At 39.0% G+C, this 205,309-nt stretch overlaps 2 protein-coding genes across 2 annotated transcripts; one reads left to right on the top strand and one right to left on the bottom strand.

Moving 5' to 3' along the window:
- Nucleotides 1-21,931: 21,931 nt before the first annotated feature.
- On the bottom strand, nucleotides 21,932-154,570 carry GFRA1 (GDNF family receptor alpha 1). The gene is made up of 9 exons (XM_041461639.1): nucleotides 154,037-154,570; nucleotides 152,646-152,930; nucleotides 151,409-151,492; nucleotides 71,982-72,321; nucleotides 55,457-55,566; nucleotides 50,243-50,377; nucleotides 46,946-47,124; nucleotides 24,819-24,875; nucleotides 21,932-24,106 (listed from the first exon to the last, which is right to left on the bottom strand). Exons 1-9 carry the CDS (start codon nucleotides 154,074-154,076, stop codon nucleotides 23,945-23,947), a joined length of 1,392 nt encoding a protein of 463 aa, XP_041317573.1. The 5' UTR covers nucleotides 154,077-154,570; the 3' UTR covers nucleotides 21,932-23,944.
- Nucleotides 154,571-173,709: 19,139 nt separating this feature from the next.
- Nucleotides 173,710-191,992, top strand: CCDC172 (coiled-coil domain containing 172). Its single transcript, XM_041461630.1, has 8 exons — nucleotides 173,710-173,788; nucleotides 173,969-174,054; nucleotides 177,176-177,292; nucleotides 178,801-178,966; nucleotides 180,871-180,972; nucleotides 181,670-181,772; nucleotides 191,042-191,129; nucleotides 191,960-191,992. Exons 1-8 carry the CDS (start codon nucleotides 173,710-173,712, stop codon nucleotides 191,990-191,992), a joined length of 774 nt encoding a protein of 257 aa, XP_041317564.1.
- Nucleotides 191,993-205,309: the final 13,317 nt, after the last annotated feature.

The following is a 205,309-nucleotide window of genomic DNA, read 5'->3' as shown; positions in this document are numbered from 1 at the left end:
GTCACCAGGATCTACCACAGCACAGGCAGCAGAGCACTTTCTCTCTCTGCCCAGCTGTTGGATCCACTCCTGATCACACATCTGGTGCAATACAATGCCCCTGGGTGCCTTGCCCATGGCTCTGTAAAAATTCATGCACGAAGGAAGGAGCTGTACCTTGCTGCATGGCTCTAGGCCAACCCACTCTGCAGCACGACACAAGATGCCTAAATCACTATTACCTCAGTCTTTTTTTTTTTTCATTCCTCTGATTAAAAGCAAACCTTTGTCTCTGCAGGATGCATTTGTTATCACTAGTTCATTGGCTAGTGCATGTACAGCTGGTTTTAGCCTCCATTTAAAATGCAGGGAGTTTAAGCATTGCATGTAGAATAGGGCAGGATAAATAAAGACATACTTGAGCAAACATACATTTAGTAATTTATTTTTCTACCAGCAGTTTTAGAGAGCTGTGGGGTTTGTGATTTTTTTTTTAAATATAATCCATTCAGTCAGCGGTCTCAAGAGTAAAAGCTTCTGCCTCAGCTTGGGGTTGATGCTTGGTCGAGCCTTAAAGCTTCATGGTTTTTTGACACTGCACTAAGTCTGAAGCTTTGATGTCTGAGGCTGCTGCCTGCACAGCGTAAATCATATTTTAAAGTTTATTGGTACAAAGGGTGCCTTTCCTCTGACATACACATGTGCATCCACACGCAGCATCTTCCCACTTTTTTTAGCTACCTACAAGTTTCTGTAGGATTAGAGGATTCTTTCAGTTACTATTCCCACATGGATGTTGCCATCTTTAATTGAAAGCTCGCAGTATTTGTGGCTAAGGTAATACATACTTGCTCCTGGCAGTGCTGATTGAGAGGCAAAAGAGAAATGAAAATGGTTTTCTCACTCCTTTACCGTAGCTGCTGTACTTGGCTCTCTTTGGCTGTGTGTAAAAGCTGTTGCTGAGGCCAGTGGGATTAAATGAAGGCCAGACCTGATGTACAGAGACCAACAGTGACTTTTGGTGTGTGGATACAAACCAGACCATCTTTGGGTCTCCAAGGAGCTTGGTTTTGCTTGGCACAATGGCTGTGCAGCTCCTTTGGCTGCTGTGTTTACTGCTCCCCTTTGGCTGGGCCTGAGGAGGTGTGTGAGCCACCTTTCTGAAGAGCAGAGTGCCACTGCTTGGGGAAGTTTGAGTCTTTCACAGGCTAATGGAGCACATCAGGGCATGGGATTAGCAGGATTACCAGGATCAGTGTCTGAGTTGTAGCTGTTCAAAGCTTTCTCCAGTGTACAGATGCCTGCTGGCAGGAAGGAGATGTGGCTCCCTATGGGAAGGGCAAGACACTGACTAAGCACTCATTCTTCTGTTTCAGTCATTCTCTGTTCCCAAACGTGCTTTATTCCAGGAGCACAGAGTGCAGTTTGCACATGTGCCTTTGTGCCAGATGCAAACCTTCTAACAAGCTATTCAAGCCAGTGGCACTGGTGATTGCCTTTGTGTATCTCCTGCTTTCCATCCACACAAGTGAGAGCACACTAAGAGGTTGTGCTGGCTAAAACCGGTGCTGAATTTATTTACACAAAGTTGTAAATCAAAAAGCAGCACCCAATAAAATTCAGCCCACTGAGGGTGACATATGTTGTTATTCAGTTCAATGTCTTTGGAGGAGGCATTAGAGGGATGGTATCATCGGGGAGAGAAAATATGGAAGAAGGCTGGAAGTGTGAGTTTCTTGTGACAGCACAGTTCAAGTCATAGCAATTTATTTCAGAGCCCAAGCACTGTCAGAAACACCAGGTCAGGACTCTGAAGAGGTGACCAAGCAGAACTTAATTCCCAGTAGAAGTAAAAAGATTCTTAATGTAATAAAAAAATTAAATCTAATCAAACATCACCTGCAGTTATGAAGGATAATGCAGAAAATCTGCTGTTCCAGGCGTTATTTGTGGTGTGGCATTTCAGGCAAAGCTAAGGAATGTAATACCTGTCAGTGGGACTTATGCTCTTAAATCCCATCAGCGCTTTAAAAAAAAATCCTCACTTGCCCCTTCAACGATTGCAGTTACCACTGCCAATGTCACCTGGAATCTTTTGCACCTACAGGGAATGCCTAGAAGTTTTCAGGGCAAGAAATAAAGCAGAGGGTCTTTCTTCTCCTGTTATTTTCAACAAAACTCTTTATCAGTCATTCTTTAAAGGGCTGAGATACTCTCTCACTCCTGCTGTCTGCAGTTGTCACCTAGAGTAAAAAGCCAGGTATTCAGGCTTTTTCTCTCTTTCTTCAGAGTAGCTGCAGAGAGCTCAGGGAGAACTATATTGAAATACATTAGTAACACTGAAAACCTCCTCCACCTACTCTATCATCTCGGTATTTTTCCTCCAGCTTCTATTTATCATCTATGTATAGATTCCCTGAATGAACAAAATTCTTCAGGAATTCATGATTCAGGCTGTAGGGCCAGGAGGTAACTGGGAGGAAGGAGAAAATGGCAGGTAAAACGTAATTAATTGTCCGTGCACTGCTTTCCCTCAGCCATCTTTCCTTTGGAAGTGGAAATGCCTTGGTATAAAGGTCAAGGTATTAGTGCGCTGGGCAGGATTCAGACAACTTTTTTCAATTTCTGCTATTGACTCCCTGTATGACCTGAGGTAGGTCCCTCATTTCTCTCTGTCTTAGATCTCTATCTGTAAAATAAGGGTATTTCTTTTCCTTTTCCTAGTCTATTTGTCAGCTCTTTAAGCCTTGGCATTAGGTCTGGATGCAAACACACCCACACCTATGGCTCTCAAAGCATAATGACAGGAATGCAAATATGCAAGACTGTACCTGAGCTTCAATATCAGCACAGTATATCTGCTCTCTGTTGCTGATTGTTTTTCTTATTTTTATCCTTCTTTATCCATTAAAAACTGTGATTTTAAAGCACAAAAGTAGCTATGAGCCCATTAGTATAGAGCAGGAATTTGTGGTAAACTACTTTCAGACCACTGAAGATGGGAAGAAACTTCCCGGCAGCAGGTTCACTTGCAACTGCAGTTTTGGGTAAGGAGTTTCTTTAGGAAGGTCTTGCTGGCCAATGTTTACAACAAGGCAGTGGACTATAGGGATCACAGGCTGATCTGGCATTGCATTCCCTGTCATCCTCAAAGGTACTGTAAGAAAATGTAGCAGAACAGGATACGCTATTTAAATTCACAGCAGTAGGAGCAGTAAAATGTTTAAAAGTCCCCACGAACCAGCTTCTTAATATCCTGTCAATGCCACTTCTCTCACACCCCTGCTGTACCCGAAAGGAGCAATCAGAGAGATGTGGATTTCCACAGCAAAGCTGGCCAAAGACATGTTTTCCCCCGGCCAAATCCCACCTCCTCCTTGCAGTTCATCACCCCTCAGCTCTGTTGATACAACAGTTTATTATTAACATTATTTCCAGACAGTTCACTTCAGGAATGCAGGCTGGGGCTCAGCCCCACGCTCCTGGTGGCACAAGCGCGTGGGATGCAGAGTTGGGATGGGATGTGCAGCTGGGAGCAGGGACTGGGCATATTACAGAAAATGTAATATTTTAATGCATTTTAGGGCTCGCTGCTGTGCCAGGCTGCTGTGCAGTGACTCAGGTCTCACTGTCTGCAGCCTGGTGTCCTGTTCACTGCACGGGAATGAACGTGTGTGCTTTCCGAAGGAGCTGGGTGCACTGTGAATTCCTGAGGTTGTTCGTGGCACAGCATTCCTTGGGAGAATGTGCTAATTCGAGTGTTTGTCTCACAGTATGTAGGAGCTGGAGTCAGTGCTGGGAAATGTAAAACTTGTGTCACACTGTGATAATGGGGGCATTTAACACAGACCATTGAGAAATCACAGCCAGGGGAATCAAACAACAAAAACTATATGAGGTGACTTTTCATGAGTTTTTATTTTCATTTTTCTCTTCTTTAGAAGGTGAATGGATGGGCATGGTGGCTAAATTTCTGGCTTGTAAGATACAATTTTAACAGTGATCTTACTAAAACATTGTTGAACCTCGTTTTGCCCGAGTTACCAAAAATTGGCTTCAAATTTGCATGCTTGTACAGAAGCTTATGCTAGGTAGAAGTGGAGCATTTATGGTCTCCAGATGGCAGCTGTTTTGATATATGAAGGTCACATCTTTTTAGAACCATTTATTTTGTATCCATAGACAAACTGGTTGAGATTTGGGGCTGCTTGGAATCAGAATGAATGGATAATGAATAATGGAACCTCAGTTTCCATGCAGGAAAAGTAGTCTGTGAGCTACTATGGATACGCCTATAGATCAACAGATTGGCCAATGCCACCAAGCACTTTTTTAATCAGGAAAGAAAAAAGACATACCTGGGGATACATGCTATGAAAATTACCATCAGAGGGAGGAAGGAAGTTACTTCACAAGGAGAATACTGATAAATGTATTCTTCCCAACAAAAAATTGTGGAGATAAGCCCATTAACAGCTTTCTGTTTCTGCTTCTCTTTGTATTAATTTTCTTTCTTAGTTGAAAATTTAGGAGAACATTTAATCTCTTACAAATTATATAGAATTGTATGCCTATTTGTCTAGTTCCTTTCATTAGCAAGGGTAGAATGAACTTTTTGTCAGTTATGTCATTAATCCTGGGCTTCTAGGCTTGATTTGACTATTGTGAATAGAGTAACATCCAGAATCTATTTGAAAATGTACTTATCCATGCTTTTTTTGAGCATAAAAATTGCTCACCTTTCTGACAAATGGTGTGCCTAACATCCAGCTTCAATCTCACAGGTGGAACATGGGGACTTAAACTGACAGAATCAAAGCCCAGGAAAAAAGAGCAGAACAAGGCTGGATTCTCAGAACTGACTAATGATAAGAGGGGCCTAGAAGAATATCTGGCTTTCAGCTAGCTTTGTGTGTCTAACCTCTGAAGATTTAGAAGCATTTAAGATGTCTCAAACCTGAGCCAAAATTATCTTCAGTCTGAAGTTTGCTCATTGACTGTTCTCTTCTCTTTGGGCTGGTGGCTTCATTTGTCCCACAGGTCCTTTGACAATGCATTTCCCTGTCGTGCCTGTGGTGCTTTCATCTCGCCTCATTTCCTGAGAGTGCTTAACTGCTTGGAATTCCTTTCTTTTTCCTAATTTGAGAGTTCAAAGTATGGATTTGTAGCAAATTATTCCTGATGAGTGGTTTCATTAAAAGAACAGAAGGGAAATTTTTCTAAGAGCTTTCTCTGTTGAAAAGGGGAGGGATAGTGAAATAAAGTACAGCCTCACTGAGAACTTCCCAGAACTGTAATGCATTGTTTTCTGTAGAGTTAAGTACATGGATATACTGCTACACCTCATCTTTGCTGAAATTAAGATGAGCTCTACTACCAAACACAGTGCTCTTCCCTGTTCACAGAGGGGATTTTCCAGTGGTAACAATGGTTCACTACAAATGGGGCAATCTCTCCACAAAGATCACAGACATAGAACCAGATTTTTAGTGCATATCAAGCCTAGGAGATTCATTAAGAGATTATTTGTACAAGAAAATGTAATATTTTAATGTATTTCAGTTGTTGAGGATCCAGTACAGTTTCTTCCAAGACAACTGGAGAATTGTAGTTGTACACCAATCAGTAAACACAGTGGGACTTCCTCAGCCTATGATATCATCATTGTCTTGATGAAAGACATGAAGTCTTGTGAAGATTTTCAAATTCTTATTTACATAGGGTCAAGTTAATTCTGCTCTATCAAGAAGGTAAGACTAAAGTGGGAGAGCCTGGGGTGTGTAAAGCTTAGAAGAAAGGAGAGAACCCATCTGTCACTGTGTCAGACTCTCAGAGGGCTCTTAATAATGGATTTTCATGAGTTAACCTTCTATCTTGTCCTTTTCAAAATGCTGTCATGTAACATGAGTTATGTGCTACCAGATAATTTTCCTAAAGTGGTTGCAGTGCTCACCAAAGATAGTTGTGCTCTTTGTCTGGACTATCATTTTAGAACACAATTTAACTACATCTTCTGCAGGATATAGACACTCTGGGGATCTTTTAGAGACACAATTCACAGCAGACAAACCATCTCTTATGTGTAGTCATGCAAAGTGAAATAAAACAAGGTGAGACTGAAGGCGTCAGTCGACTTTAAATGTACCCGAATCCTTCCTCCCAGGAGAGGGCAAAAGGCTGTGGTTCTAACCTTGCTGCGGCTTGTACAACACTTACAGCACTGATTAACACTTGTTCACGTTCTGCCTGATTTCAGTGGAAATTCCACTGGGCTTCTGGGAATTCTGAAACTGCCAGATGAGGAATTCATGGAGGGTTACCCACTACAAGGAAAAGACAGCTCCGGGAGCATGGCTCCAGCACAGGAGCACAGCAGGGCCCAGCCTGGCTTTGGCTACAGCCCTGTGCTTTGTACTCCTCTGGAGGAACCTGAACCCTTTGGGGCCAAGCAGGGCCTGATCTCTGGGTCTCCCACATTTTGCAGAAGTCTTCAAGAAATGGAAATTAGGCACTAGAGGCAGCACGAGCTCAGCACCCCAGCCCTGCACTGTTTTCCACCAAGAGCCTGGGCAGAGTTGAGGTGTTTTCCCATCTAACCCTGGAGTGTGATGCATTTTAGGTTGGAGACAGGCGCCCTTCTGCTCCACCCAGGAAGATTTTCCAGCATGCAAAAGTGCTTAATGAGCTCTGGGGCTCAGGATGAAGGTGATCACTGAACTAAATCATCTTTGGGACTATGCAGTGCAGAGAGTAAATACTGTACATCACCATCTGAGAGGCTGGCTCCTAACTTCAATTTAATCCCTATTTAGACTGCTTGAATCTTTATGTTCTCATCCATAAAATGGATTTAACAGCATTTTCCTGCCTTTCAAGGCAGCTGGGTAAGCACACAAAGATATGTGCCTTAGCACTAATGAGCTCTTATGAGTACTGTAAATGAGAATCATCTAGATTAAAATGATACTGGGGCTTTTCTTTATTATGCTGAAAATAACTGATTCTCTAAGGTCACTTATGAGGGTGTTTTTGTTTGTTTGTTTTTTTCCAGTGGAAATCTTTAAATTTTGTGGAGGAAAGAGTGGGGCCAGAATCTATCAAACATAAAGGTGGATGCATAAATATGCATAGAGCAGTCCAACATTTTCATGCTAAGGAACTACTGTATGAAATATTTTATTTTGCTTTATTTTATATCTTAAATTTTTCATAGCAATAAGTGTCTAGTGCACTAGGGAGAGATCTGATGCCTCAGATTGCTGTCTTTGGGCTTTGGATTCCAAAAGTGATGGAATAGTTCCACAGAAACAGAAGGTTCAATGAGAGGAGAAAAACCTATCATGTTTTGTACACAAATTATTTCACCCAAATCCACCAATTATTACACTATGATATGTGCTTGTAGACTCTGACTGTGTGAAACATGGCAATATCTGCTTTTTGGGCAGAATATATTTGTTGTACAGAAGAAGGGGCAGGCATGAGTTTGAACTGCACATGTAAGAGCAAAGGTACAGAGGAGCCATTCCTCTCACACCTGCTTTGTCTTTTGCCCTTTACTTGTGTGTGGACTTACTGTGCTTGTGCCTGGTTAAAGGAATAAATGCTTCATTTGTGGCAGGATTAGAAAGCCCTAACTCCAAGAAAGAGAGGAATACCATGGTGTAAAATGACTTTAACTTTAAATTGCTACTTAGGCTTAAATCCAATGGACTTTATTGCTTGAAATTAGAAAATGAACATAGCACTCTCTTTTCTTGGGTTGGTTTTTGGTTTGGTTTCTTTTCGTTTTGTTGTTGTTTCGGGTTTTGTTTTTTCCTCAGGTGTTGGAAACAAGATCTTTTGGAGCATCCTCTGCTATTTATCACAAAACCAGCTGCAGAGCTGAAACATGAGATATACAAGGCAAAATGAATAGAGATTGTCATCCTTTCTGGTTTGTCTCTTCCTGCAGGATTTCTGAGGTGCCCTTGCAGCCACACCAACCATGTGTGAATACAGTGAATATGATTATGTCTGGATGTTTAGCACCAATTTCCAAGCTGAAGACTGATTTTATTGTGTATTATTTATAAAGTTCCTGCTAGGCCTAATGCTTGCTTCAGGAGAGATCACTGTTGAATATTGGAGCTGAACTTGTCTCATAACACTTAACAACCCACTTTATCAGCACACTGTCCACAGTAATGCTGAACACACTTCCCAACAGGGTGAATTTTAACGGCTCCATTACTTTTTCAGAAAACTATCCCCCCTTTTTGGTAAATACCTTCTGATACCTTGGACTGAGTGCACCACCTGAAAAGAGGGTCAGGATCTCCTCCATGCAGCTGAACATTGTTTCACCACCAGCATTTCACTCTGGAAACTTTGGACTCTTCTCAGTTTTCCAAGTCAGCAATTGGATCATATTTATTTAGAGCTGGCTGTGCAAATGTATTGATTTGTAGCCTGTTATTGTTTTGTGCCTTGTATTTATGTGGCTCTAATGGACTGAAAGTGTTTCAAAACTGAAGGGGATTAAAATATAGAGCTTTTTCTCTGGGTAAGTGTAGGGAATGTTATAACTTGAAATCTGTTCTAAAATGTGATTTTACAGCATTTATATACTGTTATTTTAAAGCTAGAGATACTGTGCCATCCAGTAATTGAGTACAAAGCCATGAAAATAGTAGAAAGGAATGAAGGTACAGAGAGGAAACAATGAAGCTGGCAACACAAACCCTTGTCAAATGTGAGGAATGAGCTTTGAAACAAGCTCTGACTTTGCCTCAGCACCACTTGCTTGGTCGAATAATCTCACCTTCCCAGCCAGATGTCACCATATGGCCGGTGACAACTTTCAATTAAAAGCCTATGGTGTTTATCATCTCCTTTTACATATGGATAAAAAGCAGTCCTGTGACCTGCCCATTGCACCCAAGAGGATTGTGCTCCTTCTTTAAAAGATGTGTGTGCCCAAGACTCATCCCCATCTTGGTGCTGTAAGTTTCCAAGCCCAGTTTTAGTGTTTTGAACCTTTGTTCAGCCACTGCCAGCTCTGAGTCGAGCCTGCATCTCTAGCAGTCCCTGGGTACTGAGGGTGGGCTTTGGAGAAGCTTCGGGCTCAGCTCTTGACAGTGCTGAAAATGTCACTGTGCAGCTGATCCTGTGCAGCTGCTTTGGCTGCCCACTTCTGCAAGGGGCATTTTCAGAGCATGGCCACATAAATGTGAATGTTTTGTCATGCATCTCAACCACGGAGCAAGGAGCCCACTCATTGTGACAGCACCAGTCACACTTACCAAGGGGGCCTGGCACCCTTCACAAATCAGGGACAGATGTTAGTGATCCAATCAGCTGCTCATCCTTGAGATTGCATAATGATTATCCAACAAATTTGATGATTGGAGTTACTATGTGTTTTAAGCTACCTTTTATGCATGGCTGGGCTTTCCCAGTAATCCTACACAGTATCCAAGGCACCATTCAGTGGCTTCTTGCAAATCCCTGCAAAGCAATTACTGTCCTTTCTACATATTCAGGAATTGTCAGTTTCAGGTGCAATTAAAGTAAAATTGCTTTCAGTAGGTACTTGGCTATGATGACTTTTGCTGGCCATAATTCTCTCTACACTATGTTGCTTCTTCAGATAAAAATTATATTTCTCTTGTGCCCTGGAATCTCAAGCTCATTTTTGACCCAAAGTATCCTCAGAGAGTTGTAAAACTAAGATGTTATAACTGCACATTACCTAGTAATGAACATTGTGAGAGTCAGGCCAGGAAGATGAAGACAAGAGGTATGAATTAATGTTTTAATAATCTTCCTCAGATCGGTTCAAGTCATACAAGCAAGGATCCCAGTAACTGCTGGTGAGCAGTGCAGCTGCTCCAGTAAGGTCTGGTATTGCTGTGTAACTCTCCCAGGGGATGGTGCTCAGTGTCTGCAGAGATAGATGATCACCCAAGGTCACCAGCAGAGCTTTGACCTTGTCCCAGCACGATGGTGCAACGGTGCACTTTGGACAGAACTGCTGCTTACAGTGGCACGGCTTTTGCTGGAGGCATAGGAAGCTCATTAATTTATTTTTACTTCTATTTAATCCTAGGCTGTGCAAGACATCCTTTTGTGCTGGTCCAGGGCTTCCACCATTTTTATAATGGAAAGCAAAGACCTGCTCCATTTCAGACTAGCACAAGGTTTGAATTGAAAGGCAGCTGTGAATCATGCCACTTGGTTCTGCAGGGCTAGGACAGGAAAGCTGTGGAAGCAGCATCTCCCACTGCACCATGCTGGTGTTCCTTCTCCAGTACAGGAGCCAACCAGTATGAGACATTTTGCAGACCTGCACAATGCCAGCCTTCCCACACATCCATGTGTGCTGCCAGTCCAGATCTGCTGGGATTCATCCATGGTCAAAATAACCAGAACAGTATCTTGTTTTTGCATTTTAGAATACAAAGAATTTCTAAAGACAGTGCAAACACTCTAACATCTCACAGCAGAAACCCCAAACACAACAGGGCTATATCCCAGAGAAATAGGTTTAATAGATTAAGAGGCTGTCTTCTGGCACTGTGCAAGGTGTTGGACTTGCCTGAATCATTCCTTGAACACAGCTTTTCCCTGAGAAAAAAAAACCTTGTCTGGCTTTAAAGATTTTGTTCAATGGTGGAGAACACAGTACAAATCTTGCTTACTTGCTCCTATGTTTACTTACATTCTCTGTTAAAAATATGACACTTCTCTATGCTGAACTGGTCTAGATTTAACAGCCAGCCAGCCTTGCTAAGGCTTTGTCTATGGACGGAAAACTTTCTAGTTATTTTCTAATTTTCTGTTCCTTGTTAGGTTCCCACAGTCAGTGTTCATGACAGTGCACAGTGGGTTTGTGATGAGATTGCACAGTTAGGGATGTGCTATTAGCCATGCTTTTCACAGACACTCAGCATCACCCTTTTGGCTCTTCTTGGAACTATCTCCAATTTTTCAGCACCAGTTTGGTAAGATTTACTGAAAAAGGACAGTACAGACCCAGATGGCTTCCCACCCAGTGCATTCAAATTGGCAACACTTCCATGTGTGTTACTATAAATACAGCAACAAACACTTAAAATGATTTAATCTTATATTTTTAAGTACCTGTCTGCTGTGAGATGGGTGCAATGCCACAGAAGAAGTGCTCAGAAAACCCAGTGTGCTTGAGTTGACCCTATTCCTCCATTTGGTTGGCCCAGAAAACATGGTCCAGTACAAAAGGTGTATGTTTGCAGTGCCTGTGCCAGATACAGCTTTCTCAGGTATCAGTAAACCAAAAAACTGGGAATGAGGGAAGTGATTAGACAAACTATTATCATTGCAACCTCCTTTATTTTCTTTAATATACTTTCTTGATCTGTTCTGTGTTCAGAGCCACCTTCCAGTTCATCAGCCACCATGAGTCCAGCTCCTGCTTGTTGGGTGTTTAAAAAAGTCAGTTAAGCCATAAAAACCTGAGCCAAGCTCCCAACGAGCATCTGGCTGTGCTTGTTTGGATGCGTCTGTGAGTAATGCCAAGCTACAGGAAAGCCAAGCCAGTATTCAGACATCAGTTTTTGGAAATGGGATTTGTTGTGTTATTTATCTTCTGTATTAATGGAGAGGGCCTGGCTTTTGTTTTTTAACCTTGTTGTTTCAATGCCAGAACTGTAGAAATATAACCCAAGTTAAAACAATAGCTCTTAAAAGATGTGATATTTTCTTTCATACCCTGTTTAGTAAGCAGCCTTGGCAGTGTCATTTCATACAAAGAACTGCAAAGTCACAAGGTCCAGAAATACGATAATTCCAGGAATGACAAAAAAAATGACCTGCTTTGTCTTTTTATTGACTATAACTGTGGTGAAAAAGACCATTCTGCATCCTCAGCCATAACTAGTTAATTACTTCCTGTTGTTTTTTGTAGATGTTTCTAACCAACATTAAGTAAAATGTACATTGTGAGCAAACCATCCATACAGTATATGCCATAATTACTGTTTAGCAATTTCACACTAGCAAAAATTTATTAAAACTTCACGACTCATTAATAGTAAGTGATCATAATCGCTTAATAGAAAAGGAAACTCAGCTAATGATAGAAGTGCTGATTAATGTTTTTGACCTTAAGACAGGAAGTCAAGTGAAATTAATGTCATTGGGTGTTGAAAGTTAAGTTATTGTCAAGTGTAGATAGCCTCTAATCAAAAGAGAAATCCCGCAACTTCGCAAATTTTGTCTTCTTCATGAGAAAACTATTGCTTTTCTATACTCAGTGGCATTTTTTAAAATCTCACTGCCACATTTCAAGTAGCAAGATTAACCCATTTATTACAAAAGTCAGTTAAAAAAAGGAAGTTGCACACACACACACGTGTATATATATGTAAAGCCAATTCAGGATGCGATCTTACAGAAATACTTAACACACTGGCCATACTTAACCAAGCAGCATTAATGTAGCTATTTATCTCTTTTGTTCAACAGCATTCCTTTTATGAGCTCTAGTTAAATATTTTTGAAGAGAATAACAGCCCAGCTGACCAGTCAGTTGCCTCATCACACATCAGATGCTTGGGCACCACTGGAGCTGACAGGATGACTGTCCTTTCAGCCAGCTGTGTGCCTGGAAAGCATCAGCCTCAGCTTTGCATCTGTCTGCTTCTGATGCCCACTGGGGCTGTTGCAAGTGGTGGCATTTGGGATGCAGCAGGCACTGAACAGCACCAGGAGGTCTTGTGGCCAACCTCAGGCCAGATTAATGTGGTAGTGGAATATCTGTGCAAGGGTCCCAATCCATGAGGTAACTCAGGTACTGGGTTGTAAATGGAAATTACTTCTACTTCAGCTGTAAATATTTTTTATGTGTGCTCTTTTTTCATTTTTTTAAATGAGACATTACTTGAAAACAGGATTCCCCAGGACATACTTTTTCTTAATTATGCCACAGCCCTGCATGCAGCATTTCAAGATGAAGGGTATGGAGCCTCTCACACATTGGCCTAATCTGTCCCACTGAAAAGGCTGAATGGAGACGCCTCAGCCTTTCACCTGAGAAGGCAAACTTCTTTCCAGATGCTAACTCAGGTTGTGAGCACTCTAAAACTCAGACTGAATAACCTTCTCTAGATTCAACAGCTCCCATGATGGGCAGAGAGGGAGAGACAGTTTCTTCCAAGTATGAACAGAAAACTGTCTACGTGTTAGTGAGCTTTATGTTCATTTGACATCAGTCAAAGTCACAGAGGGAAGGACAATCCCTTTCTAATAATGTCACTCAATATTTAGCCTACCTGCATTTGTATTAATAATAAAGCCCTCAGGCAGTGAATTATGTGCAGCCATTGATCTGCTCAAAACAGCACTGAAATATTGACAAATACTGTTTTGGAGACAAATAAAAGCTAAACTGTATTTATATCCACAGATTCTGACCTCTGACAAACAAGCAAATGGAACTGCACAGCCAGGTTAATGCTACCTTTGAGCCTCTCCAAACCAGAATGAAGCCAGCAATGGACTGGTAAATGCAGATTTATTTTTATATTTTTGTTTTTATAATTTATATCTGTGTGTGTACTTTGTGGGAGACTTTCCAACTGCTTCTCTTGAAGATTTTTGTGTTAACATCTCTTTTGAAATCAAGAGGGATGTAGCACACTTGCAAACCTGGAGATAAATACCATCTGTTTAGTTAACTTCACTGAGAATACTGGTGGAATGTTGTTCTTTTTTAAAAACATATATACAAGAGCAATTCAGAGATTTGAACTGCAAGTCCTTCCAAAGCAAGTGACAACAAGACTTTATTTTATAATGCTACAAAACGTAAATGTATTTTTTATTAAAGACTCTGTAAACTACACTTTCTACCTCAGAGCAAAAGATTTTCTATCATCCTCTTTGGGGAAAAAAACCAATCCAAAAAGCTTTCTGCACAATTACTATGGAGCAACATTTCCCAGTCCCTATTTTGGCTTTTTCCTTGCTGTTGCTCTGCAGTTTTCTGTAATTAATACAGATAATAAATTTTGGCGACGCAGAATTAGGGGGTGTAATTAGTATTCAGAGCCAAAAAAGACATGCATCTCACCAAAACAACTGAGTTTATTGTTACCAAAAAAATGTTTCAGGAAATCATACTCCTGTCTCTGAACACAAACCAGAACTCAGCATGAAAGAGACAATAACAGAGACAGGTTTTTTGCCAACATGCAGGAGCAGTGCAAGCGTCAGGGCACGCTGATTGCTTGGGCAGAGGATTTTGGAGAGCTCTAGGAGCATGCCTGGGAAATGGTTAGGATCACCTTTCAAAATCCCTTTCCTGTGCAGCTTAGAAGTCTTCTGATTTAGTAGCACACTGGAAATTCATCTCCAAGAAAACTCCAAGTGGGAAGGTGTCAGATTTGCCCCCTCTAACCTGTCCACCTTTGTCCATGCCTGATTTGAAGATGCCAAGCCATTCATGTGCTTACCAGGGTGTCATTTAAAATGTCTCTGCACAACACAACCCATTTAACTGAAATTATTCCATAAAAGCCATGTAGATAACCCCACTTATCCAGGCATCACTAGACCTTACCAATAGTCCTAAAGAAGTCAGACAATGTGTGATGAGCACTGTTTTACACATGGCAGCCAGGACAGTGGAGAGAGAACTCAGAATGAGGATTCTGGTGCCCTCCATCATGACAGGAGATGGATGCTATGAGGTGTCATTCTTTATTAACAGCATAACCTCTACATGTGGAAGAAGGGCAGTGTAATACAATGGCTCATGTTTGTGCACCTTCTAGGCAGTCTCTTGGCACTAACTTGCCCAGCCTTTGTCCAGGAAAAGTAGCCCTAACTGCCATGATCTGTCAGCCCACAGGGAAATTGCCAGACAGCCTACGTGTGAACAATTAAAAGCAAAAACCCCGCCAACCCTACATCAACAAAACACAACCTAAAAATCATACCCACAGATGAGGCACACTGAAGAATCCATCTGGTCATGCACAGTTGGCTGCTTAGTGATGTCAAACACAGCTTGGTTTCATCTGTCCCAGGAGAGGCTGCTCAGCAAGTCTGTCATAGAGCTGTACCATGAGTGGAGGCTTCTCTGCTGTTCCTCCATCCTCATCCTCCTCTTTCACAGCACTGGAGCTGTGGCAGCGCAGAGAATGAGAGAAAAGTAGAAGGAAAGTCCAGTGCTAACTCATACTGGCAAACATTTTGATGGCTTTTGAGCACCACGCTCTCCAAACACGTCTTTGAAACGGTTAAACATTTGGAAGATGGCACTGCAGGAGCTGAAGAACCTGGAGCACTTTATGCACAGGACTTAATAGCAGCAGAATGACTCCTAAATCCAAGCAACCTCAGTAGCTGGTCCAGGAAGCCAAGCTGAGTGTTGGATACTGCCAAACAGAATGTGCTGTCTTCCCCTCCCACCTCCTGAAACACAGATCATCTGGGTAGCAAACAATGCCAGGACAGCTAAACATCTCCTACTTGCATCACCCCTGCAACTCTAGACCCTCCTGGAGCTGCCAAAGCGTGATGATGATTCAGTTGGAAAAGTGTTTTCAGCCCTTGTAGAGCAGACCTTTAACCTTGGATTTTGTGCATCTCTACCACTCCCATCTCTCCTTCTCGCACCCTGCCCCCAAACATTGCTTCTCTCTGACTAACAGCAATTTAAATTGTCTGGCCTTAAAATGGTGGGAGGCTCTGGCCCTTTGCTGAGCAGCAGCTTTTTCACGGGTGAGTGTGATTGCTCTTTGCTCATAATATATTCATTTGTTAAATCTCAGTTTGAACATAAGTAAATGCTGAAATAATTTGCCTGGTTTTTAGTCACTAACATGAGGAAAGGCATCCTGAAAGCTTGTTTATCCATCTTCCCTTTCCTCTCCCAGCACACTCTGCATTTCCTAAAATATCCTCCCACTAGCGCTTTTGTCTTCAAAGCCTTTGCAGCTCTTCTGCTGCCATTGTGTGAAAATAGGAGCGAGCCCTTTCTTTCTGGCCTGGCAGGATGAAGGGGTGGGATGGGTGTGGAGGCGTCTGTGCGTGCCAGAGAGTGAACAAGCATGAATAGGGCCAGCTGGCCCCTCTCGTGCCCGTCCTGCCATCATTTCCATCTGATACTGCCTGCTCATTGTAATTTTGCAGGCCACATTCACTAACACAAAGAGACTAGGGAGCAAGCAAATGAACAGATATTTAAAGGGAAAAAGCTTTATTTCTTATTTTCTTAGATCATGGTAGACTGCAAAACAACAGGGAAAAATGAGATCAACTTTGTTGTCTTTTTTTTTTTTTTTTTTGCCAGTCAAGCTTCCTTTTTTTTTTTTTTAATAATAATTCAAAACAGAAGAAAAACAACCAGGAAATTGTTCTCACAAAAACATGCTTTTTAATAAAAAAGAGAATAATGTTTATTGAGAGGGATTTTTTTTTTCTGGATATGTACAATACTAATGCAGGAGGATTATGCTAACAGAAAACGCCAAACATCATGGATTGACTTCCAAAGTGTGGACAGTCCAAAGAGCAACGTCCTCAGAGCAAGTAAGTCAACAGGAACAAGTGAACAGTGGTTTTGGGGGTTTTTTTACAACAAATTACCAGCCATTATGACTGAAGACCTGACACGGAATAACCTCCAGTGAGATGTACAGAAATCCCTAAGACAACACAAAATTTGCACAAGAAGGTAACTGTTTGTGTAAGAATTTCCTCCAGAAAATGGAAGCAGGTTCCAGACAGTTTTGGAAAAAGACAAGAGAGAAAAAATAGGTGAAAAGAAGTGTAGGAAAATACTAATATTGGATATCCTCAGATCACAGTGAATGCCAGTCCTCCTGGGTCCAAATGCTATCTGTTACCTTTATCTTCACCACTTCTTCTTACCCTCAGTTAATTGCTCTATCATCATGATGTAAGAAAAATTATTTTCATGTGAGCCTTCTCCTGCTATCGCCTTTTTGCTGCAGCTCCTGTCAACTTGCAGTTTACACAAAAAGTGCAAAATTCAACACAGCCTCAGGTGAAAGACACATGCACCTTCCCAGCCAGAGCAATAGTAATCACAGCTAATCATTTCAATACTAGGTAATGCTGCACAAAACCTCACACAAACCCTGTCAGGGCAAACTCAGTAGCAGTAATTCTTGGGGAGGGGAGAACATGGAGATCAATAACTGCCACCAGTTAAGTTTCCCACATGTTGGAGTGCTTTGAAGCAATTCCTCCCACTGACTGCACTCAGGATTTATTTTTTGTCCTTATCCAGAAACAATGTAGGCTACTGGAAAGAGGTAAAAGGTTGATTTTATGCAGCACTTCCCAGAAAAGCAGCAATATAAAAATCAAGACGGTATTTTTCTTCCAATTTTTTACCTCTACTTAATTTTCTTTTTAAGAAATGTGTGACTCAGCTCAGTCTGGGTTGTGCACTCCCGACTGCCAAGCACAATCCCCTGTGAGGCTTTGTTCCACCTCTAATAACCCTTACAAACATTCCTTCTGTCCTAACTTTCACTTAAAGGTTAAAGCCTTTATCTCACCCCAAAGCAGGCAGAGGATGTCACTACTAATAACCAGGTCTGGGGATGTGAGAGGCAGAGCCTGTGTTCCCAGTGTTCAGGTTAGCATGCTCCCAAAAGAATTGCTTCACTTCTCAGAAGGGGGAACAGTTTCCATGGGCTAATCCATAAAGTCAAAGAAAAAATCCATGATTTCTCTGTTTTATCCTCAGTGGGACACACATTCCTCTCTCAGCAGTGTGCTTTCTGCAGTATCTCCTGCAAAATAAATGGTGGTTCCCTAAACAGTAATTTTTGCATCTTCAGGCTTTCTCCTGTTTCTCCAGCTTCCTTCTGTCATACATATCCTATTCCATAAACATTACCAGGAGAGGACTATATAGTTTTAATCTTATTTTGAAAATTACTCCAGAGTTTCAGTAGATGTGCTGGCTTCTGCGCTTTGAGGAGTTTACATCTCCCTGTGGTTCACTACATCTGTGGGGTTTAGCTTTTGTAGCATTTAAACTTTGACCTTAGGACAAGTGCAGTGGCCAAAAATCAACTCCTTACTCAGCTGAAGAGCTGCAGCTAGCAAGCCTGCCATGACTTATTTGTCAGCATGTAGCTCTGACAGGTTTGTTAGTGTGGGATAAGCTTCACCCCAGCTGGACAGGCCTGAGTGACGGAGCAGACACAAAGGCTTTGGAGGACAGAAAAAGAAGTCAAATATTTTGGTATTTTTGAAAGAGGCATTTGAGGAAAATTGACCTTATTTCTTCTGAATTCTAGGAAGTTCTCCTTTTGACAGATTAAAAACCAGTGCAAAAGAATTATAAAGCTGGAATCCCTACCAGCAGGTGAAACAGGGCTAAGATTTGGGTGTTTTAATTAGCTCTAATTCTATGCATGGCAACAGCTATTGGCACTGAATAGGATAAAACAACAGAAACTGGTTTAAACTCTGGTTAAATGTGCTCAGAGAACTCTTGTGAATACTCCAGACAGTAGTAGTTTAGTACCAATTCAGAATATCACAATCTATCTTGGTAAGAAATGCTACTGAGAAATTTGTTGACTCTGTGCTCCTTTAAAATTCAGGTAACTTTTAGGCCACATATTGAACTTGTTGCTCGTGCTTTTATGAATGATAAAAACCAGATGGAACATCTTGTAGGAGTTGCAGGAATTGGCTTCTGACTATTGAGGTGCCCACATCTAATATGCATCTATTAAGTATAAACATTGCCTGGAGGCAAACATCAGAAGAGAACATGAAGCAAGAGTGTATAAAAGTCAAGACAATATTGAGTTAAAAATGGGAATTCAACATCCCCCCTGATTTTACCTTAAGAACAGAGCCATCAAAATTTTCCACAGAGAATTCTTACTCTTGTAAGAATTTACTACTTAGTGAGACTTCATCTATTTGACTGAAATTCCAACTGGAAAATACATTAGAAGTATTTAAATATTTCTAATAGCTTGCAAAGAGTTTGAAAGTTTTCAATCCTATTCAGCACCAAACTAAATTTTATATTCCATCTGGGGAATAACAACATAATGTTTTAGATTATTCAAGTCAAACCAGTGCTAAAGAGATAAAATGGGAACTTTCAATTTCCTCCCCGTTAAAGAAGATGTTCTTAGTTCAGTGGAGACATATTCCTGATCACATCTTTTTCTTCTCAAAAGCGAAGGCTGTAATTAAAAAATAAAACCAGAAAATCAGCACTGAAGCAAATTTATAAAGTTGAATTCTGTGGAGTTGGACAAAATGACCTTCCAAAGTTAAAGAGAAGCTGAAACAGCCAATAATTGAAATGTCACAGGAGGAACTGGCTGCTGAGAAAAAGCAAATATTTAAAGATGAGAAATATTTAACAAGTCACTGGATTAATTTCTCTGCCAAGTTCATCAGAACCAAATATATTTCTATTTGATGTCAGGGACATCAGGTACAATCTGACTAACCTTATGGGCATAAACAACCCCGGAGGCCTCCTTAGCCCAGAACACTTTTAATGCAGAACATGCAGAATGCAGAACAGTTTAATGCAGAAAGAAATACTGTCATATATTGAACATATATTTTTCAGTGAGGTAGATGCACCTTGGTGTAGAAGACAAAGAATTGCATTTTATGAAAGAAAGTTATAATTGTATGAATAACTGCTTGTGCTTCCATCTTTTACTGCTTGCTCTGAAGGAGCTGCTGCTGCAGCAGAATCCAGCTCTTTTATTAGAAGCTAAGTATGAGATACTCCTGTCACTTGACATACATAAGATTTATGTCCCTTCAGGGAGCCGTTCTGAGTTTTGCTCTTCTACTTCACTGGTTTCTCACCATCTTTACTCCATGGAAAGATCATAGTGATTAGCCAACAATAGCAAATTTTAATTAAATTGAGATTTCAAGGTGATTCCTGCTTTGTTTTCTTGATCTCCAGCCTCATGGCACAGGCTTTGCAAAAGCAGATACTTTCATTTTTTTTCCTACTGATTTGAACTGCAGCAAATTGTGACCACTTATGTTCAAAAGGCTGGGTCTCTAGAGGGATGTAATTTCACTGGGGAAAAAAAAAAAAAGAAAAAAAACCTGGGAGCCTGGGAACAGGTCGACATAATTTCACTGGGTAAAAAAAAATAAAAAAGAAAAAACCTGGGAGCCTGGGAACAGGTCTCCAGACAAGAGTCTGGAGTCTAGGCATGCTTTGAAATGATTAAGAAGTCCAGTTCCTCCTAATTCTTCCTGCTGACACGGTGGGAATGAAGCTGCTCAATGGGAAGTGGCTAGTGCCCTGGTGGAGACAGACAGACAGATGGACAGCTCCTGCTCAGGGCTCAGCACCTCAGCCCCATCCTCCTGAAGGAGCTGGAGCTTAGGGAGCCCAGTCAGTGAAGCAAGGGCTGCAGCTCTCACCACTGACCAAGTCCCTGCATGGTCACTCCCTGGGGCTGCTGCCTGCTGGAGCTGCCACCATCCACACTGGGACAAGGGAAACCCTCAGCTGGAGCTGCCACCACCCACACTGGGACAAGGGAAACCCTCAGCTGGAGCTGCCACCACCCACACTGGGACAAGGGAAACCCTCAGCTGGAGGTGCCACCACCCACACTGGGACAAGGGAAACCCTCAGCTGGAAGTGCCACGACCCACACTGGGACAAGGGAAACCCTCAGCTGCTGCTATTCCTGCAAATATCTGCAAGGTTCACCTTCAGTGCCTCTTCCACTGGAACAGCTTGTGGAATGAAGAGTTACGCTGACTACTGCAAAACCACAGACATACTTTTCAGTTCAGTCTCCATTTTACCTTTGTGTGCACTGCTTTTAAAAAGAAGCATAAACAAGCTATTAATAATACAGACAGTGTCTGTTCCAATACAAGATGATTTGGATGTGTTTATGGTAGCCCATGATTTAATTTACACACAACTGAACCGGTGAGATTTACAACTGGAACAGTAGATCATCTCTATGTACATCTTTATTTGGACGGTCCCTATATTATTGTTGTATGGATAAAATTCATCTTTTAAAGGGCTATATAAAGCCCAGGCGAAGCTTGTTCATTAAGCACTTAACACGTAATATTTTAGTGACTAAAAGGGGGAAAAAATTAAACTATTTTCATAATTCAATACTGTAGCATGTGACGGCAGTGACAAGGTCACCATGCTAAAGTGACATCATCCACACCTCAAGCAACTTCGAAAAACCCTCCAATATTTGCACGGTGATGCCTGTAAAGTGTCAGACTTCTAATGGTATGTTCTTCCTTACTGCCTGTTTAATAAGCAATTTAATTTTTTTAATTAGGACTTTGATATACTTTTAATTTACAGGATAAAAAGCTTAAGTGTCCTGATGAGCTTTTTTGGCTACCTGTAAAAACCACCACTTTTTCCTCTACTACATAAATTTTCCTCTACTAAATAAATTTTATTTCCAATGGTAAGTCTCATTGACTCAGATAACCAGCAGTTTCTTTTGTAATTAGAAGCTTATTAGGTTGTTATTTACAGTGTAAGTGATCAATAGTTTTTACTCTGGATCAGACAGTGTCAAAGATCTAATAATTGGTATTAAATGTAAGAGAGATACTGCAACCAAAGCAAACATTCAAAAATCTTCAAAAAGTATACACTATACTGGGAGATTATTAAAATTCCCAATACTGGCTAAAATGTTTAATGTGCTGAATACAAATGATATTTTAAAGAAAGATTTGTGGATCAAAGATGGATTTAATAATCATAATGTTTAGGAATTTGTTTTGAAAATATTTTTAATTGGATAATGTCAGACTTCTGAATTACAATGCTGTGTTCATTAGCATTTCAATAGGTTATACTATCAACTCCTTTTGACATAAAAGAATTTGATTCATTTTAAAAATCATGAATCTCATGATCTTTTTTCTGCTGCCACTAGTTTTCAGTAATTTGATTATCTTCTACAAGAAGAGCAACAGGAACCACATGGGCTTTGCTGGTAATGATGGTCTATATATCTCTTCTCCGAAAGCAGCTCTGCTGCCTTTGAAAGTAATTTGCAGTTTCTTATCAGCACAGAATTAAAAAGTAATATTGTCTAATTTGTTATGTTCAGTGGCACAGAGTATTGTAGAATTCTACCACATGCAAATCACTTTGAAACCTGTATTATGTGACCATAATCAAGAGTACGTAAGTGAACTTCAAAATTTATGAAAGTGTTTATTATTAGCCAAGAAAAAATCTCAAAAGACGAACTTGTCAATAGGTTTAATAGTCTCTTAGCAAGATGTGTATTTTGCACACTCAAACCTCAGTGCAGTTTATAAAATAGTAATTTGTACTTTATAGTTGTATTGCAAAGAACTGGTCTGGACATTTCAGAGCAGGACAGGGCATAATTGTGTAAGTCTCAGAGTAAATCTGTACCTTCAACATGATGAACTCCTTGCTTGCAGAAGTTATCTTCTACTTCCAAGAGGAACCAAAACTGATTACTGTTGATCACTTAGACATAACTGCTTGTAACAGTCAACAAGCCATCACAGTAAGGTATAAAGACAGCCCTTAGGAGAAATGCTGCCTATCTGATGACATTTAAAGCTTTAAAGAATTCCTTCTAGATACTGCAGGAAATCATCATGAGCCAGCACAGGCTGCCAATGCCACCGGGTGGAACCAAGCCATTAAATCATGAGTACTGGTAACATTGCCATCCAAACCATTAAATTAATTTATGGAGCTGGTCTTGCAAACAGTTCATCATGTCAGCAATGCCAAGGTCTGTGGTAGGACCTACCAGGGTGAGAAAAGCCTGTCACATGGGTACATGTGCATGATGCTGGATCAACCATCTTTTTGTGTTGATTTTAGCAGTTCTAAGAAATAAAACACGGTTTAAATGATATCCTACTACCTCTTGTCCCTCTACAATGTTTTGATACGAGAAGTAAGGCATGAAGTTCCTGTAGCTGTTTGATCTGACATTATCAGGTATGTATAAACAGATGATGTTGTTTTAGCAGAGCAAATAAATTGTATGTCATTTTTTTATTAAACAAAGAGTATAATAACTGGACTATATTATCACAATGGAAGCATAGAAGACCATAGACTGTACAGCTGAAACCCTGTAGCAATATTTGTTCCTCATATTTAAAGAAATGTATCTTTATCAAGCTTTCACAATGGCTGCATCTTGCTAATGTAAAGAATCTTCACTCTTGTTAAGGCTAGATGATTATAATTAAAAGATAAATGTACTGTTAGAAGGTTCTACGCCACACTCTATGAGAATTTAACTGAAAGACATACATTATACCTGTATGTGAATTATAATGGCTTCTCAGCAGGGAACGCAGAATCACTTACAGTACGTAAACATTTAAAGAGGAAAATGCTAACACACTGAAAGAGTTTAACATCAGTAGCGATTTATCAAATGAAGAAGTTTCATAAAGTCCACTCTCTGGGAGAACATTCACCATTAGACAAAAGCCTGGCATCCTTGATAGTCTGAAGTTCCATCAATTTGAAAACCAAAACCATTCAATGAGATAAACAAGATTTTAAGAAAACCATCATCTTCTTTCTCAGGTAAAAGCCAGAATTAAAATCATAATTATTAAAATAATCCAACCAGGTCGCTTTACAGGCAAACTTACACACTGTCTCTTTAAAACACAGCATGCCCAAAAGCCTTTTGGGTTTGGAATGTAGCACTGCACCAAGTATTTCACAAAGCCTCTAAATATCACAAGAAGCTTTTTTTAGAGAGAAAAAAAAAGTAAAATTCCAGCTGACTGAGACTGTTCTAGCAGGAGTGCCTCAGCTTAGCTCCCAGACCTGGAATTCCAGATAAACAACAGAGGACAGCAAACAGACTTTTTTTTTTTTTTTCCTTTTTTTTGATTTTTTTTTTTTTTTTTTTTAACATGTCCTTTTGTAATGCAGCTACAAGATGACTGATGAGCTTAGGGACAAAGAGAGTGAGAGTGCAAGTGCCATCAGGGTGAGCTGTGTGCTTAGATAGGAGCTGGTAGGAAGAGCCAGGGAATTCTCCGCGGATATGTGACTGGTGGAGACTCCCGCTGTGTTGTCCTTCCCCAGGGCATTCTGCAAGACACAACACCTTCCTTGGTCACCAGCACAACATTTCCATTGCAAAGCATTGAAGTTTTACTTCATGAAATTCATCTTTTGTTTGCCCATGTCCCGCCCTCCGCTGCTACCTACATATCAATCTCATAAATTGAATGATAAAAAGGGCATTAAAACAGAGGTCACAATGACAGTATTTTGAAATTAGTTAACACCAGTACTGCACACTTCAAAAAAGAGAAGAGTATTTAAAAATTATTACTTTAGCAATGCTTCCATGTGTAAAGTATGGGGGGCTTTTTAGGGATTTGTGTTTGTCATGCCAGTTTATTTTATAACAGCAAAAGCAAGACCCCTAGAGAAACTGCACCTTCTAGACAGTCAACAGAACAAATCTGTATGACAAGTTATTTCTGGATAACAATAAATAAAATTTAATCCATGAGTGCAGATTATTAAGTATCCTTGCTAGGTGCAGTGGTGTTTACTGTGGGATCTGCCTGAACATGTACCATACAGGTACTGAAACATCAGATCAGCAGAGAACACTTTGAGCCCAGCTCTGAACTTCTAAGTGAGGTCATTCTTTAATGCATTACAATATCCAAACATAAAAAAAAACTGTCAAGACAAGTGTGAGATAGCCCATGATAATCTTGACAGACTTGGAATGTCTTCTCTTATGGGGAGGTGCCTGTGCTGTGAAATATCCAAGATCCACACTTACCTCATTAAGACAGAGCTCTGTATCTACAGATTCATTGGATTTTCGCTTCTTCTGTGCCTATGAAAAAAATACAGATTTTATTCCCTGTACAATTTATACTTCCAGCAGCACAAAGCAGTTAGATAAATTTGCATCAATTGTCATAATCCTATAATTTTGACAGCAATTTGCACATTATTAGCAAATAAACTCCAAATGTAACTGCATGTTTTCCAATAACACTCACATTCTCATTTGAATTTACAGCAAAATTTCCAACAGTCAACTAAGGGTACTTAGTAATTACAATGATGAGTGCCATCAGCTGCAGAGAACATGTTATCTCTTCTATGGCCCCTTAAAAATGCTGCTGGACGTTCATGAGAAGAAATGAAATATAACAGTTAACAATTACCATAATACCACTGCATATTAACAAATAATCTGTGATATACCTCCGTTTTAGGAAAATACACAACACAGGAGTATTTTATCCTTAATGATTCTTGCAATTTCCCCAAATATTATGATAAAAATATAAATATTCTTTTAATATATGTCATGGTTGCCAGAGAATCTCTTCCACAAAGCTGCAAAAGGAATACTGACTCAAGCAAGAAGCATTTCAGGTGACATCATCCAGAATGGAAGCAGCAGCCTGCACTCTGTCCAGCAGCAGGAGGTGTTTAATATTTCCACTCCTCAAGAGAATAAGTCTGGGTGTTTTCTGCTTTTCTACAAGGGCAGTACTAATCCCCACAGTGTGGAAGGGCTCTCAATAAACAGTGCTGTGGCTGACTTGAGCATTCAGTGATTCTCAGTATCAGTTCTTTGTTTATCTAACTGAGCTGAAGTAAATCAGTTCTTGTAAGAGAACTCTTGGGTTTACAAAACTACTGACTGCACTGGGCACATCTGGTGCTTCCACCTGGAAGTTTTGTTGGACCTGCAACTTATTTCCTCCAAAAAACCGAAGATCTGAATCTCAGAGTGCTGCTTTCATTTTACACTGCAGAATCTCACTGGTTTAGGCAGTGATGGCCTGGACTAAAGCAGATGTGAGAAAGTGCTGAGCAGTCTGATTTTATGCCCCCAAAAATTCAGTTCCACATACTGCTATATTATTTCATATCTGAGAGCCACAGGTTCTGCCAACGGATACAAAATAGTCTTTGACCTAATTACTGATTTTAGAATTCAAATGAAGGAACTGAACTTCTTATTAGGAAACACATTCTCTGCTTTTGATAATACATGAACACATTACAGACAACTGAAAAAGTGAAACAGCTGGGATTTAAGACAAAGACAGCTCAGCTATAGTAATAATACATACTGAATATATGTTGATAGTTTTTGTATATATGACAAAATAATAGCTCAATTTATTAATAAACACCCTCTGTAAAATTTCCTTCTTACATACCCTCTCTACTAATTAGCACCATTAAAGTGGTTATAGTAAGCATAAATTTACCTGTCTAAATGGAAAAAGAAATGCCTAGAAGTAAATTTACAACAAAAAGAAGCATCACAGTGAAGACTTCATGCCATTTTGTAGTGGATAGGAAACTTTTTTAAAGGCAGCTTGGTATCTGTCAACTGCCAAATGGCTGGCTCCAAGGAGACAGGTAAAGAAGGACAAACTAGATTTAAATCCTGATTTTCTTATGTCCATAACACCCATACTACCCTGAATTGGAATGTGAGGCTTCAGATAAAGCCTCTGGATCAGAGGTTCAGATCCTGAAGGTGTAGGCAGTAAGGATCATACAAGCCTCTTATTTCTCAGTTTGTCACTTATTGCTAACTTATTCCCACATTGTTTATTTGAAACACTGCTTTGCTGCTTACACCTGCTGTGGATTGACAGCACTGTGCTAACTACAGGTACACACCTGGTAGTTGGTCTCAACACCAAAGTCAGAATTTATATGCCTTTTGTACTGTGCCTATCAAATGAGTAAAGAGAAAACATCATTATTTTGCCTATATGCAGTGAAGTCTTCCTTTACTTCATTCAGCCTGAAAACAATAGAGTGCAGCAGCTAAAACATATCTACCTTTGAGAACACTATTTTAAGGGTAAAATCAACAGCTAGAAGAAAAAAAAAATCACCATATAAAAAAACCCTTTTCAATCATTTTGATAAACATTGTCTGGTTTTCATTTGGAAGGAGATACTTCTCTGCATCCACATACCTATTGTAGACATTGTAACATCAACACTTATTCACGTGCATCCTCTATTAAAACGTCCTCCTCTCTTAGCAATGAAAAGCAATTTTAATAATCAGGCAGGCTTTTCCCTTATCAAAACAGAAAGGACAGTATCTTCTATTTAAAAATACAACAAAAATGCAACCTTTTATTGGGAGGAAGGCAAACAGAAAAGAAAAAACTGTCATTCTGAGGATGAGATGAGACATTATATGCCAAGTTTCAAATTGGAAGAGTACATTTTTAGTGTTGAGTTATAAACCTGTGAGAATAGGTTATAATGGAAATGCTGGCATAGGCTGCACTACTGGAATACAACAGTGCACCACTAAATCACACAAATAATGGGATAAAACCTACATGTTGAAGAGAGTGCTTTAGTGAATGTCCTTTACTTAAAACCAAAGGGGGAAATTCTTCCTGTCTTGAGCAAAAATATCTTTACACCTAGCAGAATTCTTTCTTTGTGCTACAGTGAGTGAACACTTTATCAGAGATTAAAAAAAAATAATCAGAATTTAGAGGTTACGTGGATAGCCCTGGTGGAAATAGACCCAGACTGGGAGACGTGCATTTGAAATAAAAAGGATACCTCTGCTGTCAGATATTTACTTTCTAACCTCTTCTATTATCCTAAAAATTTAAACAGGAGAAATGAGTGTCCATCACATACAGCTGCAGACAATTCTGGAATAACTGCACCATCAGTTAATTTGGGAATTGAGAGTTGTTCATTATGCAAGATGCCAAAGATTCACTGCCAATCCCATCTCAGGTATCCAGCTTGCCTACCAAGCAGGCAAGAAGGTGTTTTCGAATGTTCTGGAAGTACCTAACTCCACAGGAGTAAGAGAGCACACACAAATGGCTAGGTTGTCTGTATTCAAAATTGTATTATTTTAGAATTTTAATATAAAGCTGTTTATCTGCTGATAAACAGCTTTAGATTAAAATAAATCTATGGGGACTCCATCATTAAATAAAAAACAAGCAGGGTTGGGCTGATAAAAATAATGATTTCAAGAAAACAGTGATGGAAAATCAGCTTAAAGTAAGTGGCTAACAAAGATGTATGAGTTCTTTTCTACTGAGGAAAAACAGCATTTGCTAATGACTTACTTAATGACACACTGAGCTGTGACATATCTCAGACTGTAAAACAAAGTTACATAAATGGGCTGACACTCCAGCTTTGGAGGGAATTGTAATTCATTAATGTGAGCTACTCTGGCAAAGCTGCGTCCATACAGCCAACAGGCTTGACCTCACTTAAGCTTTTACATTTTCTAAAAATGAATACCTCCTTTCCCAGAGAACCTCCTCACTGTAGCAGCACATCTCAAGCAATAGATGGTGTTTAGAGATAATTGTATTTAAGCACCTCCTGATGAGCTTCAGTACCGTGTCTGCTAGTCACATACAAGCCTTGTTTTGGTCTCAAAACCCTTAGCCCTCAATATGAGAACAAAAATATTGGACTTGGTTGGGGCTGGTAGAGTAACCAACAGCATGTCCAGAAAAAAAAAATCTCATTATGAGAAGCAAAATTTTACTTCTTTCTTTCCTAGAGAGTTAAATCAGGATCAGCAGATGACTTAGTGGTTTTCTGAAAAGAGAAATAAATATGGAAATAAATATTGCTTATAGAGACGTTTCTCCTTCAGAAGACTGTGTGGACCTCCATGTTTCCTTCTGATCCTAGATGAGTTTAATTACATGTCCCTAATTAGTCTTCTCTTGCCCTGCACCTAATAATTATCACAAGATCTTCCTAAAGCAACTCCCTGCTTTCCATCCCCCAAATCCCTCTGGATCCATCCTCTGCAGACACTACAGCCCTGAATTTTTCTGAATGCCCAGAAATGCAATCTTGCAATTATGCATCCATCTTTTGCAAATTCCAGCACTGCATGGTTAATAAAAGCATTAAACACAGCAGCAGTGTCTCACCAGGAGTCAGCACACACACTCAGGGCTTGTCACCCAGCAGTATTTCTATATGTTCACTACAGCATCAATTTCTGTTACTCAAAGCAAGGAAAAGTTCTGACTGGGGATGTCTCCAAATGGAGGTGAGCTTTCATGGGAGGGAGGGAAGGGAAGGAGAAGGATGTAAAGGGAGCTGCATGCATTGCTCTGAATGCAAACAGGCACAGAGCACCCAAATTCAGAACCCAGCCCCTTTCTTTAGCTACCCACTTTGGGCTTTATGAGCTTTATGGAACATATTGCTTGGACAGGGAGAGGCAACAGAAGCATCATTAGGACAGGTATCTGCTAGGCAGGCTGTTTATACAGCTGATTTTAATGAGTGAGCCCTTGTCCTCTCCTGAGATCCTGGTTTGTTATGCCCATATTAACAAGCCTTTCTGAAGAAGAGGGACAAATCTCCCAAAATGCATCCTTCAAATGACCACACTTCTAAAGTACCTATAACAAGTGAGGATGTTTGTTCTTTTTGTTCTTCTCCTGTGTTGATTAGAGAGATTTACTATGCAACTAACCTGCTTTCCCCAACAGCAGGACACAAACAGTAAGCAGAGAAATATACAGACTGTAAAAATGCAATCAGTTTAACTCTTCTGTGCTCACTAAGTGGATGGTGAATCTATCACTAGAGACAACAGTATTTTCTTATTAGCACAGGAGTACTCTGCCACACTGGAGTATAATTACTTTCAACAGGGAAGATAAGAAAAGTGTGGGTCAGAGAGGCTACTGAAATAAGGATTCAATTCAGCACAGGGTAATTCTGAAACCCATACCATCCAGCCAGAGTGCAGAGCTATTTAAGCTATAAAAACGAGCAGCTCTGCACTGTCCTATAACAAAGCAATCAGATCTTTTTTCTGCTTTGTTTTGTTGGGCTTTTTTCCTCTCTGCTGAATCAACCCTCAAGATACAAGCTTGGGGCATGAAATAATCAGTTGTCATTCTGCATAAAAGCACTACAGTTCTGTCATGACACTCTGTGGAGAGAAGAAAGTATCTTCTGGAAACAAGCATCATGAAGACATTACTGGCACTATGCTCCAGAGCTACACAGATAACATCCAGAACAGAAAGAAGCAAATCACAAGATTTTCAGCTGAGACACATTAAATGAAGTAAACCAAGCATCCCCTGGTGCCCAAATATGCACTGGGGAAACACCCACTGAGGGGATTTTTACAGCATTCCCCTTATCCCTCAACATTAATAAATTCTTGCTGCATTTGAGGACTTAAACATGAAAAACAAGAAACAGAGAGCAACCTTAAAGCAGGGCAGTTTGTTTTCTGGCCAGGAAAGAGAAGATGTATAGGAATCCTCTGGAAGAGGGGCTGGAACAAAGGTAGGTCCTTGTTGTGCTAAAGCCAGCTTGGCAGTTCTGCAGTCACCAGAGAGGGAGAATCACCCAGTTCCTCTGGACAGGGCCAGGTGGGCTGGGAACAGCATCTCCTCCCCAGAGTGCAGAGGAACAACAGCTCAAACCAGCTCTGGTCTCACAGACACTGCAGACACTTGGGGCTACTGACAGATGCAGCCGGAAACACACACAGCAGCAGACAGCACTTCAGAAATCTAAGAAATGGACAGAAGAGTTGATGAAGTCTGATATGGATAGAGGGAAAACTCCCTCAACTTCTTCGATTTGCAAATTGTTAGAAAATTTGATTGAAGGGGTAAGAATTGGAAGTAATCCTCCCAAAATGGGCTGAAAATAGTGTGAAAGGAAGGCAAGATGACCTATATGATATTAATTATTGCTAGACCATTCCGAGATCCTTATGTTAATAAACATGAGACCTCATTAAGCTCCATCTCTCACTGCACTTATTTGGCTGGGATAACATGGCACAAAAATTGCCTAACAGCAGTCTTAAAGGTTTTATAAAAAACAGATCCTATCAGAAACACCAAACTGATCAAACAGCTTACAAGGACCAGACATGGAGATCTTCAAATATTTATTTCAAGCAATTAGTTTCCCAGTGAGCACAGCACAAAATATGACACCCAGCCAAGACAACTGAGCTGACTTACCTTTCATGGCAGTACAGTAACTTGCTAACAATTTTGTTTTCATGTTCAGTCATTCATTTAGCTGAGTAAAATGAATTTCTATAGTCCCAGATTCTTCCTTCCTATTTTTAGGGGATATTATGCAATTCTCCTAATATGGTCTTTTTATGGATTTGCTGCAAGCAAATATTTTTGCATTAAGAAAGGCAGAGGAGGAAACAGAATACTAAAAAGCAGAGACTGAATAAGTTTTATTAGGTTAATATCTCAACATCTTGGGCTGGCTAGGTTGTTGGGTTTTTTCTCTAGCTATAAAACTAAACATCCATGTAATCCAAAGTTGAGTTGTTCTGGATTTTATTATTAAAATTAATTTCTCAAGTGATTCACCGCAGAGATCAACCTAGTGCCATGGACAGCAGGTACAGGTAGCATCTGGCTGCTGCACACTGAACAGCACCTGAAGAAAAAGAGCAGGAACACAAAGCCATTGCAGCCCCAGTTAAAAGAGGGGAATTTTGAGGGGAAGGTAAGTAATTGAAGCACAAGAGATCTCAGGCTGGAGCGTGTGGCCCCAGATGTCTGAATACCAGAAAAAAGGTGTTCAGCTTGGCAGCAGGTGAAGTTGCTGCCTCCTGGATTAGCCGTGGTGCCCTGAAGTGTGGTGGGAGCAGCTGCAGGACCACAGCAGCTCAGCCAGAACAGCCCTGCCCTGTGCTAAGAGCCGTGCAAAGAGGCACCAAACCCACCAGGGCTTCTGCAGGGCAGCAACACCTCCAGGTGCGCCCGGGCAGAGGCTCCAGGGCAGGCAGAATTCCCTGTGCCTGCTGCTCACTATAGAGTTTCCCTCTCTGCAATCACACTCCAGGACAGGGTGCAGCCAGGGCTCTGCTGAGGGAGCCTCCAGCCAAAATCAGAGCTGCAGGAGGGCTCATGAGGCTCCAGCTGGGAGCTGTGGGAGGTGGAGGGATGGAGCAAACAAGGTCAGGCACTGCCTGTGTGCCCCGGCAGCAGGAGCAGGGATGCTGCTCTGGGCTTCTGCAGCTGGAAGGGAAGATCAGGCAAGCGTGCCTGGACACCAGGCTGAGCCTCAGCACGACAGGAAGCTTTCCTTCGTGCCATGCCAACCCTGAGCAGCCGGCATTACCGCTGCCTTCCTGAGCACTGCCCTCACTCATAAATTTTAAAAGGGAAGGCAAGGGAATGACCACGAGCATCTGCTTTTTGTTCGGTGCCTCAAAATGTTCAGGACTTTCTATTAACAATACGTGTGTGCACGCGTGCACTGTGAGTACTGGCACGGTTACACAGAGACAAAAAACGCAGAAAGCCTTAAAAGGGTGAAAACACTTCAGGTAAAAGGTGACTCTTCCTGCAATTACAGAGAGGCAAAGGCTACAATAAAGTAACAGTGAAGTAGAATCGCACAAAAAGATAAAAGAAAGTAGTTATCTGAGCATCCACCCATGCCCTCCAGTTTAGTTTGCACATTTCAAGCCAAACATATCAATTCTCACAGTTGTGTGGTGGTGTACCCAAGTCCCTCTAAATCATGGCATGATTCAGAGGGTAGTTCTTTTCTTTTAAAATAATCCACTCTTGAACAGCTGTGATTTGGATTAATTAGTGAATTTTGCATTTTTGGCACAATCTGCTCTCCAGAAGTGCCACTGAAATAAAAAATTCAAGCATTCACTCCCTTCTCTAATCCTGTAGCTGAATTTTGCAGGTGCACAGATGCATCCTTAGAACTGGCAGGGCTGCAACTGTAGTGAACTTGCTGCAGTACTTGTCTCAGTTCCTTTAGAGCACTGAAAATACCATTTAGAATAAAAATATAGAAAACCTTTTTTTAAATAGTGGAATCAAATCTAGCAAGGGGAGTATTTAAAAAGAAACCCCACTTTATGGTGTATTGTGGCTTTGATAGGCAGCTACTCCTCAAGAATGTAGCTAGAGCCACATACATAACGTGAAAATTTTCACCCAAATAATTAATGTTTTAGATCTTTTTTAATATGAAATGTAAGACAACTTCAACCTTAAGCATAGCTGCTAGCAATGTCTATGACAACCTATTTTTATTTTCATTAGAATAAAAGCCTTTAGAAGTCTGTAGAAAGGTGTTCAAATTCACTACTATCATTCCTGTTTAATAATTCTGGAGGCATTTTAATTTCTAAAAAAAAAAAAAGTGAATTAGTATCATACAATTTGGATTACTGGCATTCTATTTTCTCAGACAAGCATATTTTTCAACAAATTTAAGTCATGACTGAAAAAAAATTCCAATTGGTCTCATTCACAGATCTCCATTAGCTAAGCTAGACCTTGGTTTGTCCTGTCAGCTTCCTAAATGTTATTAAAAGGCCCCTGCAAAATGGATCTTAAAACTCAATACTTGTGAAAGACTTTGATATATCATCCAACATTCATTCTCCCCTTGCTGAAGTGAGTGAGGGAAAGAAAAATCACTCCTTCTCAGAAATACTATCAGTGAAACCCTGACAGTAATTCTCTTTAATGGGTTATCCTACAGTGGGCCATACTTTAATGGATGGTATTAGAGTGGCCTTCCTCATATGCCTGATTTACACATGAATGATGCTCTCACAAACAGCCACGCTGTAATTAATGAAGCTATTCAAAAAAGCACAGAAACTCTTGTAAGAGATCTCTGCAGAATCATGGCATTATTTGAAAGGTGCCTTATTTTTACTGCCCTGATCCCACCACACTAACAGGAATTTCTCCACTTGCCAGGCAGTACCAACTGGAAATCAAAAGCAACTTCCTAATATCATCTGCATACATGGCCTGAAATTTGAGAACTAAGAAGGATAGAGGATTTTTTCCATCACTGAAAAAAATTCTTATACACAAAAAAGTACTCTGAATGTCAGATGTTTAACAATTATAACCCCACTAAAACAAAACTGTGCCTATAATGACCAGATTATGCAAATGATTACCAGATTATGCAAAACTGTATTCACAGGGTATAATCCTTCTTTGTTTCATCCCACAAGCTCTTCACAGAAGGACAGAAGGCTCAAATTTATGTTTACATTTAATAAGCTGGAAAATAAAAACACATGAATGCTAATAATGTCATTAACGCAGATCAACATCACTTTGGGTATATTTTGAAATGCTTCCATGCTAAACTGGAAGTAGCTTTAGAAGCTTATTTGGGACTAGTCTGACTACTTTTTTGAAGAATTATATTCTGGTGGACTGGATAGTTCAGGGGATTATTAATGGGACATACAGACTTAAATTCCAAGGTAGCTTGCTTAATCTAGCTCAGGTCAATACTGACAATTCTTCTATAGTAGTTTAGAAATGAGGAGGTGGTTCTGAAGCACTTCTCTAAACAGGACAAGTTCAATGCACAAAAGTGGCACTAATTTGCACCTCACGCAGTGCAAACTTCATCAGAGACTGGGGAAATTAATGGGGTATAGGTTTATAATGTTGCAAAGTATGTAGGATGTTTTCCCATGCCCTCTGCTTCCTTTTCTGTGAGATGAGCTGCTGTGTCAAAAGGGACAGTCCCACTCTTGCCTCAGATTTTTCTAAATCTACTGCAAACACTTCAAGAAAAATCTTGAAGGTGCCTTGTGCTACTAAATTTTAATATCCTTTGGTGGAACTCAAGAGAGAGAGATTGTAAGATTTCACCTGGAAAAGCATCTTAGGAGTGCTATCTGAAGAGAATCTTGATTGATGATGGTTGGCAGCAAATATTTCCCTGAGTGCAAAATGGTTTTATTAATAGTTCTGGACTGAGCCGAAGCAAGTAGAAAACAGACCAAATGAGGAGTGTTTTTTTGTAATCTGCCTACTCAGATGCATCCAATGTCTCACTAGCATCAGCTTTGTCTTCCTAGCAAGTTTCAGTGTCAATACTCTGCCATCAAGTATCTAGAGAGGAAGCATTAAGAAAAAATACAACTGTATGTGTGCCAACCACAGCAGCAATCTGGCTTCTTGTATTACTCCTACCTACAGATCAGAGGGTGGAAAGTCACAGGATGACAGCACTGCTGGGAATGAGGGATGGCTGTGATGCAGACAGTACCTACTGTATACTAACATTTGCTATTGTATCTGGACACCAGCGCTGATACTGCACTACTGAGCTGTCCCAGTCAGGAGTGAATGAAATGGGCTGAAATGCCTTGTTCAGTGGCCAACAGAGGCCAAGCCTCTCTAGTGACTGAGAGCAGCATCCTCAGAAGGGATTTGGGACGTCAGTGTGCTGCTCCCACTCAGTGACCGCACGAGACGCCACTGCTGAGACGCTAAGCACAGACGAAGGAAGCTGCGCTCCAGCAGGCTCTGCACAGAACAAAGGCAGCAGATGATGAGCGAGGGCCTGCAGAGCACACATGAGCAGATGTGTCTCGCTGGCGTGGAGATGATGTGGAGCTGAGGCTTTGCCATTTGCTCTCTTTAGAAGTCCACGGAACAGCAGAGTCCAGTCCCCTGTTACAGGGACAAAAGCCAGCCCAACTGGCATTTTAGGGGCTGTCCCTGTGACATGGACCCAGTTCAGCTCCCAGAGACCAGAGCTCTCTCTCTCACTGAGAGCACTTACCAAAGAGCTGCACTGATACTAAATATAACATGAGCCACCAGCCTGAAGGTGAAAAGACTCTGCCTAATTAATTATTCCTAAGTATTCTCATTAAGCTGTTCTCTGGGTATAGACAGATTGTGTTTTTGATCTAAACCTGTTTAGTTGTGCCTATAACAATCTCAATTTCTTCTCTGCATATACCCATGACTGAGTCCTTAGGAATAATCAGGAAATCTTAATCAAAATTAACATGGGCTGGGTGAACTCCTGATGAGAGCAGTATTCTGCAAGCAGTTGCAAGAATTTCTCAAAGTTCAAAACCAATGTGAAAAAAGGGGTAATTATTTTCCACTGCATTTACATTTGGATTCCGAAACCGTATACAAGCAGCTAGGTTCCTGCAGGAACAGACCCCTAAATTCACCCTGAGAACCAGACAGTGGCAGTGCATACGTGACTGAGGTGTGCAGAACAGCATTCCAACACAGGAATCACTACAGACCAGGTCAGATACATGCAGTTGTTAATGGACTACTTTTGCTATTGAAGGTAAGCCTTTGTAAAAACCATACTGAACACTATTCATCAGAACATTTCTGATCAAACCATCTTTTTTACATTTGTGCAGGCACAAATTTAGGAATGAGTTTTCACAGATTCTTGTAACCACTTTGCTTTTGTCTGTGCACACCTGATTTATATGCCCATTTATCCAACCCTCTGCACAAACTGTGTACTTAGGGCTGCAGGTAGCTTTTTTAGAGCCTGCCTGGTACATGTCTTACCTGCCACACACATAAAAAAATTCAAATGCGCACATTTCAAATTTGAGGATGAATTCAGAACTTCCAAATATTTAGGGTCATGTGGTAATGTGTAACTTGCCTTGAGTCAGAGGTTTCTTGAGGCTTGTGAAAATGTCAGTCTGGAAAACTATAGCACCATGTAATGCAGTATTAATAAATTACTGCCTGAATACCTAATTCTGTTTTAAGAAAGACATGAGGGAGGATAATCCTATAATTCTTTAGGAAACATGCTGAGTGAACCTATGAAAAGTATTCTGTGTTATGCACATCAGTCTGTTTACCTGTGACTCATAAAAAGAGCTACACACGCAGGAGGGCTTAACCTGAGGTGGGATTATCAGGCCAAGTTCACTGATTGGGAACAGGATTTGGTGTGAAACAGGCAGGCTCTCCTCCAAAGTACTGACTAAAATAAACATTTTGAACTCCTATTGATTTTGACAGCAAGGAGCTGAAATGGGTGACAGTGTCTCATGTTCTGGAACTCAACAGCAAATTGAAAAATGCTGTAGAGTAGATGGTTTGATGCAACATAAAGATCTGTTATCCAGGTAAGACAGCTGATTAGGAGTCATGGGCATAAAAAGTAGGAGATAAAGGGTGCAATTTATTCCCAGTATTTTATTACTAATGTACAGTGAAGACTGTAAGTAAAATAAGCAGAAAGGGTAAAAGCTGAACAAAAAAATTCTCTTCAGCTGTTTTGCTGTCATTTTTTTTAAATTAAGAGTATAGATTAGCCAATTTTCTTAAAAGATTGTGTTTAATGTCCTATCAACTTGGTTTGATTACTTGAAGAATTAATGAATGCTATGGAAAAAGTTCCAAGTTTTAGCTCTTCAACATTGTACTATTTTTGCAGCTATGCTGTCTTGTCAGCAATGTATGGGCTAGAATGATTACTTATTATTGCACTCTGATTTCCACTGGGCTTTTCTATATTTTATTTGCTGGTGGTAACACAGAATAGAATATCCCTAAAAAGTCTTCTTTATTATTCCTGAAATTATTTTGATCATATCTGCCACATGGCAACTGAGTCTGGGTAGTTTGTTTTTTAAGAATGTTAAGTTACACAGAAATATCAAAGCATGGTGTGCATACATGTAAGGGGTAATGGATAATTACAATGTACACTTAAGGATAATTGCAATATACACAACTGTGGAGTTATTCCCTTTTTACAAGTGTATAAACAAAAGCAGAATTTGATTAGGTCGTGTGATTGCCTCTTTAAAATCAAATTACTTTATATGCATAAACATACTTCAGGTACTTGGGTTTGCTGTTGGCAGAGGAAGGCAATGTATCCTCCTTAATCAAGGCTAAGGAAGCAGGGTTGATTCAGACATTTTACCCAAATCAAAATGCAGACTTACTCCAATCTCAGTTGCACCCCAGCAGGGCCACAACCCCCCTGTGCCCTTCTCCACTGTGCCTTGTAGGGCAGCCCAGCCCAGCATGGAGACTACTCCAAGATTATACAGGCTCAACACCCTTCCAGCTCAGCCTGGTGCAGATTTTGGTGTTTTGTTTGTTTGGTTTTTTTTTTTTTTTTTTTTTTCCCTGAATCTGCATTTAGCCATTAAATCATGACAAGAAATACAGAAAAAGAAGATAAATATATTTCATAGCAGATTAAGTCTATGAGGCAGTTGAGTGTCCAAACATTACAGAATGGATCTGCAAGAAGAAAGGACAAACAACCCAAAGCACAATGAAAGAAAACAAACAAAAAACACACAAAAAGGAAAAACAACAAAACAAACAAACAAACCAAACAAAAACAGACAGGAAAAGGATCTAATGAAGACTAATGGCTAGCTGGAAGTGAGGTTTCAGATATTTCACGTGTAGATATGTCAGTGAGCGTAAGACCATGAACTCCAAACAACACTTTTCTGTAGGATTAGACAAAATGTGATCAACCACTTGTCCCAAATAAGAGCACAGGTCTGCTGTCCTCTAGGAAATAGATAGCTCATCTATGGAAACAACGTGCTGATCATTAAGAAGTGTCCAGTAGTGTCTGCAAGACTTCAAGAGCCCCCAAGGGTGACAGTAAATGAGAACATTACAGCACAATGTGAATGTAGTTCCCATCTGTGAGCTCTTCTCTACCTACTCATTTACCCAGGGAGTCACAGAAATCTCAGGGAACAACACTTTTGGGAAAAGACTCTGGGGCAGGCAGCCCCACACCCCTACTCCAGGAGTATTTCTCTCACCTCTGGGGATTTCAGGGAACCAGAGAGAAGGCAAACCCCTTGACCCTGCACAACTCATCAGGCCCCTCTCTGTTAGTGAGCCTTCCCCTCCAGGGAATGAGGAGGTTGTACAACAAATTGCTGCCCTGCTCCCCTAAACTCTCACCCCCTCTGCACCATCCCCCTCCAAGACAGAGAAGGCAGGTAATTCATAAAACTCTAGGCATCTGTGACTAAAATGCTCCATTACCCAGAATTATTCAACCTCCACACTGTCATTTGTCCTAAACCATCATACTGCAAAACAAAATTGTCAATACCACTTCAGTAAGTGTTTAAAAGTACATTTCAATTATAGAAGTCTTGTGAAATCTTTCTGCTTACCTAGGAAAGAACGATTCTTTGCAAAAATGGCAGAACTGATAAAGATTTTATTTGTTAAATTTTGATCTATTCTGGCAACTGCTGAGCTATTTTCATACCTTAGCAAGAAACAGCTCTCTATTGACAACTGTATTCATTATCTCATATATTTATATCTGATAAAGCCTTTTACTTTGATTTTCCTCATGAATCTTTGTGGATATATTTTTTTTGAGGATAACCTAGTGTATTAACAGAGTTTATAATAGTAAAGTATTTACTGTTTCTGAAACACTCAAATACACTATGTGGTTTTCAGAACAGAGGCTATAAGGTGATAGCTGCACTGAATTTAACAGCTTGGTTTTTAAGACCAAGACTACCTTTTCATTATGAATTTCTGGAATATCTAGTATGATGAGATTTTGGTTTATGGTAAGGACACCTTGAGAGCTATTCCTGTAAAAAAAAAAAAAGTATTCAAGATTCCAAGGTTTCTACTCTTGATTTTTGTTCCATTAAAAATCTGGTGGAAAAATCACTTTTGCCTACTCTTGCTTGGGAACAGGGTCAGCCTGCTGGCATAACCAGAGCTTCTTTCACTCCAGCAAGTAGAGATGGGAGCAGAGCCATGACTAAAACCTAATATTTGCTAATAGCAAACAGTATGTCTTAAACAAAGCACTTTGTCAGGTCCCATAAAGGCACAATATATTCTGAACTCTACTTCCAAAGACACTATGATTAAAAATGTACCATCACAATGCAATGACCTAGAATTTTTATTGGTAGTAGTTATGCCTTAAAATTAATTTATAATACGGTACTCCTTTTTATGGCTGTTTCTTGCAGACTATAGTGAGCTATCTGTTTTAAAAGGGAAATACATGATGGACTAGGTATTTGATTGAGAACTAGAGCTGGCTGACATTAAGAATACCTTCAGTATGATGAAGAACCACATAAAGTAATAACAAGGGCTATGAATAGTTTGATTTGGCTTATCTGATGAGATCCAATTTTCTGATTCTGGTTTATTCTAGCATTTTGTAGTTCTGTTGTATTCTTCTAAGAGGATACTCATGTGAAACACAGAAACAACTGTAGCTTAGGGGAACGCTGCAAATGCAAATCTGCTTTTAGTAGCAATAATTTTCAAAATTCTTTCTGAGGATAAAAACTATAATCTGTCCAAAAAATTTTCAATTTTCTGTAAAAGTGTGCAGTGCATTTTCATAAAGCTGTATTTTTTTAAGTCGTTAAACTGGTTTTTAGTATCCTCATACTCATTTTCAATTGAACAATTATTAAACTATAAAACAAAATTGCACAATTTCTAAAACTGTAGTCTGGAGTTTTACAGTCTGCTATAAAGTGCTGTATTATTATAATACACTAAAGACGCTCAGACTATTAAAACTTTTTTTTTAAATGAACCATAAAATATTTTATCATTGATGAAATAATTCTGAAGTATTATGCTCTTCAGCAGTATACATGCACAATATTTTGGTCTCATGAAAAGCATGCTAATCAGAAACCCACAATTTAAACTGTAATTCTAATATGCAACATAAAACATGTCACTGTCTTTCAGGAACAGGAGTTTATTACGCCCAACTTCAAGCATTAAAAATCAGAGTACTGGTCATTAAATATAAGGTCCAGTCTTACCATGGAGATCTCTCTCTCATGGAGAGAGATCTCCATGCCAAAGAGACTGAGTGTTAAGCACTGGTGATAACAACAGAAATGTGATTACTTTCGTGTTGTAAAGTTTTAGCCTTTATTTCACTCCACAAATTATAACTGATCTTGTAAGGGGGCCTGATGTTCAACTCAGAAGTTCAACCAAGCCTGGTAAATGAGAACAATTTCTTCCTGACTGCTGATGGCTGCAGCACTGACAGTGATGATGTGTCTGAGCTATTGGGTTTGATCCCTGGTCACATCCTCACACTGTTCCTCCCTGCTCAAAAGGGAGGCAAAGGACTCCCTGCATTAGAAATTCATCAGCTGCATGAATCTCATCTTTAACTTCAGCAGGATTTCAACGAACTTGAAAACAACCTATCTTGTCTGGTTCTGAAGCTCTTTGGCAAAGAAGGCGAAAAGCTCAGTCTTGCTCTGAGTGGGAGCACCCACACGACCATACCATGAACACACACACGTTTGTGTGCACATTCCCTGCCAACCAGCCTCTGGCACTGGGATCCACTGTCTGCACAGCAAGGCAGCTGGGCTGGGGCTGCTCTCCCGCCAGGAAACACCAGGATTTCCACACAGACCGAAAACCCCAGTATGTCTGCACGATGTTCCCCTCAGCTCCTTGGGATCTTGCAAGAGTCATGCAGTAAATGACAACAATCTCAGGGAATTGTACAGCCACACTTTCTGAGGACCCACTCTATCGGGGAAATTTTTGCCCAACTTCTGGGAAGAATGATGAGGACGACTCCATGATATCAGAAGGCTAATTAATTACTTTATTATACTATATTATTCTATACTATATTACACTACATCTAAACTGAAACTGCACAGAGGCACTCAGCTGAACAAAATCTTGTGACTGTCTGCTGACCGACAGCCTGGACACGCGCTTGGCCCTGACAGGCAAGGAAACAAAACACCATCACTCTGGGTAAACAATCTCCATACTGTATTCAACTTTGGCACAACACAGGAGCAGCAAACGAGATAAGAAGTGTTTTGATCATCCTCTTCTCTGCTTCTCTCACTGCTTCTCTCAGGTTCAGAGAATGTGAATGCCACACCACTCCAGCATGGTGCTGAAGAAAACAAGGATTAGCCCCCCTGAAACTAGTGTCAATGAAGTCAATGGACAAAACAGCATCTGTTGTGGCAAAACAGAGTTTTGTTCAGTGCTCCCCAAATTATAAGTGTAAGATTAAAGATGAAACTTTAAGTTAGCCCTGGCTGTCAGATCTTAATCTGTATACACAAAGCACTCAAGACTTCTTTAGGTACAAGGGACTTGCCACTAAAGCAAATTAAAGACATTGCTTTTTTAGCAGAAAAGCTGCCAATAAGTGTTCTCTAAATCACTCTTACCAGCAGGCTGACCCCATTATGTCAGCTAATCCTGGAAATACAGGAGGTAGATTTAAATCTTTTCATAGAAAACATTAAGTCTTTTTTTTTTTTCTCCCTTTCTTTTGGTTCTGGCACAGCATTGGGAGTTCCTTATTGTTGCCCATCTTTTGCCCCAGACTGTATCCTTCTGTGTAGTTGGAATGCCCAGAGGAAGAGGTCCAAGCAGAACCTTCCCAAGGGATGGAGCAGGCAAGGCATTTGAAAAATCAGTGCTTGTATACCACAAAAAGTTCACGGGCTGTGTGAGGGTGCCAGGTGTATGGGTGAGTTAAGTGTGGTGCTCAGGGGATAAAACAAGCTTTGTCTCTACCCCAGTGCTCCTCCATCTCCGCAGCTGTGCCATTCCCTCCCCTACACACTGCTGTGCTTCCTGCTTATGCTCACCCACCACCCAATTGCCAGCCCGTGGAGATCCACACCCGCTGTGTCCTGATCCTCAGTATGCTGCACAGGAGCTTTAAACCCTCTCCAAACATCTACATAATGCTTTGAATAATGATATTTAGCACCTGGGAAGCAACATTAAGCAGTTAGAGAGCGTACGTAACCCACCAGATTAGCGGCTCCCTGCACAGCGCTGAAGGTCTGCACAGACAGATCTACATGGCAAAAGCAGAGTCATTTTCAGTCTCAGTCATGTTTAAGTCCTGCTCTCCTCAGAGTAAGGTGAGCCCTCTCTCCTGTTTTTGTCCTAAGATTCACCATTTTAAGTATTTTTTTAATCACAAGCATTACATGAATTTGTGAAAAAGTAGCTTGCATTATGACCCACATCTGCTACAAACACTCACTGATCTTACATGCAAATAAAAAGAATTGATATATTTAAGTAGGCCGATTTCTCTTTCCCAATGTTCCCCACAAAATGTTTGATATTTTCAGTTTCTATCTCATACTTTTTAAATTTTGCTGCTGAGAGCATAACAACATTTACATACTGGACTTGTCTTCAGTCCAAAGGGTCGTGTATCTCAATTATATCTGTCCATTGCTATGTTATTCAAAAGCACAAAAACCTTAATTCCTCTTTGAAGGCTGAACAACCAAAGCAAGAGCACGACATAATAAATATGGGAAAACAAAGTATAGAGCTAGCTAGCAAGACTTTGATGCATATATTTACTTAAATGTCCGTAACCATCTTGACTCCTACAATTTTTGTCTGTTGCAAAACATCTTTTAAAATATTATAAAAACCCAGTGTGAAAGTCTGAGTTTTTTATTTATTTCTGCAATGACCCAGGAACAACTGGTCTAATCTATCACTTGAGGCTCATTTCATTATCATCCTTCAGGTCTATCCATCTCTCCTAAATGCAAAGGCAGCCATTTTTTGAAGAATACATGGTGTGAGTACACATCCAAACTCATTCTTTTGTCCCTTTCAAATAATCCAACACGATGGTTCAGGCAGTGGGGGTAGGACATGAGAAGACTGGAAGACCAGAACCAGAATTTTTTGACTGGCATACTGAATGCAAGTTATGACTGAAAATGAAGGATTAACATATATGTCAGTAAAACAGAAAACATGAGAGTGAAGCCACCAGAAAAAATGATAGGGTTGGCAATTACTTAATAAAATCTGCCTTTATAAGGAACATGCTGTTGGGATTCATCTTCCTTTTTGTTCACAATACTTTATGTTATTTTTATATGGTGCTGAGGATTCTCTGCAAGATGTCAAGCACTTCAAATATATGTAAAGTTAGCATTTCATATATATATAAACCTAACTACTTATTTACTATTGTTTAGCAAATTCTCTTCGAAGTCAGGTTCGTAAAAAGAGCTTAGAGGATTGGATTCTTGAATAAATCAAGCATCTTCCTGGCAAAGATAGAATGCTGATTTAATTGAGGGACAGAAAAAAAAAAAGAGTGTCTTACACAATCCATGCATATGTAAACATGAAGTAAGCAGATATCAGAAATAAAGATTTTGCTGTATCAATTAGAAATAAGACAATACCCCATCATAGGATGAATTGCAAATTCTTATAGCAATGATAAGTTCAAATGAAGAACATCTTCTAAGCAGCATCACTAAAATAGGTATTATTTTAAATTCCAAATCTTCAACAGGTTTTTGAAGTAAATATTGAGTACAGGTAAACAAAAAAATATCTCATATTTTCTTCAGGCATTCACCACCTTTCTGATTCCCAGGTCTGACTGTGCAGGAGAACAGAGCACAGCAACAAAACCAGGGGTGCACTCCTGCTCTTCACATGACCATTCTGAACAAGTCAGAAAGAAATGCATCAAGAATTGCTCAGTCAGTGGTGCTCCTGGCAGACTGGGTTAGTGCCCTGTGTTTTACAGCCCCGGAGGTTGGTATTTGCTCATTTCTGTGGCATATTATACTAATCAATCACTTCCTGCTCTTTCTTCCCTTGCTGTAATTCTTCCAATGGCAATTTATACTAATCAATCACTTCCTGCTCTTTCTTCCTTTGCTGCATTTTTAAACCCACTAACTAGAATATGCAGCCCTGTTGCATCTCAATGACCACTTCCTTAGCCCTCCTCTGCCACTGTCGTTTTGTGCTGAGACTGATGCTTGTAATTTGACTTTTCACAGCGTTCAGGCTATATTGCCTTTTAGAAACCTTTCAGCTCAGCTGCTAAGCACATAAAAAAACTTTTGGCTGCACTAGTTCATGTTTTGAAAACACTACAAAGGCATATTTTCATGGGAGAGGCTTGGAATGAATACCCTTCTCCAAATGCAATATGAATACCAGTTCTTTTATAAAATTTGCATGAGGGTTTAAGTCTCACATGCAAAGTGGCACCATACTGTCCAAAAAACATAGGTTTCTTTTTTAAAAAATTGTGGGCTTGTTTCAGCTCTGTTCATAAGTTACTTTTTGAAAAATGCATTAAAATATTACAGCTTTGTTCTTTGTGTTTCAGTTCTGACAGAAGGAAGTGGTAGGCATAGAATATTGTGCTTCACAGGAATAAAACTACTTGGTTCACATAACTTCAATGATGTTTTAGTGCAGACTTTATCTACAGTTTCTACCAAACATCAGAGATCATTTATTTAAAGGAACCTATTTTCCCCACCAACCTTTATTTCTTGTGCCAAGTACATCAGGGGGTGCCCTTGAAGTCATAGCACAGCTTTAAACCAGAGCTGATAAACTCATGTGGGATGTGACTTCAAAATGCCACAGTAACAGGAGGAAGGAGGGAAGAATTTAAGTCATTTTCAAAACACAAGAACATCTATTCAGGCTTAAGAAACATTTGCAAATTCAAGTGAATCCAATGGGATTTGTGATCACTTGGCATTTCTTCAGTTCTTTATTTATTATGTGTACTTTGGTAGCATCTGGAGGCCTGACTCTACAGGGGGCTACACAAACACTGAAGGAAAATGTGATCTCTCCCATAACACAACTTTTTAATATAACATGAAGTGACTCAATAATATCCCATCAAGGTCTTGCTCTAAATGCAAGATATTCCAAGTTTCAGGTTTAAAAGGCTGTGTTTCTTTCAGCATATCCTGTTTGTTTAAATGACTATTGCAAATAGCAATATATGCCTCCAACTGTCTCTCTCAACAATAACTTACAAAGCTTAAATAATAATGAATGCACAGATGAGAAAAACAGAACTAAAACAAATGGACCTAAACTGAGCACCCTCTATCATTAACCCCCTCTACTTTTTGACTCTGTAGTGTCCCTCATGTTGATACACATACAACTTTCCAATGCAAAATAGATGCAGGAACTGGAAAAGGATGAAGGAGAGAGAGCAGAAAAAATTAAGAAGCAAAATATACTTCTCAGAAATAAAATATTTCTGGTTCAGTGGACATGGAACCATTCAATATTAAGAAAACAAAGTGATTTTTTTTAATAGGAAGTGAAAAATCAATGCTTTAACAGTGAAATCCAGAAATACAGAAAAAATTATCTTAATACCAGCTGAGACCTTAAAGCTTGGACACGTATATTTGTGTCACACAGCAATTTTCCTTCTGTAAAGACAAAAATAAACAGGACAAGCTGATCTATCCCTGCTTGACCTAATTTTGTATTTAAACCACCAGAAGTTTTTACAGCCCAATTCCAATCTGGCCTAAGGATGTTTTCATTTTACATTTCCTGCTACGTTCTTCCTGCCTAGGTTCTGTTGTCTTCTCCTGCCCAAGTCCTTCAATCTTTGAAAGAGCTGCAAAAACTGTCTCCAGCAAGTGGTGAGCCTCTAAACCCAGAATCAATGATCATTATCAATAGCCTAATTTAAGTGTCAAAGAAAATCACTACAGCCACTGGCCAAAATCACATCATGACCTCGACTTCAGTTCAGGAGGGTGCCTAATTCAAAAGTTTTATCTTTGTCCAGCTTCTTCAATGTGTAGCTTGCAGCACCATATGTTCCCTAATACCCAGATCTACTCAGCCAAAAAACCTTCTTGAGTTTAATGCCAATAACATAAGAAAGAAGGCAGCAGGACATGCTAGCTCACATTAAGGGTTCCCTCTGAATTAGGAGTACTCAAGGGATTAATTTAATCTGACATACCCTGGCAGGATTTGGAGAGTGCCACATTCATATTCAAACCTGTGATAAGAAATTAAATACCATCCCCTGTTTCTGAGACAGTGAGGCAATAAAGTCCACTTTGAGATATGCAAGTTCCTGATTTAAAATAAGAGTGTCTGACAGCTCACAACATATGCAGCCTGTAACTACACCATGGGAATAAACAGATATTCCAGTTCAGGCAGGCATCTAGTTAGGCAGTGCGAGACTCCTCGACAGGTATCCATGAAAAACTTTCATTTATGCACAACAACAAGCAGAAAACTCTCTTACCTGCAGGTTTGCACATGCTGGTGAATCATTGTGGGAGGGTATTTCGTTGTTGGTGGTCTCTGACCCTGCGTTTCTAAGTCTGAAAGCTGTCGTAGTTGTGGCTGTAGTGGTCTGTACTGGTAAGATTGGCTGCCAGACATTCACATCAGTGCCATTGCCAAAGGCCTGAATTGCATTTTCTGTGAAAATAAATTACAGGCAATTTTCTATTTCTAAAAAAAAAAAAAAAAAGGCAAAAAGCAGAACTGAGTTGTTTTTATTATTATTATTATTATTATTATTATTATTATTATTATTATTATTATTATTATTATTATTATTATTATTATTATTATTATTATTATTATTATTATTATTATTATTATTATTATTTAAATGTGTATTTGTAGAAACTCAATTTTATGCTGAAAAATGCGTCCTATTTTTGAACCTATGAGAAACATGAACTGAAAATCTAGGGTCACATAATTATTTGGTGCAGCCTCTTCTTTGTAATGTTTCCAGTAATTATTGACAGAAGCTTTAAGACTTACCACAATCATATTTGTTACCATCCAAAAGACTCAAAAATTTAATTTCAAGATTAAAAATATAGTTTGAATGTCATGTCCTAATTCAGGCAGGTGAAGCTACAGAGCAAACTGAAAACAGAGAACAGGATAAATATTTATTTCTACAGCTTGTTGTAGTAAAACTAATATGCCTATAACTACAAAATAGTTTAACTAAGGCAATCTTTTCCTTACCATTTTCAATCAAAATCTGCACAATTGGGTGAGGGAAACATGGTTAAACTAAAACTTTAGAATATAAAAGTTAAAAAGCTTATCACAGTTTCACAGGATTAAAGAGTGTGTTTATAGCAAGAGTAAATTGGTTGGAGTTTTTTTATAAACAAACAGAAAAACAGTTCTTAATCAGGTCTTTGGGGATTCAACAAGGATTTGGGGATTTCTTATTTCAAATTCTTTGTACATGAAATCAAACAATTTCACTGGGGACTAATACGTGGAAGTTATTAATACTTCTTCTCAGTGCCATTCCTTGCCTTATAAAATAATTTACATGTAATTTCCTTCTGAAGAAGATGTATTTTACTCTGATATTAGTTCTCAGAAGATGCAAAGAGAAGAACTTGCAAAAAACCAGAATGAGCTGCATTAATGGAGACAAAGTAGGGAGAGGGATGTGATAAGTTTTCTTGTGTTTCCCTGCATAAGGCAATACAAAAAGCAGTATTTCCTAAAATCACAGTAACTCTTTGTTTCCACTGTAGCAAGAATGGCCACAGAAATACCTGCAGTCCTTCCAGTTTTCAAAGTAACAAGCAGCCTTTACAATTAGTCTTCAATTATTTCATACAATCATATTTGATGATCCTTGTGAGTGCCTTCCAACCTGACATATTCTATGATTCTATGACAGAATCACAAAATTGTTTGGGTTCAAGGAACCTTTCAAGGTCTAGCCCCTCTGCAATGAGCAACTTAAACTAGATCATTGCTGTAAATGCCCCAAATAACAGGTTTCTTTTCCATTTTGAAGGGGGAATATACTGAAAAACAGACTAGTAATAAATTCCTAGTTTCTTCCTACCGTGGGAAAAGAAGTTTTTGTGTTGTATAAAAAAAAGTGGGAAGGATTTTAATGACATTTTCTCCAGGCATTGGAAGGCTCACCAGTGAAAATAAAAATTTTTTAAAATTCCTATTCTATGTGAAAGACAAAACTTTGTAGAAAATCCAGAAACACCTTTAATTTCTTCCTGAGAAAGACATTATCTTGCAGCTAGGATGACATAATTTGTCTCCCAGTAACCTCCAGTGTCTTTGATTTGTCTTCATTAATGCTTTTGTACTGATGGCAAAAGAAAGGACAAGGAATCACTCTGTCTTTATGTTCCAAAAGGAACCTGCAACACTCTAGAAAGTAACAATTTCACAAATGAATAAAATCTGAGGTACTGCAATAGATATAAATGGCAACTGCCATTAGGCTTGAAGGTCTGATGGCATATTGTTAAATTTTACCCCTCCTAAAGTTCCAACTCTTTTCCCTTTTTCTTTTGTTAAATGAACTTGAGTAATTGATTTGCTCTTCCAAAGCTTAATAAATAGTATATCACAGAGCAATTCAGGTTTTTGTGCACAGACCTCCCCGTGACTTCACAGCAATGCTGCCTCTTGAGAAGCTACCAATGGGGATTTTCAGAGCCTCTAGTAAAATACTGAGCCCTGCCCTAGCATCAGCTCAAGTCTGTAGGGCTGGATGGGCCAGTCTGGATCACTGAGTTCATTTACTGTTTTGGAGAAAAAGCAATGATGTCTGCTTCTTTGCATAAGCTGATGAAATATGACTTTAAAAACCACTTTTACCCTCAAAACTCCTGCTGGAAGCCTATTTCTTAACTTTAGTCTGATGGTTAAAAATTTTCCCATTTTAAGCCTAAATATGTATGGCCAATATCTTCCTTTCTGATCTTATGCCAACACTGTCCTGCAGGTGAAGAAATCCCTTCCCCTCCCTGGGCTTGCCCTGCTAATGCAATTTCAGAGGACAATCACGCATCCTTTCAACTTCTGTTCTGCTAGGCTAGGGAAGCCAAGCTCTTTTGGTCTCCTCATTTATCTGAAATTAAAACTCTGATGCACACTCCACATCATCCAATTATGCTGCTCCAGGCAGACAGGAAATTTGAAAAGAGAACCTGCCAAAATCGACTCCACTGAGCCATTCTGAAATTTATAATAGTCCCTAATTTGGAAGTGAGTCCGACAGGAAAAAAAAAAAAATCAATAATTTAACAAAATCTTTACAATAGTTACTATCCAGGCTTGTGTTAAAACCAGGCATCTGAGATCCAATATCCTAAAAAAAATGAAGTTGTCTGTAAACTGCAAGCACAATCCAATTTATACTTACTTATGGCAAATTCTTCATATCCTAAACTACATGTCTTTTTTATATGAAGTTCTTAAATTATACAGAAACCCCTCAGGTGTTGCAATTCCATGGTAAAGATGCTGCCTGACTGTCAGGCTCCAAATATGACCTGTGTTGTAAACACATTTTAATATCATACAACTTTGGGTTCTATTTTTGTTTTTCCAAGAGCTTCTCATGTTTGAAATCACGGCCATGAACCACAGTATCAGGCATATTTGCTCATTCTTTTAATTTTTACACCTACAACAGAACCACGCTCAACAAAGTGATGGCCTCGATGTGTCGTAAGCAGTAAAGGAATTCCAGAAAACACTCTGCAACACATAAGAAGGCACCTAATTTTGTACTCACTAAGGCATATGTTGTCCTGGAAGAAATTCAGAAATTTCTTGCACTCCTCTTCGTCGTTGCCACTGTTGCTGCAGTCGCACCACGGGGCCACGCTGAGGCTGCTGGAGTCGATGTAGTTCGGTGTCATCACGGTGCCTGTCACCAGAGTGAAGCACAGCACTGTCAGCAACCCCTGCACTGGAACATTCCTTCCCACCCTGAGATGGCAAACAGCCCTTGGGAAGTCATGCATTCGGGGCTGGATTCACTACACAGACCCACAGCAGGGCTCTGACCCGCAGATTTGACAGCTCCTGGCTCCTCTCAGCCTCTGACACCCAGCCCTGTGCTGCATTTCACACCCTCTGCCATTTGAATGCAAGCACTTTAGGGACTGTAACACGACTCACACGTCGAAGACACATTTCTTCCCTCCAAAAAGGATTCCCACAGAGAGCTGCATCAGCAGAACTGACAGGTAGAAAACCGTGGCAGAGGGAGGGATGGTGTGGGAGAAGGTGAGCTCCTCTTTGAAGGGCTTTGCTGCCAAATTAAACACACGTGGACTGGGTCCTTAGAGCTGCACTTAAAAATCTGATTTTCCTTCCTTGCTTGTATTTTTTCTCATTTTAATTCTAGCTGCAAATAAATGGCTGAAATGATACCCAGACCTGTGCTTCCTCCTTGAGTCTGCAGCCAGACTGGAAAAACATTTCTGAAATGCTTGAGCAAGGAGAATGCTGGTGATGATGAAGGGAGCCCTACCTCATCTTGGAGCAGTGTTAACCCCAGGGTGCTCATGAGGGACCTGCCAGCAGAGTGGGTTAGGGCGATGAACAGAGCAAAAACCAGCATGCATGAAAAGGTACAGCAGATTCTTTGCAGGTAATAAATTGTAATTAATCCTGCTGTTTCACTACTTCCTCAGTAAAGTGATGATTTCCTAAAAATTGTCAATAACTTTTCAACCACAGGGTCATTCTAACTCTGCTACAAACTTGGGCAAATATTCTCCCATTTATATGCCAGCTCAAGGCAACCAAGAATTAAATTAAACCAAAGCAGGCATTTTGTGTCCTGAAAGATGTACAGCAAGTGTTCATCACTCATCTGGATCAGGAAACTGTTGTATGATGAGCACTTGCTCAAGCCACTAATGAATGCATTACCCCAGCAGGTCAGATATTTCAAACTTTCCTAAGGATTGAGAAGTTCCAATCTTCATTTTATTTGTTTGACCAAAATGGAAAAATTAAACAAAAAGGGAAAGGTATTCCAGACCTGAACAGCTGCCAGCAGCTTCAGGGAACATGTTCCTCACTCGGTAATTTGCAATTCTAGGACAGGTCATATATTGTGAGGAAATGTGATCACATCTCCTCAAAAGTGACATCGAAGTAGTCATTAAGAAGATGGAATAGATGAAGGACAAATGTTAGAGACCGAAAGTGTACACTAGGAGAGAAAATTTGGTCCATAGGTCCAGAGTCCAGCATTCTGCAATAACAGACGGGAAACGGCTATCAAACATTAAGCTAAAAAAAGGAACATTAGAAATAACACAAATCACAGAGTGATGTCTAATAGCCTTTCAGTCACCAGGCAGTGCTGGGAAATGAACAAATCAACATGCAAACTGCCTCATATGTGATGTGGGAGACAAAGGACAACAGGCACTAGGGCTGGCCTGAGGAAGACAGTAATGGATGTGAAAATGAATGTGGTCTCATTGTGAGAGTCACAAAAAGCATCTTTTCTCTTGTTCTGGGATGTTCTTAAATTTGACTATAATCCCATACCTGCAGCTTCCTGCAGCTTTTTTAACAGATAGTTGCATTAATAATTGCTTGAATTCCACATGAGATTGGTACATGAGTAAACAGCATGATTCAAATTCATTAAATGGAGATAGAGAATTTAGTAAAACAGGCAAATTTAATTTGCATTGTTAATGAAAACTGGACAGTAGATAAATAAGAAGAGGAATGATGTTAAATTAAAATAAAACACATTAAAATGTCTCTCCCCCATCCATGTGGTGGTTCAGAACACTATTTCAACCTTGCAACATGATATGAAAAAAAGTGTGAGAAAGAGAAAATCAAGAGGATTTTGCAAATGGAAAGAAAATAGTAGGCTGAAAAAACTTCTAATTAGCAAATGCTTAGTGAAGGGTTGAAAAAACAGAAAGGTACTGAGGAAATTAAAAAGGTCACTGAGGTAAGACTTTCTTATCACAGAGAGGTAATAAGGTAATTAAAATGGGTTAAGACAGGGGTTAAAAGTGTAACAGATACCAAGGCACAATTAGGGTTGATGAACACAGGAAAGACAGGACAAGGAAAGTGTGTACACAGCACACAAACTGTGCATCCAGCAAAAACAGAGTGGCTGAAAGAGCAGCTAGTAGAAAATCAGTCTGTCACTTAAACCTGGGGGCAGATGTGAACCCAAGCAGATTATATGCTTGGTTTCCTGGGGTGCATTTTCTTTTTCTCCTGCAACGTATGTGCCTTTCCCTTCCCCCACTCTCCTCTAGCTGGCATCTTGGAAATTCTGCTGAGGGACACTAAGGGATCAGAGAAACCATGGTAAAATAGGACATGCTTGTTTTCTGAGCTCTAGGTATCAAACAGCTCTGGCATGGTCTCAAAGCCAGCAGTGAGAACCCCACATTTTAGACAAAAGCAGAGTTGGCCTGAACACAGCCCAGAGGTTGTTCAAATTAGGGTGAATTAACAAGGAGATGGATGCTGAGTCCAGGAGAAGGGACAAGGGACTGAAGTTTCTTTGGCCAAAATCAAGTCCAGCTTATTCACACAAACTCTCAGGGAATTCCTGGGAATAACAGGGAATTTGGATGGATTTGGCTCGAGACAAGGAAAAATGTGTCAGAAAGTGAATGCTGAAGCAGATCTTGAAGTCAGCACTTAGAGCAAAACTTAATTCATGTGGGAGTGCAGAAGGTCCAGATGGCTTAGCCAGGCTGTAACCAAAGCACTGACTCAAATGTGGCTACCCACAGTCTCCTTTTACATTGATTATTTTTTATATTTTTCTGATAATTTAAAAAAAAATTAACTTATCCCTATACTACAACAAGGAGCCTAAAGCAATGAATTGAGGTTTTTCAACTTCCTGTAATGTGTACACATCTTTAAAATTATATATATAACACCCTGATGCAAATATTCAAGCAGCTTCTAAAGACTGTTTTCTATTTGATTGATAAAGCCCCTCATACAAAAGCTATGACTGGCTCTATTTCCATCTAAAGTCATGAATTTTAGGTGAGATTCCACTACTTTCAGTGAAGTTAACCCTCATTTACATCCCTGTATTTGAGGAAAGACTCACGTTCACTGTACCTTCTATAGAGAAGCCTCAGTTTCCTGAAGAAACTCTGTGGAGGTGCAATTTTTGCTACATTTTATGAAATGAATAAACAAAATAACAATTTTTTTAAATTAACAATAGTTCATCTTAATTAAACGGAGATCCTGAATCTCTGATGGACGAATGGATCTGTAGCAGCTTCTTATCCACAGTGTAACTATTCTTCTTATGTTTTATATCTATCAAGCAGACATTTGAAAGATTATACTGCTGATTTCTGCCTTACTCCACTTTCACAGCAGATTGATATCAGAAGCAGGAATTTACTGCTTCAGCACAAGAAACGTTTTGGTAATTTGTTGACTTAACAGAATTACTGCTAAGAACCAAAAACTCTCTAACACCAGTCGGCTCCTCTTTTGCAAGTCTCCAGGGGGTGGCAGGAAGGAAGAAAAATGTGCATTTTTCCCTTTGAAAAGTAGATCTCCTTCTGATTTGAACTGCTTGGGCCCCCATTCCACATTTCTGATGTATGACAGTTTTGCAGCATGGTCATCCCCAGTAACACAAGAACACCTCACAAGAGGAACTGGGTCATCCTTGAGGTTAAACTGAAAAATGAAACCAACAGAACTGCCAGCAAAATTCTCTAGGTCCAGCAAGGACTTGGCAGTTCTTAGCCAGAAGTATCTGTTAGTTACTCCTTGCCAGCAGCCAGACTTCTTAATCTCATTGACAAGATCAGATTTCAAGGCTGTTCAATTCTCTGTTTGAGAGTCAAATGACAGTCTGTCATAACTGCTCAGATGTTATAGCCTTTGCATACTGTCTTAATCTCTTCAGTGGTAGAAGAATATCCTTTGAAGCCATCACATCTCATTTTACCCATTGCCACATGGACTTACCTCACTTGTTAGCTGCTAGAGTAATAAGAGTGGTAACAATAAGCCACTGAGGATAGCTTTCAGTCATTTTCCAGCAAACCCAAGCTATTCTAGAAATATTTTCATTTCGATCTTATCTCCAGAGACATTTATTTAAGAGCAGGATCAGCTTCAGGGTCTCAGCTGGCACCTTCATGCCCAACAGAAGGGGATATTACTGCACTGCAGCAGGTGCAGGCTGTAAGCTTAAAAACATTTTATCTGGTGGCCTTTCAAATTTATTTGTTTCGGAGTTTTGACATTCGCTTATTATTTATTGCCCAACTATGATATTTCTACAACACATTCAGCTTCTTGACATGATCTCTGTCTTGCAGGAATCAAACACTGAGGGTGGCATGTGGAATCCGGCTTCCAAAAAGGCATCCTTGTGCCTGTTGACACTCAGGAAGGTGACAACAAACAAAAATAACTACACTGAGGAGGAAAGAGGATTTCAGATTTGGTCTCAGCTCATCTCACTGACAGGAATCTCTGAAAACACTTGGAGTGGACAGAAGGATATCACGGAAAGAATAGCAGCTGGAATTGATAAAAGGCTGCATTGATCTATTGTTTCATGCCTCAGATCCAGGTACCTTTCTCTGAAGGTGTTTACCCAAACCTGTGATGACAGCTGCAATATCAGCCAAGCTGCACTTCCACTTGTTAACTTCCTACTCCTCACTCCTGTCTACATTCAACCCTCTAAATAAGCTTTACTTTTAAACTTGCATTTATGTCAAATTCAAGCACCTTTCTCTCCTTACCTTCCATCCTTAATTTTCTTGTCATGTACAAGCTTACCCCAAGAACCTCTGTAAAGCAAAGCAGGGCCACTCCATGTAGGTGGAGAAACTGGCCTAGTATCATATCATACAGCATTATATTCCAGCTTTTATTTCACACAGGCCTTCCAAATGCAGTTTGGGCTTTTTTCTCATGAGCAAGCCCCCACCCTTCCCTGCCCTCTCACCAATGAGCCCCGAGTAAGCCAGCAGGCAGTCAGCATAGTTCTCCTTCAGACAGCCACTAACAGAGCGTGACTCAGGCTGGCAGTTTGTGAAGAAATCTGCAAGGCGAGATCTGCAACAGGAAGAAAAATGCATCTCTTTAAAAGTCAAGCCTGAAGGCATTCTTACCTTTTACACTCTCTGTTTTTGGACAAGCCTTAATATTTTTTAACTTAAATGCATAATGGACACATTTCAGCTATTGAGAGTCTCTTTCTAAGACACATCTCTTTCCAGAATCTATTTTTGAAGTCAGAACAAAAAAGTGTAACAAAACAGTAAAAAAGGAACAGAACAACAGGGAAATACCTGCCCTTTACTAAAAGAAATGTTCTGCATTTTCATGCCAAGAAAAAAAGACAAAGACTGATTTTATCATATGAGGAGTCATTTTGCCTGGATCTGAACTCTAACTAGAGTCTTTTATTCAGAGCACAGTTTCTGCTGTTTTACTGATTACACAAAGCTGTATGTTTGTGCTTACAGAGCAAGACTCTCACTGCAAGACTGGAAGCAGGAGCTGCCTTGGTGGTTTCCCACATTTCCAGAGTGGGCTCACCCTGCTCTGGCCAGGCCTGCAGCAGCAGCTGGGGCAGCAGGCAGGAGCAGCTGGCACAGCCTCCTCACCCCCAGAGCCACAGAGACCTATTTGTTCTTGTAAAACCTGCATTTATCCAAACTCCAGAGTACTGACTCCAGGGCTGAGATGAAAGGAAAGTGTGCTCTGCATCGAGTTCTGCTGCTGAGTGGTCACTTTATCTTCACTCACCTCAGCCCGCCCATGGCCAAGGAGGGGAGAGCACTGATTCCATGCAGGAGGTGCTTTAAGGCCAGGAGTGAAGCTGTATTGTGATCAACTGATCACCCCCATGTTGAAATAAAAAGGGCTAACAGGATCTCTTCTGGTTATTTGTGGTTTAAAGGCCACATAATGCTCCCATTCAGGTCTGTAAAATTTGCAAGGCATTGATGAGGTGGGTCAAGGTCACACATCCTACAGTCACTCCCCTGCCCATCTTAGCCTTATAATCTTGGAGTAGTGACTTTTGTTTATTTACAAAGTGCTATTTTCTCCTTCATCTATGAAAAAAAATCACCTCCCTACTTCAATCTTCTCTTCTGTGAAATAGGTATAAAAATGTTCTTTTGCATCTGACAACCCATGTAATGTCTCAGGATAAGATGCTTAATCTTTGCAAAGCCCTCTCAAAATCAGAATAGCATAATCTATGAATTTTCATTACTGCTCCAGCCTTATGCAGATTTGCAATATAAAAGCTCTTTTTCAGTTTTGCAACCACCCCACAAAAGTTAGCAGAAACAAGTGATTTGCAAGTGATTTGCTTTATTTGTTTACATGCTCCAGAGACTAATTATCTTTGTTTGCTTTATTGTTTTACCTACCCCAGAATGGGACTGGATACACACCATTAATTGGCCTGAAAGTAACGACGGGCAAACATCAAAAGGTTCAGAGGCTTAGTTTGAGAAAGCATCCTATAAATAAACTCCATGCAACCTATACCTGACTTTATGAGAGCTGTTCTCATGGCCTTATTTTAGTTCCATCTCTTGCTAACTCTACTGACACCAGCAAATCCATTGCTGCCTTCAAGCCACAGTCAACCCTAAGCTTTTCACTCCTCTTGCCTTATTTAACCACCTCACCTTGAGATGGACCTCTGTACCCAGTTGCCTTTATTAACTTTAAAAAGTCAACCTCTCTAGCAAACTTTCATACATACATACATATGTGTGTGTATATGTATGTATAGATATATTTCAAAATTTACATAAAATCCCTACTTAGCTGGTGAACAGATACTGTACCTGCCAGGAGAAGGCTGAGAGGAAATGGGTCTCAAGGTATGGAAAGAGATAAATGGCAGCACCATTAAGAAAATCTGGGAACGGAAACCCTCTGTCACTGCAGTGATTTCTCTCCCAGTCTGTAATTAAGACAGTGGCTCAAATCCAGCTTTTGGATCAATTGGGAACAAAGAGAGTTGACATTTTCCAAGGATTTTTCTAATTCTACTAATACCTGGATGAAGTCAGGCTAGAACAGAATAGAGCCTATTACATCTATCTAGTATGAAAAACCTCTGCCATGGTAGAAAGGGCAAGCCTTCTGCATATACAGTATTCTTGTATTTCTAAAACAAAGTAGCTCCTCAGATCTAAATTTCATTATTTATGTGACCACAAACAAATCTTTTTGGCAATGGATTATACAATCAGCATCTTGATAATCCTGAAAACACTTCTTGCAATCATTTCATCCTTCTTGAATGTCCAGCTCTCCCTTAGGTTATTAGGTGCACTGGTCCAGAGATCATTAAATACCTTCCTCTTCTCTAAATGTTTCTAAGAACTGATAACCATGGAATAAACCAGTCATTTACTACCCAGCCTGCTTAAAGAACTTATTTGTTGCATACCCTAAAGGAGGCTAAAGATAGCTCTGCTGATCTCTTTTGCATACACCTTGATTTCCACGTGAATTTCTGAAGAATTTTTGTGGTCATAAAAAGTAATGATGTGATAACATTGCACATTTAAGTTTTCATAAGTCAAATGCAGTTCAGATAGCTCTGGTCTGAGCATTACTGGACATTATCACACAACCCTTCCCTAGCCAGTCATCCAAACTTCACACAACCCAAGCTCTCACCCTCTCCTGAGCTGTCAACTACACCTGATACTTATGTGGATTCATCTGCACTGGAGATGAAGTTAAGGCCAAAAAAAAAAAAAAGCAGAGACCTATCTGCCATAAAATACTCCAGTACTTCCAGGGAAGATCTGCTGATTAGCACTCACTGAAGATCTACCCCCAAACATTTCCAACAGACTGGCAGTGATGAAAGTGTGCTCATCAGCGAACACCAGAACAGCGGTACTGCTATTTATCTAGAGAGAGAGACAAATTAGCCTAATGAGAACCATTAATCCTAAAGGATTGCACATGAATATTAAGAACTGTTTGGGTAAAAGAGACAAACCTTTTAGGGATGCAGAATCAGAGCAATCTGATAAGAGCAGTCCTATCAAAAAATATGCACTGTATTGAATTAGTGCTCTTTCAGCAGGAGGCAACCTGTAGGTGGCAACTTGAGGGTTTCTAACCCGTGACTGAGCAGTTTTGCTATCCAGAGAACAAACAGAATTTGCCACATGTACCTTCAAGTGTGCACAATTTTACATGTGCAGTGTACACAGATGCATCTCACTGCTGGAGAGAGAGTTTTACATTGTTCATAACATGCAGCAGGACCACATCTAAAAGGAACTATTAATTTCTTTTTCTGTCACAAAATCCTCACTGTGCACAGCCACATTTGTGATGTGTTCCCTTTTCCTTGCATAAATAAGGGGTACTGCTCAGAAATCTTTCGTCCACGAAGAGTAAAAAACAAAAACAACAAAAAAATGATCTCTTTGTAGGGCAAAACCCCCACAAATTAAATTAGTCTTATCTTAACCCTGGAAAACCTGCAGATGTTCTGGAAAGCTTACTTGAAATATTTTGTATACCACTAGCTGGAAGATAGGAATAATCCCATCAGCAAATTCAAAGAAAATCTGCTCAAACAACAAACAGCCTTTCTGAAAAGAAGAGAAAAAATCCCAAACCTGCTATTCTCTAATGCTTTGTATTAGTACCAGTAAAATAATTTGTAACAGTTAAAAATACAAAGGAAGCAAAGTTAATTTGCTCTCCTTATGATAGTGGCTCTTCAAATACTCACTTGGATAATTCAAAACTTTCACATTTGCTTACAAATAAGCTTTTTTAATAGCAGTATTGTATTGAATCTGCATATAATTTCTGAAGCAATTTAATTTTACATTAGCACAACCCGTTGCATAGGCAACATTGATTAGGTTTCCACTACCTTTTGTTCTCATGGTTCTGTAAAAGTTCTTTGATGTCCTGAAGTTATCTTTGATATTTATCAGTTCTTCCTCTTTAAGGTTGGTCAATTCAGCTTTAGCTATTGCATCTACAGCACTGGTGCAGTATTTAAAAGTTCTGATAAGAACTGTGAAGTTGCAGAAAATTTTTACAATTTTTAGTTTGGATCTGGTGCAAGTGAAAGCAACACTCTGAACCAGATTCCTCCTCAACAAGTACCCACCTCACTGGGATGGCAGGTGTTGATTTATCTTCTTTTTTCCTCTCTGACTGTACTGTTGGTACACAAGGGCTGAGCCCTGAGGAGAGAAACCTCTCTCAGCCTTGCCTTGGCACTGGTGATGCTCACACCAAGCAAGACACTGAGCTCAGGTCTCCTGCTGGCTGCCCACACGCAGGCTGTGATGTCCAAGTGAGTGGTTACAAGCACTTGCCCTGTTAGGGATGCAGAGAGCGAAGCGCTCCTGTGCCACACCTCAGGGATGGCAGGTGAGGTCTGGACATGCTCACTGCCACCTCTCCTTGCTCTGCTGCTTGTGTTTAGGCACCTATTTATAGCAGTAACACAAAGAGTAGGTAAATGCCAGAGCTGAGAGACTGAGGTGACTACACTAATTAGTCAGAGCTGCTCGAGTGTCTAGACACCATTTGGCAGTGCAGTCACGTAAGGGAAGTGCAGCATCAATATTCAAAACAGAAAAGAGGTATAAATCCCACACTGAAAAAAGCCAGACTAAGTCAATGAATGTGTGTCATAGTGATAAATGGCACCATTACAGAAAAAAACAACAAGTCAAAATACTTGTTCTTCTTTCGTGGGGGTCAACTGCAGCGTCCTACTCTGGCTACAAATAGCTCCTGTATGGCTGGGGTGGTGCTGCTTCTGCTGGGGTGCAAGAATTGGTTGCAAGGGCTGGTATGTGGCCAGACTAATGGCTTCATTGTTGGAGGAGCATTTCATTTTCTCTTTCTTTCATAAACAGTGAGAAAATGAGGCAAAGGCCACATAAGCAACTCTATCAACCAGTGGGATGAAAAAAGCCTCAGAGGAACTCCATAACGAGAGATGACTCTCCCTGCACGTAGTAAAGTAGCTTTGATCCATCTCTTTTTCATTAAAGAACACTAGAGCTGTGTAATATTAATAAATCTTACACCTCCTCAGCTATCTAAACACACTGTTGAGCACCTGTGAGCAACTACAAATTCTGACATTTTTATTTAAGAGGTCACTTTCCCATGTACTTTTTAAACAGCAACCCCACTAAATTTTTCCAACAAAAAGGCTGGTTTGTGTTTGGTGGCTACCCTCCTTCTCAAACAATGACAGTGTCCAGGCCCTGAGACACTGATGTTCCTGCCCTGCTCAGCCATGGGCCCCACAGAGCCAGATCTGCCCATGGGCTGATGTCCCATCCTGTCCCCACGGAGATGTCCCATGCCCAAGCTGGGGTGGTGGGATGAGCCCAGCCTAAAAGGGTCTGTCCTGCCTGTCCCTGGAGTCCCCAGGAAGAACCCATCCCATGCTGCATCCTGACATCCAGCTCAGCCTTTGTACTTTTTGGGGAGTGGGAAGCGTAAAAAAGGAAATTTCTGCTGGCAAACCATTTGCCTCCCAAGACCTGAATACTGAAGGCAGTTTCTCTCACATGAGCTGATCCAGATCTTTTCCAACACTGGCAGAAACCATTACAGGATTTTTAGGCCCCAGATACCAGCTACTAACTGAAAGAAGCTGATTTTTATCTGGTTTTGCTGCCATTTTGTTATTTTATATGTCTGGCAGCCTAAACCCAAGCAAATATTTGATTCTGGGTTCAACTTGCCTCTCAAAACTGTGTCGTTCATCTGGAAGCAAAATATGGACAATGCCCAATTACACAGAGGCAGCCTGTTTGGATTGTGGGATAACTAGACAGGAACAAACACCAGGGACCACACAGGATTCACTGAGATGCCTTCCAGCAGCAGAAGTGCTTGCTCAGAGCATCAGGCACAGGCACAAAGCCACCAAGGCTGGTCCCTCCAGATGAGCACCCACACTCAACCCAGCTCTCTGCCTCTACCATGTCCCCAACACATTTGCCAGCATTTATGCTACTGCTCAGGCTTTTAACATCCCAGGAAATGGAGATCTAACTCATTGAAATTCAGTCATGCAAAATGAAAAGCATTTCCACCAATGCATATCTGTATTTTAAAATTAAAAGTACAAACATTGTATTCTTTCTGTTCTTCTATTAGGAAATTAATACCCTACACCCATGTTCTTTTACTGGACTTTGTGGAAAGCAAATAAAATAAGTTCTATACCATTTTCTGTTAATATTATCCTTTCCCTTTGCTCATATCATCTGCTGGAGACCAGTTAGATCTCTTTACACAGTATCTGCTACAGAAAATCAAAAGAACTTAACAAAACACTAATGTCATAGTTTATCAATGTTAATTAAATCCTCTAAGCGACTCAAGATCATGCATGAGAGTAATTTTAATTTAATATATTAGGTCTCCTTTGGGTTTAAGGGAAACTACTAAGCTCAAATGTGATTCTAAACAAGTATGATTTATTTGAAATTGGGTTATGTAAATATTTATATACTACTGACCTTTTGTGTAATAAAACAAATTTTGAAAAATATGGTGAAAATCTTGAGCACAAGGTAATGCAATAAAGAACACTGATTCTCAGATGCTGTGATATGAAACAGAATTTTCTCTTTCTGTTTGCAAAAAAAAAAAAAAATCACCTCACATCATTTTTTAGAGGACTGTTGGAGAGAACATCTGGAAAACATTCCACAGGAAATCAAACCTATATTAAATATGTTTTGCAGGGCTCTGTTTCCTTGCATCGACCTTAAACATTCATAATGTGTTTCTGTCTTCTCAGCTGCAAAGAAAACACTTCTGTCAGAGCCCTCTACAAAATGACAGGCTGAATTGTCAGCCAGTGATTTTATCAGGGGATGCTGGTAAGATTTCTATTTAGTTTACCTGTCTCTGTACCAAAGCTCTCCAATAACATGAGCAAGTCCACCAGCTGCTTTCCAACTATCATGAATTTGTATATTGTTTGCTTAATTTCCTTTATGCTGTTTAATTCAAAGCTTCTAAATAAAAATGACTGGCATTTTTAAAGATGCCCAAGCCTCAGTGTCTCCTGACAGAATGTTACTCAGGAAAGAACTATTCCCACTTCATTAGCTGGGCAAGCAGAATAGTCTGAAGTACAGGCTGGTAACCTAAGAAAATCACTGTCACTCTCAAAAAGCAAGCCAAGGAAAAGTAGTCCCACTGCAAGTCCTTGAGCATGCCACTGGACGCCTCAGTGTTTATGAATAACTACATTGTGAGTGCACACTGAAAGGATGTGCTTCCAAGTACCTGAGAAAGACATCCACGGCAATAATGTTCCCTGTAGCCACTTGAATAAACTATAATAGACTATTACTAGCTCAAGCATGAAACTGATGGGAGTTTGGAGATGGAAAATAATCGAAAAAGTCCAATACAAGTTCTCTCTTCACCAGAAAAGTTTCTGTTGGTAGATGTACTGGAACATCAGGTTTCCTGGGGTTATGCAGGGATGCTCTTTGCCTAAGAAAATCTCTCATTGGTATGTGTGGTGACATTCCTGAAGGAAACAAATCCATGTCCCCTTGACAGAGGGGTGGCTCAAGGAAAGAAAGAGTGCCCAGAGCGTCCTTGCATTCAGCTGAGCAGGGTCTGTGGGCAGCCAGCATGGCTGAAACCCATCCTGGAGCTCTTCTAAATACCGCTCTGACCTTGGAGTAAGACAACAAATATAAAATCAGAAATACTGAAGATAAAAAGCAGAGTAGAGTCTTTTTTATGTGGATCCATTTTTTCATGCACAAAACAGCCCCACCAAACAGCAACTCAAGTTCTGGCAGCAGCAAGCCAAGAGAGCACTGACCTTATTCAACACATTTTACTTGCTTTTAGAAGTAATATGGATATATAATTATAGTACAGAAAGCACTGATTTGTAGTGTAAAATTGCAAAACAAATAATTTTTACCAGTTAAGGATGGTGTGCTGTACTAAGAGTATCTTTTTTTGACTCCACTCTCAAAAAAACATGAACACACAAGGCAGAGAAAAAAATGTGAGGCCAGGAGTTGACAGCCTGTGATACACCCAGACATTTACAGAGGTTGTTCTGAAATGAACTGTCTGTTCTGAAAAATATTTTGCAATGCTGCATGATGGCCAGTTACTGAGATGCACCTCCAGCATTTCCTAATGACTAACTGGCAAAGGGAGCATCATAACTGAGAGGACAACCACTGTGATTTATGCTTCAACTGGGACGAAAGAAAAGTGAACTAAAAATTCAAATAATACAGCTTGAATTTAACAGAGTTCTTAGCAGTATGTGCTTTATAATAAAAAAGCTTCCTTTAATGGCTTATAGAATGTGCTTGAAAAAATATAATTGTAAGCACAAACATTATCTTTTGATGTAAGGTCATCTATTAATAACCTTAGACAAGGGTCACAGTCAGCTCACACAGAAAATCTATCATCAACAGTAAACACACCAGAAAACCCCTTCTGTGTCACTTGTTTTAAAGCCAGCAGATCATTAAAGCATAGGAAGCAACCACAGGAAACAACCACCACCTCTGCTGAGAAGTCTCTGCAGACACTGCCACGTTTACATCTCGCTTCCACTTAGAGGAGTTACTCCAGTAAAACTGTAGTGATTATTAACATAATTAAATCAATATAATTTCTATTCAGTAAACATGAGAATGTTGAAATTTGAAGATATGCATGTGGCTGTCACTTGCTCTGTTGAGAAACAAAGTTTTATTTTTAGCTCCAGTGCTTACATTTTCTTGCAGCTATTTTAACAGATGAACTGCCACCAGAAATATTCTCTCACTGGGCCCTGATGTAGAATGATATAAATAACCTTTACAAAGTCCAGCGTAGCAGAATGGTAAAATCAGTTGACATTCTCCTAATTAGCACAGCCTGAAGATTTACCTACACAGAACAGGAAGAGCCAAAATCACCCCTGGAAAAAATCCACTCAAGTCACTGATGTCAGAGGAAGTACACTGGGAATGGACTTGATAGAATAGATCTGTTATTTACATTAAACACAGAGCAGCTTCTTGCCTGTAGCATATACATGGCTTGAAGTAAATGGAAAAAGCATTTTGATTTATTAAAGAAAATGCTATTGTGTGATATATACACCCTTTCTTTGCCTCACAAACAGCAAGTTAGCAAATGTGACTGGGTGTACACGACAGATCTTCTCTACACTACATCTAATAGATCAAGGGGTGGAAACTATTCATCAAACCAGTGGATGCTAAACTCCTTTCTACAGAAAATCTCTCAACTAACAATTCAAAAAATCAGCAATAGCAGCACTCCTAGTGGAGCTCCATCCAGCAAAGCAATTAAACTGTAAGGACATGAGTAGCTTCAAATTTAGATCTCTATTAAAGTTTAATGTCAAATTTAACTGTACTGGATTTCAGTGTTTTTGACTAAACATGTGTGAAACTGCTTAATTAGCATATGTAGTTTAATCTCTCCCCCCTGCCCCGATAAATCAACAAAACAAAATGGGTCACATTAGCCCTGCTGTAACCCCCACCCTGGCTCATGTTCCTAATCTGTAGTCTTCTTATTTCTTAAATTATACCGGCAGCTTTTCTTTTCTACTTAAATTAATAAAATAAGGGTTCTCAGACAAAATGAACACTCAGGGGAGCGTTCTTTGTCGCTCTCTACAACTACCTGAGGAGGCTGTAGCAAGGTCTTCTTCCAAGTAACAAGTGACAGGAAGAGATGAAACAGCCTAAAGTTGTGCCAGAGAAGGTTTAGATTGGGTATTAGGAAAATCTTCTTTATGGAATGAGTTTTCAAGCATCGGAATAGCTGCCCAGGGAAGTTGGTGGAGTCACCACCCCTTGGAAGTAGTTAACAGACCTGTAGCTGTGGCACTTGGGGACATTGGTTTAGTGGGGGGCTTGGCAGTGTTTGGTTTATGGCTGGACTTGATGTTCTTAATGTTCTTTTCCAACCTAAAAGACTCTCTGAAGGATCACATTTAGATACAAGTGCCCCAAGTTTTTGGAGCTGAAATGGTCACCAGTACCTCACTCAGCTCACTGAGTCATTTTCCTACAAAGAGACTGACATGGAACCAGGGTATCTAAATACAGCCTATAAAACCTGAATCACTGGCATCCAAGTTTATTTTGTGATTGTTGTATGCTCAGACATGCCCTCTTTATTCCCACTTCCAGTTCTTCAGCCCTGCAGAGAGGTAATACGGAATATTCAGCACCACAGGTTATTTTTAACCTGATCAGCAGAGGATCTACCTGACTGCAGGGATGCTGCCTGGAGAGTTTGAGCTTGCCTGACAAGGGACCTCAGCGTGAAATACTGTCTAGTTACTGCTTCTCGGAGCACGAACTCTCCTCACTGGTACAGCACAAAGCCAAGGGAAAGTTGGGTGCAGGACTAAAGCTGAGCCATTTTTCTAATTACTGTATCCTTGTGTCTGTCCTGCTTTTGGAGAAATGTCAATCACCCAGCAAGCTTTTAATCTGCCAGCCCCTCCTAAACTGACCAGAGAGTATAAATGAGGGCCAGCCAAGCAGATCTGGGCACTGCAGAACGAGATCCATGCACACTTCAAAAGGGACAAAGCAGTCTTCTTTTGCAGGATGTTTGGATTTTTCTGATTCCAGAGGGATTTATGGATACTTGATTCATTTCGAGTTTTATTCAGATAGAAGAAATTTAAAGTTACCTTTGTTTCTGAGGGGGAAGGGAGAGCAATATTATGTCTATTTGCTCTGCTAACAGAAGACATCAAAGTAATGAATCATGTAAAGAAAGGGAAGAAAATAATACAATATTGCAGTATTTTCTATCTTTACTCTGCCTTTCTTGAAAGGTTTTTGCTTATTTTGCAGAGACTGCATTAATATTTTTTTCCAGGCTAGCAGTTCCACACACACATATTCCACTACACCATCAAGTTTCCCCTGCAGAATACACCAGCTTTTTTCCTACCTCCCCTCAGACCCCATTTTTTGAATTTTCTGAACTGTCACCATGCCTATTAGTTCATTAAAATGAATGAACACCTGTTTTGGGGTTTTTTTTCCACTTAAATAAATAAACCTCTAGCAATACAGACATATATGCATACATTTACATGCCTGCATATACATATATGTATAAAAATCACTCTTCAAATTCAGGCTATGTGAGGTGAGCTTGTGGGCATGGGCCAAAAAGCAGACTTACAATTTTTTCTGCCCCACTTGGTATTTTAGAGACACAGGAACTCTCCTGAGTGCAGGTGCAGAGAGCTCAGGCTCACCCTACTACACTGTAAGCATCCTACACCTTCTGCAGGGTGAGTCAGGTTTTGCACCCACTCCCTGACTCAGTCTCCAAACACACAATGCAGGCACACCCTGCACTTCTCCAGAAATCAAGAGTGTCCTTTTCTTAATGTCCTCAGCAGCATTACAGAAACTGCACTGTTGCCCTGGTTCTACACAACCACAGCAAACCAATCATCTCAAGGAGCTGCCAGGGTGCTCCAAGTGCCAAATTGATGTAAATGCCCTGGAGGGACTCAAACCCATCTCTGTTATCCCAAACTGTGCAGTGCTACTGTGTCCTTCATAAAAACAACCACCAAGTGCCCTTTTAACACGCAGAACTAGAGTCAGGCTGAGAGTGAGCGCTCAGGCTTTTATCTGACCAACTGAATTGTCACCAATATCAGCTACAAGGCTCAGAAAGGAGGCAGCACCTCTGTTTTCCCTCTCATTTGCTGAATTACAGATGATCACTGGACCGTGGCAGGATACTGAGGGAGGAAAAGCACAACATGCAGAGAAGCAGGTGAGGAGGCACCGTAAGTGGCTGTAATGGAATTTAAACGTGTCAGAGAGGCGGTGAAAGTCAGGTAATTGCAGGAAGATCTGGGAAGAGGAGATGAAAGGAGACTAAGCAAGGGGAAGAGGTAGGAGGAGGGGGGAAAAAAAGCTATGGAAAAAAAAGAGAAAAATGAAGGAGAAATATAAGAAAGAAAAAATGTGAAGAAAAGGGCAAATTTCTTTTTCCCCTCTTTCATCTCCTCCCGCACATCCCTCCAGTGCACTGCTCCCTGTTAATTCTGGAACTGAGGATTGCTCCCTCCTTGAACAAGGTTGTGGGCTCCCCCCATCCTGGAGCAGGACAAAAAGGGTTGCCTCCACAGTTATAACATCTCACCACAGACCTGTCTCTAGTGCTGAAGCACGAGGGTGGTGCAGGGTTTGAGGTTCCAGGTGTAAAGCACCTGCAGATTTTCACGTGCCTCACAGAAAAGGAGCAGAGACACAGTGAATCCCTTTCCAAGGTAAATTATCATTAGAAGTGTTCAACAGAATATTACAAAGGAAAATTATTTCCCTGGCAAGTTTCTGATATTTTCAGGAAATGCAGCAAGCAGCTGAGCTTCTGTTCTAACATTTCCAGGGGATGAATTCTTCTCTGCACTGACAATAATGTTTGCATATCCTCACAGAGTGTTCTGATACCTGCAGAAGCAGACATCCTTCATGCAGAGCTGAATGGGTGGTTGCAACAAAATTAAGATTTGATAGGACAGGTGACCAAAAACTGGTCAAGAGGTAGGAACACACCAATGAAAGCACAATTATAAAGATTTGACTCTCTGAACACACAGTGCTGGAAACATTTTTCACTGTATTTTCAAGGAGATGACCCATGTACTGGAATCTAATTGGATATTTCGTTAATATCCTTTCCCCATCCCACAGGAAGAAATTAAACATGTTAAGCTTATTTTTCTATTTTTTTTCAGTATCAAACATCTACAGACAGCAATATGTACATTTTGCAGAATTAAAGCAAAAAAATTAAGAAGACAACTGAAGTCTTCTGAAATTAGTTAAGAACTACTTTCTGGCTATTTGAGCTTCAAAAATGAACCTCAGTGATCTGACCAGTCATTTGGAGTATAATTATTGTGAAGGACAAGAAACATGCTGCTACCAGTTTCTTTTATTAGCAAAAAGATGCTGCCCTTCTTTTCTGATCTTTGCAGCACATGAATGGATTGACAGCATTATTTCAATAAAGAATGTGTCTGTATCATTATCATTCTGGTCAGTGTCTTCTGAACATATCCAGGAAAAAAAACCCCAAGTATGCAAATTCAAGACACAGATTATTAAAAAGACCAAACTAATAACTCACACTTTCATTACTCAAGCAAAACAGTATTTGCAGTACTGTCAAATGTGATAGTGGCAAATATGAAGCACCATGCCCTGCATTTACAGCAGGATGATATTCTTAAAACATGCCAGTCAACTTTCTGAAGACTAATTGTAAGCTGAAGTGATCAGATCACGAAGTTCTTTAGAGGTTTGTGCTATTCCAGGACATCACTGGTGAAAGTTTTCGATGGTACACTGACTTTTCTTAGAAGATTTGTTTATGCTCACAACAGAAAAGAACTCTAATGGCTGCTTCTTGGTTTGTTTCTTTTTTTTCTTTTCTTCTCTTCTCACTGAGCATTGACAGACGTGCCTGAGAGACTACAATTGTTTCGTTAATGGCTGCTTCTTGGTTTGTTTTTTTTTTTTTTTCTTTTCTTTTCACTGAGCATTGATAGACGTGCCTGAGAGACTACAATTGTTTCGAAGCTGGATATGGACTGGGATACAAGCAGAGGCAGCAGATAAATGACAATGAGTGAACCATTCAGCATTCTGATGAAGTTGAAAATTAGGACTGTTTACATAAGTCAGAACTTATTTGCATTTCCTGACATTTCAGGTCTCTTTATCCCTCGATTGAGAATTTCTTATATAACAGATTAATGAATTGAATAAAAAAATAATAAAAGAGCAAAGCATCCTGCCATGTGAGTGGTACCTGTAGTTTGGCCAGATTGTTTCCCTGCTCTTAACCCTGCTTCAAGAACAGATTTGGTGATATATACACCAAGATAAAGCTTTTAAAGTGTGTTCAAAACTGAATGTTTAAAAACTTTACACAGGCTGATATTTTATACAGAGTACAGGCAGATTGAAATCTTGCATTTCTCAGTAAGCAGCATTCATAAACCATTTTATGAACATATTTCCAGAAAATCTTTAGAACTTGCACCCCTTGTCTAAACTAGCATTATGAAAAGGCTGTAACAGGTGTAATAGGCATGCAAATAACAGTTTCTAAATTACCTGGTTTCACAGTAGGCAGTCCATATTTTCAAATTATTCTGCCATTTAGATACTCTCTCTGATTTCAAAATGAAATAGAAGCTATCAGAGTTAGAATTACACACCTACTGACTACTGCTTTTAATTATTCCAAACATATCTGGAATTACTATAAGGACTGATATTTATCAGTGCCAGTAGTTACAATAGCAAGGAGATCTCCTATTTCTTTCCTGCCCTGCCCAAGTTGCTGTTTTCCTGCAGGACTAGGGGAACAAATCTCACCAATTTCCTGTAAGTGCACAAGTCACAGAGACAAAATGTCTTTCCCTGTCTGATAGGCTGGGTCAGCTTTGGTGCCAATTCCTCCTCTCCAAGACAGCAGGCAGGGAAGGTATTAAACCACAGCAGTTTAGAGAGCCCAGGAGGTTGTAGCACAACGTGAGGTGACTCTCAGCAACACACCAAGCTTGCTTTACCTCCACAGGACCTAAATGCTGCCCACAAGCAGTCTGCCCCAGACCCTGCAGGCATTTGCCCACCCATTCCAGTGTTGCCCCTCACCCTCTCAGCCAGGTCTCACTGAGCCTTGGAAGAGCCAAAACTTTTTTAATTCTGATGTTCTAAAGCAAAAGAAGCCACTGTTCATTTACAAATAAATCCATTTTTCATTTCAGTGCTTGCTGCAACTTCAGGCAGAGACTTTACCAAGCCTTCCCCTGCAACACTGCAATGGAGAAACCCAACACCAGACTCATGAAGCTAAATTAAACAAAATGCCATAAAAAACTTAACTGCTGAGACAATATTAGATCAAAGCTGACCTAAGAAAAACACAGTCATGAGAGAATAGCATTAATTTAACAAGTTAATTCCAGAATACTACAACCCAAATAAGAGGGAAAACTCTCTCTATAAAATCCTCTCTCCAATTTCACTGGCACAGTAACACACTGACAGTTTGGCAGAAAACACTGTCAAGATACTGCAACTCTACTAATTAACAGGACCTGTGCACAGGGGAGGCAATACATAGAAGCAAAAATACTAATGGAACAACATGGAAATAGAAAATGGATTGTTCTGAGGCTTTCATAAACTGCAGCAGCATCAGCAGTCAAGGTGGTGAATGCAAGTCAGACTGCTCTGATTTAAACCTGCTCCTGTTGTGGCCACAGGAAATGTGTCTCCAGGTTCCCCTAAAGCCATGGAGGACAGGGCACTGCTCACCTCCTCACCTCCTCACAACACTCAGGCACACCTGAAGTGCTACCGCGAAAAGCTTAAAACCAGCAGTGGAAATCTCATAAACAAACTTCAAAGTAAATATTTTACCCGGCATAAGTAAGTACTTATTAAGATTTAGATGGTATCTTCAGTGTCCTTGACATTTTACAATAGTGTTTATCTCCCTTGTTTGCTAATTCACAGAATTGGCTAATCTACAAGAAATTTACCATTAGAAACGAGCAGGGTTTTCGGGCACGACTTCATAAATATGACATTAGCACAACGATGCCCTAATATAAACATACACAATGCTAAGCAGGAGCAAAGCATTTCCTGAGAGCAGAGGAGGGCCTGTTTGCCACTAAATAAGCTCTGTGGGAGAACCTGCAGGGACCCCAGGAGGGGAAAGGACCCAGCTTGTCCCATGGACCAGGGCTCTGCACTGCCGGAACACTCAGGGAAGAGGCTGGGAATTAGGGCATGAATCAATGACCCCCCGGTTGCATCAGCCCAGCACTCTGCTCAGGGCAGGGGAGATGAGACAATTTCAAAGCTAAACTGCTCTATGAAGATAGTGGGATTCTGTCTACAATGGGGACTCATTTTTTTCCAATTAATTAAAAACACATGAGTACTCTGTGCATTGTGACTATTTATAAAGTCCAACATGAAGCCTGTATTCCCAATTATTAGTACTAACATGTACAATGAAAATAAATCCCATTATAATAAAAAATTCTGTTTTTACCTGGTCACTAATGGGACATAAAAATTGTTTAGACACATCATTTCATAGAGACACACAATGTTTCCAACAAAAAATCTGTAAAAATTAAACTGGGGGTTTAAAGACTCCTCCATAATGCCAGGGAGTAGCTGTGAGCAGTTTTGGAGAAGTCACACATTGTAAGCAAATGAGGGCTTTTGTTACTCTGTTAAGGATGTCAGAGGCATTTGCTTTTTTTCCCTGACTCATCCTTTTCCTTAGTGGGTACTCTGACCCTTAGTCCTGGCAAATCCATCAGCACCACAAACTTCTCTCTGGTACCTCATTAATCACTCCCCTGCCGTGTGCTATCTTACCTGCAGATGTAATTCTTCTTGCAGGACTCTTGTAAATTCAGGCAGTTTGGTTTCTCCCTGTCCTCATATGAGCACACAGGAACAATAGTCTGCCGCCTCCTCTCAGTACAGGCTACGTCTCGACAGGAGCAGAAGAGCATCCCGTAGCTGTGCTTTGGGGGGACCTTGTCAAAAAATAGCCGGAGGGCTTTATGACACTTCCGCTTGTTACAGATCTCATTAGACGTGCTGCTGGTGCAGGGGGTTATGTAAGCAGATCTGAACCTCTTGCAGGTATCATTTAGGTTACAAGCTTTGGCTGCATCCAAGCAATTGTTCCCCTTTGAAAGTACTGGCTCCACTAGAAAAAACAACACAACAGCAGTGAGAAAGGCGTCACATTTACACTTCGTGCTTTGTGGTTATTTCACTGTTAACGAGATCCTGAATACATTTATTTGTTACATACAAAGCTTTCAGTGCCTGGAACTGGGACCAGTCCTTCTGTTTCTCGGAGTAATGGTTGAACAAGTAGAACAAGAGCATGTGCATGCTATGAGGGCAGAATGCTGGTGAATAAATGACACTCTGGGCAGGCTGTACTTCATGGAGAGTGACTCTTGGGTAAGACTTGGTCTCACCAAACAGCTCTTAAAATCCCTGGTAAATTGGAAAGCGTACAGCTGGCATAAGAACACAGTGAGAGAGCATGGGCTTCTAACTCTGGTTTTGTAAACCTATGACATTTCCCAGTTCTTTCCTTTGAACAAGTTAACTGACAATGCCATGCCTACCCCACGTGACAACATTTAAAAGTAATCTGTGTACTGTGCAGAAAGTAAAATAGACATGCCCATTACTACATTTTTTTGAGGTCTGAGGACGGCCCACCCAGATAGGCAGGAAATCAGGTGCAGCCTCATGTCTGGGAGCTCTGTAAGGCCACCCACAAGTTCCATGCTTAGGTAAAACACTGTTATAAGGTCTACAGATGACACCTGAACCCTGGAAAATTTATAAACTTCACAAGGTTTGAAGAAGCTGACATAAAATTAAAAAGTGACTGTGAAAGAAACATTTTAAAACAAGGATATCCCTTTCTCTCTCTCACAAACACACACATACACACTAAAAGAAATTATAGGAAAAATTAAACTCAGATATAAGTTAAAGCTATAATTACACATTTAATTTCTCAATACATTACCCAGATATTAAAACTCAATAGATGTTTTGCTTGAAAAGTAAGGCAACTGGCATTAGATTGCAAAATTCAATTAAGAATAATTATAATGCTGCTTTGGGTGTCAGGAATGCCAACATCAGAGATCCAAGAAAATGCAATAATTTCCCACTGCTACAGAATTTGCAAGCTGAACAAAACATTTTGCAAATATCTGAAATCTGCTGCAACCTCTTGGGGGGGCTGGCTCAAGATAAAACATTTTAAATTATCCAAAGCTCTAAATTACTCTTACAAAAAGCTTTTCTTCCTAGATCTTCCACCTTTATCCAGAAACTCAGTCCAAGGTCCTTCTACAACTCACTGCCACTCATCTCCATTCTGCTACCATGCTGCCTGCCATTCCAGATCAGGACATCAACCTTTTCTCTTTTTCCACAGCAGGAAAACACGCAGCAGCTTGGCTGAGATGCTGCACTGAGGTGCTGCATTTGTTGGAACACACTGTGCCCAAGATGGGCCTTGGCTGCTTGCACACACTTCCCATTATTCAAATAGATCACCTGCAACTGTCCCATGCATCTTACCCACCCAAAAATGACACACAGCTAAGGAGCGTGAGATTTGTGCTTCACTCCAGCAGTGTGCTGTAGCTGTGTTCAGTGTGTTTGTACATTTAACCTTTGTAATTTAACAATCACACTCCAAGTCCTTCCCGATCTCAGCTGCTTGCACAACAAAATGGCAACTTTTGCATCTCATCTTCATAAATTACAAAACTGTAAATATGAAACATTTGACTATAAATTAAGAGCCCAGCCTTTCTTATAACAGTAGCCTACAACAGATTATGCAACACCAGATGCAGAAGAGACACCCAAAACACAACCCTCTCATAAAATTGTAACATTTTTATATAAAATGTTGTACTACATTAGTATACAACTATAATATTAACTATGAACTCTCAAAGTTTTTTTTTTATACAGTATATAGAATTATATGTTTAGTACAAATATAATTACTATGTAATCTGCAGGGCATATAATTATGCAATATATGAATAGTATATGCTAATTACTATGTGATTGCAGAGTAATTACATGGTTATTTGTGCCTGGGAGTCAACTGCTGAATTCCACTATTTAAAACAAAATTCCGTGGAACAGCTCCGAATGGGGTACTGCAATATGAACAGACTTTAGCTTACAGTATTCATATATGCTGCTACAGAATTAAAAAGCACTGTGAATACAAGCATCTCAAAAATCAGAAGGGACAGGTTAATCAATCTTTTTTTAAAAGGCAGAATATAAGCCAAGTCACTGACAGCACAAACAGCAGTGAGAGTTACCTTGGGTGAAAGTTGAATTAGGTGCTAATTCTTCACAAAGTATAGTTATGTATATTCATACCTGTAATTCAATTTTTATCTGCCCAACACTCACATTCCTCTACACGTCAACTCTGAATACAGACTGGTTTGGGGAGTTTTGTTTTTTAAACCAGCCCTGGCTGTAACCTGCCCCTTGCCTTTTCTGTTTTGATACATATGCCTCTAACTATTGTTTCTGGCATACTTGTAACATTATACAAATTATTTTTATCTTTTAAAAGCAAGACTAAATGTAGAAGAGGCGCATCAACTGCATCTGAATTAAACCAGAATGTCTAAACTAACTCTTCTCATTAATATCAACTTCTCTTAAGCATTTAAATCACATTTGAATGCAAAATTGACAATCTGCAACACATTTAATGCTTTGTTTTCATTGCAAAAGTGAACAATTTGCAACCCCTAGGTCCTGGAGCAACTACAAACAGTTAACAATACTGGGAGTGTTCCTGAGGATTACTTATGCAGCAGTAATTTATAAGGTCAAAATTTCACCCAGCTTCTGTTCTGCAAAGCTTAAATTATTAAGACAGGCAGGAGTTTGGCTCTTACCAGGTACTGACTACTTTAAAAGCAAATGGATCCTATCCAGAGCTACTTTTCATGCCAGAATCCTTTGGGAAAGGCTTGTGTAAGGAGATCCTTTTTCAGTTCTCCCCTCTCTTGGGGCATTAGGATATGGACTGGGGGCAGTCAGGGCAGGAGCCTGGGATAAGTAAAGATTTCTCTGCACCACCATTTCCCAACCCAGAGCTTCGTCTCTCCCAAATCCGCTTTGCCTGGGCCCATTCTGGAAACCTCTGCCAAACCACAGAGCCCTCCACTGCTGCCAAATCACCAGAGAGCCCGTGGGAAGTCACTTCACACAGGTGGGGAGTGGTGCTGGTGGCTGTGAGCGAGGCGAGGGTCCTGTCTGCAGCACGGGTCCCAGGAGAGCTGAGCTGGAAGCACCAGGATGCTGCTGCCTCCCAGCAGGAGCCTCCACCCAGCAGCATCCTGGGGATGCTGCCCTGCTGGGGAGCAGGCAGAGGGATGGCAGAGCCCAGGCAGAGCCAGGAGCTGTGCCTGGGTGGCACAGAGCAGCGTTGGGATGGCTAAAGCCCGTCCCAGCAGCAGCTGCTGCACAGCTCACACACAGACTGGGGCAGGACCAGGGGGCACTGACTCTGACTTACCTGCACCCCCAGCTCTCCTACTGCACGTGGAACATGTGTGGCATGTTTTCTGACCAATTCTACAGGTGAAAAAGCAGTCCTTGTACTGCAGTACAACCACATTGATGTTTGTTACCTCCTGCATGCCTCCACCCTGGCCCAACACTGCTACAGCTGCCCTGGACTCAATTTCCCTCAGCCCACAGAAAGAAGAGAGCCAAAAGGCCCTGTCTCTTATCCAGAGGTGCTCCTAAAGTCTTAACAGGGCTTCCTCTACCCCGTTTCATCTTCCTCATGCTTCACGCTCTTTCACAGTCTCTCCACCTTCATCTTTCATTTTCCTTGCACCTCCATTTCTATTTCATTTCTACCTACTGTGTCTCCTCAACTCCTGCTAACCCACCCCCTGGTACCCAAAAAGGGATTCTCAGTGGGTACTGGGAGATTCTTATTTGTGCTCCCACTAGACAGAAGGAGCACAAGGAATATTAGTTGTTCTGTAAGATTCTTATTAAGCAGCAAAATGCACATTTAGTTTTCAATTTTCTTTCAGCATATAAAAACAATTTACTGAGGTTGTCATTAAAATTACCATTACTATTTGCAAGTAATTAGCATTAGTAGGTTTTCTAGTGGATATAGTAAAGGGAATGATGTAAAGAGAGCAATAAATGTTAATGTGATGGAAGGCAATATCACAAAGTGATAGAGGTGACCACATGGGTATGGGCCTACTCCAACACAGGTGCAGAATATGGCATATAGAAACCAAAACCTGACCAAAATTAAGAAGAGAGTCATGATCCCACTTAAACAGAAGTACTGCTGTGGGGTTCACCGAAGTACTTTTGCTTTGTAAGAAGAGCAGATGAAAAAATAAGGAAAGCATAGCAAATATTGTCATCTGGATTAAAAATAAACTACTGTTTTCCTGGAGAAATTATTTCTAATTCCAAATGGCAGGGAAAAAAAAAAAAAGGAAGAGTCATCCCAAAAAAAAATCCTGAGGCTGACAGTGTTATTCTGAAGTGCTACTTCTCTTCTGCTCAGCATTTACTCAACAGCTGGCCTATTTCCAACCTTTTCCATACTCTTAATAAGCAGGTGACTTAGTTTTTAAATTAAAGCTAATATATTATCAGCTATGATCAGAGCTTTCAGAATACTACCACATACAACAAGATTCATGTTGAAATTACAGTTGATTGCACCAAGTGACAAAGATGAGACAGATGCCTGTGAAAGGTACAACCAGAGCTACAGCAACAGAAAGATCTAAACAAACAAAACTGCCTAAAACGAGACTTCAGCTTCCTAAGACCAAAGCTGGAATATTTTACCTTTCTGGTCAGTCATTAAGTCTTTGATCACACAAACTGCCTAGGTCTCTAGAATTCTCTTCTGAATACCCCCATAAACTACTAGAGAAGGCAAATAGTGTCTCCTGTCCAAGCCACTGAGAGATTGGGAACAATCACGTTGCTTAGCATGAACCAACAGGCATGATTTGGAAGTGTTCACCTACCATGTTATGTTTGGAAGTGTTCAGCTACTGTGTTTATGCACAGCTGCTGTGTCTGAAGTCTTTCCCATCACACCCTGGCCTTTGCTTCTGCGATGCTCTGCTGGTGAATCATCAGCAGGGATCTTGCAGACTTTGGTTCAATTCCTTCCGTGGCATGAGATACTCAGAAACACTGCTCTCATTTCCCAGAAGGGCTCTCAAACCATCTCACTGCAGAGTGTTCTCAACAAGGAAATGGTGCATATTGCAAAACAAAGCGGGAGCAGGATGCTTCAGCCCAAGAATGAGAGCTCTCACTGGGAGGCAGACTGCTGGCTGCTGGCCTGCACCCAGGAAGGAGAGTTACTTCTCTTACAAGAGCAATGACTGGAAACCTTCCCTGAAGAAGACTCTGTAAGCCTGCAGAGGCATGATCCCACTTGTACTCCCTACTTCTAATCCCTTCAAAAAATACATAACCCTTTCTATAGCACATCTCATTGCCTTCCTTCCAGACCAAGGTACTGCCAAACCCACAAGAAGGGTACCCTCCAAGGCTTTCTGAAATCCCACAGAGATGAGCAGAGAGCAAAGACATCCCACTTCTTCAAGGACAGTTCTGATCACTGCCTTGGTGGCTGAAGCACCATGACCCCTTGAGCTGGGTGCCCATTACATTTCTGGCTGGCTGCTCCCAGGAGCACACACTGACTGCTGCGTGGGCAGATGCTCCTGCCTGAGGCTGGGAGTCTGGCTCCTCCAGTCCAAAGCCTTCCAACAAAGCTCAGTTTCTGTATTTCCAGACGCCTTTCACTAGACCAGGTCGCTCAAACTTCATCCAACCTGGCCTTCAATATTTCCAAGGATGGGCCATCTGCAATCTGTTTCAGTGCCTCACCACTCTCACAGTAAAGAATTTCTTGTTCCTTTTTTATTTGTTTGCTTGTTGTTAAAACTGTTTTCTCTGTGTACTTTATAAAGATTCTGAGCATCTTCTAAGGATTATAGATACCACCTCAAAGCAGAAGCTTCTAACTTTCAGGTGGACACACTTATCTCTCGGTTTGCTCCTGGAAGTTTAATTCTATTAATGGAGCCACATTCTCTAAATGCTGCATTTTTTATTGCCCAAGTTCAGCACTGGATCTGGGCTCTAATACTCGACAGAGCTCTTGACTATATTTTGACTTAGATCCTGCTTTAGTTAACCATTGCCTGGTGCCTTTCACAGACACTACAAATAAAGGTTGCAGTGAAATTACAATTCCTAAACTGCGTATGTATTGATTAAAAAGGGGGAAATTATATCTTACTATTTCCTTTAACAGTTTTAATTCTTTACTGGGGAGGAATGGAGAAAAGCTGAGCAGAAAACTCCAGGGTGGCTGAGCCCTGTGGGTTGGCTGAGGGACATCTGCTCAAATTACAAGTTATGTAAGAGGAAAGTCTTATAAACCCACAGTGATCTGGTTTAAATTTTAGTTCCACAAGGGCAGAGACGGAGAGGAAACCCTGTTCCCCAGTGTTAACAATACTGTGGCATACACTGCTGATATTCTGTCTTCACTCACATACATCCCGATCTATCACCTTTCATTTCTGTTACAAATCTAATGCAGGTTATGCCAGGGTCCCTAATTTTCCACATGGCACAGGGGACAGCAGTTCTACATTGTATTTATGCCAGCACAGTTATTTTGTTCACTGCAGCTATTGTGAATTTTCAATAATTTAAGTTATGAATTTGGCTCTTTAAAGCTACTGTTACTTCTGTCCAAAGTATCTCACTTAGTAGGCAGAAACACATTAATATAAAGTCAGAGACTTGCTAAACAAAGAAACCACAGTCGCTGCAAACTGATCCAGTCACTGTTTCTCACATTACTGCACCACTGATTTCAGTTCTACCCTAAAGACTTTTAGGGTGTAAAGATCATTTTAACCTATCTACACTACACTAACACCGGGGATGGATTAGGCATGACTGGGGCCATGTACAGCGCACAATTTTTTTTGTGAGGGATTCAGTCATTCCACACACAATTCATGCTCTGTACTGAGTGAGAGGCTGGTTTGTGATGTGGAAGGCTATCACCACAGTTTCAGCTGAGTTCTTCTAATTAATTTCCCCTTAAAAAGAGAGTGCAAATGTGTTACTGCATATGCTCTCGTCTTATACAGTTCAGTATTTTATTATCAGCTAAATACTAAGTCAACAGAATTAGGAAAGAACCAGCAGACAAGGAAATAGAGAATAAACCTGTGAAAACATTCAAACCTACACGGCTGCCACGAGAAGTGATTTACTGCATGCAAGTTCTCAAGACACAGTGAGGGACTGTTTTGCCAAAGTCATGCCAATTTACAGGGCAACTTTCAGCATTTCTTTTTATTACTACAGAATTGAATTCACAACTTGTTTCCTCTTTTCCTCAGCCTTGATTAATTACCATGTTAACATAACTACTATTCTCCTGCTTATAATGGGCTCCCTCTAAAGTGCTGCCCCAGCAAAATAAGCCAGGAGAAAGCTTCTAGCTCTTTGCTCTAGCACTGCAATCCTTTCTAATCTCACTATTTTTCAAATTTATGTTCCATTCCAATAAAGCTTGTGTGAATATCACAGCAAATCAGATAATACAAGGTTATGACCCTTGTAATTGATCCTTCAAGGTTTTTTGCCTTTTTTTTCCAGTTGACGTGGTAAAAACCACATTTAGCTGTGCTTGTTGACACTTGAGAATTCACTTTGTTGGTCATATACACTGTTTCAGAGAGATCACATTACATAATGATGTATTTCTAGGGCTTCATTTCTTCTATACCTACAAGCCCATTAAGCTGTAAGCAAACCTCCCGTGGGGCTGTAAGACTGCAAGTATCAAGGGGGCAATGCTCCCATCCTGCTCAGAGGAAGCATGGCTGGAAGAGTGTATTATGTAAGGACACAGGGTTAAACATTACCTACTACTTAAATAATTTCAAATAAATAAAAGCTGCTTAAAATAAAAAGTTACATTTCCATTTATAGAAAAATAGACATTTAAATGAACATGGAACATATATCCCAGCACTAGGAATCAGTTATCTGGAGCAATGGTTTCTGTATCACATGACCACTGGAATAAAGTGATTAATTGGACTGTCTCAGTAAATGCAATCATTACACTTTTAATTAACCTTTTCAACCTCTTCCACCTTTTCGTTTTGTTATGCATTAGATTTTTACAGTTTTCCAGTAATTATGCCTGACTACACTTAAAACAATGTGGAGCTCAGTTAGAAAGATAAGAAAAACAATTGAAACAGCCCTTACTCTTCGTAACAGGAAAATACCACTGATACTGTCATCATCAGAGCAGTTATAAATCAGGTGGAGGACAGACATTCTGAACTCTGTGGCTACGTTCCCACCTAATTTTTGTTTTGGCAGCACACTGTTATTTAATGACTGGCTACCAGGAAACTAGCTTTTGAAAATTCTTTCTCAACCTAGTTATAATTACTCCATATAAATCATACAATGATCAATTATAATAATCTTAGCTTCATCCATTATTTAAACATAGTGTTTGAATCTACACAGCAGGAGTGCAGGAAATTCCAAAGTCCCTTCTCTGCTCTCTCACAACTGCTTTACTCCTGAAGCCATGCCAGCTACAGAAAAGAAGGGGCCAGATATGCTCTTAGCTATGACATCCAACCCTGAAATTACCACAGATCCCAGACAAGCAATGGTTTCTGGCTTGGTTTTTGGCTTGGCTTTTTCTAACCACAGTATCTTATACTTGGTGAAACTGAATTCAACATGAGAATTTTGCTTTCTTCACATTGGTGGACCACAATCAGGGGAGTAATCTTCAATTACATACAGTGACAGCATGAAACATTCTTACTTTAAAATGGCCTAGGTCTTCCTCACATGGATGCATACAGAAATATTTGTATACACATGTATATATGTACTAGAATGTTTCAGTACTATTTGGCTTCATGTGTCATTTCACAAGAGCTGGAGGAAAAAAAATCCAAGTTTCTGTCTAATTTCAGGCTGATCCTAAGATACCTGAGCTCAGTGTGATATGAACATTAAGTCTGATGGAAGGAGGAAAAAAAACTTAAGAAGAAACAAACTTTCATGAAGGATCAAGCAAAACACCCGAACTTTTTTCAGAAAAACTTCAGAACGTTAACTGGATTTTGAAATAATAACAAGGATTTTCAGAACTATTTAATAAACTGACTATATGCTTTTGATCATGCAAAATATTTAGCTAATTATTATTAGTTTTCTGCATCTTGTCCTCATTTAGTCTCAACCATAATATTTGCTATCCAATGTACAGACAGTGTCTGTTTTGAGGTTCAACTTTTTTTTTTCATATCCAACACATATTTTAATGTTTCAACTACATGCCAAGAATTCCTTTGTCAATAGAGGTGTATTTTTTCTGTGCTTCTCAGCTAAGCCTGCCCAAAGCCCCCCAAATTTTGCAGCATTTAGGCTGAAGCAGAGAAAGGAGATGACAAGGAAGGAAACTTTATCAGGGCAGGAAAGAAATTCTAGAAATACAAGGTCATACCTGTGATAAAGCAAGTATTCATATCTGGTATCAGAATCACAAGGTTTTCAGTAACTCCACAGCCTCTCTGAACAGCTATCCAGTATTCCCAATGCATCCCACTAAAATTTTTTCATGGTATGTTATCTAGCACTTTCTACAACATAATTCCTGTTTTCTTCCTGAATTTACACCTCTCCTCTTAACAGTGTTTTTCTAAGTTCTTGAAGATTCTCCTTCTCCCATTATTTGTCTTTTAAGTTAGTCCCCCTCATATTCTTTCTTCATAACATAAATACATTTTCTGGATATCCAAACTCATGCTACTTATTCACAGATTTGGGAAAGAAAAAAAAGAAAAAAAAAAAAAAAAAAAAAGGTTACCAAAAAAACCAACCAACCAAAAAAAAAAAAAAAACACCTCACAAAAACTGAATTGACCAAGAATTTCTGTAAAAGTGGTACTCAGGAGATTGCTACAGACAGACAAAACCTGTTAATTCAAGAGTTGCTGAAGCATAGCTTACTCCAGCCTCAAGCAATACCAGTGTAGGTAGGGATGGTTTACACACATTGACTGCCTGCTGCAGGAGTATATATTAGCTTATCTTTGACAGCAGCTTGCTCTTGATGGCTATAACCTGAAAAAAAAGTCAAAGTATATAAAACCTTAGTAGAAAAAGTATCCTGCTCATTCTGCAGTGTTACTCTTCCAGAAGGAAACTGAGAAAGGACAGTGGTCTGGAGAGGTGACTGTGAATCCAGTCTGACAAGTGCAGCTGATGGGATAACTCAGGGAACAGTTAACGGCAGAGGAAGGGAAAGATCCTTTCTCCAGAACAACAAGAGGAAAGCTCCACCGTTCCTAGATGGGAGAATCACAGATGTCTCACTGATCACGACAGAAGTCCACCAGCACGAGAGAGAAGAGGCTAAAAGCACAGTGCAAGCAGCAGTGACAGGCACAGGGCAGATGCTCAGTCAGTGACAGCAGCAGCAGCAGGGGTGGGGCAGAGGGTGTCATCATGGCATGGAGAGAGCAATAGAGACAGAGAACAGCAAAGCCCACAGCAGCTGGGGAGGCACCAGCTCAGCCCCCCTTTCCCTGCTGCCAGTGAAAACCATTTGGGGCAATTATCTGGCCCATCGACCAAACAATATGAGCCTCATTCCATTAATCCACCACCAGCTGCTCCTTTTTTCCCTATCAGTTGGTCCCAGTGAAATCCTGTTGAATACAAATAAAGTCACCACAATGTGAAGAGGACAGCAGTGGTAACTTTTTGTTCATGGATTTGGTTATGTGAGCTGCAGTCACTGCGCTGCTGCTGACTCCATCTGAGCTCCCACTGCTGAGCCCCAGGGCCAGCACAAGGAGATGTGTGCATGGAGGCAGGGGTACCTAATGGATCAAGGGAAACAAGATACTTTGGAAATAAGTGACTTCAGTGATACTGCCCTGGAGAGTTAATAATGGTTATGATGGTGCCCATTCTACTGTGTGCCCAGAAGATAAAGCAGTACAAAATGAAGGTGAGGCAGCTCTGTATGATATATGTTGCTTACCTACAGTGCAACTAGGGGTTTGTCAACTTGAGATCATTATGATATTTAATAGATTACACCACACTAACAATTAGACCACTGCCTACTGTCTAATCTAAATTACCTGTCCTGTTCACTTATGCCATGTGCAACACGTGGCAATAGACATAAAGCTCCTTTTTGTTTTGTCTTTAGTGTTCTTGGCTTTCCACTCTTCCCTACAAACTGTTCCCTACACTGTTCCCTGAAAGTTCCTCACAGCTCCCTCCTGAGCTAGGCTGGTTACTTTTCCTTAGCTCTTATAAATGGCCAGTATCTTTTTTTCCAAATGTAAAAATGTGTTTCTTTCTAAAAAAAGGCAAAGAGGAAATAAAATTATTTTGACTTGTTAATTACATTTAACAGCATTTGTGTCTCTTTTTTGAGGTGCTGCCCTTACATTGAACACAATATTCTGACTTCCATTTACTTAAAAAAACTCTGAATCCAGATTTTATGCCCAAATTTATCTTGTCTTTGAAACCCATGTAAATCAGCTAAGCATTTGATTGAGTGCTATAGTGACCTGGGCATCAGCTTACATGCTCCTTAGCTCCATTTTTAACTCTAAAATACATATAGAATATTTTGGTTTTTATTTGGCATACACATTTGCAAATATGTTAATGCACAGGTACACAAGACAGAAGTAAACACAGTTGGAAGAGAAAAGCAGTGCTATAACAAAATTGATTATTTTGGTGTTCAAATGCTTAAGTCAAATTAATGTCTTCCTAATTAGCGAGGAGTGAGCCTCACTAAGTAAAATGACAACACTATTTACATTTAAATAGTCTATTTTATTCAGAGTCACTTCACACACATGCACACTACTGAAATGCAGCCAATTCTGCAGTGGAGAATAATAATTATAGAGCAGCAGCAGCACTGTCCAAGAGACACTGGAGGGACATGGATAAGAGATGAACCAAGAGTGTATAAAGCTCCTGTAATCAAAATTATAACACTTTTAAAAAATTCTTTTTTCGACATTCATACTCCTGCCTGATCAGGTTAAAAGTGTTACTGCTGCCAGGAATTCACATCTCAAGACTGAGATCCCAACTCACACCCTGCAAGGATGCTTGCACAGTATTGACTAAAATGGATGGGTTTGAAATAGTAATTGACTAGTGATGTATAGCTTCCAAATAGGCAAATTATGTTGAACATGTCTCAGTAAGTGAAGAACCCATTTCAAGACAACATTAGTATTAACTCTGTTAATGTTTTAACACATTCCCTTCCTGAGGGTGCAGCTCCTCTCCCAGGAGCTGAACAGTGTCACTGGTCTGGCACACGGCACTGTCCACGGTCACTCCGTGACGTGGGGACATGGAGGCTGCAGCTCTGCCCCTCCTGGCACAAACACAGCTCTGGTTCATCCCTGCAGCTCTGCCTGAGTCTCTGAGGCCGTGGGTGCAGAACCTTTGCATTGCTAATTTCTGCCTCCAAACCTTGGTGCTTAGCAAACTGAGCAGAAAACTTTGATAACTTTCAGCGTCCCAGTCTTGTCCTACTCTTTCTCTTGAAGAATTGATTCAGTAACACTGCTAGGAAAATGGTGAGAGATGGCTGAAGTACTCAGAGTCAGTGCCCCTCACAAACAGGCTGATGAGGAGTTTCTTAGCCCTGCCGGAGACAGGAGATCAACACCAAAGAGCAACTATTCCACATATAGTGCTCTTTGTTTTTATTTACTCATTTCTTCATCCTCATCAAAAACACAAATGGATTTGTTTATATACCTGATTAGTGTCAACAGTATTATTTTACTTCTGAATACACTTACAAGTGCATATATTCAGTTAAAAATAGTACTCGTGTTAAAGCCTGAGAGCTAAACTAAACCTGCATCTTGAAGCTGGTGATGTTCTAATACTATTGCCATGTGTTAGAGAGACATAAAATAACAGAGCGCCAATCCCAGAAAAAGCACTATATATGGAAGCACTGAGGAGAGAACGGAATCTCAAAATTCATTACACACTGGGTACACACACATTTCTCAATCAGCAGCAGCTCCTGCTCTCCAAGGCTCTCCTACCACTGGGAAAACTTTCACATGTCCAACTAAGTGCACGTCCAGTACAACAGCACAGTTCCCTCTGTAATTCAGGAGCATAAGAAAGAATGATTAAGAATGCTATTGAAATCAACACCAAAACTTCAAATAAAATGAATCATGATTAGCTGTTGAAACTAGAATGATGCAGAAAAGCAAAATATCCACAATATAGCAGTGCACCAGTAAATAAATAAAGCACCAAAGTCCCACATATTTGACATTTGAAGAACAAAACTATCCATCAATGTCTTGGCACAGATCGATCAAACAGAATGCTGCTGACGAAAATCTAATAGTATGATGGTAATAATGTAGCCATAAAGCCTCTACTCTGTAATTGACTGCTTCCACTTCAAGCTAACATGTCTAAAAGAGTGACTAATGTTCACCTAAAGATTTCACTTGTGTTGAATGACAATCAGCTACACCTCGTGCTATTCTCCAAAGATTGCTTGTGCTGGGTAATAGCTGAGGGAGAGGAGCCAGAGAGGAAATAGTCTTCTTAACTAAGGAAATTTATGTGGAGAATGGTATGATAATCTCAAAGGAAAATATAGTTTCCCATCTGATTTTAAAACACAACAGAATACTCCAGCCATAGCATTCCTTTCCTAAAGCAGAAGCATCAGTGCTGACTCCATAAACAGGGCAGAGTAGGTTTTAAATTTAAATGGGTATTTAAACTTTCAACAATATATAAAAAAATACAATTTTTGCCTCCCAAAATTGCATCCTAAATTCTTTGAATAAAGAACGTATTTCTGAGAGGCTACAGATAGATTGTATGCTTTGGTCAGAATTTCCATTTCACTGCAAGTCAATACAGTTAATTAGCATTATAAACCAAACAGAACCATACCCTTCAATGACATGTCTTTATAGCTTACTTTTGTGATCTTACGGAGCAGACTATTTTACAAATTCTGTGAATTAATACACAGTTTATGTAGTTTTAATTCAGGAAACTAAAATGAAATTAAACATATTTTTGTACTTTCCTAAACAACACCTGAAAAACTACAGAAACTGTTTGGTGGGTTTTCCTAATTTTTTGAGGCCAGAATGAGAAATTTAGATTTCCTTTCTAAGTTTCATTGAAGATAAAAATAATTAAAATGTTTGGAACTCTTCAATGGACCATGATTTCTCTGTCGCCTTTGATATATACTTAAAGGTAATTGGCTAGTCTTAGTGATGTATTTTTAAAGAGCTGCCTATTGATTAATAATGTTCCAGTATTAATATAACCACTTTGTGTGGATCAAGAAACATCAATAGCAGAAACCCGTATTTATCCACAAATTAACTGGATATAGATCTGTTGCTTTAAGCAAAATGGGGTGCATCCACTCATTATTTTACAAGAGTAATGAGATAACCCTAAGAGTGAAGATTAAAGCAAAATTTGGGTTTGTATTTCAGCTGCATACAATAGAAAAAGTTCATTTCTTTCTGTTCTTGCAGAATGAAAAAAGGACATAAAAGCAGAACTTCCAACTGCAGGAACTGGTGACACTACAGTTTTGTACCTTTGGGCCTCCAGGTCAAATGCTGGACACAAAATGAAATGTGCAGTACTGACAGAAGTTGATTTTTTTTCTTTTTAATCCAGTTAAAAATGGATTAAACCGGTAAATGATCTTGTAATTGACCCCTATAACCAGGTCTCTTACAGCCCCACTCATCTCACTGTCACCCAGCAAGTTCCATAGGGACTCAGAGGTTTGCTGATTTATAGAGATATTTGAAAAGAATGTCCTGGCTCTTGATGAAGAGCCATCACAGAAATATAGGAACCTGCATCAGTTGATTTGCATAAGAAATGGCAGGAAAAAAGAGTGCTGTGCCTTCCTACCACAAACAAGAATAAATAAATTAGGGAACACCTCACTGTCAAGTATCTTACCAAGCAGTTCAAAACTTGTGCATTGAAATTTTAGGAAGATCAGGCAAATTCAGGTCTGATAGCTGAAATGGCTATTCAAGCAAGCCAAAGTAAGTCCATGCTTTGCAGATCATCTGCCCCAGTCTCCCAGCGGTTGCAATGCTGCAGCCCCCACAGTTTTCCATGCAGTGTCTACTTATCTTTAAAGTTAGATTTCTTTTCTCTAATATTTAACCTAAACACCACATACTACAATTCAGAACGAATGACAATTACCCTGTCACAAAGGATATTACACTGCTTTGACATTTGTTCTTAATGAATCCACACTGACCCTCCTGATCACCTTACATCCCCTAGATACTTTTAAATCATTTTTTTTAGTACCCTATTCTATCATGCTTCCAAGCACTGTGTTTGGGAACTGGATCATCATTCCCTGGGCTTTTTTTCTAGATCTGTTTTATTGATGGTATGCATATATATATATGTATGTATATATTAAAAAAATGTATATTTATTTTTTATGGTTTTTTTTAAAGTAATGTAGTTTCTGTGTTAGTTTTTCAGTAGCCCCCTTGGGCTTCTTCTTCCTTCCATGAATTCCCAAATTGCTAAGGGCTTAGTGACAGCTTCAGTTTATTAAGTACACTAAAAATAATTTAATCAGGCTAAAAGAAGGAAAAAACGCTCACGTTTCTTGAGTATCTTTCTTCTGTTCTATTGAAGACACACTTTAACTTGAAATTAATTTTTTTTTTTCTTTAATGCTACATCATGTGATGACACACCACATGTTACAGGTCAAACAGCTTAAAACTACCTTCCTAAATTGCTTGCTGAGCTATGTTGCATAATTTTAGATGGCCTTTTATCAATACAGAAAGCAGTTCTCATAGACGAAAATCCACGTCCAATACACACAGGTCACCAGGAGAAACACAGAGATGGGAGTGAAGCCTAGAGGGACTGGCAGACTCTGTCTGTCTGGGGTGGTTTTGCTACTTTGGAGAAGGAAAAAAATCTTTCACCCTCACAGAGAAGTTAAACCAGATTTCTGGTAACTTTATCTCACCATAGAAGCATTGTGGTAAATCAGGCCTTTTTTATCTTATCATAAAGCTGGCCAAAACTTCATTGCTGTTGTTTTCTTTATAAACAAACACAAATCTTTGTGAGACATTTCTCTGTCATGAACTTTTCTGTAATGTTAACAAAACCCTTTCATGGCAAAACCAGGATCCTCAAGTGTGCACTCAAACCTCCAGAGCCTGAAATCCCCAAGCTCTGAGCAAAGTGTCCTTATTGAAAAGAGATCACAAAGCCACCGTTTTAGGACAATCCCAGTGTCCTGACAGCCCTCTTAAACATGTACATGACCACCAGGAGAAATAAAATAAGGACCTCTTGAATCTCAAATGCATGAAACTGCTTGCTTGCTTTCCTATTTTCCTGAGCAGGAAGCTGGAATCTCTCTTTATCTCTCTCCTGGTCACAACAGCAAGAAGAAACACCAAATCTGCAGCCAAAGAAACACCAAATCCAGGTGAAGACAGAAAAATGGGAAGAAAAACAGCACAAAGCTCACTGCCCACAACAAAGGGGGTGCCTGAGTCGGGATCCCCAGTGCTACATCCAGCAAGGGAAGGACTTCCAAAATCTGTAATTGACAGTCAGATCAGCAAGGGGCTTTTTCACAGCATCTGTCCCCAGCAATGACAGTTTATTGAGCCTTACAAATAGGGGCTGTTTTATCTGTTCAGGAAAGCAGTGAAAACTGGACTAGAAGTGCTGGTCAGCTCCCCAAAGCCCTACCCCCACAGAGCTGTCAGGCAGCCAGAGCCTGGGGAGCTCCAAGCCCACTCTCCTACCATTTCCCATTCATCTATAAAATCGCAGGAAGCCAGCGAAGGGACAGTGCCAGGGGCATCAGTTTCCATTTCTGAAGGGCTCCTGGAAGAAATGTCAGTCTGCTCAGCCTTCATTCCCTGAGCTGTAGGGAGCTGAAAAGAGATGGAACCAGGGAATACTGCACATAATGTAAACTATGGCCTTCAGATGAGGGCCACAGCCACTAAGTGATCCCCTGAGTGTGAAACTCTGCAAAGCCTGGCTACAAACACAGGAGATCTAGTTACTGGATGAAGCACTTTGTCCATCCCTAATCAGTAATTCCTTTCTTTTGAAATTAATGAAGACTAGAACTACTACTATGATAGAATGACTATTAGAAGAGTTTCTTCCTCTGAGTTTGGAGAAGCTTAGAATAAGCTCTAGAATAAGCTCAGGCTATCCACTCCACACCTGCCATTCCCATTTCACAGCAGGATCCCTCAGGATTCTGAAGCAGCAGGAATAGGAATGGGACAGTAAAGGAAGGAGTAAAGGAAGCATAATTTATCACAAGCAACAATTTACTGCGAATTTGAATGCCCTAAAGTTGCAGCCACTGCAGAAACAGCACAAGAAGTAGCTGCTTCAACAAACATACAAGTTGCATAAATATTCCCATTATTTTTTGCTAACAATAATTCCAAGGTAATATTTTCCCTTTTCTTAAAAAAATTAAATAATCAACTTTTCTAGTCTGTCTTTATCCAAACAGATCACCAAAATTCATTTATGACTGGACTGCTTCTGAAGAAGTTTTATTTGTATGTAAAGCTTGCTGCAAAGTAAGTTGTGAAGAAGTAACACGGCACTATAACAAAGTTCAACATTTTCCTACCCTCTTTTAATCAGTCTCACATGGTGCTTTACATTTTGTTATGATGTGTTCATGCAGTGCTGAATCTCAAGTAAGAATGACCCACCCAAATTCCCAACAAGTTACGAAGATGCATAAAAAGCTTGTTCAGAAACAAGCAGCAATGCTAAGAAAAAAAGCCATTAAACATGAAGAGAAAGCTTTTACCAGGGCATAGGAATAGGTCAAGTTGTGCAAAAAGGAAATATAAGGAGCACTTTAATGGCCTTAAATGCATCAGTAATTTTACAGCATTTGCTTTCTTTTTCTTTTTTTTTTTTTTTTTTTCCTAGTGAAAGGATGCACTCAATTCCTAAAAGCCACTATATTTAACTGGAAAAATGAGTGACTACTGTTTACTACTACAAAATCTGTGTACTTGGTCCACAACAACAACAAAATTAGTACTTACTTCAAGTCAAGCAGCTAAAAGGCTGTCCTATATTTCAAATACATATTTTTCTGAAATTTCATCCAAGATTCCTCACTGTCATTTTTGAGAAATTACAGCAAATTACTAAGGATCTCTATCCATAGCTGAAAATATTTTTGGTATAACAATGAAGTCATTACTCTTTTTATTCCTGTAAATTCCATGAGAGCAAGAAACAGAAACACAATAAAAAATCTCTTTCATAACAGTTGATTAGAAAATATGGCCTGCAGAAGTCTAGCTCTCTTTGCACTGCGCACATTAAGAATCCAAATACGTTACCAAAGCTGGGATTTTAACCCCCCACAGCTTTAGCACAAAGAAGCACATTAATAAGATACAATTTAGATTTGCATTTTTTAATAAGCAAGGGGATCAAAGAAAATATGAATGCTGAAGGGATGTTAAATCATGTGCAAATTCAAACATCAAGGTATACTACAGATTGAAGATACATTTGCAGTAAAGCGAATGTAGTAAGGCTTTCCAAAAGTTGTGGTGAACAAAATGAACTCTTTTTGAATTGTATGCAGGCACCCAGTGAGTCTAGGAGAGGAGCAGATACACTGAAGTTGCACCAGATATTTTGTGTATTTGATTCTGAATGTGGTAATGGTCGATGGCAAATTAGCTGGGATGATGGAGGACCAGCAGTGAAAGGATTCCTCTTTCTAATAACCAGCACTGTTCTCATTAAAGACTCTGAGCTGTTTCAACATGAAGATTTGAGTATTTTAACAGACATGTACTGTCATGCAGACAGCAGGACAGCCCCTCTCACTGAGGTGGCCACACTGCTGTAGTTTACTGGGCGCAACCATCAGTCTGGGCAGCCTGAGCACTGTGGCTGATACCAAACTTTGCTGAGGCCCTGCCATTAAAAAGGGCTCTGTCTGCACTTCTTCACACCCCACGAGGAGGCTGAGATACCTCCCAGCCAGCAGAATGCAAACCAGCACCATTTCAGCTGTTCCTATCCATCCAGGGCAGCTGACAGGTACATAAAGGGACACAGAGTTGTTGAAAAGGGCACCAAGAAAACAAGGGGGAAACAGCCTTGACAGGCTAATGACAAACATTCTTTTCTGTAAAACTGTTTTACATTTTTTGAAGAATTGAGTTCATAAGCTGAAGCTGCCTCCAGGCGTGACCAGCATTTACTCATCAGATCTCCACAGGCCTCAATGACCTTGGCAGTCTTACAAGGATCATATTTTCACATGGATGAACTGTTCCTGAACAATTTCTCCAAACAGGATTTCTATCAATGTCAGGCACACTTCTCTTTTCATTCTACTTCCCTTTCCTTGATTAAACATATCTACAGTGGACATTAAAGAGAAGAAAACAAGTGTTCACCAACATGCAGACTGAGTAAAATTAAACCAATCAATCACAGAACTGAACCAGTGTCTGCAGTTATCACACCCTTCACTGCAGTTACCACATCCTCACTGTGGCTCTGTTCCTGCACCCATCCAGGTGATTTACTCTGGAAGTTCATCAGGACAGGGTTTATCTTGCAGCAGTGTCTGGGCACAGCAGAATGGAGCCTTGTTCCCAAACAGCTCTTGAGCATTATGTAATAAACGTGATTCATATGTGGATCATCTCCATCACTCTCACAAGCAGTGACAGAAGATAATACCTTCTGAAGAAATCACTTTCAACACTTCATTGTCAGCATGCAGCAATGCTCTATGCTTATTTTAAACTTCCAGCCTAGGAGTTTCCCATGAATTTTGAGGGAAAAATGCTTGATGTACTTGGTGCATACAATGAACTATATTCTCTGCTTGCAATTAGACTCAAAAATTCAGAGTAACTCTGTTTTTCTAAGATATGTCAAGTTCTGTCTCATTTCATAGACTCTTCCTATCTTTAGAAAAGACCAACACAGAAAAAGGAATCTAATTTACAGCTCCTTAAGCATCAGACTGAGAAAATGAGGATGGTGTTTATTCTTTGTCAGTATAAGCAATGCATAACAGAATCTATATATGAAATAGAGAAAGAAGTCTGTTCTAGTGCCCATGGAGAAGCCTCCACTCAAACCCAAATACTGAATTTATGAGCAGAATTCCAGATTTAGTTCTTAATTAGCATTGCCTACACCTGTATTAACAGCAAATTCATTTGATCCCATGTCACATACACACCCATCTTGCTCCAGTGAGTTCAATGGAGAGGAAGAAAGTAAAAAATGTCCTGAAAAGCAGCTTTTATTGGTTGCTGTCAGACAGGGATAGATGGACAGCTGCTCTGATCCACTGCAGAAATCTTTCTATCCGTAAATTCCTAACACATGCATAAATCATAAGAGGCTGAACAGAGCAATTACTCTGTATCTGAACAATTTTTTTTCTTTTTAGTGGAAAATAAGCTTGGACAAAACCTTCACCAGAAAAACTTGTAAAAACCCGCCCTAATGATTGCTATTTCCAATAATATATTAATTAGGTCATATTTTCAGTCATAAAAATACAGTAACAAATGGATAAATTCTCCACTTTGAAAGAGCTAAGTTAAATTTCTCAATTCAACAAAAGGTCAGCTGGTGCTGTATGAAAATTTTAAAGCCTGGCTGCCTGTGAGATGTCCCGGGTATCTCATGTGTGGTATCACATGGCACAGCAATCATCGGGATACAAACTTGTATCACTCACTGGGACAGACCTGTCAAGCTTTACGGACTTGGTAAGAACAAATGGCTATAAAAATCAACTTAGGTTTATGAACTTGGCCCACAGAAAGTAAGAAATGTACATTAATGCAAATCAGTTTCCAATACAATAGCTGAAAACAAGCAACAGACAAAAAAAAAATGGTGCTTGACCTAATAGTATTAGATATATTTTAAATATTTTGTAGTATGCACTGTTACATGTCTAATTCAAGAATTGCTCCATTTAGCTGTTGAAACAATACTGTAAATTATTGTCAGATCTTAACAAAAGCTGGTTTAGCTCAGCCAAATGGGAAAACAAAAAAAACGCCATAAAATTCTGATTTTTATGTAAAGCACTATCACTAGATATAGAGCATGAATACTGAATTGTAAACTAATAGAATAGCAAAAGCACCCTTTTAATGAATGTAATTTATCATGACAATGTCAATGTGATTCATGTAATGAGGCCACATGTCAGAAAAAAGGAAATTACAGGTCATTAGGGTAAATTAAAATTATGTAGTGGATTTGAATGATTTTCTTCATTTTGCTAGGAATTTCTCAAAATTTTCTTTTAATATCTTAAGCTTTCCTTTAAAAGATCATACCATTCTTCCAGACTCCAGCCAGTTTTAGCTTGGAAAGTGACAAGCATGAGTTGTAGGGCTTTGTCTAATTATGTAACATCTGTAACAATAAGAAAATGAACGAAAAACCCTCCTGAATCTACTATGAAAAAAACCCCTTCTTTTTGTTAATATAACTATACACACAAGTCCCTTTTTTTACCATGGATTTTTAGTAAACATACAGCTGGGAGATACAAACAAAAAATGACAAGCAAGACAAGGCACAAGAGTTTAAAGGACAAAAATGAAGATTTTCTAGGCAGAGGAGGGAGCTTAGGGATAGTACAATATAAAAGAACAAAATCAGAACACCATACAAAAATGTGATTTATCCTAAGGTCTTAGTTAACACTGCAAACAGACCTAGGCATTGTTCCAAACCTTAAAAGAATGTCCCAAATATTAGAATAATTATTTTTTGTGGATCCACAAATCCAAATTCTAATAGCTTTCAAGGTAACTTTATGCACTGTTAAGAAAACTCTTTCATGCATTTTAGAGGAGAAATTCCAACCAGTCTTGAATGATGTCTGAAGTAAGTTTGAAACTTGTATTTTCATCTGGTTAGTAATTCATCAGTCAAAGCCATGTCTCCAGTCTGACAGAGTCCCCAGCAACATTTGTAGAGGAAGCCAAGGTTAATTTTTTTTTAAGTATGGACAGTTCAAATTAACTCTTACCCCACTGAAATATTTTCTTCTTAAAATGGCCATGACAGGTTTTTGAGGAAACAAACTCAAAAAGGCTGAACACTCCACTTGCCAGTGGTGAAACCATAAACTAATACACAACTTCATGCAGCATGGCAAAGACTACTTTTAAGCCTTCTATGCTGTAGGAGCAATAATTCTAAATGGGTTATAAATCAATGAGAATTGTACAGTTTTTAAAAAAATACCTATACTGTCTTTAAGCCATTGTACATTTAGAAATTTCAGAGTGGTATGGACCACTAGGCATTTAGCAATACACAGATTTATGGTACTCTTATGCCTACTGTATTTAATTAGTTACTATTTTAACATGTTCCCTTTGAAAGCACAAAGGCATGTGTCAGTAACAACCATGAATGATTAATTCTGTTACAGGATTTTAATTTACTAAGCAGGTAACATGAATTTGTGTAAGTTAAGTCCTAAGAATATTATGAATGTTAATAGATGGCCAGGTCATTGTCTGCTTTAATTTGATAAACATGGTGATGTTTTTCATTATTAAAATGTGGTTCCCTGAAGTATAGATTTTAAAAGATGAAAGAATAAAGCAATGAGAGATTGATGAGATTCAGCTTTGTGCTGCACTGCATAGAAATAATGTCAATGGCATGTAATCCAGGACTGCTTCAGAAAAAACAGATGAAATATTTGAGTAGAATAGGCCCCAGTAAGGTGAACTCCCCCTCCTATGTGTGCATTGTAGTGAGAGAACTCCAGGGAGGAAGGACTGGGGTGCAGGACGTCTGCAGGCAAGGGGTGTGAAGTTAAACTGCAGCAAAGAGGTTAATCACAGAGACAGGCAGAGCCCTGCCAAGAGGCCTGGTGGCATCAGGTCTGCTCTGTGGGTCTTTAATTATCAGCTGCAGCACCTAGGGATCAGTCAGTGCCCCAATCAACCAGAGACAGAGAGTGCATGCTAAGTGAAACACGGCCTCAGCAGAACAAAGACATGTAACGTTCATTAGCATCCAGGAATATTATTTCACAGTCTTTGGACCCTGTAACAATTCATAAGGAGCTAATCAGATTCCTATTTGCCATTAATATTCTTCCATGGCAATACTATTTAAGAACTCTCTTTGTATGCTCTTCAGTCTTCCAGCTTGGAATGACATGCTACTCTCAAGAATAGACTTTCAAACAAACCTACTCTGAGAACTAAGGCAAACCACTTTGTGGCTGAGATGTGAGCCAGATATTTCCATCCATGATCAGAACTCATGGCTACAGAGCTGCCTTTTGGGTTTTTTTGAGATTGTTCAGTTAAGCTATCCTTGTACTTGGAATGAAAACAAACAAACAAACAAACAAACAACCCCCAAAACTTTACTGGCCTAAACTGCATGTTTTTACCAAAATTATATTTAAAAGATCATGTCCTTGTTGTGCATAAATGCATCAACATATGGAGACATCCACACAGACACACACAGGGTATCCAGTGGAATGTGAAACTCAATACACTGCTGCCCAGTAGCATTCTGTAACCAGGATCAAGTGCAGTGAGACTTTACACTGTTCAGCTGCTACAGAAAGTGAGTTGATAATGCTGTTCCTCCACTCCCTCGTGAGAATATAAGTACCAAAGCACAGCAGTCTCTGCTGTAATGTGGAGTACAGAGGGAGACTGAGAGACAATTGGAGGGAGAGCGTGAAAAATGGCAGAGGGCACTTAGTAATGAATAAAGAAAAAAAAAAAAAAAAAACAACGCTGCTAATTTCCCAAGGGTTGGGTATATTTAACTGTCACATCTGGAACCCATGTTTAAGTGTCATTAAGGGAGCTGGTTTTCAAAGAAGGTTATAAACTGAAGTGTTCTGAAATCACTCTGCAGCACTGTTTACACAGCAGAGTGGCTGCAGGTTTTACAGCTGTGAGTTGGATCCCGACAGCCACAGGAACCAGAAACCCCAAAGGGATGCTCACACTGATGTTCTCCCTGCCGTGAAAAAGGGATGCTCACAAAAGCAAAGCAGCTTAACACCAGCCAAGGAGTTTCAAAGTCTCAGACACAGCTCTAGAGCTATTAGAGCAGCCTCTCCTGGGCCAAGAAACTCCAACTCAAAGCACTGCTTTACAGATTCTCATCATGATAACTGCACTTCAAGCAAGGGAGTGGCTGAAAGAGGCACAAAGAACAACAAAAGGAGTTTTAGTGATGTGACATTTGAAACACACTTCACATAGAAAACAGTCTGTTTTCAGATGTCTACCAAAATGTAGGTCTCTGTTTATTTAAGAAAATTTTTACTCCTAAAAACATGTAAAGGCATTCAAGGTTACTGGGAACTCTGAATTGGTAGAAGGCCTCAAGACTCAACCTTTATTCATCTGTGCCTATGTGCACTTCACACTGAATACAAAAGCCCCCAAAACATACAAACAAGCAAACCTCAGTAGGTTTGGTGGTTTTTGGTTTTTTGGGTTTTTTTTGGAAAGGTCAAAAGCTCTTTGATTACAGACAGTATTGGTGAAGTGCTTTGGACTGCAGCGTGAACATCTTTAGCATTACAGTAAAGATGAAAAGATAGAGAGCGGCAGACAAGGTACAAACAAAGACACTGAATTTCTTTTGCAAATGCATATGTGAGTTCTGCATGTGCTAGTCTGCTCTGAGCTATGTTAGGTCACGCTGTGTGACACATATTTGATTTGATATAGGATTTAGAAGGACACACCTATCAAAGTATGTTTATAAACTGCCTGCAGAATTAGTCAACTGAATTTTGCCTACATCTGAAGTAGATGTGGGATGTTTATTCGTAGACCCAAAGGCTAACCAAAGTCAATGAATGTTGCTGGATTCATTTTTTTGTAGGAGAAACAACTGGTGTTCATTGTATTGCCACCATATTTATCACTATTTTGTCAGAAAATGGAACTTGGATATTAAGACTATTAAAATAATACAATGCAACATATTTGCTTAATTACTGCTTTTAAATTGTAACATGTCAGAGAAAACAAGATGAATCAAACCCCAAAATGAATTGATCTGTTTACATGTGTTCACAGGAATACTGGAACAAATGACATTGCCATTATAAAACAACATCTATGCCTGAGTAAATGAGGTGCTGCACTCTGTTGGAAGAACAACTGTATCTTGGAGAGCACTGTTTGAAACAGCAGCACACATTGCTTGTGTTTATTGAAATTCATACTTTCATTCCCATTTAGTAGTGCATAGATCTGTACCAGCCAATTTTTACCTGATGTTCCCAATAACACCTATGAGCTTTCATCTGTTTAGAGACTTCTTTAGCATCAATGTCTTCAGCAAGGGGACAAACAAAACAAAACAAAACAAAACAAAAAAAAAAAAAAAAAGGAAAAGGATTGGAAGGGATTACTCCTGTATAAGGGTAGTTTAACATACACTCCCATCTTCCTTTGGTGTGGCATCCTAGTCTGGATTGTGTCCATGCACCCAAGGACCCCCAAACCCCTCTCCCTGTGGTACTTCAAGAATGAGGTACCACACACAGCCACGTTGCAGCTGAATTTCTCAGGCTGCAAGAAGAAAACATGCTCTGCAGATGAGGTCTGATGGGTAAGGGTAATCTGTCCAATTTTAATTTAGTTGACATATCAGGTTAGATTTTTAATTTTGTGTTTATCTGCAGACAAAAGACTACATTCTTAAAAACAAGCCTGAATTGTTCAAGTGAAACAGAGATCGAAATGCTAATTGAGTCTTCTCCCAGAAAGGTTTTGCTTAGATCTGTGAGAATACAAAAGGCCAGTTAATCGAAATATATGCAGCAAATTTTGTTTATTCAGTTCAAATCATATAGACAGGTTAATTAAAAATTCACAAAGGATTTGTTTTCTCTGTATCAAGCCTAAGGGTTCTTAGTGTTGTGTTTAAACAGGTGCATATAAGAGGTATGAATATGATATGTATCCTGAAACAGGAATTTTAAAAGAAAATCAATATCCCAGGCAAGAGAATAAATGGAATTTATCACTTGTGCATGCAAATGAGAGGGTAGCTGGGGTAAGAGCTAATGCAAATTTCTTATTCCTTTTGTAGTGCAGTCCATTCCGAGATTTCACATTTCAGCAGCTCTAATGATCTGATAAAGATCTGTATCATGATGTGCTGGGTTTGGCTCCAGAACACCCCAGTAGCATGAGAGAGGTTGTGCATCTCTCCCCTGGTGCAGAGAGGCCACCTCGCCAGGGGACAGGAGGCCAAGGGCCAAACAGAGCTGGACTCGATCCCTGTTGAGCCCAGAGAACAAATAAGGCACTGCCAAGGAACAGGTAAGTTTGGGTAAATTCCTGTTGGAATTCATCTTGGATAACAGAACAGCCCAATCTGGAAGTGACCTGGAAGGATCACCTGGTCTAACCTTACCTGAGCATACAGGGGACTGCAGAGAGTGTCACAAAGGGACTGCACCTTCCAGAGGCACTGCAGGTCTGGCACTGAGACCAGCTCCAGGGGAACCTGAGATTTTCATACCCTGAAAACACCTTTTAAAGGCAAGTAAGTATTCTTCTTATTTGAGATGTATGGCTATAAGTAATTTCCTTTTCTTATGTCCTGATCCAAAGCATGTAGGTTCCCAAGAGGATGGAACAGTGGGGCTGGAACTCCACTTGCAGGTACTTTGTTTGACTGAGGCCCTGGAGTTTAAGCTGATTCTCATCCAAGCCAAGAATATTACAGATTTTATCAGTAAAAACTGATGTGCCATTGACTTGTATTTTCTATTTTCCTACTGCCATAAAAGGCCATTTAATACCCAAATTGTTTAATCTAAGATAGGAAACACTTCTAGCTGGCAAACTTGAAAGAAACAGCTCTGTCCTCCAGAGATGGAGAGAAAGATCAGCTTTAATCACCAGAAGGCTGTTGGTCAAAATAATTTTTGGCTGAGAGATGACATAAGATATTTCCATCCATGAAGGGGAAATTTCCACCCCTGACAAGGGCCTCTGAAGAGGCAAATGCAGACAGCAGGACACAGCTCACAAATGGAACGTGGAAGAAGTTTCTCCAGTGGGAACCACCCTAAGCAAGGGGCACAATGTCAATATCTAACTGACCCTGTTAAAGTAACACTTTGTGCATCCATGCTCTGGAATTCTGTATACCTGACAAAGGTAACTTTCAAGAATGGAAAAGGATGGCCTTAAATGCATTTACAAATGAGATAAACTTTGAAGAACCAAGTTTTTTGGGAAGGAGTAACAGAGGAGAGGTGATGATAGCAATAAATATGTAAACATATGCTGACCTAGCACAGAAGCAAATGGAAAGGAACAAGTGATCGATGACACAATATGAGTAATTTAAAAAAGTATTCAAATAATATGCAGAAGCACTGCCTAGAAGATACCCAAAAATATTACATGACCATTTTGTTCACACAGCATGCTGAGTATGAAAATATGGTTAACAAAATATGTAAGAAGTTTTCAAATCATACCATTTTTTCCTCCCCTTTTTTTACACGTACTAAACTTTACTCTATAGCACTCACTTTTTACGATTTCTCTGGACACCATAACAATATTTAAAAAACCAAGAACAATTAATATCTCAGCAAGCACAGACAATCCTGCTACTACAGACTGAGCTGCAAGCTCTCTTTTGCAAGAGAGGCACTGCAGCCATTAATTCTTTCAAAATATAAACTTTAACAAAAATTAAGAGCAAAAATGGTATAGCAGGTTACCTTATGTCATACTTCTCAAAAAAGCAGTTTTTTCTAGAGATATTCAACCAACCAAGCTTGTCTTGAGTTAGTGGTAGCTGGGGAAATATGACAACTCTGAAAATCACTTTGTTCTGAATACCCCGAGAGGAACTGAGATGCCTATCTTCACAAACACAGGCTTGACTAATTTGTCCATTCTTTCCCAGCCCTTTAGTTACAACAATAACCTCCCAAAAGCAAAGTGCAGGTAAATCAAATGCAGAATTGCATTTCTGAAGCAGCTGGGGTGGAGGTGTTTGACCCAAATCAAAACCCTAACCAAAAAAATAATAGAGGAAAGCATATAACTACCTCTCAAGCTGCTGCTTACAGCTTTTAACTTGGAAAAAAACCCTAAAATTGACAACACTCCTGTCACAACATGGATGCTATTAAGAACTATGCAGGGCTGCTGCAAAGCTTTCAGAAGTCATGCCATTTTCATGCTGCTGTAAACTGGGGAATCTCAGAACTGAAGCACAGGTTAGCACCAGCCTCACTTTTTAAAGGAAAAAAACACTGCAGAATTGGAGCCAGAGGAGTCTGCAGTAGCTGGGATCCCTCCTTTCCAGCTCCACAAAATAAAGCAAGATTGAACGTTAAACAGTAGAGGGGTTGTGGTCTTTACCCAGTCCACAAGGGCTGAGGAAAAGGCAGAAGTGTGAAGGCAGAGAAACAACTGGAGAAGGACACTTCACCTTCCATTGCAGGAGTGAATATGCAAATCTGACAATACAGACAGAAGAAAGTGCAAAGAAGCAAAAGAGCTGCCAAAAGAGGTGTAATCTTTTAGAGATTAACACTTAGAAGTTTGTGTCAAATCTAGGCTTAGAGGGAGCTCATAAACAAAAGCTGCATAAATTACAGATGCAAAAAAGGAAAATTACAACCCCTCTGAGGTGCTGTCAGGTCAAACTTTTGGCCCTTGATTTCTTTTTCAGCTTCAAATGCAGTTCTCTCCCAGCAGACACCTAGAACCAGTTTTCCAACAATCTTTGAAGCACGTCTGTGCTGGCTTTTAGCTGGAAACTAAGCACTTAATCCAGAATTACCAAGTTCCAGACCCCTGCTACTAGAGAGAGCCACAAAGTCCATAAGCACTTTATTTACAGCTCCAAAGTTTTCCAGTGTTTGAGGTTAGACCTTGGGCTTTTGGTCATGGCCAGACTGCCTCTCTCATGCTGCTAAACTGCATTCCAAGTTCAGTCTCTGCACTTGTCCATAACCTCACTGCTAATGGGCAAAGCAGCTTTCCATTTAGCTGATAACAATGTCCCTCAAGATCCACAAAGGAAATGTTCTCTCTCTCAGACCTAAGAAGCTTAAAGTCTACTGGAATTTATTTGAACTTGCTTAATAAACTGTGCACTGTTAAAATGTGGTCATTTTAACACGGCACCGGGACGGGAAATGAGATAGTGACAGTCATCCAATTCAATTATTTCTGTTAAATGCAAAAGCAATTCTTGGAGCAGAACTGGAACTGTATTCCACTTCCCCAGGAGAAGGCTGACCACTACATTAGAGAATCATTATCACTCTTACATCCTCTCATCTTCTTTTTGTCACAGGGTCTAAGTCCTTATGTGGACGTAGGGCCTAATTAATTTTGTTGCCCTGACGTAATATCAGTCTCCAAATACGTTTATGCAGTTTCCAAGTAACGGGGAAAAAAAAAATTTAAAAAATATTTAAGAAGGAGGATGCTTGAACCTAGCAAAACTACCCTCCCCCTCAAGTTCTTGAACTGTATCCTTCACAGCACTGTCTCAACACTTGAGGGCACAAGAAAATCCTGATTAAATGCACAGGGCTTGGAAGAAATCCAAAACATCAAACCCCAAGCTTAGTTAAAAAGCACCTACTATTGTGTAGGACTTATTCTCAGTGCTATGCAGATCTTAAACTAAAATAAAGACAGAATTGTACACTGCTTGTTCAAAAGAAAAGACCTTATTTTTTGAGTACGAATTGTATGTGACTTTAATAGTATGAATTCTGTCAAGTTGTCCATAGAATAAATTTGCACACAGTTCAACATAACATGTGCACATTAAATAGGATTTGGCATTAAAAGACCCAACATTGAATGGAAATCGAAAATAAATGCCCACATTCTCCCCAGAAGACTATTCACCCCAAGGCCTTAGGCATTAATTTAAGTGAATGAGGAAGCCACTAGGGCAGCTGTCGGTAGCTTATTTGATTTGTGAATAAACAATGGCTTCATTTTAAATGCTATTTACTCCTACTACATACTAATGTCAGAATCGAAAACACAAAAAGAACAGACTATTCAAAATCACACGTTTTTAAGAAATCTTTTATACTGCAAAATTCTTCATTTCAATATGGCAGAAAAATAAAATTATAAGAACTTCTGTTGCATTACTAATTTTAACTGCTGCTAATGCTAAGAAGGCCTGAGATTGTATCTTATACTTAATTGATATTGTGCATTTGGCTGTATATTAATGAGAACTTAGGGTATCATAGGTCATTCCAATAAAATCTTTGGGCTTGTCAGCTTGAATTATGTATCTTTACATCTGCAGGAAACAGTGGCAACATGATAATTACAGTAGTTGATACATGTTGTTATAACTTGTTAGTACAATCAGGTACATCATGTCCAAAGCGCAGATGCCAATCCAGTCTGGCACTAATAATCCATCAAACAGATTATTAATTAAGAACAGTTTCTATGCAAAGAGGAGCATTTAGCTGCACAATGAATTTTCAGATTGGAGCACAGCAATTTCTTCCTGATATTATGAAGACTTAATTACAACACAAAACCATCTCCCTGGCACTCCAAGATGAAAACGAAGACCTTTACCCTATACATCCACATAAACAATGCTGAACTTCATGTGTAGGTGTGCCTGTGGGTTTTCAGATAATTACACACAGAACTTCATTCAACTAGTTAGGTTTCATCTAAAACATCCTCAAATTACCAGGATTTTTATTTATATGTAGGTTTTGTCCTGGGCAGGGTTCAGAAAGAAGCAGCCTACAAAGATGCAGTTCTGTACAGCCCTTCTCGAGCAGAACATCCATGCTAAACACTTTTGGTTTCCATCTAGCATTGTAATTTAAAAGACAACAAAGTCCAGCTGCCCCTTCCTACACTCAATTTCTATTTCACATATAGACATCTTGTCCAGCGATCAGACTCTTGCCTGACATGTAATAGAGGTACGGGAGTCTAAGAAAAGACAAGGAATTTACATAAAAGGAAAGGAGCTGTTCCAAACAATAACCAAATTGTATCTGCTCATGAATGCAAAACCTGACTACAAAGCAAACCAAGTGCACAAGTTAAATATGCCTTTGTGCAACTGGCACTTAGAACAGCTGATAACCCAGGACGAAGCTGTCAGTGAAAGCACTGCACAGACAATCTATGGATAAATCGTTCTTGAACAATTTCTCCAATATAAATTAAGCACTAAAAGGCTCATTTTTAACGCACACACCATTCAAGTTCAGCCTTCTTAGATTTCTTGGTAAATATGAATATCCAGGCTAGCAAAGAAAAAGGAAAAAGAAGCCCCAATGAGCAGCTCCCATGCTGATCTCTGCTTCTAAGATGCAAACCTAGAAAAACTCTACTGAGATCCAAAAGGTGCTCTGAATTTACAACCTGTAATAGCAGAAAAAAAGGCTATTGCCTCCAAAGGCCTGAGCCCCCAGACTTACCACATAGGAACAAACATTTTTACATTTTTCATTTAAATTCACCCAGGCTGCCCAGCACAAAGTATCAGGGTCCAGAGAAAGAAAAAACCCAGAGAGACAAATGGCAGGTCTCATGTCCATGCGCAATGAACCAGCCCAGCAGCTCAGGGTATTTCCATGCACAGGTCAGCTGTGCAGCACGTGTGGAGGGAGGGAATCCAGCACTTCCCAGTGGTGCTGTGCATGGCTGTACCAGACCTCATGTGCACACCAGCTCCAGCTGGGCTGCCAGATGTCTGAGATTTATGGACATATGGCAGTCCACACGGTAGCATCTAAACTTTTAGGACTTCCACAAAACCCAGAGTAATCTTTTAAACCCCTGGAATCTATATGAACAATACCTCTGTGTGCAAAACAAATTATGTCCAGGAGCATGCAGATGACTGGTGCCTGACATGGATTAATGGCCCAAACTATCTGCAATCTTATATTCACCGAGAAGTCATGAACCCCCCTATTCTTTTTCTTTCTGAGTTATGAAGCAGAGCTCACCAGGCTGTAAAATGTTGTATTTGATATATTAACAGTGTATTGGCTGTAAGCATGTTTTTTCCCTCAGGTATTACTCAAGTGTTTCCAAGTTACCTCCTACATGGGCTGATATTTGGTAAAGGAGGTGCAAAGGAGCTCCATTTGAGCAGAGCTGGTGTATTACAGGCCATAAGTTGTTGCATCTACAATAAAAGATAAAAACAAGGAAGGAAGGTGGAGTGAGTTGATTGGAAATTCGCCTCTCCGCTATGGCCTCAGACCTACCCTTGTGTTCACACTACACAATGTTTCATCACATTACTGGTGAGCCCCAGCTTCTGTCTGGGGCACCCTCTGGGGAGCAGCATCAGGGCAGGGCAAATTACATCTGTCCTTAACTTCTGAACCACAGCTTTCTGGGCCAGGCTGCACACAGATCACAGCTGGGGCAGGAGCTTCTGGCCACTAACAGGACTTACCAGAATGATGCTTCTAAAGCATCTGTGTTTTCATTTCCTATTTTGGTTCAAGTGTTTAAGAAAAAGAATTCTGCTTCTGGGTTCTTGGATTCCAAACATTAAGCACATTAATACACTGAGTCTGGATTTGAGTACCTAAACAGAGCTGGCCTGTTTCTCAGTATCATCAAAGCTGTACACTTTCAACCAGTGCTTTTTAAGTTCAACTCTTCTTTCCCAGTCTTCAAAAATTATTCATCATTTTCTTTGCATAAAGAGTGCTCAGATTAGTAAGACAAGGAAGAAATGCCCTTGTACAAGAAAAAAGAGGGATGAACATAAAGACACCACACTCACTCAGACCCTAACAACAGACCTTTTCATTAATTATCTTCCTAATGATGCATTCTCGAACAATACTGCAAAATTTCCTTCGAAAATTGAGCTACTCGCTGGGGAAGGAGCATATTTTATCTTGCTCCCTCAAGAACTCTGAAGCCATCTTCCTCATATTTATATTCTAATCTTTCTATGCTCACTTGTAAAAGCTGATAATTAGGAAAGCCTCTTTGATGGCCAGAAGCTGCACACTATTTCTGTGTGCATGGTAACAGCATGAATCACTGGCTGCACTAATCCTGTAAGAGTGTTAAAGGTCCCATGTGACACTTACCCTGAATGCTAAACCTGTCCTATATTATGCTATTTCACACTAATCCTGAGAAAATTAATGTTAATTTATCACGAAAAAAAGGTTAATTATACATTTACTTCTGATTTAGCCACATTACACCAGACTCACAAATAATACTGGGGGCTTTTGGTTTTTGTTCTTTTCTCTCTTTTTTTTTTTTTTTTTTTTTTTTTTTAATGGAAGCTTTCTCTTTCAGCCTGCAATCAGGGACTATATCCCAAAATCACACCAGGTTGGGAGGTAGTGTTGCAGAGGCAAGGCAACATCAACACCCACTGGTAATTCTAATGATCCCTCTGATTCTCTGATTCAGTTTGTAGAAACTTTATCTTTTGTTCTTTAAGCAAAACTTGCAAACAGTATCTGATTCATTGTTTCTGCTGGTGGTTTTCAAGTATACATTGAATGCCAACTCTGGTTCAGAAAACAGATTCAAGTTATTTAATTGCCTATTCATTGCTTATTAAAGTAATAACTTTTGGAATAAAATTTGCTCCTTTAAGAAATACTTCACTGTAATTAAACCACAGCATTTACTTGAAAATCAAAAACCCCAACAATGACATCCTACATTTTGAATGATTTATTAAGATGAGTAGACTCTAATCCCTGAGTACAATCCTGGCATTTTACCCAAAGTCCTGCAATAGCTGCATTACACATTACTATACAAACCAACTTTGAGAGATTGCCAGGAGACACTACCAGTGTCTCCCCATTGCTTCCAGACAGAAACCCACAAGAAAAGCAATAATGTACATCACTAACATTTCTGTTGCAGAAGTTAAAACTTAATTGATCATAAATGGGACAAGTCAAACAGACATAAAGTATGTAATTTACATTTATCTCAGTGTTTTCTCTGGGAAATCGGAACTTCTCCTACACCACTATTTATAATTAAATGCATACTTTTACCAACAGGATGTGGATGGGGTCAAACTATTATTACTAAAACAGCATTTAACTTTTTCCTTATTTTTATATTAGATATGCCGTCATAACGGGTGGTGAAAAACCATTTCAAATTCAGCTGCTTTTCAGAAAATTTATAACAACCAATTAAAGACAGGGTCTATCCCATTTCCTAGGTCTTCCAATAGGCTTTTGAAACCATTTCTCTACTTAATATCCTATAAATTTTTCTTAGAAACATTCTTCAGTGTCTATGACAGAAAAACTGTGCTGAAAATCAATAGTCTCCATACCTATTTGCCTGCAATACGTTATATATCAAAATCCTGTTTTACAGAAGTCTAAAATGAGCTAAAACAGATTCAGTTTTAAGATCCAGAATTCAAACGAATAGTTTTTAATTTAAGAAAATATCTGACACTGTGAATAGGCAAACAAATGGATTAGATTCTCTGGTTTTATTCCTTAGGCCATAAGTGTTAATCTCTCAGCAGAACCAACATAACACACCACTGTAGATTATCAAAAGTGACTATGGCTGCCATGAATTATTCATTTGAAAAGTTATGCACCAGTGATAATATGAATTATATTTGAAAAATATCCACATAACATTTTAATAAGCTTTAAAAATTATTTCTTTCCCAATGTTTAAACTAAAAATAATATTTAGTATCTCAGAAGGAATTATGGATTTACTGGATGGATTCAGCAGTCCTCCCATAAGGTATCTAAGACTTAGGGGGAACTGAGCATGTAAATGCTCTTTAAGATGTACTTGCTCCACAAATTAAAGGTAATACATGTATATTTCTCTCAAAGGCCTTTAATCAAATTATCTCCATGCATGTAAATAGCTGATACTGTTAAAATTTACCAGGCATTCTAAAATTGAAATCAGTAAGGTTTCCATTTCTGTATTTGATTTGTGGCTGAGCAATGTAACACCTCCTCTCTTCTACCTTAGACGTCCACTGTAGGAGCTGACACATCCAAGTTTTCTTTTTCTTCCTTTTGCTTCCATTGATCTCCAGTGGAAAATCTCAGCCAGTCCTCCTCCTCCCCACTCCTGTCTCAGCAGGTTCACCTGCCCCCAGCTTCCAGCACCATTTTGACACTGATGAATCACCAATCTTCACTCGCATCTCTCATTTCCCCTACGTTGCAGGCTATCTCCCTTCTCTGCCTGCTTCTCAAACACACAATTTTGATGTCAAAGTCAGCCTCTTGAAAATTGAACTTCTTATCTTTCCTTCCAATTCTCCCCTCCTTGCCACTGCTGCTGACAACATCACCACCTTTCTCGATTCTCGAGATTTCAAATTTCATGGCCCATTCAACACTTTTCTCCATCCCTTGATCACAGCTCGAACTGTCACTGTACTTCTCTATGATATCTCCAATATGCACTCTGTCCTCTCCAATCCTTCCTCTAAAATACTTGTCCAAGGTTTTGCATCACTTGCATCAGTTACAGCAAATTCCTGTTTAAGGTCTTATTCCCAACGCTCCAATACATCTAAAATACAGCTGCTAAAATAATGACCCTCCTTGTCTTCACTGACCATTGTAAATGGCCACTGACCATGACTTTTAATGGTCACCCATTAAAAGAAGAGTTACATAAAGTTAACCATTAGTTTCTACATTAAGCTTAAGGTTCTGACTCTTCCAAGGTTTAGTTTATCTTCCCTCTTATTTAATTTTTCTACACTTTCTTTTTCTTCTGCTGTTTCCTACAAACCTACTTACTCTTCCTTCTTGTTTTTCCCAAGGCCTCATGCATGCCACCCTAACACTGAATATACGAAATATCTTTGTTTCTTTCCTTCCAAAACACAACTCTCTGTTATGCTTTCTAAGGTCTCCTTTCTAAAAATGCTTTCTTCAACCTGAAGTTAGCCACTGGAACATAAACCTTGCCTTTATTTTGAAAAAGGAAGTAATCACCCTAATTCAGCCAATTCTTATTCCGTCCACAACAGTTTTGCCTGGAATTTTTTCCTTTACAAAATATAAGCAAATCATTCCATGAGAGTGACACCTTCAAAGGTTTTTTAAAAAAACCCCGCAACCAGACACAAAAAAACACTCAAAACCTTCCCCGCCTAAACAGAAATAATCAGTTTAATTCACTGTGTATCTCATTGAAAAATCAATGCTTACTAACAACTAGAAATCAATATTTATTCAGATAAATCATGAGATGGTAACATGCAAAGCAAAATTTAAATCAATTATTCAAATAGAGGCTACGTTAAAGTAAAATGAGTTAAACCAAGATTGATTAATTAAATTAATCCACTCTGTCCCCTATATATTACCATAGCAGGTTACTTCACCTACACAGCACAGTACGCATTAAAAGTCCTTTTTATGAACTTGCACACACAGTTTGTCCTGGAAAAAATCTGAATTTATTTTATTCCCATCAAACAGATTGATAATCTGAGACAGAGAGAGCAGTCAATGGATCAGTGGCACATCTTAAGCTTTGGCCTCAGGTCTGCTGACCAGCCAGCTCTGCCTCCCCTGAAGAACAAGGCTGATGGCCACCAGTTGAGCCCCCTCAAAAATTGTGTCTTTGGTCTGCACTTCTGAATATAGCCAAAAATTAAAGTTGTGAAACCTGAACAAAGACTACAGGAATGGGCCAACTTCACTATCATACAGCCATACATTTCAGATCAGTTATTTGAGCATGGATATACAATAGTTCCAGAATCAGAGTTCCTTCAAAACATTCTCAAAAATGAGATGCTTCTCCCCCAAAAAAATTCAACTCCAGGATTTTGCAAGATGATAGAAAATATGTAAAACTAAATTTCAGTACACTGGTAAAATCTTTTTACACCACAAATGCAAGTAAGGCAATAAAACCTGAAGTGTACTGCCCTGCAAGTAACACTTTTACTATTTCATTATTTCATAGGTACAACCCCAAATTTTAATACTACAGACATTTAATTCAAAGGTTTTTCTGGCTATGAGGACTCTATTGGGCACTAAAGCAAGAAGAAAAACAGATCTAAACTAAAAGTGCAATGAAGTGATTATGATGGTTATGAATCAGCCTTCCATTATTGAGCCACTTTAGCAGCATGTAATAGATTCTGATTAAGCTCTTTAAGCTGAATTACATTGTACTATTAGAAGACTACTCAATTAGTATTTTTCAAGGCCCAGAAGCTAATTTTGCCAGCATCACTAATTTTTACCAAGGTCTGATCAGACCTCACCACAGTGTGCTCAGCAGGAGCAATGAGCCAACCCCAGCTGTACCAGACCTGCTATTAAAAACCTCAGGCTGACGTCGAAGCTCAGAGCTCTGGGGAAGCTTCACCCCATGTCACAGCTAGGAATTCCAAGATTCCCCATGGGTATACAGACATCACCTGCTTGTAAGAGACAATTCACACACTGGATTTTGCCATTTCAATTCAGAAGCCCTGCACTACTGTAAGGCTGTTAGATGCCACTACAAACATTCAGAAGTCTAAACAAGAACAACTCAAGTTTTCTAAGCAGTTTATAGGTGCTCCTGGCAATGCAAGGTGTAATCACAGCATACTGCTGCTCCCTGACTGCACAATAGATTTTGAAACACTGCAATCACTCATGTTCCTCTTGTAAGACACGGTATTACCTCCTGTTTTCACCGTATAAGCAGGACTATTCACATCTGCTAAAAATGGCAAGAGTTGCAAAAAAAGAAATAAAAATGAAAGGGAAATAAAAAAGCAGCACTGCAGCAGCTCTATCTACAGAAATCCTGTGTAGGAAATGACTGTGTCTACCTTAGAGACAGCAAACAGCTCCCTATGACCTACGGGTCATATTAAAATCTGGGAGAAAAAGAGCTTTCTTTTATGAAACTTATGAGAAGTTATCTCACTATAACATTGTAGCTTAATTTAAAACCTAATTATTTTCATCCTAGTAAACATTATGAATTCTTAGTGTAGGTATTTCATTAATAAAAACAAGCACATTGTCCACAGAATGCTTCAATAAGCTACTTTTTGTATTGAGAATCATGTAGCGAAGACAGCACAAGTTTAGCATTCAAGAAAGGTTTTGCTCCAAGTTCCCAGATGTACTTTTGCAGTCTGGAGTATTTTACATGCCAGTGAGGCTCCATGGCTCCAAATTCCAAATTTAATTCAAATGTTTGCACACTGAATGCAATGTAGACACAGGCAATCTAAACCAAGAGGTCTCTCAGATAAATGTATGAAGCACTGCACAGTCATATGCCAATTCATGTGAGACAGATCATAAAATCCCTTAGCCTTGTAATAAATGGGGCTCCTCAAGGAGGTCTCTCTACATAGATTACCCATAATCATCTCTGAAAACATACTGAGGAGAGTTTACTTTTCCAATCTACATCATCTATTTCAGATAGTACTGTAGTTATTGTTCATGAATTGTACTAAGTAGAGTCTTTGGAGCCAGGTTCTTCAGTTGGATGGTTTAACCTTACTGCTATTTTTTTTCATCTTGTCTCTGAAAACAGTTCATTTTAGTTTCTAGTTATTATCAGTAATTGATAAAATATGTTTCAGCATCTCCTTTGGTTTACAGCATTTTCTTTCCTGGGCTTTTGTTTCACATGGAGCAATAAGTAGCAGGTGCATTTTCTCACAGTCCATAAATATTTATGGCTTGTGAATAACAAAGTGCACAGGTTTTTAAAAAAATCCTCTGTCGTATTTTACACACAACAGGCGGAAAAGGAAACTTCCCCTCCAGATCCCATGTGTGGGAGTGAACGTCTTGGCACTGTGTGTCAAGGAACCACCTGAGACCAAGAGTCATGTCCATATTCTTACAGCCATCCAATTATTCATTTATATATGTATGCATGCAAGTCCATTACATCATGCACCTTTAATACATTCCTATTAATTCAGGCAGCTGGTCTTTACATCAAGTTAAGAAATCCCACCAGCCTGGAGACAGTAGGAATCTAGAGAAGACGAGCATGCTGTCCTGGGAATTTCTGAAGTCCTACACTATTACTTCAATATTTTAAATCTCCATTAAAAAAGAATTGGAAATAGTTAGTTTACATAATAAACCCCAATGTTACTGTTGGTTTAGTGCCAGCTAAAATTTGTAGAGTCCCCATATACTCACAGCTAAACAGTGGCTGGAATACACCTCAGGTGATCTGCACTTCTGTAGCACTGAGGCTGTCTCTCAAAGAGAGCTTTCCAAACGTGTATCATCCACTGTGGGGTAAACCAGGAAAAAAGGAGCCAAAGCTGCCTTTGGAAAGTGGTGCAACCTGCTCCCTGAAGGTGTTACCAGTAAGTAATGTGAAGTTGCACTGAGCAATGTGCACACCTGCACTAAGGACTATCTGAGAGCTTCCAAACAGCCTCTGGAGTGGCTGATGCACTGCAATATCCTAATGTGGGCTCCACATAAATAAGCTGCTTCACAGAGGAATGGCTATAGTGAGCAGACTGAAAAACAGAGTCAACAATTTTTTTTTTTTAAGGCTATTGTTTATAAATCTGAATATATGTAAATACTCCAAATCAGCTCTGCATTGTCCTCTCCCCAGCACGGAGGGCTTTATGTGGCTTTACCAGATAAATGGTTTTATCTTCATTTACCAGAGTCATCTAATTGTCACTTGGGTTTTTGTCTTGTTTAAGACTAAAGACATGGAGATCTTCACCACCACCATTTTTAGTGGAAAAACAAGGCTGAGTTACCCAAAAAACGTTCAGCATTGTCCACTTCTCTCTGAAGGAAAAGGGAAATTCTCCCACCTACTCCAATTGAAGACCACAGGTGGGTCACTGAAATGTGAATATCACTGACACAGAGCTGCTGGAATGTTTACAGTAGCTTTGATTTAAATGTGACTATTTTAGCACTAGTTTAGTTGAGAATCTGTTCTTTATATAAAAATTATTGTAAGGAACAGGATAAGCTTCTAAGCACAAAATAAAAATAGTCTCATGCAGTGTGCCTGACCCTAAATCTGTCCATATGGATGTCCTGTTCTTCCTTTGACACTCAGTGGAAATGCAACTACAGAGCCAGTGAGGAGGGCCACGCACAAAGTGCTGCTGCACATGAAACACAGCCTGGAGAACAGAGGAGCTCTGTCCTCGGAAAAGGTGGCCTGCAACAGCACAGGTCTGCACAGACACCCTTTTGATCTGCAAAGAAAAGGACACTAAAGCACTGCCATCGCTCAGGACTGTCCACCTTGCTTGCAGCCCAGGCTCACAGCGGTTTAATGAATCCTGGGGATTGACAGACAAAACTTCCCTTTGCTCATTCTGCCCAACGCATGAACTGCTATGAGCTCAGAGAAGCCTGTCAAAAAGTCACCAGCAAATGGCTTTCTACTGCCCTTCTAAGCAGTTTAAGTACAAACATTCCTTTCAAACAATAAAATTTTTGTTTTTTAATGTGCGCTACCAAACTGTATGGAAACAAATTACATTAAACACCACATGGAGGAGGCTGCTTTGCAGATGTGTTACCTCAAGAGCAACCCCTCCCATCTGCCTACTGGATAAAAATACATGTTTGTAATTTTAAGTATAAAATCCCTTCATTTCATAATATTTAAAAAAATTTTACAGAGACATCTTGAAGTGTCCAAATATGTTTGTACTCCAGGACAGATGAAATGTGGTATGTGATTATTCCCCCCCCCCCCCCCAAAAATATCAAAATAGCAAGAGGGAGAAAAAGTGTTATTCATATACAGACAGTGACAGTTTCTAATTACCAATGCATCACTAAGCAAGGTTTTGCTAACAGCTAAATGAGCTATTGCACTTACAAAATGAGGGCACGTGGCATATCTGATTAATTTTATTTACGTCTGTGATATTATGTAATTCTAGAAGGTTGGTATGTCTTTATCTTTTGGAAAAATGTGCCACTTGAAGGCATTAAATACCATATTGTTTTCAACCCAATTACGTTTTGTTTTCAACATGCAAATGGAAAAATGCTGAGTGGTCATTTTAAGTCCTATATATTATCATAATTAATTGAGAGGTAGCTTCTGCTAGTGCTTGTCATATACAGAACATAAAAGAAATTTAAAATTCTTGGCAAAAGAAGGTAGAGTATTCCAAGAAATCTGTTTTTTGCAAACTAATGAAACAATTTTTAACAATTTTTATTACAAGCATCTGTGAGCTCCCACCAGGCAGGAACACCAGAATTGTTTCTGCTTATATTGCTCAGTTCCAAGCTAATGTCCCCTAAAGCTGTTAGGCTGAATGCCAAGAGAAGATATATCCACAGAGGGACCTAACCCTTACCCCTGCAACTAATAAGGTCTCCTGGAAGTTTTAACTTAATAGTCTATGTGAGATTCTTATTAGTGAAACTTTGCCTATTTTTCCCCAGCCATATCTAGTGAATTATACTCTTCAGGCAATAGAAATCATAGAGTCATTTAGGCAGGAGAAAATCTCTAAGATCACTGAGTCCAATCACTAAACCAGCATTGCCAAGCCCACCACTTAACCACATCCCCAAATGCCACATCCATGTGGCTTTTAAATCCTTCCAGTGCTTACAACCCAGCAGGTGAAGAAATGTTCCCAAATATCTGGGCTGAATTTCCCCTAGTGCAACTTGGTGCTGTTTCCTCTTGTCCTGCCACTGCCTTTTGGGAGGAGAGGCTGAACCCCACCCAGCTACAACCTCCTGTCAGGCTGTTGTACAGAGGGACAAGGTCCCTCTGAGCCTCCTCTTCTCCAGGAAAAACACCCCCAGCTCCCTCAGCCACTCCTCATCAGACTCACCACATAAAAAATCCAAACATTGGCATGAAAGAGACTGATGGAAAATTCTCCAGCTACAGAACATTTGAAGTCTCTTAAATAAAGGATGTCAATATCCACATTTCTCTTTTTGTTTTTATTAAACATGCTTTTACTTCTCTGCTTACCAAATTTCAGGAGGTCATCTCTTGAGTATTTGTGTGCTGTGAACACTGTTCTTAATTTCTTTGCTCCCACACTTCAGATACATGGCAGAATCTTTCTGGAACCTATTAGATAACATAAGGTCTCAGACACTGGAATACCCCAGTTGTTCACGTGTTGTGATTTTGGTTGTTTTTTGTTGTTTTTTTTTTTCTTAACCTGATTGCTTGAAAGGCTCTAGCAGCAGAGGCCAATGCTTTGACCGTTATCAATGACCTTTTTCTTGAGACAATTTTGTATTTCCACTACTCCAACCACAAAAAATGATGGACAAAATGGCATCAATACCATTAGTAAGTGAACAAACTGACTGAAAATATTTGACCTTAGAGTGCGTAACATAGGTGTAGACTCTCTGAAAGCTGGAAACTGAAGAGGAAATGAAGCCAAAGAAACCACAGAGACCAAGACTTCTAGAGAAATCCGTATTTAAATACTTAAGCAAATAGTTGGTTCTTCTACTACAACTTTGACCTATACTTAAAATGAAGGTAATTACAAGTTTCTGGTTGCTCAGTTAATAGATTAATTCAGAACAGAATCTAGACTGGTGACTCTGAGGCCAGCAACCTATCTGTGGAAAAGCACTGCCTAACCAGCAATCATTTAATGCATGAGTGACATTCCTCTCACAGAAAGAGAGAGGTTTAAAAAGAAAAAAAGAGAGGGGGAAAACCCAGTGGGAAAAGGAGCTGAAAACATCAGCTGGCTGAGCCATTGTGCTATGGCAACAATTTCAAGGAGTGGATCATTTCTAACATAAAACATTACTTGTAGGCAAGATTTTTTTTCTGAATACTGTCTCCAAGGTGGTCTGCAAGAAAAACTTCTTGCCCCAGTGTGCAATAAAAGGATGGAGCAGCACAGCCCTCTCTGAAGTTGCTCTTTGTACCATGCTGTAGTGCAGAATACCTTGCACAGGACAAGGATATTTGTCAAGAGTTTGAAAATGATGGTTTTCAGAGCTACTCAAAACTGCATCTTCAGTACGTGAAAATTAATGCAAAGGACTTCCAACGAAGTATGGATTTCCATGGATTTCATATGTATGGGATAACATAATGCTGTGCAAATACCTGCTCATCTCCACCTGTAAGTTATTACTGTGTTTACTGATAGAGAGATGCAGATCACATGGGAAAATAAAACTGGTGTTGTGAATTTAATGCAAAATATATCTTCCAACTAGTTATATACAGCAAGCATACTTCTTAAGAGATTAAATAAAATGTGCACCTGCAGTTCTAAATTACTTTGCTGGAAGTTTAGGTGTGCAAGGTGTAGGAAAGTAGACAATCTGTGAGGCTCTATAGCTTGCCAGAGCTGAACAGTAGTTTATTCATGACTTGGTCCTGAATAAAATCTAAATTCAGGCTTAATTTAAGGGATCACTTATGTTCTATGTTTCTTTTTAAAGAAAAGCTCTTAGCCCACACTAAAGAATTAAGAGATATGAATAAAACAACCACAAAAACAGTTTTATATAAGGCAGTGTCATTACCACCTGAGTCTCTGCACAAGGCTGCATGTGAATTTTAAAACAAACCAAACTACTAAAGAGGAAACAGCTTGGATATAATGAAGTACAATTTATTTTTGTAATGATCTGATTCCAACACTAAACATTCCCAAAGGTACAAATGTCAAGCAGGCATCTAAGTCATCTGTGAGTTTTCAAATTTTCACTCCCCTAATTAAACTGAGATCACCCCAAGAAAACAAAGGAAGATGTGGCTATTCCACTTCTGCTACATCCTCGTGAACACAGAAGATAAAGATCTGACAGAACAATGGGAATGTTAGGATTTCAAGTTTGTTCTCTTTCCATACAGTAAGAGAGTGCTCTGTGCAGAACATTTTGGCATAAATGAAATAATTTCTGGATAGTCGCCAGTGCTAAGGTTAAAATGCAGGATTACAACGATTCCATGATGACAGCCTACAGGGAGACATTTGTTGAAAATTGCTTTACCTATCATTCAGTCAGCAGAAAGAAGGGGAAAAAAAAAAAAGCTTTGCAGTACTAGTTACATTAGGGGTATGTTGAGTCTTTATCTATAAATGATACAAATTGGAAGCTTATAAAGCCCCCATACAGGTGCAATCAACATAAAAGCCTAGCATTTCTCCTCATTTCTTTTGTATCACAAAGCTCTATATATTTTCACCATATGCCATTCCAGTAAGTGTGTGTAATTATAAAGGAAGCATGACCTAAGATTTAGATTCAAGTTTCAAAAATTAAATTGATTTTTTTTTTGACAACAGGCAATAAAGTTTTCACCGGTTCCACTGAGAACAAGCAGAAGTCTTAAATCTTGCAGCATCACGTAGAACAACACGTTTTAACCGTACTCTTTTACTCTGCAGGAAATGACAACTTAGGCAGTGCAATACTACTAAATTGTAGTATTTTAACTGCACTATACATGTCTGCCTTTGAAAGTCCACTGAATACATGAAAGTCTTCTACAAGAGTTTGAAAGAAATAAGAATAAAGAACTAAGTCTCAAATTTTCAAAGAGGTCCATATAGACTGTCATTTGGCTCTCATCTAAATTAATAGGATTCAGTCAGCTGCTTCCCAGAATATTGCTTCAAAAACTCAGGCCTGCGTAATCAGAAGGTTTTTTTCCAATATGGTTAAAAAATTAATATTCATATCCTACAACAGCTTTTATCTTTATGTTATCTGTTACTGACAAAGAGAAATTAGAAATCTGATCTGTGTCTGGGTACAGCTAAGTGATTCAAGAAAATATCATTTGTAGTTTCCTTTTTTAAGAATTAGAAGATCTGTAGGTGAAACAGGATTTAAAGTGAGTCTAACCTGTTATCAATGGGCAAAAGTTTATGAATATACTGCATCAAAATATGGTTCATTTTGCAGCTTTTCATATTCTTCTGGACCATTTCTACGGCAAAAAAAACATGGTTTTGCAAAGATTTTAATAATCCAATTGTTTATTTGTATCCATAACATGTGTAAAGCCTCTGCAGTTGAGTGTTATCATGGGGGACCCAAAGTGCGTGTCAATTTTTTTGTGTTTGTTTTTTTTTCTCTTTTAATTTACTTCCTACCTCTTTCTCAAGAAATTACTATTTTTCCTAGAAAAAATGAGTGTAGACAGTCTAATGATGAATTCCTAAGCCCACAGAGAATTCATAGCTCTGTCACTAGCTTCCCTCTCTCAAAGGATTACTTAGAAAGATTCTCTCCGAGACTTGACTACAGTAAAGTAAAGCAGTAAAAAGTGTTATTTGGTATGAATAAAGGATTACTTTATATTAGATGGATTCATCCTTGTGACAACTGGGTAAGTGTTCAGTGTAACTCATCTAAAACCAACAGAAAAACTATTTAGCACTTCAAGCATAAATTGGTCTCTTAAGCCAAATTATACTTGTGCATGTCGTATTTCAAATAAAGGGAAAGACAAAAATGGTTGTCTGATGCTGGTCTCAAGTTAATATCTGCTCCATGGTGTAAGAGAGAGTCTGGCTCTGCAGTAGCACACACTATAAATTTCCCTGTAAGAAACAGGAATCTCTAATAGTGTTGGGGTTTTTACACCACTGGTACAAACTACACTTGGAAGTTAAAGCAATGAGTTTTCTTATTACATACTTACGAAAAACAAATGGTAAAGCAACTTGGTAGAATTATTGCAATTTGAAAAGAATTATTTTTCGCAAGACTTCTGGGTTCTACTGAAACCTCTTGTTGTTATGAATCCATAAATTCTGCACTCGTAATTATGAAAAAAAAACCAAACCCCTGCTTCTGCAATTCAAAAAATACTGGTATGGGTTATATTTGAGATCAATTCATATTCTTTTTCAAGTGTTTCTATCCCTAATTAATTTGTATACCAAAGTCCAAATTCAGCATACTACACATAGATAAATATATGGTGGTGTTTTATTTACATTTACACAAAGTGATGTTGATCCTAAATTTGACCTCTCCTATCATACTAATCATCCAGTGACTGTCAGCCTTTTTTACTTCTCTAAAAGCCATGAAAAAACCTTGAATGTCAAATCAGTGCCACCATCCACAAGCTGACTAGAAATGGATACAGAGATAGAGGCAGAAATGCTACATGATACTGACAAATTAAATCAAAGGGAAAAAACTAGCCCTAACATTTTATGAAGAAGAGAAAACTCTAAAATTAGTTTTGTACAAACAAACCCTGACTTGACAAGAAGTCAGGCAAATCTAGCTATAGCAGGTGACGTGAAGCCATGACAAAATTCCAGCTAAGTTTATTTAAAGAGAAGTGAAAACATTTTTTTTTTTTTTTTTTTCTTTTTTTTTTTTCTTCAGTTGAGCATCATACAAATACAAGTGAGAACAATCTTTTGGGCCTTTGGGAGAATCATTCCTATTGCTCTGTATGGCTGTTAACTCCTTTGCATGGATATCATCACCTCCTTCCACTCAGAAATGTCTTTTTCCATAATCTATTTTCCAGTTAGCTAACCTGATTTGGGTAATACCACTAATACACAAACCCAAAGGAAGTTGTCATATGTCCAGCTTTTCAGTTAGTTTGGGTATGTAAGCTTTTATTTTAGAAGGAGTACTGAGAAAGTAAAATGTGATGGAAGGAGAATGGTAAGTAATGGGCAAAAGCAGGACTGTGATGCCAGGGAGGTGCAAAAATAAAGGAGAGAACAACTGCTGTCACTCAGCCTGTAGAACAGAGTTGCAGAATTATCAGATGTGACATCAGGATATTGTTGATATTAACCAAGAAATGTTATACAGAGAGCCTGCTAGGTCAGAGAGCCCAGAGCTCCTCCCCTGAGGAAGCAAAGCTCAGTGCAGGGATTAGGTAGGCTTCACTCAGCATATGTAATGTCACAGAGGGGGTGGAACAGCTGTGGAGCCATGACATAACTATGCCTGCTATGTAGAGGCTGTGCTGGGGCACTGGCCAGGGATTTGTCATGCTTTTAGGCTCCCCCACTGCTGCTGCCAACCTTCTCAGCATCCTCAGCACACCACTGGGAAAAGAGCTTCCATGGTCGTCACCAGCTCTCTACTGCCTGCACCTATCCCATACATCCAAATGCTGCAGCTGTGATGTTTTCCATACTTTCAACACTTGCACTCCAAGGGGAAGAGGGACTGGATTTGGTCCAAAGGATGTTACATCTATATGCTTTTAGAAGGATGAAGTAGGTATCCATTTGAGTCTGACCCCTAATGTCATAAAAGCTGTCACCAGAAGATATTAAAACCAGCTACATGTAGGGCAACTGGAAATGAAAAAACTGAAAATGTAAAGTCCCAAATCCACCAACTGCTGCACACATATTTAGTCCTTTCTTGTTTTTCTGTGGTAGTTTTGCTGCTGCAGTGCAGAAAGCACCTCCAGATGGATACAGGCTTTGCTCACATGTACACACATGTACAGAGCCAAGCAGCCTCCCAATTTAGGCTACTACATACCTATTATTACACTTCAGAAAACATATCTTTGAATACATTTCACACTGGTCTAAAACCAGAGAAGGGCAACAGGGAATGGTGTCAAAACCCAACAGACCTTTCTCAGTGAATACAAAATGGCATCTCTAACAAATGCAACTCTAAAACTTACGGTCCACTGGCCCCAGCATTTAAAAACCAATGGCAGGGAGTTTGAGAAGGATATGGATCATGAAAGGATCTCTGTGACAGCTTGGCAGAATTTCTAAACTGAAGAGACACTGGGATGTTATTTATATTCTAGAGTGAAACACACACAAACACACAATTACAAGTAAATACTCTACAGGCACCATACTTAATATAAAAATGAAGGTGAATCACTGATAGGATAAAAATAGGCAGCAGGGAAAAAAAGGGAATTCACCTACGTTTTACTACTAAAATGCGAATGAAATAAAGTGTGTGGAGTAAAAAAAAAAAAAATACTCCCTTTTCCAGATCCTTCAGGCCTTGTCTCAGCAAGTGTTTCCACCCCTTGTACAGGGAACTAAGCATACACAGACTCCCCTCTCATAATGACAGTAGTAGCAGGAGACTAGACAACCCCAAACACAGGGGCTCTCGGGGAGAAAATCAGGGATCTGCTCTATGGAAAAAAAGAAAAACCAAAGTAATCACTGATATTTTCCATGCAGGCTAAGAGATACAGCTACAGCTGTAAGCAGAATTTCAATGAAACAACAACAAATATTATTCAACATCTTGCTTCTCCAGCAGCGCAAAGCGCAAACCCGCCAAATCCGTCCTTTTTCACAGCAACGCAGCAGAAGCTGCTCTGGGGATGCTTTTGGCCCAGGCAGGGTTTCTTTGCGGAGTGCTCAGCACCAAGCACAGCAGCGAAGTCTGGAGCAGAGGGTACCAGGTGGCACCAGGCTGCCCGACAGCGAGGGGAGCGCAGATGCCAAGCGCCGCCGCGCGCGTCCTGTCTAGCGGCCGACGGAGAGGCATTACCAGCAGCCTCACAGCCTGCTCAGCCACAACACTGGCCAGAGGGCGAGTGCTGGTTACAGCAGCTGTGAAGGAGTGTGTGGAAAGGGGAAATAAAAATGGGGAAACATGGAAGGCCTCGCCAGCCAAAAGAGATAAACACACACACAGGACACACAAATAACCGCTGCAGCTTCACAGCCTGCTGGAAAGCGGCGCCGGGCTGTGATTTCTGGATCTTTCTGTCATATTCGTAATACTCAGAAATGGGCATAATGGAAAAGATTAATTTCAGAGGATTTCTTAAGTTTGCAATATTAACTGGGGCGAGAAGAACGAAAAAGCCCTCACAAAGGACTACTGTAGGACTTATGCAAATATTTCCATCTGGGTTTAGAATAAAAATCAAAGCCCTGAACCAACCAGCAGACAGTTTCATGCACTGCTAATGAAGAGAGAATTCAATTCTCCTGTTTGCTGAAATGAATATTGAACTTGTATCTTAATGTTTTACGAGAATACGGTACGTGTGTCAAAACAGGAGTTTCACAGACAATTTCAGGAGCACTGGCAGCTTCTATTGATGTTTAAGGGTTGGACCACAGCTTCAGACTGAGATGTGAGTAAGGACATTGAGCAGCCATGCCTCTACCTTGTAATATTTGAAATTCATACAGTAGCAGATGAGATGGTTGGGTCCTAGTCTGCCCTTGGCAGGGCCCCCTTCCCTACTAAATGGATGATACACACATACAGGATGGGATACATTTCACAGCAGCACAAGTTAACCTAGATGCTAACACATGCTCTGGCACCTGAAACTGCCAGCTATTTTCCTCAGAAAAAAGATGGGGAAGAAGCTGAGCTGCATGGAGCCCATCAAGCACCTAGGGAGAGTGACAAAGGGCCAAGTTCCCATCACTGGGCAGCAATGGATGAGCAGGAGCATGTTGCTCCTACAGCAGCCTGGAAGCAGACAGCAAGGGCAGGATTAGAAAAAGGAGGGGAAAAAAATCTGTTGCGCCACAATGGTGATAGAACAACCAGGGGGAAAAAAAATGGTAGGATGATAGATGACTCATAAAAGTGTTAGACTGGTGCCAAAAGCAGTAGATTTGGCAGCGATGCAGGACATGCTGCCTCAGGAGAGCTGAGCTCCAGTTCTCCCTGCAGTGGGGGAGCGAGACGCATGAGCTCCCATCCAGGGCAGGCTCCTTCCCTGCCACGGGCTCTGCCCACCACCCCGAGCCTGCTCCCTGCAGCACCAGGGGGATGGCACCAGCCTGCCTTCCCCTCCCTGCTCCCAGTGCTAGACAACACTTCCAGCAACAATTTGACAGTAAATTAATACAGGTATTCCTACGCCGCTAAGCCTGAAATGGTTTACAAAATCCATTTTTTTCCCCCTTGTCACATAATTAAAACTCTGCTTTCCTTCCACCCTCCTTCACTAAAATCTTTTGTCATAAATTTTGTCATTTGTGGCGTGTGAACTTGGGGTGGTTTTATCCCTCCCCGCCATAACTGTTCAATATATATCAGACAGGCATTTGGGAAATAAAGAAGATCTGAAAAATGAGGGGAGCTGAACTCTTGGACATATGCCAAAAAAAAAAAACCTGAAGACAAAATTAAGGCCGTAAATATGTATTGATTACTCAGGGGAAGCTTTTACAATGTTTTATCAAAGGTTACTGGCTCCCAATCCTTTATATTCCAAACTCTGATACTGCTAAACCACAAAGCACCTCAGCATCTGTCCACTCCTTAAATGTAAGACTACAAACTGACTCTCGCTCACCACAGGCAGGCAAACAACTCAAGATATTGCTTTGCTTCAGATGCACATATGTTGACTGCAAGAGTCACACAACTTTCTCAGTCCTTCCTTCACCCATAAATGCAGGTTACTGAAGCAGTGATACATTAGGAGACCCCGGAGTATCAGCTTCCATATCTGTTACGTGTTTGGAACAGGCTAATAACAAAAAATGTTCATTCATATCAAAACACATTTTACTGTCTTTTGGTAACAGGCGCAGCTTTGGCTACAGAGCTGCAGGAAATGCAGCAAAAGGAACATTTCCTGTTTGCATTTGAGAGTGTAACTTTCATCAGTCTCTTGAAACACAGAAAGCAAATGGTTTCTTCCTGGTATTCTGAAAAGGCGTTTTAAGGTAAAAACAGGCACCCAAGTGGGTTGATTCTTCTGTATAAGTCTAGGGGTATGAGGAAGAAACCTCCAGGGAGCCAAGAGAAGTTTCACACAGCTTCCAGATTCAGGGAAAGCACAAGTCCACTTGGACTCCTTCATCCACTTGACGGCTGTTGTATAAAAGGATATTAACAAAAAGTTCAGTTTACACATATATTTATAGGGTCTCCCATAGCCTTTTGGCAACCGTGCCTAATTGAAGATTCCTTACTGGCATTAGGAACAGCCCCTCCTTTAGCTGGATTCCTGTTTCACACTCACATTAAAGCAGAAACCAAACCAAGTCACCCAGAGCTCTGAATTCAGGAGCTGCAGTTATGAAGGCTCAGCCACTGCCTTGCCTCTGAAGTAAGAATGAAGCAGCAACTGCAGCTGGAAGTGGCATATGCTCACCACTTTTAGGGAACATGAACATTGATATCACTGTTCTGCAGGCTAAAGTCACCTTTTGCGCTGTTAAATTTTTGGTACTTCCATTTGGAGCCAAAGAAAACTCTTCTAAGTGACCTTTATGCTCTGGGCTTTCTATCCCTGGAAAGTTCCAAAGCAAACACCCTACAGGCCCAAGTAAAGCAATACATAACTCCAGCAATTATGCACATGTTGACAAATACAGGCAGTTTTCAAAATTCTCAAGTTTCTCAAAAAGCAGTATTCAGGGGTCTGGCTATGGCCCTTTCATTAAAACACAACCCCACCGCTCTTTCTTGCTTTCCTGATATTTCTTCTCAGAATTAAGCTGTCACTACATAAAAAAATTTAGATTTTATGTGATACTGCCAAACATCCAGCACACAACTGTGCAATGTGTCATTCAGAAAGCAATTGTATTTATAATTTTTCAATTACACTTTCTGAACCTAACACCAGCTTTATCTGGGTTGTTTTTTCAATGTTCTAAGCAAAGATTGAATTAAAATAGTGAGAGCAATAAACTGTATATCAAGCCAAACCATTCTAACTGCCTTGCATCCCAAAACAGAAGAAAACCATGACAGAATTTCTATGCTTTTATAGAGCACTGTCTTGCACAGAGTAAAAAATTTTAGAATCTTTTTCTTAGTGTTTGTAGTGTTTCTTTCAATAGGAATACTGCTGTCAGATAATCATGGGAGAACATAACAGTGTAACAACAACTGTTCCAGTGTTTAAAAAAATTATACTGACTTTCCAATTAAGAGAAATTTTCAGAAGATTATGTTTAACAGCACACCATGTTACTGACTGGCAAATCCTACCAAGAGAATGGCTAATTGTACAAAGTATGGCAAGCTATTCAGTAATAAACCAAAATTTATTCTTTGCACTTCAGTGGTGCTCACAAATTACGCACTTAGATTTTATCATCATAAGTGATAAATCTGTCTTGTGCTTTACACACAGAAAGACTTTCACAGTACAAATAGATACTGTGGTAACATAAAAAGTACAGTCTACCTCCTGGTTGTGGTTATTTCTAATTTATGAAACATGTAATAGTCAAAGCTGACTAGATGGCTCAAGCCAATTAGAAATAGTCCCAGCAGATATGCATTTCCACAACAGATACTTCATTAAAAAACAAGCCTCATCCCCTTTTCAGTTTTGTTTGTTCAACCTCAACTAACTATAACCTCTAATGCACCTCACAGGATATTGGGTTATATACATTAAACAGAAAGTCTCTGTTGGTAAAAAAAGTTACTACATACCCCCTGGAAATAAATAGCATACAGCCTACAAACAGTAAGCACCTTCTTTCCCATGCCATATGCCCCCAGTAATCATCGATACATCCTGACTTTCAAGAGACAGACAGACAACTGTGTAAATAAATGGACTCTTATGAACTGCATTTTGATAGCCATATAAATGAAGAGTACTTTCACTATTTAATTAATCCAATTAACGTACCAGCTTTCCAAATCTTTGGGAAAACATCAACATGCCTACAGCTATCTATTCCCAAAATCTGGAATTTCATTTATTAATCTTAAAAGGATGCCAGAAAGGGATGTCACAGACCCACAATCTTCACCACTTGCTTGGTGGATCAGTCCTTGCCACCACAGCACAGCCCCTTCCTTGAGGGATCTCTGAAACACAGATCAGTGGGAAGAGGAGAACCAGGAGCCATCCCATCCTTCCCTGTGCCTCTCACCCACAACGTCCTTGGAAGGCACAATGGAAAACAGTCCCAGTCTGATTTGATAAAAGGTTTTCTGCCCATTGTGCACAGGGACAGGGACTCCATAAAGCAGAAGGCAGCAGAGACTATGACTCATGAATTGTGAATGAGAATTCTGAACCTTTCCTCTGCGGATGGCAGGACTTGCAGTGACTTTCAGCCATGAAGAACTGGCCTTCTATTACAATCTGTTATTTACACACGGAGTGAAGCCATATTACAGCATAATGAGATCTGTATATTACACCCAGATACCATTTAGGAAAAGCAGTTTTGCCTTATTTAACAAATGCAATATAGACATACTCTCAAATGTTGTTGATTGTTTGTTCATAAAAATCATAGATTAACTCAACTCAGAAGGACTCTTGAGCTTTGGATACAAAGCACTGCTAAAAGCAGGATCAGCTGTACTATCAAACCAAGTGGCGCAGGACTTATCCAAATGTTTTGAAACTTCCAAGAAGGGAGTATGGACTTCAGTGTGTACATTTTACAATGAGTTTGCAAGGATATAAATTAATGGACATTAATTTATATCCCTGCATCTGGCTGGTTTTACATTTATTCCTATGCATCTGGCTTAGCAAACACTCTGCCAGAGGGCAGCCAGGAGATATGATGGGCAAAACAGCCAAGGAGACCAATTTAGTCCTTTGTCCATAGGGCCCATTTCATTCTTAATGGCCAAGTGCACATTCCATCTCTGGGAGATGCTGCCTTGCCTGCTCCGTGAGCACTAAAGGTAGTCTCAATCTTCTGTGTAATACAGGTGACACTGGCTGTAGATTGACATGGCCTACTCCTCAAAACCCAAAAATGCCTTTAAAAATATCAGAGGAAAAATTCATTCTACAAAAGCACACTTATGCTTTTACAAAAATATCCCCCTATTTACAAGAATATCCCAAAATGTTAATTGTGACCAAATAGGAGAAGGAGTCTTAGAGAAGAATAATCCAGAGCACAGCTTTTCTCTCAGGATCTCCCTTTAAGTGGGCACTGAAATAACTCCAATCCATAACATTTTCTCCTATGTTCTCATGCAATAATAATATCAATGGAACTAATAAATCAGGATTCATTTGTCCAAAGATCCATTACTATCATTATTATTATCAATAAAGCTACTGGTCTCAAACAAAGAAGACAGTACAAAAGCATGAGCACAAGCTTTTTGCATGTTGAATAAAGCTTCTGAAAATGGTTTTCTCTAAAACAAATGCTAGCAATGTGAAATTTGATGATCTTAGCAGCAAGCAATCATAGGTAACTCTATATGGAACATGAACTCTAGGCCTAGGGATATGGGTCTTTTGAAGACAAAATATCCATTCCTGGACTCTTTCCCAAGTTGCTGTCAAGAAGTTGTTTCAAGAATTCTATCTTTATACACATCCAGCAAACCACAGACAGCTGTCTACAACCCAGTTACAGGAATTTTTTTAAGATTTTGTGGGGTTTTTAGGGGTTTGTTTTTTTAATATCTGTTTTCTTTTAAATTTCCTTAGTCTGTTTCAGATACATTTTGTCTGCACAAGTATACAAGTTTTTCACATTTCCATTTTCTGCAACAACCCTCGCACCTTCGCATTCTGTCTCTAGTAATTAATTTTCATTCCCACCCAAGATCTGCTAATTTCTGTAACGAACAAGAGAATATCCAAACATTGCAAACTGCTTTATCTAAGAAAATTGAGATTTACCATGACAAAATCTCAGAGGTCATTCATGTTTGGGAACAGAGATGCAGTTTCCAATGAACTACACCACCTCTGTCCAACTGCAATGTTTAAAAAAACCAGCCTACATCTGGTTTTCTCTGTCCTATACATGAATCCTCACAGTGCAGCCCAGAAGAGAAGACACATCCTCTCGAATTTTGAGATTTCAGTAAATTGAGTTGTACATTTGGATACCAAACCCTCTGCCTTAAGCCACACCATCCAAGAAGCTGGAGCAGAAAGGGAAAGAGCTCTGCTGGACAGGAGCACGAAGCCAGTTCATTTGTATGTCAGGTGAGTTTGATCAGAGGAACTAGAAGACTTCCTTGCTGAAGAAGTATCTCCTCCTTCCATGCTGCAACCAAGCAAAGCTCAGACTTCTACCCTGTAAAGAGTGGTATATAAAATGGACCAAGGAAGAAAACTCTCCTCTTTCTCCAAACTGATGTGAATCCCAAACCATCCTTTCCCCCTGCACTTAATCATTTCCAAAAATCCCCCTATTTTGAGTTTGCACATATTACACACTTCCACACGCTCTTTTACAGGATCTGTGTACTTCATACCATGCTTTGTTGCCTCAACCACAAAATTATTCTCATTCTCCTTTTATCTAAGTCAGAGTTTAATCACATTTGCAAAGTAAGCAAGCATTAAGCTGTATCCCTGGGTGAATTTCTAATGCTAACAGCATGCAACAAAAGGAGAATCCCATCACTTTATTGATTGTCTCCACACAAAAGCCAAAACCTGATTTAGCATGAATGGAACCATTTCTTATGTTTAAAGGCTATATCAGAATGAATGCTTGTACTGCTTCCGTACAGGATCTGGAGAAAAGAGGATCACACTGCTCAAATGTATAAAGTTACACACAATACACTAAATACACACAATACATTAAATCTATTTCAGAAGCTCCCCAAAACTGGCTATTTATTTGACTGAAATGTGGGAAATCAACTAAAAAGGTTACAAAACTGGATGATAAATCATCTTCCAAAATAAACTATACTCATCAGAATATTAATTTGGTTACTCCACTTAGAATGTTGTATCATAGAGTGCAGAGCTATAGAAGCTGTAACTTCAGATAAAAAAGCCCAAGCAAACCACTTTTCTTAGAACAAACCAAAAGGTATTTCTAAAATAATAGCATAAGAGCATCAGCCTAATGCTTATTTTACACTTGGATGCTTTCCAATATCCAGACAACCTCAGTGTTGCGAATTTGTGTAGTTCACAGAACTAATTAAGAAGATAGGATATAAAATCGAGACATTATAAACATTTTAGGCAACTGATCAAGCTTCTTCATCTTTTCTTAATAGGTCTATTCAACTATTTTTCCACCCACACAATCATTCTGAAGAAAGATTATGGAACAGGACACATTTAGAAACAAAATAAAATAAAAATATGAACCCCAAAAGACAACCATGTTTTCAGTTCATTTTAGAAAACAAGATTCAGAGGGAAATAATACAAGATGACACAAGATGGGAAAGATCACCCTTTTGCAGATCATTACACTATGATTTTATGGGGTTCATGACAGAAATCAGTTGTATTAAATGGAATTCACTGGTGATGTAATTTAGGGATGAGAGATAAGGGGCTGTGGACAAGGGGGAGAAGTAACTCCGCATAGGGGCACGGGTGATTTCAATACTTAACGCTCTCACAAAAAGTGATCAGCACGTTTTATCTCTGATGCAGACACCCAATTCCTGCCTGCCTGTCCCCTCCTACTGCCCCAGCAGCGCAAGGCAGGCAGTGTGGCTGCAGAGGTGGTCAGCCCAGACAGATGTGCTGCAGGCAAAGGGCCCTGCCTGTCACAGCCCACTGCCTGCACCCTGCTCTGCTCTCAGCGTGCCTCTGGCAGCTGGTTAGAGCTCTGAAGACGAATGAGGGGTATGTATAAATATATACACACACACAACGCGGGGGGAGAGAGAGACTGAGAAGCTCTGCGTGCTGAATTACTGAATGCAAAGTCAGAACAAGCTCTTCCCATACACACAGAGCGTGTTCCAAACATAACCCAGCTTCGCTGCAACTGGCAGCCCAGGAGAAGAATCTCTGGTCCTCACTGTAGGATACAAAGCTCTGCCAGCCTTCAAAGAAGGCCTAAACACACTTTAAAACATTGCTCAGGATGTGTCATCTGTACAAAAATAAATCATTAAGAAACCTTATTCCTTTTCATATCTTATCTGGGAGAAATCACAGAAATTTTTATGTGCTTTTCTTTTGACACAATATCTGTCAGAATGAAGAAAGGATGAAGTTGGATATCTCAAAGTGCATCAATTGCAAAAGAAAAGAGTATCAGTGCTCAATATCACCTTACAGCCTAACTACTGGCAAAGCACTCTGCCCAACATTTAAAGCCTTTACTGAGGGTATTCAACCACAGGAGTCTTTGTGATTTCTTCACAAGGACACAGAGAAGCAAAGTCAGGACTTTTTACAAGGCCACACAGTGATAGCACAAGAGGGAATGGCTTCAAACTAACAGAGGGCAGGTTCAGATGGGATATTAGGAAGAAATTCGTTACAGTGAGGATGGGAAGGCCCTGGCACAGGTTGTCCAGAGAAGCTGTGGCTGCCCCATCCCTCAAATTCTTTCAGGCCAGGCTGGATGGGGCTCTGAGCAACGTGGGATAGTGGAAAGTGTCCCTGCCCATGGCAAGGGGCTGGAACAAGATGAGCTTTATGGTTCAACCACTCTGTGATTCTTCCTCTGGGTATTCAAGTCTCCTTTTGTTCTGCCTCATGGAAACCAATTATGACAGTACTGCTCATTTCTTCCCTGCCGAATTATCATGTGTTTTGATACATGTTGTTAACAGATTTGCCATTTTTTTACTTTTGAACTCCTTTCATTTTTTATGATTAGGAACAAGCCTCTACCTGCTGTTTGCTCTGCTTTGGCATCTCTTCTGTCTCCAAGTATCCTGTACATTGAAGATGTTTTCCATTATCTCAGCCCAGTGCTGTCAGGACTCATTTTCTAGACATTCTGCTAGCATCCCTTGCAATTCACAAGCTTCAGAATATCAGACCCAGATCACTTCCCATTTTCAATACGATGCAACATACAATACATACCTAGTTTCATCTTTTCCTTCTTCAAATCTTTATAGTATGATTCTCTATTTCAAGGGCTATAAATGCTAGCTGTGCTTTGAAAAAATTGTGGAGAAAACATATGACCAAAAAGAAATTCCACATACACTTGCTTATGTTTAATGATTGCTTTTTGTGGCAATGCTTTATAGCTTTGATCATTTAACAGATTATATATATGTAAAAATAGAGTAATAAAAACTAGTAATACATTTACAACTTTTATGGAAGGTTTTCATTGTTATGGACCATACAAAATTTACAAGACAGCCCTATTTAGTGGTGGTGTTTTTAAATCAACACATTGAAGTGCAATGCTCCTTTCTGTTCTTAAACTACAAGCCAAATTCAGAACCAGGCATATTATTATTAGAATTATGAGTATACCACAATTTATATCTATTTAGAATTTCTGAAATCGAATTACTTTTTAATTACAATACATGCAATTCAGGCATAAGGAATTCAAGTATTATTAAACTCTCTGGGCTATAAAAATATATTAAACTCCATCCCTCTAGCAGCTACTGATGACTTATCTGAGTCTAGCAAAGCAATATATATTACTTTTCTTCCCAAATACCTTGGCAAGGTCACTTGTTTGAGAGTTGAAATGTAAATTATTTGTATTACAGCAGTACCCTCAAAAGTTTTTCATTTTGTGCATTAGCTCTCCCTCATTCCATCTGTGCTATTTTAGGACTGTGAAGTCTGTACTGATTGTTTTCATAAAAAGACATGTTAGGGCAGCACTGAGACAACAATCTGGGAAGTGAGCTTCCCTTAATACTACCAATATTAATCCTTCTTCACTGTTCTTCACCCCTGCCCTACAGAACTCGGTATTTACGAACAGTAAATCTTCTTTTGCTCCCCATGGCCTCTATTCCTCTCATCTCCCAAGGTCACTGCATTTCTGGCCTGGCCACACGTCCATTCTTGACCCATCTGGTTTTGTGTCACCAACAAATTTGATCATGGTTGAAACTGCATCAAAGGAACACCCAACAAAGAAGATGTGAAGCAGCTGCAGATCAGACAGAAAGGCAATAGTTTACAGCCTCTGTCATGAAAAGAGTTTCTGTAAATGCAGCTCTCCAGAAGAGCCAAAGACTCTTGAGAACCAGTACAAAGTTCACATGTATAACAGATGCAGCACACCAGCATGGCCTGTCATGAAATTTGTCTCCAAAAAGGCATGTATTGTGAGTGATTTCTTTCCCAAAGCCATGTCACTGAAAAAGAAGCTGTTTCATTAAATGATAAACAATGTGACATCCCCTATGAAGATAAAAACACATGCAAAAAAGTCAAACCAATAAAAATACTCATTTATAATAAGACCATCTTCTTTAAGCACCCTGTTCTTTAAAAACAGATATTCCGTTTCTTTCTCCAAAACCACAGGCCAGGGGGAAATACTTCTGGCAGCACAACTGATATGTCCCAAACCAACAAGTTGCTAAACTTCACAGATGGTTTTTTTTTCTAATTTTCTTTCAGCTGTATTTCCAAGACAGCTGGTAATTAAATCACATCTATATATTCCCTATGGAGAATACCTGAGTTATTTCAGAGGTCCTAGTTAGTGTTTGCAGCAAGTTAGCCCTCAAATCAAATAGGATGGCAACCAAAACTGCACATCCTGTCTTACCCAGCATTTACTTCAACACACTATTTCAAAAATAAATCTAGTAGACAGCAGTCATCACTATTATAAATTGGCACCAAAATATTGCATAATCAGGATCTCTGGATGTGAAATGCAATAAAAGCTTAGACAGTGATCCAGTTCCTAGTACTGAGTCCTTATTGTCATGCTCTGGCCCTAGTCAATAAACAGAGAGTTTTACTGGTTTAAATGGTAACAGTGTTGATAATGTTTTTATACTTATCTCCTTATTGTCATGCTCTGGCCCTAATCAATAACCAGAGTTTTACTGGTTTAAATGGTAACAGTGTTGATAATGTTTTTATACTTATCTTTTACATTTCCTTCAGAAAAATTCTCAGTATTTTACCAAACACACACACACATATTTAATGGAAGAATCAGTTTATACATCAGATACCCAAGCATTTTTCAAGTGGATGTAGGTGATATAGTCCTGCTACACAGCCACAGGTCTAAAATTCAGACAGCTGCATGAAATGGAGGTGGAAGATCCCAAAAGACAGAATAAAACCCACAAAATTCATTTGGATGAGACACCACATCAAAGATTTCACAGAGAAGAGAAATACAAACTGATGGTCACTTTAGGAAGTTCAGCAGAACCAGTGAGTAGTTAATTTTTTTTTCTTCTGTTGAATAAATTCTCTGTCCAGTGCTACCACAAGACGCAGATGGTTTCAGCAAGTCTGTGGGAAGATGATCCCCACAATGTTTAATGAGACCAGCTTTGTTTTCCACAAATACACTATCACAGCTCTTCCTGAGCAAGGAAATACCAAAGACAGCAGCAGCAAAATCTAAATGCTAAGAAATCCCTTCATCCCCCATCTGTCCCAACCACTGGCACCTCAGCCAATTGTTAGGATTCAGTGAGTTTTCCTTGCCTCTTTCTTTCCCACTTAGATGTTTACATCCTAGAACAGATTCTCCTTCTAAAACTGGAAACTTAAGGATTTGTTAGTAACAGTAATAATGACATTAAACTCATAATATGGCCAGTCAAGTCCCTCGGGCATTTTAATGCAATTCTCATAAGCCTCCAAACACAAACACCAAAATGTGCTGGCCCTGGAAATAAAACAGAAGGAAAGAACAGGAATGCAGATAATGCATGTGACCTTCCTTTGTTTCATCTGTTTTCCAGTCTATGCAAAAGAAATATTTTTTGTATTAAAGTGTTTCAAAAATAACACAGACATTAATTTTTTTTAACTTGGAAACACTTCTATTTTTGCCTAATCCAGTCAGAAGTAAATACTAAACATGGCCATTTTACAAACCCTTAAAGCTGTTCTTTATTCCTGAAAGCAGTATGTTTTCCAAATCCTAGAAACTACAACATGCTCAATTTGTCCACATCAGTTACATTGCATGGCTTTATGTGGCAAGGCGTGAGACAATGTGCTCAACTACACAGCAAGCAAAATAAATGCTTGACAGAAACAGAGCTTCTCCAAAAGCAGAGATGAGAAAGTAAAAGCCTACAAAATGATTTCTGAAGGGTTTTTTTGTTATAAACAAAGACAGCTCTGGAAGTCACCAGACAATGACTGGTGCTTTGAAAGGAGAAGGGTTTTTGAGTATCATAAATCTGATACAGTCTATAGCAGTGATTACACAAAGTAATAAGCATCAAGCACACTATTGATGAGTTTTATTTAGCTTAGTATGGAAGCAAACCTCCTTTGAAACAATGCAAAATACTTGAAAGCTCAATAGTATTGGCAAAAATATAATAATAATTAAAAGTCAGCGGAGGAAGGAAATGCAATTGCCAGGTACCTCAGAGAAAAAACACTGTGGTGTTTTTTGGGAAGTTTGATCTGTGTCAAGCCTGGACATAACCAGAGGTGCTGGGGACTGTGCAGTGACAGCCAGAGCTGGGGCAGGGTCACTGCAGACTGTGAGCTATAGGGGAAACACTGACAGCACCTCCTCCTCATAATTAATCCACTCAGACCAGCGTGTCATGAGGAATCCTCATCCCACCTTGGCACCTTTCCTTAGCCAATGGGCTGATCACTGGAATCAGTGCCCATTGCTAGAGGGTAATTCCTACAGTCTGCACACACCATAAACAGCAAATATACACTCTGAAACAGGGCTGTGCACACTGTTCATGGCACTCTTTGAAACAATTCCTAAACCATGGGGCTTCTTTTCAATTAGGTCCTGCAAGTGGCTACATTTAATTGCTCTCAGCCCCTTTATGAAATATAAGACCTTGGCATCATAGGGTGTGTCTATACATTTCAAATATACATTGAGGAACTCATTAGCATTTTTTCTACTCAAATTAATTAGTTCTACTGAAAAGATGCATTTTTCCCCACAGCTTGTGATTCAAGTCTGACTTCTGACTACAATTTCAGTTGGAGTTGAATACACAATAATAGGATGCTATAGGCCAGTAAACTTTTTTCCAACACATTTTTTTAACAGGGAATTATTTTATTTAGACTCTAAATCGTAATTAACTTAGGAGTACACCCAGCAGTTCTAAAATTCATGCTGCTCTGCACTTGTTGAGGTACAAAAGGTCCCTTGTTTGCAGTACTATGCTGGTCAATTCCTGTGGTAGAGCTGTTGATTCTCTGCATGAGTTTTCTCAGATAATACATGGCTTTTAAATATTTGTGCACAGGGTATTTATAAAGCATATATTTTCTAAAGCTGGGCAAAGAAAGCTTATTGACTTTGCTATTTTTTCAATGTTTGATTTAAACTTTGTGATTTAAATTGAACATTTAAAAATAATCAAAGTTTTATACATATTTTTCAATTATGAAGGCAGGTTTTATAATTACAAAACTGACTAGTATCAGAGAGAAATATATTACAAATAGCATTTATGAACTGGAAATCTGAGGTACCTAAAAAGCATATTTGGGATAAATACACTCAAATTTGCTTTAGCATGTCAAAAATAATATTGTACTTCAGCTGACTGAAGCATCTTGAACTGAAACAGCCATAGGAGAGCTGTCTTAATTTTCCTCTGGGTGTGTGCCAGCATAAAGCCAGGCAAGAGTGACTTCTAAGCTGTAGTGTTTTCAGAGTAGTGGCATGAAAAGTGCCAACACTATCAATTAAACAAAGATGGGAATACTGCTCTCCCAGAGCATCAGCTCTGGATCTAGCAGCTGCTTGCTTTACAAATATGAGCAGCTTGTTCTGTTTCAGAGGCTTCTAAGTTTCATAAAGTAGATGGTTTTACAAACAGGACAAGATGTTTCTGAGGTTCTGGTAATGAAGGGAAATACATCTGCTGTCTGATTGCTGAGCTATAAACTGAGTTTTCCACATAAATAATCCTCTCCATCTGTAGCATGATGTGTAGGTGAAAAACATAAGGCTACCAATTCTGCTCTGTAAAATTCAGGCACTGCCTTTATAAATGAATTTCATACAAGGTCTCAGTTCTATTTGTTCCTGACAGAGCAAGGCATATAGCTTTTATACCATAACTGACTAAAACTAGCTGCTCTCCTGAAATGAATACCAATTTTAAGAGTCAGACAATGATCACAGCTGTGCTTAAAATGCACACAAGGTGCATGGCAAGCATCACAAACAACACACTGAAGTGCTCCATTAAAACCTGTCTTGTGTCTTAAAGCATCTTTGATATCTGACCAGTATGAGACAGATCATGAAGTGAAGTATTGAGCAGGGGCACACGTGCTACTATCAGGTGAACTTTATCAGGGTAAGGGAGAGCATGGAGCATTCTACACATCTTAAATAACTACAGAGCTTTTAAGTTCAAGAGCTGCCCACATGGAAAATCTCCTCTACTTGGAAGGAATTTTCTTGCCTCTGCATGGTGTAGTCTCCTTATCAGGTTGCTCAAAGAAGCAGCAAAGAACCAGCAGTCACAATGTGAGAATAATTATGAAGAACAAGTCCTGTTTTGTGGAAGGTATCTCCTAAGATTATCTGCCAGAGGCATCAGACTACTGCATAAAAGCCTATTAAAAAACTCTTGAGAGCTTTTAATCCGTATTTTTCATGAGTAACAAAAATTAACATCTGGAATTTGAGCAAAGGCGGAAAAAGTATTTTTTTTAAATGCTACAGAGCTTAGATATATATTATAGAAGGCAAACACAATCCTCTTTCCTCACATAACTTAAGGGGGAAGGTAATAGCTGTGTCCCTTTTTATGTATGAATAAAGCAGGCACAACACACATACAGAATTCCAGGAGATGCAATTAATCAAAACATCTCAAGGTCACACAGACAAGCTGTTTTCAACCTAGAACACATAGAGCTACATCATTGTTGAGAGTGGTTATATCCTGCAGTTTGCTTGGGAAAGCTCCATGTGATCCTAGCAAAAAAAATTTTGCCCAAGGAGGGACTAAAAATCTGATCCAGTGAAGCTGATTTTGATTCAACTCTGATGGAAAACAACTGGAGACTCAATGGTAGCAGAGGGCCTACAGTGCTCATAATGAGACCCTGATAATAGAATGTAAATGGTATCCTGTGACTAAAAGCAAGAGAAAACACTGCTGCAACTAACTATAAAACATATTTGTCATAATTTAGTGTTATGAATATGGGTTCTCCAGCTTAAAACAAATTCTTTCCAGATGAAGCAGCAAAATAATACAAAAGTATTTTGCTCCAGTGTTCCACCATACATGAATAGAAAAACAATGAGAAGCCAATTTCACAGTGGCTGATGCTATCCTCACAAATAAAATACAATCTGTAATTAAAAAGAAGTAATTGGCACACTACTTAATTACTGCAAAATACATTCTTCAAATAACAATGTGACCTGATGAAATAAGCAGGTTTTAACATGCAAACATCACTTTTCTCCCTCTGCCAAGTGTCTTTAAGAACGATTATTTAGCTTGCAAAATAGCTGCTAGAATTTGACTGGTGTTGGTATAACCTGGCTTCTCCTTAATGTATCTCCAAGATTCCCATTAGCAGCCAACTGACAATGAGTGAAAACAACAAACAGAAAAACATTTATATTCCATTGCACATCAGGAGTGACTGTATGAGGATATAACACAATACCAGAGTTAGTGGAATTCTGCCAGGTGAGAAAGCAAAGTGATCGTTTCCTTCTCTCCATCACCAACAGAGGCACTACACATCCTCCTCCGGGAATATGTTCCCAGTTTTCAAGTTTTGGTACTCAGTGGAGTAGCTTTTTGATACAAATGAAAGGAGAGTGAAAACAAACAGAGGATTTTCTGTTTAAAGATGTATTTTACACTACCTGAAGCTCTCCAGTTCAGAGTTTGACACATTTTAGTTTGATTCACACACAAGATGTTGTCTTCTTCTAATTGTCTGCCTCATTCCAGATGTTACTTCTCTAAAATTGTATTTCAATTGATTATTCAACATTTACTTGTCACCAGTGCAGAAAAGAAACTGCCAAAAATGCAGGTATTTAAATTCTAAGTACAGCATAAAAATTAATGCTGTATGACAGTCATCACAGGATACATCCTCTAAACAACAAAAGGCAGATTTTCCTTATGAAGCAAATCCAACTTGCTTCTTCCATGTTTGTTTTATTAAATAAAACTGTGGCAAGGCTGTCTATCTGAAGTACAATTCACTTTATTAACTCTAATAAAATAAATGGCCTCTGAATGCCAGATGTGAGATGGGACTTGTGCATCCTTGTTTCTTATCAACTCATGTCCTTGAGCTGATTTCACTGTGAGGCAACAGATGCAGACAGAAGAATTGGGAGCAGGAAATAAACTGGGATGTGGGTTAAAAGAGCAATACTCTGCTTTGAGAATATTTGGCCTTGTGATGGTAGTGCCTTTAAACATGTGCTGACCTAAAATCCTATGGTTTAAGGGCACCACGTTGAATTACAAACAGAAAGGGTTTGGCTCTTCACAAATCGCACACTGCTGACCAGCTCTGTGAACAGAAATGCTCACACATCTCCTGTACAGTACAAACTGCCATCAGTGAAGGCTTTGAAACTTCTAACAGGAATTAAATGCGGTCTCACAGAACAACCAACACAGAGTACAGTCAGGAAATTAGGATAACTGCATTTTTTCCAATGGAAAAAAGCTATTTCTGGGGAAATGTCTGGAAGTTTACACAAATGAGCCTCCTAACCTTTCTCTCAGTAAACCTGCTGTTGAATGATTTATGAAAAGAAACTTTCCAGTCAGTGAGGCCCAGAATTCAAAATGTGTTTCTACCTTAACTTTCCCTGTCATCTACATATTAGTCAGAATCAGTAAAAGTGATCTCAGTCGCTGCTGCAGCATTTCACTGAATATTCTGAATTGGAAGGGACCCAAGAGCGTCAAGTCTGATTCTTAAGTGAATGGCCCATACAGAGATCAAACCCACAACCTTTGGTGTTGTTAACAACATGCTCTGACCCACTGAGCTAAAATCAGTCATTGGTTCATGGGAATGGCCTGAAGTTGTGTCAGGGAGGTTTAGGTTGGGTATTGGAAAAAGGTTCTTGCTCCATAGGGTGGTTGGGCACTGGAACAGGCTCCCCAGGGCAGTGGTCACAGCACCAAGCCTGACAGAGCAAGAATTATTTGTATTTGAGCAAGTATTATTATTTATTATTATTTGAGCAAGTATTATTATTTACAACACTCCCAGGCACATGGTGGGATTCTTGGGCTTGTGCTGTGCAGGGTCAGGAGTTGGACTCAATGATCCCTGTGCGTCCCTTCCAACTCAGCAGATTGTGTGATACCACATCCTGGAAAAGGAGTGTTTGAATTCAATTTCAAGCCAGCATCAGAAAGGAACTGTACAGGAGAGAAAAAGCTTAAGCCTTAGCTCTCCTGACCTCGAAGTTCTTGTGTCTGCCAAATATACATTAGCTCTGCTTTTACATTTAATATGAAAAAAGCTGGAGTCCTGTCAGCACCTATTCACTCATGTCTTAAAACAACTAAGGATAAAACACTCAAGAGAATGAACTCAGCCACATTCTCTGCAAACCTCACCTCTCATGCTGGTGCCGGATGCAAGGAGAAACAACCTGGGTGTTATAATGTGAAATGGATAAACACTTCCTTTGACAATCAAAATGAGCATGATCTTCCACAGCAAATACCAGCACACCCCCCACCCTGCAGGTGAACTCAATAATTTCAGACAAATCGGGGATGCTTCAAATCATCCAGAAGAAATGTGAACAGCAGGAGTCCCCCAGTGGTAAAAATACCTCAAAGAAACCTTTTCTTCCTCCCAAATACCACTTTGTACAGCACTTTGGGCAGCAAGCCAAAAACTTGTCTCTAAAAGTAGCTGTAGAGTGATTTAGAGATGCATTTTAGTACTTTTACCACTCTTTAAATATGAACAAAATAATACATTTATTGCACCTTAATAATACATATCTGAGAAGTTAACACCATTAAAAAAATCCCTCTCTAGCTTTCCTGTTGTAGTATAATAAATCATTCCAAATATGCACAGCAATTTCTAGAATTTTATTAAAATGCTTTGCTACAATTGGATAATTTCACACAACAGAAAGTCATTACCAAGAATTAGACCACTGCACTCAGGTACAATCTGGGGAAAAGCTGATTTGTAAAGTAATGCTCTGAAGTACCAACGTTTTCTGAGTTTGAACATTTTTCAAATATTAGAAATACCTTCAAAATTCTGAAAGGCACAAGGAAGGATAAGTGCTAAACCTTAATTCTGTCTGACATGCTCCTCGACAGTCAGATCTTGTTCAACATGGAGCATTTGTGCTTAGGAACATTATGAATTGTCACCCTAATCTACTGGCAACACTTTTCCACAGAAGAACAACCTGCTCAGGAGACAGAGGAGCCATCTATCTGTTACAAGCACTTTGCACATCTCCCATTCTGACAGCTGCAGTGGGCAGCAGCTCTTCTTACCACAATCCAGGTCCAGAATTACTTATTGTATTTCTCAGGCAGGCTAAAGACAGGAACTAGACACTTTGAGTATACTACAAGGCTGAATATTGACTCTTACAATGCAGTCCTTCAATCAGCAGGCATCACTGCTCAAGGGGAGCTAACTGTTGGCTCTGTATTATTCTTTTTACAACAGAATAATTCATTCTGTAACTTGTAAATTACATTTCTCCTCACAGTCTACACTAGATATTGCATACTGCCCGCATTACAGAAATCAGTGATGGCTTTTTTTCTGAAGATCTTACTAGAAACAACTCTACAGAAAACATTGCTATTTGGAATCAATTACTCCTGCCTCCTGTTAGTGTCCTAGCTACAGTCACTTACTGATCATCTTTTAAGCATGATTTTAATTTTTATTATGTCTGTGTAGGATTAAATACATATTTAAAACACTGAGTTAACTAAAAATAATTATTAAAATCAGTATATACAGTTGCAATGCTACAAACACGACTTTGAAAGGCAAAATAGAATAAGGTTTCCTATTTTCTTAGCCTGACAAAATGTTGATATTGAGAAGACTCTTATGGTGACATTTTCTTCCTTAAAGCAGGACCAAAAGTTTGCAACATTTAAATCCTTAACACAACAGGAAGGAGATAAATCTCTTTTTAATAATCTGAGGGGTTTATAAGCTTACTTGCAATTAGCATAAATGAAAGCTAGTATCAGACTGTGTAATTACTGCCCAGCAATGCAGTACCTAAGCCTAAAAATGACAGCTCCACAAGCGCACCCATCCTCTGCCCTGCTAAGGGAGTAATTTAAAGCAGGTAGGAGCAGAGCAGAGTGGCTGCCTGCAGTGGTGTCACAACAAGCCACCTGCTTTCAGAAACATCCCTGTGACATTTGGGATACCCAAATGCCAACACATTTTTAACAGATAAATAAAAACATAAAGCTCAAGCATCACAGTCATTCACTGTTTGTAGTTATGCCATTAAATGTCTTCAATACATTGACAACCTCTCCTCTGAGTCACCATCTCAAGCACAGAGGGAAATGACTGAGAGGACTTCCACAGCTGCGTGGGGAACTACACACAACAAGCTGGGGAGAAAGGGCAACGTTCAGGGATAGAGAACTGAGCTACAGAAATCCTTTTTGTAATTAGCACCTCCTGCAAGGAGGAGAAGGACTGAGCAGGGAATGAAAAATGAACTACTTTCCTTTTCCAGGGCTACCTGAGCCTGTCTCCAGCAGCAGGCTCCCTGCTCTGCCCTGCCCCACTGGCCATGGAGGACTGACAACCCCAGTTTGCAGACAGCTAAGGCATGCGGTACTGCTTTCCTTCAAACAGGAAAATACTAAATTTATTCTCATTTATGCTTTTGAATCTTCCCACAGCTCTCAAAGAAAGGTCAAGGGCATGCAGATAAGATGTTTTTAGTTATACAGCAGAAATGTATTAAAAAACTAAATGCAGCCCCAAGTCAGATTCAAATAGTTCTTTATCTACCAGATTCAAAAACACTGTATGCCTTTCTCTCTAAACATTAACACAGCTAGAGTTAATGAATTTACTTTCTACCCAACCCAAGAAGAGCTGTCTAGGTATTTTTAAAATGTGCAAAAATTAAAAAAAAAAAAACACATCACCAAACACATCACCAAACCCTGTGTTCAACAATTCTCACAACAATTTATAGACAAGATTCATACACTAACACACCACATTTCTTTGCAAGTCTTCTTTAATATTCTGTTGCAAAGGTGGGATGTTTGGCAAGGGGAAAAGGCATCTCACACATCAGCTGCCTTGGGGAATGTTTGCTTAGAAACACACACAGTTTGACCTCTCAGAGGATCAAATCAGTTTACTTCATCAGGTCATGAGTGTTATCAACCACTGCAAGTTTGTGTCTCTATTTCACTGTTTAGGAGACTAAAATTAAGTAATAGATTACAAGAGAAAGAACTGACACCATTTCTCAGTCTATATGGGTTATTTTAAAGCTGTAATTTTCATGACTTTTTTTTATGAGAACACTATAGGCAGTTCTTACCCATGCAATTCTTTAAAGAATTCTGACAAGCAAATTCATCAATTTCTAATAGAATTTCAAATACAGCTGACACCTCGCTGTCTTCAATCATGTCTTGTTTCATAACTGTGTATGTGGAGAAAAGACATGTCTGTCTGGGGCCTAATGGATAACATGATGTACATTCCCGTGGCAATAGAAAATGAACAACAATAAAAATTATAATTTACTCTGCTGTCAGGTGCTGATCCTGTAGGTGTGAAGGAAAGCAAGTAAAGCTGCAGGGACTGAGTTTTGATCTGGTATTGTATTTAAATATTCTGTAGGTGAGATTTAATTGCATCTAATCTGCTCAATAAAATCATCTTTACTGTTATTAATATCCCAGACTTGTGTTATTATATAATCCTAACCTATTTTTTTATGCAGAAATTTTAATCTGCTGCTTAAGTGTTCATTAATGCAAAGCCACTGCTGTGGAGAATACATTCCACTCTATCTGCAAGAGGCAAGAATTCTTTAGAACTACTACCAAATGCTAGCATTGTCTTACTTAACTTTGTTTATGGCTTTATGACAACAAACATCAGCAAAACTTAATCATTAATCCTAAAAATATTCCACCTGGAAAATAAGATGACTCTACGAAGTGCAGTGTCATTTGTAAACACAATGTGGTATCATCCAAACAGTCAAATGCAATACATGTGTTCATATATAACAGCTTTTGGATGGCTCCTTTCTTTCCTGCTTCATTTCTAAATCTGAATAAATAATCTGCATGCCAGCTAACCTAAACGATGAGTTATTTCCCATGCAGAGAATCCTGAGATGCTCAATTATCTCACACAACTGCCAGCCATCAACTGTACTTAATTGCCTGTATGTTTCAAGTCCACTGCATGTTTATTTATATCACTTGCATGACAGACTAGATGTTTTATGAGACCAGAATAAGATGAGATATGTCACAGTCTAATGCTTAGGGATATGACAGAAGCTGTATTTGCTTTTTTTAATCATAATTTTTCAAGGAAATCTAAGTAAATTAAATATCAGTCTCTATCTTCTCTACACCTTGCAGCTCCCAGTGATTTCTTAACCCATAGGACATATTTGAACAAATCTGACAGAGCAATGAATATGAAGTTCTTCCAAATTTTATGAAAAACCACAGTTTTAAACCTGAGTGGACCTGACAAGGCAGGCATGCCTCTGGCTCTGAGCCATTCCAAGAGGGAGTGGGGACCCAGAGTCCTTCAGCACAGGTGTAACACCCAGCCAGCTGCAGCACCTGCTGCCCTGCAGAGCAGAGATGTGGGACACAACTGAGGACCAGGGAAGGGACAGAGGGGCACGCTTGTTTGGTGACAACCGTGTCACAAAAGGGATGGGGAAAAGGGCAGCCAGATTTCTGAGGAGCAGCAAAGTGGAAAACAGAACCACTCCATGCTGCAGGAACAGAGAAAGAAACCCCTGGAGCCCCTGCCGCTGGAGGGGATTTGGTGTGGGAGTCACAAAGAGAGAAGCCGGCAATCCAAGAAGGGAAGGCAGTACGTGGAAAAGGTACGTCAAGGAAGGAGTGAGCTGGGGTTCTCAGCAGTGCTTAACACGAGCCTGACTGCCAGAGCTAAACCCAAAAAACACCTGCACTGGGATGGAGGCGGTGGGACTGGGGAGCAGGAAGAATCCTTGAGCTGTCTGCAGCAGAGGAGGAACAAGGAAACAGCCATTTCTGGGTTTGCTGAAGTGAGCTTTAGTACTGAATTTAGGGTGCAGAATTTAAAAGGAAGAGCTTCTGAACCTCATCAGCTGCATGACAAAATGCTAATGGGAAGATGCATTTTATGGACATCCGAAAGTGATAAAATCATATAACCACTGAATGCAGAAATTCATCTTTATTTATGGGTTTCTATTCAAATTGTTTGATACCTTCAAGTCTCTTTACAGCCTATCATTTCTGCGCATTTCTATGCAGCAAGAGCTATCTCTATGCCATTACACTTTGTGTCATGCCTCTCTCATGTTAAATTTCAAGCTGAGTGCAGATTGTAGAGGACAATAGCCTGACTCTTGGAAAAAATTGTCAAAGCATGGTAGTAACTAAAGAACTGTTCCAAAAATAACTTAATTGTGGTAATGCTGTAACTATACTGACAGCATTATTGCTGCATTAGTTTCATCCATGGAAAATGCAAGGATATAAAAATACTATCAAAAATAACATAAATTACAGAATTACATTTCATGAACAAAACCAGCCATATTTCTAAAAATCAAAGCTGTAAACACATTCCTTTCTAAGGTTAAAACAATATAATGTGCATCTTAAAATAAGAAATGTTAGACACTTATCATAAATAAGGATCTGCCTTGCAATCCAGAAATCATTATTTCATCACACACAAGCATTTTACTCTTAGCATTTTTAACATACTGTCAACTCCTGACAGAAAGCATTGGCTTCTCCAAGACTGTCAAAGATATCTCGGAGAGTCCAATACAAATAGGGTTATTAAAAAAAAAAAAAAAAAAAAAAAAAAAAAAGAGTTAAAAAATATCTTCAGATGTAAAGAGCCAGTGTGCAGAACACCTGCCATGAACTGCACCTTGCTGTGCCATCAAGAGACAGAAAGCTGCAGCATGCTGTTCTTTTGGTTTCACCAGGGAAAACTGCTTTCACACAAGGCATTCTGGAAGCCCTACAAGGAAGGCTGCCACAGAAATCTGCCTACTCGGTGCAGTCCTCTCTTCCACCTTCACAACACCTTTATCACTGAACCAGTGACAACAGTGGGCTCACCACAAGAACCACCAAGCAGCTTCTGCTCACTCTCGCCATGCCACACCTCCAGCTGCCCCATCAGCAGGCTCAGTGTGTCCCACCACTCACCCTGAGACACAGCAGTGTGCAGACACCTGAAAGGGCACAGAACCCAGCCAGCTCAGTGTGTCTGAGGTGCCCAGCAGCCCATGCCTGCTCCTAATCACTGCACCCCTGGAGTGGTGCTGCCTCTCAAAAGACAACCTGATTCTGCTTCCCTCCTCAGCCACCTGATCTCTCCTCGTAATCCCAGCAACACCACTGGCAGCTCCTCTGTCCTCTGCTCCTCTTTCAGAGAAACTCAGGTGCCCCGTAAATGAAGCATAAAGCTGGCCTGTGATGGGCAGCAAGAATACACAGTTTTCTGCCCAAAAATGTATACACCTGTATGTTCATTTAATATCTGACCCACCATACCATAATTGAGGCTTTCCTGCAAAGATGCAGACTAAGGGATGGCAGTTCCATTCTCCAAGGATGTTACTCTGGATAAGATGTGGTTCACTGCATACACTATATATATTTGGTAATAAGGTAGGTACTTTATTACCAAATGGTCATGCTTGTTCAACCAGCTATACCCCAAGACTTCTCTTTGAGGCTTCAGGAAAATACTGCCCAACACTGAGTTTCCTTCAAGACTTCTAACTATTCTCTCTTACTCTGGGCATTAAAGGAGATGCTGAATATTCATGCATAAATGTTTTGTGGTCAATCAGGGGCTTCCTCCTTCCATGGAAAGGATTTCATCTTGTGTCCCATGTTGACACAGGTTGACAAAGCCTAGACTAACAAGCCAAGCAGAAACAATACATTTGCTGAAGCTGTGCATTTTAAGTACTTGAGGAACAAAGACCTTATCTTCTGTTTTACAGCTCTTCAAATAAATTTGCAAAAACGTTCCAATAATCTTACAAGGAAAGCAACATGGACCAAACTGAGGGTATTTACATATTTCTATTTCAAGGCCTGCTGAAGGTAAAGAGCATAGGCACTGCCTTTATAGGCCAGTCAATCAGTTACTTCAGCAAGGTACTTAATTCCCCTCTCATAATCAGATCTAGCTTCAAGAAATACAGAAAACAGGATATTCAAAGAGCTCCTGCAAGCCAACAGTCACCAAAGTGATTTTCTTTTGTGTGAAGTCCAATCTGATTATAAAAATGCAGAAGTGGAAATCAGGAACTGGTATCTATGCACCCTTGATAACTTGTTATCTGCCTGGAACCCAGCCTAGTTGCCTCTGCAAAGAAAATCTGCACTCAGAAATGTCAAAGAACACAAACATTGTACATGCTTAGATTTATTTTTATCAAACTATTTTCATTCTGTTAAACGCAGCTAAGATAGGTGCCTGATTTGTCTGTTTGTTTGTCTTTTGTAACAGGACACAAATTCTCACTGGGGAAAAACAGACTTAGACTGGATATGTGTAAAACCAGTATTAAATATTGGTTCAAGGGCTATTATTTTAATGCATTACCTTATAAAGAAAAATACAGCTTTGTGTGTGACAATGTAGGCTAAATATAAAAAGTTTTTACTTTTCTGTTATCAGAGAGCTCAACCTCACACCAGAAAACCAGAAATAAGCCAAAAAAATACAACAGGAAACAGAATACATCATAATGAAATAAGATTTTGATGTTATGATTACTTCAGTGGGAACAGAATCAGAGTCCTATTAGCCTAATAAAATCTGGTTTATTGTTTGTGAACACGGGTGTATGCATAAGGTAACTAACATGAGCTATCTCGACTCTTTAACTAAGCAGCAATGATATAGGAGGTAAGAGCTAATAAAAGCACTGCAGAGCATTGACAGAAATCAACGTTTTTAATATTTTTTTAATTAAAAATATTTTAAAACTGCCTTTGTAGAAAAGTGGCATCTCATATAATCTTACACAAATTTCACAAAAAGACATAGTGTTAAATTAGAAAAATATGTGGCATCTGAAATACATGCAGATTTAGGAACAGAAACAGGATTAGAGGCCTCAGGCAATGGGAATTGGAGATGTCATACAGTGTTAATTCATGGGAGAAACCACTAATTCACTTGCCATAAACCCCAAAAGGAAAAAGCAGTGAATCTCTTGGCTAGCAGAGAGATTCTAACTTATCTCTTTGATAAACAATATAAAAAATGCCATACATGGATTCTACAAATGAAATGTCTTTTACCAGGTAGGAAAAAAAGAAGTAAATAATAATTAAAATGTCAGGGACTTCTTACCCAGAACACAGGTCTTACATCAGATCAAGAATTATGAAAATTAATAGGGAAACCATTCTTGAATAGAAGAATTTTGGGGGTAATGAAAGTTTTGGGGATATTAATTCACTACGACACAGCTTGTTCTAATTCAACAGAATAAAAGGAGAAGGCACAAGGAGGAGCACACAGATAAGGAAGCTCTGCTTCTCCTAATCATGGGCATTCAGCCTGAAAAGCCCCAACCTTCCTTCCCCACCTCTGATGATGGCAACTTTTCCAAGGAAACAACAGCAGTTGATGTCTTTACCCCAGTCCTGAGAAGAAAAATATAATGGGGAGGAGGCAAATAGGTGCCATCAATACTCAGGGCAGGTTTTATGCTGGGGAGAGGGAATTATTCCCTTATAAAAGCTGTCCCATCCTCAGTAAGGTGTTTTGCACACTGGATTCATTCTTTCCCCACAATCGACTTAGTGATTTGTAAATAAATTATACAAGATGCTTATGAGACTTTGAAAACTCAAAGGAAGTCAGGAAAACTATTGATCAACCTACTCTCCTTCTGAGCAAGGGAGAGATCCTAGAGGGAGACCCAGAGCCATCCTCATGCATCCCACAGAAAGAGCGTAACAGCACACACACACTCACTCCTGAGATTCCAGCACTGCTGACTTTTTAGTCTCAACTTTTTACACCCAATAAAAAGCCACAGTACTGACCATAACTGTTTCTTTCTGCACTTACAGCTTAGTCAGTGGGCAAACCAAACCTGGTAACTTCTTATGCTGAGTTCTAACAGGGAATGATACACTCCAGCAAGAACCCCAACATGCTGTGCTGTCCACTGAATTCCTAGTTTTAATTTAGCAGTTCACTATAATAAATATAAAATGCACCCTTTTCTAAATATAAGCTTCCACATACCTTCTACAACAAAAGATTCACAGAGATTTTAGATCAGGCAGCCTCTCATGAGAACAGCAGAACCAGAACACTCCTTTGACGTAAAATCAGATGAGCCATTTTCTTCCTCTGATTTGCTAACAAAGCAAAAGGAACTTTGCAAGAACAGTTTACTACACTAAGAATAATGGCAAAATAATTAATTTCTACCAGTCTTGTGCTTTAGCAACTAGAAACAAGGCCTAACTAGCAGCATGTAACCAACCAATTCTTCCCAGACTAACAGCAAACACTCAGTTTTAACAAATGTTCTGATTTATGTAGCCTGTTCTTTTAAGATTATTTCTGAACATAATGGATGTAAAAGAAAGAAGATTCACAAAGCTGAACAATGGGATAATGAGCCTATGAACAGCTAGGCAACTTAGAAGTGAATCCATGGGAGGAGAGGATTCTGTCACCCTAAATGCATTGATCTAAATATCCAACTCTTTTTAACACTGAGTATTCTATTTACACCACTTCACAGGCATGGCATAAAGCATTTTATTCAAATGTAGTGGCTCTCCCTTTTCTGTTGAAATGAATGAGACATTTCAGAAACATTACTTTGTTAAATATTTCTACAGGTATGTGCAGCAACATTTCTTATGCAAGATATTTTCTTACAAGGTGCCTGAGATGACCACTATACTGTATCAGCTAATACCAAAACAATAACATATCTTCCAGTTGCAAAGCTCAATGTCAACTACAATACAAATTTAGCTGGCAAACTGTTCTCCAGGTAGTAAAAAGCCACAGACAGCTTTAAGAAGTTACTAATTCAAGCATCTCTCCTTAATGTAGTGTGAAACTCAGAAATTCTGAAACCCAATCAACAGATTTTGCATTTACTGTAGTTGTGACAGAAGTCAATGGCCTTAAATGTTTTCACCTCTCAAAAGTTGCAAAGGTTCAAGCAAAAATGTCTGCTTAGCAAAATCTTTACATCATAATAGCTAACCCAAATCTGTTACCCTCCAAAACTAACACACAAGTTTTCAGCAATTTGAAGAGCTGCTTAACAGGAAGAAATTCACACTCTTGAGGCACAAGCACCACATCTGACATAGTAGTTATAAAAAAATTTCGAACCTAGATATGCTCAAAACAAAAAACAAGACAGCCCCGTCTTTCAACTAGGAAGACTCAATCTTAGTAACAGGTTTAGCCATATATTCCTGATTTTTCTCCTAAATCAACTTATTGATGCTTGAATTAAAGAGAATGTGGCATCCTGTCTCCATTGGGGAAGCAATTTTGAACATCTATCAGAATAGAATTACATCAACTTTAATTGCTTTTAAAAACTCTCCTTCATTTGTCAGGCTTATGTACACTACAAAAGACTTACCTGACACAAAACAGTCATCTCAGCCAATGATTTCCCCTTTTACATACCACAAAAGAAAACTATTGTGATTTTCTACACTACCACAAAAATAAATAAGAAAGGTATTACACAATACCTTTTAATAAATACAAATACCTTTTAATTAATAAATACAAAGACATTACACTTGATACAAGCCCAAGTAATACAGGACCAAAGAACGAGCTTTGTGACATGAAAGGATTAATTGATGCCCTTAATTACACATGACAAACTTTAATGGGAGTGATCACTGCAGCAACATCTATAAACACAATGTCCACATTAGCAGAACACCAGTTATGAAACCCCTGCCAATACTACTTGTACAGGGATTGTTTTGTTTATTTTAATAAAATTTTACCAAATTCTGCTGTATTTACAGAGCTCTGCAAAAAACCTGTAAGGCTGAGGAGCTTTAAATAATATAACATGCAATAGTAACCATGACAATAAGAAAAATGCTTTTGCTAATCTTTTTCTTTCAGCTGACAATACTTCCAAATACTGGTGTTTTTCCTCTAGATGACAACTTTTGTTTGCTGCTCACGATGAATTCTAGGCCTCCCATCCTTGTAAGCCCAAAACTTTTGACCAAGGGAGCAGAAATTTGGGGTGCACTGATAACATGGGATGAGTCCTAACTGTGGTAGGCTGGACATCATCTGTAGGCAACTATATCTTCATTGTTGCTCTGAATTGGTGCATGAAAATTACATTTTTAAGGTAATTATTCTGCAATGGGGAACTTGGGGAAAAAAAAAAAAAAAACAACAAAAAAAAACCAGAAAGGCAACTGTATGATAAGGTATTCCTCTGGAGATCACAAAACTGCAGAGGTATGTTAGAATTTGGGCCCAGCCAGGCTGATCATAAACTTAAGAAAACAGCCTGGAACTCCTCTGCACTGGTTTTGTCTTGGTTTTATATTAAGTTGGAGTTTTAAGCAATAAAAAATAAAAGAAATAAAGATTCTTCAGAGATTTATCTTTGCTCTCCACCATTTCTCCAACAGGCTCACCAAATAGGACAATGCTTTCAAAAGATGTATGGGATAAGGATCTGAACAGCTCTCTACCATTTCTCCAACAGGCTCGCTCACCAAATAGGACAATGCTTTCAAAAGATGTATGGGATAAGGATCTGAAGTCACATATTGGAAAGTGACTAAAGGGACGATTTTCAAAGGCATTAAGATACCTAAAGATGCATTAAGCACTTAAAATTTTCAAAACTGCCTGGGCATCTAACGCCTATTTAAATCACTTAGTCCTTTTTGAAAATCCCAATGGGCAGTTATCTACATTTTATGTGTCTATATGCCTTTGAAAATCTGTACCATTAAATACTTAACAACCTAAGTACCCCTGGCTTTTAATGGGACTTTGAGTCCTAAAAAGTGTAAGTACATCTGAAAATTGGTCAAGCCACTCTCTCTGGTCTTTTTTTCCCCTTTCCTTTAAAGAGGCATCTCCTGATGTTTATCCATAGCATGTCAGCTAAGTAGAGCTTCAGCACTGTCCAACTTACACACTGAGCTGTGCACATTTGATTTGTTTTATGGAGTTAAACAAATAAAAATTCAGAGTACAGACTGTATCCTCAAAAAAGACTTTCTGAAGCTCCTAAAAAGAAATTAAATTCCCATCTGTAACCCCAGTGAACGGCCCCAAAAAAACACGTTTTCAATAAACGTGACCCCACATGAGAACAACTTAGGCTGATAAAGAAGCAACATCATTGTTTAATACTCATGCAACATATTCAAAATACCACAAAAAAGTTCTGAAAGGCAGCCACACAGCAACAAGAAAAAACAGAAAAAGGAGGAAGTTGTGAATAGGCTCTTTAAAAAGGCAGCAATTCCAGAAAAGACATGCTTTCATTCTGAATTTTCTTTTTTTAAAAAAAAAAAAACTGTATGAAACTGTAAAGCATTCCCTTATGCAAGCATTTGAAAGATATATCCTCTGATCTGCTGTAATGTCAATAGGAGGTAACTTGCACTGACCAAATTCCCAAAAAGGAACTGATTTGTAAATTGGGAACTCAGGGAATCAGATTGCCACCTACAGGAAAATTTAGCATTTATTGTCAAGAATGACTCAAAAAGAATACAAATTGCCATCTTGCCAAGCATTCTTTCACTTCAAAACCAATTAGCCTTTTCTTTTGTGCAACTACATCATAAGCTTCCTAAATCCAGGAAGCCATTATAATTTCTTTTTATTTATGAGTACTGCTTGAAAGTTCCATAATTCAATTACAAAATCATGTGATAGTTAAAGAATTTTAAGTCTGCTTACCTGATACCATTGGTGCTAGCCTGAATATGTCTGATAGTCTGCTGTTAACTGGCTCATAAGGGGAATCTTCAAGCAAGTCATTTCCTAAGGATAAAAAATATTTGGATTTTTTTCTTACACATGGATTCAGGATAGGATTTTTTTTTTTTGTTTACTTTTACTCCATAACAGTGAAATGTACTCCCCTTTAATCCCTTTAAAAAGTTTATATGGCTACTTCTCAAAGAATTACCTATAAAAACACCTGAAAGAAGCTAATTGTTTATCCCTGTCACTAGATCTCTCCCTCCTCCCTGGGTAAGGTCATAATTTGCAGAGACAGCCTGTGACATCACAGGACTGTCCCACCTCATGCCAGCAGGAGAGAAGCTGTAGCAAGGATGCTCCTCTTCATTCACCATAACAGCAGAGCTCCTTTTTAGAGAAGCTCAGCTAACAGCCAAAAACTAGCATCGTTGGTATGAAACATTCCTGACAAGATGCTGCTGGAAGAGAAACGTTTTATGGTGTAGAAAATGTCTGTTATTACCCCTAGCACAAAAAATACACAAGGACTCATTAAAACATACACATAAATGAACAGAAAGGGATTGTTTCCCTTTTTGCAGAAGAAACTTAAAAAAAAGTTAAATGGGGAGCACACTGAAGTGAGAGATTGCACCTTCAACTCCAGGGCCACAGCAAGACAGGACTAAAAATGATGTCTCTCATATGAGGACCTGACTGTTCTCAGTAGAATAAGATAAGTCTGCCTTATGAATTTGAATAACAGAACAGTCCTGAGTCAACCACTGTCATATCTCTTCTAACTGGCCAATCTACCTGCTGTAGGAACCATAAACTTTGGTGTTTTTTCTGCCTCAGCATGCCCAGGGAATACTGCTAGTAAATACAGGAAAGGAAAGCATAAACTTTTACTTAATATTTTCTTCACATTATATTTAACTTTCAGCAAACTGACTAAGAAATTAGTTCCAGTGTCCTGTCAGGTGAGTCCTAATGAAGGAGTTTTAACATTATTAGGAAAATGTCTCCAAATGACTGTTTTCGTGGCTCTTGCACATCTTTTGACTGTGGTTGGGGAAGGTCAGCCGGGTCCTTGGGGGAAGCTCTGGCTGTCGCTTTCCCAGCGCAGGAGCGGAGCCGCAGCTGCGCGGGTGCGGACGGGGCACAGCCAGAGCCCGGCCGAGCCGGGAACCCGCACCCTGCCCTGGGGGATCTGCGCTTCGCCACGTACCCTGCAAGCTCTGGTACATGCTCCAGTAAATGCGCAGGCAGTTCTTCTCCTTCTTCATGCCCCTCTTGCAGCGGCAGTTGTACAGGGATTTCTGCTTGAGAGCTTCCATGGCGCTTCTGCATTCGTCCTTCGCCTCCAGGCCCGTGGCCCGGCTGAAGTTGCTCTCTTTGCCGGCTACACACTGCCTCAGTGTCCTGAATTTAGTACTACAGCTCTGCTCCTTCAGACACTGATCGCTGGCTTTCACGCAGTCCAGGCGGTCCCCTCCAGGCAGCCCGCTGACTTCTGCAGACAAAAGTACATCTATGGAGAGCAGCCACAAAGCAACCCGCGCTCTTTGGGGGAGCAGGGTGCGCGGAACCCCAGCTCCAGAGCAGCAGCTGGGAGGCACCGGGCACCTCCTCACGCTGCACATGCGGCCAACCCCAAGGGCAGCACCTTGCAAACCTCCTGGCTTCGTGCTACGCCTTAGGAAAAAGCACCCAGGGTTTCTATGGGCTTAGATCCACTTTCGGGGGAGTCCAAAGAAACAGTATTTTTTTTAACCCTGATGGCTATTTATAAGGAAACACAGAAAGGAAAGAAAACCAGGAGGGATTAATGTGCCTGATAAAACAAGCATTTGTTATTCCACAGATCCACTTTGGTGAAACAAATCAGCTTTCCATTCCAGGGTTTAACTAAGGGGTTAAATATTCAGCCTCACTTTCCACAAGAGCTTTGCTGTAATTTCACTTACATCCAGGAACAGCCCGCTCAGAGAGATAAGTATCCCCGCTGATTGATATTAGCCTGTCTTTGCGTCAGTCACTTTTTAAAGGCTGTGCACATTTTTGCTTATTCTATATGCATAAAGGTAGAATTTGTTACTTCCCCCCCTCCCCATTTCTCTCCACGTATGATGCTTTTGCAGGAGAACAAAGCAAATTGCATTAACTCTCTCCTCTCCATCGTGCCCCCGTCATGCTCCCTCAAACACATGTGGATGGAAACGCAAACCTCTCCTGTGGAAAGGAAACCAGTTTGGGCTGCAAACCACTACCAGTCGGGCAGGCTGCCAGGTTCAGGTGAAGATGTAATCCTTCAGCTGGTCTTGTCATCCCCCACCCTCCCCAGGCAGCCTTATTTTATTTAAATCAAAAGTTTCCCTGTAACTTGCGAGAATCCAATTTAACAAGAGGCTAGACAAGGCAAGTACCGAAGTCTGTAAGCTACAGAGCTTTAAACGTACACCGGGCTAACTGATGTGAGGCAGAGCCATAAAAACTACTGGAAACTTCACTGTTCTGCCTAAACAATAGACTGACAAGCATCAGGCTCCCGGTCCCATAAACCCTATGCTTTGCTTTATGAAGCGATGTGCAGACCGAAATCAGGCATCAGCAACTTACCCACTAAGGGCAAAGCGAAGTACAAGAGAACGAGAAACATCTTGCTGTCTTCGGATGGTTTCCCCAAACGACTTGATGTGTCACAACAAAGATGATCAGCATGTAGATATTCCAATACCGCCGAGGTCTAAAGGCTCCAAGTTCAGATCCATTGAATTCAAGGGGGAAGGAAAAAAAAAAAAAAAGCCACCAAGCAAAAAAAACCCACAACCCCCTCTCCTCTTCACCGCTACCACCACCGGCGGCAGGAGCAGCGACGCAAACGCTGAGCTTTTCCCTTAGATTTCAGGTCTGAGCAACCTGCAGGCACAAGCACTGACTCCAGTGCGGGAGCGAGAGGCGCACGCACGGTCTGTGTGTGTGTCTGTGAGATGTGTGTGAGTGAGCGAGCGGCAGCGGGGCAGCAGCGCCGGTCGCCTCCTTGGGTGGGCAGCGCCTGTTCCCAGGGAGGGACCGAGAGCGCACGGGGGGCGGGAGGGGGGTGCACACACGAGACCCGCAGCGCCCGCCCGCCCCGGGCCCGCAGCCGGGGCCAGCCGCTGGCTGACAGCCCCGCTGATAGCCCCGCTGATAGCCCCGCTGACAGCCCCGAGCCGCGGCTTCCCGAGCCCCCACCCCGGGGCAATTCGCCTCTTCCACCCCCCCGACCGCAACTTTATTGACGCGCCGGGGCCGGGGCCGGGGCGGTGCGCGGGGCGCGCAGGCTGCGCGGAGCGCTCGCCGCCGGGGCGGAGCGGGGGTGGCCGCGCTGCTGGCAGCCAAAGTTTGCCAGGGAAAACTGGGAGGGGCGGGAGGCGCGGCCGCTCCGGTTCCGCCGAGCAAGAGCGGGGCCCCCTCGGCCCCGAGAGCGGCCCCGGCGCTCGGCAGGAGCGGATCCCAGCGGGTGCCGCCGGCACCGGGCAGCCGGGGAGAGGCGGCGGCGGCGCCGCGGGCATGCCCCGCTCCCCGCCCGCCCTTCCTCCCTCCGCGGGGCTCGGCGGTCGCGGCCTCCCCCTGCCGGCCCCGCCGTCCGCCGGGGAAGTCCGGGGCGTCCCGCGGTGGCCCCAGGGCGGCGGGAGCACCGCCCGTCCTTCCCCGCAGCGTCCGCAGGGCGGGCGGGCTCCGCATCCCTGCAGTGCGCGGTGCGGTCCGGCCCTCGGCCGGAGCCCAGCGCAGTGTATCGGCTTCCACTTGGCTCCTGAATAAACAAAGCGAACATATGTCCCATATTCGTGACAGATGGTTCAAACAGCGAACTATTTAGTGGTTTTCCCACAGTTGCTACTATGTACCACTCCCCCGAAACCCAACAAAATGCAATTAGCCTAAAATAGCTTCAGCTTCCAGATTCCTTATTTTCATATGTGGAAAATTTGATTCAGGTGTTTTTATGTTCTGGCTGCAACCAAATGTGTTAAGTTGTTTTGGGTTTGTTTTTTTCTATTTCTAAAAGAGTCAGCATATATGTTCATTGCCAGTTTTGTCAACAAGCTATTTGGCCCGTTCGGCTCAAGGAATTTGCTTCTCCTTGCAATAAATTTTGCCTAAAGGAGTTTGAGCCGCCTCATGAGATGGGAGATGATCAGGCTGGCCACTTTTATAGCAAAAACTGGATGGCAGATGGAGCTAAACTGTTGAAAGGTACTTCAAAACACTTATTTAAAAGCCTAGCATATGCCAGGATATACAGAGAGTACAACATTCATAGAACCCAAATGGAAAGGGCTTATTTTTGTTTGCCTTGCTGTTCGGGTTTTTTTTTTCCCCTCTCTTGCCACTCTTACTTAACAGATGGATTTGCATTTCTACCAAAAAAAAGAACCCCCAAACCCATGACCCACAATAAAAATACAACAAACAAATTCCAACAGAAACCAAAAAACCTGTGTAAATTACTGGTTCTCTCAGTGAAATTGTAATAGTGATATCAACTTGAAACTGATTAAGTCACAAGTTTTGTGGTTTAGTGTTTAATGTGAAGAGGCATATACTATTACATGGTCACGAAGTCTATTATCTGCTGCACATACAAGGATGTAATTGGAGGAACAATGACGATGACCAGATTTCTGGAGTATTTCAGGGTAATGAGAAGGTGCTAAGTTGGTGATAGCGTTGACGACTGGAGACAGCTTCAGCTTTTCAAATCGCTGGTATTTAATGAAACAAGTTGGTCTTCCAAACACTTCAATAGAAATCGAGCTCAGTGATACAGAGAGATGATTACTTCTTCACTGGTAATTTTGACATCATTATGGCACACGATAAGCTCTGTATAGAAGTTATCTGTGTATCTAACACAAAGGTAGCATAATTCTCCTGTCATTTAGAAGCCTAAGTCAAGAATAGCTACAAGATTCTCAGCAGAGGGTAGCAACTGAAAATCAGACTGAAATCCAGGGCACTTTTTACAAAACCATTAATGCATTTATGTTCTGAATACATACATACACACAGACATCTATACACACAAGTTATTTGGCATTTAAACAAGCAACACATTGCAAATCTCTGCATTAATAACTACTTTTACTGCTATAAAACACAGCTTTTGTGGGGTGTTTCCTGTTACAGTAAAACTGAACTCGCGTTTTAAGTGTTAAAAGTGGAATAAAATGTTGCTGACAGCTCAGAAATAACAAAACAGCTGGAAAACATGCATCCAAAAATTCTGAATACTATCTAAACACTCCTCTTGCCAGTATTTTGACTCATCTCAGGAAAACTACCACCCAAATGAAAAAATGTTAAAAGATTTTAATCGAGAAAAAAAGTTTAAAATGCAACCATGCTTGAAAATCAAGATCCACGAAGAAAGTCCATGCTGCATACAGTTCCTCAGAATATCCTCTTTACCAGGACAGTAGGTGGGAGACAGCTCCTTACAAACCACAAGGACATTTTTCCATAGCAGAAATTAGGTGGTTTTTTGTTTTTTTTTTATTTTTCTCTTTCATATATGGAATTATTTATAAATTTCTGTTGCAGACAAAACCTCATAAACCACTTTGTGGCTGGAGTCATAATCCTTTGGGTCTTTGCACAGTGTTTTCCAACTGCCTTTTACTTGCCCTGGGGTAAAATTAAGTCATTGAATGTTTTGCTGTTGATTTCAGTGAAACCAAGGTCTGCCTTACAATTTGTATCTGTCAATCATTCAACTCATGAATCTCTTCAGATAAAAGAAAAGTAAAAGAGTAAGCCACACAGAAGCACTTAATGCAAATATTTTAAAGATATTTAAGCTTTTTAAATATTCTGCTGGTCAGGTTGTGTAAAAAAGTTTCAGAACAATTAACATAACATAACATTACATAACATAACATACATAACATAATATACATAAGGTGCAGCTGGTAACAACAAACACTTCATTATAGGAAGGATGACAACACAATCACCCTGGATTATTGTTTAAAGGCCATTACAGTATAAATAATGTGGAAGGCAGAACCAAGTACTCCAAGCTACTTGCTGCCAGCATTAACTGCCAGTACTTCAGTCTTCATGTAGTTGTAGTTACTGGTTTCTTTCTAGTTGGAAGCCGTTATACAAGAGTTGGTTTTCTTTCATTGGAAACTTTTCACAAAGAAAAGACAAAGTAATGTGGGTAGTGGGGTTATTTGACACTAAAACTTCAGTAAAATTAGTGCTTGAAACCCTTTTCTTTCCAAGTAGATTGAAGTAAGTGTTTTAAGCTTCCTGTCACCTTGCAGCCTGGGCCCAAATGCTCTGAATGGAGCAACAGCACCAAGCGAGATCAGCCTGTATCCATCCAGGCCACCTGCTCCTGGAGGCCAGGCATGCACAGCAAAATCAGAACTTTGCTGCATTCAGTCCTGCTGATGTCCTTCTGCCTCCTCCTCTGCATGTAAACTAATGACAGCAAACTCTTCAGAGGTGTCACATGCTGAGGTGCCTCCCTCAAAGGCAGTGGATGAGGTGGATGTGGAAGCCAGTTCCACTTGCAAAGGCTGCATTGTTGGAGCACTGTGTTGGGTTGGTCTGGCTGGCAGCAGCTCTGATGACCATGTACCCCTGAGCTGACAAGGAGGCTGAATTAATCCATTGCCTGGCCCAGGGTTAGCCTGCAGATTCCCTTTGCCATCTCTGCCACAGACCTCCTTTTAAAGAGTGAACCTTGCAAGAAAATATTGAAGTTGGAGCCACGGAGCCCAGGGAACATTACACAGTATTATCTGCAGTGCCGCTAGGTATGTGAAGAGAAAGTATGCTGAGAATAAGAACACTGCCATGAACTTTAAATACAATTCTTAGGAGAGTGAAGAGGTGAAGCAAAGCTAAAGTTGAACAAATGAGATCTAGCAGGTGAGGGAGAGCAAGCTAGTGATGGGAAAAAGTCTGTGTGCCGTGGGAGCACAAAAAGTAGTGTTTACACAGGAGGCTTTCTTCAATAATGAGAAAGGGAGAATAGAGAAGTTAGAGAATTACCAGGGACTGGGGGAACATTCTGAACTGCATTTTTTGTCTTACATTTATCTGCTTACCATGAAGTCAAAGTGCCTTTTGGTGGGAATAAGGCAAGAAGGATTTGCTCAAGGCATTAAAGTTTTGTAAAGGGCAGATTAAATAACAGCGCTCCAAAAATCAATTTTGAGGGGCTTATGAAACCTTGAATGGGCTTTTGCAGCACAAAAGCAAGATTGAGTTTTTACTGAACCTGTCATTTATTTGGGTTTAGAGCTTTCAGTAAGTATCAGGAAAAAAAAAAAAAAAAACATGAAACGAAAGCAAAGTAAGCAATGAGCATTCACACAGCAATCAAATAAAAAACACGTGGAGGTGCAATCCAGATTGCTAAGTGACTTAATTGATGCAAAAGAATAAGAAAAGAAAGTCAGTGTTTCACGTCTGCCATCCCCCACCCCCTCTCCCTGGGCTTTAATCAGACCTGATAGTGAATTCCCACAGCTCTTCCTGGCCAGGAAGTTTTTCCTAAACTCTTGTGTCCCTGTCCTCACCAGAGGTTGTGTTGATACACTATCAAGCCACCTGGAACGAGAAAAAAAAAATAAGAAACGAAAGGAAGAAAAATAAAGCTACAAAATTCAGTACAATAGATACAGAAACACCAAAAGAGTACAATGCAAGTCAGAGTTTGTAGTTAAGAAACACAACATACTAGTTACCCCTAAAAACATGAAAATGCTGATGGAACTGCAGCTATTTTTAAAGGTATCTGATAGAAATCATTCCGTTTAACTTTAAGTGGTGATCTAAAGGCATAGGCTCTGATATTTTTCCCAAACTGGTAAGGAAAGTGTTGTTATTAGGAAAAGCCAATCCCTGGCTCCCTGGAATTGGGATTTTTGCTTTAAAAATGGGGTAACACCGCCCCCTAGCCGCTGGTAGGGACAGTGCAGGCTGACGCGGGCAGGGATTCCTGCCCCGCAGAAAACAAGGCACAGAATCCATGGCAGGAGGGGGTCCAGCAGCACAGAGACTCCATGTGGCACATTAAGTAAAAGCATCAAAGATGACCAAAAAATGAAATATCAGCATTAATCAGTAGTAATTCAGGTGCCCAGGGAATCTAGAGCAATACAGTTCAGATGCTACAACAGAGTCATTTGAAACTTCAGCTTCCAGATCAGTTGGTCAGAGCACGGTGCTTGTAAGGTCAGGGCTGTGGGTTTGATCTCATATGGACCATTCATTTAAAAGCTGACTCAATGATCCTTCTCAGTCCCTTCCAACTCAGAATATTCCATGTGATTCTGTGAAATACATCAGCAGCATCAACCTTTAGCATCCCCTGGGCATTAACAACCAATGTGATTCAACCAAGGCCACAGTTTGGTTTGTAACTTGGAACCTTCCTTTTGTTTAAAATTTCAGTGATTGTCACAGCTGGGGCTTTTGTAATCCATTTGATCCTGAACCACAGGACAGGAAACCCTACGTTATACTACATAAAATATTTTTACATTAATGAACCTACCTCATGATTTTTGCAGAACTAGAGCTAGGAAATTACTTATTCTAATTGTCTAATTGTCTATCTCTGTAAGAACACTGCTTTAGAATGCAGAATACTGCTTTAGATGCAGAATACTGCATCCACACTGCTTTAAAAACAACTGCATGAGCCTTTCAGACCACTGAAATCAGATTGTTGATCTGAGAAAATCCATGTTAAAATCAGCATGTTGGTATCTTGTATTTGCATACTGCAGCACTTACATGTAGACTCATTTCCCTCCCCTTTTTAATTGAAAGTGATGAAAATTCTGTGTATAGAATGGTGTGTAAAGATGGTGAGATTTTCTTTTCAAACATGCACAGCTCTGGTGGTGGGTATTCAGCTTTCACTGTTCATGCTACACCAGATACACACACACTAACCAAGCAAAGCATGTTAAATCAGAGAGGAACATTTTGCTTTCACTTACTGTACATATCTTCTTCTAAATTGTGGGACCAAATCTGCCCTGACACCTGCCCTGTGTAGGGAAGTCAAAAAAAGATATATGGAGGTTAAAGCCATTTTAGAATTTAGTGACCAAAGGCAAAATTATCATCTTGGATTGTCAAAGCTGTATTTTCTGTACATTTGCTAGAATAGCCCTGACGAGTGAAATAAATTTTTCTCCTGATGGTATCACCAAAATTGTAATTTTATTGGAAGTTTCTCTAAAGGTTAGTGACTCTGTCAGTGTTAATTTCTGTAATCTCTGTTTCATCAGTCTTCCTCTGAGGTAAGAAATTTTGGGGACAAAAAGTCACAAGATATTTATATGGGAGGTGAAAGGATATCAAGGAAAACTGGAAGTGGAAGAAACTAGTGTTGTGAATGCCATGAGAGTTTTACTGAGAAACCAAAACTGACTATTCTCAGATACCTGTAATCAGCTGCATGTCACAGTATCTCTACCTTTACAGGTGCAGCAATATTGGGGGGTTTATTGTTTGCTTTGTGGTTTGGTGGTTTTTTGGTTTTTTTGGGATTTTTTGTGGGGAAGGTGGTGGGGGTTTGTGCCTTGTTGGGATTTAAGGAGGGGTTGTTTTTATAAGTTGCTTTTTGCGTTTGGCTTATGGTGGATTTTTTTTTATTTGGGCTGGATGGGAAGAGGTATTTGTTGGTTTGTTTACTCAGTTTTAAGAATAGCTGCTGAAAAATCTCAGAAAAAAAATTGAAAAAATAGATCAGAATTTGAACTCAGAGGTTTAGTCATAAAAGGTATTGAATAAGTATGGCATGAAAAGGCAATATTTCTTGAATCAGGAACATCTTAATTACCACTTTTTTTTTTAATGTAGTTTAGGAAGAACTTTATCATTAGATAATTCACCTTTAATCCAATTGCTTATCAGATGGAAACAGTGTTGAAAATCAAGATCTGTTTGTTCTATTAAAATACCCCATAATCCCATTACTTGGCTTCTCTGCTACTGCTGCAGAATTCTGAGGGAGCAGTGCACACACCACAGCAGTGAAAGTGACAGGCAGAGCATGGCAGTGAACATGAAAGCCACAGTCCCAACTGATGGTATTTGCAGGTTCTTCCCTTTTCTGTGAGCACTCAATGATCAACTGCAGCTCTGTCTGTTCAGGGAGTTTCCCTGGTTTAATCATGTGATGCACAGTTAAATCTACAGCACGTGTTTCAGATGGATGGAGTTACCTGCTGGGAACACCAGTGCCTGTGTCAATGGCAGGCATAATTCATGTGAAAAACAACAATGCAGACTATTAAACTTGGTCCTGAAAGTCATTTACATGTATTCTGAATATCCTAGAATAAAGTGCATCCTAACTCAGCAGTAAAAGTATCCACATGTGAAGGACTCCACATTCTGTCTGTCCCTCTGTGAGGAATAGGGATATGGAATTACCATTTTCTCCACACCAAATCCATTCCATCCTGAGAAACATTTCTAAAGGCCATACTTGTGAACTCAGCAATGGCTGCAGACATGAACAGCTGAGATGTGTAACTTACTTTATAAATGGCAAAAAGACTAGGAATCTTCAGCCCCAAGTAAGGAAAAGAAGTTTCTGATGAACTCATTTTCATAGGAATTTCTGAGTTATTAATTTATGAAAGAAGAAAAAACTGTTTGCAGACAAAATGTTAAGACAAAATGTAAATACTTTATAGTAAATTTAAAGCTGTAACAAATTACCTATATGCTCACAGTGTGACCCCTCCAAGTTTCTGACTTGTTTAATTATTCAGTAGAACACTATTTATTACAAAATAATGCAAACTTGTTTAAACATGTACAATGATGGCACCTTGCCAGTATGAAATGTAAGCATGATGTTCACAGAATTGCAAAAATCCAAAGCAATTGAGATTAATATCATGGTTTCTGAATTTGATTATATTACAATATTTATGACTGGAACTAGCCAGAGTGTTTTTTTTTTCTTAAATTCTTTTAATTCTTAAAATATTTTCAATATGGTAAAAAAAAAATTGAGATAATAGTTGTCACTATCTACAAGTTCCATGTCATCATCAAAGCCATGCTATTTCCTGTGATTTTTGAATTTGCTCTTTTTTTGCAGAGCTTCAATAAAGATCCAGTTAATATTTCAAATATCAAAATTATATTCTTTCTGTAATTAAAAAGAAGATTATTCAACATGTTTATGTGCTTTTTAACAGTTGTCCATACCCACTTTTAATCTACTGTAAACAGACTGAATTAAAGTGATATACCAACCCTAAAGTACAAATAGCACAAATTTCAAAATTATTGATTTCTAACAGTGCTTGCAGGCATTAAGCAGTACTTTTTCAGACATTTAAAATAGCTCATTTCAGCACAGAGACCCATTGAAGAAAAGCTGAAAATACTTTGAATGCTGACTGCTCAGTCAAATATTAATTTAAAATTGAGGTTTAGATCTTTGCTAAAAGTGAAAAAAAAATTTAAACTCCTTTTATCCCATGGGATACCCTCTTCCTCAACCCAAATCACCATATTCTTACCATGTTTCAAGGTCTCAGTCCAACACTTTTGCAGAGGAACCCAGTATCTTGTAATTACAACGAGCAGTGAAATACTGTGCTGACTCCTTGGAGTTAGACACAGTAGAGTTTGTTTTCCATCTTGTGGGTGGTCTTATAAATTCAGCTCTACTCAGGTTTCCTTGACAGGGAGGTGACCAAACACTTTGCTGCTCCATCTGAGGTGATCTGGGACACTGGTACAGCACGCAAGTAAAATGACACGAAAGTAAGTGACTTCCTGCCAGCAGAGGCTGGGGTCTGCTTAGCAGCAGGATTTTGTTGATATCAGGAAACTAAGCTTTAAAGCACTGATGTTTATATCACAGTTTTCCTGTGGAATAAAAGGAGAATAAATTTTTGATGACAATAGCTTAGACAACAACAAATAAGAGGCTAGGGCACGTAGGAGAGGAGTATTATGGTATCTAAAATGCGTAAAATGAAATTGCCTTCAAAAATCCTATGTTTCTGACCACAATTTAAAACAAGCCAACTTAAAATGACCATCCTGGTTTAGGCCATGTAGAGTTAGTAGCTGTTACAGTGCTGAGTTTGGATTTAGGATGAGAATAACATTTATAACACACTGATGTTTAGTTGTTGCTGAGCAGTGCTTACACCATACAAGGACTTTTTTTTCTACCCCATCAGCGAGGAGGCTGGGGGTGCACAAGAAGCTGGGAGGGGTCAGAGCCAGGACAGCTGACCCCAACTGACCACAGGGATATTCTATACCATGGCTCATCATATAAATTTGGGGGATAGCTGGCTGGGGACTGCTGCTCAGGAACAGGCTGGGCAGAATTCTGTCTGTAGCAAGCAATTGTTTTTCATTTGCATCACTTATTTTTTGGGGTGGTTATTTATCTCTTTCTGTTATTTTCCTTTTCATTCCAATTTATTATTTTGATTTTAGTTTTTAAACTGTTCTTTTCTCGACCCACACTTTTCTAACCTTTACCTTTCCAATTCTCTCATCCCACTGGGACAGAACTGAGGAAGCAGCTGTGTGGTGTTTTGTTGCTGGCTGGGGTTAAACCGCAACAATGACTCAACAAAAGTTTTCAGCTTAAATTTAATCACACAATTTATTGGGGGGCGAAGCTAATTTCAACTGGATTTATGTATCAAAGATGATAATGAAAGGAGTTTAGTTTTATTTTACTGCTGCTCCAGATGGTACTCAAAAGGGACTGAGAAGCATGGGAGAAACCATTCTCTGTCTATGAGGGTTTGAATTTGGAAAGTTCTGTATTCCAGGCAATTGCCAACTATTTCTTGCAAGGTTCCATGGCTTGTAACTCTGGTCTCCTCAGAGGCAACAGTATGAAGAACAAAGCAAAACTAATTTGGTGATTTTGCAGTTTGCATCTCTAGCAGACAGCTAAACATTTCTTTAATTCACAGAAAATTACACAAGAGGATTTTGGAGGACTGGCAGGTTTAGAGACATGAATTCTCTATAGATGTCTCAGGCCTAAGGGTAAGGTGAGTTAAGGATAACTTACGTTCCAGTGAATATTTATATATTATAATAATATTTATAATGCCTTTATAAGATTTTTATAATTTGTCTTAAAATATCATTTACCAAAACAAGACACAAAAAGCAGATATAGACTTGATTTGACCTGACTTATGAATCTGCTATTTTCTTTGACAAGAAATGTAAGGAGAGGGACAGACTGAGTAGCAGTAGATTACACTGTCATTTAGCAACCCGTGCTTTAAAAAAAAAAGCAAAAAAAAAAAAAAACCCTCTTAAATTTCAACTTCCCAGATTGCAAGAGATAAACCTCATCTCAGAACTGACACCACTGTAGAGGTTATGAAAAATGAACTGCATTATTTCAAATGCACTTATTCAGAATCCAAGAAGCAGTATGGAGATAAACCAAGTATCTTGTTTTTATTAGTTAGCAAGAAAGATGTCAAACCAACCACTACAAGCATAGATATGGATGTCAATAATTCACACTGAATTACTCAGCAGATTTTTTATACAATTATGTTCTATGTGACCTACAGTTTGAGGACCCATATTTGTATAAAAAGCAATCTTTAGAAGTACATATTATACATACAGTACATTTACACATTTACATAAATACATTTACAGTACATTTAAGTGGATTGTATCCACTTAACTATGGCAGGTGAGTTAGTAGCCTAATTGCTGTAGGGCCCCTATACATTTAATGAGATAAAGCACTACCATTTTCCAAGCATTTCTTTCCAGGCAGCAGTTTTTATGCCTTTTTAGACAGTTTATGTTAGAGAGGAATACAATACCCTCCATAACCCCAACCACTATGATTTGGAGAAGAAATATTTCCTAATCTCAATCAGGTGATCAGTTTAATCCTGATCATATAGGTAGGTTAAATCCAGTTAACACCTGACATCCTAAAAAAATTGCTCCATTTTTGCCTGCTTCTAATCTTACCATTTAAGAAAGGGCAGTCCCCTTCTCCTATGCTTTGCACCAAGAAGGAACATAGACGTCCTGGGGAATGCAGAATAGAAGGGCTGGCATGTGGAGCAGTTAGAAACATTTCTTTTTAGGGACTCTATAAAGAAAGTACACAAACAAGTTTCCAATTAAGCTTCTCTGGCAATGTCAGTAGATATCCAAAGCTTTATATCCCAAACTTTATATTCTGACACATGATCTCTTCACCATGTCACACATACCCTTTATTAATTTATAAATTTCCATCTGGAAGTAGTTCAGGTCCCTGCCTCCGTGACCTTGCCTGTAAGCAGTTCCAGAGCTTTGCACAGATTGCCAAGAACCTTCTTTTAAATTTCTCATTTATTCATAATTGTTTGTAAGTATCTGATCTTGAAATAGTGTTGTCCTTTAACACAAAAGTCGCCTTGCCTCACATCTACCCCCACACATACTTATAAAGAAAACCATATGCCCTTTCAAGCTTTGTTTTGCCGGATAAGCTATTTCCATCTCAGCTGCAAAAACAGGTACTGCTTTCCCCTAACCAGCCCACTCTGCACCTGCTGTGCATCAATGTGGGTCATGAGAACTGTAAACAATATTCTGAGACTTGTCTTACCAGTGCCTTGTAAAGCAAAATTAACACTTTCTTAACAGCGTTCACTGAAGATTCTTCATCCAATGTACTCTGAAACTGCTGCATGGCCACGACACAGTGATGGCTCATGGTCACACCACAACTGATTAATGCATTAAACCTCTTCCCCTGGCTATTGACAGCAATTATCAAGACACCAGGTTATACTAGAAGAGCATGACATTAATTCCCAAGCACATCCCACTAGTCTCTGTACTATTAGATTTCCATTTTGTCAGTCCATGAGGTCATTTATTTTTTTTCTGATACACTAGTCATTCCAATTTTGTGTCATCTCTTAATGCCATACCCATTCTCCTTCCTTCACCAAGTTCAAAAATACTACTTTAATCAGTGCCAAGATCAGTCCCAGAGGAATTCTACTACTAAACTCCTTTCATTTTGATATTTTCAACAGAACCACATTTTAATATAACCCTTCACTCTGTTCCTCTTCCACCTTCAGTGCCTGCATTAAAGCTCATCTTTTCCACCCTCAGTGACTTCCTACACCAAACAATATAATGCCTTATTTCGATCAAGGTAGATTAGGTCTACTGCATTACTCTTCTCTGGGACAATTATCTTATCAAATAAAGATATTAAGTTAGTCTGATACTATCCTTCCTTGATAAAATCATGTTGTAGTTTTTCCCACTTTCCATTTACTTCTAGGTTCTTGTTAACTTTTTTTTTCCTTCAAAATCTGCTCTAAGACCTTGCTTGGTGTTGAGGTCAAACCATCACACCTGCATTTTATTTGACCACCTCTTTTCCTTTTCATGAATACAGGCAATAACATTATTAGTCTTTAGTTGTATTGTGATAGCCCTGAATTGAACAGATACATATAAAATCCCTACAAATGCATTCAGTGCAAATCAGCATTGCAGGATTCTTCCAGTGCCCTGAAATGGGCATTGTTTAATCCTCTCCATTTTTTGGCAGTAAATAGGCTTTGTTCAGCTGATAGCTCATTTGGGAAAAATTCCATTGTTCTGTGTATCTTAAGCACCTTATTTTTTATTCTTTTTTTGGTTTGGTTTTTTTTTTTTTTTTGGCAGCACTGGGAGATCTAACAGCATTCACAACCAACAACAACTGCTTTGAAACTGGCATTTAAGACACACTTATTTATTTTAGCCGTGGAAGAGCAGGGTTAAAAACACCATCCACAGCAGTAGCCTTGATATGATAGATATTTTCAAAGAAAGAGGAATAGGCCAAAACATGCATGAAAACACATATGAAAGCACTGTGTGTAATTCACTTTTATAAACTCTGCTGTTTCAATTATGGATATTAATTTTGTATTCAAAGAACTGACTTAGTGCAGATATTTTAAATATTCTGATTTATTTTTCAAAATGAGAAAAGAGTAATTATTTTTAAAGGAGTAACATTTTTGCCACTTATTCCAATTCACTTTCCTTCTGTTATCTTCTTTCTCAAAAGACAAGCTGTAAAAAGACAAACCCAGCAGAATTATTTATATACTTTTCACACAATCTGTGAATAGACATGTTTAATGCTTCTGGAAAGAAGTGACTGTAATACAATGCAAATTATTAATTTATGAATGTGGCACAATTGATAATACATGCTTATTGCAGCTGTGACTTTCTACTCTACTTTAGTGGAATGTTTTTATTATCCTGCCTATGCTCTGAGTCCTGGCAGATGTATGCAGATGTGTGCCATGAAGCCTTTGAAAATTTCAGGATTAAAGGTAGCTAATCTTCCAGAAGCATCAATGGGAGGGAATATGGAAGGAATAGAAACCTAACTCTGGTTTCTCTTTTTTTATACCACCTTTAAAAAAGATGAAATTACAGCATAACACCAGGATCAATAGGCAGTAAAGTTTATGTAGTGTTATTTATCGCTGTTAAGTCTTTATTAAATATGTACCTCTGCCTGCAAAGGGCTGTGCAGAATGAAGAGGGCCCAGTTTTATAGAGATACAGTTATAAGACTGGATTTTACAAAGCAGCTTGTAAAACCTGCAGGTAGAACACACATTTTCCACAATACCCACAAGGAAAGAAGTATCCTGAAAACTGATCAGGATATTTTGAGGCAGTAGGGACAATAAGACAATAACTTTTTTTTTTTTCCTCCAGAATAAATTATTAGAATTGAAACTTAGAGTATAAAAGTTTTAGGAGGTCTTTAAAAAAAAAAAAAAAAAAGCAGAGTATAAAAGTTTTAGTTTGTCACTAAAAAATACCATCTGGCCCTATTTTGATAAGAGGTTTTATGAGACCATGCAGTTTCCATGCTGAAATTTTTCAGATTCAGGGTCTATGTTTTAGTCAAATGGAGACAGCCCTTTCTCAAACTTGCTTTGTCTGGGCATTTGCATGGAATATGGAATAATTTCTGCTGCTGCCTAATTCAGCCCATGGGCCTGTATCCAAAGCTTCTGAATGTCTAAGGAAGTTGTCGTGTGTTTAAGGAGGAATACAGATGGAACCACAAAATTCATCTTATGAAAAAACTATTAGCAGAGAAGCCTGAAAGTGTAATGGACAACTCTTGGTTTCACATGAGAGTTATTCTCATTGTGCAAGAGGTTGATTTGGTTTTAATGTGACAGTGGAAGGATAAAAGTTATCTTTGTACTGAATAACACTCCTGTTATGAATAAAGACAATAAAGCCATTTCATTTCAGTCACCTACACATACTCTTTTTCCTACAAGTGCAGCATCAAGTAGAAAAAGAGCTTTAAGAACAATTTTTTTTTAAAATCTGAAATATATTAGAATGACAGCTGCTCACCTGATAATTTAGCAGGATTATATGTGAACTTCTGAGAACTGACTTAAATGGAAAAAAAATTTCTTTGATTAACTAACTATAAAACTATTACTTTCTCCTTTGGTGTTTATTAATATTTTTCTATGATTAAGGTAAAATTTACATGACAAAAAGAGCTAAGCTGGCATACTGGCATTATATTCTTATAGGAAACATACCATAATTAAGCAATTAAAAAGAAGTCTTTTTCAACAGATTGTTTAATGCATTTCAATCCAAGATTACTTTCTTACATGAAGGTCTCAGTCCTCAAAGTGTTTCTTTAACAGCACTTTTTTCAGAGGATTTAATGCTACCACCCATCTTCTTATAGAATGTTGCAACATAATGGATAATTTATTTACATTTCTGCTAATATCAAATGAAAAAAAGAAATCTCTTTTATAAATGGAAGATACAAACAGATATAATGTCAGAAGTATTTATTCACTGTTTCTGTTGTAGCTTCCATTGGGTGCCAACTTAGGGGTAACCAGTACTGACATTAGGCAAACTACAATCTCCCACATAAAACATTAAGAAAATTTACTATGAAAATGCAAATTCAAGGCTGTGTTTTGTACTGTGATGTGGACTCCAGATCTGAAATTTTTTTCTTCATTAGGCAAGTTACTACCCTTACACCAAGATAAATAAGAGCTCTGATATATGTTTGAAAATGAGAGCCTCATTTGTTTCTTATCCAAATAGCACAGTATAACAGAAGAGCAGAGTATAAAAGTTTTAGGATAGACTCCCTGACCCAGTAAAAGAAACAACTGAAATATATTTAAGACTAAACCACAGCAGAGGAACAACATGGATACCTGTATAACAGCACAGCTACCAATCAGCAAAGAAAGCAGGTGCTGTGTCCTCTGACCAAAGAAAATAGAAAACTTAGATTTAAACCCATAAAAGAATAATCTTTGCTTTAGTAAGCTGAAGGGATCCAGTGAAGCCTTTCCAGATGGAATTAAACAAAATCTTGGTTATGAGACTCAAACAGAGATATCACAAGGCAAATAGCAAGCTTTGTCCTTATAAAGAACATCTGTTGTGAAGTTGTTTACATTCCTACCAAAGTGGAGGAGGGTATCACTAATTCTCCATTGCAGCCAGGCATGTAATGGGGGAGTACAAAGTTACTGCTTAATATTTTTTAATAAACACACAGAGCTTTTCACTAACTCACAGGTTTTTTACCTGAAAAAAACAAATAGGGATTTGGGGCAAAGAGAAATATTCTCATTTCTCATGATACTCATTTCCATATCATTTTCCAGGGATTTATTTCTCAATTTCCCATTATTCTATATTTTACTCTATGAATTTTGTAGTCCATTTCCCCCCTGTTACAAGGAGGAAACAGAATGTCCATTCATGACTTGCTGAGCACTGTACTAGAAATGGAGAGCTTCCAGCCTGTGGATCAGCAGTGTGCTCTCACTCTTCCAGAGATAAAAACTAGATTGTTCTTAGCCTGAGTTCCTCAGGAAATCTGAGATAGGCCATAAATTATAGGTTTTTACTGCCTTTCACTGTTTCCCTTTTCTGTTGTCCTGCTGTAGGTTTTCAGAAGTAGTTGAGGTAGTTAAGTAGCCAGCAAGAGTAGGAGAACCAGCCCACAAAATGTTCTTGATTTACATTGAAAACATATTATTTGATGTCACCAAGTTACCCTGCTTGCTGTAATTTAACAATTTCAACAAAGATTTATATAAGAGTTAAAGCCTCAGTGTTTAGAAGTGGCATTATAAAATTAATTTTTAATAAGTCTGTGATTTTTTAATTCTGATTTATGATAATTACTCGGTTTCTCACTGTTTGTGGTTTCTCTCCAATAGAATTTCTGCTCAGCATTACATTCCAAGTGGTTAGAGCACTCTCATGTACATTTTTGTTTTTAACATATACACACATACACACATATATAGGCTATTTCCTGTAAAGGAAATAGCACTTCAGTACTGAATGCAAAATGACAGCTGTGAATTTGTGCCACAGAACAATTTGACTTTATTCCTTCATATGAGGTAGACAAAAGGTAGATAAAATACAAAGACCACCAAGAGCAAAGGAAGACCAGAGAGATGTAGGTTGGTAAGGTTTGCTATAAATAAAACTATTCAAAAGTAAACAGTGTAGTTTGTATATGGAAAAAATAATATTAACAGTGCTTAAGACCAAAAGACAAAATTTATTTGTAACTCTAGTCCTACAATTTCTAGTTCTTTTTATGCATTTCTTATGATGAATACCATATTGTATCATTTTTTACCCTGCCACTTCTTAACTTTTCCTCTATTTTTTGGTTTTTAAAAAAACAATTTATGAAACAATCTGTGTGTATATGATTTAGAAATAAATTACAGTAATAATTTTTATAGTGTCTTGAAATTACAAGCAAAATCTCTCTTTTCTTCTTCCTACACAAGAGAAGAAACTTGTAGAAGAAACTTTACTATTAGCACAGCAGCCTGATTACGAAGGACAATTAGTAATTTTGAAGAACACTAAAAAGACATGACCTGATTACAGCACAGTGATTAAGATACAGATATAGATTAAGATTAGGATGCACTGATATGACCAACAGAATGAAATTAAAGTCACCTTTCTAGCAGCAAGCGATCTACTAAAGATCTTATGCTTTGCAGAAGTTGGGGTTGAGTGAAGGTAATGTCTGTTTTACTTTTATCCTGAATCATTCAGGTTTGTGCCCTTTCCATGGGAGCCAGCAACTGCACACCTTTGATCCTGGACTTGATCCTGATTCTGAAACTGCTGGTGTATGTTTCATGTGTGTGGTTAAATTTGCATGATCCTGTGTTATTATTGTGAGTATTGTACCATATAAAAATCAAGCACATGGCAAATCGCTGCAGGAGTCAAAAGCTGTGAAGCTTAATGTCAAATACTTGTCCCACTGAATTTTTTTTCTGTAGGGAACTCTTAGAGAACTGTTAATCGTGCTGAATGGTCATTCTCAGACAGTGAGAAGTGCAGTTGGAGTCAGACTCCTCTTTCTGGGGAGAACAGCTCCTTTGCCATAATTAGAGGCGCTGAAGCACCCTCCACAAAACACAGTAGTTCCTTTAATAAGTGGCACTGAACTCTATCCCAGCCTACAGCAGCCTTCTCAGCTTCAAACACAAAAGCAGTCAAGTCTCAAAAACTTCAAAGACAGCTTTTCATTTGATTTTCTCCTTGATCCACTGATAGAGCAGTTCATTTTCTTGAATTTTGTAAAATGACTTTTCACTCATCAGACCTGTGTAACAAATCACTGTCTCAATCACCAAATGTTCTCGTTTGACTCATCTGCTTTTCCTTTGGCCTTTGGGTAGGAAGATTCACTTCTGAAACATTTTCTAAATTCACTTTGGTGAACTCTTCCCCCTTAGTTGCACTTTGTGCCATTTAAAAAAAATAATTTCATTTCCTTCAATGTAATGTGCTAGTTTCAGGGTTTTAAATTTCATCAGAACACACGTTTTCTTTCTTAGAGCAATATCTTTACTTTAAAAAACATCATTTTCTAACACACTACCAGCTGTAATATGGTGCCTTTTAAGCAGTAAATGCTATAAAATTTTTCTAGAATTCTGTTGCATTTTGCTAACTTAGAACAGGTTTTTCATTAATGATACATTTATACTCTCACGTATATTGTTTTGGTTTTTGATGGTCAAAGATTTTCTAATTTCTGAACTTTGCTGCTGCAGTCTATGCTAAGACAGTATCTTCTCTGAGGAAAACTATAACACAGGACTGTCAATAATCCTAATATTTTTCAGGGTTAAAAAGGCTGGAAATCTATAAAGTTTTATTCCTCCAGGCTTTTTCTGCCTCGAAGCAAATAGGCAAACTTCGCACAGTTATTCTCCACAGGGAATGTAGTCAATCCTTTCCCAAGATGTAAAAGCAAGCCCTGTAATGTGAATTATATTTTCAACCAGGTGCTTACATTTCCAGGTGTACAATCCAGTATCGTACAAACCAGAACTTTGCAGGAAGTCAGAGAACTGTAAATTTTTACACAATTATGCTCCAGAAGAGCATAAAATGGGCTGTGTTGTGATCTTTGCTTATTGGGACTACCTGGAACAGAAGCACTGCCCATTTTACACTCATGGTGAAATGCAGCTGAGCTAAATCTGATCACTGTAAATTCCAGAGAGTCAACTTGACCATGTTCTCCTGTGTGAGAGCAGTTTTTATTGCTTTTATTACTCTTACTTCTTAGACATTAATCTTCAAAAGACAAGTAAAGCTGAGCAGATATAACATTTAGAGAGGATGGTGATCACTGCACAGAAAAAGGAAGAGGTAGAGAAAAAGCAACTTCTGAATGACAGAAAACCAGCATGGAGCACATGGTCCTAGAGAATTAAAGTCAGAGTTGTTTGACTAAAACCCCCCAGATCCTGAGTCAGAACCAGCTTGACAGATGTGCCCATCACCATGTTTGACATGATTCAGTGTCATCTGTCTTTTTCCTTACCAAACATCTTCTGCTCCTACCATGCTGCTTCCCTGCCTGCGTGTTCCCATTCCTTGTTTTCCATGTGGGCTCCCCCGCCCCTTCACTCACATTCCCCTCTGCTTGATGTTTGCTCTTGCCACCCATTCTGCAAAAAGTGTGGCAAACCCTCACCTCGCTCTCTGTCCCTGTGTTCCCTCAGCCGTGTCCCCAGACCTCTGTCCCAAGCCCAGGGAGGCCGAGGCCTGAGGGCAGCGCTGTGGGGACGTTCCCAGAGCCCTCACAAAGAGCTCAGCCCACAGAGCCCACAGAACCCCCGGAGAAGCCAGGAATGAACCTGAACGCTTTGTTCCAGCAAATACAGTTCACGGAGAAGCAGGCGAGGGAGAAGAGGAGCTTCATCCAACAAGGTCGGCCATCCTGAGGGGCCTCCCCATTCCCACAGGGGTGTCCTGAGGGGACTCGTGCCGGGGAAAGCTTGGCACAGCCAGCGTGGCTGGTTCTTGCCACCAGCACATTTCTATATGGGTGTAACAACTGAGGATTTACAAACTGAGCGCATACTCTTACAGGTTTTTGTTGTCTTGCAGCTAAATGCGACATAAATAGAAGTTATAAAAAAATTAACCAAATAAAAGAAGAGCTGAGCGCTGCAAAAGTTAACTTAGAAACCAAGGTGAGCAGGCATATTTATAGTGTATATAATAATGAAATACATTCTGTTTACAAATACACAACCTATTCTTTCAGGAATAAGCACTTTCGAGGAGTGTGCTTCACCTGCTGATAGCACAGTGTGGAGAAACCTGCACTGGGCCTTTCTGAATTAAAAATGTGTCCATCAACATCCTTCCTCCCACAGATCTCACCCCTGGGGCTGGCCCTGGCTGTGTTCAGGGCAGGCTGTCTTTAGGGGCCATACCCTGTTTCAGCAGTCCTGCAACTTGTTACAGCACTTTCCTCCAGTGTGCAGAACACATCCCTTGGTTGTCCAATGCCATTTATTAATGGCCTTTCACAGAAAATATATGGAAACATTCCCTGTGTTTATTTCACGGGTTCTTGAGTCACATACTGAAGATCTTTCTGTGAGCTTCCAGTTAAGGCTTACAAGCCCTAAGTGTTTTTCTAGGGAGGCCAAAGACAGAGGAAAGTTTCTGAATCTATTTAGTGATTTTATATACTCTTTCCATTTAATCAAACTGCAGATGTATTTTCAGATTAAGCCAGAGTTTTTCACTGACAACACCTGTAGTTGCGAATTATTTAAAAATCCATTTGCTTGTGTCTGAAAATTAAGTCTAAATACCCTCCCCTGTGCTGTTAAGTATCTGTGCTGACAGAATGTGTGTTCACAACAGGAAAGCATGTGGAGCCTCCTTTGAAGTCAGAGCTGTTGGATCCTATCATTTAAATAAACAACTTCAAGGACCTTTGGGAGATTGCCTCATCTAGTTGTGAAAATAAATGTTTGGGGGATGACTTTCATCCTTCCTAAAACAGTTTCTTCTGCCTTTTGTAATGGACTATATAATATATACATATATCAACATTGCTGAGAAGGGATCAGAATAGAACTCATTTACAAATATTTACTGGTTGCAAATTGAGACTATAATCACGCAGGCAGTTATTCAGACACTCACATTTATGCATGCCACAATCTCAGAGCCCAAAGGTGCTTTAAAATAGTAACTTATTTATCCAACACAGATTATATCTGGATGTTGCTTGTTAGGTGCAGTCCTCAGTAGTCTTACTCATAAGTTTATTTATGAACATCACAATTTTATGTTTATACTACTAATTTGTTATTGATGCATTGTGATTTATAATCCAGGTTTATGTGACAGGTACAGAAGGTTCCGAGACTAGAGCCATTATTGTAAATTACTAATGGGAAGAGCTGAAGAACTATTTCTAATTAAATTTTATGTGCTTTACTGACCAGTATTAATTATATTCTCACTGATGTCCACAAAAATACATTTTACTTGCTTTCCTAGTCTGACATTGATTCATTTATAGATAGGAAATGATACAGAACAGTAGTGGAATAGAAAAATACATTTCAATCAGACTGTATTTAGGGTTAAAGATTATATAGTTATTGACATTATTTAAAGTAATTTATTTTTCACTACAGGAATTAGCTTTACATATGTCTGCAATAGTTCATGTAATTCAAATAATATTAAATAATGCTGTTCAGCTAATGCTGTTCAATTTATCCCACACCAAATAACTGCAGTTCTTTACAAGCACACATATCCAACCACATGCATGCTCAGCAGCTGATGCCTGACCAAGATGATGAGAGTGAGTTCAGAAGTTTTTTGACATCTATTTCACAGACACTGCCTGTGGTCAATCAAAGAGTCCTAGGAAATGCATTTTTTCCCTCTCTTCTCTAAAATCAGGTAGCATGTAATTAGAACCCAAATTACAGCATTTTGCTGTTTGTAGCTCAATGGCTTCTTTTAAAAATTGATTGCAAATGCACAGATGAATTTTGGCATCTTGGAGAAACTACACTGAAGGTAGTTATGTACAGTATTACAAATACAATGATGTAAGACCACCTACTCTCTTTGAATTCATATGTAAAATAAATTCTGAGCCAAGCATGACCTGCACACTTAGCATGCTGGATGCATCAGGGATGAGGAAAAAATCTAGTCCTTTCCTTTCCAACTCTCACATTGCAGTCTTTGGGCATTTCTTTCCACTATCCTCTTTTGATCAGATGCACTTCATCTGTGCCCTCTCCACAATCATGTGCATTATTTAACTTTAAAATATTTTCATTTTTACCACTGTAATACCATTCTTATTTGGTCTTTTCTGCTTCTACACACACAAACACTCGTGAATCAGCCTGAATGTTCAATTAAATTCCTGATGCTTGCCCTGTGCCTTTACTTTCCGTGGGCAAATCTTAACTTTGCTTTCCCTATTCATTGCTCTGAGTCAAGAGAACTTGACACTCCACCAAAAGAATGATTCTCCTCCTTTAAGACTCTACAACACTTAGCTGCTTCCTATTTGTTATTGTTATAGTTTATCCCACCACATATCTGCACTTTGGTAAGATGATGATGCAGTAGATGTGCTAGAAAAACGAGAAGTCTTCAGCAAATTTTGAAAGTGCAGTGGTTGAACAGCATACCCTCCTAACAGATGAACTAATGGTTAAAAGTAATAAAACTCTAAATAAACCTAGGTGCAAAATTGAGTTTTAGGGCTTAGGGGGTTTGTGATCAAACTGTCAATAACCAGTGAGCTAATTCCCATTACCCTTCCTCAGCTAAAAATTCCAGAAATTGTGCTCAGAAAAATATCCCACTCTCCTTTGCATACTCCATAGTAGCATTGCAGAGTGGATGACATGTACAGCCATTCAGCCAAAACCAGGATGCTGGACCCCTGTCCTCCTGATATTATTCTGACATTATTGTCTCATTTGGTTTGTGAGATGGAGGACGCTGGATTATGTTGGCTAAAGGATCCCATGTGGTCAATATTTTTCCTGAAAAAAAATTCTTCTAAACCTAGCAGATTTTAAAATGCCATTTTAGATAGACAGAGCACCATTAAATGAGTCTTTCACAGAAAGGAGACTTTTCAAAATCTTAACAGTATACTGAAGGGTTATTGAGGGAAAAAAAAGAGCTGTTATGCTTTTGTTAGTCCAGCAGCTGTGCCAGCTCTTTTTAAATTAGGCCAAGATCTTTGTGTACAATTTCAGAGTATATTAAACAATTAAACAATAACTTCATTTTTTTTTCTTTTGGAAGGTTCAGCATCTTTCTGTAAAGCAGTTCAATGTAGAAATTCTGAAGAAACGTGAAGACAGCTTAGAAAAACAAAAAGCTGAACTTATTAATCAAAGAACCAGTCTTCTTAAAATCATGGTATGTTTCCAGCTGTGATATTCACACAGCTCTTTTCTACTGTACGAGAGCAATCAGCTTTAACATTTGAAAATCTGGAAAAGCTAATGTCTTAATCAGGAAATTTTTACTGTTTTTTTTATAGCAGTATATGTAACAACGTAAACTTAGATAAATTCTCACATTTCATTTAAACCATAATCTAAGGTAGTGTATGCTGCATTTTACCTCCAAAGCTGATTTTATATTCATGACTTAATTTTTTAATGTTTGCTGTTGTATGAGTGAACCCCAATTCTGACAGATTATTTCCTTTGTAAAAGTAAGCTACGGAAGCCTCACCTTAAATTGGATTGCCTCATCCACAGTAAAAATATTGAAAAGGATCAAAAAAAACCCCAGGGAGGCCCACACCGCATTTTAGCAAATATGGACAGTTTAGCAATCCTGACATAGCACACAATCTCTTTTACGCCAGACACACCTCACCACCTCTTCAAAGGCAGCTACTTACAAGTTTTCCAATTCTCTCAGATGCTAACCTGAATATTGCCTTCCTCTTACTTTGTTGAGGCTTCTTGGATCTGTACATATGAAGAAATGCCACAGAAGAGCAGTCTTTTCTGCATATGTATTTGCCCTTTAAATCAGCAGAGCTAAATTTCAAACATTCAGTACAAATCACCAGTATTATACCTAAATCTTTAGACAGATATCTTTTTAACTTTAGTCATAGTTCTGCATCACCCAAAGTATTCCCAGTATATGTGTGAAGTTTGATATATAAGTTATCTTTTCTTTTTTCCTATTTATAGTGGAAATTTCATTTTATTTAATTTAGCCACCAATCAAGACTTCTTAGAAGAAATTTAATTTTAATTTTGCATATTTTTTCCTAGAAAATTGAACTGTGATTTTCTATCAGCAATATTTTAGAAATTTAATATAGAAATTTAATATAATTTAATAATTTTAGAAATTTAATATAACCTTACTCTTTTGCATATTTTTTCCTAGAAAATTGAACTGTGATTTTCTATCAGCAATAGCATTCTTGGTAGTTATAGTGGGAGTTAAAGTACATCTGCATTCTGCAGAGGGTTAAACAACACTTTTATTTAGTTTAATAACAACCTGCATAAAAAGAGCTGCCATACTAAGCTAGTGACTTTGAACAGAATTTTCTAATTTCAATATGAGAGTTGAACTGAAAATCTGCTGGTTCAATTTTATAACATAATGTAGTGATTTTTCTAAAATGCCGTTATCAAGAACAGACCCTTCATTTCTGCAGGAAAAAAAAAGTTTAAAACAACAGGCACAATGGTAGAGCTATAGCTTATTTTCATGCTCTTATAAGAAAAAGTAAATATTTTCTTTACTTTTAAATTTTAAAATTTTATTTACTTTCCTACTACAAATTTAAGGATAAAAAACAACAGTGTGTTGTTTTTTGTTAAGCTGCCTAGCTTAACAAAGACTTTCACTTTTTTCACTTGACTATTCAGTCTTCCCTTTCTTTTTTCCAGGCAGATGCAAAGAGAAAAATTGCTGAAGAGGAAGATAATTTTACCAGAGAAATAACAGAGTTTAACAATGAATATGGACTAACAAGTAATAGAGATCTTCATGTTAAAAAGAAAGTCAAGACTGAAATAAATGATTTAGAGAATGAGGCAGCTCTGTTGAAAAATGGTAAGTCTTATATTAAAGCAGTTTATCTTGGATTAACACAAATTGATAAAATACAGCTGTTTAGCACTGAACTGAAAGAGTGTGGTCTGACATACCAAGCATAATTAAAGGCTCTTCTGTTCCCTATCCTCTTCAGCCTTTCTGACGTGAGCACTGTGAGGAGAAGGAACCAACCTAAAAAGGCATCTCCCCATGTCTAATTCAGCCAGCACAGAGCTCATGGTCGTACAGAGCCACTGAATTAGGATTAGAATCACCTATGGTCGAGCATTTCCTTAGCTTCAAAAGAATTGTATACATAGATGTCCATTGGTTCTTCACTGCCACAGTGTAGCTTGATTTTCAGTTAAGGTACAGAGTATGGGATCTCTCAGAGCACAGGGTCACACTGCAGGGCAGCCCTTCCGCAAGGAATTCGGGGTCGTCATGGATCACAGCTAAACATGAGTCAACGACATCAGAAGGCCAACACCCACTGAGACACAAACAGAATTCTGACCTCTAACACATGAAAATAATTCCTCACTATTTGGGGCCGTTAAGTTCTGAACTGGAGCACTGTGCATCTCATTTTCATCTTAAATTTAAAAAAAAAAAAAAGTGTGGACCAGCTGGAGAGAATCCACATAGGATCAGTGAGAGTGATCAGAGTTCTGGAGCCCATGATAAAGAAGAAAATGAAAGAACTGTGACTATTTAAGCTATTAAGGAAAAGACTGATGAAAGATGGATATCAGGATTCAAATTGCATAGGTATCCTGTAGAAAGGAAATAAATATATTCTCTATACCTGTAGTGAACTGAATATAAAGTAACAAGTGTAAAGCACAATAGAGGAGAGTCTGTATAACAACTTAGGAACCTTTCTAACAACAGTGGACAACTGAAGCTCTCTGCCTTAGAAGATTCCATTACCAAAGGAATTTGGAGTGTCCATTACCAAAGGTTATGAAAAATAAAAGATCAAACCAGCACTTTTCAGAAACAAGAGGTACAGCTGATCCTGCCTTCAGGAGAAGAATGCAGTAGATGACCCCTCAAAGTCCATTCCAGCCTCATGATCTGTCAAGCAACAGCACTTTCAATTCCCCATATCTGCTGTAAAGTTACTGAAAAATTATTGTCCATTGGAGTTTGCACTTGGTAACACCTTCTATCTTATTTCCTGTGGCTAAGATACTAATCTACAGCTGAAAAGTCTGCATTTGGTGTCAAGTGCTACTTTTAGCATTTAATTTTTTACATAGGCAGGCAGAGCTGGGCAGTTAAATGATCAGTAGTACCTGAAGGGTGACCAAAATTCTTCTCTAAGTTCAGTTGCCATCTCAGTTCCATCCTTTAATTGCACCTTTCTTGAGGCACAACCTGTCTGTCTTTTTGTTTGCTATACTCCTGGGCACACTGACAACTCTGAAGTGAAAAGTTTAAGCAACTCCAAACAAGGAATTATGTCAGGACCTCCAATTGGTAGAAAAACAATCACAATTAATTCCAGATGCTGTCTAATAGTAAGGTTCAAATATATATAACACCAAAAATACTAAGAAGGGTTTTTTTTCAGTCCTGTTGAGAGGTGTCTGTTCTTCACCTATTCAATCAGTCATCTTCCTTTCTTTATAGCTGAATTAACTGTAAAGAAATACATTCTTTTTATGCCCAGACAACAAAATCTGTTGAACAGCTCAATAACATTAAAAAAATCCTTTTCTTTCAGAGCTATGAATACATTATATGACAATTTCCTGTAAACTGTGTTATATTTGAATTATTTTTGTTTATTTTATTTTATATTTAAGGTTCTTTTGACTAGCTGAAGATTGGTAGAAGTAGTTAAGAATATTTAAGATTGTATCATGAATGCTAAAACTGCAATGCATTTTAATTTAAAGTGCATTTTTTCTTAGAAATGGAGTCAATGGAACATAAAAATGTTCAGTTAAATGCACTCCAGCTGCAGAAGAATGAATTAAAGCAGGATTTATTTACTCTCCAAAGTGAGCTCAAAGGTGTGCCTGATAACCATTTCTTGTGGTAATTATTTCTGGCTTGATAAATGCTTTTGAAATATGTTTTCTGTCAATTTTCTCAAGCAAAACGAGTCATAGTAACAATATTTTAATTTATTTTTACAATATGTAATACATCATTTTTAAACATGATTATAACAAATATTATGGATTTCAATGAGAGTTAATTTAAATGTCATTGCTACTGAGGTCCAGAGATCTGCTGAATCATGAGCTGTAAATATCAAAGAAAGTTTTGCTTTTGCTGATAAGTCATATACTTAAATGTAGAATTTAATGTTTCAAAGAACTTAAAATCAACATAAATATTGTTTAAAATCTTCTGTATCAAAGGTGACCACAGCAATAGGGAATACTTTGAAATCTGAATTAAAATAATGTAAATGAGTGCTTTAGTATCTTTGTTTACCAATATCTAAGTAACGTGTCACAGTAAGAGCTAAGAAAAGCAGTAAATATGGTCCTAAATTGTTTGGGAAAAGGAATGAAATTTTCTAGATTGCAATATGTGATTACAATAATGAAAAAAAAAATTAATTTTCTTTATTTAGATGCCTCTGCCCTTCAAAGAGTTTCATGAAGAAATATTAGAAAATATAAATTTAGAATATGTAGAAGGTCTTTGAGTATGGATGATTAATATATATTTATAGGGTAATTCTGATTTCATGTTTAGACCTTGAGAAAGTAATCAGGGAAGCAGAAAGAATGACAAAAGATTTAGAAGCAGAAAAAGTCCAAGTCACTGAAAAACCTCAGACTGATCCTGAATGTTTAAGGTAAAGGCCTCACATTATTTAGTTGTTAATTTAATTTTAGGAGTGTAACTGCAGCCTGGTAACAATGACTATTTTACCCTTCATGTACAATATTCTGTCTGAAATCAGCAGAGCCATTCATTTTATATTAGTCAGCCCCAAGACCTGTTGTTGATTTCAGCATTTCACCCTCACATACACTCCCCAATGAACTCAAAACTGCAAGTGTTTGCAGGGGTGTCAGTGAAGCCAAGAGCAAGCACCAACTGCTGCTACTTGGGTGGAAGATCCTGAGGTCCTGTAAAAATGGTGGTGGTGCACAAAGTACTGAGGAACTGCCCAGTGCTAAATGCATTTCTGCTGCCTGGCTGTGCAGGGCCCATTGCAATGGACTGGGCTGGCCACAGTAACCTCCTTGGGTACCTGGGCCTCTATTGCAGCAACTAAATGCAGACTTGTTTTCTCTATGTTCTCTGCTACCTAGTTTGCCTTCTAATTAAGCTGGTCTGAAAAAAAATTGAAGACTTGACCAAGATAGAAGAGAAGACCTTGCACAGTCTCTCTTAACAGAGAAGTTGTCCTCTCAGGAATTGAGTGGTGACACTTCATTTCTTGTCAGTTTGCTTAAGTAAAACATTAGGTTTTCACTTCACAGAAAATAATGTAATTTTTTTTGTTTTTTAAATCTCCAAATGCGGAAAGCCCCATACCACAGAATTGACCACCCTTTTGCTATTTTATAATAGTCCAGATGGAAGTGCCTGGGAATATTTAAAAATAATTAATAGACAGTGCAAAGGAACTCCTCTTTATAAAAGATTCTCTAACAAAAATCAAGGAAAACGCGACTTATATTACCATCACAGGTTTTTTTCCTATATATCCCTAAGCTTTTGACAAAAATAAGTAAATATAGTGGGGATTTTTTTAATCTGAAAACTTTCAATGGAAAGTTACAACTTTTCAGAGAACCCTGAGCAATTTTTTGAAAGACGATTTGGTAATGACCCATTTTTTGCTGAATATCGGTTTTTGAAAGAAAATGATATATCAGCCCTATTACTAACTCTCTTCAACCTCTTATACAGTGTTGAGACATGGCCAAAATCCCCTCAGCATAAAAATTAATTAGCTCACAATCCTGCATACAGTAGCAAAAAATTTGCATTCAACATATTCATAGAAGACACAGTGTAAATAATAATAACAGTAACGATTCTCCAGGACAGCACATTATATTTCACTCCTTTACATTATTTATTCAATCATGATATACTGGGGTTGGTGATACACGAGGCTGTCAGCTTCCTTCCAACTAACATACTTCCCATGCAATAGTTTACTGCCAAGATGCCACTGAATATCCAAATTTGTGTAATTAGTTTTCCATAGTAGGTTTCCTGTGTGGAAGGTACAGAAGTAGCCAGCATTATCATACTTTTAATTCCCAGCTTTGCCACTGAGATCCTAAGGATCAATCAAATCTATGTGTCTCTTTCTAGGCAATGAAATTAACTCACAGCTCTTCAGAACAACACTTTGGTTTTCTCTGGGTGGAAAACGGGATAAAACATATTAAATTATATTAACTGCAAAATCAGCAAGTGTCATTTACAAACAAGGCAAGAAAGGTGATGAGATTTTCTTATTTCATGAAATGCCTCCTTCTGTGGTCAAGATAAGCTAACATTATTTGATAATTGCATGCAATGCAAAATTTAAAGTGTTCCTATGCTATTACCACAATCACAAAATGCAAGCCCTTCTTGAAGTCTAGTTATATCCTGAACACATTTTCTTAAAATTGAAACATTTTTTTCATTTCAGATACTGAAAAAAGTTTAACACAGATTTGCCTAAATCATATTTTTATCTTGCACTTGCTTTTGATCAGAAAAGCTCAATGCTTCATAGAGAGAGATAGCCCTGAAAAAGTTAACTCAGATGCCAGAAGCAATAGAGTGGTGCTGCTGTATTTCCATGTCAGCACTAATAGATTCTGCTTTTCTGTGGAGCCAAGCAGACAATCCTCATTTGTCTGCCTCTCTATGTCACTGCTGGACTCTTTAGAACCACCCCAAACTTTACCAGACTCCTACAACTCTAGCAGTTGTTGGGGATTTTTTTCAGTTTAACAAAGCCTACTCATCACTTCTTGGTTTGAACTACTGAATTAAGAGAATGAAAGGGGATTTAAAGTATTAGACACTGTAAATTGTGCAGCACATAAATAGTCCCCTGGAGGGTATCTGATCACTCTGGTACCTCTGTGTCATCAAGAGGATGGAGCCAGAATCTGCACAGTGCTGCACAGTAAGAGAACAAAAGGCAAAAAGAGAAAGTTGAAGCAAGAGGATTTAGAGTGAATTTAAGGAAAAAGCATTTTTATCATGAGGAGGCACAGTTTGCTTAGAGAGGTTGCATAGTTTTCATCCTTGAAGGTTCTCCTTCTTGAGACACACTCATATACTTGTGTATATCTTAGCAGGAGTCAATTTTGGTCATGTTAAAATCAATGTGATTGAGTCTTCTGTGTCTGAGAAACAACTCTTTTTAGATTAACAAGATTAGGTTTTTTTATCCCCATACAGAGTGTATTGCAAGAATAGAATTCTAGTTTTCACTGAAAATCATTTTTATTACACATAAAGATATTTTGACACGTGTAATGTGGGTCAGAAATACCTTTTTTTCCCTATAAAATAGCACAAAATCTGCTGTTATTTTTTACAGAAATGGAAATCACACCACCTTAAGTGGTAAAAATACTTTTTTTTTTGATGCTTCCTTAGAACAAACATGAGAGACAGTCAGCATCAATAACCTGATATATGTAGCTCCCAGATCACTCTGCAAGTCTGTTACTGTATCACATCCCTAGTCCCAGCTTAAAAATCAATATCAAAAGTAGCTGGCAAGGCAAGAATCTTCATTGCAATTAAGTATATATCTAAAAGTAAATTGCATTTCAGCTGAACAGCGTAGCCAGCTAATTCAAATTACAGCAATTCATCTTTGATCTGAGAAAAATGCCCCATACCACGTCTGCAGTTTCATAAAATTTCTCTGAAATCCATCAAAGAATTGCAAAGGGTCATGAGAAGCACATACCAGTAATTCCAGCGGCTGTTGGAGCTGCCGTAGAGGCTTGTCCTGATCCACACTGGATGCAGAAAAAATCCAACCAGAATTGGAACGTTAAGCACAGATGTAATTAGCAGGCACCTTGGAAAATGCAAGTCTTATGATACAGGTGCATAATTCAGAGAAATTTTTAAGAAAATATGGTCTTTTCTTTTTTCTTGGATTTTTTTTTCTTGTTTTGGGTTTTGAGTTTGTTATTTTTTTGTTTTTCCCTAAAGAGAGCTGCAATTAAGATCAAAAGCCTTGTTTTAATCATCTGTTCTGCCAATGCCATTCTCAAACACAAAACAGCAGGAAAGAACTTTGGCATCAGCTCTCTGGAGTCCCATTTCCCTGGCAGGTAGCAAGTAACATCACTTAAGTGGAACAATGCAGGAGTCAAACAGACACTAACTGATACCAGTAAATTCCTAACTGTGGCATTTCATTGTTATATTCACTGTAATTACTGTATTAATTATTTATCCTCTTTCACATTTTAATTTTAAATTTTTTGTGTTGCCTTAAGTAAAACAGCCTAGAAATAATTCTAGTTGAAGTTCATTTAGACTAAAACCAGAGCATTTCTACCTAAAATAGATATCTTTAAACCTTTTTAAAAGGTAGAATGAAGATAAAATGCTTCTTTGAAACCTGAATTTCTCTTCTACTTGTACAGAAAAGAAATAGCAGAAAGCAAATGCATGAAATCTGCTTACTTTGTAAATAGTTCACAGCTTTGTATACATATCTAAATCCTAAAAATATAGTATTCCTTCTTATTCTTCATTGTCCAGAAAAAGAAACACTATTACCAAAATTAGGAAGGAAAAAGTAATTTTTTCTTTCATACATATCACACAGGAAATATATTCTTTAGAGCTCAACAAATTGTTCATGCAAACAACAAACTGCCTAAGCCCCATGCATTCTTCTGGTGGGTTAAATTTGTTTTTGCAATTTAATTTTATGTTAAATTTTATAATCAGAAAATATCAGTCTCTGGAGTAATATATGTGGTTCAAAATGAGTTTTTCAATGGCAATCTTCTCATTGATTTTTTGAGCTTTTCTTTTTAATAGCAGTGCCTAGTGGAACTATTATAGCTTGAATTATGTTAAAATAGCTTTCCATTATGAATTGCAGAATGGATTTACAAAAAGCAGATCAAATCTGACTAATTATGTCTTTCTTTGATAAGACAACAGATATGTTAGACAAAGAAAATTCCACTGTCATCCATCTAGACATTTATAAAGTATTTGATGCTATCCCACATGGAAAAAAACTAGTTAACCTAGGGAAGACATATTAAAAAAATTAAGTAAAGACATGTGTAATAGTAACAACAGTCATAGTCTGCAATTTAAAATTCTGGGACTTGAAGGTAACAACAGTCACAGTTGGTCCTGCTTAATGTTTTAATTAATGATTTAGAATGCAAAGTGTTTCAAGACGTTATCTTAAACAATTAAACTCTACACCTTGCAGAAGAGTCACTAAAAAGAGGAAGAATGTGATTGTACACCATGTAAGTTTATCTACTTGTACACAATTAGGGACTTCAATAACAGGTACCTGGAAGCAGAGAGGTCTGAGCATACTGTGTGTGCAAAATACAGCTATAAACATCAAAAGAAAATATAGCTGTGCACGAGATAAAAAAGTTATTTCCAAAAAAATACCAGGAGGGTGTAAGAATACTTTGTAGAAATCTTTCACCTACTTGTCAAAAAAGATTCATTCAACCTGGAAGATGAGCAGAGCATAGAAAGCCCATAAAGCAGAATGAAACAAGGACCACTCTAAATCCTTTTTAGCTCTGAGTTGATTATACACATGAAGAAAGCAGTACAAAACAGAGACACTAACTTCAGCAATACAGTAGGCATATTAATATACCTAGATTAAGATCTAGTTTTCTTTGTCCAATAGATAAATCAAGATCATTGAACCAGAAGAACAATTGACCCCTATTTACTTTCCCTGCCTTTCAATAGAAATTTTATTGACCTCTAGAAACACATTTCATTTCACATCTCACATACATGCTTGTATATTTTTTTCTTTCCTGCGTAGCTCATTCTTACAGTTCCAATGAAAAGTAATCTTTAAAGCAAACTTTAGTTTGCTGTCTGCACAAAAGCAAATCTCATCCTAGACGTGCAATTTAATTTAGTGTGCCTTAACCTTTCCATGTTTATTCACCTATTATTATATATTCCTTAAATATGTCTTGTGATGGTTTATGTATTTGGAAAATACCACCACACTTTTCAAGACCTCTAACTACTCTTATTAATAGGTGAAAGCATTCACAAAATGGAAACGTTAATCAAAAGTAACTATGTATTTTACATTTAACATTTTATCCAGGACAGCAAAAGCAGAAAATTTCTTATTTTACTTAAGGTAGATAAATTTCTTTTCATTTGCATTTAAATTTCCATTCTTATGTTGTCTAGTACCTTCCTTGTGTCCAAGTTTCATCTTCTAGTTAGACTTCATTATTACTACTAGATCACTTGCTTAATTTTATTATCCTTCTGCTCCATCAAGCACAGACTTTTATATTTAATTGTGTAACTCAAGTACTTGACTTTATATTTTGGGATACTGTATTCCATTTAGGATTTGTTTTATCTCTTCCTCAATCAATTGATAATAGTCTGAAATTTATTGACTTCTCCAACTGTATCAATAGCATATTCTGTTTAGTAGTGTCAGCAAATTTTAAATACCAGCAAAATCTTGCTCTCACTGTAGAAACATACACATGCTTTAAACCCAGTCTTGAACTGACAGAATTACCTCAATGTCTTACCTCTACTTGAGCTTGAGACAATAAACTTAAGTCTTCAATACTTTTCTTCAGTCCCAATAAAGTTTTAAAACATTGATAAATGTATCTCCTGATGTTCATGATGAAATCCCAGAAAAATCAAGATATGTACTCTCAAGTTATATATAGCTTCTTAAGGAATTTCATTTTGTACTATGGAGCCTATGCCCTGTATATCAGTGTCAAACAATTCTGTTTTATAACACATCACAATGTTTTCCCTCCAATTTATGACTAAAAAATAAAATGGTGGTCGTAAACAAGGCAAAGACAAAAAGGAGAATACAGAAAAAAATTTGTAGTTGTGTCAGCTGAACATAACTAAGAGACAGTCTGCTCCTCCTGCAATTCCAACAACAATTAGGTAGAGTCTTTCAGCCCCACTAGAAAAAAAAATACTCTAAAATCAGATATTAACCCTACCTTCTACAGAAATTATTTCTCCTTTAAGACCTCTTTACAGAAAATTACTCTTGGAATGCAAGCTTTGGATACTAAAGCCTTGATCCAGGAATTTGAATCTATGGATGATTTGCAGAGAGACCTGTTTGACAATAACATTATTTTCTTCATAGTTCAATTTATAATACTAGCATGTATTGATTTCAAATTATTTTTCCTCTTTGCCACGTGCATATAGAGGTGAAATTCAAGAAGAATGTGTATCAACCACAAATGCCAATGACATTTAATAGCTGGGCTCATTTCAGAGCTGCAAAATCGATCATCTTCAGTGATCTCCTCCTTCTTCATCTCTGTCACTTCTAGCATTCAAGACTAATGGAAAATGGGCCATTGATAGCAGAGCTCAGTCTAGGACAAGATCGCATCCAAAAAATGCTGATGTTGTTTTCCCACCTACTTGATTTAAGGCTAGGTTTAGCTATTGCAAATGTGGCATTTCAGCTCCAGCTGTTCATTAGAGCTACGATACTGTAACTTGCCAAGACACTGTTAGTCCAGTGCAATGACTTATTTTAAAGCTATATTTTATTGTTAGCAAGGAGAACAAAATGCTAAAAATAAAGCAAAACCAAAGGACATGGGGAACCAAATGCTAATGTGATTTCTCAGATTATTTTTCCTAAGAGATCTGCCTTTTTTCATAGTCATAAAAAGGGTATAATTGTCAAATTAATCCTTGTTCTAGCAAAAGTTACACCTTTTCCATTTTCAAAGGTGACAGAAAACCTGCCTTCCATCGAGACAGTATAGTTTCATGAATAATTGGTTTGCACATTCAATCTGATAATGGAAAGATGAATATGAATATCCTGCTTATCTTAAATGTAAAATGAAAAGACTGAATCTGCTTTCAGGTTAAACATTTTTTTTTTAGTAGTTCCATTGTCTCACATTCCTTCTGGTAAAACTTCATCATTTATTCAGTAACTCAGGCGTCTCCAATGCATTAATTTTGTAGACTGTAACCTAACAGACAGCTCTTATTTTGTGAGTATATTATTCCTGGCACATACTGTAATTATCTAGCTTCTAAATATGAAAGAAGGAAGACCTGAAAGCAGAATCAATTGATTAATGTAAGAATTAAACACCACATTTGAATGAATGTCTTGTATCACCACTACCTGATGCTATGTAAGGAATTGTGCTGTCGCTACACTTAAAAGTCTTATAAAATATTTGAAATGAAATTTTAAAATCCATACACAAAATGTTACGTCTAAAGCACGTCATCAACAGAAATTAATTCACAATCCCAAGACACAAATAAGCAACTCCTACTGCTGATCTTCTGCTTGTTCTGTCCCTAGTGTGGACCTAGCATGGACTGGTACCATTCCTAGCTAGCAAGTGGCAAACAGGCTGTGCATCAGTTTTACACCGTGACAGACAATTGGAGAGCATTTTCTCTGAGACCAGCAGACTCTGTCTTTTCCTGAAGTAAATTAAACTAAGTAGGGCTTTGGTTTGTCCCAAGCACATTAGGGTTCTAATATCACAGTAGCAGAGAACACAGAGAGAAAAAATGCAGAGACAAGGCAATGAAATTAAGAAGATTTAATCAAGATCACAAGCTGATCCTAGACCTTGAAGTGAACTTCTGTCAATGAGATGGACTGAAAACTAACAATGTACTACAGTGCACTGAAAATTTCATTTCTTAAAGCATAGTTCAAAATTCCCTTTTCAATTCTTGTGTTATGAGAAATATTTCTGAAAGAAGAGACATTTACTCCTTTATAATGGAAGCATGTAGAGCTCATGCTTTTTCCATATTGATGGCAAGATATTTGCATTTTCCACAGGAACAGCAAAATTAAGTTCCAGTCCAGTCTTAGTCTGTTGTTCTAAAGCTGCACAGTGACTAAGCTATTCCTCTATTTAAAGATATATCATTTAATAAAGCCATTTTTGTGTAGAAAACCAATTCTCTTTGCACTAGGACAGCTAAAGAGGTACATCTCTATAGCAAGGTCAAATAATTTATTGTCTATTATAGTATATAAAAGCAAAAATAGTTGCTACCTTCTGTTTCAACTTCAGAAGAAACAAGGTCCTGCTTTAATACATTGGTTTAGCTATTTCATGACAAGCAGAATATTTTCAGTCTGTTTGTATGTTCCAGAACATTCAGATTGTTTCCTGAAACTGTATTAAGGGTAAACAACTTTATCTTTGTCATTATGCTTTTCTTCTGACAGCCATGAAAAGACCCAGTATAATCTCATCACCTTGTATTTATCAGACTACTGAAAGCTCTGTCTGAGATTTCTTTGGGCCTACCAAGTATTAATTTAAACCACTACAGTCACTGATGTGCAGAGCTGAGGTATCTCCTTTCAGCAGGACTAAAATGTCTTTTGAATGGAGAAATACCTATATTAAAGTAATCCTTATCATAGAAAAGTTGGAGAACTCCTGGCTGAGAGTACTGGGAAACAGTGAGTGCTGAGTGGGAGCAGGGGGGAGAGAAGAGGAACAAAATCTAGTTTTTGGAGGGTATGGAGCAATGGGGCAGCAGAGCACCCATCTAATCCAACATTCTGTCTCCAGCAGAGGCTACAAGAAGATACCCAGGAGAGATAAGAACAGTAACATATGGTACTTTCTAAGTATCACTATTCCAATTCACGTGTTTAAATAAGGAATATGATGACCAGTGAAGCCATATATCCTTCACAGTTTATGGAAACAACACAGTCCAGAAATTTGTCTAACTAGCAAACTTAAATCCCAACCAGGAAAATAGATCAATGAGGCTTTTCTCACACAAGTCAAATTGAGAATTGGGACCAAAGCTGAAAAAAAGTTACCCAGCAACAGTTCTCTGACCTGAAAATTTATTTGCTTTTGGACACAGACTTAAGCAAGAGTTGGAAAAATGCAAAGGTGATAGTTGGGAAAGTGTCTGTGAGACTCTTCAAACAGAAATTGAAATTCTGCAAATGGTATGCCATTTAAATGATATATTTTAAGTGTTTGATAATTTTAGTTTTAAAGGTGTCCTTTAGAATGATTGGCAGTGGTTTTAGATAAGCAGTTTTTAATGCTGTGCACATACCTAGATATCCTCTTGATGCAGACATGCTCCAATATTAATTTGTTTCAGATTATTTCCAAATATACAGGAATATAATTTCTATAGCAAAGGAAAGCATGAAGATTTTAAAGATATTCTTTTAGCACAAGAAAGATGTACTGAGGGGGGATTTATATAAATTTTAGTTTATTGAAAGCTGCAAAAGATTATGCATTTAGGAGCTAAGTTAACCTTTACCTCCACCTGCCAGTTAAATGGAAGATGGGAGCATGGAGAAATAAAATGATAATAACATCCTTTCATCTAGTATTTTATTTTGTCCACTCACAAATTCCTTACAAAAACTTACTAAAACATGTTTTTCTCTGAATGTCAATCCTAACTTCAAATTTCTTGATTGTCAGTCTGTGTCACAATACAAAGAGAAAAAATATTTTGAAGTCCCTTCTGGGAAACAAAGAGGTTTTAAAAGTTCATTTTAGAGCCCCTGATTGAGCTGTACAAAGACACAGCTGCCACTACCATCAAGCAGAATGACAGTCCTGAGAAATTTGCATTACTCACTCTTATAATCAGTTTCAAGTTTCTGTTGAAGTAATGTAACTTACCTGTACTTTATTTTCTCATTAATTTGTTCAGAAAGAAAAATAAAACAGCTCAATGCTTAAAAGTTTCTCTGTAAAAAAATACTATACTCCATGTTTCATTTTCTACAATTCCATCCTTTCTCTTTTCCAGAATTTATCACAAAAGAAGTCTTCAGGGAAATGAATGAGATGTGGCATGTAACATGGAGTGTCATAGAAGCAAGTCTGAGAATTTTTAAATTGTTTTACTCTGGTTCTATCAGATTTGCTTCTATTTTCTGTTTGATTAATTCATACTTTGATTCTGCCTTTACTTTTAATTAAAATAAAGTTTGATTAATTTAAAACTGAGGGAAGGTTTGTGTTTTATCTTCACATTCAATAGCTATCCCTCTATAGGTTCATCTTTGTGGCCCATGGGTCACAGCACCTGGTAAACCACACATAAAGCTCAGTTCCTACATTACTAGCTCTATTCTTTAGGTACTATTTTTCAAATGAATGCTCTCTTATTTTTAAAGGTAGTGGCATGGTCTTATTTGAGAGGAAGACTGCTATTACCATCAATAACTCCTAACAGGAGCTGTGACTATTTCATTTATTCCTCAACAATGTAATTCTGTAATGAACTCCCTGGAATAGCTCAGCTCCAGGAACACAGCTTGACAGTCCAGAAAATTTTGCAGATCTGCTTAGCTCTAGGTGCCTCCAGTGGTGGTAAGCCTGGCTATTACTTAGCACTTGTCTTCTGATAACCCAGAGAATCTTTTTTCCCTCTCCCACAACCCACAAAATACAAGGTGCTTAACTTCAGCACTCGAGAGCAGATAAAACCTTATTCTAAATTAAAAGTCCACATTCCTAGAGGATTGGTGCAGAATTTTGGTCGAATCAGAATCCCTGTTCACTCCAGCATGTAGGATGTACTCCAGCCCCACAGTGGGAACTGACTTTATCATTCAGGTGCTTACAGTAAAACCATGTAAGAGCATTCACTCTGCTCAACCTCAGTCCTCTCTGTGGCCGTGGTCTCATCACATCCCACTGCTTGTGCAAGTATTTTTCAAGGCTTCCCACCTAGTGGTGGGATGGATAATTGCTCTTTGCTAGCTTTTCTACAACCTGAGCCCTCCAAGCTACAGTGAGTATCTGTCACACAATAAAACTACAAAAGATATTTTATTAAGAAGGGAGGAATAAATCACTTTGGAAGCTGACCAAATTCTGCCTTAGATGGAGAAAGTTTTTCCTCTTGGGATACAGCTGCCAGTTTGAAGTTTGGCAAGGTTTGATCTGCAGCACTGGTATCAAAGAGTCTTCTGATCCACTGGGTTAGCTAGCATAATTCCAAGTGGTTGGAATTATCATTCTTAATAGCCAGTGCTGTTGAAGCTGACATCCCTATAAGACTTTTTTTGGTCTCTTCCCTAAGAGAGCTCCTCTTAGGATTGCTTGATTTTAAACAACTTAGTCCCACAGCTTCTAGGGACCATCTGACTTCTAAAGTTAGGCAACTGCTGCTTGTGGGTTTTCATCAAATCCAAAATAATACAGTTATATATCAAAACATCTACAGGCAGCTAAAGCAGTATTATTTCTGAGTTTAATTGATGAAACATAAATCTGGGACTTGCTAGAATGACTGTTTATCTTGACCACTTTTTCTTCATTTAAGAAAACTTGCTTATGTTGAGTGTATTTGGCAGTCAACCAGGAAAACCTTCTTTTTAAACTTTGTGCTTGTCTACTTATAGTTGCTTTTATTTCTGAAAATCCTTGAATTTCTTTTTGAAATGGTCTCATATTTATACAGCACTTTGGTCCATATAGATTAAATATTCAGATAGGACATAAACCAGAGCTCACTGGCTTACCTCCAATGTATCTTTGAAATTTAGGTCTAAGTGGAATGAACAATAGTATCTAATAACTACCAATTAATACTATAGATTAATGTCCCGGTATCACCTGAAAAATAATCTGGAAAAGAAAATATGGTAAGTTCTTTTGAGAGACTTCAGATTCCAGCAATCCAGTTGAAAGTTCTGGTTTTTGTGTGTTCATGAAAGTCTGTGAAAGTCTGACTTCTTGATTATTGTAGTAGGATTACAGCATAAATATAGCAACATTTGTAATAACCCAAATGGCTAAAGCTTTCAGAATCAATATAAGAAAAAACCCCAAGAATAAAGATCATGAAAAAAAAGAAAAGTGAAACAGAAATCAATACAAATCCTATTGGGCTAAACAAATCCCTCAACAGCTCTGGAAAAAAGTATGCCAGACTAACCTAGTCATTGCAAAGTGAATGTAAGGCATACTAATTTTTTCAAGTATAAAAATACATTTGTCACCACTTTCTTAGGAGTAATGTAATTTTGGACAAACACAGTACTTCTGTTTTTAAGACTCAGAATAAAAACTAAGTAAAAATTTGTGTTCTGTGGATTTTTTTTTAATTGTCAAACTGAGTATGAGTAATCTTTCAAATAATGAATGCAAAAGAACCAAATCTTTTGTTATGCTTATTAAATACAAAAAAAGAAAAGAATTGCTTGGTTTCCATGAAAACACACAGCCTTATTATGAATAAGTGAATTCTTTCACAGATGACATAATAAAAATATTTTTCTAAGTGCAGGTTGCATATTAAATGGATGTATTTATACCTTTTTATGACCAAAAAAAAAAGATGAATTACGGATAAAGAAACCCTTGAAAAAGTTAATGAGAAAGAGGAAGACAGTACAAGCAAAATGTAGTATTATTATTATTATTCCAGAGGTGGAAAAAAAGGCTTTGGGAAAACTAGCTATGCTTCTATGCTGGACCTGGGAACAGTTGCTTCTTAGGATCAACAGATAAACAGTCTCTCATTTGTGAAGAGAGACAGAGATATACTTTATTTGCTTATTAAGAGCTCTGACAAGCATCAAGTCCTACCTCCTTCACAAAAGGGTGTTAAGTGCAGTTTCAGCTCTGGCTTCCAGTGCCTCGGCTGCTGTGACCACGTACCTGAGACAGCTGGGCAGCCTGATTTTATCACCAAATCACAGCTCCCAGCCATGCTTTGTGAAAGGCCTTCCCTGCCTAATGCAAACAGGGCACTGCAAAGGAAAATCCAGGATCCATTTGAAAAAAACAGAACAGGATAATCATCAGGTCAGGCCAGGGACATGAGACAGCTTGGGGAAAATCATGGGACTTTCCAAAAGAGCTTTCCAGCCAGGATGAGTAAGGACTGAGTACAGGCCCCTAAAGAGGCATCTGTTGAACCCTGAATTTACAAGATCACAGCCTTAAGACTTTGGAAGTATAGCAAGGACAGGTCAGGAGCCAAAGAAACTGAGATACACAATGACAAAGTCATGCTGCTGAGGAGCAGAAGACCCAAGAGCCTGCACTCCCAACAAGCCAGGACACAGAACACAAACCATCTGGCTTAACTGTGTAAAAACTGCCCCCATGACCTAATGTTATTTCTCCTGAGGTGAAGCAATTCTTGAAGCAAGGAACACCTAAATGTGGGGGGAAAAAACCCATGCAAATAAAAGGAATTAAAATGCAATTATTTTGTAGCTTATTGAAGAATGATTTAAGCTATCACATTTTCATGTTACTTTATTCATTATTATGAGCAGATTATTATGAACATTTCAAAGACTAACAAGAAAACCACTATAATACCTGACCACAGAATGAAATTACACTTAGCTAATGCAACAGTGCCCACGCAAATTATCTCTAATTGGTTGACACTCATATGATTGAGCTGCTGATAGTGCCAAATTAATGTCATAAAATGAAGAACAGCAAGAAAAGAAACTCATAAAAAACAGTATCTGTAACTGAATGACAGAATGAGTTAATGAGATTTTGTTTTTTGTATGACACGGGGAAAATACATCAACTGAGGTCCCATGTCCTTCTTAGCTGACCCAGGTTACAGGGTCCTCAGTCACAGAGGGAACTGGAAATCTCCAGCTACAGGGCTGGTTGCTTGCTTTGAGCTTGACAGCTTGATAGTTGATTAATCGAAAAAAATTAAATACCAAGATCTGTGTGGACCTGTTCAGGTGCTTTCTGCTCTATTATCACAGCATCCACCCAAGTGATTTTGGATGAAACTGTGGGTATCTCTTTATTGTCATGCAGCTCCATGTTTAACCTGATCCCAGCTCAGCTAAGCTCAGGTATAGAGCGAGTCAGCTGGCTTAGCACAAGTCATCTTCTGTTTGATAGTTCTTTATAACCCAAAAAAGGATTTCACCACTGACTGAGCTGGAGGAAGAGACTGGGCCCTTATAAAAAATCTCCAGATGATTTCCATGAAAAAGGTAACAGGCTTAGCAGCTATGCTACACACCCATTTTCAAGGATGATAATGCAATAAACAAATACTGGCTAAAGAGGACCAAAAGCAAAATAGTTCCAGTTCTGTGAAGTTAAATGTGGCACTACAGTGGAGTGACTGGGTAACAGATCAGTGATTCAATCAGACAGATCAACAGTTCCAATGTCTAATGACCTATCTCTTGCTTGTCAATAGAGTATTTAAGCAAGTGGTAGCTCTGCTTCTTATATTGATTGCAGCTGATATGTAGTGCTTACATATTGTAGTGATAGCCCCACCTTCCAAATTCCCATCATTCTTATTTTTCTGCTTAGGATTTGTCAGCCCCTTATCCAAATGGCTTTTGCAATTATTTGCTTGTTCAGTTGGTGAATTTTTGGGGCTGAGTTTATCAAGTTTCTAGATGCATTTTTTAATATTCTACACCAGGCTGCTGTTAGTAGCCCTTTGTGTAGCAAAGCATCTGTATTCTGGGCTGAAAAGCAATTATATTTACTAATACCTTCTTCTGCAGAAGGACAGTTTTCACCTGGCTCACAAGTAAAGCTCCTAAAGCCCAAACTGTCAAAAACACTTACAGACTCTGAGTTCCAAGGAGGGGACATGCCACCTCCCATTCTCTGAAGGGCCAAACTCAAGGCACATCCAGACATTGACAGTCACCTCGAGTCACCCTGCTGATATTTGTTGGGTTTGAATGTTTTCAGCAGGAGACTGCCATCAGCAGAAGGTTTATTTTTCTGTTAATTTTTGACTAAAATTTTATCAGATAGCATCATACTTGATCACTTTGCATTTTAAAATACTATGCTATCTACCCTCTAAATTTCTTCAACCAGACCTATACATTAATTACATTATTTTATCAGTTTCACCATCCCTGTGATCATTCCCACAAGCCAGTCACCCTGAATAGCTGAGGATCTTAAAAATTTCTGGGAAAACGTGAAATGAGAGCTAATTTCTTTTCTTCCCACTTAATGCCTTGAGTACTTAAAGGCAACATCTATTTGTTTGGAAGAAACAGCTTCAAAGTGATCAATTTTACCTGTAAATAATTTATTATATAGATGAAATCCCAGAAAAAGAGTCTTTATAAATACAAAGCATATTTCTTGTGTCTTACTGGAACAGTAATTCCTGTTATTGTGTATTAATAGAATTTGAGGCAGTTTTGATGCCATGTCCTAGTGAAAAGGACCCATTGCCTCTATTTCACTTTCAAATAGAGAACTGCTGTAATTAATTCAACTAAATTTACTCTAGCAGGAAGACAACAATGCCTAGCCAGAAATCCATGTTCTAAGGAGGAGTTAATACAATTTGGTACAGATTAAGTCCCCTTAAACAAAGCCTCCAAATATTTAAGTGCATAAAGATAATGCAGATAATCATAAAATAAACTGTGAACAGTATATTATGCACAGTAAAGAGAAAGAAAGAAAACTCCTCTTTTGTAATATCAGAATTTTATGTCTCTTACATTCTTCATATTATGGTTTATAAATTTCTTTTAGCCTTGATTAAAATAGTTGGCTAATGAGGCTATTGGTCAAAGAGAGAAGAATTGTAAAGGGATGTTTCAGTGCCATCTAGTGGGTTTATCATGTTAATAAAAAGATTTCCCTCTTGTATGGCAACTTTTATTTTATAACCATAATCAGAAAACAACTTTTGCTACTGCTCTGTCCTTCCTTTTTCTTCAGTTTTGCACATAATGGTGTTGGACACATTACCATTAAAATATTTGTTTTGATTACTCCTAAGACCATTCTGTTTCTGTGCAAAAATAAATCCCATGCAGGGTGGGAGAATACTGAGCTATATTGTGTACAAGGAGAAAACATCACAGTCTGAGTCCAAGACCAATAATCAGCCTAGAGAGGCAGCCCTCCATCCTTTGGAAAGAAACAGCTTCAGCTTGAAGATACCAAGATTGGGGACATGTCAGACCTGTTCTGCTGAGTAATGGACATCTTGGTCTTCATCTAACAGAGTTTGAATGTGTTTGCTGGAACTTCTCGCCCTTGCTTTTCCTTATATTTTCTTCTTTGAGGTAAAAAAAAACCTTTTAATATATATTTGCCATGTGTTGCTACTTCTGTGCTACAATCAAGACTTACCTTTTCAGAGTCCTTTTTGATATCCTTAACAAATTGCATTCATTCTGTCCTTCATGGTAAGGCTTTTTTCCCTCAGCATTCAGATAATCTTTGTGGTTTTCTTTTTATACCGTCTCCATTTCTTCCACCGTAAGAAACACTTGACACCTGACTTGTAAGTAATATTCTAGTACTGACTGCATCAGGGCTTATATAAACAAAAAAATACCTCCCTACTCCTACACACTGCCTTCCTGACTAGATTTACAAATTCACGTTAATCCTGTTTGCCTCACACATCACATTAGAAGTGTGTGTTGACTCAGTTGTTCAAGATGATTTATAAGCACTTTTCAAAGTTGCTGTTTTCAAGGATACCATCCTCCCCTCCACTGCTATAAATTTGATTTTTTTTCAGGCATACAATTCAGTACATGAATATATTAAAACAGAGTTAATTGCATGGGTTCATTCTGTTTACCAAACTATCCATGTTACTCTGTGCAACTTCAGCATCGATATTTGTCATTCTGTCAACCTCTGTGTCATCTGCATATTTTATCTGTGGTGATTTTATATCTAAATCAGGTTATGCATAAAACTAGCATCACTTTCCTTTGAGCACTCATCTTTGGAAGACACAGTTTTAAGCAGCCTCACTGGAGGCTTATTTCTCACTGGCATTATTTTTCTAACCCATCAGTTTCAGACTGTAGGTGCTACAGTGGCAGCTATTTTAAATGAACGGTAGCACATTGTGCTTGCTCGATGTCCTCTAGCAGTTAAAGCATATGGTATCAGCATGTATGATTACATCTGTAATCTCTGAAATACCTAAATCAAGCCTATTAATTGTATTCCTATAGTTTAGATCTTTGTCACCAAAATCCTCTGCCCTTCTCCACTATTTTAGCTGGATCGTATCAGGTTATCTACAAGTCCTTTTTAAATGTTCATAAGTTATTCATGCCTCTGCAATATCCTCAGCACTCCAAAATTAATCTCAAAAGCTGTTGGTATATATGAAGTGCCTCAGCCAAATGTGTTTTCTTTATGGACTTTCAGGTGTGAATAATCCAGATTTGATAATTTAAAAGAAATTGTCCCAAGCAGATGCTAAACTTATTCCTTACATATTAATGAATTCAGTGGAATTTATGCTTCAGCACATTTTGTTCCAAACACAAGAGAGGAAAAATACACTGAAGCTCTTTGCCCTTTTTGCATTCTTCTAAATAGCTGTAACACAAATCTCTCTGAGGAGTCCATTCAAAACGCGTGTTTGGGAGCACGGCCCAACATCTCAAATAAAATTCACCTGAGCTCTATGGCCATCAATCACAAACTTTCACTCCTTTAAAGCTCACATGGTTAATCCCTAGGCACACCTGCCTGCCATGGAGGCATGATAGAGAAAGCAAAATCAGAGATACCACATTACACAAAGAGGCACTGCTGGCGTGGTGGGCAAACTGTGACACCATGGCTGATGTTTCTCTCAGAAACATTCACTCTCTCAGAAAAGGTCGATACAGCTTCTAGTGATATACTTGCAACACTACAGTTTATAATTATTAAATAAACTGATTACATTCTGCTCATATTTGAGCCCCTTCCATTCTCACTAAGACCCAAGGAATTATCCATCAAGTACCAATTTGTCCCTTTAAGCCTGTAGCCTAAGCTTTGAACGCTTATAGCATTGCATGGGGGCAGGATCCCATTGCCCAAATCACACTGGAATTCCAAATCAGTGGATTTCCTCAGCTATTTATGTGCTTATGGGGAGATTGATCCTTCTGGTCTCTATAGATCTGACTTTCAAATGAAAGGGACACAAAAAAATGAGGTTATTGAATTAAAGTGTATGTAGTTCCCTCAGAGTTTAGTTAGTCCATAACCACAACCACAACGAACAGATTTGCATTGTTTCTTTATATGAAATAAGTATATCTTCTATATTTTTGAGCAAAGACAAATACAGATAGTATTAGAGAAAGCATTTTTCAGAAAGTTCTGCTGAGCACTAAGTTAATTCTCTATATATTTTTCCTATTGAGAGAGCATTAAGTAAGGCTGGGGAATTAAACATAAAGCATCAATTCGTGTAGCTTCTTTTTAAAATGTGATAATATCCAATTGTGACTGTAAAATAATTCATTGAGACAAATGAGGATTTCAATATAAAGAAAACTCAAACACCAACGTCCCTTGTAAATGGACAATGGGCTTGTGCATTATTTTTATATTATTATTATTTTATGCATTATTACATAGCCGTAGGAAGGAGCAACATTATGTTTTGCCCTTAAGAATTTAATTTAAATAATTCCTATATCATTTGAGAATTTCTATTGGACATACCTTTTAAAAATATATGTTGTTTCATGAAAGAAGTAGAATAGCACCAAAGTAATAGCTACACACTAGGAATTAGCAACATTAGCTGGGTAATCCATATTGTTCTTTGTTAAAACCAAAATGCTAATTCTTGTGAACTTAGAGATTTACTGGGGGTTTACATACCACAGCACATGAGATCAAGACAATCTACCCTCCTTTTCCAAATCACACTTCAAATATTAACAGGGTGTTTGTACAAAGCAACCACTGTTCATTTATATAAACCCACAGCTGCATAATTCAGCAGGGGTGTAGGTGTGTACTGTTGTGCTACAGAATGATTGCTGCCTTAAAATTGCTATATACATGAGAGAAAATAGGCAGATGAAGCATGGAAGCCAGGGTATTATTCACAGAGGACTTACAGGAAGAAAACCCATTGTGTTCTGTGACTGTTTCTTTCATTGAGTTAATGTTGCAGTCAATAAATACTGCACATAGATTAATTATTCAGGAGAGTTTATAAATAAGAAAGACAGCAGAGAGAATAATGCTGCTGCATTGGAACAGGAATTGCACTAGGTGGTAGTGTGAACTTGCTCCTTATGAGAAGAGGTTGAGGATTAGCAGAGATGGTTGTGATGCTCATTGAAAAAATCAGCTGCTTTCTATAACCAGACATACTTTACCTAGGAGATGTTACTAAGCTGAATGTGGTAGCAAATATCAAAAAATTGAGAGATTTTTTCAGAATGAATTTTCAGAAAAGCCCCACAACTTCCCCTTGTTTCATATTCACGCCTGTACCTCTATAACCAAACACATATCATATATCTTATTGCTTCCTTAATGCTTACAAAAAGGAGACCAAAACAATGGGTTCTATTCTTTTTTTCAAACTTTAAATAGTTTTTTCACTCCTTCAGAAAGACTTTTTCAATCTTAGCTTTCTCATCTTAACCACTTTTTCTTCCTGCTTGTTTGCTTTCCATACCTGTATCCTGAGCATATTTCAGGAGCTCATGTTAGCAGGTTTTTCCAACTTGTTTGCTAGAGAGCATCACCAAACCCAGAAGAACACACTAGATTTTGAAAATCTATACGATCACCAAAATGGCTCAAATTTACCTCTATGATGGTGGCCCAGTTCTAGCACCCCCTTGCAGCATTCCTCTTGAAGGCTCAGAGACTTTACATCTAAAATGCTCCACTAGAGCACACTGCAAGCATTGGTATTTATTTATGGCACCTGGAACTGAGCAGGTGTCTCATGGCACAAAAAAAATTACACAGCATCACAGAGGAGCTAAAAATCCCATTTCAGCCCAGCTGGAAGAGCCAGAGCCTGATGAAGGCAGGACCAAGGATCACCTGCAGTGAGGCTCCAGCTGCCCTGGGAAGAGCTGAGGGCACTGCTGTGATGCTCAACACGGGAACCTGAGCTCAGAAATATTTTGCAGGTGATGTGTAGGAAGGAGAGAAGAGATGAGATGGGCTCAAGTTCTAGGACTAGGAATGGCTTAGGAGGAGGATGTACCTCCACCACAGGCTGGCATTCTTGGCTCAGCAGGGATTGGGGCGGTGCAAAGAGCCCGATAGAGTTGTGAAACTAAATAAAGAGTTCTGTTAATTCACTTCCCTGAGGTAGCCTACAATTAAAAAATAAAAAAGTATTTAAAAAAATCTAAATTACTTAGCTTTCACTGAAGGATATTTAGGAGTATCAGCTGTTATCTGTCTCTCTGTAACACTCAGAAATTGTAACTCTGGCTCCTGGCTCTAGCTATGTCATGACCAGTGAAAGCACTCATTTAATCAGTGTCTATTCCTTCTATTTTATAACACAAAATAGCACAAATAATAATAAAGTGTAGTGTGTATAATCATTCTCAAGTCTCCAGAGTAACTACCTCAACTACTAGACTACTTTAAAATCTTTAAATTACTGTTAAATCCTTTTAACACAGATGTCTCCAACTGTATCTTCAATGCAATTATTTGAACTAAATGTTCAGTTTTATGCTTCTCAGAAGATATTCAAGCAAATGTGATCTAGGACATCAGACATATTCAAATACCCTATTACTCCATGTCTGTCAATTGCTGTGGAATTGAATGTACATAAATACCCCTCAAGGGTATTAACTTTTACACCCCTCAAGGATTCAAATAACATAAATTGCAACTCTCTACCTGACAGAAGATACTGGAATATGCCAACTGTGTGGATACACTTTAGGAACTCAAAAGCACTGATACACCCTTATATCCTAAACTCTAATAACAACATGCAGCTGACATTGTAGATATATGGTTGCAGGCAAATACTGCCATCCACTCGCCAAAACTCCCAGATTTTATTTTATTTTGTTCATGGTGTTTCAGTAGAAGATGTGAGCTCCACTGAGCAGCACCAAGATGTTTTCAAACAGTATCTGATTCACTGCTGGAAAAGTGGTTTCTCACTGTGATTTCTGCAAGGACATAAGTCATCATGTTTTTATTCACTCATGGAAAGCAGGAAGATGCACTACATCTAATATAAGAAAATTCAACCACCTCTAACATTTAATACATAAAACACAGATATAAACTAGAATGAATTTCATAGAAGGAATGTCATGAAGCAGTAAATATGAAAGGACAAAAATATCAGAATAGTTGTCATATCTGCTTCCTTTAAATCCTTCTAAGGGATGCTGCATCATGGTTTTACCTAGAGAATGCCATTAACTCTTGGCAGCTGTGGGGAGGCAGCAATGACTGCTGCCTGCTGTCTCAGTCTTTGCTTGGTTCATCACTGCCAGGCTCTGCTTCCTGCAGCCCTCCTGCTCCTTTCAGCTGTTGCCTCATCAGGATCAGGATCAGGATCAGGATCATCCCCTTTTGTCTCCATGTCCCTCTGAGTATTGCAGTGGTGCCACTGGCAGTAAGGATGATGGAAATGACTCTGAAGTGCAGTTAAAAGGTGCATGCAAAACTGCCCTCAATTTCACAACCCTCTCTATTAACTTCTGAGCTTTTTTCTTCTGCAAAAAAATATCTACAGGTGGTTGTTGAACCTGTCCTGAGTAATAAAATGCTTGCACTATTCAGATGTTTCTACAACTGTAATAATATTTATTAGCTTCATAGGAAACTCCAAGCACATTTGGGACCCAGATCATAAAGTTCAATTCAAGAGTTTATTTCTCTGATTAATACATGCCTGTTATAATCTTCTATCATTTCTAAACTGTCATGGAGTGTTGCAGTACTTCAAGCCCTTAGATAAGTTTTCAGATTAATATCTGATAATAAAACTACTTGGAATTTATTTTAAGTAGATATTTTAAAGTCTTTTCCCTTTAGGCAGGTGGTGAATTGGTGTGACAATGCCAGGGTTAGTAACGTGATCCTTCTGTGGCAGTCACAGCATCTCACAGACTGAGCCCCATGGACTGCCATCGTGTCTCAGGTGGGAATCTCTGAGCTAATGCAAACTCCAGAGGGAAGAATTGCTCACTTGGTTGTTCTTGCTCTAATTTAAGGTAAGCTGAAAGTATCTTGACATGATTCTTGTTCAGATCCTGGCGTTTTGCATTCCTGGTTCATGCAAGGATTCCTAGGAGCACTGGTAATGCAAATTGGTTGTAAAAGTAGAACATACTCTCTGTGCTACCATCTCACACACTTCATTTATCCTACCCTGCTCATCAGATGCCCTTTGATCTGAACACAAGAAATGAAACCAAGTTTGCCCTACACCAAAGCAAGAGTTATCCCTTGATCTACTGTACAACAGGAAATGTAACCAGAAAAGTGATGTTCCTAGGAATTTACTTTCAATTCTACTGATAAAATGCCTGCATATATCAGTCTAATGGGATTAACTAACGAGACAAGCTGATAATTAATGTGCTGTTTAGAGGCTATGCTATTTCAAGGCAGTAATGAACTGCTCAGCAATGCAGTGTGGGCCGGGTTTTTTTCATTTAGGTTGAAGGACTGGGGAGGGGTGGTGCCCCACACAGCTCCCTACTGCAGTGTGAAGGGGGTGGTGCAGGTTGGGTCTCACCCCCTGTACAACGAGGGCATTGTCAGGGCACAGACCCCAGCCTGAGAACCAGAAAATGTTCCTTCCTGGGGCTGATGGACTAGAGGAATCACCAGACATAATTAGGGACCAGAGTGTCTCTGCAAATCAACTGAAAATAGAGGTAGACAGAGATTCTGGTATTTACACATCCACCTGGCTGATTGTGGAAGGACACTTCAGGGAACCCTCTAATAAAATGAGACCCTGATTCTTCTTACAAAGTAATAATTTTCTGAGATATGTTATCATTCCTTATCAATTCTCTAGATGTATGTATTGTATCAGTTTGACACACATGAACATTTATGGCCCAGAAAGGCAGAACTCAGGGCTTGTTCCCTCTCCCAGGTCAGTAACTGAGATGGCCGCTCCCCTGCTGCTCACTGTCCTGAAGCTGTTCATTGCTGTACTTTTTCTTTATGAATAGGGTAGGGAGAATGAATCATTAATGAAAGAAATAAGCTTATCTTCTAATGGCATACCAAATATGCCACGACTTTTTGGCCTCTGTGAATGACAATCTTGCAAGTGCTCCTTGCAGGTGGGGAGGGCTGTAATTGCTTCTATTTGAGACCTGCAGCTCCCTGTAATCAGCACTTACACAATGGAGAGGAGGATTGTGCA

The sequence above is a fragment of the Pyrgilauda ruficollis genome, unplaced genomic scaffold, assembly GCF_017590135.1.
Source record: "Pyrgilauda ruficollis isolate IOZ18807 unplaced genomic scaffold, ASM1759013v1 scaffold15, whole genome shotgun sequence".
Lineage (NCBI taxonomy): Eukaryota > Metazoa > Chordata > Aves > Passeriformes > Passeridae > Pyrgilauda > Pyrgilauda ruficollis.
The sequence above is the reverse complement of the archived record's forward strand: the minus strand, read 5'-3'. Positions and strand labels throughout refer to the sequence as shown.

Bases quoted from the DNA above. Each gene is read 5' to 3' on its own strand.
- GFRA1 (XM_041461639.1), bottom strand. From the start codon at position 154,076: ATGTTTCTCGTTCTCTTGTACTTCGCTTTGCCCTTAGTGG. The intron at 151,493-152,645 runs GTACGTGGCGAA...TTTTATCCTTAG, and splicing joins CATGTACCAGAGCTTGCAGG to GAAATGACTTGCTTGAAGAT. The intron at 72,322-151,408 runs GTAAGCAGACTT...TGTTTTTTCTAG, and splicing joins GCTAGCACCAATGGTATCAG to TGGAGCCAGTACTTTCAAAG.
- CCDC172 (XM_041461630.1), top strand. From the start codon at position 173,710: ATGAACCTGAACGCTTTGTTCCAGCAAATACAGTTCACGGAGAAGCAG. The intron at 174,055-177,175 runs GTGAGCAGGCAT...TTCTTTTGGAAG, and splicing joins AAGTTAACTTAGAAACCAAG to GTTCAGCATCTTTCTGTAAA. The intron at 177,293-178,800 runs GTATGTTTCCAG...TCTTTTTTCCAG, and splicing joins CCAGTCTTCTTAAAATCATG to GCAGATGCAAAGAGAAAAAT.